General features: G+C 56.4%; 89 protein-coding genes and 2 non-coding genes across 91 annotated transcripts; 44 read left to right on the top strand and 47 right to left on the bottom strand.

The window, feature by feature from the left end:
* Positions 1-3,537: 3,537 nt before the first annotated feature.
* Positions 3,538-4,784, bottom strand: B0T15DRAFT_515355 (uncharacterized protein). The gene is made up of 2 exons (XM_062868184.1): positions 4,565-4,784; positions 3,538-4,506 (listed from the first exon to the last, which is right to left on the bottom strand). Exons 1-2 carry the CDS (start codon positions 4,634-4,636, stop codon positions 3,982-3,984), a joined length of 597 nt encoding a protein of 198 aa, XP_062725161.1. The 5' UTR covers positions 4,637-4,784; the 3' UTR covers positions 3,538-3,981.
* An 899-nt stretch (positions 4,785-5,683) lies between these two features.
* On the top strand, positions 5,684-8,122 carry B0T15DRAFT_1776 (uncharacterized protein). The gene is made up of 5 exons (XM_062862260.1): positions 5,684-6,180; positions 6,265-6,457; positions 6,520-6,816; positions 6,897-7,140; positions 7,206-8,122. Exons 1-5 carry the CDS (start codon positions 5,875-5,877, stop codon positions 7,978-7,980), a joined length of 1,815 nt encoding a protein of 604 aa, XP_062725160.1. The 5' UTR covers positions 5,684-5,874; the 3' UTR covers positions 7,981-8,122.
* Positions 8,123-8,181: 59 nt separating this feature from the next.
* On the top strand, positions 8,182-10,086 carry B0T15DRAFT_515349 (Alpha/Beta hydrolase protein). The gene is made up of 3 exons (XM_062868183.1): positions 8,182-9,191; positions 9,335-9,392; positions 9,451-10,086. Exons 1-3 carry the CDS (start codon positions 8,378-8,380, stop codon positions 9,602-9,604), a joined length of 1,026 nt encoding a protein of 341 aa, XP_062725159.1. The 5' UTR covers positions 8,182-8,377; the 3' UTR covers positions 9,605-10,086.
* A 271-nt stretch (positions 10,087-10,357) lies between these two features.
* On the top strand, positions 10,358-11,264 carry B0T15DRAFT_481103 (ribosomal protein L14 domain-containing protein; the record flags this gene model as incomplete). Its single annotated transcript, XM_062866004.1, has 4 exons — positions 10,358-10,371; positions 10,609-10,656; positions 10,794-11,040; positions 11,154-11,264. 4 exons carry the CDS (start codon positions 10,358-10,360, stop codon positions 11,262-11,264), a joined length of 420 nt encoding a protein of 139 aa, XP_062725158.1.
* Positions 11,265-13,095: 1,831 nt separating this feature from the next.
* B0T15DRAFT_515343 (heterokaryon incompatibility protein-domain-containing protein) lies at positions 13,096-15,897 on the bottom strand. The gene has a single exon (XM_062868182.1). It carries the CDS (start codon positions 15,681-15,683, stop codon positions 13,128-13,130), a length of 2,556 nt encoding a protein of 851 aa, XP_062725157.1. The 5' UTR covers positions 15,684-15,897; the 3' UTR covers positions 13,096-13,127.
* Positions 15,898-16,493: 596 nt separating this feature from the next.
* Positions 16,494-17,069, top strand: B0T15DRAFT_545123 (uncharacterized protein; the record flags this gene model as incomplete). Its single annotated transcript, XM_062870120.1, has 2 exons — positions 16,494-16,654; positions 16,686-17,069. The coding sequence occupies 2 exons, from the start codon at positions 16,494-16,496 to the stop codon at positions 17,032-17,034; spliced, it is 510 nt and encodes a 169-aa protein (XP_062725156.1). The 3' UTR covers positions 17,035-17,069.
* Positions 17,070-17,888: 819 nt separating this feature from the next.
* Positions 17,889-22,765, bottom strand: B0T15DRAFT_1682 (uncharacterized protein). The gene is made up of 2 exons (XM_062862191.1): positions 18,618-22,765; positions 17,889-18,491 (listed from the first exon to the last, which is right to left on the bottom strand). Exons 1-2 carry the CDS (start codon positions 22,351-22,353, stop codon positions 18,223-18,225), a joined length of 4,005 nt encoding a protein of 1,334 aa, XP_062725155.1. The 5' UTR covers positions 22,354-22,765; the 3' UTR covers positions 17,889-18,222.
* A 145-nt stretch (positions 22,766-22,910) lies between these two features.
* On the top strand, positions 22,911-25,298 carry B0T15DRAFT_405583 (maintenance of telomere capping protein 1). The gene is made up of 2 exons (XM_062865300.1): positions 22,911-23,829; positions 23,968-25,298. The coding sequence occupies exons 1-2, from the start codon at positions 23,259-23,261 to the stop codon at positions 24,957-24,959; spliced, it is 1,563 nt and encodes a 520-aa protein (XP_062725154.1). The 5' UTR covers positions 22,911-23,258; the 3' UTR covers positions 24,960-25,298.
* A 738-nt stretch (positions 25,299-26,036) lies between these two features.
* Positions 26,037-27,170, bottom strand: B0T15DRAFT_570167 (uncharacterized protein). Its single transcript, XM_062870828.1, has 2 exons — positions 26,636-27,170; positions 26,037-26,574 (listed from the first exon to the last, which is right to left on the bottom strand). The coding sequence occupies exons 1-2, from the start codon at positions 27,031-27,033 to the stop codon at positions 26,457-26,459; spliced, it is 516 nt and encodes a 171-aa protein (XP_062725153.1). The 5' UTR covers positions 27,034-27,170; the 3' UTR covers positions 26,037-26,456.
* A 1,486-nt stretch (positions 27,171-28,656) lies between these two features.
* Positions 28,657-30,098, bottom strand: B0T15DRAFT_506162 (uncharacterized protein; the record flags this gene model as incomplete). The annotated part of the gene is made up of 2 exons (XM_062867552.1): positions 28,657-29,192; positions 29,258-30,098. The coding sequence occupies 2 exons, from the start codon at positions 30,096-30,098 to the stop codon at positions 28,657-28,659; spliced, it is 1,377 nt and encodes a 458-aa protein (XP_062725152.1).
* Positions 30,099-32,072: 1,974 nt separating this feature from the next.
* B0T15DRAFT_497670 (uncharacterized protein) lies at positions 32,073-33,098 on the top strand (the record flags this gene model as incomplete). The annotated part of the gene is made up of 2 exons (XM_062867282.1): positions 32,073-32,660; positions 32,789-33,098. The coding sequence occupies exons 1-2, from the start codon at positions 32,281-32,283 to the stop codon at positions 33,096-33,098; spliced, it is 690 nt and encodes a 229-aa protein (XP_062725151.1). The 5' UTR covers positions 32,073-32,280.
* B0T15DRAFT_405576 (Zinc/iron permease) lies at positions 33,006-35,071 on the bottom strand. The gene is made up of 3 exons (XM_062865299.1): positions 34,900-35,071; positions 33,863-34,825; positions 33,006-33,739 (listed from the first exon to the last, which is right to left on the bottom strand). The coding sequence occupies exons 1-3, from the start codon at positions 34,925-34,927 to the stop codon at positions 33,381-33,383; spliced, it is 1,350 nt and encodes a 449-aa protein (XP_062725150.1). The 5' UTR covers positions 34,928-35,071; the 3' UTR covers positions 33,006-33,380.
* Positions 35,072-35,740: 669 nt separating this feature from the next.
* B0T15DRAFT_388428 (carbohydrate esterase family 15 protein) lies at positions 35,741-37,153 on the bottom strand (the record flags this gene model as incomplete). The annotated part of the gene is made up of 3 exons (XM_062864446.1): positions 35,741-35,876; positions 35,959-36,472; positions 36,547-37,153. The coding sequence occupies 3 exons, from the start codon at positions 37,151-37,153 to the stop codon at positions 35,741-35,743; spliced, it is 1,257 nt and encodes a 418-aa protein (XP_062725149.1).
* A 784-nt stretch (positions 37,154-37,937) lies between these two features.
* Positions 37,938-38,681, bottom strand: B0T15DRAFT_388132 (peptidase A4 family-domain-containing protein; the record flags this gene model as incomplete). Its single annotated transcript, XM_062864426.1, has 1 exon — positions 37,938-38,681. The coding sequence occupies one exon, from the start codon at positions 38,679-38,681 to the stop codon at positions 37,938-37,940; it is 744 nt and encodes a 247-aa protein (XP_062725148.1).
* Positions 38,682-39,962: 1,281 nt separating this feature from the next.
* B0T15DRAFT_t39 lies at positions 39,963-40,072 on the top strand. Its single transcript has one exon. It is a non-coding gene; the product is annotated as a tRNA-Leu (tRNA).
* Positions 40,073-41,758: 1,686 nt separating this feature from the next.
* On the bottom strand, positions 41,759-43,727 carry B0T15DRAFT_515323 (metacaspase-1). The gene is made up of 3 exons (XM_062868181.1): positions 42,234-43,727; positions 41,991-42,163; positions 41,759-41,925 (listed from the first exon to the last, which is right to left on the bottom strand). The coding sequence occupies exons 1-3, from the start codon at positions 43,307-43,309 to the stop codon at positions 41,900-41,902; spliced, it is 1,275 nt and encodes a 424-aa protein (XP_062725147.1). The 5' UTR covers positions 43,310-43,727; the 3' UTR covers positions 41,759-41,899.
* A 112-nt stretch (positions 43,728-43,839) lies between these two features.
* Positions 43,840-49,284, bottom strand: B0T15DRAFT_515318 (uncharacterized protein). Its single transcript, XM_062868180.1, has 7 exons — positions 48,883-49,284; positions 48,675-48,811; positions 48,345-48,615; positions 47,955-48,251; positions 47,435-47,606; positions 47,246-47,296; positions 43,840-47,191 (listed from the first exon to the last, which is right to left on the bottom strand). Exons 1-7 carry the CDS (start codon positions 48,979-48,981, stop codon positions 44,160-44,162), a joined length of 4,059 nt encoding a protein of 1,352 aa, XP_062725146.1. The 5' UTR covers positions 48,982-49,284; the 3' UTR covers positions 43,840-44,159.
* Positions 49,285-49,595: 311 nt separating this feature from the next.
* B0T15DRAFT_1558 (uncharacterized protein) lies at positions 49,596-51,325 on the bottom strand. The gene is made up of 2 exons (XM_062862049.1): positions 50,560-51,325; positions 49,596-50,504 (listed from the first exon to the last, which is right to left on the bottom strand). The coding sequence occupies exons 1-2, from the start codon at positions 50,993-50,995 to the stop codon at positions 49,921-49,923; spliced, it is 1,020 nt and encodes a 339-aa protein (XP_062725145.1). The 5' UTR covers positions 50,996-51,325; the 3' UTR covers positions 49,596-49,920.
* Positions 51,326-51,342: 17 nt separating this feature from the next.
* On the top strand, positions 51,343-53,650 carry B0T15DRAFT_515315 (glycoside hydrolase family 47 protein). Its single transcript, XM_062868179.1, has 2 exons — positions 51,343-52,760; positions 52,790-53,650. Exons 1-2 carry the CDS (start codon positions 51,620-51,622, stop codon positions 53,422-53,424), a joined length of 1,776 nt encoding a protein of 591 aa, XP_062725144.1. The 5' UTR covers positions 51,343-51,619; the 3' UTR covers positions 53,425-53,650.
* Positions 53,651-54,469: 819 nt separating this feature from the next.
* Positions 54,470-57,467, top strand: B0T15DRAFT_515308 (glycoside hydrolase family 71 protein). Its single transcript, XM_062868178.1, has 8 exons — positions 54,470-54,875; positions 54,961-55,380; positions 55,435-55,546; positions 55,611-55,645; positions 55,703-55,813; positions 55,868-55,947; positions 56,031-56,707; positions 56,788-57,467. Exons 1-8 carry the CDS (start codon positions 54,741-54,743, stop codon positions 57,039-57,041), a joined length of 1,824 nt encoding a protein of 607 aa, XP_062725143.1. The 5' UTR covers positions 54,470-54,740; the 3' UTR covers positions 57,042-57,467.
* Positions 57,468-59,346: 1,879 nt separating this feature from the next.
* B0T15DRAFT_1418 (alpha-1,3-glucanase-like protein) lies at positions 59,347-61,185 on the top strand. Its single transcript, XM_062861886.1, has 2 exons — positions 59,347-59,702; positions 59,769-61,185. The coding sequence occupies exons 1-2, from the start codon at positions 59,616-59,618 to the stop codon at positions 61,008-61,010; spliced, it is 1,329 nt and encodes a 442-aa protein (XP_062725142.1). The 5' UTR covers positions 59,347-59,615; the 3' UTR covers positions 61,011-61,185.
* Positions 61,186-61,398: 213 nt separating this feature from the next.
* B0T15DRAFT_515299 (uncharacterized protein) lies at positions 61,399-62,352 on the top strand. Its single transcript, XM_062868177.1, has 2 exons — positions 61,399-61,498; positions 61,777-62,352. Exon 2 carries the CDS (start codon positions 61,828-61,830, stop codon positions 62,053-62,055), a length of 228 nt encoding a protein of 75 aa, XP_062725141.1. The 5' UTR covers positions 61,399-61,498; positions 61,777-61,827; the 3' UTR covers positions 62,056-62,352.
* A 478-nt stretch (positions 62,353-62,830) lies between these two features.
* Positions 62,831-63,384, top strand: B0T15DRAFT_481092 (uncharacterized protein; the record flags this gene model as incomplete). The annotated part of the gene is made up of 2 exons (XM_062866003.1): positions 62,831-63,116; positions 63,206-63,384. 2 exons carry the CDS (start codon positions 62,831-62,833, stop codon positions 63,382-63,384), a joined length of 465 nt encoding a protein of 154 aa, XP_062725140.1.
* Positions 63,385-63,591: 207 nt separating this feature from the next.
* B0T15DRAFT_488099 (uncharacterized protein) lies at positions 63,592-64,075 on the bottom strand (the record flags this gene model as incomplete). Its single annotated transcript, XM_062866475.1, has 4 exons — positions 63,592-63,666; positions 63,717-63,791; positions 63,849-63,920; positions 64,013-64,075. The coding sequence occupies 4 exons, from the start codon at positions 64,073-64,075 to the stop codon at positions 63,592-63,594; spliced, it is 285 nt and encodes a 94-aa protein (XP_062725139.1).
* Positions 64,076-64,257: 182 nt separating this feature from the next.
* B0T15DRAFT_515294 (nineteen complex-related protein 2-domain-containing protein) lies at positions 64,258-66,061 on the top strand. The gene is made up of 2 exons (XM_062868176.1): positions 64,258-64,432; positions 64,532-66,061. The coding sequence occupies exons 1-2, from the start codon at positions 64,324-64,326 to the stop codon at positions 65,992-65,994; spliced, it is 1,572 nt and encodes a 523-aa protein (XP_062725138.1). The 5' UTR covers positions 64,258-64,323; the 3' UTR covers positions 65,995-66,061.
* B0T15DRAFT_405548 (uncharacterized protein) lies at positions 66,062-67,831 on the bottom strand. The gene is made up of 3 exons (XM_062865298.1): positions 67,548-67,831; positions 67,111-67,497; positions 66,062-67,054 (listed from the first exon to the last, which is right to left on the bottom strand). Exons 1-3 carry the CDS (start codon positions 67,710-67,712, stop codon positions 66,353-66,355), a joined length of 1,254 nt encoding a protein of 417 aa, XP_062725137.1. The 5' UTR covers positions 67,713-67,831; the 3' UTR covers positions 66,062-66,352.
* A 485-nt stretch (positions 67,832-68,316) lies between these two features.
* Positions 68,317-69,722, top strand: B0T15DRAFT_488096 (uncharacterized protein; the record flags this gene model as incomplete). The annotated part of the gene is made up of 4 exons (XM_062866474.1): positions 68,317-68,453; positions 68,515-68,738; positions 68,807-68,948; positions 69,008-69,722. The coding sequence occupies 4 exons, from the start codon at positions 68,317-68,319 to the stop codon at positions 69,720-69,722; spliced, it is 1,218 nt and encodes a 405-aa protein (XP_062725136.1).
* Positions 69,723-70,179: 457 nt separating this feature from the next.
* B0T15DRAFT_386593 (uncharacterized protein) lies at positions 70,180-71,048 on the bottom strand (the record flags this gene model as incomplete). Its single annotated transcript, XM_062864333.1, has 2 exons — positions 70,180-70,561; positions 70,648-71,048. Coding segments are annotated over 2 exons (783 nt in total), but the record flags the coding sequence as incomplete, so codon positions are not given.
* Positions 71,049-73,437: 2,389 nt separating this feature from the next.
* B0T15DRAFT_385916 (glycosyltransferase family 2 protein) lies at positions 73,438-75,441 on the top strand (the record flags this gene model as incomplete). Its single annotated transcript, XM_062864302.1, has 2 exons — positions 73,438-74,781; positions 74,848-75,441. 2 exons carry the CDS (start codon positions 73,438-73,440, stop codon positions 75,439-75,441), a joined length of 1,938 nt encoding a protein of 645 aa, XP_062725134.1.
* Positions 75,442-75,637: 196 nt separating this feature from the next.
* Positions 75,638-77,877, bottom strand: B0T15DRAFT_423957 (beta-lactamase/transpeptidase-like protein; the record flags this gene model as incomplete). Its single annotated transcript, XM_062865603.1, has 4 exons — positions 75,638-76,635; positions 76,724-76,988; positions 77,062-77,190; positions 77,265-77,877. The coding sequence occupies 4 exons, from the start codon at positions 77,875-77,877 to the stop codon at positions 75,783-75,785; spliced, it is 1,860 nt and encodes a 619-aa protein (XP_062725133.1). The 3' UTR covers positions 75,638-75,782.
* Positions 77,878-78,729: 852 nt separating this feature from the next.
* On the bottom strand, positions 78,730-80,785 carry B0T15DRAFT_481087 (uncharacterized protein; the record flags this gene model as incomplete). The annotated part of the gene is made up of 5 exons (XM_062866002.1): positions 78,730-78,878; positions 78,938-79,518; positions 79,558-80,306; positions 80,388-80,546; positions 80,753-80,785. The coding sequence occupies 5 exons, from the start codon at positions 80,783-80,785 to the stop codon at positions 78,730-78,732; spliced, it is 1,671 nt and encodes a 556-aa protein (XP_062725132.1).
* A 2,671-nt stretch (positions 80,786-83,456) lies between these two features.
* On the bottom strand, positions 83,457-84,928 carry B0T15DRAFT_389727 (uncharacterized protein; the record flags this gene model as incomplete). The annotated part of the gene is made up of 3 exons (XM_062864507.1): positions 83,457-83,767; positions 83,840-84,540; positions 84,594-84,928. The coding sequence occupies 3 exons, from the start codon at positions 84,926-84,928 to the stop codon at positions 83,457-83,459; spliced, it is 1,347 nt and encodes a 448-aa protein (XP_062725131.1).
* A 1,746-nt stretch (positions 84,929-86,674) lies between these two features.
* Positions 86,675-88,499, top strand: B0T15DRAFT_387728 (general substrate transporter; the record flags this gene model as incomplete). Its single annotated transcript, XM_062864404.1, has 3 exons — positions 86,675-86,779; positions 86,864-88,152; positions 88,304-88,499. 3 exons carry the CDS (start codon positions 86,675-86,677, stop codon positions 88,497-88,499), a joined length of 1,590 nt encoding a protein of 529 aa, XP_062725130.1.
* Positions 88,500-88,736: 237 nt separating this feature from the next.
* On the bottom strand, positions 88,737-91,524 carry B0T15DRAFT_1022 (OPT oligopeptide transporter protein-domain-containing protein). Its single transcript, XM_062861371.1, has 3 exons — positions 91,091-91,524; positions 89,174-91,036; positions 88,737-89,087 (listed from the first exon to the last, which is right to left on the bottom strand). Exons 1-3 carry the CDS (start codon positions 91,374-91,376, stop codon positions 88,975-88,977), a joined length of 2,262 nt encoding a protein of 753 aa, XP_062725129.1. The 5' UTR covers positions 91,377-91,524; the 3' UTR covers positions 88,737-88,974.
* A 1,159-nt stretch (positions 91,525-92,683) lies between these two features.
* Positions 92,684-93,463, bottom strand: B0T15DRAFT_996 (uncharacterized protein). Its single transcript, XM_062871529.1, has 2 exons — positions 93,438-93,463; positions 92,684-93,376 (listed from the first exon to the last, which is right to left on the bottom strand). The coding sequence occupies exon 2, from the start codon at positions 93,290-93,292 to the stop codon at positions 92,825-92,827; it is 468 nt and encodes a 155-aa protein (XP_062725128.1). The 5' UTR covers positions 93,293-93,376; positions 93,438-93,463; the 3' UTR covers positions 92,684-92,824.
* A 2,240-nt stretch (positions 93,464-95,703) lies between these two features.
* Positions 95,704-96,526, top strand: B0T15DRAFT_515270 (uncharacterized protein). Its single transcript, XM_062868175.1, has one exon. It carries the CDS (start codon positions 95,750-95,752, stop codon positions 96,074-96,076), a length of 327 nt encoding a protein of 108 aa, XP_062725127.1. The 5' UTR covers positions 95,704-95,749; the 3' UTR covers positions 96,077-96,526.
* Positions 96,527-97,627: 1,101 nt separating this feature from the next.
* On the bottom strand, positions 97,628-99,590 carry B0T15DRAFT_515264 (uncharacterized protein). Its single transcript, XM_062868174.1, has 3 exons — positions 98,811-99,590; positions 98,072-98,728; positions 97,628-97,993 (listed from the first exon to the last, which is right to left on the bottom strand). Exons 1-3 carry the CDS (start codon positions 99,143-99,145, stop codon positions 97,852-97,854), a joined length of 1,134 nt encoding a protein of 377 aa, XP_062725126.1. The 5' UTR covers positions 99,146-99,590; the 3' UTR covers positions 97,628-97,851.
* A 335-nt stretch (positions 99,591-99,925) lies between these two features.
* B0T15DRAFT_497650 (uncharacterized protein) lies at positions 99,926-100,608 on the top strand. Its single transcript, XM_062867281.1, has one exon. The coding sequence runs from the start codon at positions 100,072-100,074 to the stop codon at positions 100,456-100,458; it is 387 nt and encodes a 128-aa protein (XP_062725125.1). The 5' UTR covers positions 99,926-100,071; the 3' UTR covers positions 100,459-100,608.
* A 369-nt stretch (positions 100,609-100,977) lies between these two features.
* On the bottom strand, positions 100,978-101,364 carry B0T15DRAFT_488086 (uncharacterized protein; the record flags this gene model as incomplete). The annotated part of the gene is made up of 1 exon (XM_062866473.1): positions 100,978-101,364. One exon carries the CDS (start codon positions 101,362-101,364, stop codon positions 100,978-100,980), a length of 387 nt encoding a protein of 128 aa, XP_062725124.1.
* Positions 101,365-104,133: 2,769 nt separating this feature from the next.
* Positions 104,134-105,508, top strand: B0T15DRAFT_545070 (aspartic peptidase domain-containing protein; the record flags this gene model as incomplete). The annotated part of the gene is made up of 2 exons (XM_062870119.1): positions 104,134-104,875; positions 104,941-105,508. 2 exons carry the CDS (start codon positions 104,134-104,136, stop codon positions 105,483-105,485), a joined length of 1,287 nt encoding a protein of 428 aa, XP_062725123.1. The 3' UTR covers positions 105,486-105,508.
* A 787-nt stretch (positions 105,509-106,295) lies between these two features.
* B0T15DRAFT_t1 lies at positions 106,296-106,384 on the bottom strand. The gene has a single exon. It is a non-coding gene; the product is annotated as a tRNA-Gln (tRNA).
* A 309-nt stretch (positions 106,385-106,693) lies between these two features.
* Positions 106,694-107,502, bottom strand: B0T15DRAFT_843 (uncharacterized protein). Its single transcript, XM_062871377.1, has 2 exons — positions 107,377-107,502; positions 106,694-107,300 (listed from the first exon to the last, which is right to left on the bottom strand). The coding sequence occupies exons 1-2, from the start codon at positions 107,377-107,379 to the stop codon at positions 106,881-106,883; spliced, it is 423 nt and encodes a 140-aa protein (XP_062725122.1). The 5' UTR covers positions 107,380-107,502; the 3' UTR covers positions 106,694-106,880.
* Positions 107,503-107,790: 288 nt separating this feature from the next.
* B0T15DRAFT_386193 (uncharacterized protein) lies at positions 107,791-108,494 on the top strand (the record flags this gene model as incomplete). The annotated part of the gene is made up of 2 exons (XM_062864311.1): positions 107,791-108,244; positions 108,319-108,494. 2 exons carry the CDS (start codon positions 107,791-107,793, stop codon positions 108,492-108,494), a joined length of 630 nt encoding a protein of 209 aa, XP_062725121.1.
* Positions 108,495-109,674: 1,180 nt separating this feature from the next.
* Positions 109,675-110,937, top strand: B0T15DRAFT_481080 (FAD-linked oxidoreductase-like protein; the record flags this gene model as incomplete). The annotated part of the gene is made up of 1 exon (XM_062866001.1): positions 109,675-110,937. The coding sequence occupies one exon, from the start codon at positions 109,675-109,677 to the stop codon at positions 110,935-110,937; it is 1,263 nt and encodes a 420-aa protein (XP_062725120.1).
* A 316-nt stretch (positions 110,938-111,253) lies between these two features.
* Positions 111,254-112,642, bottom strand: B0T15DRAFT_813 (kinase binding protein CGI-121-domain-containing protein). Its single transcript, XM_062871347.1, has 4 exons — positions 112,603-112,642; positions 112,114-112,525; positions 111,459-112,010; positions 111,254-111,350 (listed from the first exon to the last, which is right to left on the bottom strand). The coding sequence occupies exons 2-3, from the start codon at positions 112,387-112,389 to the stop codon at positions 111,678-111,680; spliced, it is 609 nt and encodes a 202-aa protein (XP_062725119.1). The 5' UTR covers positions 112,390-112,525; positions 112,603-112,642; the 3' UTR covers positions 111,254-111,350; positions 111,459-111,677.
* Positions 112,643-113,343: 701 nt separating this feature from the next.
* On the top strand, positions 113,344-116,289 carry B0T15DRAFT_506134 (uncharacterized protein; the record flags this gene model as incomplete). Its single annotated transcript, XM_062867551.1, has 4 exons — positions 113,344-113,523; positions 113,585-114,343; positions 114,377-115,448; positions 115,514-116,289. The coding sequence occupies 4 exons, from the start codon at positions 113,344-113,346 to the stop codon at positions 116,287-116,289; spliced, it is 2,787 nt and encodes a 928-aa protein (XP_062725118.1).
* A 654-nt stretch (positions 116,290-116,943) lies between these two features.
* Positions 116,944-118,018, bottom strand: B0T15DRAFT_515250 (uncharacterized protein). Its single transcript, XM_062868173.1, has 2 exons — positions 117,574-118,018; positions 116,944-117,479 (listed from the first exon to the last, which is right to left on the bottom strand). The coding sequence occupies exons 1-2, from the start codon at positions 117,807-117,809 to the stop codon at positions 117,068-117,070; spliced, it is 648 nt and encodes a 215-aa protein (XP_062725117.1). The 5' UTR covers positions 117,810-118,018; the 3' UTR covers positions 116,944-117,067.
* Positions 118,019-118,592: 574 nt separating this feature from the next.
* Positions 118,593-120,308, bottom strand: B0T15DRAFT_387847 (major facilitator superfamily domain-containing protein; the record flags this gene model as incomplete). The annotated part of the gene is made up of 1 exon (XM_062864409.1): positions 118,593-120,308. One exon carries the CDS (start codon positions 120,306-120,308, stop codon positions 118,593-118,595), a length of 1,716 nt encoding a protein of 571 aa, XP_062725116.1.
* Positions 120,309-122,031: 1,723 nt separating this feature from the next.
* B0T15DRAFT_754 (uncharacterized protein) lies at positions 122,032-123,125 on the top strand. The gene has a single exon (XM_062871279.1). The coding sequence runs from the start codon at positions 122,100-122,102 to the stop codon at positions 123,009-123,011; it is 912 nt and encodes a 303-aa protein (XP_062725115.1). The 5' UTR covers positions 122,032-122,099; the 3' UTR covers positions 123,012-123,125.
* B0T15DRAFT_756 (xylose isomerase-like protein) lies at positions 123,126-124,579 on the bottom strand. Its single transcript, XM_062871286.1, has 2 exons — positions 123,550-124,579; positions 123,126-123,441 (listed from the first exon to the last, which is right to left on the bottom strand). The coding sequence occupies exons 1-2, from the start codon at positions 124,413-124,415 to the stop codon at positions 123,240-123,242; spliced, it is 1,068 nt and encodes a 355-aa protein (XP_062725114.1). The 5' UTR covers positions 124,416-124,579; the 3' UTR covers positions 123,126-123,239.
* A 1,032-nt stretch (positions 124,580-125,611) lies between these two features.
* B0T15DRAFT_724 (uncharacterized protein) lies at positions 125,612-127,253 on the bottom strand. Its single transcript, XM_062871249.1, has 2 exons — positions 126,598-127,253; positions 125,612-126,501 (listed from the first exon to the last, which is right to left on the bottom strand). Exons 1-2 carry the CDS (start codon positions 126,895-126,897, stop codon positions 125,794-125,796), a joined length of 1,008 nt encoding a protein of 335 aa, XP_062725113.1. The 5' UTR covers positions 126,898-127,253; the 3' UTR covers positions 125,612-125,793.
* A 1,286-nt stretch (positions 127,254-128,539) lies between these two features.
* On the top strand, positions 128,540-129,145 carry B0T15DRAFT_387553 (S-adenosyl-L-methionine-dependent methyltransferase; the record flags this gene model as incomplete). The annotated part of the gene is made up of 1 exon (XM_062864390.1): positions 128,540-129,145. One exon carries the CDS (start codon positions 128,540-128,542, stop codon positions 129,143-129,145), a length of 606 nt encoding a protein of 201 aa, XP_062725112.1.
* Positions 129,146-130,324: 1,179 nt separating this feature from the next.
* Positions 130,325-132,557, top strand: B0T15DRAFT_488074 (uncharacterized protein; the record flags this gene model as incomplete). The annotated part of the gene is made up of 3 exons (XM_062866472.1): positions 130,325-130,335; positions 130,410-130,805; positions 130,865-132,557. The coding sequence occupies 3 exons, from the start codon at positions 130,325-130,327 to the stop codon at positions 132,555-132,557; spliced, it is 2,100 nt and encodes a 699-aa protein (XP_062725111.1).
* Positions 132,558-132,870: 313 nt separating this feature from the next.
* On the bottom strand, positions 132,871-133,479 carry B0T15DRAFT_369049 (uncharacterized protein; the record flags this gene model as incomplete). The annotated part of the gene is made up of 1 exon (XM_062864187.1): positions 132,871-133,479. A coding segment is annotated over one exon (609 nt), but the record flags the coding sequence as incomplete, so codon positions are not given.
* Positions 133,480-134,625: 1,146 nt separating this feature from the next.
* B0T15DRAFT_515238 (CheY-like superfamily) lies at positions 134,626-136,183 on the bottom strand. Its single transcript, XM_062868172.1, has one exon. The coding sequence runs from the start codon at positions 135,944-135,946 to the stop codon at positions 134,828-134,830; it is 1,119 nt and encodes a 372-aa protein (XP_062725109.1). The 5' UTR covers positions 135,947-136,183; the 3' UTR covers positions 134,626-134,827.
* A 951-nt stretch (positions 136,184-137,134) lies between these two features.
* B0T15DRAFT_458 (SGNH hydrolase-type esterase domain-containing protein) lies at positions 137,135-138,448 on the top strand. The gene is made up of 3 exons (XM_062865966.1): positions 137,135-137,746; positions 137,820-137,910; positions 138,011-138,448. The coding sequence occupies exons 1-3, from the start codon at positions 137,541-137,543 to the stop codon at positions 138,293-138,295; spliced, it is 582 nt and encodes a 193-aa protein (XP_062725108.1). The 5' UTR covers positions 137,135-137,540; the 3' UTR covers positions 138,296-138,448.
* Positions 138,449-139,116: 668 nt separating this feature from the next.
* On the top strand, positions 139,117-141,090 carry B0T15DRAFT_460 (uncharacterized protein). The gene is made up of 3 exons (XM_062865971.1): positions 139,117-139,991; positions 140,070-140,369; positions 140,533-141,090. The coding sequence occupies exons 1-3, from the start codon at positions 139,265-139,267 to the stop codon at positions 141,057-141,059; spliced, it is 1,554 nt and encodes a 517-aa protein (XP_062725107.1). The 5' UTR covers positions 139,117-139,264; the 3' UTR covers positions 141,060-141,090.
* A 305-nt stretch (positions 141,091-141,395) lies between these two features.
* On the bottom strand, positions 141,396-142,764 carry B0T15DRAFT_634 (uncharacterized protein). Its single transcript, XM_062871139.1, has 3 exons — positions 142,477-142,764; positions 142,319-142,420; positions 141,396-142,236 (listed from the first exon to the last, which is right to left on the bottom strand). The coding sequence occupies exons 1-3, from the start codon at positions 142,528-142,530 to the stop codon at positions 141,700-141,702; spliced, it is 693 nt and encodes a 230-aa protein (XP_062725106.1). The 5' UTR covers positions 142,531-142,764; the 3' UTR covers positions 141,396-141,699.
* Positions 142,765-143,860: 1,096 nt separating this feature from the next.
* On the bottom strand, positions 143,861-145,635 carry B0T15DRAFT_662 (uncharacterized protein). Its single transcript, XM_062871168.1, has one exon. The coding sequence runs from the start codon at positions 145,510-145,512 to the stop codon at positions 144,193-144,195; it is 1,320 nt and encodes a 439-aa protein (XP_062725105.1). The 5' UTR covers positions 145,513-145,635; the 3' UTR covers positions 143,861-144,192.
* Position 145,636: 1 nt separating this feature from the next.
* On the bottom strand, positions 145,637-147,033 carry B0T15DRAFT_480 (uncharacterized protein). Its single transcript, XM_062865999.1, has 2 exons — positions 146,910-147,033; positions 145,637-146,832 (listed from the first exon to the last, which is right to left on the bottom strand). Exon 2 carries the CDS (start codon positions 146,758-146,760, stop codon positions 145,849-145,851), a length of 912 nt encoding a protein of 303 aa, XP_062725104.1. The 5' UTR covers positions 146,761-146,832; positions 146,910-147,033; the 3' UTR covers positions 145,637-145,848.
* Positions 147,034-147,700: 667 nt separating this feature from the next.
* B0T15DRAFT_387319 (uncharacterized protein) lies at positions 147,701-148,627 on the bottom strand (the record flags this gene model as incomplete). The annotated part of the gene is made up of 2 exons (XM_062864377.1): positions 147,701-147,867; positions 147,943-148,627. The coding sequence occupies 2 exons, from the start codon at positions 148,625-148,627 to the stop codon at positions 147,701-147,703; spliced, it is 852 nt and encodes a 283-aa protein (XP_062725103.1).
* A 637-nt stretch (positions 148,628-149,264) lies between these two features.
* On the top strand, positions 149,265-150,903 carry B0T15DRAFT_515217 (uncharacterized protein). Its single transcript, XM_062868171.1, has 3 exons — positions 149,265-149,551; positions 149,609-149,857; positions 149,929-150,903. The coding sequence occupies exons 1-3, from the start codon at positions 149,459-149,461 to the stop codon at positions 150,712-150,714; spliced, it is 1,128 nt and encodes a 375-aa protein (XP_062725102.1). The 5' UTR covers positions 149,265-149,458; the 3' UTR covers positions 150,715-150,903.
* Positions 150,904-152,611: 1,708 nt separating this feature from the next.
* Positions 152,612-154,308, top strand: B0T15DRAFT_389662 (HAD-like domain-containing protein; the record flags this gene model as incomplete). The annotated part of the gene is made up of 2 exons (XM_062864503.1): positions 152,612-153,610; positions 153,673-154,308. The coding sequence occupies 2 exons, from the start codon at positions 152,612-152,614 to the stop codon at positions 154,306-154,308; spliced, it is 1,635 nt and encodes a 544-aa protein (XP_062725101.1).
* Positions 154,309-154,760: 452 nt separating this feature from the next.
* On the bottom strand, positions 154,761-155,202 carry B0T15DRAFT_385 (uncharacterized protein). The gene has a single exon (XM_062864270.1). It carries the CDS (start codon positions 155,100-155,102, stop codon positions 154,824-154,826), a length of 279 nt encoding a protein of 92 aa, XP_062725100.1. The 5' UTR covers positions 155,103-155,202; the 3' UTR covers positions 154,761-154,823.
* Positions 155,202-156,613, top strand: B0T15DRAFT_545048 (uncharacterized protein; the record flags this gene model as incomplete). Its single annotated transcript, XM_062870118.1, has 2 exons — positions 155,202-156,465; positions 156,604-156,613. Exons 1-2 carry the CDS (start codon positions 155,471-155,473, stop codon positions 156,611-156,613), a joined length of 1,005 nt encoding a protein of 334 aa, XP_062725099.1. The 5' UTR covers positions 155,202-155,470.
* A 527-nt stretch (positions 156,614-157,140) lies between these two features.
* Positions 157,141-159,099, bottom strand: B0T15DRAFT_515212 (uncharacterized protein). The gene has a single exon (XM_062868170.1). It carries the CDS (start codon positions 158,960-158,962, stop codon positions 157,148-157,150), a length of 1,815 nt encoding a protein of 604 aa, XP_062725098.1. The 5' UTR covers positions 158,963-159,099; the 3' UTR covers positions 157,141-157,147.
* Positions 159,100-160,731: 1,632 nt separating this feature from the next.
* B0T15DRAFT_357 (uncharacterized protein) lies at positions 160,732-161,979 on the top strand. The gene is made up of 4 exons (XM_062864151.1): positions 160,732-160,766; positions 160,892-161,236; positions 161,289-161,421; positions 161,867-161,979. The coding sequence occupies exons 2-4, from the start codon at positions 161,070-161,072 to the stop codon at positions 161,912-161,914; spliced, it is 348 nt and encodes a 115-aa protein (XP_062725097.1). The 5' UTR covers positions 160,732-160,766; positions 160,892-161,069; the 3' UTR covers positions 161,915-161,979.
* Positions 161,980-166,692: 4,713 nt separating this feature from the next.
* B0T15DRAFT_405485 (phosphoesterase family-domain-containing protein) lies at positions 166,693-168,490 on the top strand. The gene is made up of 2 exons (XM_062865297.1): positions 166,693-167,099; positions 167,173-168,490. The coding sequence occupies exons 1-2, from the start codon at positions 166,860-166,862 to the stop codon at positions 168,349-168,351; spliced, it is 1,419 nt and encodes a 472-aa protein (XP_062725096.1). The 5' UTR covers positions 166,693-166,859; the 3' UTR covers positions 168,352-168,490.
* Positions 168,491-171,148, bottom strand: B0T15DRAFT_497632 (multicopper like protein). The gene is made up of 6 exons (XM_062867280.1): positions 170,507-171,148; positions 169,964-170,441; positions 169,819-169,900; positions 169,630-169,757; positions 168,959-169,559; positions 168,491-168,873 (listed from the first exon to the last, which is right to left on the bottom strand). The coding sequence occupies exons 1-6, from the start codon at positions 170,880-170,882 to the stop codon at positions 168,574-168,576; spliced, it is 1,965 nt and encodes a 654-aa protein (XP_062725095.1). The 5' UTR covers positions 170,883-171,148; the 3' UTR covers positions 168,491-168,573.
* Positions 171,149-171,419: 271 nt separating this feature from the next.
* On the top strand, positions 171,420-172,828 carry B0T15DRAFT_515196 (uncharacterized protein). The gene has a single exon (XM_062868169.1). The coding sequence runs from the start codon at positions 171,716-171,718 to the stop codon at positions 172,526-172,528; it is 813 nt and encodes a 270-aa protein (XP_062725094.1). The 5' UTR covers positions 171,420-171,715; the 3' UTR covers positions 172,529-172,828.
* A 384-nt stretch (positions 172,829-173,212) lies between these two features.
* B0T15DRAFT_319 (uncharacterized protein) lies at positions 173,213-174,712 on the top strand. Its single transcript, XM_062864033.1, has one exon. The coding sequence runs from the start codon at positions 173,335-173,337 to the stop codon at positions 174,433-174,435; it is 1,101 nt and encodes a 366-aa protein (XP_062725093.1). The 5' UTR covers positions 173,213-173,334; the 3' UTR covers positions 174,436-174,712.
* Positions 174,713-176,266: 1,554 nt separating this feature from the next.
* Positions 176,267-178,312, top strand: B0T15DRAFT_545043 (major facilitator superfamily domain-containing protein; the record flags this gene model as incomplete). The annotated part of the gene is made up of 7 exons (XM_062870117.1): positions 176,267-176,382; positions 176,462-176,511; positions 176,583-177,135; positions 177,193-177,322; positions 177,393-177,589; positions 177,651-177,869; positions 177,935-178,312. The coding sequence occupies 7 exons, from the start codon at positions 176,267-176,269 to the stop codon at positions 178,221-178,223; spliced, it is 1,554 nt and encodes a 517-aa protein (XP_062725092.1). The 3' UTR covers positions 178,224-178,312.
* Positions 178,313-178,510: 198 nt separating this feature from the next.
* B0T15DRAFT_506112 (uncharacterized protein) lies at positions 178,511-179,471 on the bottom strand (the record flags this gene model as incomplete). Its single annotated transcript, XM_062867550.1, has 3 exons — positions 178,511-178,565; positions 178,616-178,707; positions 178,824-179,471. 3 exons carry the CDS (start codon positions 179,469-179,471, stop codon positions 178,511-178,513), a joined length of 795 nt encoding a protein of 264 aa, XP_062725091.1.
* A 1,148-nt stretch (positions 179,472-180,619) lies between these two features.
* On the top strand, positions 180,620-182,335 carry B0T15DRAFT_545034 (uncharacterized protein). The gene is made up of 2 exons (XM_062870116.1): positions 180,620-181,075; positions 181,196-182,335. The coding sequence occupies exons 1-2, from the start codon at positions 180,691-180,693 to the stop codon at positions 182,185-182,187; spliced, it is 1,377 nt and encodes a 458-aa protein (XP_062725090.1). The 5' UTR covers positions 180,620-180,690; the 3' UTR covers positions 182,188-182,335.
* A 150-nt stretch (positions 182,336-182,485) lies between these two features.
* B0T15DRAFT_423891 (uncharacterized protein) lies at positions 182,486-183,637 on the bottom strand (the record flags this gene model as incomplete). Its single annotated transcript, XM_062865602.1, has 2 exons — positions 183,195-183,637; positions 182,486-183,164 (listed from the first exon to the last, which is right to left on the bottom strand). Exons 1-2 carry the CDS (start codon positions 183,626-183,628, stop codon positions 182,486-182,488), a joined length of 1,113 nt encoding a protein of 370 aa, XP_062725089.1. The 5' UTR covers positions 183,629-183,637.
* Positions 183,638-183,777: 140 nt separating this feature from the next.
* On the bottom strand, positions 183,778-193,513 carry B0T15DRAFT_423888 (polyketide synthase). Its single transcript, XM_062865601.1, has 6 exons — positions 192,371-193,513; positions 189,110-192,275; positions 188,803-189,023; positions 187,468-188,734; positions 186,380-187,378; positions 183,778-186,318 (listed from the first exon to the last, which is right to left on the bottom strand). Exons 1-6 carry the CDS (start codon positions 193,356-193,358, stop codon positions 184,125-184,127), a joined length of 8,835 nt encoding a protein of 2,944 aa, XP_062725088.1. The 5' UTR covers positions 193,359-193,513; the 3' UTR covers positions 183,778-184,124.
* Positions 193,514-194,237: 724 nt separating this feature from the next.
* B0T15DRAFT_264 (chaperonin 10-like protein) lies at positions 194,238-195,706 on the bottom strand. Its single transcript, XM_062863381.1, has 2 exons — positions 194,991-195,706; positions 194,238-194,910 (listed from the first exon to the last, which is right to left on the bottom strand). Exons 1-2 carry the CDS (start codon positions 195,545-195,547, stop codon positions 194,370-194,372), a joined length of 1,098 nt encoding a protein of 365 aa, XP_062725087.1. The 5' UTR covers positions 195,548-195,706; the 3' UTR covers positions 194,238-194,369.
* Positions 195,707-195,854: 148 nt separating this feature from the next.
* B0T15DRAFT_259 (cytochrome P450) lies at positions 195,855-198,218 on the top strand. The gene is made up of 5 exons (XM_062863297.1): positions 195,855-196,250; positions 196,319-197,140; positions 197,226-197,540; positions 197,658-197,842; positions 197,937-198,218. The coding sequence occupies exons 1-5, from the start codon at positions 196,161-196,163 to the stop codon at positions 198,097-198,099; spliced, it is 1,575 nt and encodes a 524-aa protein (XP_062725086.1). The 5' UTR covers positions 195,855-196,160; the 3' UTR covers positions 198,100-198,218.
* A 1,000-nt stretch (positions 198,219-199,218) lies between these two features.
* Positions 199,219-201,591, top strand: B0T15DRAFT_245 (uncharacterized protein). The gene is made up of 4 exons (XM_062863111.1): positions 199,219-199,634; positions 199,698-199,748; positions 199,888-200,088; positions 200,198-201,591. The coding sequence occupies exons 1-4, from the start codon at positions 199,363-199,365 to the stop codon at positions 201,459-201,461; spliced, it is 1,788 nt and encodes a 595-aa protein (XP_062725085.1). The 5' UTR covers positions 199,219-199,362; the 3' UTR covers positions 201,462-201,591.
* A 499-nt stretch (positions 201,592-202,090) lies between these two features.
* On the top strand, positions 202,091-203,928 carry B0T15DRAFT_481056 (cytochrome P450; the record flags this gene model as incomplete). The annotated part of the gene is made up of 3 exons (XM_062866000.1): positions 202,091-203,073; positions 203,162-203,628; positions 203,705-203,928. 3 exons carry the CDS (start codon positions 202,091-202,093, stop codon positions 203,926-203,928), a joined length of 1,674 nt encoding a protein of 557 aa, XP_062725084.1.
* Positions 203,929-204,295: 367 nt separating this feature from the next.
* B0T15DRAFT_515178 (uncharacterized protein) lies at positions 204,296-205,996 on the top strand. Its single transcript, XM_062868168.1, has 5 exons — positions 204,296-204,917; positions 204,971-205,028; positions 205,105-205,204; positions 205,277-205,521; positions 205,602-205,996. Exons 1-5 carry the CDS (start codon positions 204,495-204,497, stop codon positions 205,835-205,837), a joined length of 1,062 nt encoding a protein of 353 aa, XP_062725083.1. The 5' UTR covers positions 204,296-204,494; the 3' UTR covers positions 205,838-205,996.
* B0T15DRAFT_515176 (uncharacterized protein) lies at positions 205,913-208,362 on the bottom strand. Its single transcript, XM_062868167.1, has 2 exons — positions 206,308-208,362; positions 205,913-206,269 (listed from the first exon to the last, which is right to left on the bottom strand). The coding sequence occupies exons 1-2, from the start codon at positions 207,863-207,865 to the stop codon at positions 206,112-206,114; spliced, it is 1,716 nt and encodes a 571-aa protein (XP_062725082.1). The 5' UTR covers positions 207,866-208,362; the 3' UTR covers positions 205,913-206,111.
* Positions 208,363-208,840: 478 nt separating this feature from the next.
* On the bottom strand, positions 208,841-209,931 carry B0T15DRAFT_488050 (uncharacterized protein; the record flags this gene model as incomplete). Its single annotated transcript, XM_062866471.1, has 2 exons — positions 208,841-208,983; positions 209,058-209,931. The coding sequence occupies 2 exons, from the start codon at positions 209,929-209,931 to the stop codon at positions 208,841-208,843; spliced, it is 1,017 nt and encodes a 338-aa protein (XP_062725081.1).
* A 531-nt stretch (positions 209,932-210,462) lies between these two features.
* Positions 210,463-211,390, top strand: B0T15DRAFT_99 (uncharacterized protein). The gene is made up of 2 exons (XM_062871520.1): positions 210,463-211,055; positions 211,147-211,390. Exons 1-2 carry the CDS (start codon positions 210,846-210,848, stop codon positions 211,291-211,293), a joined length of 357 nt encoding a protein of 118 aa, XP_062725080.1. The 5' UTR covers positions 210,463-210,845; the 3' UTR covers positions 211,294-211,390.
* B0T15DRAFT_104 (NADP-dependent oxidoreductase domain-containing protein) lies at positions 211,251-212,707 on the bottom strand. The gene is made up of 2 exons (XM_062861401.1): positions 212,417-212,707; positions 211,251-212,346 (listed from the first exon to the last, which is right to left on the bottom strand). Exons 1-2 carry the CDS (start codon positions 212,592-212,594, stop codon positions 211,487-211,489), a joined length of 1,038 nt encoding a protein of 345 aa, XP_062725079.1. The 5' UTR covers positions 212,595-212,707; the 3' UTR covers positions 211,251-211,486.
* A 3,030-nt stretch (positions 212,708-215,737) lies between these two features.
* Positions 215,738-218,002, top strand: B0T15DRAFT_515161 (1-phosphatidylinositol-4,5-bisphosphate phosphodiesterase delta-3). The gene is made up of 3 exons (XM_062868166.1): positions 215,738-216,349; positions 216,434-216,474; positions 216,538-218,002. The coding sequence occupies exons 1-3, from the start codon at positions 215,904-215,906 to the stop codon at positions 217,830-217,832; spliced, it is 1,782 nt and encodes a 593-aa protein (XP_062725078.1). The 5' UTR covers positions 215,738-215,903; the 3' UTR covers positions 217,833-218,002.
* A 1,953-nt stretch (positions 218,003-219,955) lies between these two features.
* B0T15DRAFT_488046 (uncharacterized protein) lies at positions 219,956-220,461 on the bottom strand (the record flags this gene model as incomplete). The annotated part of the gene is made up of 3 exons (XM_062866470.1): positions 219,956-219,986; positions 220,044-220,268; positions 220,343-220,461. 3 exons carry the CDS (start codon positions 220,459-220,461, stop codon positions 219,956-219,958), a joined length of 375 nt encoding a protein of 124 aa, XP_062725077.1.
* Positions 220,462-220,471: 10 nt separating this feature from the next.
* B0T15DRAFT_515156 (uncharacterized protein) lies at positions 220,472-220,695 on the bottom strand. The gene has a single exon (XM_062868165.1). It carries the CDS (start codon positions 220,679-220,681, stop codon positions 220,511-220,513), a length of 171 nt encoding a protein of 56 aa, XP_062725076.1. The 5' UTR covers positions 220,682-220,695; the 3' UTR covers positions 220,472-220,510.
* Positions 220,696-220,819: 124 nt separating this feature from the next.
* B0T15DRAFT_515154 (kinase-like domain-containing protein) lies at positions 220,820-223,375 on the bottom strand. Its single transcript, XM_062868164.1, has 2 exons — positions 222,334-223,375; positions 220,820-222,275 (listed from the first exon to the last, which is right to left on the bottom strand). Exons 1-2 carry the CDS (start codon positions 223,150-223,152, stop codon positions 221,202-221,204), a joined length of 1,893 nt encoding a protein of 630 aa, XP_062725075.1. The 5' UTR covers positions 223,153-223,375; the 3' UTR covers positions 220,820-221,201.
* A 419-nt stretch (positions 223,376-223,794) lies between these two features.
* B0T15DRAFT_22 (uncharacterized protein) lies at positions 223,795-225,185 on the top strand. Its single transcript, XM_062862802.1, has one exon. The coding sequence runs from the start codon at positions 224,125-224,127 to the stop codon at positions 225,169-225,171; it is 1,047 nt and encodes a 348-aa protein (XP_062725074.1). The 5' UTR covers positions 223,795-224,124; the 3' UTR covers positions 225,172-225,185.
* Positions 225,186-225,812: 627 nt separating this feature from the next.
* On the top strand, positions 225,813-226,845 carry B0T15DRAFT_515152 (uncharacterized protein). Its single transcript, XM_062868163.1, has one exon. It carries the CDS (start codon positions 226,094-226,096, stop codon positions 226,571-226,573), a length of 480 nt encoding a protein of 159 aa, XP_062725073.1. The 5' UTR covers positions 225,813-226,093; the 3' UTR covers positions 226,574-226,845.
* The last annotated feature ends 6,520 nt before the right edge of the window (positions 226,846-233,365 follow it).

Raw genomic sequence — 233,365 nt, 5'->3', positions numbered from 1 at the left:
ATACGGGCCAGGTGTCCTTCATTTCTCTTCACTTCTTCATTAATTGCAGTTGTCGGCCGACTTCGCTTCCGCTGTAGTAGAGTCCTCAGCCGAACCCATCACAACCCGCAACCATGGTTCAATTCTCCGTCGTCGTCAGCGCTCTGGCCCGTATGCTTGCTTCCATCCCCCCAGGCTGCTACTCTATGTTGATTCACTGACATTCGGCGATAGTGGCCTTCTCTGCCGTCCAAGCGGCCCCCAACCTTTCCGCTCGCCAGGGCATTCCTGACCCTTCCGGCGAGAAGAATGTCGGCAACGGTGCCGGCAAGCAATTCATCGGCGGCCAGTGTCTTGGCGCCGCCGACTGTGCCTCCGGATGCTGCGCAACGCTGCCCAAAGGCGGTCAAACTATCGGGGTCTGCTCAGGCGTGGGCGCCCAGACCCAGGCCGGCAAACAAGGTTGCGGCTTTGAGTCTTCCGGGGGTGCTGGCGCCGGGGCTGGTGCTGGTTCCGGGTCTGGGGCTGGTTCTGGGTCTGGTTCTGGCGCCGGGGCTGGGTCTGGGGCTGGTTCTGGTGCTGGTGCTGGTACCGGGACCGGTAGTGGTGCAGGCAACCAGGGCGGCGCCGGCGGGCAGACGAACAACAACCAAGGCAATACCAACCAAGGCAGCAACACAGGCGCGAGCGGAGGCACTGTGAAGCCCAGTGGACTGAAGCCCGACCCTTCTGGAGCTGGCAATGTCGGCAATGGCCAAGCCAAGCAGTTCATCGGAGGCGAGTGCAAGAGCGACGCGGACTGCGCCTCTACCTGCTGCGCGCTAGTGAACACGGGTGCTCAGACGTTCGGCATCTGCTCCGGTCTCGGTGCCAATACCCAGAACGGCAAGCAGGGGTGCGGCTTTCCCGCTGGTGGCCAGCGGCTCGCTCCCTCTGCGTGATCGTGACGTCGAAGGACGGGAGTCTGGGGAACTCGGAAATGTCGATGTACCGCGGTGTAAATAGAATCCTGCTCGGACTTGTCAATATATTGTACTTCTAAGAGCGCGACTATAACGGCTTGTTAGACAGGCCTACCCTTATCGCTAATGTCGTGCCATCAGACAGAGGACAGTCCACGTCAAGCGTGTTGTGGGGTATCATGATCATTTGATAATCTTTCAATTGAAACTAAACAAAACGCTGCCTAACGGGTATCTTGAAGAGTAAAGAACGCAAAAACGCCCGCTCGACATACTCCCCGCGCCAGCGAGCAGGGGACTGACCCCATTCATCATTAGTTGAGCACCCCCTGACTACCAGGCGAAGTCAAGGGGCACATTCTCTCCTTCCTCCAGGAGGAAATGCCATTCAGTTAGCGACAAGCCACGCGGCTTCCCTACACGTCTCAACTTCCTGTGTTCCCAGCAGCGGTACCTCTCCAACCCCTTCCCCCCCCAAGGCTCTTCCCAGCTCGCCAGTCCGCCTCACGATGTGCACCGGCGCCGCTGGGTCATTCCTTTGGGGAGTGAATGATTTGAGACCCACGGCTGCCGATTTGAGTTCGCACCACGCGGGGATCATCACGGCATCACTCCGGGTAAACCTAGCGGAGCCCATGCCCGACCCAGCCGCCCTACCACGCGGGCATAAGCTCCCATAGCACAGCCGAAGATCCCAAACACAGGCTCTCCATAAGGTACGAAGAGACACCACTGGAAAGTGGGATCCTGTGCTTTAGGACCCACGACGTTCCACGTCGAGGGGAGGGACTACCACGGATCTTTAAGCCGGATAGTCGTAGTCCGAATCCTGATTTCGGCTTGCCTGTGATGGTTAGTGTCGTGTGGTGTGTTTGTTCGGTATGTCAACACTATTTGTCGCTGCGGACGCTGCGAATGCTCGCTGAGCCCATGCCCGACCCTACCGCCCTAACATTCGGGATGTACTGTGCGTGCTGTTATGTTAGCGGTGCAGTGTTGTTTTGAACCCTGTCGTGTATTGCGGATGCTCTTTGAGCTCAGCTGCCCTACTACGTGGGTAACGGATCGCACTGTGGCCTGTTAGCGTTGAGCCCGGATGCGGACCCTACCACCCCGCCACGCGGAATCTGTTGATCCCATCATTGATGTCGTTGTCGGTACCGCGCATGTTGTTGCGTGGAGGTGCGGCGCAACCACCTTGCCATGCGGAATTTGTCGCGCTGTTATGCTGGGGATGCCACGATGTTTCGAACGTCGTCGATCCCATGCCCGGCCCAACCACACGACCATGCGGGCAGCAGCTTCGCTCGACGTTCCAAGCGGAGCCGGGAGCTACCACCACCTCGCCGTTTCCGACCAGGAGTGGATACCCTTCTGGTTGCTTGAAGGTGCGGATTTCAGGTCTTACCCCCTGAAATCCCATTTTGCTGGTGTAAACAGCACCAGCAACATACAAAAGCACCCTTCGTCCGTGAGCCCATGCCCGACCCTACCACCCTACCATTCGGGCAACGGCTTCTGCTGTGGCTCGATAGAGCGTAGCAGGGGCGTCCCTCATGGCCTTCCACAGCCAGGAAAGGACGCACCTGTATAGGCCCTCAGATTGAAGACGGCGCCCAGTGTGACTGGAAGCCCTTCGCCGATCCGGGATATTTTGTTCCGTCATTCGGATATGTAGTTGTAGCGACGCGGCGTGTCGCTACGCCTAGGCCTAGCCTAACCACCCTGCCATGCGGAACCTGTTGTCGTTGTTCCGTTTATTTGCCGTCCTGTGACATTCAAGCTCAAGGCGAGACAATTGACGAGCCGTGACCTGTGATCTTCAGCAGCGAACGGTTCCGGACCCAGCAGTGGCGCTCTACCATGCTGGATCCGTCCCTTGATCCGAGTTAATGTTGTCGTTGGGTTTGGGGATTGACGAACCATGACTTGTGAACCTGCGATCTCTGGTTGCGCGCAGGTTCCGATGCCTCTGTGAGCCCATGCCCGACCCAACCACCCAACCATGCAGGCAGGCCCCAGAGTACCGGCTGCGGGCGGCGATGTCCGCTGCGATGGGGTAGGCGTCGACGACCAGAAACTCTGCGGCGGGCTTGAACCCCTTGCCCCCGCAGAGGGCAGGCCAACGTCCGTGGCGTCGTTGGCATCGACACACCCGCGGCCCGCTGCCTGGTTAAGAAAGTCAGACATCACCACAGAGCCACACGGCGGAAGGCCGAAGATGATGTCTGACAGACCGGCGGGGGGGGCAGGGGGCGCGGTGCGGTTGAGGATGGACGCCCAGTTGACGGCATCCGTCCAGTAATAACCGATAATTGTAAGAATTAACGTCGTAAGACCTTTTTGTCTGACGAAAGGTTGGATGTAGGAGGAAGTTTGGAATGAGGGAGGAGAGAAGGGGGGAGAGGTTAATATTTCTTAGGCTGTAGGGTGAGAGGATCGTTGCTGATTCTCATTGGAGCCTTACACACGACACATGGCACTCGTTGGGGAGGATGGTAGGCTGGTGAGGGTAGCCTGCAACCAGGTCATGTGCCCTATCAGAAGAGTCTTTTGCGTGCAGCAGAATCGCCACCTCCTGATTACTGGCTCCTTGCCGGTCGTTAAGGGGGTAGGGGATGACGTACCGACGATACATGACACTGATACCTAGAGGGTAAACCCCTGAGCTGCCTGGCAGCAGCCAATAGGGACGTTGCAACGTTTATTCACCCCTTTTCGGTCGTTAGGGGGAGTGGCAAGGATAGCAAAGTAGGTCATGTGCCACCTATAGCAGAAGCGGATTGTGCGCGCAGTAGAGTTGTTACCTCCATTTGCGGCCATCACCACCCAGTTGTAGCTGCCCAACTCGACAATTTTCACAACGGCATGCGCATCATGAAGAGTTTAGATGCCCGAGACCCAAAATGGTGATGATTCGTCTGACGAAAAACGGGCGCAACTTACGATGGGCCATAAAATAACATAGATGTCGAATATTGGGTATTTTGAACAAACCTGCAGAATAACCGTAGCGACGACCGGAGTGATGACTGTGATGTTACCTCCTTATTCCCACACATTTCACTTCGCCGACTTCTATCCTGTCGCCCCTACCACGATGTCGACACGCCTCTCTCTCTCTCTGTCGCTGGTGTCGTGGCGGGCGCTGCAGCTGCAGGCGATGGCGATTTTGACTTTGCCTTTGTGGCTTTTGGGCTGTTTTGCCTTCGTCGACTGTCTCCCCGTCGGCGGCTACCGGCAACCCTTGCGCCATAGCACTCTTGGAGCTCCTGGAACCCTCCTTTGCCTTACCATCCTTCTCGGCAAGAAACTCCTTGATCTTCTCCACGGCCTCCTCGTCCGCTTTTGGATCATCGATGAAAGAGCCCTTGATCTTATAGCTCCTGCGGCGGGCCCTTAATGCGCCGTGATGATGGCCTCGACGGAACGATATCATGACTCCCCCCTTCAAGGGACGGGAGGCGTTGCGGGGTCCGGAGTCCGGAGTCTCTGGACCGGGCTGACTGGGCTGGAAGAGAAACCCCAATACGTTCGAGAGAAGCCTCGAGGGCTTTGGTATGAGCTTATTATAGCGGGTCAGAGTATAGGACTAATCCCTCGGCGGTAGGCTTGACACTGACCGAAGGGAGGCGCTGGTGTTTGCGATGGGGGCTGCGCCTAGAGCCCCTGAATCGTTGGTTGTTTATCTCCATTTCGACATGTAAGATTCAAGTCGTGACAGCTTTCAAATTGGCCGATCGAGCCCGTAAGTCAAGCAATACCATTTCACAATTCTAACTGAAGTAGTTCTAAGCCTTTTGGGCTAATTACCCTCCGATTGCCAGTGATGCTCACCCCTGATGTTTGGTTTCTCCACAGTAACGGTTTATCTTGGCGTGTGAAGTTGGTGGTGTTGCGGGCAGTCGGCAGCATCATGTGACCCAGTCCCACATCACCCCAGCATGACTTACCACGTGACTACTCCGTACTGGGAGCCCCGCAGATTCACAAAATTTTACTTCCCATTTCCTCCAGCCAGCGATTCCAACCACGACTCGTGAGGCCATAACCATTTTCACCACGTCCATGCCGGATTCGCATGTTTGTGACGCAGCACGCTGGAGCGGTTGTCCGGGACCTGTTCTGCCTGCAATTTGGTATGACATTTCCCCGCAACCTCAGTCGTCACAGGTAGGTGGGAATGGAGGTGCAGTTTGTCAATCGCGCAGACACTGCTAGACAACCCGATAAAAGGTTCTCTTTTCAGGTACTTCTCACATAAGGTGACTACTAGTAATCAAGCAGTAGCAGCAGCAACCCTCTCCAGCCACTCTCGAGCGAACCGGCAACGGACCTCTTTGGTGAGCCTCTCTTCGGAGGGCCTTCTCTTCCCTACACGTCTTGTGTTGGGTCTCGGAAGGGGCTGGGCTGTGGGGCGGGGGCGGACTTTTGGTCTGCTCTTGCGAATGGCTGCGAGAGCAATTCCGTTTTACCATCCAGGGCACTCATAGTCCGCGCCGTTCTGGCTGCGTCTTTGCGCAGGGTCTACAGAGGCGAGGCTCCAAAAGGCCCGACATGTTAGTTCAGTATTACAGTTCAGTGCTTCTGTTCCTTGAACAAGTCGCACTTCGCTCAAATGCAGTTATTACATCCGAGTAAGACATTTGTGTGAGAGCGGCAGATCATCAATGGCCCCCAAATGTGGGGCAGGTGTCGGGCTACCCCTGGCAATCCAACGACGTCATCCAGGGCCTCAATGTACCTGGCCTGACCATCAGCTTGCTCAACGGTGACAACCAGCCCGTATCGCGTATTTGTTTTGGTTGGAACAATCGTCGATGTTTTGAGACATCGTGACGCTCTGTGCCCCGTTGTCACGAGCCTATCGCTTCTGTCCTTGGTTGGCTTCAATAGTAGCACAAGCCAGCGCCACCGTATCGCATCCGAGACAATGCCGGCACAGAACAACTCCAGGCCGTCCAAGTTCGGGCACCTCCCCCTAAGCACATCGGGCCCGCTGGAATGCGCTCTCAAAGGCACCGTCCTGCTGAACCACCCCTACTTCAACAAGGGCTCGGCCTTCACCAGCCAGGAACGCCATGACTTCGAGCTGACAGGCCTGCTGCCGCAGAGCGTGCAGACGCTGGAGCAGCAGGTGCGGCGGGCATACGAGCAGTACTCGGCACAGCCGGACGACCTGGCAAAGAACACGTTCCTGACGTCCATGAAGGAGCAGAACGAGGTTCTTTACTTCAAGGTAATTACTCGTTAGCTCTGTTTCTGTTCGTCGATCTCCATGCCGGGTCTGATCAGGAGAACGCTGACATAAAATTACGGGCAGTTGTTGCTTGATCACCTCGAGGAGATGTTCAGCGTCGTGTATACGCCGACGGAGGGCGACGCCATACAGAACTACTCGCGGATCTTCAGGCGGCCGGAGGGGCTGTTCCTCAACATCCATGACATCGATCGTGTGCACCATGATCTCTCACTGTGGGGAACCGCAGAGGATGTCGATTACATCGTCGTCACGGGTAAGGCGAACCCGTTCCCCCTTTTTACTCGCGAAGCTAGCTGACTAACCAGACGCACATAGACGGGGAGGAGATCCTGGGCATCGGCGACCAGGGGTGCGGCGGCATTCTGATCTCGATCGCTAAGCTCGTGCTCATGACGATATGCGCCGGCATTCACCCAAACCGTGTGTTGCCCGTCGTGCTGGACTGCGGCACCGACAATGAGACCCTGCTGAGCGACCCGCTGTACTTGGGCCTCAAGCAGAAGCGTGTCAGGGGCGAGCAGTATGACAGGCTGGTCGAGACCTTTATCAGGTCCGCGCGAGAGCTGTACCCGAAGGCTTACATCCATTTTGAGGACTTTGGCCTTCAAAATGGTAAGTGGCAAGATGGAACTGCGCTTGTGGACCATTCTTTTCTTTTCGGAACAGGCAGAAGCTGAAAGAAGAGGGCATAGCACGACGGCTTCTCGACAGATGGCGGCCGGAGATTCCTTGCTTCAATGACGACGTGCAAGGAACTGGGTGCGTGACGCTTGCGGCCATACTTGCAGGTCTGCATGTGTCAAAGCAGAAGCTGGGCGGCCTCCGCATGGTAGTGTTCGGTGCTGGGACAGCCGGAGTCGGCATCGCAGACCAAGTGCGTGATGCCATCGCGGAAGAGCGAGGCATCAGCAAAGAAGAGGCTTCTAAGCAAATCTGGTATGGGATCATGTCCCTGTCCTCACCACCGGCGAGCCTTTGCTGACATACCCGCTGCGGGTCAGGCTCATAGACAAGTCCGGCCTTCTGACTGCCCAGGTTGAAGGGCTATCCGATGCGCAGAAGACTTATGCTAGGTCAGAGGACTGGTCCGGGAAGAAGATAGACCTTTTAGGGGTCGTCAAGGAGGTCAAGCCCAACGTGTTAGTGGGCACATCCACCGTGCCCGGGACCTTTACTGAAGAGATCGTTCGGGAGATGGCATCCCATGTGGACCGACCCATCATCCTCCCACTCTCCAACCCGACAAGACTGCACGAAGCGGTGCCTGCGGACCTGCTCTCGTGGACCGACGGGAAAGCCCTTGTGGCCACAGGGAGTCCGTTCAAGCCCGTCAAAGGCCCCTGGGGCGCGGACGGTAAGGAGGTCGAGATCGAAGTGGCGGAATGCAACAACAGCGTGGTCTTCCCGGGGATCGGGCTGGGTGGGGTGCTCTGCCGCGCCCGGCTCGTCACGGACAAGATGCTCATCGCCGCGATAAACGGGGTGGTGGAGTTCAGCCCGGCGCTGAAGGATGAGACAGCGCCATTGCTGCCGGGCGTCGATATGGTACGCCAGGTGAGCGTGAGGGTGGCGCGCAAGGTGATCCAAGCTGCAGTGGACGAAGGGGTGGCGACAGAGGAGGGCATCCCGGAGGATGAGGGCGAGTTGGATGAATGGATCAGGGAGCAGATGTGGGATCCCGTTTACAGGCCGCTCAAATATGTCGAGGCGCACAGCGCGAGTCGGGCGGCGAAGGGTGAGCTGCGGGTTGTGGGCAGCTTGCCGCAGAGAGGTTAGTGGTGGACTGGTGGTGGATTTATTTTCAGCGTCAATGGTTGCAAGCGTATCCGAATGAATGTTGGAAAAGTGTCGTGCTATAGTTCGAGGTAGTGAAGTTCTATCTCATCATTCTCATGCCTATATCGGCGTGAACCACCCATTCCATATCCCAGTATATGCCAACCGAAACACGTCGCTGCCGTTGCATTGCTCTGTGGGATGAAATCCAAACATTCTGAGGAAGTGATGAACGGTCTTAACATGCCACGTGACAGCTCTGTACAAACCGGATTACAGATATGCAAGCTTGCAACTGCGTTATGCAAGCAACATAACTCCGTGATTCGAATATCCCAAGACGGCGCACGATCACAGCTCAAGATCTCCACCACCATCCAGAGAGGAAAATGCAATTATGGATTTTACAATCCTCATACCGGCATTTCTTTACTTGCTGTTAGCTCATCAAGCACAAGCCGGGGGTTACACACCGCCCTACATGACCCTTCCCGCCCCGCCCAGTTTGCCAGACGCTGTGGCGACAGGCTATGTGAATCTCTCCGACGGCGTCGATATCTGGTACGCTCATTTCGGCCCAACCCTCGAAGAAAGCTTCGCTCGCGGAAGGGCACCGGTACTGTTTCTTCATGGAGCACACGCGAGCTCCGATTACTGGGGTCATCAGATCCGGTATCTGCTGTCGCAGAACGATCCTCGCACGATTCTGGCAATAGACTCCCGGCTGATGGGGCGCTCGACCTACGGGGATATGACCACGTCCTTTGCTCGCAAGGCTGCCGATGCCATAGCTGTGCTGGACCACTTCCACATCCCCCAAGCTGCCGTGGTTGGCTGGAGCAACGGAGCAGCCGTCCTGATCAACCTCCTTCTGGACTATCCGTCGCGTGTGGAGCGCGCTTTCGTTTTCGCTGGTTGGTATGATGCAAGCACCAGCCTCAACCAGACCACAGGTACTGCACAGTACAATGCCACCAGTGCGGTCTACTTCAACCGCACGTTGGAAGAGCTAATGCGCTTGTCGGTACATCCGGAGTTGGTTCCGGCGGCACGACAAGCTTATTATGAGGAGTATATGAGGGAGCCGCATTGGGACTCGACTGACTTCGCGCGAATACCGACGGGTCTTGACAACTGTCAGGATTCGCCTCTTGTATGGTATGTCGAGGCTGCTGAAGAAGAGGTTATCAATCGAGGAGTAGCAGGGATCAGTAAGTCATACACAATGTCCGCGTGTCCCAGATCTAGAGGAGTATTAAGGCCAAAGGGTCGGGTGGGATGCCTCAAAATTTTCGATGACTCCTTGATACCTACCAAAGGCCCGGCCAGGTATTCACTGACTGGGAATTCATAGTGCACAAATGGACCCCCGGCTCAACCCTATGGGTGCTCCCAAATGTTAGCCACTGGGCGTAAGCTGACTTTTCCACTCTCCCCGGTATGTTAGTTGAGTACTGACTTTGCCCTCAGGCTGCTGCAGGATCCTGTCGCGTTCAACGATGTGCTGCACAGGTTTCTTGAGGATCCGAGGCACTGTGGCCTGTGGGGTGCGACTTGCCTGAATCCAGGTTTTGCCCAACAATTACAGGACCGAGGTCCAGGTTTCCCTTTGGTTGCACGGTGACGTTGCTGAGCAGTAACAGTACTCATATTGGAATCAGCTCAAGGTCGAAGTCACTGAGGAAAGGCTTGGAGGAGAATTCAGTGTGTAATTATTGTTCGTTGATCTCCCTTTGGCAACGCGTTGTATCACTCGGCTCTCGGAAAGAATCTAGAGAAGGGGTCGTGCTGGAACCATTGCTTTGGGACTTGATCCAGTCAGCACTTACTTATATAACTATGGACTCGGCCGGCCTCGAATGCATCATGACACTCAGTATACCGTCCTGGATTCCGCGTTGAGTGCATCACACCGTGGAACACAGCTCGAATAGAAACAAAGAGCAGGCCCTCGGAACACAAGTTCCGCACTTGGTCTGGCAGCAGAAAACTGTGTAAAGCTAGAAGCATAATGCCGTCCTGATTGAGCGCACTTAGAACTCTCCAGTCATAAAATACGGTTGCGTTGTTGGGCAATCATGCTCAGACTTTTGTCATGGTCCTCGCGGTGGGAACTTGAACTCTCCCGGTTGTTTCCATAAATCCCCTGAGATGCAGTCGCGGACTCGCGTGTCTGGCTAGTACCCCACAGTGACAGGGTTAGGGTCCCATCAGCTCACACTTGAAGCCGCACGTGACTGCTCACAAATCCGGTAGGGTTTCCGGTCCACACCAAAAATTATCGCGAATCGCCGTCAATTTCCAAGCCTGCCTTTGCGTCTCCCGAAATTTCGACTCCCCCATCGTCAAGTCGCATTTCCGCAACCAGACAGTCACAATGGCCAAGATTTCGTGAGTACATGCCGCCGTATTGCTCCTCGCGCAGTTTCGATCAGCGACCGCTGCAACCCGAACCGCCGCTCTGCGCTACTCGTGGGAGGAACTTTGTGGGGGAGAGGGGGGGAACTCACAGGCGAACCGACGACAAGCGGCGCCCTCCTTCGAGGGCGGCGGGCGGTGGGCACGCGGAAGCTATCGCAAAAACTGCGGTCGAAACCATGAGCAACTGTGCTAACACCTGTCGAACAGGCGTGGTGCCCCCGGTGGCAAGCTCAAGATGACCCTGGGTCTCCCAGTGTACGTGCCAACCCATTCCGATTTTCGAGTCGCCCCCCTCCTGCCCGTTACGACACCGAATTCCCTTCGACCACCACGGAACGAACCTGGAAAAATCAGAGAATGTGCAAGGCTTGGGATGCTAACGTGGAATGCAGCGGTGCCATCATGAACTGCGCGGACAACTCGGGTGCGCGCAACCTCTACATCATCTCGGTGAAGGGTATCGGTGCCCGCCTCAACAGGCTGCCCGCTGGCGGTGTCGGCGACATGGTGATGGCCACAGTCAAGAAGGGCAAGCCCGAACTGCGGAAGAAGGTCCACCCTGCCGTCATCGTCCGCCAGGCCAAGCCGTGGAAGCGCTTCGATGGTGTCTTCCTCTACTTTGAGGACAACGCTGGTGTGGTATGTGGTGTCCCAAAGGGGTGGGGAAGAGCAGAAACAGTGCTAGCGGAGGCTGCTCGCGCCGGGCTTACTGTTTTCCTGCTTGGAAGCGGATGTTCGCTAACCATACGCAGATTGTCAACCCCAAGGGCGAGATGAAGGGCTCTGCCATCACCGGGCCCGTCGGCAAGGAGGCCGCCGAGCTCTGGCCCCGTATTGCCAGCAACTCGGGTGTCGTGATGTAAGGGGGGTGTCCGGGGAGAGCGATGGGTCATTGGCATGCGGCTTTTTCGAGGAGCGAACGATTCTGCGGACCGGGAACAATCTTCCGCCTTGGACGAGGAAGATACGGAGTGAAAGGCCATAAAAGGCTTGGGCTGGATTGGCAGGCTTTGCATTTTCGGCTGCGGCGTGCTAGGGAGTCATACTATGCATACACAGGTCAATTCAGAATCCGTTTCTCGAACCCCGGTTTCTCGGAGGGTCTTGTCTGAGGGTTTGGGCAGGAAGATGCAAGACCAACAACGAGCCCACAGCAGGGCCACGCAGGGAGCACGAGTCGCGAAGGCGTCAAGGACCCGGGTAGCTATCCTCGACTCCTCCAGCTGGCTTCTGCTCGTGCGATGTCACAGCGCATTTTCACTTCGCGGCCACGCCGGCTTGCTCTGTGGAACCTGTCAGGGCCTGGATCTGCGGTACTCCTGGTGTGTATCTCTGGACAAGCCTACAGCTGGCGATGGCAATCGCAGCTTTATTCACTAGCACATGTCGTCCAACTACTTCTCGTATCAGCAGCTATCCTTATTCCTGAAATCGCACATTGTGGCTAATAAGACCTCGTGAGAGACCAATTATGGAGTGTGACCTTCGTGCCATCCCGACTTCTCTTGAACACCCCACCCGTTTGACCTACTAACACCGTGGCGCACCGAGCTGAAGATAAAATAGTCCACCCCATCAGTGTGAACCTTCCGCTCCGTATGCTTCACAGCTCTCATCCAAAACATTTCTTCGCCTACTTCAAGTTCCCAACGCCCGAGTCGAACCCAACATCACTACTTAGGGGTGGCAACCCGTTTTCGTAAGCCGTAGTTATACTGTTAGGTAAATCTATAACTAACGGGTTATGGTTATAGCTGTTAAGTGGTTAGGAAATCCTACTGTTTTAATCTTGGGAAGGCGCGAATCTCACAAACAGTTGAACCGACTTAAGTAGTAGGAGGAGGACCGCTTCGTGACTGCCTTATTCCGGCTTGAATACCCGTAGGCAGCTGCTCTTGCCAAACGAGTCCTAACTTTCCAAGCGTTGAGCTTTTCCAGACCTCTCGTTGACGATAAGGCGTTTATTCTACCAACCGTAAGTCTCTGGTAGTGGAAACTGGGCTTATTCTGCTAAGTAGTACTTAGACCCTCAAGCCTACGCGCTGCCAGGCACACCAGCCTCGCTCAAAACGCCAAATGACAAGCCCGCTGAAAGTCCCGGGACGTCAGGCGGCCATACACACCTCTTAAACGTCGCATCTCTTAAGAGTTGGGGGCATTGCAGGGCGAAGCTTTGCATTACTTGCGGTTGCTACACCCAATTCTGGACCCAGCCATGTGCACCTACATATCCTTCGACTACACTGATTGCCCGCACCGGGTCGAGACATTCCATTCTCCCTGCGCGAATATGGGAGTGGGCGGCTGCCGGCGCAAGTATTATGTAGTGAGATACCTCATTCCTGGGAAATGCCGGCCGTGTCGAGGATAGTAAGGGAGTCATGATGCACTGTGGCATGCTTGACTAGGGAGTTAAGAGTTTTGGGCGGATCGGTGGTTTCAAGCTAAGCTAAGTTGCCGGGACTTGTGGACGGGTAGGTCTATTGATGGAATGACACGCAATGAGGGACATGGGGAGCAGGTGATCGTGTGGCTTTGTCCAAGCTGGACTTCTGCTGGGAGGGGAATCGGAGACGTAACACCGCTACCTACCTTACGCTTCAAGCTAGATTTCTGGTATTTGCAACAAGCATGCTTACTGCTTTTCTACTCTGACCTTGAATTTGATACGTCATCCGGGCGTCAAGGCGGATGGTTGATACTGGTATTGAATCTCACCCTGAAGACTACGAAGGCTGGTCAATGTCCTCCTCCCTTTGCGCTGCCGGGGCCGCCTGCCACAGCATCGACGACATGCTCAACTCAATCGCGCCCTTCTTCTTCCGCTCGACCTTGGCGCTCACCGTCCGCTGGTATTCCTTCTCCCACTTCTCCGTGAAGGTGATACTCCCCGCCAGCGTGAGCTCATGCCCCGGCCGCAATACCCAGCCCATGCCCTCCTGTTTCCCAGGCTCCCTCTTCCCCCTCGTCTCCTGCGCATCGGCAGCGAATACCGCCGGATTGATCACATCCACCATTACACTATCCTTCCTGCCTTCCGTCCCGGGCACACTACTACTACTAATAACCTCCACCTGCCCCGGCAGCTCCCATATCCGTCTCGCTTGCTCGACCAACACACCCCTCCCATCATCATCATCCTTCTCTTCCTCCTTTCCACCCACCCTTCCTTGGCCCGCTATCCCACTACTACTACTATTACTACTACTCCTATTAGTCCCCTTGACTAAATCAACCCAAACAAACCTCGACACCGCGTCCACCAAAACCCTCACCAGAAACCCACACCGCAAATGCCGATTCCAAAACGCCACCACCGCCAACTGGTACAGCAGCAACCCTTGTTTCTCCTTCCTAGCAGTACTAGTAATACTAGAACTGCCAGTGTTGATCCCCGCCAGCCGAAGCGTCCCAAAGTCAAACCCCCCACGATGCCAGTGCACTGCCACCACCGGGCCCGGCCCCCTCACCCTGCCCCGGATATCCACCACCTCGTAGCCTGGTGCGAGCAGGTCGGCCGCGCGCAGGACGATGATTTCTTCTTCGAGACCTTCTTGGGGAGCCGTCAGCTTGGAATAGTAGTGGGATATATGTTGTGTTTGAGCCGTGGTGGCGGGGATGTAGATCCTCTTTGTTTTGGGCTGAGCTTTGGATGGGATGGAGACGGAACTGATAGAGCAGGAGGTGGTGGTGTGGGTGCGGACGCGGAGGAAGACGTTCGGGGTGGCGGTTGGTGTTAGGAGGAGGGCGAGACGGCGCGTGGACGAGGGTTGTTCGGATTCGAGGTGGCAGTTTAGGATTGCTAGGTAGTAGTAGGAGTGGTCGTTGTTTGGTGGCATGTTTATGGCTGCTGCAGAGGTGGGGGAGGAGGGGTGCTGCTGGTTGACTGCGACGAGGGGCAATTCGATGTGCAAGCCTTTGTTGGTCATGGCATAGGCGGACGTGGCCTGGGCTGTTGTTGTTGTTGTTGTTGTTGTTGTGGTTGTTGTGCGGGGAGGCGGGGCGACGACGACGTGCTCCATGCCGGCGAAGTCGTGAGGGGAGCGGGCGAGGATGCCGGTGGTGCCGGTCAGCTCGTCGTAGTCGAGGTCGTCGAGGTCGGGTATTTTGTGATGCGGGTTCAAGCTGTTGTGATGGTGGGGGAAGTGGGAGCCGGCGTCGTTGTCGTCGTGACCGAGAGTGCCCCAGGCGAAGATGGAGTGGTCGTCGGATCGGCGGATGATCTCCTCCTGGAGGCGGAGGAAGGCGTTCTCCCCTTCGCCGTAGATGATGGGCATGTTGACGCCGAAGATGCCCAAGAGCGAGTAGGCCATGTCTTCCGACCGTGTTGTAGTGCGGTTGGCAGCCCAGGACATGCGCTGGGCCACGCTGGCGTTGTGGATGAGCCGCGGCTCGAGGAGGGTGAGCTCGTCGATGCAGGTGATCTTCTCGATCATCTTGACCAGCGATGACTTTGTCCCCAGGAGTTTCCATCCCGTGGCGTAGAAGACGACCCTGCGCGGGGCGAGCAGTTCTTGCAGTGTCCAGCCCCGAGTGAACCACCGGCTGCTATTGAAGTGGTCCTTCCAGGTCAGATAGCCCTTTGTGTAATCGTCTGAGTGTACGTCGTCCAAGTATGCATAACACACGGCGGCTCGCTGGTACCACGAGAACATGGAGTTGATGGCTTCCGACACCTCGGCGCTGCTCCGCTTGTCGATGCAGCACGTGTCGACCCAGACATAGCGATAGCCGTCCCTCCCTGCCTGGCCGCAGGCGTAGGCGATCTTTGCATAACCGGCCTTGCGCTCGAAGGGATGTGGAAGAGCAGAGGGCACCATGGTGCGGTGGGTGCTGTTGTCGTCGGAATCACAGTCGTCATCTTCGTCGCTGTCGTAGCCATCCGTCAGCGCGTGCAGCTTTGGGGCGCGGTCGTGTCGAGCGTGAGACCGGTCTCCGCGAAATGCCATCAACATGCTGTGTAGCAACATGAGTTTGTAGGCGTCAGGGCTGCTAGCGGATGGCGGGACCATGTGGGCTGCTGATGCCCCGTGGGAGTCATGGGACCGGCGGTATCTTGCGATTGCTTCCATCTCGTGAAGGGTAACCTCCTCGGGGCCCCATGTGTGAGACAGGATCGCATACTGCGGGATGTCAGTCCCGAGGAACTCCTCCACCTCGCGGGTCGAAACATTAATCAGTCTCATTGTCGGGCTGCATTCAGGCCTCGCATGATCATCTGTTCTGCTGGAAAAGGGTGAAGAAAGATGAAAGCACAAGTGCGTAATTCGGGGCTTTTCCATCACTTTTATCAACGAGAGGTCATGCCATCACAAGGTCACTACGCAGCGTCGACTCAGACATTGTTGGAACGACTCGAGGTCCACCAGGTGGCCCAATCAGAGAGCCAAACGCGGTCGAGTCTGGTCGGGTGCAATCGGGCACCGAGGCCCATCGGCCCTTGAAGTCGGGTTGCTTGTTGACCCGGAAAGAGGTCGACGTGGTGCGATGGCACTGACTTGAGGAAGTTGAGGTTTGGTCCCTTCTGGCAACCAACCTCCATTGCCGATATCAAAAATTCGGAGGCTGAGTGTGGGCTCAACTACAACTAGTTGAGCGGTGTAGGCTGTAGCACACCGACCCTCATTTCCCCCTTTCCCCATGAGACCATGCTGCGAGACAGTGTTCTGGGGGAAACCTAAGGCATGCAATGTAAAGGGCAGGTTGCGATAAAAGCAATAGACCCCCTAAAGAAGTGTGTGTGCACTCGTCTTGCCACGCTCAAAAGCCAGTCCTTGTTCTGATCCCACTCGCTCTGGTTGACCAACCTTGTTAACAATGAGCTCTGAGAGTCTGAAAGTGAGATATGCTGAGCAGTTGAACAAATACATTGTACGTACAGGACTCCAGAGCCCGCGTTCAGAAACTCTGGTAATGCTAACGCAAAGGAGAATTACTCTCTTTAAAAAGCGTCCCATCAGCCGGTTGAATTGTGCAACTTAGACTCTGCCGTAGTATGTGCTATCTCAAGACCTGAAGAAGTCCATCTGTACCAAATTGTTTGGTTCTGCAACACTATTGTCCGACTCTGGCTCCCAACTCCTTCCAGTACGATGTCCTCCCCGACGGCCATCCCCATGACCTACTACGACAACTACCACACGCTAGACAATCCACATCTGCGCAACATCTGCCGATACGACCGCGATGCTCAGAAGCACTGCATCATGTGCGAGAAGGCGGCCAACCCGACCTTCCTCTGCAGCGGGTGCAGGTACGCGCGCTACTGCTCCTGGGAGTGCCAGGTCGACGACTGGCAGCACCACGCTCGTTCCTGCGCCCAGGCGTCCAACCTTCCCTCCCTGCCCATCCCCAGCTGCCCGCCGCATCCTGATCTTCCCCGCGCAGAGCACCACCCCTGTTTTCGCCCGGGCCGAGATGACCGACGGCGGGAAACTCCAGGTGGCCCACAACGAACTCCAACGAAGGTGCGGCGGGGCGGGCACGATTGTCGCTGATGATGTCCCCTCGCCTTATGAGTCGGGGTTGACGGAAAAGGGAAATGGCGAGCAGGGGGCGGAGAAGGGGAGGGTGCTGTTCAGCAGGGAGATGATTGAAGGGCTGATGAAGGCCAGCAACTCTGAACATAAGTGAGTAGTGACAAGCTGTCGGACACACGGACAGGATCTTGGTACCGCCATCTTTGCAAAAAAACACCATTCCGTGCTATTTTGTATTCCCTGCCCCGTCCGTATGATACTCAGCAGAAGTATGTAGCACCGTATAGGCATTATTAAGACATAGAGTATCTCAACTCAGATTGAAAAAAAAAAACAAAAAAAAAAAAAAAAACGACGAATGCAATCCTTCGACCTCACTACACCAACCAACCACCACCCTCACTCTCCCAATGATCCAGCCATGCACAATTAAAGTTGTCGACTTGACCACCATGCAAATGCGAAAAGAAAAAATGCACATGTACCCCGACCCAATGCTGCTCGCAGACTATGCATGCATGCAAGTTCCCAAGGATGTAAGGGAAACAATGTCGTGGTCCTCCTGGGGGGCCTCTCTCCCGAATGGCTTGAAAATGCAGAGAGGGAAAAAGTGACAAAAGCCAAATTCGACACTGCAGATCCAGCCATGTGTGTTGTTCCCATACAACATCCATACCCCACCCATCTCTTCCGACTGTAATAAGCTCGTTCCATGGCCCGTGGGCCGCTCGACTACCTTACCCATACAGGTGCCGAGACCCGTTGGGTGACCGTTGTAGCTCTCGTAGCCCTTGTCTACTATCCTGCCAAGGCCGCTTGTCTCACTGTGCTTTTGACTCCAGGGTACTCACTCGGGGTTTCCTTGTTGCCTCCGTCATATCGTTATCCAACGTTCCATTAAACAATACCGGTTTAAGGTTTTCGCCCCCTCCCCTCTCCGTGCTGGTGGGACCCTAAATCAAGTACTGACGTCCTCCCTTGGGGTCTCCAGGCCGGACTGCTCCGACGAGAGGAAGGTCCCTGTTTCAGATTTGCGTCGTCTCCTTCGAGCATCGCTGCGCTGCAGTCGTTTTAAGACATCGGCCCCGGCGGTGGACCAGGAGGCATCGAGTACGGGTACGGCGCAGGCTGCTGCAGATACCCTTGGTGGTGCTGCTGCGGCTGCGGCTGCGGCGGCGGCGGCGGCGGCGGCCGTTGCGCAGGCCGCAACATGATGGGAGGAGGAGGAGGAGCCTGCGGCGGGGCCAAGAGACCGGGTACAAGTGTACCCGGACCAGCGTGCAAGCTCGGCTGCGGCATCGTCGCCGAAAGGGGCGTACTGCTTGCCGCGGATGATGGAATACTAGTAGCGGAACCCGGCTGGGACGGAGGTATGTTCAGCCCGGCGGCTGGCTGCGGCTGCGGCTGAAGTAGTGACCGTGGCTGCCGCCCCAGTGGTCCTACTACTACTACTAGTACTAGCAGTAGTAGTTCCGGTGCCTGTACCTGTTGCCCTGCCCGTTGACGCCGTCATCTTGTCCGTTTTTGCGTCGGCGCTCTCGCTCTTCTTCTTGGCCAGCGTCGAGCGCCGCTTCTCGACGGCCCCCTGCATCTCGCCCGAGGCCCACCGTCCTGTTAGTTGTTGTTGTTGTGTTAGTCATCGTCACCGTTTCCCCATACTACTAAGTACGCTCGGTAAAAAGAAAGAAAGAAAGGAAAGAAAAGAAAAGAAAAGAAAAGAGGAGAAAAGCAGCTTACTCCGCATTGACCAGCTCATCTTCTCCGACTTGGTCATCTCGGCGTACGGCTTGTTATCCAAGTCGGCGTTCGCACTCGCCACGGCGGCGCTCTTGGCCTCACTCGACTTGTTGGCACGCGCCTTCCCCGACTTGGTGGTGGTACTGGCAGAAGAGCTGGATGTGCTGTTCGCCGGCGTCGGCGGCCGCGACTGTTGTGCCTGCGCAGAATCCGCCTTGTTGGTAAATCTGATCTTGGTGATGGGCTTCTTCACTGCGGGAGGGGCCGGGGGTGGAGGGGGTGCGCCGGGGGGGAATGCCGGTGCCGCGTTGAATGTGTGCACATACGGGCCAGCGGCCGCTTGGGTGGTCGGGATGTGCTGGGAGCTACTACTGCTGTTTGTGCCGTGTGTCGCAGGGGTACGTACAGAGATGTTGTGGAATTTGGTGGTACCGGGCGCGGGCTGCTGCGACGACGGCTCGCTGAACTGTTCCGGAGCAGCCGACGCACTGCTTTCTCCCGCCTCGCCTTGTTTCTTCCGCGGGCCCCGTTTCTTCGGCTCGGCGCTCTCCTGCTGTTTCGGGGCCGGGACTCGGCGTCGCGCTGGCCGAGGCTCCAGCTCCGGGTCGTTCTCGAGCGCATAGTTGCGCTGGCGCCTCTCCCGGAAGGAATAACTAGACTCCGTCGTGTCGACCGTGCGAGCAGTCCCATCGGACGCTGCGGTCGATGGCCTGGAATCCGGTTGCGAGGCTGCCGTGGACACGTTGCTGTAAAACGACGAGCTCGCGATTTCGCCTTTCCCACCACGCCCACGCTTAGCGCTTCTGACCTCGATTCCAGCCTCGGGAGCAACCAACGCTGGGTGCTCCGAGAGCGGGATAATGCGTCGGTCGCGCTTGCGCGACGCTTGAAACTTGCCATTCACATCCGCTTCATCGTCCTCAGCGTTGATGTCTTCGGCTTCCTCGACGGCAGCCATCTGGTCCTGCTCGTCTGGCAGCATCGTGCCGCGAGAGCGTGCAGCCCGCCCCTTTCGAGGCGTCTCCGAGAAGCTCTCGGTCGCCTGAACCTGCTCCTGTGCCTCGGGGTCGTCTCCGTTCGCGGCGGAGGTGGCGGCCTTGCGCCTCGGACGGCGACCAGGACCAAACGTGGGGAAGCTAGTCGGGGTGCCGGACCGGCTGACATCCTTGCTCTGGTCCGAGACATAGCGCGGCTTCCTGACGCGCTTCCCCTCGACGACATTATCCTCGGCGAGCTCGGCCTTCTCCGTCCTCTTGCGCAGCCGGTTCTCGGGCATTTCCCAGCGCTGCTCTTCCGGGTTCTGTCGGCCGACCTGGGTGGGGTGCGTGTTGAGCTTGAAGCCGTACGCCTGCGCCATGATACGGTCCTCCTCCTTCTGGTGCTCGAGCACGGGGTCGTCGATGTAGGGCTTGGGCGCCCGAGCCCCGCGCACCTCAAAGGCGGGCGGGCCCTTGATGGCGTCGTCGAAATGGCGGCGCCAGTGCAGCGGCTCGTCGGCTTTCTGGCGGTTCTCCCAGTTGACAATTGTCTTGTCGTTCGCCTGCCGTCGCTTCGCATTCTCCTCGTCGTCTAAGTACTTCTTGAGCTCGTTGTACTCCTGTTGGTAGGCGTGCATAGTCTCCACCGCTGCAGCGACGGTCTCGTAGAGCCGGCTGGTGGAGAAGTCTTGCCATCCCTCAAAGGCATCAACGAACTCGTCGGGATCCCGGATCTTCGGAAACAAGTACTGCTTGGGCGGGTTCCTCGTCACTTCCACCGGTTCAATCGGTTCGTTAGTACTAGTAATAGTAGGTTTGATTTGGCCGTCGAGATTGTCTTCCGCATCCTGCTCCTCGTCGGCCGCGTCCTCCTGGTCCATGGCATTCTCAACCGGAGCCGGCGAGGGAGCAGCGGTTGGCGGTCGAGACTCGGGTAACTGCAAATTATGACCAGTCTCTTCGGGCACGGTTGCGGCCGGCGGTATCGGCCCCTGCGCCACAACCATGGAGCCCAATTCGATAGTCGAATCCGGCGTTGTCCCGGTTTCAAGGTTCGCTTCCACGGGGGTGGCGGCAAGGGTTTGGTTGGGATTGCTTCTAGTTGCAACGGTTGTGGAGTAATAACAAAGCCGGGGTTGTGTTGCCGAAGCACCATCACCGTCTTGTGCGTGGACCAACTTGTAGCGGCGGACGCATTGGTTGTAGAAGTCGAGGATATCGATTTCTGGCTCGCCCATCTCCTGCCGCCTCCTTTTTTCGTTTCGCCACAGCGTGAAAACCTCCCCGAACTTCAGCGGACGGCGCCCATCCCATTCAGCCTTGGGTTCCTTAATTGCGCCTAGGGGGGGTGCGGGCGGCGGAGTTGAGATGGATGCCGATCGCTCGTTCACAGGCTCTGCCGGATACACCCACTCGGTGTAAGGACCGGGGAGAGCCACTTCCTCGTCCAGGTATGGTGTAAGTTTCAACTTGGATGCGAATGGAGTGTCCTGGTCGTAGATGGGGCCCAATTGCCTGAGCCTTCTGAGACCCCTCAATCTGGCTGCTAGGGGCGGCGACACGCGCACCTGGCTCTCCGCAGCGGGTTCAGCAGGCTGTAAAGATGCAGACTCGGGTGCTGTCGTAATGGCCTCACTGGGGCCGGGTTGCTCGATCTCGCGGCCAGTGGTGAGTGAGAGGTGTGAAGGCGTGATGTGAGCCTTCTCCTCGGACGGCTCGGTAACAATCAAAGCGTCACCGATTGCCTCACTCTCGGCAGCGACGGAGACCGAGTCTTTGACTACTTCGGTACTCTGGACTAGTGGCGTTGGCGGCTGCGCCTGGGTTTGCGCAGTGCCATCTTCACTCTCTTCACTCTCAGTCGACGACGACGCCGCGGGAGACTCGGGCTCATTGACGGAAGAGCGATCCGACTCGTCCTCGGACGCCGGCTGATCGGAGCTGACATTGGGCAGACTGACGAGGATTGTGTCTTGCACTTCGTTATCGGATGGTGGCTGCTCCACGAATGAGCTGGTGCTGTCTGCCGCGGACTTCTTGGATTGATTGCGGCGCCGAGATGAAGTCGCGCGTGCTGGTGCCGCGGCCAATGCCGGTGACTTGTCGGTCCGATGACGCTTGTTGGGGTTGGAAATGAAATCTTCTGATTCCCCGTCTGAGCCGTCATGCCCGCCTCTCTTCTTGCGGCCCCGGGCGCTTGGCGTCGACGCCGACTTGACCACCAATTCGCTTCTTGCTGCGGGCAGACCGATGTCGTCGTCGATCATCTCCTGCGTGTAGTCGATGCGAGCCCTCTTCCTCAGGGAATGGCCGCCCTTGGAATGCGCCTCGTCATCGACCGCCGCCCCGTCATACTGCGTCTCAAAGGTCCTCGATCTCTTGCGAGACGAGCCGGCAGCAGCCATGATCGAGCCTCCCATCTCGGACGGAGGTTCGGAGTTGAAGGAAGAGAAGTGAAAAGTTTTGCCGCGAGCTGGCCGGTCAGTCCGGGCAGTGACACGCAGCGCCTGGTCAGCCGCAGGAGACGAGGCGCGGTGCGGTGTTATACCGCTCGATGCTTGCCGAGACTTGCCCCCGCGCTGTGGTGCGGTGTGCACCATCCTCTGCGGCGGGAGGTTGTGCACACCGGAAGGCTCGGGGGTGGTCGGGCTGGTGGGTGAGTCTGAAAGTGGCTGTTGAAATGTGTGGTGAGAGTAAGATGGGAGGGTGCCACGCTTCTTTGCGCCGCGCCCGCGACTGATGTTACGTCCGCGATCCATGGGCTACTCTGCCGATATTTCAATCCGCGCACCAGCAGCTCTTGCAGCAGCTCCCTCATCCGTCTGCTGCATGCAGTTGTGTGCCGACGTTAATGGAGATATAATGGGCCGTCCGGTATGAGTGGGCGATCGCTGTGAGGCGAAAAACGGAATTTGCACTAAAGCGTACTTCCAACGTGTCAGGGACTCGGGCCCAAGCTCTGTTGCCCGTATCCAGTTGGTCCGTTCGGTAACGGTTAGTTGCTTGTGACGTTTAAGTTGTGTAAAAGGAGAACTTTGCTGCGTGGCTGATGGGATGAAATACAAGAGAAACCAGAGGAATTGCAGATGGGATAACAGGCCATGCTCGATCTATTGTCTAAACACAACAATAGCAATGGTGGGCGGTGAATAACAGGCTGGTCTCGCTGCGCCGTGCTGCGCTCTCTCGGTGTTAGATTTCTTTCTCACGCCAATTTCTGGAGGTTCCCGAATAATAAGTCATGCCCAATGACACCTCGCAGCCCCTTGCCGGCAACACGGACCACACTCCACATACTGCAGTAAACAGAATAAGGGAAACAGTGAGACACATCCACATGGTACAAACAAGGGGTTGAATCTTGTTAAATCTGTCATGGTTTTTTTACTCTGATCGAGGCACGCACCAGCTGACACCACCTGCCTCTTGACAACAAGATTAACCTCTTCGGACTGTTCCAAGCCAATAATAGGTAGGCTTCCATCTTGCAGGCGTTCGTCGCACCCGGAGAGGCGGCCTGGCTGGCGGCTACCAACTGCCCATTACCAAAGGATTACTGGTAGTGAACAACCAACACGTTATCTTGACTTGGGTGGCACCCGACGTATTCCGTACACAAACCAATCCCACACTACCTTCGTTGTCTCCTCACATCCAGCGAAAAATGGCCAACAAACGATCAAAAGCCGCGCCGGCCGACGACGAATTCGGCGAGCTCTTTGAGGGGCTCGGCGACGATAAGGCGATTAAGAAGACAACAACCAAGGCCAAGCCGACCGCCGCCAAAACGAAGCCCGATGCGACTGCCGAGCAAGACATCCTCGCCGAGCTCGAGAGCGAACTGGTCGAAAAGGCGCCGTCGCGACCTCACACGCCCCGCGTCCGCGAGGCCGCTCCCAAGCCGTCTGCCGCAAAGCGGGCATCGACCGAGACGCCCCCGCCCCGCGCCGACACCAGCCGCAAATCGGTCGAGAGCACTCGGTCGCATCAGGCCAGCGCCACCCCAAGCGCGACGAGCTCCGAGTCCTATGAGGCTCCCAAGAAGGCCCAGGGCGCACAAGCAGCAGCAGGCGGCGGCGGCGGCGGCGGCGGCAGCTGGTGGGGAGGGCTGTTGTCCACCGCCACGGCCGCCATGAAGCAGGCCGAAGCAGCCGTCAAGGAGATCCAGCAGAACGAGGAGGCCAAGAAGTGGGCGGACCAGGTGCGCGGCAACGTGGGAGCGCTGCGAGGTCTTGGTTCGTAACCTATAGTTCCTTACTACCTACTTAGTACTTCCCCCTACATACCGTACCTACCTGCAGATCACTAGTAGAACCACCGGAAAGGGCAAGGGCTAACGAGCAACCCCCGGGCTTCCTTCCCCATCTCTCCAGGCGACGAACTCCGCCATCGCGCCCTCCCAACCTTCACCAACATCCTGCACACGCTCGCGCCGCCCATCTCGTCGCACGAGCGGCTCCTCATCCACATCTCCCACGACCTGGTCGGCTACCCGTCGCTCGACCCGCTCATCTACTCCGTCTTCAGCCGGGTCATGGCGCAGGTCGAGGGCGGCGACCTGATGGTGGTGCAGCGCGGACATGAACAAACACAAACACAGCAGAAGCGCACCGGCACCGCCTCGGGATGGCGCGACGGGCCGTGGTGGCGCCAGGCCGACGACGTGCCGCGCGACCTGGGCACGGTGCACGGCCTGGTGGAGGGCACCAAGCTATGCCGGGCCAACGCCGAGGGGTATGCGGCCGACTTCTTTGCCGCGCACGGCGGCGTCGAGGCGGCCAAGCGGCGCGCGCACGAGATCGTCAGCGAGGCGAACCCCGTGCGCAGCTCTGATCTGTTCTTGTCGGTGCAGGCTATCAATGTACCCGCGGAGAAGGAGAAGGATAGGGTGCTGTTTGCCGGGTCGACGGCTGAGGAGAAGGAGAAGGCGGCTGGGAAGGAGGACGACGACGACGACGACGACGACGACGAGGATGAGGTGTGCTTTGCCGTGTTTATCCTGGATCCCGTGCATGAGATCCAGTACGCGACGGTCAGCCAGCGGGTGCCGGCTCGGTGGATCCGCTGGCTCGACACCCCGGCCACGCCACTGACGCCGGCCAGCGGGGACGAGGAGTTCCAGGCCGAGTTCGGCCGGGTGCCCGAGGAGATCCGCGAGATCATCGAGAGCGGCGGCGTCGATCCCCGCGAGTGGGTTGCCGAGTGGGTGGAGGAGGCGTTGGGTCTGGCGGTAGGCGTGGTTGCACAGCGATATGTGGCGCGTCGGATGGGCGTGGGCGAAGGTGGCATCGGTAAGGCGAAGCAGAAGGTGGAGAGTGTGCTGGAGAGCGGCGGCAATGAGGCTGCGAGGGCTGGTTTGATCTGAACGCAGTGTCACGTGTGGTTCGAAATGGGTATTTGCGTCACGAGAGGAAGGGGAATTACTCGGCATGTAATGGATACCTCGACGACTTTTCTTAGAGTGGCGTTGTGGCGGGTGAATCAGGTGCTTTGTTTGCCTACCATAAAGTATCGTTATGTCCAAGTGGCGATTCAACGTGATGAGCTTGCTTCACAAAGGTATGCTTTCTGTATATTAGTCTCTGCCGCCAACGTGGGAGCTGTCGGAGATTAGCTCGATAGTACCTATGCCCTTCGTATTACCGCTCAGGTCGCGTTGTTCATGCCTCGATTCGAATCATATCTATTTGATGTTTGGACAGCTAATACTTGGAGCATGGCTTTCGCTCTCTACGGTTCTTACCTTGGGACAATATCACATTATCCCACCCGTAGACCCCCGGCTTTGACACTCTCCTTTGCTTGAATCCACATAAAAGTGCATCATATACTAACGTCAGGGATCAAATGTATGGATATGCGTCTGGTCGTGGCAGAGGCAGTGGACTCAGGTTACGGTGCGCGGGAGGAACAGGACACACACACACCATCCAAGCTTGTATTTACAGAACAAAAAAAAAAAAAAAATATAATACGGACGACTCGTTTTACTGACGAGTACATTACACCCAGATGTTCGGAACGTGGGATGGATTGAAGTGGGCCGAATGGCAATGTACTGTCATGTCGATGCGTGACGGGGAAGGCCAGGTTCGACCGCCACATAATGGCGGAAAGCGGCGTGCTGAGAATGAGGCTTCAATAGGTGCCCTGTGTCTTGTTAATCACATCCACCTGCATTAATCGCCTAGGGAAATACCTTCTACTCTATACGGTTGGCTTACGTTAAAGTGATAGGCGATATCGTATTATAAGTGGAAGATGACGTATTGGATCTAGCGATGTGGATTGCCCGGGTGCTAGTACATGTCATCAGGCTTTCAATAATGTCCCTACTAGACATGCGTGGCAAATACACAGGTACGGTACCCCGAGGAATCCACAAAGGTAGGTAGGTAGGTAAGGGAGCGTCTGCGATGCTAAAGGTTAAGGCAATCAGCGAGAACCAACGATACGACTATCATATATACGTGTGAAGTCACAGGAAACTGTATTGATTGATAGAGTTGGAAAGTGCAGTTGTGTTACCAAGGCCAGCATCATACCAGTCCCGCGGGTTTAAACATGGCAGTCCGAGAAGTACGTCTCCTGATATGTGGTCATCGAAGAAACACCAAGTGCTATCAGATGCCCAGGTGCTAGTGGCTCAGTACTCATCTGGCTGTTTCCCTTGAACCCAACTGTGTAAGGAAAATAAAGGAATCAAATGGGAAGGATGCTCGAGGCCCGTATTGGCAAATAATGGAAGGCATTGATACAAAGGAGAACCCGGTATCAATGGTACAAGTTTCACCCTCGGCATACGTGACACGTCGCAAGTCCCCCAATGCCTCCTGGTTTGTACAATACAATACAAGGATTCTCAGTTCTCAGTCGCATAGTTGAATGCGAGGGCCGTGTGGCAGGCGACATTCGCAGCGGCTACGATGCTGCTTGCACCTGGGTCAACTAGTTTTGAATGCTGTTCTTGCTCCGTTTCCCTAATAACGGGGGGGTTAGAGAGGTTTGAGCTGGTACTGGTAGTCGGAACGGCCCACCCACATTATCAGCAACTGAGAACCCAGAACAAAGAACCTCGAGCAAGCGGCTACCAAGTTTTCAAACAGCGAGAGCGCGCCCCTATCCAGGCCGCCGGACCCTGGCGCCAACGTATCCGCTATAGATCCCAGAGCGTTCGAGGAGTCGGCCAAAGTCCAGGTGAGATTGTTTCCGAGTTCCGGGTGCACCACCGGAGCATCCGCGATGCAGCGGCCCAGTTGTTCTGCGTGGTGCCGAAACAGCTCTAGCCGCGCGGACATGACGGATAGCTGCTTCCGGAGTGCGTCGTCGCCGACGTCTCCCGAGGAAAGTACCGTCTCAATCTTGGCGGCGGCGGACTGTGCCGTCTTGGAGAGCGCTGAGCACGATGCTGAGGCGCTGGCGCGGGAGAAGGTGCCCATAGTGTGTGACAAATTTAACAGCACCGGAAACGATGGATATTTCAGAAACTGGCGAGACAATGGTACCGTATAATAGAACCGAGAATGAAATGCGAGTGCCTTAACAGGTCGAAGGTCTGATGTGCGGGGTTCCCTTGTTTCAAAAGTTCGATGCTCAGGGTTGGCAATGAGGTTCAAATACAATGACTTCAGGGTTAGAGCTGGGAATAGTACTACTAGTACCAGTTACGTTAAGGAGTTGGGATTCGGTCAAGAGTGACCCTCATCGTGGCAACACCCTAAACCTGCATCCCTTTTGCTCCGGGTCTTTTTGTACCAATAAGTTTCCATCAGGTTCCTCCGCTAAGCTACCGACAAGTGGGAGTAACTAAAATATTGGCAGCCTCTATAGCATTTACATGTCCTGCCCGAAGGCCCCCACCCCCGCGGGCTCATAGACGCATCTGTTGGCGACGCGAAGTATTGAACTTCCACTGGGTTCGGTGTCCAGAGCAGCAAACCAATGCTATCAACTGGCCAAAAGCTCTACCACGATCTATTCTAACTCGTGACGATTCTACCTATAGAGGCGAGGTCTCACTCTCAGTCTCGGCCCTATTGCTGTTTCGATGTTCTTTTAGCTCATTGTCCTTGCTTGTTCTCGAGCCTCCCTCCTCAAAGATCCGCACAAACAGAGCCAAGCTCTAAAGCTGCTTGGACGCACCAGATCTCACCAGACCTAGATCAGGAGGAAATGGATCAAGCTACTGTACTAATAGTTCAATGCCTGCGGCCCGCTATCATTTGTAAACACCTGTTCCTCTGGACTGAGCCCTGAGAGACTTTTCTTGCATCGTGCCTTGCTAATAGACAGACCATCGTCCTCCATTGCGCGGCGGCCCGCAAGGTACGGCCCGGACGAGTGTACCTAGGAAAGAGAGGTTCGCCTTTTGTTATCCGTACTGATGATGCGCAAGGGCAGGATATTGAATTGCCCTGGACAGCCAACCAACCGAATCCTGACGCCGTCTTTCCTGTCCGCATATGGACCATCATCTTGTTGAAAGTTACTAGACCAGCCTGACAACCATTCAAATGTTTCTACAGCAGGGGCTCTCATACGCATCGCAAGAATCCAACAGGTTCGGGGAGCCCGTAAGTCATGCTGGTAAGACCTTCCAACGGAATTTGCTAGAGCCGTTCGCTCCTAGACTAGCAGAACCACCTTCCTCATGCTTTTTTTCGTTTCCCACACATCTCTCCCTCCAGGCGGCTGGGAGGTCCGTCCGTGTTACGGACTCGGCCAACACATGTCACGTTTGGAGCCGCACATGCCGAGACATTATCGGTGGCGATCGTTGACTTGTCCAGTCCTTCACAAGGAGGTAAACGCAGAGAAAGGCGACTGAAGATAGATAGTATATGCTTCGTGTTTGAGCTATACGCTACATATGCTACATACGACCGGCAGACGTAAGTACAAGGGCGTTGCTCGCTTGAGTCGCCCCTGTTGTGTCGCCATACCGAAAGGGACCGGAAAGCATGGCTGCCAATCCCGGTATTCGCCACCCCGTCAGATCACCCAAGGTCTCCCGGGCCCCAGATCCCTTGGTGTGAACTTTCCGGCGTGGCTAGTCCTAGCACTTATCCAAACGAGATGGAAACGCTGGCGCAGCTCAGCCGCTCCACAACCTTCTCCTCGACCTGTTCCGTCGCCTCCCTCATGGCGTCCCGGACGTGGTCCTCGAGGTTCTGCTGCGCTGTATATACCTCGTCCTCGATGCGAACCGAGATGATATCGTCGAGCTCTTGCCGCACATCATCAAGGCCCCGTTCCAGGTCTTGCCGCACGTCGTCAAGGCCCTGTTCGAGCTCTCGCCGCACGTCGTCAAGGCCCTGTTCCAGGTCGTGGCGCAGGTCTTCGGCCTCCTTGCTCGTGCGCAGGTGGGCCTCATGCGTGCCCGTTTCTAGCGGGTCGGCACACGAATGCACCGTCGGATTCAGTTCGGCCAAACGCCGCTCTATCGGCGCCAAGCGCGCATGTATTTGGCTGAAGCCCTGGTCTATACGCTGCAGGATTTTGCTGCACATGGCTTCCATCTGGGCCGCGCTGACACACTTGTGAGAGCAGCGCTCCGAATTGGAACCGGAGCTTACCCGTCGTCGTTTGGTTCCACATTCTGCAAAAATCATCGTTAGACTCACCGTCGCGGAGAGATAAAAGAATCCAAAGGTGAGTGCTCACTTTGTGATCCAGGTGCGGCATGACCAGGGCTGGCACTTGGGCCGGCTTCTTCGTACGACGGAGGAGGTTCCTCGTCTGCGTCAGATGGCGGTGGCAGAGCCGGTTCATTCGGTGGTAACGACCCGTCGCTTCCACTTGGTCGACGCTCGTGTTGGATGACGTGGCCGCCCTTGCCGCCATACAGGCTCGTCACCTCATACAGTCTATCTATGGATCGTAGACGGCCGGACGAAGCTACCTGGCACAACGCCTCCAGCCCAGCCTGGGATGCTTCAGCTGCCGGCAGGTAGACTGTGAAGACGACCTCCTTCGCCAGGCTCTGGAGCGAGTTGAGAATCTCCCCGGTCGTCCTTTGCCTTGGCGTACAGTCGCCCTTGGGCACAACGAGTGCTGGTGGCCTCTGCAGTGAAAACTGGAGTCCGACGACGCTGGTGCCCAACCTTGTTGCTGCGAGCAAGCCGATCTCGTCGTCACTGCTGGCGATCACAAGTGACCGAACTGTTTCCCAGTGAATCGAGAGGAAGACGGAAACCTTGTCCTTTCTCCCCTTGAGGGCTATGTTGGTGGCACGTATTTGGCAGAAGGCGTCGTTGGATAGTACATCGTGATGAAGTCGCAAACAGATCCGCTCGTGACCTGAACTCCAGAGACTGGCCAGAGACTTAGGATTGCCCTCGCTGGGCCATGTCACCATGACGGGCGCGCCGGAAATCTGCATACTCCCACTGTCGACGTTCTTACCCTTACTATTCGTACTGTTCTCATCGTCGGTAGCGTCTTCCGATAGCCGGGCGTTTTGAGGTTGATATGATGGGGGTTGGTCGACCGAGCCGCCAGACATCGGATGAAACAAAGCCATTCAGACAGGCTCACGGTCAATCTACGGGATCGACATGTTAGCAAGCGACGATTCGAGTGCGACTCCGAAGCACAATAAACGGATGGAGGATCACGAGTTTTGCCCCCACATCGACGGCGCACTATCTCGAACCCTCGAAACGGCGCGCCGCACGATGGGGATTCCCGCCCACCCAGGCTTTTGCGGTCCGTCAAGCGGGTCCGCACAGAGCAGCCTTGACTCGGACGGAGCGACAGACGTAGGTGGCCGAGACCGGCCGAGGCGACCGAGGCAGACAGCGGAGGAGGCGGAGGAAGAGTTCCCGTCGCCAGAGCCAAACCACGACGCCCCGGCGCACAACGGGTACCCGCTAGCAGGCGACCTCTCGCTGCGGTTAGGCAGCGAGAGGCCCCTTATCAAGACCCCGGTTCTTCCAACGAGCGCGCTCGTTGGGTAGAAGTCGGCATTTCCTGGTCTCGACTGCGAGAAACTCGATGTGCGCCGGAGAGACTTTGTGGGTTCAGCCGGCGACGCGGACATCCATGTCTCCAGCGCACGCAGCGGAAGAGGACATAGACGCCTTTGAACTAACCATGGGATGAGGAGCTGGCCGCGTCGCTGTCGCCGTGCGGTGAGGTCAAAAATTGGTTGGGCAGCGGTGGTTTGCGACAGCATTTGATTGCGGCGATGGCGATGATTGATGGCGGATGGTCGTGATGATACCGAATTGTTGATGGTGGCTGCCGGTGACGAAGATGGAGATGAAGTGGCTTGTTGCAAACCGATTCGGATGCAAAGCAGGAAATGAGTGGCTGGCTGCAAATGGACCACGTGATCTGGGGAGCTACCTGCCCCACTTTTACGAATGTGGACCCAACGCGAGCCACGCGGTACGCGCTCAAGCACCAGCAGGACCACCACCACCACTTTCTGTTCCCGATCGCTTCTGGCAGAGACGATCCCGGGAGCCCTCCTTGGGCTTAATATGGCCGCCGGAATGTTCTCGATTTATGAGCTGACTTCAGTGGCCAGCGCTGCGACCTACACAAGTTTTGACTGGTGTGGTAAACAGAACCATCTGAGAGTGCATCAAGACCCAACAAGTGCAGTACCGAGTCTGTGGCACACCGCCAAGACCTTCAACATGGCATTTCCAAACAGCACCTCGTCCTAGGCTCCTAGCCGACCTGACCCATACATTCAACGAACAGTCAATGAACAGCTTGGCGGACCCCTCTCCTCGACCAGGCGATGCGACAAGACCTTCGGTGGCCTCGGCTGGCGGACAAGGCTGCTACTCTCACAGGTGACAAACCACTCAATGCTCAGCAGCTCAGGCCGCAGCCAATCCTACGCAAAAATGTAAATGCGACGACTAATTACCGTAGAACATCAGCGAGTGCAACATGGTTGTGGTCTATAACTGTGATGACCGCGCTGGTATGAAAAGGTCATAATGGGCTCGTGGCGGACTTGTCGTCGAGGCCGTAGAAAGCCACCCGATCGATCAGAATTAGCTTTATTACGGGTGCAATACAGTTAACTGATGGTAGGACGAGGATATGCGTAGTAAGTAGCGGACCTCAACTCTAGGCTGTCCATTCCTGTTCGGACCATGACGAATCAATCAAGCTTTCTTCAAACAACGCTACAACGTGGCGTAATACCGGTAGTTGATCTCCATCTTCTAACCTTGGCTGGACTCACTGCTGCATCACGGCCACGTGGGTGCTGCCTGTTCGGGTCGGCAATTTAATTGACTATCATGTGAACCTGGGCATATTACGAATATCACGAACCCCTATGGAAGGAGGTGGGAGCACGATAAGCGCCCATGCCCGCTACTACCCATTCAGCCTTCAGCCTAAGAGGCGATGACGGGAGCGTGTCGGCAGGACCAAATCAGAAAGCTCGGCCTTGAACAATCCGCCCTAGGACCTCCGGCAGATTGATACGTCTTGCAACGCTCTATTTTACCCGGAATGTTGTGTATTGTTCTAGAAACATGAAGATCATAACCCTCTCCGGGTCCCTTCCCGTCCCGATTTGGAATCCGGAGTTAGGGCGACGGAGGGACTTTCCTCTCCGCCATGGCGACCGTAGTAATATAGTCATACTATCACCCCCTACGATTTAGACTTTCAAGAAGCATATTGACACCAAGGATCCTCCTGTGCTCCTAACCATGCACGCCCTTTCCCGGATCATCTCCGTCCTCCTGCTGCTCCTCAGCAGCAGCGAGGGCGGCCTTGCCTCCCCAGCGCTCAACAATCACAACCTGGATCTCGAAACGCGCCAGAGCGCCCCAGCCATAAGCAGATACTGCAACCCCGCGACATCGATCTGCTACCTCCAGTACACGTGGACCCCGACCGTGCCCGTCTTCCGCGTCGCCATCCCGGACACGGCCTCGACCAGCACCCCATTCGACACCCTCTTACAGATCACGGCACCCAGCTCGCTCGGGTGGGTGGGCTTCTCCTGGGGCGGCCGTATGACGCTCAACCCGTTGACGGTGGTGTGGCCGAACGGGAACAGCGCGACCGTGTCGAGCCGGTGGGCAAAGTATGTCTCCTCCCTCCTTCCCTCCCTCGGACCCTCACACCCCTTTCCGAAATTCTAAACTTCCCTCATATCCTTGCTTTGAAAAACCGACCATCAAAAACTAAACTCGCGTACGTTTTTCAAAAAAGCACCCGCACCCAGCCCTCTCTCTACCCGCAAGCGACCTACCGCACGCTCTCGGCCTCGCGCAACGCCACGCACTGGACGGTCGAGGCGGTCTGCTCGGGCTGCAGCGCGTGGAGCGGCGGCAGCGGCGGGCTGAACCCGTCCGGGGCGCGGACCTTCGCGTGGGCGGTCAGCAAGACGGCTGTGCCGCAGCCTGCGAACACCGCCAGCTCGTTTAGCGTGCACGACAGCGCCAACACGTTCCAGGGGGACCTGAGCTTGGCTAAGGTGCCCAAGGCGGCGTTTGATGCGTATGTCAGGGGAGGGAGGTGAAGGGCAGGGGAGGGGTTGATGGTGTAGGTTGGAGGGGAATGAAAGGAAGGGGAGCGGGATGAGTAGTAGTGGTAGTAGCAGCGCAAGGTAGTGGAAGAACTAGGGGAAAAGGGAAAAAAAATAAACATAAGAATTCCATATGCAGAAGCAGCCAACGCCAATCCTATCTATGCCCCACGAAGATATTACCGGAACGTATACTATATACAAAGTTAACAACAATTTAACATATGCTATAAATCGCTCCAGTCTACGTAAATGCAACAGTCAAAGAAAAGAAGCTCAAGCGAACGCGCCAACAGCAGCCATCAACGCCGCGCCACCAATCACAGCAAGGAAGGCATTCACCCTCCGGCGGCCCTTCAGCGTCTTGTAGCTCTTCTCCGTCAAGAAATCCTCCGCCAGCAGCTGCACCAGCCCGGCAAACAACAACAGCCCGCTCGAGATGGCGTTCATGACCCCGACCATGAGCAAGCCCGTCTGGCTCATGGGGTCATAGAAGCGGTGCACAAACAGGCCGATCGCCTGGCCGATCGGGGTGGTGGCGCCGAAGGCGAGCACCATCAGCCAAGGGCGCGGGGACGAGCGCGGGAAGTGCAGGGCCGCGATGCGCGTGCCGAGGGCTAGGCCTTCGAAGGACTCTGCGGGACAGTGTTTAGCGGCGTGGGTTGTTATCAGTGTATTACGAGATGGAGGGAAAAAGGAAACAAAAAGAAAATGAGGAAACAAAAGGAAAAGAGAAAAGGGGGCAAAAAAAAACGTACGGTGGAAAGAGATGGCGATGAGGAAGACGGCAAAGGTCGGCCCCGTCGCCACGGACAGCGCCATGCCGATGAAGACGCTGTGGAACAGGATGCCGGCCTCGAGGAGCACGCACTGCAGCATCATGCGCTGCTGCTCCTCGGCGCTGCTGGGGACGTGCCCGGCCGGTTCGTGCTCGCGCCGTGGTGGTGGGATGGCGTCGTCTGCGTTTGGGCGGAGCTCCTCGAAGCTCAGTTCGAGGTCCAGCGATTCTCTCTCGTCCGTTGCTTGCGAGTTGCGGCCATCTTCGCCGCTTTTGTTGAGCAGGGTTCCTCTGGCCGGCGGCATCGTCGGTGTCGAGCCAGGCAGCGGTGAGGCTCCCGAGACCAAACCCTCTGTCGCCTCGAGGTCGTCCAGCGTGATGTTGGCCGGTCGGTCCCGCCGCGCATGACGGGTTGTGGGAGAGCTTCCAGTGTGTGCATTCCCCAGTGCCGGACCGTCGCTATCCCCGCTGCTATCCTCGTCCTCCCAGACATGATGCGAATGCGAATGGTGCGCGCCGCGGGTTGTTAGGTACGATTCCAGCGCCACCACCACAAACGCCGACACCATGGCAATCAGCCCGGCGAGCGGCCTGTATCCCTTGCTGAAGAATCGCGGAAGGCACGGGTCGGTCAGCGAGACGAAGGCGGTCGGGAGGAGGTGGACGAAGGCCGTCGACATCAAAACACCTGTTCCAAAATGCTGGCAGAGGAAGATGATGTTGCGCTGGCGTCGGCTGCCTTTTGTCAAGCGTTGCGAGAACAGCGGGAAGCCGCATGCCAGCGTGCTCAGGGTGAGGATCAGGAACAGGGCGAAAACGTGGATACCCGTGTTATAATGCGACCCGTTCTTGCCGGAGCCGCATGCCGGTCGATCCTGGGCGTCATCGCGTCGGGAGAGCTCCGCGAGGAGCAGGTCGGTCGGTATCGAGGACCATTGGGGATCTGTTGGGTATAGGTGCGCAGGTGTCAGCGGTTTGAGCAAGGCCCTCCATCCCAAAGCACTGCATGGAACCGACCGTTTACCCGCGGACCGAGCCTTTCCATTCTCGAGCGAATCTAAATACACTGCTGCATCGCGGCGTCGATCAAGTACTTGCGGCGAAGAGGCTCTATAAGCGCATGCGTGGTAGCGACAAGCGGAAATGCATATGTGGTATTTAGTGAGTGTCGGGGGTACCGTACCTTGCGAAACCCGACAGCTTACGCCGAGACCCCAGTTGCAATGGGCCGCGCCTAATTTTAGCTCCTCCTCAGTGACGTCGTGTCCCGAACCATCGGAATCTCGCTTCGCGCTGCCCAGCAGTCCGGTCATTTCGAACAAAAGGTGGGGCTCCGCAGAAGAGCATACGGTACCCATTCACCGTACACTAGATCGTTCGAAGTGTACCTTATGTAGGAAGCCTACAGCGAGCGGCATGTTCGCATTACAACTGTCTTCGAGAACCCTCCTGGCGCAGCTTCCACGCGTGGCTCCACTGGCGCGTGTGCCGCTTTTGCGCCGCCAGTTCTCGGCGAAGACCTTCTGCTCGGTGTTTCGAGTCTTTCAAGACTCTGCACCACGACAGTCCGCGTCGAGGGTCCAGCTTGTTTGCCGGATTCCGTCCCAATGACCCGGACACGCAGGAATCTTTCCGGCTGCACTATGGCCAGTATTATGTCGAGGCATAGGAACAAGGGAGATGTCGAGAAGCCGCACATCTACACAGTTGCAAGAGCTAAAGCGCAACTTCTCCCGATCGACGGTCAAAGTGTACCCCCAGGATAATAGGGACCCAGGTGCCGAGGCACCTCACGAACTACATTGTTGCGTCCTTCAAGGTCCATTTCCCCTCACACCAACCAACTCAAATTCCTTCCCTATTGCCCCTTGGGAACAGCCGTCGCCCAGGGGAAGGCGGTCGTGACCGGCGACCCGTACGAGCCCAGGTTGTTATAGTCCTTGTTCGTTGGCGTGCCGAAGAAGATCTTTTGCACGTAGGGCAGAATGGCGGTGCTGTACACAACCATACAGCCAATCCCACCATCGGTCAGTCTTGCTCGGGAGAACGCTTGATTTTTGCAGTTTTTGCACTCACTATCCACTCATGTCGCAGTGCCCGCCGCTGCGCACGCTCATGGCAATCTTGTCGCCCACGCCGAGCCAGTCGTACAAGGCCTTGGCGGCCGAGTAGACGACCACGGCGGTGGCCTTACTATTAGTAAACGGGTCGCCGGTGCCCTGGTCGATGACGAGGGCGCGGGGCGCCAGCGCGGCGGCGATGGTGTGGGCGTCGTAGGGCAGGTGCTCGGCGTGGTTGACGAACGTGCCCAGCTTGCTATTAGTCCACCAGCCGGCCCCCTGTTTGCTGTTTTCCAGGTTCTCGCCCTGCCCGCTCATGGTGTAGTACCGGTATGGCCCCAGGCCCTGCACGCCCGACGACATGGGCATGGTCAGCGTGATGCGCGCGTCGAACAGGCCCGCCGCGAGCGCCGCCTTGCCAAGCCGCGAGCAGCCCGTCACGCCGACCCGCGTCGGGTCGATCTCGGGGACTGTCATGTTGATCGCGTCCAGCACTCGGTGGAAGCCCCATGCCCAGGCCGTCAGGACGCCTGATTACCAGGAGTCCAAGTCAATGAGCTCTTCCTTCGGGACAGGAAATGAGCAATATGGTAGGCAGACTCACCAATATCCCGCCCATTATACAAACTCCAAAACGCCCCCGTCTTCGCATTGCTATCGGGCGCCACAGACGTGTAATCAAACTGAACAACCGCAATCCCCCCACTCAGATACGGCTGATTCTGCATCCCCCCAATATTAATCACCACGGGCGCGGGCTTGCTGGCGGACGCGCCCGACGGCAACGACACGCTCGCGCGAAAGGTGCCCCTTTTGCCGTTGGCGGTGACGGCAATGTTGAGGGTGTTCCCACTGCGCGTGGCCTCGACGGTCTCGGCTGCACGGTCCGGGTAGTAGCCGTACTGGTACTCCTGCAGCATGCGCACGATCTCGGGCTGCCGGCACGCGTACCACTCTTCGCGCGTCTGGATGCGTCCCGGGGCTTTGCCGGTCATGACGTTTTGTGCGTCGTTGGGGTTGGTGTAGGCCAGGGGTAGGAAGGGGTCCGGGAGTGTGGATTGCTGGGGCAGTTGCTCCCAGGTTGGGAAGGGCGAGGGGATTGGGGCGCATGGGAGGGCGGTGCTGTTGCCGGCCTGGCGGGTATCGAGGGGCGAGGCAGCAGTGCGGCTGCCTATAGCAGTCGCGATCAATGCGTACGAGGCCGTCCGCATATTGGAGGGCTGTTGTTGGCGAACGTACCTGTCACTACGGACCGGTACTAGTTCTACTGACCTACAGCGGCGGGGATGGTTTGGGATATATCACCGTCGACAACATTATGGGGAAGGTTACAATCCGTCAGAATATCTTCCGAGCTTCGTACATCCTGTCACCCGGAGCCGTCTGGGCATCGAAGTCAAATGTCGGGACGTTGTGGGGTTGTGGGATTCAACCATGGCACAAATCCGATTACCCATATTGGACCGGAGCTTAGACTGCCGAATCCATTACCACGACAACGTGCCTTCGACCGGTGCTTACCGGAGTGGGTAGATCCAAGAGATGGGAAATCTGATGCTCATAGGGATATTGTTTTCTGGTTGGAGCCGGGGACCGCGGTGCAAAACCGGGTGTACAGTCACGTACTAAGTGGCTGTGTGCCCTGGCCGTCTATCAGGCTGATCCTATGGCCAACCCACGGTGCATCACGCCGATGACAGTGCCCTCACAATTGTTGGTAGACCCAACGTCCAAGGATGAAGCGAAAGCGAGCCACAAAGCGAGTGAGTTTCACCACCATCGGGGCGGAATTTCAGATGATTGCAACCCCCTTCATCTTATTTTCTCACTACAATCATGAGAATGCACTTCACGAGTGTTCCGTTGCCAAGCCACCCCAAGACATGCTTTCCGACTTGCTCCCACGCCATCCAACTCATCCTGTCTCATCGCAGAATCCTTATCCAACCACTTGTCACAACTCACAACAACGCCAGAAAGCTGATATAGGCTTGCTTAGCCAGTGTAAGTGCAAGTGAGATCAGAACCGCTGGTGCCGCAGCTGGTAAGGACCCTGCCGCTCTGGCGGATGTCGATGATGGTGCCGCCCTGCGGGGTGACGCGGCCGCCGGAGGCGGTGGTGGCGTAGGCGTTGGTGAAGGTGACGGACCCGAAGTCGGCAAAGGGGATCAGGCTGTTACCGACCTGGAAGTCCTCGACGATCCACTCGGCGTTGGTCTCGCACAGGGTGGAGGGCGTGTTGCGGAAGGTGTGCGACACCTTCCGGCCGGTGCTCAGGTTCTCGAGCGTGGCCACGCCGGTCGTCTTGGACGTGGCCTGCACCGTCATGCGCACCTGGTCGCCGGCGCTCATGCCGAAGCCGGAGAAGGAGTACGAGTAGTCCGGAATCCACTCGTACCAGGCGTCGTACGTGCCGTCGCCGTAGAAAGACACGCCCGTCTGCAGGATCGCCGTCTGGCACGTGTCGCCGTCGATGCCGACCCACGCCGACGCCGCCGAGTTGCCGTTGCCGTTGTACACCGACGGCACCGTGATCGTCCCCGTCACCGTGGTGAAGCCCGATCCGATCTGCACCGCGCCGGCCCAGTTGGACGAGTACTCCACGAATGCCGTGTCGTTCTTCCTGGGCGCCGAGTGGTGCAGCGGCCGCGCTCCGCCGCGCCGGGTCAAGGGCTTGGGAGTCTGCGGGAGCGCACTGGCGAGGCCGGCGACGGCGGCGACGAGGAATGTGTACTTCATGGTGACAGAAGGTAAAGGTAAAGCGGGCGGTGTTTGGGACTAAAGGGTAGTCGGGCGAGCGGGAGCCTGGGGAAGGGAGAAGGATCTTGGGGATCTTTGGTCCCTTGGGCCTCTTCTTATATGTCGAGAGGTTAAAAGGCGAGGCCACTACATACCGTCGCGAGTCTGTCGTGGCCGCCTTCGTGAAGAACGAGCGGAGGGGGCCGATGGCAGGGTGACATCTACCCTCGGGCTGGCGATAGCATCGACGATTACACCCTACAATGGACGCAGATAGGCCATACACACCACCCATTGGTGGGTTTCCGACTGCTCCCGGTACCGTACCGCTACCCTCGGTATCCCACGCGGGAAGCCCACATGGGAGAAAGTCTACTATCGGAGCCCACGCCACGGAGAACGGGAGCTTATACGGAAGGTCGGCGAGATATGAAGCTGCTTCGGCGTTCGGCAATAACCCAATGAAGAAGGAAGATGCATTGTATCATGTCCCCGTGCCCGACGGCCGCCCGCCTCGGCCCGCGAGGGGCGGGGCGCCACCCAATAGTGCCGGGTTCCGGCGCTTGGTGTAGTGCTGCAATAGTAACGAAACACTTATTACTAGTAGAGAGTGAAGGGAGGGGCACACACCCAGCCCGCGGGTGGCAGCGGATCGTTTCCCCCCTTGGCAAGTGCAAGCAGACGAGAGTTCCCGCGTCCAAGCACCAGGCGATGTAACCCCTCGGCAAGGCTTGATTCGCTTAAGCCTCCGCCATTCGAGTGCCATACTACCTTCCTTTTCCTTGGCGAACCAGACTTCTGCAAGTGCCGAAGCTGTCTAGTCTCCGTTATCTCCATGTTTGTGGTGATCTTGTCGTGGTAACGTTAAGGTCGAAAGCGGAGTCGACTGCATGACACTTTACAAACCGTATAGCTAGGTGCTACTATGGACAAGAAAGTCTATCTCGGTAGGTAAAGGGATTGAGTGCGAGTTGGCGAGTCCCGACTCCCGACTATTGGGATGTAACAAAGCACCTGTTCAGGGCTCACAGGAGACCTGACCAGTACTATTAATTTGCAGCGGCAGACCTACAGAGCCAGGACAGGGAAGTCGCCAGGCTCGGTGGAACTGCCACTACAATGATGCTTTCAGAAGCTCCAGTAACCTGCATGTCATTATCAGATTACTCAGCTCTTCACCTTAGTTTGTCGACTTCAATAGTGTTGGTGCTGATATCGTGCGAACGGCCTCTCAGCAGCTAGCCTTTTGTACGCGGCTCTTCGACGTCAGTGCCCCAAGACGGCAAGGTGGCCGAGCGGTCCAAGGCGCCACGTTAAGGTATTCAAACCCTTAATTAATCCAGAAATCCGTGGTCTCGAAAGGGGCGTGAGTTCGAATCTCACCCTTGTCATCCAACTTTTGCTGCTCCACCACAATTGTGGATGCAATGGCTGTCCTCTTTTGTTATGGCTCTGTGATGTGATGTGTCTTTGTGCCGTGTGGCCTAACAATCGAGCGACCACATGGGCAAAAGAAAGCCATAGAAATGTTCTGGTTATTTAGCTCCTGAATCAGTACATGAGCTTGGTCATTGTTGCGGCTCGGTGCTGTGGCGCGCATGGATCTGAGCAAACAAACCTTATTTTGACGTCCACCCCTTGTTTGTATGATTTGTACCACTGTGGCTTGAGGCTTCCAGTCATAAAATTCCGGCCCTCGAGAAGATTGGACAGTAAAACTTACCTTAACCTCTAACACTGCGGCCAGAGAGATATCTGATACTTGAGTAGGCACGCACTAGGTAGTAGTACTATGAAAATATGGTCCGTATAGAGACTCGAGTGTCGAGCACCTCATACAATACGATACAATATGGGGAGCGAGCTCGATACCCGTAAGTACTAGTAACTGCCAGATTGTCAACCTTGAGCTGGCGCGGCCAGGTAGTAAGGTACGCCATGAATCATTCATCCATTCTACTTTTCATTCCAGGAGCAGCAGTGCGGGCGGTCGGAACAGCGCCCTCCGAAGGGTGAAAGCACAGCTAAGAGAACAGCATATCTCCAGGAGGACAAGCGAACAAAATATTCACAGACCATCTGCCATTTCTTTAGATCAGCGCTCATCAAATATTTGCCAGAACCGCAAAGCCCAATCCCAAGCAGCACCTATGGCTCTCCTGAGCTCAAAGCCACATCAGGTCGCCATTTTCGTCCGCTCCGTGACTCAGGAGAGTCAAGCTCAATCGGAACCAGCGTGCTCAGAAGTCATGGCAGGACGGACGCATGGACAATTCGATGGATCTGCAGTCCGCTACGGTGGCCGCACATCGCGGCTGCAACCCCAGTCTTTGTTTGTGTCCTTGCTTCTGATTCGGACGTCGGATACATGCGTGAATACCTACGTTAGGCTGGCGACTCGGGCCTTAAGGGCTGCTTGCGGCTTCAGCATGGTCTTCGTCTAGAGAAAACGCAGTACCATGACCCTGTCGAGGCAAGCCGTCTAACGGCACAACGATACTAGCTTCTGATCGTGGTCATTGCCTTTACGATCTCACGAGAATTCCACTCATAGGCGGCCCTCCATTGTCTGGCAGCTTCTGTGGGCCTGGAATCAGACTGTAGTATGTCAGGTAGAAGGACGGGGTGGGTAGGGGGGAGAGTGTGAAGGGGTTGGTTGGGAGGCTTTTCCACTGAAACGGCTAATCTGGAGTTGCACGGGTCGTACATCTGTGCAATAATGGTAATATCGGGAGGCTGTTTGATGTGCTAGGATGTGAGTCCATGCTTTTTGGCAGTAATCCAACTCTACTTGTTTGCTTCATCTTGGTCTTGTGGTTGGTACTAGTGAGTCCCTACGGGACCTTCTACACATTCTTATGAGCTGCCCTGGGCAGGATAATGCGTTGAAGGTGGAAAAGATGTGATTTCAGGAGCACCATACCCCTATTGGTTGTGTTCGTTCGTCTCGATGAAAGTTGCAAAGCTTGGTCCCCGCAGTGGAAAAGCAACCTTTGGACACTGCAGCTGAACGATGTGATCCCAATGGCAAACAGTGGCAACTTGATCCATCTCACAACCACGCCATCAGATGCATGTCTCGGCAACGCCATGTTGTATTCATATATATATACTTATCCTGCACACATAGACCTTTAATGCTATCCAAAATCGGCATCTCACGTCATATCCAAAAAGAAAACCAAGGTAGATTGATCTGCCCACTCCCGAGACTTACCTCACCAGACGAAAAGCAGATAGGTATCTGACACAGGGTGATTAGCTCCGGGAAACAGCAGCTGAAACACAAGGAACTCAAAAGGAACTTACCCAGGGGATGGCTGCACGACAGCTGGGGCTTCTGTGTGTAATCCCTGGTCTCCAGCTCGTCGCGGATGGTGTTGAGCAGCTCGACGTAGCTCTGATGCGGGTTCTTTTTGAGGGCATTAATGAAGGCCCACGACATGGCACCCGTCGCCTGGGACGCGATGGTTGCGTCGGCGCTAAAGGGACAAGATCAGCATGGCGTTCCTGTATCTTCTTTTATACATGTAAGCACGTATTGTAGCTTACGATGTCTGGTCGTCCTTGCTGCCGCTCCACATGACCACATCGGCGGGCGACGTGTTGGTCTTCTTCGTTTGCTCGTAGGCGTCGTCGCCGCGCATGGCGGTCTTGGCGAAGTCGAACAAGGTACTCACGACACTGCCCACGTCGTCGCGTGCGAGGTGCCCCGCAATATCTAGCAGGCCCTGGCCGGCCTCCTCGGCCAGGTTGGGCTCCTTGAGCACGCCCTTGGTGCTGTACACGTAGGGCAGGTCCATGACGGAGCCCGAGTGGCAGCTGTCGAAAACAGCCGTTAGGCGCACGCCGGCCTGCAGCGGCTTGACCACGAGGAAGTGGATCTCGTCGTCGGTGATGTGCCCGTTCTGCCTGAAGTCGACTGGGTAGATAACCTCGTCGTAGCCGTCCTGCTCGTCTCCGTCGAGATCCTCGGTCTGGCCGCCGTGGCCCGAGTAGTGCAGGAACAGGGCGTCATTGGGCCGGGCGTCTCGCACGAGCCACTGCATCGCCTGTATGATGTTGGCCTTGGTTGGCTGGTTGATCGCGTCCTCCTGGTCGTCGGTCAGGATCACCATATCCTCCCGCTTGTAGCCGCCGCGCTCCTGTAGGAAGCTCGCCACGTTCTTGACGTCGTTGATGCACCCGCGCAGCTCCCCCTGTTGGTTGAAGTAGTTGATGCCGATCAGAAGCGCCTTGCGAGTGCCCGTGCAGTTGGAGTACTGGAACATGTACTCCTGGGGTGCGCCGTGGCCGAACTGCTGCAAGCCCTGTGGTAGCGGCTGATAGCGCTGCGAATCATGGCTTGGCTCCGATCCACCGTATTCCGGTCCGCGAGCGGTCGGGTCGCTGTAGCCATCGTAACCCTGTGGCGGCGGTCCAGGCTGCCACTGGTATCCGTGCGGATGCTGCGGATGCGGAGGCGGGTATTGTCCGTAACCCTGGTTCGGAGGCGGGTTGTACTGTCCGTACTGGTCCGGCGGATACTGGCCGTAACCGCCGTATTCAGGGGGGCCACCGGGCGGATAAGGATACCCAGAACCACCAGGTCCCGGGCCGTAGCCTTGGCCTGGATACCCGTACGACATTGTGCTGAGATTAGGTATGGATGATCCTGAGAAGTGGCAGGAAGAGTGGTGAACTGCCCCGATTCATCATTCGGAGCGACGGGGGAGGGATTTTGGATGCTGACGCTGTCAATGGGGCATGGGCTGCCTCAATGCCGCGAGCGGCTATCCTCTCCGCAGGCTCCATGGTCGCTGACGCCGACCCCTGTAGAGTAATACCTGTATTTACCTAGTATCACCAGGTCCACATTGCGCTTACGCGCAGTGGTCGAAGTCGGCAACTGGTAGCTAGTTACGGCTGTATACGAATACAGCTATGTTCCGTCGGTGGGCAGCTTCGGCTAGCTTTGAGGCTTGGTGTTTGATGCTAGGTGTCAGAGAACGTGATATAAACAAACATCGTTCAAGGGGGTATGCAATCAGGTACCACCTTGGCCGGTATTTACGAAAACCCATTGAGGCGGCCTCGCGCCAAGTTAAGGTAGTGGGGTGGGTGGGACAGGCCGTGACGATTCGTGTCTCTGCTGTCTATTGACCCCTGACTTCCGTCGCGGCAAGGGCGGGACGCCCCTTCCACGTATGGGTTGTCCTTCCCTTCCCTTGAGACGCTCCTTCCGTCCCTGACAGTATCCAAAGAGAGATGCTACTATGGTTCGAGACTCGGAGTTCGAGTTGCAACCGACTGAGAACTTCAGCAGTTCAGTTTCCTTTTGCGTTTCTCGGATTTTGCTGGACGAGTCGGAGATACAATACCTACCTCAACTGATTCATTTCTATATCATTGTTACTCCCCTGATGAAGACGATTGGCATCCTGATAGAGTATAGGATACCTTAGACTACCCATAAGACAATGTCGAATTTCATCCATCCTACCTGCTGAGCATATCCTCCAGCTCAGCTTGACCACCTGGCAGAGCTGCCTTTACATCGACGCCTAAAGCCATCAACCACCTAATAAATGTCTTCTGCTCTCGCAGCTTCCATCCAGGACCTTCAGACAACTCGCGGATCCTCCCCACAGCCGCTGCTGAGACAGAACCGTATTCTATCGATTGCATCTGCACATGCATGCTGGCGCCTTGATTGAGAAGCCATGCGAACATGCTCCCCCTTCCCTCTGCAGCTGCGGCAATGAGAGCGGTCCCGTACCTCCCGCTTACTGCCCGGAGGTTGAGATCAGCGCCTCGGTCTACAAGACTCTTCGCTGTTTCCTCCCTTCCGCACACAGCTGCGGCGATGAGAGCGGTTGCGTATTTGCCTGCTGTTGCTTGCAGGTTGACGTCGGCACCTCGGTCCACGAGAAGCTCCACCACTGCCTTGTGTCCCTGTGCAGCCGCGGCTATGAGAGCGGTTCCGTATCCGCGGTCTCCTCCTATTGCTTGCAGGTTGACATCGGCGCCACGGTCCAGAAGAAATGCCACCACCTCGGTCTCTCGATTCGCAGCCGCGGCGATTAGAGCGGTTCCATATCCACCATTCCTCACTCTTAGGTTGATGTCGGCACCTTTGTTCACAAGAAGCGCCACCATCTCTGTCGTCCCCGATGGGCTTACCGCAGTGCTACCCAAGTAGAATGCCATGGCGGTAGACGGCCCTTCGGCTGCGGCAATAAGAGCGCTTCCGTATCCGTATTCATCGGTGCTGACGTCCAGGTTGACGTCGGCACCCCGTGCCAGTAGGAATGCTGCCGTTTCTCTCATACCCCCCTTAGCTGCGGTAATCAGAGCTGTCCGGCAGCGACCAGTCTTCTCTTGTATGTTGACATCGGCACCTCTGTCCATCAAGAGACTTAGGGTCGCTGTCCAGCCTTCCCGCGCGGCAGCAAGCATCAACCAGGAGGCACGGTCTGCCTCAGCGTCGGTTTCCCCCGGAGACCCCATGCTCACATCAGCGCTAGCCTCAATCAGGGCTTGTACAACCGCTTCTCCGCGCTTGTACACGGCGCTACTGAGAGCGGATTCGTAGACAGACTTGGAGATTTTCGCATGCATATTGGCACCGCGCTCGATCAGTAGCTGTATCATTTCCTTCTGCGCCGATGTCTTGTTAGTGTCTTTCCTAGTCTCAAAGCAGCCGCAGGCGATGGCAAGACAGTTGTCCAGGGTTGGGTGGTCGAGTTCGAGACCGGAGTGTGATAGAAGCTTTCGAAACAAGAAAATAAAACCCCGGCGAGCTGAGAAGCATAGAAGGTTCGAATAAGGCTGCTCAGCCACAGTCTGGTCTCCATAAGTCGCGGAATACAGACCGTAGGCGTATGCCTGCTTCCAGTCTTTGCGGTATGGATACCACCGCGATTCCATAAAGAGTTGGCTTGCGGCTTCCAACTCACGTCGGCCCATCTTGTCAGGATGCAATCGGATGAGGTTCTCTGCGTGTGCCACCCACAAAGGCGAGTACAACAGAAAAGGGAACCGGCGCTTGGCATGGGCCCAAAAGTCTTGGAATGCGTCAGCCTCTGCTCCGAATACTTGGACGATTGCTCGGGCTGGCGTCTCAGCATGTGCCATGTGTTCCGATATTGCTGGCAGTCGCAAGTAGCGAAGACAACAACCAAACATCAGTTCATGGCTCGTCGCCTCGAAACTCGGTGAGTCGCCGACGTCGCCGATACCAAACTCTTCCAGTTTCCTGACTTGATTTTGGCAGAAGTCCTTGACCGATTGATGCAGGAACTGCACCTGTGTAGAAACGAAATATCTGCCCTTCCTCGACCACCCCGGCCCGATGTAGAACGTTCTGTTTAGGTACACGACCTCGACAAGGCCGCCACACCAGTTGATAACCTTTCGTTTCATCTCCTCGCAAAGCTGATCGGCGCGCTCGGGGTCCCAGAAGTCATCCAAATTGCCAGGTGGGTTGGGCGAACTGAGGGCCATAGCGTGCGCCAACTCCTCCAATGATAGCGGTCTCGCAGCCGCCAGAACAATCTTGAGGAGGCGCACGGCCTCTGCCCGGCGGTTTCTCTTGACCTTCTGCAGGACGCTCCGGAAGAGATCCCACAGATCGTCGGCCGTCTCGCATAGTTTAGACAACATCGACTGGATTTCCTTGACGCTCTCGCCATCGTACATGGCCGCCCTAAGCTGATCGATCACAAGCTTGGCCCAGAGAAAGACCCCCTGGGCATGTTCCAAGATCTGCGAAAGGAGCTGTGGTACGATAGTGTCGTAACGTAGATCCGGGTAGTCGCAGTCCTTGGCGATCTTGGTAAGAAGGCCCGTCGCGTACGCCTGTATATCGCCAGAGTTGCGTTCTCCCAAGTCCAAAGTAGTCCACCTCGTTCGGCGGTTCACGAAGTTGTCTGGCCTACTTGATAACCAGATTTTGATGATCTTGGTGTCTGAGAAGGTTCCGACTACCGTCTCCACGTAATCGAATACATCAGCGGGGAGGAAGCCTTCGCCTTCGTCGAGAGCGTCTATGAAGATAAATGCGGCGGACAAGTCTGGTGAGTGTATCGCCGTATGGAACATCTTCTTCAGCGTATCTGTCGCCCAGTCAACGGATCCTTGGCGGAATTGGTTCGCCTGGTCAAAGGCGCGGTGGTGTTCGATGAGAGACTTGAATGCAAGAGGGACCTGAGAGACCAGCTGATGAAGGAGCGTGCGGAGCATGCCGTCGACGGACCTTTCGATGGGAACGCCACGGCCATTGAAGAAGAAACCGCAAACCGCGGGCCCAGCAGCGCCGCGTCCCTCTCTGAATCTTCGGTAGAAATGCTTCATAAAGGTAGACTTCCCGCAGCCAGGCTTCCCTTTGATTAGTAGCTTGCCGTCGGGTGAGGTGAGCCACGTCTCGAATTCATCCGAGTGTCCAAACCACTTGTAGCTGGCTGCGAAAGCGGTCTCGACTTTGTTCTCACGCAGCTGCATCTCTGGAAAGGAAATTCTCTTGAGAAACTCTAACTGGGCAGTTAGCTCAATGCCCGCGGAAACCCCCAAGATACAATACGCACCCCTTCGTTCAATCTCAAGTTCAGCTGGAAGTTCACATGGAGGCAGGCGCCCTGCAACACATGAAGCCATGTTAGCAATCGTAGTATTAGGCCTCTGGAGAATCTAAGTAGTAGGCACCGACTCAATGCGTAATACATCAGGAGCACCGTCCCCAAACCTCGGGGGTTGATTAACTGGTCGCACCATACCTCCGGTCTGTTCTTCTTCCACCTTTCGAACGAGCTCCACAATCGCATCTCCAACCGGCCTGTACCGTTGGTACTCGTCCTCTCCGAATCTGATGATTGTGACGTGATCGGAATCGGTGGAATGGCAAATTTCCTTTTCCAGGCCCATCCTCGCCGAATCTTTGTCGACGACCTGCGGTGAGTTGGGACAATTAGTGAGCAAGCTCGTGCATTTCCATGGCAATGCGCCCCCTCAAGGCCGTACATCAGACTGCCCCAAAGTATGGTTTTGTATGGGGAATCAACAAAGAAAAGAGGGCACACGAAGAAGGTAAGGAGGAAGAAAAGGTAAGAGAGGAAAAAAATGTAAAAGAGGAAGAAATGGCACACACTAAAAGAAAAGAGATGGGGAAAAAAGAGGGGGAAATAGAATAGAGGAGAGAAGAGATAAAAAGAAAGAAAAATAAAGAAGATAAGGGAGAGAACCACTGATAAACAATTTGTGATTGCAACAGTGCAAGAGCATTCGAAATCTTCCTACCAGGACTGGGCCGATCTTCCTCGTCTCATAAAACGAGTGTATCGCAATCAGATTTCTGGTACGTGGCACGAAGTCGTTCGATATATTCCTCCACGTATCCGACTCCCTGCTAAGGCTGTCGGCAAAGTTGTTGTTGCCCATGAAGCCCACCGTAGAATACTTCATGATTGTACCGGGAACTGTCTTCCACCAGGTTTTGTCCGCGCCTCGATGGGGGACCCCCAGAAACACGCAGCCCCTAATCCTTTTGAGCAGTCCGCCGTAACGGTCATCGTCCGTGTGAGCGAGAGTTATGGCCTGTGAACGGACATACTCGTCAGCATCTGATCTTGAAAGCCTTCGACGGTGAGTCTGGGTCTGTGGCATTGCTGCCCGAAGTCTCGATGTTACCTTCTTCGCGACAAGTCCACCCAGGCTGTGAGCGACAAGTATGACGGGGCCATTGGTCTCTCGGTAGATCCTGTCAAGCAGCGCGTTGGCTACATCTTCGATGTTCGCCACAGAATTGGTTGCTGTCCTGGAGTCGTAGCCGTAGGACCAGACAGATACCCTCAGGTTCGAGCCTTGCAAGTCGGGTTGGAGGAAGCCTTCGATCCAACTGAACTCACCCAACACCCACGACCGTTTCCAGTGACCTCCAATCCCATGGACCAAGATAATACTGGGCGTGTCAGCTAGCTATCACCGGAATGCAGTGTCGATGAAAAGTGGCCGTCTTACGAGGTCTGCGGTGTCTGCGGCTTAGGGTTAGGCTCTCCTTGGCGGCCTCCATCTGTGTCAGCAACCAGAAAGAACCCGACATAGCTCCCCGCAGCGTGGTTGTCATTGCGCTGAGGCACTTGGTGGATGGCCGAATCCTATTCGAACAGTGTTGCAATGAGCCGCTAGATTCCTCTTTCAGTCAGAGCGTGGACAACGGGCCACCTACCTCGGTGTTCACCGGCGGGACGCGTTGTTGAGCAGGCTGGTCTCTTGTCCCGCTTTTAGACCGAAGTCGGAGAATCGTCTCCTTGATGAAGTTGGGCATGGTTAAGAGTGAGATACCAAACTCGGATATTTACAGAATATCTCCGTTGAAGACTCATAGGATTCCGCTTTGGGTAGCAGCACAAACGGCCCCCCGACCCAAGATGGAGAGCAGTCTGAGGAGAAGACGCGGGGATTGCAGGCGGGCGGCGGTCGACGAGTTCAGCGGCTTCAGCAGCTCCAGCAGCCGCCCAATTGTCGGCGTATCGCCGTCCCATACGTAATTTCGCATGCATATTATCTGTATCACACTCCATAATGTGACGGTCTTCTTTGGAGCCCCGAGACATCAGGCTCGCCAGAGGCCCAGCACGCCAACCATGACCTACGACCTGTCCGTGCCACCTTGGCGCTCGGCATCCAGTCTCGGAAATTGGCTCGATTGGCGGCCAAGACTCCACTCACCCCTTTCGATCACGCTTACGGAGTTGTACATGGTTTCAGGCTCTCCATCACCGTACCTCACGTAGACATATCCCAAACCTAATGAGGGAGACTTAAGAGCACCTAGGGAGTGACGACGAGGAAAGGGTGTTGGCTTGGAGAGAGAAAGCTTTGAGGGGTGGGAAGGTATATTATCGGTAGGCCATCGACAGGTATCGGTACGTGCATCCAGAAAGGACCTATACAGGTTTGAAGGCAGAACGAAAACATTTGTTTTTCTTTTTCACTTTCTCAAACTTCCGCTTTCTCTTCCTCCCCTCTCTTCTCTTCTTCATTTTCTTCCCCTTCCTCCTCCTCTTTCCTCCCCTCTCTTTCTATTCTTCCTTCGCCTATCCCAAATAATTCAACCGCATCTGGAGAGCTGCTCATGTGTCTACCTTATTCAACGAAGGATATTGGACACTACGTGATGGTCCCAATTCAGGGGACAGCTTTGGTTTGCATGGCGTTGCTATGCGGTGCCCATCTCCTATGTACTCCCCAATGATGTTTGGTCTCATTGATGACCACCCGGTAACTCGGCGGGGAGTTCGGCATGCGAAGGACCACAGGAAATCCCAATTGCGTGTGGAAGTTCCGAGGGCCCTTGTTGCACCTTTTGATGCCAATACACCCCCGGCGTTGGCGTTGGCACTGGTGCCTCGCATATCTCCGTGGAAGCGTTACTGCCGCCGGTAGTAAACATCGGCTTCCCTTGGCTCCCCGTATATCCACTCAGTGTTTTTGGCAGCTCCGCCCGGTTTCCATTGCTGTTCCGCTTCCGCCTGCGAGCGAGGAGCCAGCCACCCGCCCCGGCGAGAACTACCGCGGCGGTGGCCCCGAATACGCCTCCGACGATCGGACCCAAATTGGAGGAGGAAACAGTCGACAATTTGTCAGTATCGTTGAGCGGGGCTTGTGTTTCTGGCCCGGGCGTGCTCTCGCTCGCTCTTGACGAAGCCGATGTCGAATAGTCTTGGGCCGTGGAGGAGACGGTTTCAGAGGTAGAGGGTAGGGAAAGGGGGGCAGTGCTAGTCGTGCTGATAAGTGAGGACGTTGTGGTTGGTAAGACACCGATTGTGGTAATGGCAGTCGGTGTCCCTAATACACCGTCAGGTTCTGGGCCGGGCACCAAGGCAAAGGATATGAAACTTACCTGGGAAAAACAGGACCTTCTCCTTCTCCTCGCAACTGGCTTCCGTCGCAGACTGTTTGTCGATGCAGAAATACAGATCCTCGGTCGTGTTCTGGCACTTGAAGATGCCGTTTCCGCCATCCAAGAAGTCCACATCCTGCTCGATACAAAACAAAGGACAAGAGGAACTCCGCCACTCCTTGTCGGTACAAGATCCCCGCACAAACTCCGTGGCCCCGGGCTTCTGCAGCTCTTCACCCGTAGCCTGACAGATGCCGTTGCTCAAGCAGGCATAGCCCTGGCCACAGCACGCGGCGTTCGGCGTGTCGTCCCGGCAGGGAACGTCTCCGGCGGCGATTCTTCCGCTGGGGAAGTAGCACGCAGCTTTCGTCAGAGGCCAGCTCGAGAAGGCCGCGATGAGAAGGGTAATCAACCAGAGACGAGTGGAATGAACCATAGTGGGAGGACGGGTTCAACCTGTGCTTTTGGTAGCAACAATCAGCGCAAGATTCCAGGAGACAGTACACGACCAGCTTCGCGACGGCCCGCGGTTGGGCATATCGTGAACAACTGCTTCCATATAAACAAATTCCACATTGCTTTGATTTTGCCGGCCCTGGCATCAATCACTCCGCTTGTTGGTGCGCAATACCGAGCATCTGCGGCCCTAAGCGCCGACATTCCCAAGCGGGCGGGAACAGCGTCGCAGCCACAGTGCGGCGGCTTTGTTGGTTCTTTGTTTCTACAGCTTGGCGATCGCCAGACCAATCCCAACCGTTCTATTCCCGGATCGCTACCAAACAACCACCGACGTCACCGGGACGGCGCCAACCTGACCTGGTCAGATTCTCTCCTTCATCAATGATCATCCGCGGCTGTTCGCCCTCTCTGAGAGCACATGCACCACAGGACCTGTTCGCCCTTTCGCGGATTTCAAACTCAGTTGTCGCAAATCATCGAAGTACTTCTGCTGGTCTGAAGTGCCTTAACTCTTAAGAACGAGGTCGCACTGTGAGGCTCTAACGGAGCTATCAAACTCGAACAGACTCAGACTCCTACTGGTGGCCCCTGACCCTTCAGGATGCTCTTCGCTAGAAAACGAGGCTCGGCCACCTTACTCTCCGGCACCGCGCTTCTCCTATTCTTGACTTACTTATACTTGCGGCGAAGTGATGGCAACGCTGCTGTATGGACACCACCAAGGCCAGTCGAGGGCTGGCAGTCCCATGGCAAGCATAGTTCATTCTGGCCCGGGGTTCCCGTCCATTACCCGCCCTCTTCCATTCGCCCACTGCCCACCGGAACACCCGTTCGGTACCCCCCTGTCCAAGCTACGGCATTCACTGCAGAGAAACAGTCGCCGGAAGCGAGTGCTCGCCGCAGAGAGCGCCAGCAAGCAGTCAAGGACACCTTCTCCAAGTGCTGGCATTCCTACAAGAAGTACGTAATGGGTGCCGACGAACTTGCTCCTGTCACGGGCGGGCACCGGGACCACTTTGGCGGATGGGCGGCCACGCTGGTCGACTCGCTCGACACGCTGTGGATCATGGATTTGAAGGAGGAGTTCGAGGAAGCCATCACTGCGGCCAACGAGATTGACTTCACGCATACCGAGCTGGGGGAGATTAACGTCTTCGAGACCACCATCCGTTACCTCGGTGGCTTCCTCTCGGCCTTCGATCTGAGCGGCGACGTACGGCTGCTGCGGAAGGCTGTCGAGGTTGGTGACATGCTGTACAAGGCCTTCGACACACCCAACCGCATGCCCATTACGCGCTGGGAAATCCATGCCGCGGCCCGGGGCGAGAAGCAGGTCGCGCCCAATAGCGTTCTGCTCGCCGAGATCGGCAGCTTGTCGATGGAGTTCACGCGCCTGTCCATCCTGACGGGCGACGCAAAGTGGTTCGACGCCGTGCAGCGTATCACGGACGAGATGGCCGCGCAGCAGGACTCGACCGCCCTGCCGGGTCTCTGGCCCCTGACGGCGAACGCGGAAGAGAAAATCTTCAACTCGGGCTCGTTCTTCACCCTAGGTGCCATGGCCGACTCGACGTACGAGTATCTGCCCAAGATGGCGGCTTTGATGGGCGGTCTTTTGCCAGACTACCAGGCCATGTACGAGAAGGCGATCGACACGGCCGCGAAGCACAACTTCTTCCGTCCGCTGACACCAACAAACGAGGATATTCTCGTCTCCGGCGAGGTCCACGCTAAGGACGATGGTAGCTTCGAGCTGGAACCACACGGCCAGCACCTTACCTGCTTCCTGGGGGCCTGGTGGCACTGGGAGCAAGGCTATTCAGCCGCGAGAAGGACATGGAGGCCGCGCAGAAGCTTGTCGATGGCTGCATCTGGACGTACAAGGCTCTCCCGCACGGCATCATGCCCGAGACCTTCTATATGGCTCCATGCCAGCAGCCAAACGATCATGAACACAGCTGCGAGTGGAGCGACGACGCCTGGAAACAGGAAGTCCTCCGCCGAGCCGGAAAGGACGCGAGCGACACAGACGCCGATGCGATTATCCAAGCCGACCGCTTGCCGAAGGGTTTCACATCCATCCCGGACCGGCGGTACATCCTGCGGCCGGAAGCCATCGAGAGCGTGTTTGTGCTGTACCGCGTCACCGGCCGGGAAGATCTCCTCGAGTCGGCGTGGGACATGTTCCGTGCTATTAATCGGACGACTAGCACCGAGCTGGCTAACTCGGCGGTGCATGACGTGACCACCAGGGAGAAGCCCGAAGCGGCAGACTCGATGGAATCGTTCTGGATGGGCGAGACGCTGAAGTATTTCTATCTGATCTTCAGCGAACCCGAGTTGATCAGCCTGGATGAGTTTGTTTTCAATACCGAAGCGCACCCTTTCCGAAGGTTGGTGAGGTGATCGTTTTGTAGGTTTAGAGTTCAGGGCAGCATGTCTTGTGAGGATATCATACTTATGTAAAATACTATAATGGGCTAGATATGGGTACGGGGCAAGGAAACAATGCATGAGGGCTGAATGAATGGTGAAGTTCAAAGCTTCTGTAAATATCATATCTTACCCACCTCTCCGTTGAGGTCTTCGAAATTTCGAATGGTGCAGCCGCTCCCACTAAGGCCTCCTATCCAGACTACCACTTCCAGCATATCAAAACTAGACCACGTAACATAAAACTCGTTTAACATATATTTAGTTCCCAAGTATACAAACTAACAATACAAACACTTGCAGAGCAATTGACTATACGGTAGCGCTTGGAAGTTGGTTGTATCGGTGAAGTGCGTCTGACAGCTATGACATCGAGGTCTAAGTGAGTACCTACCGCAGGTAGTATCATTGGACGATTCTGTGCTAGTAGGCCGAAAGTGGTTAAACTGCAGTCCACAACGCCCTGCTCTATCCATTTGCGTTTGCGGCGAATTTGATGGCGGGGTTGGCGATGGTCTTCCTCTAGCTGAATACCCTCCGTGCTTTGTGCTATTGAATTAGAAGTTTACATCGCGGTGGCTTGTAGCATAACCCTAACCCGTCGACAACTTGCTCCGCTGCATCCCTCCTCTTACATGGTGGGTATACAATGACAGGTAAAGATGCGTGCGAATATGCCTATCATAAGTACGGTATACACTGTCCATCCGAGATCTGCTACGTACGGCCTCTTATTACCGGCCAAGAGGTACTGTATTCCATAGCCTCGGCCTCGGTTCTCCGTCCAAGCGAAGCAAAATCGTGGGGTACACTAAGGTACGGTACGGTAATATTCGGCCCGACACGCGCTGACACTGGATACGAGAATGGAAGGCGGCCCCGCTTTCGGCCTCAGTAGTGTAAGCCGTTCTGAAGCTCGCGGGGTATCCGTACTACCTGGTAACTTAGTAACAGCACGATCTGACGTTACCTTTGGGTGGGCGCGCTCTTATGCAGGAAACTGCTAGCGCCAGGCTCCCGCATAAAAGGTCGGGCTCGCGAATGCGGCGCGGATCGTCTGTTTGCCGTTTGCACGCAAGTCTGTGTAATGCTATATCCTCATGCTCAGTAATGCTCTGCTGATTTTCCCATGCCCATGCAGGCACACGTGGACGGGACCCTCTTCAGGATCCCTTCGGCGAGCTCTTGGTGTATATAGAGCCCATTAGGTGCCAAGGTAGAAACAAGCTTCCTGATCAGCCCTTCCGACCATTCCATCGACACTGTCTTGAACATTGAGTCGCGGAGAGATGATGTTGCTCTCATCGGCTGTTCTGGGCCTCCTTGCCACGGCAGGGCTTGCTGCGGCCACGCCCCTGGCGAGTGCCTCGTCACTTGAATCGCGTGCTGCCTCGGGCGATCGGTTGGTGTTCTGCCACTTTATGGTTGGTGAATTCAGTTACTCCTGAAGTCTTGTCCCTACCTATCCTGGAAACTGCAAACAAGCTCACCGACCCTTCTCCGCGCCAGATCGGTATTGTTGGGGACCGTACCAGCGCCGCCGACTATGATGATGACATGCGCCGCGCCAAGGACGCCGGCATTGATGCCTTCGCCCTCAACATTGGCGTGGACGGCTATACCGACCAACAGCTCGACTATGCGTACCAGTCTGCTGCCAACAACGGCATGAAGGTCTTCATCTCGTTTGACTTCAACTGGTACAGCCCGGGAGATGCGGGCGCCGTCGGCCGCAAGATCGCTCAGTACGGCAGCCGTCCGGCCCAGCTCCTCGTCGACGGTCGCGTCTTTGCCTCTTCCTTTGCTGGCGATGGTCTTGACGTCAATGCTGTGAGGGCTGCCGCGGGCACGAATGTGTACTTTGTTCCGAACTTCCATCCTGGCCAGACAACGAATATTGCATCTCTGGACGGGGCTTTCAACTGGATGGTGAGTCTGGTCATCCCATGATTTCTGTGGCGGCCGAGCTGATTGAGTCTGCAGGCATGGCCGAGCGATGGCAACAACAAGGCGCCCAAACCTGGCAGGTCGGTGAGCGTTGAGGACGGAGACAATGCCTACCTCAACTGGCTCGGCGGCAAGACCTACATGGCTCGTACGGCATATTCCTTGCCAGGAGAGTTGTACATGTACACCATAACTGACGTATTCCATTGTAGCCATCTCCCCGTGGTTCTTTACCCATTTCGGGCCGGCATGTCTTGAGCTTCCCAACCCCCATTGTGTACTCTTACCTAACCCTCGTTGATAGGAAGTCTCGTTCAGCAAGAACTGGGTCTTCCCGGGCGGCTCGTTGATCTTCGACCGCTGGAACCAGGTACTCCAGAAAGGCTTCAACATGGTTGAGATAATTACGTGGAATGTAAGCAGATTCCATCATTTTCAGCGAGTCTATGACCTGCTAACATAGTCACAGGATTATGGAGAGTCTCACTACGTTGGCCCGCTGAGCTCACGTCACTACGACGACGGCAACTCCAAGTGGACCAATGACATGTTAGTCGACCCTATCCCGCTCCTTTATACGTACTACTTAGTAGCACACGATCCATGGTTTAACCACGCATACACATACACAGGCCTCACAACGGGTTTCTCGAGCTCTCCAAGCCCTTCATCGCTGCGTACAAGAACAAGGATACCTCGGTAAACAAGTACATCAGCAAGGACCAGATCATCTACTGGTATCGCCGGACGCTCAAGACGCTGGACTGCGATGCGACAGATACCACGGCCGGGCGGCCGGCCAACAACGCCAGCGGCAACTACTTCATGGGCCGCCCTGATGGCTGGGAGACCATGGAAGATATGGTGTATGTCGTCACCCTCCTCACACAGCCCGGAACCATCGCGGTCACCTCGGGCGGGCAGACGGTCACGCAGCAGGTCCCCGCGGGCGCCAACCTCATCAAGGTCCCCGCCGCGGTGGGGAAGCAGCAGTTCAGCCTGTCGCGGAACGGCCAGGTGGTGCTCCGGGACACGTCGCTGATGGACATCTCCAACGTCTGCCCCTGCGGACTGTACAACTTCAACCCGTATGTCGGCACCGTGCCCGCCGGCTTCAGCGACCCCCTCGGCCCAGACGGCCTGGCGTCTCTCACCGTAGGTCTCCACGTCAGCACCTGCTCGGCCACGCCCTCGCTTGGCACCAACCCTCCCGTGGTAACATCTCCTCCCGTCACTACCACGCCGACCACCCCTACCACCACCACGCCGCCCTCGCAGCCGACACCGACGAGCACCCCGGGGTCTGGCCGTAAGTAGCAGTGTTGCCTTCGGAAATATAAATAAGAAGTATTGTGCTGACATCAAGTTCCCTTTCTTGGCAAAACACAGAACCTTGCAACGCGGGCACCAACGCCGACGGCGAGAGCGGCAACTACATCGGCCTCTGCAACTTCGCCTGCAGTTACGGATACTGCCCTCCAGGCCCCTGCAAGTGCACTTCCTTCGGCACGCCGGGGACGCCGCCGCCTCCCAATGGGCGCAACGGATGCCCTTTGCCGGGCGAGGGCGACGGGTACATTGGGCTGTGCAGCTACGCGTGCAACCATGGGTATTGCCCTGATACCGCTTGTCAGTACTGCTAAGTAAGCGGGTCGGAGAAAGCAATGGCGTTTTTTCAGGCCCTATTGACTCAGGGATGGGATGCGTAGCGGCCCGGTGCTAGTGGTGTGACTGGTTAGGGTAACTTTGGTGGTATTGTACCATAGTACATACCACATACCGCTTGTCTTAAGCTTTCAAGTTGCTCATAAGACCTCCAAATAGAAAGAATACCTTACGTATGGTCACTTTTAGGTTTGGACTACATGTCTCGCATATATACTCTTAACCCTAGCATTGTCAACCAAATTACCCCTATTCTCAAGGAATGAATGTGGGAAAAGGAAGCAATTAAGAAAGAAGGGAGGGAAGAGGGAAAACCCTAGAAATTAGAAGGAGAATAAAGAAGCGAAAGAAGCGAAAGAAGCGAAAGAAGCGAAAGAAGCGAAAGAAGCGAAAGAAGAGAAAGAGGGGAAGGAGGAGAAAGAAGAGAAAAAGAGAAAAAGAGAAAAAGAGAAAAAGAGAAAAAGAGAAAAAGAGAAAAAGATATATATTCTCCTACTCCGCTGTGCCTAGCTATTTACAAGGCGCGCCGGACCCTCTACTGCTATGTACAAAGGAAAAACCGTACCGTTTAGGCCGGGTGAAAACCTTCATCAAAAATAATAGGAAAGACATGGTTCCAGTGATACACGCTACTGCAAGTAAAGAAAAAGGCCTTGGGAAGGCCTTGGGCCAACGGCTAGTAGGGTACTAGCCCGGCTAAGCCGTGGCCACGGGTATGGCTAGCCGGGCTCCCTAGCTTCCAGTTCGTCATCAAGGTTCCAAGCGAGCCTGTATTCCCCTAGCCGGCCCGAGTTCATCAGCCAACCCAGTACCTTCTTCAGAAGTCTTCGGTTTCGGTAGCTTAGGCCCTGTAAAACAAGGCTAAGATCCCGGTGGGTGCGTATTAGTTGCCTAGGCCAAGTTCTTGGTATAGGTGGTATAGAGCACCAAATTACGAGATGCTCCACTGTCTCTCGGGCTTCTCCGCATTCGCAATAGGGGGTAGGCTGGTTACGGGCCTTTTGTTTGAAAAGAAAGTCCCGTAGGCCTATAGCTCCTGTACGAGCCTGTACTAGTAGGGAGCTCTTAGCCTTTGTAAGGCCTTGGTGTTTCCGTAGGCCTTGGTTTGTGAAGAGGACTGTTGGTAGGCCTTCGTCGGGAAAGAGAAAAAGAGAAAAAGAGAAAAAGAGAAAAAGAGAAAAAGAGAAAAAGAGAAAGAAAGAAAAGAAAAAAAAAGTATTATATCCCAAAAGGCCCAAGCCGCCCAACCCCAAGAGATATCGAACACTGTCCGATAACCTGCAAGAGACAGTGCTTGTTGCCGCTAATCTAAGGGCAGAGTATAGTATGGATGGAACTCTAGTCTACCTTACGAACACCGTGTCTATTACCATTGACACTATGGAGATTGGAGATTGGGAACAACCTTGCAGAGCTTAGCAGTATAGCCAAAGGGTTCACAACACTGCAAGTCGCAATGTCTGCACAGTAGGTAAAGGCTACTGTTTGAATTGCTCACTGAGGAAGCTAGCTATCTGAATGAGTGACAGAATGGCAGGACTATATACAGCTTCCTCCCCTAGGTATCCCCGTACCTAGATCTCTGGAACATTTGGAACAATTGCTGTTCTTGTTGTTCCATCTGGAACAACGTTCCTTGGCGTTGTTCCCTAGGAACAATCGTTCTTGGCATTGTTCCCAATCTCCCCAATCCTCATTGGTCCTTCCTGGCTTGTAATGATTGGATGCGGGCTCACCCGCTGGCCATGCAGGTCGGCCCCCACCGGCCTCTGCAGGTTAGTTCATGACATAGTTCTAGCTATTTTTCTATACGAAGTTTCCTACTCATCTCCTCTTTGACGGGTATTGCTAAGTTTGGAATAGGCCAGATCAAGAGTCCCCGCGGCTCGGGCTTGCTTTACTAAGGGGTAACCTCAGGTATGCCGTGTCGTCCAAAGCGGATGGGCACAATGTCAACGAGAGAGCAGTCACTAATTGCACCTTAAGTCGGTGCCTAATTCCTGGGGTACCACAGAATATCACACACCGACTTCATAATAAACCGCGCATTCCCGCGAGGGGGGAAGGCGGCTGTGCTGCAGTAGCCACACGAGCCGCATGCTTAAGTTCCCTGCATGTGCACTCGCTTCGGGGCTTGGCCCATTTCCGCCCCCACAGCCCGCTTTTCAACCTCTTTTGGCCCCCGCCATTCTGCAATGTGTCGATCTAGGAACCATTGAACCGTGCATGAAGCGGCCTGCAGTTTGAGCTCGAACATCGATGGCTGGTCTCGGGGGGGACCAAGGAAAAAAGGGGATCGGCAGAGGTTGCATGATCACTACATGTGTAAGTGGCGGGCGGTACTAAAAATAATGGTTACCGGGGCAGCGGGTCTTTAAAATCTCTCGAGATGCTGATGCCGACTCTCAAGTTCTCGAGATTTTAGTATCAGCACTTGTTTGTATGGCCGTCATGATTACCGGCACCCTCACTTTTGTCTGATATCAGTTCAGTCCGACAACTACTAGTACTTACCTGACCTACCTTACCTTAGGCCTGGCCACTCGTTTCCAATGAAGCTCCTTCTTGCAGCCTTCACGGCCGCACTGACGATCTCGCTTCCAGTGCAGGCAGCAAAAGAAGTTTTCGCCCACGTCATTGTAAAGTTCCCCATTTCTTTTTTACCTCTATTATTGGGAGAAGTCTTGACTGACAAGTCTAACCAGGTCGGCAACACGCCCGATTTCGACCACTCGGACTGGGACAACGACATCCGCCTGGCCCAGGAATCCAAGATCGACGGCTTCGTGCTCAACATCGCGGCACAGGACCCCGACACCAACGCGCGCGCCCTCAATTTCGCCTTCCAAGTAGCTAACAACCGTGGCTTCAAGCTTTTCTTTTCCTTCGACTACGCTGCCCAGGGTCCCTGGCCGCAGGACCAGGTCAGGGACCTCATCACGACGTTCGCGGTCGAGCCGAGCTACTTCAAGCCCGACGGCACGCGGCCGCTCGTGTCCACCTTCGAGGGCCCCGCCAACGCAAACGACTGGCCGGCCATCAAGCAGAACACCAGCGCCTTCTTCATCCCGGACTGGTCGTCCCACGCCCCACAGGATGCCGCCTCCCTCGCCGGTGGTGTCGTCGACGGCCTGTTCAGCTTCAGCGCGTGGCCGAACGGCGACACCAACATCACCACGGACGCGGACCGGGAGTTCCAGCGCGTGCTCCAGCCGCAGGGCAAGGCCTACATGATGCCCGTCTCGCCCTGGTTCTTCACCAACCTGCCGGGCTACAACAAGAACTGGCTGTGGCGCGGCGACGGGCTGTGGGATCTCCGCTGGAGCCAGGTCATGCAGGTGCAGCCGGACTATGTGGAAATACTCACCTGGAACGATATCGGAGAAAGTCATAATATCCGCACCGCGAAGGAGAAGGAGATGGGGCTGTTTACCTCGGCGAACGCACCCATCAACTATGCCCGGGGGATGTCGCACGACGGGTGGCGGAAGTTTCTCCCGTTCTATATTGACATGTACAAGACGGGCCAGGTGCCGGCGGACTTTGCGGAGGGCGTCGTGGCGACTTACCGCACCGCGCCGGCGCTGGCATGTCCGTCGGGGGGCACGTCGGGGAATGATGCGGGCCATGGTCAGACCGAGGTGCCGCCCGAGACTCTGGTGGAAGACGCTGTGTTCTACTCGGTGCTGCTGAAGACTGACCAAGACGTGACCGTGACAGTGTCGATCGGGGGCAAGGAGCAAACGGGTGTGCTTAGCGGGGCGCCGCCAGCCGGAGCTGGCACGCCGGGCGTGTATACGGGGAGCGTGCCGTTTGGCGGCAACACTGGGGATGTGGTGGTCAAGGTTGTCAGGGGCGGGCAGGAGGTTGCCACGGCCAAGGGCGGCAAGCCAATCTCGACCCAGTGCGAGAACAATGTTCAGAACTGGAACGCCGTCTCGGTCTAATATTCGCGTGTACAGTTAGTGTTATATAATTTGTAGGCATAGACTTTGTCCTAGTTTAAGCTCCGATGTTGGCACCACACTGTGATGCCGTTCCTTAAGCAAGTCAAGTAGGCCATTGGAGGCATCGTCCATAACTCTGCCCGCTTAGGTCTTTGGAAAAGAGAAGGCTGAGCGGTATTCCAGTGAGACCGCCCAGACAGGCGAGAAGCACCGCCCAACCTCAACGGCGACACTGTGAACACAGCCTCGCAGCTCAACTTGCGCCGTCTCATTTATTACTACCCTGCTAAAGGACGCGGGTCACGCGGCCACCCGACCCGGTTTCAGCCCTCGCCGCAGCCTTCACCCTGGAACAGGGAATATCCCACTCCGGCACAGCAATCCTGTAATCTAATGTTACGCACTCCGCCTCCACATCAGCCCGATCACCCCCCGGTCCTGCACACGCCGTATTCTTACGTTCCAGAGAACCAGACACAAGCCTCCGGGTGAGCACCGCCCTATAATCTGCCCCCTACGCTGCTGGTGGGAAGCGGCACGGCGAGAACGGGAATGAGTGGGATTGAATAAGTCTAAATCCTTTTGAGCCTTATGAGATACTAGTAGAGATTTGGTCACCACGGGGTGGCCCGGAGTCTGGTATTCGCGGTCACCGACAAAGCAATGGAGTACAACTATAGCCCACTTACTAGAAGGCTCTCCTTCCAATTAGACGTCGGGACAAGGAGCTGTTACCGCAGTAGCTAACACGTCCTCTCACTCTTAGAGTAAGACAAAACCTAAAGCAGACGAGCCAGTGACCAAGTTCTCAGAAGAGATGGCCTTGTGGGACTATGATGCTTGGGCCCGCGGGACCATATTTCATGATTTCACCTTTGCCCTCATCTCTTGCTTACCAGGGCATCTTCTTTTCTGTCTTCCGTTTCTCCCGTTTCCCGTGATATGTGTGGTTTTCTTTCTTGCCATTCCCATTTCCCTGTTTCTCTTTGATTATCATCTTTCATATCTTTCCTTCTCTCTCCAAACCTTCCTCTTTATCTTCTAAGCGCTTCGGATTCCTTCATCTTTCCATGTCCATTCTTTTTATAACTTACTGTGTGAAACTTCGGGCAAGAAGCATACCTGTAGTATGTGGCCCTTTTTGACCATAATAGGGTCCTAAGATGCTCTTAAGAGAGGAAGACCCTAGCGGGACCAGTGTTATCATGATGCTGTGGTAGCGGTTTGATATCGGACATAACACTGCTTGACCAGGTCTCATAGTCCTAATACAATGCTGCAGGGTTTTACATGAGCAGACCCGGATTTCCTTGTCGCGGTGAGAGTGGACAGAGCTTGCAATATAGCCGCTGCCATATCCGTACTTCCTATGGTCACGAAGCGGACAAACGAAGACGGCACTCAACCTGGGTAAATTCCATTTCCCGGTGGCAAAATGGGTCTGCCGCAGGAGTGCCGGCCGAGTTAGGTTCTCGGGCATGAGGTTCCAAGCTGTCAATATGGGTGTAGGGTGGCAACGTAGGAGTACTGTCTATAGTAGCCCACCCTGTAGCTTGCAGGTAGACATTAACCATATTTTAGCTAGGGGTAGGTATGCCTGCTACGGTGTACTGGTGCAGATATCCGATTATCAAGCGCAAGTTTACACCATCTATTGGATATGCTTAGATGCTCGAATCTAACGTCCCCAAGCGGAAATCTACTACGCCCATCGAAATCAGCAGACAACATTGCGGCCAAGGAATCTCAAAATGGCGGTACAGGAAGACGGAGACAGGCATGGCCACGGTCACAGCTACGTGCATGAGCGTTGCCTAAAGATGGCTAAACGAGAGGACGGTAGCCCATGGTGGGCTGACTTTCCGGAGCCAAGATCAATTGCCACTGTCGTTTACCCCGACGAAGTTCTTCGGCTGCTTCAGAGACATGCAAGCCTTGCCGAAGGATCAAAAGATTTCCTCCTGGTAGATGCACGCCGCAGCGACTGCAAGGGAGGCACTGTTCGGGGTGCCATCAATCTCCCGGCTCAAAGTTTCTACGCGACACGCAAAGCCCTGCACGACTTGTGCAAGCAGGCCGGAATCAAGAAGGTCATCTTCTATTGCGGTAAGTCTTCTTTTGCATTGCCATCCGCCTATCGAGAGTCGAAGCCGATTGCCTAGCTAACAAGTCCCGTCCCTCGTCCGGCCCATAAGGCTCTTCCCTCGGCCGCGGTCCTCGTTGCGCTGCGTGCTTGCAGGATTATGTCACCGAAATCGGAGGCGACTTCGAATCCCAGGTGATGGCGGGAGGAATCCGAGGTTGGGTGCAAGCCTACGGCGGCAGCATGATGGACGGCTATGATGCGACGGCGTGGCAGGGGGAGACCAGGTAGACTCTGGTTATGCTGGGTAGGTATCTTTGCAGTGACCTGTCCGAATTGGTCCTGCCCTTTTCGACCCAGCGGTTGTGTCCGATACGAACGCCGTTCCCAAACTGTGCCCGCAGAATTCGATTGTTGATGGCAGAAACACCGAGCGGATGTGCTGATCTGTACTCCATCCACGCCTGCCTGGGTGACAAAGCGAGCCAACAACCAGGGCTAACGCCCTCCCCTCTCGTCTCCGCCGATCCTTTCCAAGGCTTCTAGCATCACGACCGAGTTGCCGCGAATAACCTACTAGACATTAATAAAAAGTCCTTCAACACCTCCAGGACGTTACCTACGACCATGCCAAGCTTGACCTTCTCGCCGTTGTCCTTCTCCTCGAGGGCGTCGTCTAGCACAATGTTGAGGAAGACCTATAGCGGGCCACGTAAGTCGCAGGATGATTATCGGGGAAAACGGAGGGTGCGTACATCGTAGCCGCGGAGAACGCCGATGACCTTCCGGCTTCCGTTGAGTTGGACGAACAGCCGCTTGTCGAGGTACTGTTTGCAGCGGGCATGTTAGCACTTCAACCACGAATGGGTACGTTAGAGACGGCGAGTGGAGTTCCGGAATCGGTTCCAATATTGGATACATGAAGCAGCGTGGGAAATGGCAAGCAACTTGCCTTCTTGAGTTCTGGTTGCGCGGGCGCCATCTTGATGTGAGTGCGTCGCGGGCCGAGCTGCTGGGCAATTGTTTGGCGGCGGTATCAAATGTCAGTGGATGCCATCGGCGCGCGTCAACCTTGGGCTGGAAATGTCAATGGGATGTCACGTGGGGCCGATAAGATAACAACCAGCTCCACTGCAAGCCAATTGCGCCGATGCCTTGAGACTTGAGAAGTCCAAGCTCGCAAAACATCCGAGTGACGATTATTGGATTCTCCCATTCCCATCTTTCACCATGAGCTCCTTCGGGCCCAAGCGGAAAGCGCGTGTTATCCAACCCCTCGAAGACGATGATGCCGACCTGAAGCCATCGTCGGATACTGGCGAGGAGCAGCAGAGTGACCGTGAGTCTCAGCTTACCACTGCCCGTGCATCACTCAGTAGCCCTCCGTTGCTGATCATCGGTCCCTCAAAGAGCGAGCAAGCTGATGCGCTGCCGGCAGAATCAGCGCCCCCAGGGCGCATCAAGTTTGGTCGCAACAAGCCCGCCAAGTCCTCGGCTCTCAGGAAGAGCTTCAACCCCAACGACGACGACGAAGATGGGCAGGAAGGATCCGCATCTGCGCCGGCTGCGACAGCACGCGACGGGGACGAAGATGGTAGATCTAGTGCACCAGTCGTGGTTCGTCCAGTGTTAGGTCGCTCCGGATCGTCTAGGTTGAAGAAGCGCCCGTCATCATCTCGACTTTCATTCGGTACCAACGCGTCCACGGCAGACGAGGACGAAGAAGATAATGCAACTCCCAGTGTGGTCGCGAAGCCATTCACGCCGAAGAAGCCGCTCGGTCAACGCCTGCTCGAGAAAAACGCGCTCCGCCGAACCTCCTCCCTGCAGAGCCTCACGGGACGCCTACCGGTGCGCTTCGGCGGCGAGGAGGAGCGGCCGAAATATAGCAAGGAATACCTCGAGGAACTGCAGAGTTCGACACCCAACACGCCGCAAAACCTTGCTTCGCTGCAGATCCGCGACGACGGAGATGAAATGGAGCTGGACGAGTCCGAGCTTGAGGGTGCGCTAGTAGTGCAACAAACAGACGTCGCAGCAACTCCTCCAGCGTCGACGCCAACCGCGGCTGCCCACATTCTTACCGAAGCTGAAATTCGCGAACGCAAGGAACGGCGGGCGCGGTTAGCCAAGGAAGCCGAGTTCATCTCTCTCGAAGACGGGTCTGACGACGAGGAGACGGAACGGGGACAAGGGGGTCGGATGTCGGTCAATCTCCCGAGCAAGAAGAAGAGGGAATCGCGCCTCATAGCCGAGGATGAGGACCTAGGCGAAGGATACGACGAGTTCGTATCTGACGGCGGCCTTGCCCTAGGCAAGAAAGCTGAGCGGGAAGCAGCGAAACGCCATCGGCAGGAGATGGCAGAGCTGATACACGCCGCCGAAGAGGGCTCCGACGCCGAGACCGACGACAGCGAGGCGGAGCGTCGAGCGGCGTACGAAGCTGCGCAGCGCCGTGCGGGCATGGATGGCTTGCATCGGCCGCATGACCCGGATGGCATGGATCTGGACGGATCCATGACAGGACCGGATGCCATCCCGCGCATGAAGCCGCTGCCGAAGATGAACGAGGTGTTGCAGCGCATGCGCGACATTGTGCGGGGCCTCGAGGACCAGGTAACGAGAAAGCGGGCGAGGATAGAGGATCTCGAAAAGGAAAAGGAGGAGATCCTTGCGAGGGAAAAGGAGGTGCAGGAGATCCTGAATCAGGCCGGAGCGAAGTACCAGGCGGTAGTGGCGAGTGCTGGCGGCCAGGCGGGGGATGTAGAAAAGATCGTGAGCGGGCAGTCGCCGCTGAGGCCGCTGCCCCCGGGCATCGTAGGTGATTTTCAACCAGTGGAACGGGGCCTTGAGAGCTTTGGGGCGACGCCAACAAGGCGCGACGACATGGAGATGGCTTGAGATGGTAGCAAGGCGGGGAGTAGCCCAAGGCGTATGCCAATATTCTAATGCATCGAAAGTACTGTCACTGTAACCAAGTGCATTGTATCTAGTGTCTGTCTACCTTAAGAGGAAAAGGAAGCAAAAGATCAAACGCATCCCATGCCATACCGACGCCATTATATGATACACCAACAACCCCTTCCGTACCTAGTTCGACCAATACACAACTCTCCGTACAAGACAGTCTTTGAGCCCTTGAGTAACAGTATAGCATAGCCAAGAGACAACATCGTTATGAACGCCCCATGACGGATATTCTCCCCATGACCCCCATCGCCGACCCCAGTGACCTTGGGTTAATCGTACCATAGTTACCTTACTTGGACCTGCTAACACCAGCCCCGATAACCCCAGGCAACTTCTCCTCCCCGACGTTGAACAACAACCCAATCGCGAACGTGACCGCCCCTACAATCGTCACAGTGAAGCCGGCAATCAGCCAGAACTCGACGCTCACGTCCTCCTTCTGGCACATGTTCCCGCCCCAGTGCACCGTCCTGCGTCCCTGCGCCCGCGCGCCATCGCCCGGCTCCACGACGCTGGCCTTGCACACGCATGCGAAGCAGCTCGCTGCCGAGGCGGAGGACGTGGTGTTGCCGCCGTACTTGTTGGCGCACTCGCCGTGGCCGGAGCACGAGTTGGTCTGGGCCATGCAGCCGTCGTAGGAGGCGAAGCACTGCGGGATCGGCTTCTTGGTGCGGCGCGCGTTGTCGAGGGTCGTAGTCGTAGTAGCGGCGGCGGTGGCGGCGGGGGGGTGGTTGGCCTCGCCGTTGTCGCTCTCGGCGTCGATGCTCAGTTGGTGGTCGGTGATGACCGTCTCTTCGGCGTGCCGTCGCCGGCGGAGGTCGGATGCGCTATCCCATGATCCTGCTCCAGCGGCGGTGGCGCTCCAGTGGTTGAGCTTGGAATTGCGGCTTGATTCGGGCAGGAGGACCAGAAGGACTTCGAGCTCGCCGTTATTTACGAAGTTGTTTAGTCTTGGGAGGTTGTCGACGAGAGAGTCAAGTGTCGTGGGTGACTGGTTGTTGAGCAGGTTAGCACGGCTTGGACGGAAGGAATCGGAGGTGGTTTCACCTTTCGTAGGTCGTACTTGACGACTGCGGAAGGGCCGTTCCAGCAATCCGCCTTGAAGGGGTTGATTACTTCTGACAGCTCGCACTGTCGCGGCGACGCGACGCCCATGTTATGGAATCCTGCCATCAGGAACTTGTTTGCAGTGGCAGAGGGGGGGTCGGCAATGGTGTATGCGGCAGAGTGGCCCAACGTTTCTCGCAACCGGCTGGATTGCTCGGCTGCAACACCTTCTACGATCACGACTAATTGTGAAGGCTCGGTCTCTTTGGTGTGTGAGAATAAGGGCGCGGGGCTCTTGCCGAACTTCGCGATGTGGCCAACGGCCGTCTCGGTGTCGATCGAGCTGGGGAGATCGCGGAGGTCGCTGCCATATCGTTGCCTCGACGTCTGGCATGGTCAGCATTGCATCACTGTGTGTACATGAGTCCGATGCATACTCTTTGAAGCAGAATGTGGCGAGCAACTTCTTTGGGAATGCTGGGCGTGTTGGGTGAGCTCTGCGATGATGACGCCTTGAAGAGGTAGGCGTCGGCACTCGGCTGAGATGCGCCGACAGCAAGCCCAGACAAGGCGGCCGCTGTCAGGCCGGCAAGAAGCCTCATGGTGAATTCGCCGGGGCCTATTCAAAATGGGATCGGCTCAGAGGCGAGGAGATGCGAGATCACGGGAGAGGAAGGTCGCGAAGATAGGTGGTTGGCCGTCGAGGTCAATGGAGTTCAGGTTGCTGCAGTTGGCAGCGTCCAATGCACGCGGCGTAGCTGCCGAGGCCAATAGGTGGTCTGTGCTTCAAAGGACCCTTGTCTTCCTGGCATGCAGCCCCTCCAAGACTCCAGCATCGGACAGGATGGAACAAGCAGAAATCAAAGAGTAACGAGATAAATCAGCCATACGGATACTGTTCAGAATACGGGCCCTACCTAAGGTATCTCCCTGTTTTGCGGACTCGACCAAATCGCGCGAAGGGTCGACATTGCCTGCAGCTCATCGCCAACATCCACCGCGACCAACTTGACCACATAGAAAACTCCCTAGCGCTGCAGGTGACGAGCCCGACAATTCTACGTCCACATCTTACAGCCGCACTCCATTTTCGCGCGAACTCAGCCAGCGCCTGCAATTATTAGTTCTTTCCCGCTCCTCCGGTCCTCCGAGTGCGCCGCTCCTCCCCACGCCCACCGGGGAGGCGCGCGAGAGCCCTTCGCCGCGATGTCGCGCCCGTCGTTGTACCGCCAGTTCCGGACTCTATTGGGTTCTACGAGGTTAACGTCACAAGTGCCGAGCGGCCAGGCGATCCGCATCGAGCGCGTCAAGATCAAAAGGGCCAACCCGACGAGGCGTTTCTTGTGAGCATGCCCGGTTCTGTCCTGTTCTCCCTCTCCTGCCGCTGACGTTTGTTGAATGCAGAAGTACAGTGCTCAAAGTCGCTCTGGCCACCCAGTTTATCCTCGCAGTACCCTCTCTGTTCCCCGATGTAGAAGAGGGCGACGAACTGGAAGAGGAGCCGCTGTTCATTCCTTTCCCGTTGACCACGAAGAAGATCCCCGGACAGCCTTACAGGGGGAGTGACCCGGAATGGAGGGAGTTCGTCAGGCTATCCAAAGATCCGCAGGCGCAAAGACGAGTCAGAGGTAAGGTGCCCTTCTTGGTGTCGATATGTCATGCCTGTACCCTTCAATCGCTGATGTGCCCGTGACAGACTACGTTGCCAACCTTGCCTTCCAGGCTGCCTTATCATCCCCCATACTTGCGATAAAACTCGGAAAGCCAACGAGAATTAGGAGATATTGGTTGGACATTGAGTACCCTGTCATGGCACCGCCTACATATGAGCGGTCTGGGTATGTTGCACATGCGGCCCATCAGCGGCTGGTGACAAGGCTGCTAACGCAGGGGACAGTTTACTACTCACGGAAGAAGAGCTGCAGTGGGCCACTGTGCCGTGCGACCCATGGACGGCAAAGATCATGAACCGCGTTTTGTGGCCGCAGCCTGTGGCCCTGGGGCTGTGGGCTTTGGGCAAAGCGGCGGTCCAGCAAACGGCCCAGGACGTGGCGAGATACTTCGGGTTTGCGTCCGAGGGCCCAGCGGGTGCTCACGCACGGCCGAATCCAGGAACGCTGCAGCCTTTGCCGCCAACGCAAAGCCCCGAAGTCCAGAAAATGCTCGATCGCATTCGACAACAAACCACCAGACGGCCGGCCGAGGTAGACGACCCGAGTTCCGTATCTTCGTCAGCAGCCGCGCAACCTACAACCCCACGTGACAAGGCCCCCGATGCGTCGGGCAAGCCGGCGCTGGACCAGAGTAACCAGGCGACTCCTGATCAAAACACCTGGGTTCAGGAAGTGAGCTCTTCCATCGCCAAATCGCAACCGTGGGAAACCTTCAAGAAGACCTGGCGCCGGGAGTTCTTGAACGAGCTGAAGATCGACCCCGTTCGCGGGGCATTTTTCGTCTGGGGCCTCGTTGAGGTGGAGACGCCGAAGGCTTGCTTGGTCATCGATATGTACACCTGGTACGACCCGAAGACTAAGTCGTATCAGCCGGGGACATTGAAGATGCGTCTTAGGAGAGTGCAGCCGAAGATGCAGAGCCCTCTGCCGCCCCAATGACCAGGTTCAGGCGGGCTATGGGACCCCTCTTCAACTTTCAATCTCTTTCCATTCATCGTTGAGCATGTAACAGGCGTTTGCGGTCACAGGTCTCGTCGCAGGATAGCGAATCGCGATACATCGGGCGGATACAGGGCGTTAGGGGCAAGATACCACCATTAGACACACGCGACTTTGCAACGGACGGGCCTGCAGTTCGAGAGGCCCGTTAGAAGCAATGCGATCTTGTATACTGCAGCAGTTAATATACGAGCTAAACACTAACAGCCCTTCAGTCGGCGAGGTCTAACTCCCTCCCTCCGACTGCTTCCTTCACTCGTGCTCCGGTTCCTTGGGGCCGAGGCGGAGTGGGGCCGAGGCGGGTGGAGCTCATCCGGGCCCGATCCAGACGGTTTCGAACGCCAGGACTGGATTCCAGACTCGTCCGTTCGGCATCTTCTCTTTGCCTTTACCAACACTAGTAGAAAGCTCGATTGAGCGCAGTACCGGACTCCAGGCCCATGACCCTCCATCGACTCAATTGGGAATCTGCCCTCATCACCTCTACCAACTCGCCAGGCCAAGTCGACCTCGGCGCCTTCGCACGCTCGAACACCTCATCCGGTTTGTTCCTCGCCCAATCCACTATCCGATCCGCGAGAGCTTTCTCCACGTCGAGCCTCGGCAGTTCCGCGTCAATCAGCCGACTCAACTCGCCGGGTTGGAATCCACCAGGCAACAGCCGCAGGTTCGGGAGGGGAAAACAGTGAAAATCCGCTCGCACAGCAAGCCTTAAAGCCCGGATGATGCCATTGAGGTCCTCGGCAATTCTAGGGGTAGTATGAAGTGCGACGGCGAGCCTGGCCGGCAAACCACTTCATTATTAGCGATAATGCCTAGGTGGCTGTGGTTCATAGAGTACACGTAGGGTGTAAGAGAGGCATACCAAGCTTCACGAATAGTCAATACGGAGAAGCCGTGTCGGCCGAGGACCTTGGCGGTGGCGTCGGCACCGCAGAGCTCAAAACGCATTGCTGTGGCGTCATACCGCGGATCTGTCCTGTAGGCGTGGAGCATGCAGGCCACGAACAGGGCTACGGACCTGTTCGGGTCGCGGACAGAGGGGGCCTCAAGATAGGGCGGAGGTTTGAATTCGTGCCGTAGCGTTACAGCGCCAGGCGCATCTGGACCTGGAAATTCCGATATCATGAAGGTCTGTGCGTAAAGGAAGACGCGGAAGCTGTGGTTGAAAATGGGAGCAGGGAGATCTGCTTGCGCTATAGAGAAGGCTTTCTCGCATGCTGGATGTTTCGGGACCATCTCACGGAGTCGGTGTCGAATCGTTCCAGTGCGAAGGCGGGCACTGCCGGTCGGAGGGTTGGGAAATTGATCACCTATGGCTGATATACAGATGCCTCGCGTCCCGTACTGTGTTATGGAACAGGCAAGTGGGTAAAACAGTGATGCTGTTTGCGATACTAATCTGCATAATGTGGTGGAAACGAAGGCGGTGATGCGCTCCCGGAAGCAGTGAGCAGTGTCTATGTAGGAGTGGGCCGTAGGTTACAGATTCAAAGTTTCCTGTATAGGTCTTTCCATATACTGCCGACACACTGCCGACCGACGGCGGGAAGCGACGACCGCTGAATGGAAACACCAACCTACTCCCTAACATGCACGTCCAGGCATGTAGTGTACCTTGCCTCCCTGAGTGCTGTTAGATTCTCAAAACGGAAGCCGGCTCGTTAGGGACTGGGACGGGACGTCTAATTGGCCGGCCACATGAAAGCCACGTCTTTGCTGTTCTTATAAGTAGTACATCATGCATAAGGTAACACAGTCGCTTATTTCCAGAACGTCAGAACATACAATGGGCCCAGAGGTCAGCGCCACTCGTGAGTCTTCAGTGAAACTGCCCTTCCCACTCTTGTTGCTCAGCGATAATCGATCACGGTGAAATCTAGGCTTTCCCAGTTGACATGAGATTATTCGTCGAACCCTACCTAGTAATGATAAACGCAAATTGCTGTGCTGTAGATTATTTGAGAGGCACTAAGCTCAGATGTGCTAGTATATAAGCATCGGGGTCGACGGGGTAACTGCAGTCGAATTTCTCTAGATGCTGCCAGTGCCAAATAATGCGTGAGCTGGTCTCCAAGTTCAACTAGCAGAAAGGTGCAAGTATAACTACGCACTGTACCCTACCCATTCAGGTCAGTTAAGGCAAGTCGTCTCTAACGGGTCGTTGCGACGACACACTCACGTATGTCATTGACACGGCTGTAATCTGGCGCGAGATGTCATTCCATTCCCAGCCATTACTCCTGTCCAACATCTCTAACCGCCCGTGGCCAACACAGTTCTTGCACCATCATAATTTTCACGGAAGTGAACGTCACCCAGACCGTTCTAGTCCGGTTCAGGGGCCCGATGTTGGCCACGATGACGTGAAAGCTGTAAGCCGTTGTAGGCCTCCCAGAGGAGGCACCGCAGTTCATTGCTCACCTGATGCTAACCCAGGCATGTGTGTTCTCTTCCTTTCTCTCAAGGATACCTGCATTCACCCTATCAGTAAAGTCCCGTATATGAAGTCTTTGAAAGGGGGCGAGGGCATCTTTCCGGAGGGGATACAGATCCTACAGGTATTATGATCCTGATGAATTCATCATATCCCATCGCCCGGGTTCTCCTTTCTGACAAGAAGCGGTATGGGTTAAACCCATGGCTTCGTGGTCGAGTGCGACTCTGCCGGCGGCCGGGATTACTATGTCAGCGAGGTCCAAGCCATCTTGCTTTTGTGGCAAGCGGCGATAGTCCAGCGACCATAATGTTTGTTGTGGACTTCATCGACGGCCTATATTGGCTCCATCCAACGCCGACGGGCTGGCAGATGGTCGATGAGGTACAAGACAGTTGGGACTACTCACTGCGCCACCCAAAACGGCCGAATCTAGCTCTTCACCAAGGCGCAAAGCAGTATCTCATAAGCCTGTGAACAGATAAGTCTGTATGTAACAAAGAACTGCCAAGAATGCAGTGAGCAAGGCCCAGATATGAGGGTTGAGACTCGAGTCTGTGAACACGCACCTGGTATTGCCCCTTCCAGATGGTGTTCAGTATTCCGTTCGATTGGTCTCAAGTCCAACACGAAAGAGCATCCGACCAAGCAACAACAGTGCTCCGAGATATCCCTTCAGCCTTAACCTGGCACAATGTCGTGAGCTGCGTGTGTTGCTTCCACCTTGTTCTCGTATCATTTCTTTGTACATGTCCAGCATGTAATGTTTCTATGGTAAGATCAAAGCACATCCATCGAGGTAAGGTGAAAGAGGTCCGTGGGCTGGCTCGTTGTTCAGACGATGGCATTGTTCTCAATGGTTACCGCGTTATTGTTCGTGGATGGAAGGAGAAGTTGCGCCAAGGGAGAACAAGGGCATTGTCCATCAAAGCAGGAAGAGCAAGTTCGCCGTTCGCCTGGTGATCCAAGGATATATTCTTATCGAACTTGTATTTAAGTGTGCTGCACACGCATACGTCTTTCCGTGATGTTGTCAGACCTGAAGCAACCGACTTTACTATAGAGCACCCTTGCCTTTCCACGCTCAAAACATCATCACCCCTTTTTCCAATATAATAGCGAGCCGTACTTGTACAACCCAACCCCGTCGAATAACACACGACAACCTCAACGATGGCAGGTGGCAGCGAGCCTCCTCGACCACCAGGAAAAACCATGATGCGCCTCCGAGCTGTCCTCAACATAATCGTCATGGCGGCCACGGTCGTGGGTCTGCATGCGCTCTTCAACTGGGTGAGCGGTCACGATTCCTATCTCTACTTCTTCCTGTGTCTCTTTATATGGAGGTATGCGAGGTTAGTCATCAACCTGGTCGCTTTCTGGTGTTACTCACCTGCCCGCTGCCCGCGGAAGGAGGGACCGACCTACGTGCCACGGCGAGACGTGACGGCGGTCATTCCCACGGTAGTAGCCAACCCTGACGACGCAGACTTCCAAGAGTGTCTTGTGTCGTGCGCGCAGAACGGGCCAGCCAAGATCGTGATTGTCACGGCCGGCGACGCTCTCTGCGCCAGGGTCCAAGCAAGCATTCGCAAGGTCGAAGTTCGTTTCCCTTTAGTCGAGTTTGTGGTCGACAGGACGCAGGTCGCTAACAAGCGCGTTCAAGTGGCGCACGCCATAGCGCACATCGACACGCCCATCACGGTGTTGCTCGACGACCATGTGTTCTGGGGCCCGCGCTTCCTCCAGTCTGTCCTGTGCGGCTTCGAGGACGCCTCGGTGGGTATCGTTGGCACGAACAAGCGGGTGCGGAGGAAAGAGGACGTGGACATTTGGGGCCGCATCTGGAACATGCTCGGCGCGACGTACCTCTACCGGCACAACTTTGAGATCCGAGCGACGAACACGGTCGACGGCGGCGTCTTTGTGGTGTCGGGCCGGGCCTGCGCCATTCGCACCGAGATCCTGCGCAGTCGTGAATTCCTCCAGGACTACACCACTGAACGGTTCTTCTTTGGCCTCTTGGGGCCGCTCAACCCGGACGACGACAACTACATCACACGGTTCATTGTGCGCAACGGCTGGAAGATTAAGATTCAGTACTGTGAAGACGCGGTGATGGAGACGACCATCGGCATCGAGAAGCCGCTGGCTCGCAAGTTCCTCGGCCAGTGCCGGCGCTGGGCACGCACGACGTGGCGATCCAACATTTGCAGCCTCGTGACCGACCGCACCGTGTGGGCCACCCAGCCGTACTGCGTCTATGCCGTCTACCTGACGTCGCTGACCAACTTTGCTGCCGTCGTGGACCCGCTGCTCGTCTACCTCCTGACCCGCTCCTCCTTCTACGCGGCGCACTCTTATGCTCTGCCCAGCCTGGTCGTTTGGACTCTGATGAGCAAGACGGTCAAGGTATTCGACTATTTCCGTCGACATCCGCAGGACATCATATGCTTCCCTGTCTACTTGCTCTTCGGCTACTTCCACAGCCTCATCAAGCTCTGGGCCTTGCTGACATTCTGGGACTGCACATGGTCAGGACGCCGCCTCGACAAGATCCCCGTCAAGCCAACACCAACAACAACAGCCACCACCACCACCGACGAGCCCACCACGTCTTCCATGGAGACTAGCACCACCACCACCACTACTCCCATTAAAACCCCTGATCCCGCCATCGTGAACGACAATCCACAGTCAGCACATCCTCCCCGCCCCATATCAACGCTCCGCACGCTCCGCAACCTCCGCGCCCGCGTCGCCGAGATCAGCGAGCAGAACCTGGCCTACATCGAGAACTACCAGCTCCCACTCATCGCCGCGCTGAGGCAGCTCAGGGAGGCGTTTGAGGCGCTGCAGCGCGAGCAGCGCACCGCCGACACGCATGGGAAGAACCTGCGCGCGGAGCTGCGGCGCGTCGCTGAGCTTTCTGCTGCGGCGAGGGAGATGAATTCTCTGAGGAAGAGGACTTCTTCTTCTGTTGGTGGTAGTGGAGAGGAGGAGGAGGTGGTGGGAGTGGGGGTGGACGAGACAGAGAGGGAGATTTTGAAGGCGATGGAGGAGGTGGAGCGCGTGGTGGACTGGATGATCAATGGGGGCCGGTGGAGTAAGAAGGCTGCTAATAAGGGGAAGGGAAAGGATAAGATTTTCAATGGTGGTGTGGTCTCGCCTCCTGGTTGCTCGTCATCTTCTTCTTTGATTGCTAATGCTGAGAAGAGGTGAGCTCTTAGAACGCCGGAGTCGGAGGACTTGCTTTATATAAGAAGGAGGAGTGTGGAGTCCGTATAAGGGTGAAAAGAGATGGATAGACCAAGATTGTAAGAGGTCCACTATGTTTGTTTGTATCACAACCTAAATAAATATGTAAGAACGAGTTGATATAACAGTCCTGCTACCAGTACTAGTAAGATGATGATTTGCCCGACAGAATAAATGAATGTGTGCGTGCTGCGTGAAAGCAGCAGCAAGACAATGAAACACAGACAGCCCGCATTAGCTTCTTTCCATCACTCACTTCACTCAGCCCTGCCTGACCTTCTTCACAGTTCACACCCGCCCGCGTACTACCTCCTCCTCTTCATCACAGCCCTCAGCGCGAGGTTCTCAATACTCACAACCTGCCCCTTCGCATCCACCTCAAACACAAACTGGTCCAGCGGCTGCGTCCCGTACGTGACGCCCGTAAACGACACCCACGTGCCACAATCCGTCGAGAACATAGCCTGGGCGGGATCCCTCGCCGGCAGGTTCAGGTCCTCAAACACCGCCTTGAACGCCACCCTCCTGCTCCCGTCACTCCGCACCGTCTCCAGCCCCGTCGGGTACAGCCGGATGCTCGGATTGACCGGCGCATACCCGCCCTGGAGCACAACAGCCACGGTCTGCATGTCAGTGCCATTGCTCACCCAACCTTCAATCCCGAGCCCCGGGCGATCAGACTGCGTCGTCAGCCGAAGCCGCGACGACGACGATGAATTGCCCCCGTCGTTGTTGTGGTAGTACTCGCCCGCAAACTTGGCCTCGGCCTGCTCCCTCGCGGCGGCCTCCAGCGCGGGGACCAGCGCGGCGCCCACCACGTCGGCGAGGTTGAAGTTGGCGTTGCCGGGGATGGCCTCGCCGGCGAGCAGCACGGTGAAGCCGGCGTCGTAGTCCGGCAGCAGCACTAACAGAGACGAGTAGTACCCGATGCGGCCGGCCTTGTTGAAGGCGTCGACGACCCGCTTGCCGTTGGCGCCGTACGACGGGAGGGCGATGCGTCGGATGCCCCACGGGTAGCCCACCCCCGCGATCAGCTCGGACGTCAGGACTGCGGGCTTGAGCCAGCGCCGTGTGAGGACGGGTGGGAGGAGGGTTGAGGCCAGGATGGCGCGGCCGAGGGCGGAGATGTCCGCTGCGGAGGAGTACATGTTGCCTGCGCTGAACATATAAAAAAAAAAATACTTAGTGCTTAGTCTACCAGCGGATATCCATAAATAAAATAAAAAATAATCGTGTGTGGACTCACGGATTCTCGTCGCCGAGCTGGTAGGTCCACTCGGCCTGGGACAGATTGTTGCCCGGGATGATGCCCTCGGCGGCCGGGGCGTTGCGGTAGTACGTGTGCCTCAGCCCCAGCGGCTGGAGGACGCTCTCCTGCATCATCGACTCGAAGGACCTGCCCTTGATGTTCTCGAGCGCGTAGGCCAGGATCTGGAAGCCCGTGTTGGTGTATGCCGGCGTGGTGAAGGGCGCGAAGGACGGGTAGGCGCGGAGGAGGCCGTTGAAGAACTCTGTCCGTGTCTGTCAACCCCCTTCGTGCTTCCTAGGGGAGTGTTGGGTATTAATGGTGGTGCTTTGACCTACCCGTCCTATTGCACTGCGGCCACTGGCCACACGAGGGCAACATCGGATCCCCCTTGCTCAGCGGCGGGAATCCCAGCCCGACCGCCTCGTTTTGATCAAACTCCTGCGTGACTTCTCCCATCAAGCCATCTAACATCAATCAGTCAGCCCCCTTTTCTTTAACCACCCACCTCCCCAGTATTTAACAAAAGAGAAATACGCACAATCTCGAATAGCGCCGCTCAACTGCCCCGCCAGCGCACCGACAGTGACCTCGTCCCACGGCACATTCGCGACGGGGTCCGCTCCCTGCTGTTTCGCCCGCTCCGCCGCCGCCGCCAGCTCGGGCACATAGCGCGTGATCGGATCGTTCCACTTGCTGTCGCCGTCCTGCACCAGCCACGTGTACACGGTGAACACCTTGGTCAGGCTGCCGAGCCGATAGACCGTGTTGGTGTCGACCTGGGACACGCCGACACGGCGAGCTGTGCTGTTGCTGTTGTTGTTGGATGAGTTTGTAGTGGGTGGTGGTGGTGATGGTGGTGCGAGCAGCGACGGGGCCGTGTGGTGCCAGCTGAAGATCAGGGGCTGCTCTTTGCTGGTGCTGAAGACCTCGATGCTGTAGCTGGTGATGTCGGAGCGGATGGCCGACGCATTGCTCTGGTCCCAGGCTGTGAGCGTTGCCGTCAGGTTTGCGATGGCGGATTGCATGGCCGAGCTGGTGTTGAAAGTGAACGGCTTTTCGAAGGCTGGGCCGAGCGGAGGGCAGTTGGGTCCTGCGAGCGCGGTTGCCGCCACGATGGCGAGGACTGCCACCGACGTCTTGCTTGTCCACATTGCTACTTTCCTTACTCTTCCTACCTACCTATATGGCAAGCTTTAGAAGGCCCCGAAGACGCCGGGTTCTCTGGCGGGTCTTGACGTCAACTGCGCGAGACAAAACCATGGGGTATAGTCGGGACCTTAACTGGTGTCACAGCTTTATGTCTCTCTTGACCTTGTCGATTGGTCCTCCGAGAAGCAGCATGTGGTTGGGGGTCATAGCCACGAGTTGGAATACGGAATGCGACGCCGGTTCCTGCATCGGGTACGACATGAACATTTTGCAGCCATACTCCCGGAGTCCGGGGTCCGAACACCTTTTATCCCGGGCATGCTTGGTACCCAAAACTTGGGGAGGACGTCTGAGCGGAGTCCTGCCGAAAAATTGGAGGAAGACCGCGAGGCGAAGCATTGTGCTGATGTGACAGTGACCGATGGCAGATCCATAGATATAGCAGTTTATCTTAACAAGCTGGTAAAGGCCGGCTAAATCTCCCATATTGCCTTGCTCCGGAAGCGCCAAGGGACTCTCTCTCTTTCAAGTTACGGCATCTGGCTAATTCAGGTCTCCCCGGGCAGCACAACACTGCGTATGAATGGCCGATGCGGATTGGTTTTATTTGTTCGGAAGAAAATGTCTCTTGGATAGACCTTGAAACGCCCTGGGACAGGAAGAACCCAGGAATATCTGGGACAGTTGTGTAACATGGCCGAAGAACTGAACAGGGCTTATCAGAAAGACCTTCGATGAAATCTATTTTCATGAATCATGATAAAGCTTGGGACGTATGGTGTCCCTGGCGGGAGAATATCCACACTTCCTGCCACATCGTCCATCTGAATCACCATGAACTTGGAAAAAAGCCGTCATACAAACGCCCGCAGACTTTCCATGCCCATCCCGCCCTGTAGACGTGCGTGGACATTGATGAAGCCACCCTCTGGCCCGGCATCGAACGGCCGGACGAGCCATATTGACCTTCGTTTCCTTTCCCGCGGCGGTATGTGTTCCGGCGCTGAATTGCTTCTGTTAGTTATTGTGATTGTCACGTAATGTTCCTGAGCGAGCCTATACCTTTCTGTTTGGACCTCGCCTCTGGACCTGTTTGATTTCCTGTATCCGCCGTGCGTTGGTCCTCTGAGGCGCTTCCTAACCCAGAGAACCCGCCGCTCTCGGGTTTGTCAAACATGGCAAGGTATGACGTCGGGTTCTCCGACCAGTCCTCCGTCGTTCGCGGCTGGAAATCCCGGAGCTCAGGGACATGGATCGGGACCAACTGCGGCGCCATCCGCGGCGGATTGCTCCAGGAAGGAGGCTCGTGCAAACCTGGATCCGGCGGCGCCGCTTCTCCCGCCTCGCTCTTCGGGTCGACAGCTGCTGTCCCCGGCAATCCCTCCGCCGCTGCAGACGAACTCCCTTCCTCCCTGGATGGTAAACCCACAACATCGGCCCAGACAAACTGCTCCGCCTTGTGCCACCTCCTGACCGCAGTATCGATAATCCTCTGCTCCAGACCCGTATCCATCCTGATGCCCAGCATCGACCCGACAAACACCAGATGATGCGCCAGCATCTGGCACAGGTGCTCCTTCATGGCGAGCCACAGCGTCGGACTGCGCTGGAACTCCGGGCTGATGAGCGTCCGATGGTGCATACTACTAGTATTAGTAGTACTACTACTGTTCTCCCCGGACGAAGCTGAAGAAAGCAGGTGCGACGGCGACGAGTATCCCACGCCGAGCACGGCGCCCAGCACGAGCAGGAACAGCACCTGGCACGAGTCGCGCCCACAGCGGGCGAGGAACTGCGGCGTGAGCACGCGGTCGAGCCGGCGGAGCAGCCGCGCGCCCGACGCCTGGCCCACCGCGCACAGGTCCCGCGTGGTAATGAAGCCCCTGCTGCTACCGTTGCTGCTGCTGCTGCTGCTGCTGCTGCTGCTGTCGCGCCAGCCGGCGTGGACGAGGGATGTGGCCAGCACGAAGCGGCGGAAGTCGGCGAGCAGGCCGTCGTCGTCTTCGTCATTCCCCCGTTCTTGCTGAGGAGCCGGAAACTGCAGCCCCAGCAGGCTGGAACAGCACAGGCCGACGATGCTGCCGTTGGGAAGGTGGAAGTCTGGGTCGGTGAGCCAGGCGAACAGGGCGTTGTTGAAGGCGGCCGGGTGGGAGGTGAGTGAGAAGTGCGCGGGCGTGGCGATGCGGGCGAGCAGGGCGCTCATCCGCTGCATGAGCGTGTCGATCTGCATGGTTGTTGTTGTTGTTGTTGTTGCGGTGGCTCGTCCTGGACCTGATGAGCCTCCTAGTCTTCCTTCTAGCTGCCAAGGCGAATCGAAGATGTTGACATCGGCGAAGCGGGTCCGCACGCAGTAGCAGAAGGAGAGGACCTTCCTCTCGAACCCCTTCACGGCCGACTGCAAGCAGGGTTGACACGGGTTATCGACGGAGCACTGGGGGTAAAGAGAGAGTCCCGGTTAGGTACCTAAGGTAGGAAGCTAGGAGGATGGGTGTGTGCCCGGGACAAACCCAACCTGGATCTTGAGGATCCTACACCTCAGGCATGCACCCTGCCGTCTGACCCCCAGCACCTTCTCTCTCTCTTCGACCGTGAGCTTGGTGCGGGATCGTGGGCGTCGATCCGCAGTCCGGAAGTAGTGAAAGGACGGTGCAGGCGGGGTGACCACTGTGATCTGGGAAGGGGGCAGACCAGGTCTGGGTTGAACAAGATGGGCCATCGAGATGGAGCTTCAACAAGCGCTTTAAGGTTCTAGGGACCCGTGGCTCTGGGACGCATCTGTCGATGATCAATCGATCTGCGGTTGACTAGTAGTGTCACGGTAGCGTCAGAACTAGCGGCGACCGTTTGCTGTCGTGGCGAGACTGGAGAGCTGAATACCGGAGACTGAGGGACATTCTGGGCTGGAGCCATGGTCTGCTATGTAGTACATAAGTGTGCGCTAGTGTGGTGTGTCTCTTGTGGTCGTAGCTCCTCAGCTAGCTTCTGGCGGTCCTGTCTGGCTGACGGTTACACGATGCAATATCATTAACTTTTATGCGCCCCAGCGCAGGAGCATGTGAAATCCTGGGAGCGACTGGGATGCGAAACAGTGCCCATCCCCGAGCATTCCACATCTGGCTAGCCCGAATGTGGGGCTCCTGAAAGCCGGTATTGCTTGGCAGTTGAGTCGGCCTGAGCTGAGCCAGGCGCGCTAGTAAGATACACCACTGGGCAAGAGAAAGTGGGACTCAAGGCCGAACAAGCATATGCGCATTTGAGGCGTACTTTAGTTAGCAAATGGATTTCCGCTGTTTCGAGGCATCAACTGCGAGAGAGCGTGTTTAAAGCAAGCAATGGCCAGTCAAGATCCTCGGTCAGTTACCGTAAAAAAAGCATTATGAATCATGGGTGGCTTCACCGAAAACACGGCCCGTATGCATGCATCTGCGTGTGGCGCCGATCGGGTCGATCTAGGGACCAATCGGCAGTCGGGGTCAGAATGCCGCAAGCTGAAAGTTGCGCTGTGGGTTGCTGTCTGCCTGGGTACGAACCACCATGGCCAGCTGAAAAGCCAGCAGCACAAACAAGGAAACCTGGAAGCAGTGGAAACGGCAGCTTCCATCACAAGTTGGCGTTGTTGCTAACTTAGCAGACCGACACAATGCTCACCCGATGTTTTGCCGGACGAAATCCTGTTCGCGTTCCCGGACCAGGGCTCTCCTCCGTAACGGCTACCTACTGTAGGTACAAACGGCGCCGGTGACGGAGGCCGGAAGGCGTCGCCCATTCTACTTCGTTCACATCCATCAAGTCCTCAGGAATGTATACCGCACATTCGCGATTGAGATGCATTTTCCGCGCCAGGGTCCCGCCCCCTGTTAGGGATGCGAATTAATAATCAACCATGGTGTAAAGCCGCGATTTCCATCCTGAGGCTCTTCCGGCTTGTCGGTGGTCGGCCGCCGGCTTGGCCGAAACATCCAGTCGTCGCAGCTTATCTTCAAGTTCAAGGTGTCGTCACTACGAAGCGGGACTCGTTGACCGCACTTTCCCGTTCTTTCGACCCTTGGTAATACCCGTCAAAGAGGAGATGAGTAGGAAACTTCGTGCCTCACATGGGCCACCCAGAGGAATACACCGGTCGGTATTTTCCGGTCATAGACCGTCTTGCATCGTGGACTTTCGTGCTGTACGTTGAAAGTCGAGACTGTAATCAGCTGTCAAAACTCGCAGGCGAAAGACCTGGACCGGACGAGAGATAGGAAGCAGATCGCATTGAACTTGTTCGAGCAGCCGAACTGAGCCAATATGCTGGAATTTCCTCCCTGTCACCAATTGTACCCAGGAGGATCATATCTCGTGGTTCAGCGTTTCGGCCTAGGTGATATCCCCAGGGAGCTTCCATCATATTCTTGTCAGTACCTTACCTACTCGGCCAAATAATTAGCCACGGCAGTGATCGCCGGTGCCACTATTCTGATACTCTTTAACCACGACCCAGTGTTGGCTATACCAAGCCCAAAGAATCCTAACATAAGGTACTTTGCTGATCCTAAACAACAATCATAGGATCCCTTGCAGCTTCGACCAACACGCGTGCTACAGCCTTTTTGTCATTCATACTAATCCCTCGAATGAATTTACGAAAGTGACAAGCCCGCCTCCCTATGTTTTGTCTCTACCCCTTAGTCTTCCACCGGTAACATTTCGAAATATCCATACTTTGCCTTAGCTTTCGCCGTCCGCGGCACCGCCGTAATGAACTCGACATTGCCTTCATCATCCAGCTCCTTGTTCGACTGTAAATAGACCACACAAGGGTCATTGTCTGTGCTCGAGATGGAGCAATCGACTTTGACGGGGAGACTCCAAGAATCGCTGGCGGGATGTCCCGTGAACGCTTCTTTGATGTTGACATCGGGAAGAGGGACCACAGACCGGGAACAGGTGTTGAGAGCCATTCGTGCCAGCTGGTGAGACACTGGATGGTCAGGACGACTCGTGAAGTCCTCTACTGCGAGAGTCTCCGGGAGATCTGGGTCGAAGTGACACAACAGATTTCCTTCGATACACACGATGATTCGAAAAGGGTCTGAGGCGGGAAAGTCCTTCGGAACCACGAGAGTAAGGGTCGCTATTTTTTTTCTTTCTTTCTTTCCTTCTTCCTTTTTTTTTTTTTTTTTTTTTTTTTTTTTTTTTTTTTTTTTTTCATTTCAGATTCACTGTGCTATCCACGTATTCCGGAGAAGTCTTTTAGTGTCTGTAGACCTTAGGAAGGGGTTTCTAATGCAGACTATACCTACCGGGAATGAATGGCTCTTGCGGAGGAGCTGGAAACTGAGGGGCTGTAGGTGCGGTGGGTTAAGTGCCTGGATGAATCGGGATGAATGGATGGATGGATTTATGTCGAGCCCGGCAATAGCCGGGCTCATATCCATCCAGTCCAGTGCCCTGTCGGGCTGCGGGCGCCGGGCACCCACATTGACTGCAGGCTTGCCACTGTCCCGCGACGACGTTCTCCACGAAGATGTTGAAGACCTTTCGGCCTTACTATGCCACATCGCAAACAGCAACACCGCCATCGCCCCGGTGCCCGGAGACATCAGAGCTGGAAATCCAGGACAGCAAGTTTTCTCTCACCCGCATTGGCCTTCTCCTTGGTAAGGACCAGCACCGACAAGACGTCGTCTTGGTCGAGTCTGGCCGAGTCCACCAGTGGTTCGCCCGAGAAACCATGTCCGGTCCAGACCTCCTCGTAGGTCGAGTACCCACCCGCCTTGGACGACTTTAGGATCTGGATCTTCGTCGCCTCGAAATCCGGGAGCACAATGTACAGATCGCCCGCCTTGCTTATGGCCAATCGGCCGCGCGCACTGCCGCTGACGGGCCGGAGTGCTCGCCGAGACCATGTCCCTGGACTCGCGTCAGCACTACGGTCTACCCGCTGTTTCCACTTAAGTGGTCCTGATGTTCACAATCACTAACCGTCTGGGGACTTGTGATAGTGCTTCCACACCGGACCGTCGCCATCCCCATCCGTGGTGTCCCTATTCAATACATGGACACCGCCCTCCTGGTCGACTGCCTGCGCCTCCTGGTTGGTGAGGCCGGAGTGCTTGGGGATGTCAAACGCTACGATGCCCTCGGACTCGTTGGTAATGCTTTCGCCCTTCCTCAAGTCGGCGATGACATTTCCGGCGCCGTTCTTCCACGTGTACCCCTTATCGTCGCTGCACGCATAGCAGATGTTGTGGTTGTTCTCGGCGCCGTTCGGTCCGGCCTGTTGCTTGTGCTTTGTGTCCAGCGGGTCATCCCAGCCGTCGTAGTGCACGAAGCCGCGGTACACCCAGGTGACGTGCAGCCTTCCATTGCGGCAGTCCATGCCGTGGACGTACGGGCTGCTCCGGATGCCGGTCAGGTGCGGCCCGACGAACTCGAAGCGCCCGCTGCCGCCGCGGTAGAGGTACAGGTAGTCGTTGCCGAGGCCGGCCTTGCCGTCGCGGAAGGAGCAGAACATGTCGCCGTCATCGGCGAACCCAAACCGAGGGTAGGTCACATATCTGAAATGGCGATGGGTGGACGACAGGCCGGGCAGGTAATCCAGGGTTGGTGTGAAGTGCGAAGGTACCCACTCGAACTTCTCCGGGTCTGCAGCCAGGCCACGGACTGAGTAACGGTACCTCAGGCTGAGGTGAAGTCAGCATTGCGGCACTTTTCATCCTTGATCGACGCCCCTTACACGTCGCAATGGTGGTCGTATGAAAGATGTATGGTGCCGTCGCCGGGACAAATTCCCATCTGGACCGTGTTGTGTCCGTCGTCGGTCGTCTGTGGATAGTCATCGAGCACCATGACCTCCCACTCGCCCTGGGGCAGCCGTCTTCTCGCGAGGTGCACATAGAGCGGGTCTGAGGGGGGATTCGAGGACCCCGAGGGGGAGAAGGTGTAGAAACAGGCATACTGCCAGCCATTGAACGAGACAATGGCGTCTTGCTGGAAAGCATAGCAGTTGATGTTGAACTTGCGGTGGGCGGGGTCCCGCGCGAGGACTTGGACTTGGGGCTCCGGCAGCATCTTGGCGTCAAAGAAGGGATTTTAGAATGTTTGAGGCAAAGTTGCGTCGTCTGACGTCTGCGGACTCCCTGCTACCGGGGGCATGGGACCGATGGGTGCATAGCTACCTAAGGTACCTACACAGTACATACCACGCGGCTACCAGTAGGGTGTCAATCTGCCACATTTCATATCACATCATGGGCCTGCACCATGCCTCGCGAGTCAAGAGACAGACAGTCTCCCCGTTCGTGGCATGGTGTTGACCGCGATGTACCGGTTCGTCGTTGGACTGTCCCTGATTCGTGGATAAAAGTAAAGGATGCATTAATCCACGACAGAGATCAGCGCCTGGCACGCACACTAACATGCCGGTCAACTTGGGGAACTCCCCGGTCAATGGCTGGAACAGGATAGGGTCGGGTACCTTAGCTCGGCTGGCTAAATTGGAGCATCGTTTCGAATCGTTAAACCTTCCATACTGTGTACATGATAAACCACGATGGGTTGGAGAATGGGTGGTCTCTAAACCGGAGATTTCCAGCAGCTCTAGAAAGAAAGTTAATGGCGGATAGCAGGGTCCCGGTTTTACCCTTACGTACAGTAGTATGTGATTTGACACGGTCTGCCCGCACTGAGAATGAGGACATTGGAAAATTCGGGTTCTATTTCAAGCTCAAGATCCTCACAGTCGGGCATAGTAGAAGGATTGTGCGGGGCCGGGGGATCTTGCACGATGCTTGTTTTCTCCAGACTCCAGACTCCATCGCTCTTTCCCCAGAGGACTTCCCCGCCTTTTGGGTGGCCCAGTTCGCAACCCCAAACTTCCACCCTGTCTCTACCCCACACCATGAATAGCCTAATACGATATGGCACTCAAGAGGCAACTGAGCAGCGCGATAAGGATGGTTGCAACTCATGCGCTGTGCGCTGGACTGTGGGTAGGTGACTGAGTCTTCGATACAATGCCGATATCCACTCCGGCGGTACAATACCTGAATCATTGTGAGCAAAGGAAGTAAACTGTATCTTAGTCATTCAACTTGTCAACCAGGGACTGAAGCTGACGCCCCGGAGGATTACACGAGTTCAGATGTAAATCCGACTGTCGCCACACCGTCTTGGCGGTAGGCACTTGGCACCGGGGCGGGAAAGCCGTTGACCTGCTCCAGGGGTCAAAGCCCCTTGGCGGCGTCTCCTTTTGGTGGAAAAAAGAGAAGCAAGAGAGGCGAGAGCAACAAGCCGGATCGTGGCTTGACGCTACCTATCAACCAAGCGCGAAGGCACGCCCAGACACACGGCGCCGGGGTGACTTTCGAGCGGCGAGCGAGTTTAGACGCTACCAGGCCATAACCTGACCCGAACGGCGTGTTTGTAAAGTGCCCTGGCGGAAAACACCATCAAGCATGTCTCCGCACGGCCCAAGGTGTGAATGCACATGGGGCTGACCCGGGATCGATCCATGGGCCCCCCCCAATCAGAGGCGAGCATGCAGGAAGGGTGATCTCGAACCCCGTTCATCCGCGCGAATATCCATGGGTCGATATCACGGAGACGCAGTGTGGCTAGTGGCTACAAAAAGGCCCGGGTTGCTGCCGTCATGTCTTGCTGCTCCCGCCTCGAGTCCCGGTATCTGGGGTCCGTCTCTTCCTTCTTAACTTCTTAAAACTCAAAGATCCCCAGTATTGCACCTTGAGATATCCATCCCGAGTCCCGGACGTTCCCTCCTCCTCGGCTTGTCCCGACTCCGACAGATAAGCCGCCAAAATGTCGCTCTCGGTGAGGGTATTGCGGAAGATCGTGAAGAACGAGGCCATGGCCTCGGATCCTCCCGAGATCTACGGCTGGCGCGTGTACATGCTGGCTTGTTCGGTGAGTTTGCACCTCGTTTTGTTTCTCTGTGCTTACTCAGGAACGGAGGGGATTGCTGACACCGCATTGTCTTGTCTTGCCTAGGCCTGCTTCGGCGCAATGTCCTTTGGCTGGGATTCGTCTGTCATCGGAGGTGTCATTGTGCTGAAGCCCTTCGTCAGGGACTTCGGTCTGGGTGACCCCAAGTCCGTTGCCTCCGCCAACCTCTCGGCCAACATCGTCTCGACACTCCAGGCCGGCTGCTTTCTCGGCGCCCTGCTCGCGTCCCCCCTGACGGATCGGTTCGGACGCAAGTGGTGCCTTATCGGCGTGTCAATGGTCATCATCATCGGTGTTATTATGCAGGCCTGCGCGCTCGGCAACCTGGGCGCCATGTACGCCGGTCGCTTCCTGGGCGGCGTCGGCGTCGGCGCCGCCAGCACCATTAACCCCATCTACGTGTCCGAGAACGCGCCGCGCGCCATCCGCGGCCTGCTCACCGGCCTCTACCAGCTCTTCATCGTCACGGGTGGCATGATCGCCTTTTGGATCAACTACTCGGTCAGCATCCACTTCCCGGAGACCAGGATCCAGTACGTCTTCCCGCTCGCCATCCAGGCACTGCCGGCGGGGCTGCTGTGCGTCTGCATGCTCATGTGCCAGGAGTCGCCGCGCTGGCTCGCGCGCAAGGACCGCTGGGAGGACACCAAGCGCGTGCTGGCGCGCATCCGCAACCTGCCGCCGACGCACGCCTACATCCAGGACGAGTTCCAGGAGATCATCGACCAGCTCGACAACGAGCGCCGGCTGATCGGCGGCGCCACCTTCTGGAACCTGCAGCGCGAGATGTGGACCATCGCCGGCAACCGCAAGCGCGCGCTCATCAGCATCATCCTCATGATCTGCCAGCAGATGACGGGCACCAACGCCATCAACACGTACGCGCCGACCATCTTCCAGAACCTCGGGCTCAAGGGCACGTCCACCAGCCTGTTCAGCACCGGCATCTACGGCATCGTCAAGGTCACCAGCTGCATCTGCTTCCTGCTGTTCATGGCCGACTCGCTGGGCCGCCGCCGCAGCCTGCTGTGGACGTCGATTGCCCAGGGGCTCGCCATGTTCTACATCGGCCTGTACGTGCGCATTGCCCCGCCCAAGGAGGGCGAGGTGGTGCCGGCCGCCGGCTACGTCGCGCTCGTGTCCATCTTCCTGTTCGCCGCCTTCTTCCAGTTCGGCTGGGGCCCCGCCTGCTGGATCTACGCCAGCGAGATCCCCGCCGCCCGCCTGCGCTCCCTGAACGTCTCGTACGCCGCCGCCACCCAGTGGCTCTTCAACTTTGTCGTCGCCCGCGCCGTGCCCAACATGCTTGTCACCGTCGGCGCCTACGGATACGGGTAAGTCTTTTTTTTACTCTCACGCTCATTCATTTACCCACCACCCCCTCACCCATCTCTCTTCTGAGACCTGTCCTCCTCCCTCTCCACACAGGACTAGGACGCACAAACGCAAAGACTAACCCGTCTATGTTTATGATGATTATTATAGAACCTACCTCATCTTCGGCAGCTTCTGCTTCTCCATGTTCTTCTTCGTCTGGTTCTTCGTGCCAGAGACCAAGGGCATCTCGCTCGAGGCCATGGACAAGTTGTTCGGCGTTACTGATGTCCCGGAGAAGTCGGTCAGCGAGGAGGAGACCAAGGAGAAGGATGGCCCGCAGGCCCGCGAGACCGAGGTGGCTTGAATTATTAGAAACTTAGACCATGGAATACTAGTATTTATTGGTTCGGTGGTGCGGGGATATGATATGATGATGATGTTTACGTACAGTACGTTTTATGTCAAGGAGGTATTATTGTTTGTTTGGATCAAAGCTCGTCAATGAGGCTATCTCATCTTGTGAATTTGACGACTCTTGACCTCCCCAACTTGAGATATTCCATGGTCATATTCCAATACCGAAACTAAAGCATGCTGCGCGCATCATCAAACTGATGGGCGTTAAATGGGAGATGGACATGGAGTCATGAACATGGGTATTGGGTTGTCATTACACAGGTCGTCCAGCTTGATCTCATTGGTATCTCGTGTCATCTCACAATATGTGCCTAAACGAACAAACAACAACAAAATATCTGGAACACCAATCATAGAGTCGCCACCCCTCCACCTGAGCCACCATCTACCATGCATGCTGCTGCTGCTGGTGGAAATGCGACTTAGCATGAGCCACCAGGGCAAGCGACCATCGTGCCGTAGGTGCCTCCATCGACGCCGGCGAGCGTAAGGATGGCACCCACAACACCGCCGAGACCCTCTCCGGCAATGAAACCTACAGAAACAAGGGGTTAGCTTCGGATGCAAGTCAAAGAAAAAAAAAAAAAAAAACGAAAGGCCAAGAATGGGAAAAACGCTTACCGGCAGCAACAGCGTAACCGTAAATGTCCCATGTCCTCATGCTCCACTTCCTCCAGAGTGCGGCAACGATGGCGCCAAGCAGCGCAGCGTTGGCGAACACGGGGGCGGGGATGACCCAGGACAGGGCGATGGCGCCCCAGTTGGGCAGCCAGGCGCGGTACTTCTCGCGCGGGCCCACCAGCCAGTAGTGGCGGACGACGACCTGGATGATGGAGACGGCGCCCATGACGATGGCGAAGATGCCGCTCTTGAGCGGAATCTTGACGTTGGGGTCGGTGACGGCCTGCGCGACCGCCTTCCAGGCCGACACGGACGGGACCAGGAAGGGGCAGTGGTCGTCGACCTTGGTCGGGTCCCAGATGCACGGGTAGGCCGAGGTGAAGAGCACAAACAGGCCCGGGCCGAGCCAGACCGAGCAGAAGGCGCCGATGCACTGGGCGATCCACTGCTTGATGGGCGACGTCCCGATCAGGAAGCCGGTACGGAAGTCGCTCACCAGCGCCGTGGCCATGTCGGCGCCGCCAGAGGCGAGAGTGCCGGCGACGAGGTTGATCTTCTGGGCGTGCGGGACCGAGTAGCCGCTGTGCGAGGTGGCGCCGCCGAAGATGAGCTGCGACGCCTTGGACGCGGCCGTCAGCGGCGTGTTATCCGTCACGGCGCCGATCTGGATGGCGAGGAACGAGAACAGGAAGGCCAGTACGATGGCAAGGATGGTCAGGCCGGGATGCATCTCCCACTGGAAGTGGAAGATGATCATGCCGATGACCAGAGTGACGAGGAGGCCGAGGGTCCACATCCACGTCTTGACCTGCTGCTCCGGCGGGAACGGGTCCTCGACCAGGGTCTCGTCCCTGGCCCGCGATGCGCCGTGCTTGGCAAAGAAGGCGCTCTGCTTGCCGCGCGCCGTGAGGGCGTTGTTGATGCCCGCGCAGGACTGGAACCATACCGACTTGGCGCCGGCCCAGATGGCCTTGTACTGCACGAACAGCTCGGCCATGGAGCAGCACACCATGACCATGACGCCGGGCCAGAGCAGCCAGTACCGCGGCGAAGGCGTCCGCTCGCCCAGCTTGGAGAGCGAGGTGAACGAGTAGAGGCCGTTCCACTTGGGGTCGTCGCCGCTGGCATCGAGGCCAATGCACTCGCCGTAGTGCACCAGGGCGGGGCCGATGATGGCCCAGGCGATCACGGAGCCGGCAAACATGGAGATGGCCGGGTTCAGGCCGATCAGGATGCCCGAGCCAATGAAGGCGGGCGTCCACTCAAAGTACCAGCCCCACGACTCGATGTTCAGGGCCCAGCTGGTGTAGCCGCTCCAGATGTGGATCCAGGTGAAGACGTGCCAGTCGTAGAGGATGCCAATAGCGTAGTAGGATGCCACCCGGTGGCAGAGCGCGCCGATGAAGCAGATCGCAAGGCACTTGAGTTTCTTGATGGCGTCAAGACTCCCCGCCGCGCCCGCATGCATGGAGCGGATGGTGAGCGCGACGGCGGTCGGCGTGGGGAACATGAGCTTCAGCTCCCGCGCGACTTGGATGATGAAGAACTTGCGGAGCGGTGTGACATAGAACATGCCGACGAAGGACGTGACGAGGGTGATAGTGAAGATGATGCCGATATCTTGCGTGGGGCTGTGCCCGTTCATGACATCGAGCTGGTACATGGCGGGGAGCGCAGCCACGAAGATACCGCCGGTGCCGCCAGCCCCCGTCGCCGCCGCCTGGACGATGGAGTTCTCCTGGGGCCCGAAGAGGCCGCCAATGATGGGGAAATTACGCCCCGACTTCTCCATCAGCCTCAACACACCATACCCAAAGATGGCGCCGAACATGTTTGCGCTGAACGTGAACCCCGTCTTCAGACCTGCCACGAACGTTAGCACGAGCACAGGCATGGGAAGAGAATAGGAAGACGTACCGAGGTACAGGTTGGATGCACAAACCAGGGAGCCGAGGATGCAGCCGGTCACGACCGCCCTGACGGTGAGCGGGTTCTCCTCGTGAGGGATAGAAGCGTCCATCAGAAGAGGCCGGTAGAGATCCTCCTCAACCTCGATCTCGACCTCGGATCCGGCTTTCTCGATCGATACATTGTGCGTCTTCAGGTCGGCCGTGTTCTCGATGGGCGGGTTGCTTTCCGAGAATGGGCGCACCTGGGCGGCGGCCGCCTCCGCCTGGAGGTCGAGCTCCTTCTTCTCGTCCATAGCGCTGGGCTTTGTGTATTACAGGACCACCAGTGACACGGGCGGCTCCCAGCCTGGCGTGAGCGCGATCGAGCAACGAAGTTCGAGGTGGGATGGGACGTGAGAACAGAAGGAACCCGAGAGCGAGCGGGAACGCGGTGGCCCGCAGAGTGTATTTAAGCTGAGTCCCTCGGTCCGTCTATCGGTCATGCATCGAGTCCAGCATTCCAGACGAGCTGCCGTGTAAGGTGACTCCGAGGTCTTAGTCCTGCGCTTGGCACGTATGTTGGTACCACCCGTCCGAACGGAAGCAGAACCTACTCATTGTGTCCAGGGCTGGCCTTATCCAGTCGCCACCGGAGGCAACGTCCCCCGGGCCCGCTGCCATGTGCTGCTCCTCCATCTTCGGCCGCGATAAACAAGGATGCTGGAATGGACGACATCCCTGCCGGGAACGCAAACCGAGGAATCAAGCGGGGATTGGCCCTGACGAGACAAACCAGCCAGCAGCGCGCTCCCGGCCCTCCTCGGCGATCAACCAGCCAGTGATTCGCCGGAGCGAGGACAATGTCCCAGATTAGGCAGGTCGATAGCGACCCTTTTTTATGGAGGAACTGCAGTGGTCGGTGGTTCCCGAGGGTCCTGCACCAGCAATGGCATCAAAGGCTGCCGATCCGGCAAGTGCATGCGTAGGGCGTCTTGGTATACAACTCTGTACCAGGTATTTTAGCCTGCTCCGATCTGATGCTTTCGCCAACGCAGATAGCATTTGACTTGCAACTGCGTAGAGTTCTGTCCACGGATGTTGACTCAAGGTGCGTCTTTTGATGCGAAAGCTCGGTTTGCATTTGCAGAACCCATACTCTTGTACCTCCGTACGTGCCATATCATCACTTCAACCGCTGCAGTGGCAAACAGGAGATAACTTGATAAGATTGCCGGGTGGTCGCTCACAACATCCAACCGAACTGATTGGGCCGTCTGATTGGCATCTGCGACGCGCTTGCAGTCGAAGAAGGCAGGTTGAAGTCTTCGGCGCCATGCCGGAAACAGCAGGACCGGCAAGCTTGTGGGACGGAGCGGTTCAACAACCACCTCACGATCCACTGAAACGGATTTACTTACCACAACTAGTCTCGCGTATAGCCTTTATTTCTCCATCTTGTCAAGTCCAAGGGCGCGGATTCTGCTTCACTATGGATGTGTGACACGAGATTGGGAGGTAAATCGTCAGTTTTGCCGAAAGCCGGGGCGTCTTGGCATGATCCACGGGTGTAACCGAGCCGATTTCGCTAGCTGTCCGTCAACCACCCGTATCCAGGACCTGAGGAGTAATTATCTCGAAAATGCTGCATGCAGCAAAAACGTCCGCCATTGCACCTCCCTATTTCAGATTGTTTGCAGTATACATTACACCACTGTAGCTGTACACTTCAACATTTATCGATTCGGAGCCTGAAAAAGCTACTTCAAACAGGCAGGTAACGGTTGTAGTGTAGTGTGTTCTTCGAGCTGGCCATGTGAAAACATCTTCGACTCAGAGTCCAGTCTCGCAGATGCAGCAGGGTCAGGACAGCAGCAAGACAAGCGACCATCTCAGCCCAGGCTACGGCCCAGGTCCGGCTACAGGGGCAGGCACAGGCGTCTTCATCTCCGCACAAATGTTCGGAACCGAGGTGAAGAGCAATCTGACCGAGAGCGAAGCCTATGTCGTCGCCGGTCGCTGCGAGGCAGATCCGCTGCCGCCGGAGCTGCATCACAGGGCCCGGTCGTTTGCAGAGGGGAGCCTGCGGCCGACAACGTAGAGCGAGGTGGACGACGCTCATCGGGGGAATGTTACGCTGGGGAGGGTGAGGAAGACTGCTCGCTGAGACTTGGAAGTTGAGGAGGGGCAGGGAAAGGTCTATCGACGGTGCTGATTTGCCTGCCAAACGCATCACTCAATCTGCCTCCACAGGTATTGTAGTTACATAGTAGCAACTGTTTCGGCAATGTAATTTTGTAGCAATTTACTGGTTCATCTATGAAACGTATTAGTATGTATTGTACAGTGATCTGGCATCGTTATTGTCATATCCTTACCGCAGCACCTCCATCGCCATCCTGGGCCGCCCCCTCAGACTCGGCATCAGCACCAGCCCCTTCATCAGCCACAGTTTCCTCGGCGGGGGTGGCCGCGTGTGTAGGAGCCGACGGTCCCGGCGTAGCGGCTGCAGCGGATGCAGCGGCTTGCTCCTTTGCCAGCTTCTTCTTCTGGCTTCTTTGATACCACCGCTGGCGGTTTCTCAGTGTTTTCTGGAATATATCCATTAGATAGAGTCCTTCTCATTGACATTCTAGTGATACCTATAACATAAAACAACTTACCTTTGATGTGCTACCTGCGGGTGGCGCCTCGTGCGTGGCCTTCTTCTCCTTCGGGTCACGATAGAATGATACTATTAGTATATATCCATCTAAAAGTCTCAAGACCACAACATCAGTTAATCATACATGGCGCTTGTTCAGCTCCCTCATTGCTACCCTTAATGTGCTGGGCGCAACATAACCGGTAAATAGGGCGAGGGTCGGTGCCACTAATATAAACAGTTAACGTATTCGATAAGCGAGCGGTCCAGACAAGCGAACGGTCCACTTTCCACTACCCTATAAACACTGTCCTCAATTGCAACACACCAACACTAAGAACCAACTATAATTACATCAGAAACAGCTGAATCTGAGGATTCTGCAGCCTCCCGGCAAGTACGCGCATTATGGCCAGGCTTGCCGCACACACCACAGCACCGAACCTTCATACGACCCCCCCCCATACTGCTACCTTCCGGCTGCGTTTCTCCTACTACCTCTCCACCCACAGCCTTCTAGGCCAATAGATCCTATGCACCTTGTATAGTGAGTGATCCTCTAAGCTGCACGCGTGTTCTTTTAGCTCTCCGGCGCTTGCTCAGTGCCTCGTTGGCCTTGCGGATCGAAGAGACCTCTGACCGAAGGAGAGCAACCTGGTGCATTATAGCCATTGTACCCTTGGTAAGTTGATCTACAGCAGCCAACATCGAAGTTAGAGAGCTGTTTTAATAGTTAGCAATTCGAGTCTTGATGAGCGTTGACTGCGATTCGGCTTCTCGGGAGTTGTGTGGTGTCTGAATGTCATGAACCAACCATATATGCAGGCCGGCGGGGCCGCAGCCAGGCCGGGACGCCAATCGGGAACGGGACGCAGTGCGGGCCCCGGGCGGCTCATTGCTATTCCGGATGTTGCGGTCAGCATTTCTGTCAGTCGGCCCTACTTCGGCATGCATGCCCGGCTTCGTGGGGCGCCCGGGCAACCACGGGCACTTGTGCCGGTTCGGCCTTGACAGCAGGGAACTACAGTATGCAACTGGCAGTTGGGACCCACTTCTTTCGGTGGATTTGCATTGCATTTGAGTCTTGGCGGTGTGTCCAGGGCCATGTATTTAATCAGGATGAGCCTTCCTTCGGGAAGTGTTCATCATACAATCAATGGACCTTCTTTCAAACCCTACCTTTGGGCTTCGGCCCCAACCTAATCGTATACGCTGTTGAGCTTACGACCCTAGTCATCCTCTGATCAGAAGTAGAGGACTTAATTTATCTATGATTTGTGGCTGTCGAGCCCGGAACATCTGAACTATCTATAAGGTGCTGACCTCTCTCCTCCGTCACGCTGATACATGACCTTACCATACTGAGCAGTGGTGTGTGTCTGTGTTTGGTGTAGTTGTGGTGGTCTCTGCACCTGTTCAATATAGGGTCTATAAATACTCTCCTCGCCTGTATAAACTAGATGAAGTTCCTTGGTACTATAAGAGCATTGCTATCATCTATAGCGTCTATGCTTATAAGAGCTAAACTAATATCAAACTTATAAGTATCTAGGAATAGCTAATATACGCTCGGGCCGTCTATAAGTGGTCTCTTCCTCGTATAGAGCCGTACCTTCTCTATAAACATCTCTACGCTCTAGGGGCTAGCTTCTAGAGACATGTCGATACCTAGTATAGCTATAGGCTCGGAAAGCCTCTAGAGTATACCGTATCTATAGCTTCGATAATACCGGTAGAAAAGATGTAAGGGATCCATAGGTTGAAGGAGCTCCTTTAGTATGCTATAGAAACACACTCCTTAGGACAGGCGGCTATAACTATTGCTGGAGGAAAGCGTAAGAGGGACGGCGATATAGACGGCGAGTACGCCGCTCGAGCCGCTAAGCGCAAGAGGGAGAGCGGCGCCGACGGGGTGTACGTCGCTCCAGCCGCCAAGCGCAAGGGGATCGCCAAGCACAACGTGCCGTACCAAAAGACGCCTTCCCTTATCGTGTTATATAGTGCCGATAGCGATCCGTGCGAGGATATAATTATCTGTTCGCCGATATGCAGATCACTCTGTCCGCACACAGGACCTCCACGCCCACGTCGTCAGGCCCTGTAACCGGTTCGCCTGCGATGCCACGGCCTGCTGGCCCTGGCGGAGTTGCAAGCAGAAACCGCTTCTCGTCCCCAAACCGTGTTCCGAATCAGTCACTTCGAAAGACCGCTTCTGCCCCAACGCTTGTCCCATGCCGCGCGGAGCCCGAAACGACCGAATTACCTCCCAGCCCAGGAGCACCGCTGGTTTCAATCACGGCTGACCCTGACCCGGTGCTCACAGTTCCGTCTTCAGGTATGGATCGCCGCCTTCCAGACCCACAACTCTTCTAACCGTCGATCAAATGGCGACAGCTCAAACGATGGTTCGGGCACAGAGCAATTGTTGGACGATCAACTCGCTTCAAATAGCACTACCCCAGCAAGAAACCGAAAAAGACGAAGCTCTCCCCAGCCGGTCACAAGCAAAACGTCAAAGGCAGGAAAATAGAAGGCGCGGCTGTCATTAACGTTAGATCCTGAAGACAGCACCTTTCCTTACCCTTCCAGCGTGCATCAATCGCCTTGCATGCGATGTAGTGCGATGATATCGAGCCTGCAAAGCCTAGCGGTTGCAAGAAGCTCAGCCCGTTCCTCCAGGCTCCTTTGGCGGGCCGCTTACGGCACGATCCCCCTGTACCTGGGGTTTGGGATCAGAGGGAGTCATTGGTTGTAAATAGCTTCACTCTCTCCTTTTTGGAGGTTTTTTTCTGGCGTGTGTTGGCTCGGCTAGGGAAGGGGGGGGGGGGGGGGTGTGTTGCAAGGTGCCCCACAAAGGTCCTTTGTTCCCTACCACTGATATCTTCCACCCGACACCCTACTGCCTTTTCCTCCACCACTTCAACCAAGCAAGACAGACCACACAGAATACCACCACCAGTTCTGCCTTGCCTGCCTGCATTCCCCTGTGACAGTTTCTGCATGCCCAGCTCCACAACCTCGTTCCGCTGGCCATGACGCTGACGGCCGAGTTGGGTCCAAAACAGAGTCCTAGCTGGCAGGAGCGGACAAAACTGATGGTCATCAACATGGGAGAGGTAAGGGAGAGAACCAATGAAGAGAAACGGCTGCTTCTCGCGGTGTGGTATCTCAGCTCATAGTACGTCCGTCGGCCATTTAATAGCTCATCTCGTGTCCCCGGGAGAAGTTGACCATGGTGGTAGTGTGTCAACGAGCTTTCAACAACTCGATCCCATGAGATTCTCGCCGTACATGCAGCAATGCCTGCGAGAATTGGAAGAGGCGGGGGAATACTCGGCTATCACGCAGTGGCGCTGATTATAGACCGTAGCGACAGAATAAGACAAGCTCCAGGCTATCTTGAATAAGCAGGTCCAAACGAGAGGACGCTAGCTAAAGCTAGCTACAACCTAGCGTGCTAGGATAAGTTCCAGCCTTATCCATCGACTCCTTCGCACACTGGAACACACCCGTCCGTTGAAACGACAGACCGTAGCGCAACAGGAGAACTCGACATGTTCCTCCATGTCTGCTGTACTCGTAATGTTAGTCAGTGATGTTGGAAACAAAACATGACAGAATGGCACTGAACTGACACTGAACCTAAGGGTCGGGGGTAGTGCACATGGGATTGTCGCAGGGAACATGGCGTGGCACAGTCTGGCCACCAGTATAAATAAGTATGGCCTGGGGCCGACTTATTGTGGCATGGTTCGTCTGGGATGCATGTGAACCGGCACTCTTTGCATATAACAAACGAGTCTCGGGTAAACAAACAAACGGCGTGATATCAACGGTTGACTGGAAATGCTGTTCGAGTGGGCACTTCCCCATAGGGAAATGCAAACCTTTGTGTGCCGATGGCTGTTGCTCGACTAGGTTGGGAATTTCCCACCCCTGTACACAACCTATCCCATTTGAGGGAAAAAGACAAATGTGTTTAGCCCACTCTGCACGTAATCGGACGCCCTAGGCGTCGTGGGGATACGTCGGGGGGCGTACACGTGGTCGGCGTCGTTTGCTTTCCCATATGTCAGTGGCAATCCACGCTTTTCAGTGACGATCTACAACGACTATCTGGAACGCTCACCCCCCAGCCTGGCCCGTGCCTATCCCGTCTCGTTCTTCTTTTCACCTCTCCTTCGGATATATATAGCCAAATTACGGCCAAAGAACTCGTCCTCAGCTGGGAATGGCAACTCTATATATTCCTCAACCATCCGTTCCACACGCAACGATACAGGGTCGGTTCTAGGAGAAGTTAGATTCCTAAGTCGACATACCAAGAAGGGGGAAAAGGAACAAAGGAACAAAGGAAAAAGAACCTACACCGCCATGTTTCTGTCATCCACAGTGACCTTGTTCCAGATCATGATCGCGGGCCGGGCAAGATCCGCTATAATCTGCCTCACTGGAATGTCGGGGTTCATGGCAATGATAACGCTTGCTTCGTCCACTTCGAGGAAGGCTCTCGGGTCATCGACAACGGTGAAGCCAGCTTCGGATAGGACCCGCTCGTCGACTGGCGTATAGATGGGGTCCTGAGCATAGCATTTGATCCCGCCAACATCCTCGCCGTCGGCGCCCGTCATATCGCTATTTGCCAAGAAATCTCGGACTGCCAGGGCCAGGGCGTGCTGGGCCATGCTGCGCGTGATGTCGTTGCCGGCCCAGCTCATGGTAGAGCATGCAAAGGCGACAATCTTGTCAATGCCAGGTGGAATGGCAACAGAGGCGAGTGTGGACTTGAGATGTACGAACTCTTTGCTAGAGGCCAGGGACCGCGTTGCCCGCTCAAACCTCTGTTTCACAGCCGCGTAGTCTGAAGTTGGCCAGAGGCCTACGAGCTCATTGGTTCGCGCGTCCCGTATCTCGGTTGAATGGGCGACCTCGATTGGCAGACAGGAACGGCGTACTGAGTAGGAGGACACACCTGGGGCGGCGAGAAGACGCTCTATAGGATGATATACAAGGCGTGGTTTCGTCCTAGTCGAGGAAAAGATTAGAGAAGTATACGAGACTCGAGGGGGAAAGACCACCAACAGGGGTAGTCTGTCATCAATCGTACATGATACAGACGTAGTCATCCTCATACATAGGAGTCAGATACTCCCTCCCAATCTCGAGCGGAAAGTGGACAGCGACACCGTCGAGGCCGGTCACGGAAACCAGGCGATCAAGGTTTCCGTCGCTTTCGAATTGCCGTACCACGTCGCGAAACGAATCTTTGGTGAAAAAAAGGATCCCCGCGTCGTACTTGGCCTGGATTAGTCGATGGGCTGCCGTCATCCGCTCGCTTTTTTCGTCGAGGGTCATGGGAGGATCTGGGAGATCGGCATAGGCTACAACAATAAACACGCCATCGTCATCACCATCGCCATCAACCTGGGGTCGCAAAGACATAACTTCGACCTCTCGGAGAGGAAGGAAGAAGAGTTGGGCGTCGCTGACGCCTTCGAGCGAGCGACGTTGACTGAACGAGAGGGGCAGAAAGCGGGAAAGACGAGATTCAGGGAGGCCTCCGTGCGGTTTCGCCCACGTGACTCTGTAACCTAGCGACCACAGGAGACGCAAATCGCTTGCGATTTGCCCAGAGCCTTGAGGAACGAAAGTAGATCTGAGACTGTTGGGGGAAGGACGGGAAACTGGTGATGGTAATTATCGTCTGTTCTATTTGGTCGGTTCTGTGCTGTGGAAGGGGAAGAAAGTGGCATTAAGGCCGTGGGTAGGTGGCTGCAACCAACCAAAGCCGTGGGCAACTCTAATCCTGCAACAGAATTGTGACGAAACCACAGGCAGTCCTGCCTCTGAAAGGGTTCGCCGGTCGAAGGTACTGCTGGTCGGACTGTAGGTCTCGGTGAAGCCAAAGGGTTCACAACACTGCAAGTCGCAATGTCTGCACAGTAGGTGAAGGCTACTGTTTGTAATTGCTCACTGAGGAAGCTAGCTATCAGAATGAGTGACAGAATGGTAGAACTATATACAGCTTCCTCCCCTAGGTATCCTCGTACCTGGATCACCAGTGATCACCTCGGCCCGGTGATCATAGGTGAGCCGCTCACCGGAATCACCAACTCCCGATTGATCTTGGTGATCCCTGCCGTCCCTGACGGCCATTTGACCCGGGGTTCCGGGGTCGCGCCCCACCCGGCCGCCATATATGGTTGGTTCATGACACCAGGCCCAAGATACCGGCCGGCGTCGACTCGGTTAGCATATAGCCTAGGGACACTACCATCTTGCCTAGTAGCAACGACTAGAAGCGTTCGTAGGGCGGGTTCTGGACGGCCCTGAGTGCCGAGGAGGTGAACAGTACGACGCCGATCGATATGACCACGGCCACCCCGACGCCAACCGTCGGTGGGACCGGCGCTTCGGGCCCTGACTCGAAGGAGAAGCAATCTTGGCTGTCGACTGGGGCGATCGCGGGAATTGCCATCGGCTCAGCCGTTGCCGGGATGGCGCTGGTTGGGATTGTGGTGCTGTTCTGGTGCCGGGGGAGGAAGCGCCAAGTGGCTCCTCAAGCCGGGGAGATCCAAGCTGCTCCGCCGGCTGTTGGCACTTCCTACTATGACGGGAAAGAGCCCGGCTGGGGCGGGGTAATGGCTGAAGCGCCAGATTCATTGCACAAGATTCATGAAATGCCGCCGCCGGACAGAGTTTATGAGATGGCGGGTGATCATCCTGAGGCCATCGGGTGGGGCTTGGCGCGGTGATGCTTTCCAGGCTCATCCTTTGACTGTTTCCGACTAGTACTGTTACTTCAACCCGTCAAGTGTATATATACTTCATTTAGGAATGCGACTGAGGGACACCAAGAGTTTCATGGATGTAGATTTTTTGTTTGGTTAGGTCCTTAATCCATGCCCACTAACGTTGTCATGATCCTTATTGAGAACGTGAGCCAGTTCCAAAACTTAACTCACGACCGACAAGACATAGTACCGTTGTAGAAGATCGGGGGGCAAGAAGTCTCACCAGCTGTTAGCCCAGCATTTATCAAAGTGCGAGAACGCCTCTATATCCCTGTAGCCCTGAATTTTTCCAACCTAGAAAGGCCCCGCACATCGCGTCTAGACTCTATCTTCATTACCCCAGCCATAGCCCAGCGGTCTACTCATCCCTCGCTCGTCTTCAGAAGACGCCATAAAGACAAAGAAAACGCAAGATCACCCGACAACCCCACATGTGCGCCTTTCCACTCTATATCCGATGGAAGCCATCCAGTTCCTCTCTCACTCAGCCTCATCATCCGTATCCGGCGGCCGCGGCGTGCCCTTGGGACTATTCAACCACTCGATATGCCTCAACCTCCGCCTGACCTCCCGTTCCTTCAGCTCACGCTTCGTCTTCTTCTTCTTTTTCGCCTTGAACTTCATGCTCTCCTCCGTGACCGCGGGTCTACCGTTATCCTCGGCCCCGCTGTTCACCGCGCTGCTGACGGCACTGGAGCTAGGCACAGGACTGTTCATACCACTAGGCACCACGCTTGCAGGCTGGCTCGCATCCTCAAGCCGGTCCAGCGTGACGGCCGAGTGGCCGCGGTGGGTAACCCGTCCGTCCACTACGTGCCACTGTTCGGTGGCCAGGGCACCGACGAATTCTTCGTTGTGGGAGATCATGACCACGCCAGCACGTGCGTTACCCAATGTGCCAGCACATTCGGCCCCTTCGCCGCGGCGGGATGTAGCGCGCTTTGGAACACCTGGTTTCTGCCGTCCATGTCCCCACCAACCGAGAGTGGAGCCAGTGGACATCCCATCAGTGGAAAAGTGGCCGCCCCGGTGCCGGCTCCCGCGCCTGATGTCCATCGACCGCTGCTATGGATAGACTCGTGATATTCACTACCCCGAGGCGCCGATTGTCGGGTGCACCGGCACAATGCGTGTGACCCGACCTGCAGCAGGTTACAATTCCAACCAAGTCATCCGAGAAGTAGTCTCCCGCGGCTGGGGATCGCATCTAGATAGATGCGTGACTCATGAGCTTCCAGCTTTATGTTCATGCAAAGACCACCTATCCCAGCACCATCTCTTGTTCCGGTCTTATATGTAACACAATCGACTCTCAGACGGTAGGAGACCCCGAGTATTGCCAAGGACGCATGGAACAGGTTACAGGTAACCTTAACCACCTGCCAATCCAGGTAGCTGTACGCATGAGGGGCAAACCAGCTTCTGTGACTAAGCGCCGCCAATACACGACACTTCAAAGGGACTCCGTCGAATTCTTGAAATGGAAGTGTATAGTGTCTTTCAAGACACCGTTAGATCAAGTGAGCAGGGGTACCGCAAACAGCTTGGATACTTTAATATCAAAATCCCATAAATTGTGACCCAGTCGTGAGAAGATTGTCCCCAGATGGTCACAGGGTGTATCTTCTTGATACGATATGGAGAAAAGGATTCCTCGAGGCTAATAAGACGAATCAGATACAGGAAAAGTACGGATAGCTAGTTCAAAGCTTGTCTCCTGCCGTTTCTGCCAAAGCGTCGTTGTTAATATCGCTCCTAGCACGATGGAGCAGACTAGCGCGTCAGAGAGGAACTATCCGAGGCTTGAAAAAGTTGGCCGGCATCCAGTTAGGGCGGTTACCTGTATGTATTCCAGGTTGTTGATTGAACTGTGAGTGTGTCGATGCTAGATTTAGAACCCGATTCCAGGTTAGTAGAAGTATTTATACTACTACACCGCACCTAGAACCGCAGGGTCGAGCATCATCCCCGGCTACTTACCTTAGACAAGGACTCAAACCAGGTAGATGATTGCACGCGAATCTGAGCAGCAGACAGCACTAGAACAATGGCATTTCCCATGTCTTTGCCTAGGTACTCTGACCCGGGCCGGTTCTACACTGGAGCACCCATGCCCAGTTTGCCGATCTACTAGTAACATCCCGCAGCAGAAACGCGTGACTCAACCTTGCACTCCACAGGAAGGCCGAATTGTGTGTTATATCACGCCACCAACACCTCCAAGGTCGCTTTATTGCTGTATTTATTGTTGTAATGCTTCCTTCAGACCAGTGACGTGTTTTTTTTCACAACTTGCCTGCTATCTACGACGTACAAGCATGGAGCCATGAACCGTACCTGACGGTCCTGACCGACCTGATGAACAATGAATGACTCAGAGATGGTGTTGCTTCCGAGTGGAAGAATCAGACTTTGGTCAGCGCAAGGAGCTGATCTTCACAGCATATCCCCTGACTCTGAGCCACGTTTTCTCCAGGGCCAAGAGAAATCGGGGATTAATTCAGGTCATGGAGTCTGCAGCTTTGCACCAAGCCCAGTCTGTGAAGTCAGGCTCTTCGATGCCTGCTCGCTTAAGTACGACGCCCAGCGTAGGCGACAGAGTGACCAGCTTATAGGATGGCATCACGATGCTAGACTGAGAGCGTCAAATATGCGCCATTTCCCAAGGTGCTATCAGGGGTCGACGATACAATCTTGGTTGAGGAACTAATAGATTGGTTCGCCGTAGACTGATAGAATCCCGGCGTACTGCAGTGGTACTTATTTGCTCTTTAATTGAAGGGATAAGAAATTCCATTTTCCCCAGTTAGAGCATGCTGATACCAAAGACTCCTGGTGGCATAACGGGCAATGACCGACCATGGCGAAAGGACCAGGGAATGCATTGGTTAAAGGGGGGAAACAGACCCGCGAACATGAAGGTTCTTTGCCTTTTGACCATTGTCCAACCCCTTTTGCTTTGGCGAACGGATTCTCACAATTCGCGTTTCTATCTCTTGAGCACGACCCGATCTTCTAGTCAGATATTCGGGCCATGATGCGCACTCTTCTGAATAAAATTTCTTGAGCTTTCGTGTTTGGCTACTCGTCATTGATCGGCACAAACGGGGTTGCCAGATCAGCTTTACATTTGTACATATATCTTCACACCACCCCTAAACTTTGCTTTTCTTGGACCACCACCTGTCTCGAGTTTCTGTTTTCTGACGTTACATGAAGAACAGCGGATTGTGTTAGGTAACGTCCACCTGGGGTGCTACATAGGTAGGAATAGATACCTTAGCTACCAGGCAGCGTTCGATCAGCTCCTGCCGAATTTCAGACGCTCTTGCCATACTACTAGGTACCTACCTTGAATCGTCCGATTCTGGGGCGTTTAATTGGAGCCATTTAGTAACACAAAACGGCAGGCACGACCTGGAAGTCGGGAAATTCTTCTAACAATCCTGAACGAAACTGAAAGCGTTTGGACCATTGTATCCAACCCTCAAGCTTGCAGGGCGGTGCTTGATCCTAACCGAACTTTTCATTGAGTTTCGGACTTTTCTGCTATCCATCAAACCAATCCAGGCATTGATTTTCTCAGAGCAAGATCTTCCCAGACTACGTCTTTCAACAGCACAGCTTCCGTTCGTCATGCGGTTCTTGTCGTATTTCGTCGCGGCCGCGCTCACGGTTGGGGCTTTTGCACGAGTTCTGCCCCCTTCCTTGGATGACTCGGGCATCGGTCGCCCTGCCACCTTTTCTCTGAAGCAAGAGCGCAACCCAGAGTTTGTCCGCAGCGGCCCGCTTCAGCTTGCCAAAATCTACCGCAAGTATGGTGTGCCTCTCCCGGAGGACCTCAAAGCCGCCGTGGCACGAATCCGGAGAGAGATGGGCAAGCGATCTACCGGCAGCGTCGTGACCAAGCCGGAGAAGAATGATGTTGAATACTTGGCACCGGTTTCCATCGGGACTCCCGGCCAGGTGCTCAACCTCGACCTCGACACGGGATCCAGCGACCTCTGGGTCTTCAGCTCCCTGACTCCCAGTAGCCAGGTTAACGGGCAGACTCTCTACGACCCAAGCAAGAGCACCACGGCCAACCAGCTGCAGGGGTACACATGGCAAATTTCGTACGGGGACGGCAGCTCGTCCGGCGGCGATGTTTACACCGACACAGTCAATGTTGGCGGCCTGAGCTTCTCGTCCCAAGCAGTCCAAGTTGCCACAACGGTGTCCAGCGAGTTCACATCGGACCCTGCCAACCACGGTTTGCTTGGTATGGGGTTCAGCTCCATCAACACTGTGCAGCCCGTTGCTCAAAAGACCTTCTTTGACAATGTCATTCCCGAGTTGGACCTCCCTGTGTTCACGGCTGACCTCAACCGTGGAGCTCGTAAGTGCCAGTGCCTTAGACTCCTTGAAGCTGTGCTACCCAGACTGACGTGATAATCCCCGCAGCTGGTCGCTACAACTTTGGGTATATCGACCCGAGTGCTTACAAGGGAGACATCACGTATGTTCCGGTGGACAGCGACTCGGGCTTTTGGGCCTTTACATCCCAAGGGTATGCAGTTGGCTACAGAAACTTCGTGGCAACCCCAATTAAGGGCATTGCGGACACGGGTGCGTCCCTACTTCTTTTGCCTAGTGAGCCGATCTCGGAGTACTACGGCGCCGTGTCCGGCGCAAGGTACGACGCGTCCCAGGGCGGATTCACGGTTCCATGCGACACATCAGCGCCCGACTTTGCCTTTGTCGTTGGTGACCATGGTGCCACAATCACGGTGCCCGGGGACTACATCAAGTACGCCCCGATAGACGACACTGGAAAGACATGTTTTGGTGGAATGCAGGTGGATACGGATATCGGGTTTTCCATCTTTGGGGACGTGGCGCTCAAGTCTGCCTTTGTCGTCTTCAACGGTGGCAACAGGACGATAGGATGGGCAACCAAGGCGACTCCAGGAAAAGACGAACTCAAGACAACTGGTGGCGGTGCATGAGATTCGGCCGGGCTAGGTGGGAGAGGAGCCCTTGGGCTGGGAGGTCCTGGGCATGATGCGCCGGATGGAGTTTGATTGCTATCATTACATCTGGCTGCGGGATTTGGTGCTGAGGCTGTTCGGTGAGCCCGATGCAGTCCTTCGACTATTTCGACATGTATTGGTAGTTGCGGGAGACATGCAGCAAGGTGGTTTAGGACTCTCAGCTCTCCATCATTTACCATGAGAGTTGCCCAAATTCGTTTACAGCCAAGGAGATTGAGAGAATCGACCGCACTGATGAGTGATTTATTTCCCTCGCTGGTTATCCGGTTTGCTGGGACTTTGTGCCTATTACTCAGGACCAATGGGCTTGCCACGGCGTAGCAAATGACAGACGCTGGAACTGCGGCAGTAGATGGCATATATGCGATGGGTGTCGACTTAATTCACCTCGATGCCTGGAGCTTACGTTCCTCCTGACTTTGATACATAATTCGCGTAGTCAGTACTTCCCAACTTGTCCACGTAAGATACTCAAGCTTCACAGTCATCTGATGGTTAACCTGTTCCTCAACAAAAAGGTCCCATGCTAAACACTGAATGCCCGGCAGTCCAAGGTAAAGCACCGCTGCACCCCGCCGCTACCTGAGAGCAACAGTTCCGCGCCGGGTATTAATAGTACTTGGTCTAGGAGTAGTAAAACGGTGGACATATCAGACGGTCCATAGTTGTCTCGTTTCTCCCATGGAACCCAGTGGAATATTGTATATGAAACGCGCTCCGCGCTGGAACTTGTAGTTCAGTAGATGTCCCGATTAGGAAAAAGTGAGGTCGTGCCCGGGTTCGAACCGGGGTTGTTGGAAATGAGAGGATGCCCTCTTCAAAATCCAAAGTGCTAACCGCTACACTACACAACCTTTGTGCAGGATTTGGCACATTTCTTCTGACTGCGCTCCATATCAAATCAGATCAGGGAAAAGAAAAAGCTGCCACTTCCATTTGTTTTGTTGGGCACTGCGCTGCCAGTTTAAGGTGTTAGTACCTTGTTAATTACCACGCCCGGATGTAAGCCGCTACTAGGATGCAAACTGCGTCCCAGGAAGGTTGGGTTCGATTACCCGCTTAGCGCCAACCTAGTACGCAGCCATTTACACGCCGAGATCGCTCCTGTGGTCTCACCGCAGCAACCGGTAACCAGTCTTCGTGCTCCAGCCGCCTGCAAATGTCGATTCGGCCCCCTATCTGCGCGTGGCCAATCACCCGGATGAGCCCTGTGTCCAGGTTTCCTCACTTCTGGCACGATGCCCTCCGAGTTCTGTCTGAGTATCTTTTCCTCTCCTCCACGTCGCCGCGAGTGCCATGATTTCCTCGCACAGGGAAGGGCAAACGGCGAGTTGCAACCAGTCCGGCTCTTCACGCTTCCTCATCCTCTAACGTCGGAACCTCCACCTGGAACTGGACGTCACCCTCGTCCGCAGTCGGATCAAGCAATGCAAAGGCGACGGAGCATGTATCTGTCAGTCCTTTCTTGCCCAGGAGGTCGCTGGGTTGTGCCTTGATGTTCTTCCATCCTTGTGACAGGTCATTGGCGTTTTTGGGAAGGGCGTAGGCGACTCGGATATCGTCGTCGCTAGCTGGCACGGGTGTTTTCTGGGGATCGCCGGTGGAAGCCGTTAGACCGTCCGGATAGCGGTCACGGAGGATCGAAAGGAGCTCGGTGGTAAGACGCGAGAAGGTCCAGTCAACCATTGTGAATAAGAAGATAGTGTGGATGCCGTATTTCAGGCGGACGCTGATTTCGGGGTCATCCACGGCATTGCGGGGGACACGCGGCTAGGAGCGAGTACGGTGTTAGTGTAAGTCACTTGCATTGCGTTCGACAAGCAGGAGGAACAGGCGCAAGTCTTACCATTTTATGTGCTTTTTGCTAAATCCTCTACCTGGTAGGAATGCAATAAGTTTTGAAATCCGTTTCGCGGAAGATTATCGTGTGAGCTGCGTTGCAGGATAGTATCCCGTTGACGCGGGCGACGCGGCAGAGAAGAGCGCCTTGCCAAGGCGGGATCCCGCAGGTGCACGCTACTTTAGCGGCCGAGGCCCAGGAGGGACGGGAGCTTGGGCCACCCAAAAATTCACACCACCACTGCATTCTTCAGTGCTACTGACTGACCGTTGCATGTGTCAGCTTGACAGTTTCGTGGGCTGTATTGATTGATTTCGGCTCGATCGACTCGTTCCAAGCAATTTTGCAGTGGACAAACTATCACTGTCACTGCGACGGTTGCTGCGACGGCCCCAGACCCACTGCGTCGAGAACGAAACAATGGCGACAGCAGACGGCACCGCGCCCTCGCGGCGGCTGCCGCGTGAACTGCCACCGCCGCCGACACAGGCCGAGATGGAAGAGCTCTACCACAACGCTCGACTTTCTCTTCCAGCCCCACTGCGTATTCCACTGGCCTCGGTTCTGTCCTTCCTTGCTGGATTTACTTTGGGAACAGCCCGAGGGGGGAAGTCGGCAGGCCTGCGGTTCCGCGCCGAACACGCGCACAAGCTGCCTACGAGCATGACGGGCTGGTTTCTCTACCACAAAAGCAAGAATTACCACGTCGCATACGGTGGGATCCGTGAAGGCTTCAAGATGGGATGCAAAGTGTCGTTCTGGACCAGCGCCATGTTCGCCATCGAGCAGATGTTCGACTCGTACCGGGGGACCGCCGACTTCCTCAACACGGTGACATCTTGCGTTACCGTGGCAGGAGGCTTCAGTCTTTGGAGTGCGGCCCTTTTGCTATTGCCCTGTTGTTCGTGACATCTTATAGGGCTGGTGCTGACCGCAGCCGCGTGGTAGATCGCTTCTCACTCCCCATGACCGCCCGAACGACGAAAGCCGCGCTGGTCGCCGGAATGGTCTATGGCGGGCTTCAGGACCTCCTCGGCATAGCAAGGGGTCGTCCCATTGGATATGTCGACTGGGTCAAGCAGCGATTGGGATCACCACGACAAGAGCAGTCGAAAAGCCAGTAGGCCACTGCACCTCCCGCGTGGTCCGGCCCGGCCAATGGCCCTGTTGCGGACCGGCCCCCGTTCCCAATGGCCCGAGACAACCCCCTTCGTCCGTTCTGGTTTGCAAACCAGTGTGCATCAGCATGGCGGATGTGGGCGACACAACTCGGCAAGAGGAAGCGCGTTCAGATTGGCAACATGCCATTTTACACTTCAACGTAACGAGCTACGGATGAGCGCCGACACCAACCGATCCGATAGCCCGCTCGATGCTTAGAAGCGACTGGGGTTGCGTTGTTTGAGGGTTTGAGACGCCCCCCTCCCCCTTAGCCGGCGGCAGTTGATCTGACGTCTCGGCTCAACTTAATGTTGGACCCATTCTGCGGGCTACAGCGCTCCATTGTTCAGCGCGCTAGGAGACTTGGCAGGCTCCGCTGGGGTGCTTTTTGAGTTCTAGATGCACCTCGTGTGGCTCTCTTTGCGATGCCGGCAGAGCATGGCTTCCCCACACGTGCGGCTATCTGCGGTTTTCTGATAAGGGACTGGCGATAACAGCGTCGCCCGCATCATCCCAACTTGACAAAGGCACGACTTGACGCAAGAATGGCAATCATCTTGTCCCGCTGTTCTCGGGCCATTGGTGGGTTCTGGCACATTCCAATCAGGGTAGGATGCGATACCGGCGGCAAGGCCGAGAGCCAGCTCAGCTCCTTTGCTGGACATATATTCTCGAATTTGGCCCGATGGGGGGGTTGGTCCAACACCAAACATTCGGCCCCTCTGATATCACACCCACGAACTCCTTCCCATCCCACCTTACCCGCCGCTGCCCAACTCCACGCCATTGGTATTCCCCGCGGCATAGTGGATCACACAGCAGTGAACAAAGGATATCGAAAACGGTCACGTGGCGTAGTGTGCTGCAATGGCACCACTTTCCCTATCACGACCCGGCGTGCTGCCGCCTTGCAGCATAGCTCGGTCAAAAGCGACCACTGCGATCCCCGCTACGATATTCTTTGCTGCAGCTACTCATGCATTCCCCTCACCCGTGCATCGGGCTTCTCGAACAACTGCGAGACCAGCATCGACAAGGTCTATCCACTCGTCGCCGAACCAATCTTCGCCGTCCGGGAATCTCACAGCAAGCGACGCGGTCGGCTTGCCATCCACAACCACGTATGAGCATCAACCAGCCAAGATGGTTCAACCAGCGCCGTTGGCGGTTCTCCCACTGAGCAATGTGCTTCGTTCGCTCATGACGACGACCGTCTCGTCTTCACCCATCCTCCTTAGCCCCTCACTAGCGATCATGTCTGTCTTAGCCAACACCACCAACCCGGTACTCAACCCCGACAGAAACCCCTTTCTCCACTTCCTTCTCAAGAAGACGTTTTACGCTCAGTTCTGCGCCGGCGAGAACGCGCCGCAAGTTCGCCAGACGATTCAATCGCTCAAGAAGATCGGGTTTGGCGGTGTCATCTTGGGCTATGCCAGAGAAGTGGTGCTTACCGAGGCACAGACGAAGGATCTCTCGTCGTGTAGCACTGGGGCCGCCGCGGAGGACTGTGTGCGGAACGAGATCAACCCGTGGGCCGACGGGACTCTGGAAACGGTGCTCCTCGCCTCACCTGGCGATTTCGTGGCTCTGAAGTTCACGGGTGCGGGCCGACAGGCTCTCCACGCGCTTTCACAACGCCTCCCGCCCTCGGAAGCTTTGGCATCCGCCATTGACACCATCTGCAAGATGGCCGTAGCACGTGGGGTCCGTCTGCTCTTCGACGCTGAGCAGCAAGCTCTTCAGCCGGGCATCGACGACTGGACGCTCGAGTACATGCGCAAGTACAACACGCCCGACCGCGCCGTCGTCTATGGGACATATCAGGCGTATCTAAAGGCGACACCCGCGACGGTAAGCCGCCATCTCGCCGCTGCCCGTGAGGGCGGGTTTGCACTGGGCGTAAAGCTCGTGCGCGGCGCCTACCTGGGTTCTGACCCTCGACACCTCATCCACGACACCAAGGCCGACACCGACGCGGCATACGACGGTATTGCGGCGGCCCTTTTGCGGCGGCAATGGAACGAACAGCTGAAGCCGCAAAGCGAAGCCGATGGGAAGACCTTCCCCAACGTGAACGTCGTGCTGGCCTCGCACAACCGGGAATCAGTGTTCAAGGCACGGGAGATCCTTTCTTCCGAGGGGAAGACCGACACGGACGTGGTGTTCGCTCAGCTGCAGGGCATGGCGGATGAGGTCAGCTGCGAGCTCGTGGCCAGCAATGGCGCCGACCCGAAGCCCCGTGTCTACAAGTACCTTGTCTGGGGCTCCACGGGCGAATGCATGAAGTACTTGCTGCGGCGGGCGCAGGAGAACCGGGATGCGGTGCAGCGGACACGTGCTGGTCGGGACGCTATGCGTGCCGAGCTGATCAGGAGGGTCAAGAGCCTCTTTGGTTTGGAGTAGTGGGGGGATTTCTCGAAACGGGTTCTGTACATGCCGGCGGGGTAAGCCGCGAGGGGTAGGGGTAAGGCGGCTGGCGCTAAGGAGTGATAGATTTTTCCCGGTTTTGATGTCGTTATGACACTGGCGTGTTTAATAGCAAGGATAGAACCTAGCGAGCATTGGCCATTCTTGATGATTTAACTTTGTTTATGCGAGCTGCTTCTCATTCATCTATTGTGCCCGATGTTTGCATACCAAGATCCTCCCCCCAATGTCATGACTTGCTAGAGATACACATCCCAGCAGAAGCAATAGTCGAAGGCTGCCCCATGGGCTTGGACAACCTGACCTCGAAGAGTGGACCGTCCACTATAGGGCGCCGCGTCGAACAGTATTGGGGAACAATAGCCGCGCCCGCGAGCGACGCCCACCGTCTTTCCTCCTTAACAGGTTAGGCACGTATCCACCAGGCTCGCGCCCGCCCATGCTGAGGAACGGCAGTGGTCAACAGGGCTGACGATGCCATGGACATGTACACGTACAGTACATTGTTAGGTGGCGGCGGGGGGCTTTCCCTCATCAGCCGATCGGATTTCCCTCGCACCCTCCTCTCCATCCATCTACCCCTTCCCACCCCATCTCTTTCTGCGGATGGAAGCCTCCAGAGTACCCATGCAGCAGCCATGTTTCGCGGCGGGAACCAGTGCCATTCATCACTGCTTCTTTTTGCTTTTTATCTCCCTCAGCCACTCTTGATCTGGTCATAGCCCCCGCAATGCCATCCCCATAATCGCGAGCGTCTCGCTCTGCTTCCGCCTCTCGCCCTCGTCGGCAAGCCTGTCCAGCGCCGGCACGCCGTTGAGGCGGTAGTACTTGCGCACTTTGGGCCAGTCTGTCACCTGGGAGAGCTCCTCGTCGGTCAGGGGCGCCGGCGTGCCTTGGATATGTTGGGTGAGGTGGGTCCAGATGGCTTCTTGTGTCTGTGTTTGCGTCGGTATTGGCTCGTGCGCAGTTGTGGACAGCACAACTTTCACCACGATTAGGTCTTTGGTCTTGCCGGGCGTTATGCCCCATCTTCGGTAGGCATCCGAGATCTGAGCCGGGGGGGAAGGGGAGCTGGTTGTTAGCGCTATGGACGGTTTGTAGAGTGGATCTTGTTCCCCAATGGCACATGGGGTTTGAGGGGGAGGCAGTTACATTGTTGTTCGTGTTCAATGACACCACAATCTCGGAGTGCACGTTGGGTGTCCGCAGTGTCCCGTCTACCAAAGCGTTGAGCGCATTGTAGACGGCCGAGAGCAGGTGCAGCCTAGAGACGACTGAGGAGGCATCCACAAAGGCGTATTCGAAGTCGCTGTTTCGGGAGAGTAGTTGGGCGTGGAGGAATTCGCTGTTGGTCACATCCCGAAAGAGTGCTGCATACACGTCGTATGATGGTGGCACAAGTTCGAGTCGGAGTCTCTCGAGGGACATTGTTCAGGGTTCGATGTTGCTGGATCGGAGGAGGGAGTTGAAAAGCTCGTCGCGATGATGTGTTCCAGGACTATGGTTCCTTCCGTGTCCAGCCAAGAATCGATAGAGAACCCAGAAAGACCGCTGAAAGGTGCAGCTGCGTCTACGTCAACTTGACTTTGCCGATGCCACCTCCAGGATGTTCAGGCAGCGCGGGGCAGGAATGCGACTCACAAGCGTCTCCGTAACGTGGGGCTACGCCAAGTTTCGGGATCCCCAAGTTTGGCAGGCCCGCGGGTTGCCGAGCTCCAACCCTAACCTACCACGTGCCAACGTGTAAAGCGCGTGGTACTATTGTACCTTTGGAAAACAAGAAGCCCAGCAAGTAAATCCAATCGAACAGAAACAGAAAAGGGAAAGGGACAAGAAGAAAAGATCAGAACAGTAAACCTAAGGAGAAGAAAGATAAGAGAGAAAGAAAGGAAAAGATGAAACAGAAGGGGTAAATGAAAAGAAGATATGTAGTGTCTTGCAACTGCACAGTACTACTAGTAGTCCGCATCTATCCGGCCTACAGCGATATTTACCGTGCGGCTTAGCATTATTTCGTGTTTTGGGAATGAGCGAAGCATCTCTCTGTCACCCTTGTCGATCTACTATCGTGGATCATTGTAATGCAACCGGCAGCAGAACCGACGTTTTGGACGCCGCTGGACGCGACAAGTCAGTTTCCACTGTATATGTGATTTTGGTTGGCTCCCTTGGCTGGCCCCTGAACTTCCGGGGCACTCTCCATCGCTCCGCATCAATCGGCCATCGGCAAACCCCGTCGAGTGTGCGGAACTCGATCCGGCCGAGTCAAGGCACGGGTGATTTTCCACCACGCGCTGCGCATTGTGCGTAGGACATCGCGCGGCACAACATCTTTCTTCAGTTTCCCCAAGCGCGGCGGGAACTGCCGGTAGCCGAACCACGATGCCTCCAGCCCGCCCACCCAAGCGGCCCAGCGACGCGGGCGATGTCCCAACCGACGCCGCCTCGGCGCCCAGGACGAAACTGGCGCGTCTCGAGCGCGGACCCGAGGATTTCTCGAACGTGGTCAAGAGCAAGCTCCAGTCGTACACGCGCACAGGCCAGGCATGCGATCGGTGCAAGGTGCGTTTACGTTGTCGATGTTCGTCTCGGCCGGAATTTTGACAATTGATTCTGTCTCTAGGTGCGCAAAATCCGATGCGATGCCTCGCCAGAGGGCTGTTCCCACTGTGCAACCCAAAACCTCGACTGCTACGTCACGGATCGTGTTACCGGACGCACCGAGCGGAGAGGGTATCTGCAGCAACTCGAGCGCGAGAAGGGGGCGATGCTGGTCCATATCCGCGAGCTCGAGAAGCTGCTGGAGAGCAAAGGGGTAGATGTGAGGCCCTGGGAGTGGCCGGGATACAACACCTCGTACCCGAACGGCGTCACGTACGATGCGCTGGGCAATCTGACCCAGGACCCGTCCTCGAAGGACCAATGGCAGCAGGTGGGCTTGGTATGGGTCAAAAACCACAGGCAGCAGCCGCCACCACCAAGCACCAGCACCAGCACCTACACGCCATGGTCCATGCTCTCGTCGCGTCCCAAGGACAGCTACCTCGGCGTGTCATCAGACAGTGCGCCACTCAGCAACATCAAGGGGACGACGCTCTCGATTCTAGGCACCACGATCGACCTGACGTCCTTCGACGCCCCGGACATGGACGAGCCGCCGGCGGGAACGCCTATCGGCTCGCCGCTGTACAACAAGTCAGTCATGGCGTTCTTGCAGTCTGCCTACAAAGTCAACCCGCCGCTGGACAATGTCGAGTTGCCCTCCAAACAGGATGCCTTCACATACGCCGAGTGGTACTTTCTCACCGTCTTCCCCTTCCTCCCAGTCCTCCATAAGCCTACATTTCTCCACCTCGTGAGTAGCCCGCGCCCGTTCATCAACGTAAGGTATACTTGCCGCTGATGCCCACCACAGCTTACACGCATCTATGATGATCCGACCTTCAAGCCGTCCGTTGCCGAGTTGGTCATTGTCCATATGGTCTTCGCGACCATCTACTTCCAGTACGGCGTCCGAAACCGAGAGGAACCCGAGAAACACGCCCAACTCAACGACCTCTCCAACAAACATTACCATTGGAGTTTGAGCAAGTTCTTCGATCTCGCCTCCTCGCAGACCGTCACAGCCGTTCAGGCACTGGCCATGATGGTCTGCCATACCCGCAACTTTCCCAAGCCGGGCTGTTCTCTCACCATCGCCAGTTTTGCCTTTGTGAAAGCGATCGAGATGAACCTGCACAGGGCCGTCAAGATTCCAGGGGGCGGCACGAACCTGGAAAACGAGATGCGCAAGAGAGTGTGGTGGGCCATCGTTGGGCTCTTGTGCACGCTGAACGGTCGCCTCGGCAGGCCCATGCCCCTCTCGGTGGAGGAGTTCGACGTCGACTTTCCAGTCGCCGTCAACGACGAGTACATTGGGGAAGAAGGCATTCTGGATCCGACGCAGATCGGCCATTGCAACTTCCAGGTCGGGCTCATGGGATACCGAGTCACCCCGCTGTATATGGAAATGTACTCCAAGATCTACAGCGTGCGGCGGGACCCGAGCAGGTACGTCGAGGTGGTCAACCATCTCGATCAGGAACTGAGCAACCTGCTGGACAACCTCCCCGACGAACTCAGAATAGAGAACTGCCAGCAAACCAGCCAGATATTTGCGCTTTATACCCAGGCCTTCTGTCTCGAGTTCCGCTTGTGTCTTCGACACCCGTCCGTCTGTATGTCGGACGACCCGAAGGTCTGTGCGGAAAACACGAGGATATGTGAAGACACGGCACGGAAGCTGCTCAAGGTGGTTGGAATGCTGCTAAAGATGAAATCCCTTGACACGACATGGTATCAGCTGGCGGTGTACGTTGCTGCGATTTTCTCGTCGCTTGTCGCGCACTGGCAGCGCCGCTACGACACAACCCCGTTTGAGGTTGCCGCTCTTCGGGAGGATATGGCGTTATGGCTAGAAATCATCGGGGAAATTGGGAAACTTCTTGGTAGGGTCTATTTTGCCACTCCAACCCTCCGCTCTTTTTCCTTCTCACGGCTGACGCAACCGTAGGCACCGGTAATCGACTTGCAGCTGAAATCGGTGCCATCATTGAACGGACAATCGACTGGATCGAGCATGATATGGGCCGTAAATCCGGCTCGCCGGGCGGCCAAGCCCGCTTTACACAACAATCTCCAGCAACGTTTCAACAGCCGTCGGTGAAACAGGAACGGGGCGCAATGGGCTCTGAACAACAGAACAGCGGCGCCCCAAAAAGCAACCACTATTACGACTCCAGCGCGCCAGGCCCGGCAGCGCCATACTCGTCTCTGGGGTACAGCGCCCAGTCTAACGGAGGAGGGAGCATGAACCAAAACGACAACGGGACGGCCGAGGGAGCGGAGGGAACCGAGGGAGCCCAATACATGTATGCCGCCGCATCTGCTGCGACAGCAGCAGCGGCAGCCCACAACAGCACGACGCCGGTGGAGCAAACGGCCTCGGCCGAGAATCCCCTGATCGCTTTCGCCTCACAAGCAACACAGCACGTTGCCGGACAGGCAGCGGATACCTGGTCCGCGCAAAGCCAGCTGATGGCGCACAATCCAGCCGCGTCCGCCAATACGTGGCACGACTGGACGAATGCCATCCAGGATAGCCAGGACCGGTACGGTGCCAACACCCTGCTCACGCTCGGATCTGGGCGACCCGGGGATGTCGGTGCCGGCGCGGTGGTCGATCATGCCAACCAGGGCGACACCATGGGCAACTCGCATGCCGCACAGCAGTGGCCTCTCCTATTATTTTCGGCGCACGATGGGTCAGGGGGAGTGAACGGCGGTTAAGAAGGGGACCCATCTCCTTGCCGTGTTTTCGGTAATCACATTCGGAAAGGTGGTATTGATACCAAGGTATACGGGTTACTTGCGCTTCTGTAAACAAGGGGTGTCACTTGCCGACGAAGGCTGTTTGCATTCTGGGGCGGGCAGTCCGGCCCCCATGGGAGCGAACACGACAAATCTGGGCTGCGTCGTCCATCATCGCCGGCCGGTCGGTCGGTCGGATGGGACGGGGCGGCGGCGTTCAGGAGTTCAGCAGGGGTAGAAGGAAACCATTTTGGTTGGGGTTTGCTGTTCAGATATGTGGGAGTCTGTATATTGTTACTGGTTTTGCCAGCGTGTGCCCTCCGTCGCGGCGAGGACATCCACCTACATTTATATGTAATGTTTTCATCTCTCATTGGAGAGTTGGACAATTCGCTGCTTCGGGAGTGCCGCTGCCTAACGTCGAACACAGGGGGAAGGGCGCCATGATCGTTATTGCCAGCCCTGTGAGTTCAGGCCGACATCGATGGTACCTAAGGTAAAAGGTAACTCAGCTACTCTACGCAAGGTAGTATTAGTAGATACTCCTAAGGCAGGCAGGCGTGGTGCTGCCTAGCTGGTGATGTAAAAAGTCTGAGTGGGGCCGGGAGCATTACCAGCATCTACCAGGCATACCTTTAATAAATCAATCAACCGCCATAGTGATCCTTTGTCCGGTCCTAGGAGCGGCCATCCGTCCAACTGGCTACTGATGATGCCAAATTCTAATCCCCCGACATGATCAAAACTTTCTTCTCGTCTAAATCCAGCTTGAACGCGGACCCGGGAATGTTCCGAACCCAGGTCGGGTTGGCCTTCCTGACGGTGCCATCACCAGACTGGCCACGTCTTGGAATATGTTGTTCGGAAATGAGGCTAGTTGACCAATCGTCATGGGGGGGCCAGGAAGAGGTTGCGGCAGTCCTGGCACACATGGCCCTGCCAATGCCTGCGATACGGCCCTCATGGGCATCTCACTGAGGGCCCCAAGAAAGCAGCAGGGCAAGTCCACAACGACAGGCTGAATCAGGTATGTAAATGACTTCCTTCGTCTCTCTAAGAAGAACGAGGACAAGACATCACAATACCGATACAGATCAAGCATCGAACTGGGCAGGAACCCAATATCGAACCACACACTACTAACGCTAAGATCCCAATACACGACTAAGGTATGCGCTTCTTTCCCTCGAGACACCCTCCACGTCGAGCAAAAATACTAGTACGATGTATCAAACCTATCTAACACACACTCAAATGCCACAGAAACCTCCATCACTAAAAACCAAACTATAACCATGTGCCGCTACCGACACTATGTGTATCCCTGCGGCCACCCTGCTGGTCAGCGACTCGCCGCGGACTGCGGAAGATTTCCCACCTGCCCAAACAAACGCGTCGAAGTGGGACACAGGTTTGCCTTGACCTCGCGGAAGATGTCCTCGTAGGTCTGCCGGACAAACAAGTCGATGCATGGTGACTGTCCAGGAGGATGCGGACATTACAGGCTTGGGAATGAAGAATGTACTAGTATGAGAAGTGAGGTTGTTGGGTGTTAGAGTGTGAGGGAGTCACGGACGTGCAAGTGGGTTTAACAGACTTAGTACATAAGTCCTGAGGCGAGTGATATTAGCCCGGCAAACTCGTCCGAAGACAGATACGCTCCTGTAATAAGCTGCCTTGGTTAACTGCGGACTACACCATAGCCTGGTGCTTTTGACTTGCTACACATAATCAAGCGCCGATGCTACTATCTGAGGTTTCTTGGGCCTTTACCGCGCGGCACTCTTCGCGTGACATACATACTACTTATGTAGTAGGTACCTTGCATTAATTACTATGTGCCCCTGATGACCTGATCCCTCTACTCCTCGATACCTTTGTGTAGTGGGAGCACTTGGGTCATCCTTCTTCCTCTTCCTCTTCTACTCTTCACACTCAATCAACCTGGAGATGCCATTTCAAGACGGCCATTGCTGAGAGGACCTTGCATTTCACAGGCTGGCGGCAGGTAAGACCAGGGCTAGTACGGTTTAGTGCCTGACAGACCAGTATCCGTAGAGACAAGGTAGACATGTAGATTAATACTCTCTTGCTTCTGCGGTGCATACGACTACTACTACTAGTGCTACCAGTAACCACTCAACTTCGTGTTGGGTATAAAATAAACGAAGCTGTGAACAATCTGAAGTGAAGATGGATGTAAGTACCCCGTCCCCCGTCCCCCGCCACCTGTCCCCTTTCCCTTTTCTTTTGTTTTGCAAACTTGAACTGTGTGAATCCCTTCAGCGAGCCTCCTTCAGACCAAAGTCGCTGTCCAGGTCCCTGCGCAGGCGGACCTGGCGCTCCAGGAAGGTGGCCAGAAAGCCCAGGACGGCCAGGGCCAGGAAGATGATCCAGACGAGCTTGAAGCTGGCGGCGAAGGCGGCGAGGATCTGCTCCTTGACCTGGTCGCCGAAGGCCGAGACGAAGGTGGCCGAGGCGTGCTCGTAGGCCTGGCCGTTGCTCAGCTGGGCCGTGGCGGCGGCGTCCTGGATGGAGTGCAGCGAGGCGGCGAACTGGGCGTTGAACACGGCGTTGGGGACGGCCACGCCGAGCAGCGAGCCGAGCCCGCGCAGGAAGGCCCACGAGCCGGTGGCCGCGGCGTTCTCCTTGTCGGTCAGCTCGACCAGCACGGTCGGCAGCGTGGTCGACACGATGATGCCGGAGCCGATGCCGACCAGGAACGACAGCACGATCCACAGCCACACGGCGCGGGACGACTCGAAGGCGATGCAGGGCAGCAGGCCGGCGATCATCAGCACGAAGCCGGCGCGGTGCATCAGCCGGTACTTGCCGAAGCGGGCCAGCAGGGGGCCACCGACGGCGGCGAGGATGACGATGGTCAGGCTGCAGGGCAGGATCAGCACGCCTGACCGGGCCGGCGAGGCGGCCAGCACGGCCTGGAAGAAGGGCGGCAGGTAGAACTGGAAGCCGTAGGTGATGAAGCCATGCACGGTGGTGACGACCAGCGCGGCGACGGTCGTGCGGTTGGAGAAGACGTGCGGCGCCATGATCGGGTGGGCGCAGCGGCGGCACCGCTCCCAGAAGACGAAGACGACGATGCCGGAACAACCCCCCGCGAGGGCGGCCACGATGGGCGCGTCGGCCCAGGCGTACACGGTGCCGGCCAGGCTGAGGGCGCACAGGATCAGCACGACCGAGGCGGTCAGCAGCAGCAGGCCGGCGTAGTCGACGCGGCCCATCTGCTGGCGCACCGACAGGCCCTGCCACGAGTCGCCGCTGTGCAGCTGCAGCCAGAACCACATCAGCACCAGCGCGACGATGCACACGGGCAGGTTGACGCCGAAGCACCAGCGCCAGTTGGTCTGGGCGAAGACGCCGCCGAGCAAGGGCCCGACGGTGGTGCCGAGCGCGTACACGGCGGCCTTGATGGCGACGTAGTGGCCGCGCTTCTTCAGCGGGATGATGTCGCACAGGATCAGCTCGGCAAACAGGTCGATGCCGCCGGAGCCCATGCCCTGCACGACGCGGCCCAGCACGAGCACGGCGGCGCTGCTGGCGTAGCCGGCCACGGCGCTGCCCACGCCGAACACCACCACGGCCGCCATCATCAGGTGCCGCCGCCCCCAGATGTCGGCCAGCTGCCCGTACAGCGGCTGGAACACGATCGACGCCAGCAGGAACGCCGTCGCCACCCACGACGACGCCGGGCCCAGCCGCAGCGACCGCGAGATGGTCGGCAGCGCCGTGCTCACCACGCTGCCCTCGAACGCCGACAGCAGGATCGGGATGCACAGCCCGACGAAGCACCGCCAGAACCCCACCCCGCGCGTCCACCCGGCGTCCGACGGCGGTTTGGAACTACTACTAGTAGTAGATTTGGGATCGTCTGCTTCCACGCCGCCTGCTTCCAGCCCTCCTCCTCCTCCTTTCTCCTCGGCGTAGGGGAACGTTGCCGACGACGACGACGATGATGATGAGACCGGCGAGTCGGGCATGAAGGGGGGAGCCGTCCATCGATGGTGCCGTGGTGGCGGAGGAGCCAGCGCCGGGCTCGGCCTCGGAACCACATGGTCATGGTCATGGTCATGGTCATGGTCGGTGTTGATGGAGATGGATATTCTCCCTCCCTGGCCCTGTGGGTGTTCAGACCTCGGAGCCCATCGGTGTGCTGAGTTCAGTGAGTTGTGGGTGGTGTCCATGTCCATGACGGCCTCGGGGCTTGGGACGAATTGGGCCGATAGTACTAGTACTAGTACAGTAGTAGTAGTAGTAGTAGTAGTAGTATAACCCCCTGTGTCGAGTGCAGCGAATGTAAACTCAGCCGGGTACCACCAAATGGCCTCTGTGATGCTGAGATAGGAACAAACAAACAAACACCTGGAGAGGTTGTCGACACGGGAGGGAAGAGCAGAGCTTGGTGACCCAGCAGCGTCCTTCACTCTCTCTCATCGTTGTCTTCCGCCATTTTAAATGCCAGCCCATGCCGATCTCTCCTCGCAACTTTGATGTCATACCTCGAACGAACATGGATCACGATGCCCCCATCCCCCCCTCTCCTTGTGCGGCTTCCTTCTTCAAGACATTCTATCTAAGACATCGGTGTTAAACCATCTCAGTCGGAGAGGGGATAGCGGAGGCGGAAGATGACCCAGTGACTTCATCGGTCTGGGTCTCAAACTGCTTCGTTTCACCGTTTGTGTTCCGTGATCTACTACTACTACTAGTACTCAACGTCCTTCATCCGGTGCTCCCCCGGGTCCCGGGTGCTGCAAGTGTTGCTCTCCTCGTGGGCGTGAGAGCTAAAAGATCGAGTCTCAGAGAAAGTGTGTGTGTGTGACAGAGAGAGAGAGGTTTGAGTTGTGTATCCCCACTCCCCATCCAGTCAGACCAACAGCTTCCTTGCCCCATCGACGTCAAAGGTCTCTCCGAGCAATGTGTGTGCCGTCATCGACCGGTCTCAAACACCCCACCCCCTCCCGGGTCCCGTACGCCGTCTCTGTGGTACAGTGGGGATCGAAGATCGGGGCGGCCCCGATCTGTGTGCTTGTTGTTGAGCCTGTCTTGCCTTTCTTCTCGTCCTCCTTTCTCTCGTGAACCCTCTACTAACCCTGCCTTGGCAGCCATCACCGATGCGGGGTGCTTTCGGTCACAGACCCTTCCCGTCTGGTGTCGCAAACACAAACATTGTGTGCCCCGGCCCATCCAGCACAAGGTAGGGTGGGTAGGCAGGGTTGGTCGGTTGTCTAAGGCAGGTACAGACTACAGACTGTAAGACTGCTGCACCTTGCCGTAAAGGGGAACTCTCGGATTGCCGTCACACGTTATCCCGCAGCATGTTTGTAGTCATAGCCTGGGCCCGGAATAATCACCGGGGGCCGGGCTCCCCCAGCCAGGTAGGTATGCTTGGGTCTACAGTTCTACAGCCGTAAGGGAAAAGATCGTCTTTTTTATTTTCCTCCCTCAGAAACAGAGTGCTCTGCAGAATATTGCCGTCTTGGGACTGTCGGTCTCGAGTAATACGAGCCTGGGCATGGAAAATTGCTCTGCCACGCTTACAGACTTGGCCCTGTCAGCGGAATGTTGTCCTCCCGTAATAATGTACATACCGCTGGGCGCACAGCTTGGCGCTGCGAACTCTACTCTATGAGTTGGTATCTTATTAGGCTATTATACGGAGTCAGATATTCCGCGTCACAGCAAAAGAAGAACAGGCCATTCGAGGTAGTGCTCATGTTTCTAAATCAAGCATACGACTCTTACGTGTCCAGCCCAGCAAAGCGAGAAAGATGCTGAATTCTGTCGTAGTCTCTCTGTCTCTCTCTCTATCTCTCTCTCTCTTACTAGCAGGATCGTCGGTGGCCGGCCCCATTACGAGGATGAGGTCCCAGGAATGCGGGTCGAGTTGGGCTTCCAAGTTTTTTCATGTATTTAACGTGCCAGTTGTACCTCGCCCTTGTGTCCCCGAGCCTCAACGGTTCACAATATCTTGTCTCTCCACAAAGTTCTGTGCATCGTCTTTCACTTTGCAAAACGACATCGAAACAAGCTACGACAACACCATGACTGCCTCCTCGCCCCTCCCCCGAGCCCTGCTGCTAGTGGCCGTGTTGGTCACGGCAGCAGCCAACGGCAACCCGATCGATATGGCGGCAGCATCCCCCAGAGGAGACACAGAAATCACGCCCTGTGCCACGTTCAAGTGCACCAGAGACACCGTCTGCAAGGTGGTGGACGGCCAATACGCCCAGTGCGTCCCCATCATCATCACCGCGGGTGTCCCGTGCGGCAACAACACGGTGTGCGAGGCCGGGGAGTCCTGCTGCAACCCGTCGTGCGGCCTCTGCGTCAAGCCCGGCATGGCCTGCACGGCGCATATCTGTCCGCCCGGCCCCAGCATTCCAGTCACGCCCCCCGATGACGACAACAACAACAACAACAACAACAACAATGGCACAACAACAACACCACCAACCCAGTGCGGTTCGACCCAATGCAAGCCCGGTCTCGAGTGCTGCAACCCGAGCTGCGGTATCTGCGTGGAACCGGGTAAGGGGTGCACGAAACAGCTCTGCCCTCCGAAAAAGGGGGAACCGTGTGGCAAGACTGTCTGCCAGGCTGGCCTCATCTGCTGCAACGCGAGTTGCGGCGTGTGTACCGCCCCTGGGATGGCTTGTACGCAGCACGCCTGTGAAGATTAACTACTAGTACCTAGGTACCCAGGGAATCAAGGAGGTTGCATACTAGTACTACAAGAAGATATGTGATAGTGACACAGCGAAAGGTGGTAGGAATAGCTCTCGTATGTATTATGTATCAAACGGGGAATGGAGAGGAATGTAGGAGTGACAGTTTAAACCGCGTGAGGTGAGCCGAGTTCCAACAACCAGTACTAGGACTACTAGTAATTTTCCATCCATCCTACCTACTCATTCCCCCTCGGCCGTGGCTTCGGATAACAACCTCTGGTACGCCTGCATCCCCCGTCTTGCGAACTTCCTCAAGTCGTCCCCATACTTCTCCTCGAACCTGCCATCAAACACTTCGATGCTGCACCATCCCTTGAAACCGGTCGCCAGCACGGCTCGGACAAATTGCTTGATCGGTGCTGGTAGATAGCCGCCGTCGTACCTGGCCCACTCGTTAGCTTGTTCTTCCGTATACAGATGAGATAACATAACACCGCGTTCCACCGGGGGTGTGCCAGATGAGACAAAGTAAAAAGGACACATGACATACGGGAGAGGTCGCTGGTCGTGACTCCATCGCCCCCGCGGCCTGAGACCAGACTCCGGGTCTGCTTCTTCTCCCAATGGCGGATCCGGGCGGTATGCGTCGCTGATCTGGAGGAAGAAGATCTTGTCCGCCGGCACGGTTGTGGCCAGCCCCTCGAGACTGGCGGCGTAGGCCTCGCACAGCTCCTCTTCCACCGTGGTGATGCCGCCGGCTGCCTCGATCCTTCCCGACTTCGTCGTCGGGTCCGCCCACTCGGACCCCGCGGTCTGGAAGGTGTCGAGACACAGGCCGAGATTGGGCCGGTCGGCCTTCTGGACGATGTCCCAGACATCCCTCCACCTGGGCGCACGTGTGGCCCAGCACCAGTTCTCATAGGCAAGCCGGAAGCCGCGCGCGGCCAGCATGTCGGCCAGGCACGCGAGGTCGGCCGCCAGCTGGTCCACGTCGCGCGACATGTCCGGTGAGTCAGAGGAGCCGACCTGCAGCATGTCGGTGCCCGCGGCCTCCATGATGTCGATCCATGCCTCGGCCCGCGCGAACGCCTCCCGCCGCTGCGCGCTGCCCCGCGGCCATCCCTCGAAGTTGGCAAACGGCTGCAGCACGAGGATCTTTAGCCCGTGCCCGGCAACCATCCTGCCCACGGCCTTCGCGGCCTCGCACAGCGAGCCGTAGTCGTCCGCGGCGATGTCGCGCCCGAAATGCCGGCTGGCGTAGGCCTGCAGGTCAGGAAACGACAGCTCGATGCCGTCGAAGCCCGCTTCCCGGATGGCCTCGACCTTCTGGTGCAGCGTATGCCGAGGTAACCCGATGGAGCACGAGGCAAATGCCACGGGGAGATGAGACGGTGCACGGTTCAAGTTCTGAGACATGCTAGGCGAGTGTGGCGCGTGTGTATAGAAGGGAGAAGGGAGACGAAACAAAACAAAATAAATGATTTTGTATAAGAGCCTGAGACTGAAAACGATTAGTGCTTAGTGCAAAACATTAAGTTTGTCTCGTTTCTGATATTTCTTTCTTCACAGGTGATCGCAACTCACAGGGAAGTGGTTCTCCCACCAACTTGGGTTGAACCTGATGGATGATGTCACCGGCTACGGTGGTGGCCCCACACAACTTGACTTGGGATGAACACAAAAACAACAGATCTACATAATAAGGAACCCGGAAGGTACTACCTGTACTAGATTTGGTCGGTAATCTGGGAAGGTGCGTTCTGGGGCGTGGGGTGCAGAAACCGAACTGAACTGGATCTCTGAAATCCTCAGGACTCTGCGAATTCATCTCACAGCACCCTTATCATCATCATCAGCTTGGTCTGGGTCGGTGTCCCAGTCTCATGGATGATCAATCAACCGACTCATCTGGCCACGGCCATCAGACCATGTTCCAGTCATTCCCACATTCTTGTATGTGAAGCTTCCTGATAGCACGCCGTCTCAGGTCTCGGTGAGATTTCTCAGAGTATAGACGCCCGCTTCGCAACAGACAACGATTGATACACACGCACAAGGGAAATAGAACGGCAATATAGGTAAGCCAGGTATTAGCTGGGTAGACCAGGGCCCTGCCTGCCACAATTCAAGTGCTGTCAATCCTCCATGTGAGAACCGTGACTCAGTGACCGCGAGCCGGAAGCATGTGACACCTGTGCCCTAGGTGGGACGCTCGAGGTAGCACAGCGTTAGGAAGATGGCCAGCTTGAACAAGATCACGTACCACAGCGATCACAAGCAGACATCCCAGTATGCACCAAGAGGCAGGGCCTGTCCCCCCAGAGTTGTCCTCAGGACCTGACAACTCAGAAACGTAACCTGAATCTCGATCAGCGATGATCGAGGACCGTGCCACCTTATCAGCATGTACAAACTTTAGGTTGGGTATCATTCGATCTAACCAGCCTTGTGAAGACTGGAAGCCGTTGCACACACTTCTTGGTCGGCAGGATCCCTGGAAGCTTAACGGCACCTTCAAGATTTCGACAAACCCTGGTTACTCCATGTATGCTTTGGGTACTGACTACTAGTAGGAATGCAAAACGACATTCCCACCCAATCTAACCATGTGCTTCATTCAGCGACTGCTGATCTATTGGAAAGAAACAAACGCTATCGAGGGGTCGACTTCATCATCATTCGACTATGACAGCTTAAAACGGAGTGAGGCTCCGCGATTCACCACAGCAGGCAAGATGAACCCTTAATGCAGTGGGGTAGAACTCCAAATCACTCTGGTAAGCGACCCAGCCCTTTACTCCTCACTGGTGGTTCCCGAGTCATCACCACTGGCATCTTGCTTGAGGACCGCCGCACCCTTATCCCTGCGGGCGGTCTTCCCCTTCTCTCTCTTGCCGCGCAGATTGGCGGGCACCTCCTTGCGGACCTGGCCGTCCTCCAGCAGCAAGCCGATGTCGGGCCGCCGGGCGACCGCCTTCTTCCAGAGACTCTTGGGCACCTCGTCGGCGGTGATGATCATGCCACCGTCGCTGCGGTGCCAGGTGATGCTCGGCTCCGCCTGCAAAGCCGAACGGAGGTGGATCCACACGCTGACTTCGGCGGCGTCCCCCGCGGCGGTGCCGGGAGTCTGGCGTGAATATGATTCATTGCCCTCTTCGTCCACGGTGACCGGTACGAAGGTTCGGTATTGGCTGCCTCCCGGTGCGCGCGCGATGGCGCCCAGGGCTAGCAGGAGGGGGTAGCGCTGGTAGGAGGTCTCGTAGATGACAAATTCGGGGAGGTCCGGTGAGTCGGCGCTGAGCTTGTCCCCTGCTGGGATGGGGGATGTGACGGTTTCCCGGGTCGCGATTCGAGAGATCTGCCAGGAGGCCGGATCGTCTGGCTCGTCGGCCTCGGCTTTGGTTGTTCGGCGGAGGTCCAACCGGGCCTTGGTGGCTGTCGATATGATCCGTCTGATGTCCTCGAAGGTGGCGCCCAGCGCGGTGATGCGGGAGTGTGCGAGCTGAAACGGGGAGCAGAGCAATAAGCATCCTGTCTATTTACCCGTTCGTTCCTGGGGCACCACATGGCACAAACAGTACCCGGACATTAGACTTACCACATCGGCAACACTGACCCATCCGTCCGGGTCGGCAACAATATACTCTCCGTCGTCGCCCTCCTCCACCTCCTCTTTCTGGATGGCCCGCTTGACCACGAACATGAGCGCCTTGGCGATGGTGACGTCCCGCTCCTCCACCACGCTGTAACCCCGTTGCCGGCCGGGCCGTCCGCCCTTGAAGCTCATGGCCCGGCTCCGGCCGTGGCGCGGCGTGTGCTGTACCACGGCGCTGGGCGGGAGAACTCCGCCGAGCTCGCCGTTGATGGTGGACAGGGGAACGGCGACTGCGGCGGCCATGGTGGGTAGTTGCTGGGACTTCTAGCAGTAGTAGTAGTAGGAGGTGGGTGTTGAGTGGATAGTGGAATGATTCGGGTGTAAGTTGTGTAAGTGGAAGCTGTGGTTTGTGTGAGATGTTGCAGCTCAGGTCCTGGATAACACTGTTGTTGCCTCCCTCTTATAAAGTTCATCCTGGACCTGCGGCCCAATGGCCACGCCAGACCGAAACCGGATAGCCCCTTTGTAGGGCAGCAGCGATGAGCAAGCCGCAACATGGCACGAATCAGGCATCCTTGACCGCGGTTCCTGCAGGACTCTTCGCTGTGACTTGTTTATTGCGGTGGCATTATCGCGCTGTAGCGGCTCCCTACGGCGACAGGTTGCAAGGACGCGCAGCTGACGCCCCGGATCGGATCTCTGCCCGATGCCCTGCATCACGCGGGCGCCCCTCTACGCATTCGTGTACGGTGTAGTAACCGCCCCCACCACCCCGCCTTACCACCATCACCTCCCATCGCAACCTCTTGGGACACTCATAGTCATGATGTCCTCACCTATGCTATGTTCCAGTGTTGATGCGTCATATGGCGATTCGCTTCGCCGTCCCTCACTCAGGATGAGTCATGACAAGGCAATCGAAGCAATGAGCATGTGAACCCCGCGTGGCACGGTCGGAAATGCATTCGACTGCCGCGAATCTGCCCCTCACTGCCTTCACCGCCTGGCGGCTGCTACGTGGTCGACCTGTTCTTGTCCCCCTTGGCTTGCAGTTAATGTTAGCGCCCTGCGAATGCGAGCCCCAGTCGCAGGGCCGAAGCATGCAAGTCATGGCATGACGCCTGATGTGTCGATTGTGCTTCTGGATTTCTTCGTTCAACCCATGCCACCTCCCGCGCTACCCCTGATCAGTCATCGCTATCTCAGATCTGCATGTTTGGGAGTCTTGGGACCCACATCCGAATCTGGCCCAACTTCCAAGATGGCGTGCCACGCTTCCAGATGACCCAACTGGATACATAGGTAGCCGTGACGAACGACTGGAATCAAGGCTTGTCCTAGGGACATACGACCAAGTACTAGTATCCATATAGTTAGCTGAGATTCCGAGGCCAGCATGCGTTTTCCCGACTGACATCATTTGTTATTTTATTAGGCAACTGTAGTCTTGGCTCTGGAGATTCATCGCTTCCGCCAAGCTAGTGACTCAGAGGATAGCTCAAGAGGCACTGTCAAGAAGAGACAGCCAGCGATGCAAGAATCACTATGGCTCAGTGCGGTATAGGAGCACATCAGAGCGGGCGCTGATTGGTAAATTCATACGCCCTATGACTGTAGTCTGCCGATGTCCCAAATATATGGGACCAGGGTTCCATTTGGTGCTATTTGGTATAAGGCGTAAAGGCAGTTTCTAGTGCCGGCCGTGTTATATTATAACAACAGTCTCGATATCGAAGTTCGGCTTCGGCTTGAAATCTGCTTCTGTAAGCCCTCCGATGCCTCGGGTATGTAGGTAGATGCCGACTATCCGAAAAGTTCTTCGCCCCACCGCAGCCGAGCCCAAATCAAGATAAGAAGCTCTGCGTGATCGACTTTGAACAAAACTTTGGAAGGTGAAGTCAAACGTACCAGTATCTCGGCGGCCAACGGAGCAGTCCCAGCTACCATGCCCGCCGATTATGACAAGCAGAGCTACTGGCATGGCCGGTTCACTTCCGAGACGGCCTTTGAATGGTACACCTCGTCGGCGACATTTCTACACATTCTCAATCCGCTTCTTGACGAGCTCCCGCGCGACGCCGGCATTCTACATCTGGGCTCCGGAACCAGCGACTTGCATAACCGCCTCCGCGAGAGGGGGTTCGTGAATGTAACCAACATCGACTACGAACCGCTTGCGGTACAGCGAGGCCAACAGCTAGAGCGAAGTCGATTCGGGGATGTGCGGACGGGGTACCTCGTTGCGGACGCGACGCAGCTCGATCTAGACGACATATATCAGATAGCCGTCGACAAAGGCACGGCCGACGCCATCGCATGTGGCGGGAGCGAGGCTGTGGACGCGATGGCAAAGGGAATCCGCCGCTGCCTTGGACCCGACGGAGTTTGGGTCTGCCTTAGCTACTCGGCGTCGCGGTTCGACTCCCAGGCCGTGCAGTCGCTGTTTCACGTCCAGGTTCTCGGCCGAGTGCCAACGCCAAAGTCCAAGCCCACCGACCCGGACATATTTCACTTCTGTTATCTCCTTCGGCCCAAACAAGGCGTCGCATGAGCCGATCGCAGAGAGGTGTGGATGAAGCGAGCAGGTAAGACCATGCACCCAAGGCGGACTAACCTTAGACGTGTGCCGCTGAGAGTGAGTCCACAGTCTATGTATATAGTGTCGACATGTCAGGCAGTCATTTCGACGACTTGATTCTCGTCGACACCCGCCGCTGCTAGTTCCCTTCCAGTCAGTCCCGTCGTCAGATTCAGGATCGCGCGTGACGACTGTTGAGTTGCTGCGGTTACTTCAAAAGTAAGGTAGTTCTGGTACGGTTCGTCTCAAAAGTCCCGAGAGGGGTAGTGGTGGGGCGTTTGGCGTTTGTGGAAACCAGGCGTGATACTGCCGGAAACACCCCACTTGGGTCCGAACCCCATCCACGTTAACGTTACGGATACCACCTGATAGATCTTCGGCCAAGAACACACCGGAAAGTGAAACCACCGTCGCGATGCCTGAGACAAAGGCTCTGTAGTCTTCTACTTGATACTCTTCTGCGTGTAGTCATAGAACGGTTATCCAGCTATGCATCGCTGAAAACTCAAAATCCAGCCTCGGGTACACATGCCTATGTGGATATATGATAAGGATACCGTGTTTGTTCCGTACCTTACCTCCCTATGGAGGTGGGAGCGCGACCCTGCGGATCTTTGACCCCTGAATGGCTAGGCTGCGGGGGATGTGGGGCGAGGGCCGGGAGATCAGTCTCCGCTCTCACACTTTTTACATGTACACGTTCCGGTACCGAGCAGCCGAGTTATCGAGGACAGAGTTGGCCCATGAGGTTCGGTTACCGGGCATGGAAGGTAGGATCGTCCACAGGCGCGACTCTCACCATTTGCACCCCATGTGCACCAGTCGTCTGCCGCGAAAGTGCAGCTTATGGCCAATCCCAGGGTGGGCTATCGGGCCCACTCCCCCCGGGCCGATCGCGCAATTGGCCGATTATTGAGGCCGAGACCGTGCAAGCGCACGCGGCCGGAGGGCCAGGAGATGATTAATGGGACACCACCTCCAGTCTCACCATGTACGGTAGTCAGCAGCCTTCCCTCTCCTTCGTCCCTCCGCTCCCTGGAGCCTTGCCGGCCTTCGAGGCTTGCCCACGCTTATCGCGCCATTTGCCGCGCAATCGAGTTCCTCTCGACTTTGCCCAGCAAACACACTTTGGCCTCGGATGAGTCGCGCAGGATGGATGCGATGTCAGTTCCCGTTGCCCCTTTCCCCCCTCGGCACTGGTTCCCGCTTATTTATGCTGACGCGCCTGACGCTCCAGCGCAACCGTGAGCGCGACCTGCTCTGCAGCGAGCAATGCCATTGCCAGGACGTCGCTCGCCCTGAACGACTTTGTCCGCGAAGTGCGCGAGTCTCGATCGGAATTCGACGCCATCTCCACCCAGGTGCACTCCCTGGCGGGCGTTTTAGATCTGCTCCGATACGACGCCGCTTTCCTTCCCGTTCGGCTGGCTCGGCACACGCCCGCCGTGCTGGATACGTGCCTATCCCTGGTCAACGAGATCGAGGGCTGCGTCTCGGTCCTCAATCGGCCCGGGATCTCAAAGGCAGAGAAGAAATCGCGCTGGCTGGCAAGTCGCCATCACGTCAACACGCTGCAATGGACACTTGGCGAATACAAGTTGGTGTTGGGTCTCGCCGCGGACTTGGTTGGGGCGTAAATGCAACCTGTTCTCGCCCGTCCCTTCGCGAAGGCTGACCTCGATCCCTCTATAGGATCAAATCGCAGGCAAGCGATAGCGACGACCGGGACCTGTCGGAACACGGGCTGAGATCGAACAGCGCGAGCGAGTCTAGCGAGTTGGCCACGGTTATAGCCAGCATCATCGACGTGGCCAGCACTCTACAGAAGGAGCTGACCGAGAACGCGGCTCTAGCGAAGCTCGGACAGTATCTCGATGTCTTGCGAGAACAGGCTATTGCTGCGGGAGGTTATTCAGAGCCCCAAGCCCGCGATCACCGTCGCACGGTCTCTTCGTCGCTTGGGGGCCCTCCTGACAGCGCCATCGATATGAGCTACGACGACGCGGAAACTTCGCCACTTCCAACTCACACCGACATCGCGCCGACGTCCTCTGCAGACCATCCACGCAAGACCCGCGCAGAGGACGCCGAGGAGACAGACGACTTTGACGGTGAGCTCCATGAGATGCCAGTCCAAGTAGTAGTGCCCCCTCTGCCGCCACCCAGATCGGCCGCGAGGCTTCGTTGCGCTGCCGCAACCCGCGAGCCCCGGCAAGTTTGGAGCGCAGCAGACAGCCGCTCTAGCGCGGACTACTCGGCAGCAACCCTCAGCGAGCCACCCAGCCCCGGATCCTCGATTTTCAGTTCAGGCACACCCATCCGCCCCGCACACGACTCGTACTACACCGCCGTGACCGAGCTCTCGGATCCTTTCGAGGACGGTAACTTCTCTCGCCCAGGGACGAGCACCCATAGTCGCAGGAGTAGTAGTGTTGTTGGGCAGGTCATCTCGTCCGCATTTGAGAACCCCCGCGCCCACGTCCCTTCTCCCCCCGGCCGCCCGACAACTTCGGGCTCTGACGTCCAGGCCCCTTCCCACGACCGGTCCAAGTCCGACCCGCCTCGGCGCAGTAGCTCCAAGTTATCCATCTCGTTTCGCGGTCTCAGTCTGAAGCGGAGACCATCCCTCAAACCTGTGCAGGAGAATCCAAGTCCGAATCCGGACCCAAACCTGGATTCGGGGGCCGTCTTTGGCGTGCCTTTGGCACAGAGCATGCAGGTGGCGAAGGGCATCGCGGGCACCAGGCACGGCGACAAAGGGTCCTCGGTGCGTGAGTACCCGCTCTGCGTGCTGCGGTGCGTCTACTTCATCCGCGACTGCGGTCTGGAGACGACACCGCACGCCTTCGGTGCGGACAGCGACTCTAAACTGCGCGTGGCCCAGCTCAGGGCGCTGTTCAGCGCGGCCGAGACGGGCTACGGCAAGGATCTGGACTGGTCGGACTTCACCGTCCACGACGCCGCCGATCTGATCCTGCTCTTCCTCTCCGAGCTGCCCAAGCCGGTCGTCCCGGAGTCGGTCGCCAAGCGCTGGGTCTCGCTCTCCCGCCAGGCCGCCTCCATCCGCTTGGACCAGGGCCTCGATTTCTGGGAGGAGGCCTTCATGGGCATTCGCGGCCCGGGCCGCGCCCTGTTCAAGCTGCTGCTCAACCTGTGGGGGGATATCGCTGATGCTGCCGCGGCGGCCGCCAACGATGCGACGGCCGCCGAACGCCTGGCTGGCCGCGTGATCCGTCCACTGATGCACGCCTCGGCGACGCCGGCTTCCGGGCGCCACCATACGGATTTCATGCTGGGCCTGGCCTTCTTGATCCGGAAGCGCTCCGAGTATAACCTGGCCGCGAGGGGTGTGGCGCGGAAGAGCAGCGCTGCGTTTCAGATTTGAGGTGTCGAGGGAGTAGGACTCGACGATAGGGTTTATGGATATCGTTTGCTTCTTTGTGTTATGGGTGGTCATTTGGGCTGTTTCTCGCCTCGTGTTTGATACCCACATGAATTTCAGATATCTGTCTTATCTCGGTTGGCTTGGGGACCGCACTTCATCAATCTCGGGTGCTATTTAGAAGAAGACATAACCGCCGACTTGAGAATTCAGAGAGCCCGACTTAACAATGAAGGCTCGTTGACCCTACAGGCTCCCTTTTACTTCCTTGCCTAACCCCACGCCACACAACTCATCCGCAAATTTCCACGCTCTCTCATCGCGAGAGCTGGGCCCTGTACTCCTCCCAGTCCACAATGGACAACACATCCGAGATCTTGCCCTGCTCCAGCCAGTAGAAGACGTGTTCCGAGAAGGCCACGGGACGTCCGTTCGGAACGCCTCCGGCATACGGCTTGACGGGCGTGCCGGTGAATTCGAGGCGGGCGGCCAGCTGCTGGCGGTTCTCGTCGACGACCAGGGTGTGGATATCAAAGAACAGCCCGGAGATGGCGTCCAGGCTGCTCTGGATCATGTCGCCGTACTGCTGCACCGTGTACTTGGTGCCGTTGTGCGTCACACCCGACGGCTTGCAGAACTGGTGCAGCTCCTCGGCCATGCGCCCGCTGTTGATGCAGGCGATGTAGTCGGCGTAGAACTGGCGCAGGTCGATCGACGTCCTCGGCGGCGGCGGGCGCAGGCTGGGCGGCGGCACAATCGCCTGGAGCTGGCTCTGCTTCTCGCTGTGGTCCCAGATGTCGTGCACCTGGCTGATCTTGTTGTCGGCGAAAAACACGAACATGTGGCGCGCGTACTCAAAGTGCCGGCGCGCGGTCGACGGCATGTAGGGCCCCTCGGTGACCAGCGTCTTGATGCGCAGCCGCGCGGCTACGGGGCCGTCGAGCGGCCACTCGCCGCCGACTTCCACGACGGCGTCTAGGGTAACGTTTGTCTTCGGGGCGAACTCCTGCTTCAGGAGCTGGGTGAACTCGTACAGCGACAGTTCGTGGCCGTTGTACGACAGCCGCGCCTGGACGGTGTCGCTGAGAAACTCCCACTGCCGCCTGTTGATGCGGCTGAGGAAATTGTTGAAGCGGCAGCGGTTGTCCAGCTTCGGCGGCGGCGTGACACCTGTCCTGGCATACTGTGCCGACTCCTCTCCGCTCTCGGCGTCTGCTTGCGACTGCGACGGCGGGCTTGACTGCGGCGCCACCATTGCCCAGGCAGTCCCCAGTCACAGACTCACAGTGTGCCCTTGGAAGCTGTACCTCAACACGGGTGTCTCCCAAGTTCAAAAAGCTGGACGATGGGGAATAAACGTGGCGGTTTCCGGTGGCCTTAAACCTTTTGACCCTCTGGACCTCTGGGGGCAGATATTCAGAATAGAATGATAGAAAAACGCGTCACGGAGCGACGCGTGGCGGGGTCGTGGAGATGAGATTGGAAGGCACAGTTTGAGTTAGGTCAGGTAAGGGAAGTAGTTGGATGTAAGTCGGTAGGAAGCACAGGACTGATTGAAAGAGATGCGTGTGTCACCATCGTACTAACGGAGTCAATCCGAACCCGAACGCAAGAAACGGCGGTCTGTGGTTTGCAGCTAGGGTGTTTGGGTGTCGGCCAAAGGGCGCATGTGAAGGGAGGGGCTTCCTTGATGTGTTGGTGCGAGAATGCTGCGTGCTCACGTGTTGCAACAAAATTACCTGCTTACACGTCAGCCAAGTGGGGACGAGTTTCGCAACTTCGAGTCATGCTGGACCGGTAATACGTAAGACATTCCGCCGCCCTCACTGCCGCTGTGGAGAGTGCTGCAGGCTGCAACTTTCCCGGTCCTTCGAGTGACAGGTTTATTGTTCGCCTCAGTTGCGAGCGTACCTTGAACAGAGATTGCAGTCAGCTCAACTTTCTGGGTGATTCGCTTGTAACTTACGTTGTTACATACCGGTGCCGTATGGATAAGGTATCCTCCGGACGCCGTACTACCTTACCAAAGGCCGGTTCTGCGCGGCGGTCGCAAGGCATCTGCCATGCTCAACCCAGTTTGTTGCTCAATTTGACAATACTCATAATGACATGTATAGAGACTCGGCGAGCTCAGAATCAGACTGTCTCTCTTCCATTTCAAACACTTTCTTGCATGTAGCAAGCAGTACTCGGATAACTTGAAACGCACCATCAAGTTTGTCTTCCAACGGTATGATGCGGCAAGGTCCCTGTTTCGAAAACAGCCAAAAGATCTACTCTTCCTGCGTCATACTTGCATCTCGGCCCGCATCCTCCATACTGGGCCGGAAAAGCGAAATTCTGGATCGACCTCTCAGAACCAATCGAACAAGCATTTGCTCCAGATCCCTTTCCTGAATCGGGAGTGGAAGAAAGCCACTCATGCCTGCCGCAAACCACCTTTCGCTGTTCTCCAGCATCGGATTACGGTACGCCATGCCGACGATTGGGATATTACTATAATCTATGTTGTAAGGGAACTCCCGTCTCAGAATGCGGGCGCATTCGAAGCCGTCCATCACGGGCATTTCCGTATCCAAGAAGATGATGTCAGGTTTCCTCTGCGACTTGTCCTCGGCAGCTGCCAAAAGGAAGTCGAGCGCTTCTTTGCCGTCCCCGACCGTTGTGACTTGGGAGAATCCAAGATGTATCAGGAGATTGCGCGCGACTATCTGGTTGCTGGCATCGTCGTCGGCAAACAGGATATGTATGGCCGCCCTCTCAGGAACTAGGGATTTGAAGTCCAGAAGAGGACACTCGCTCGGATCAGCATAGAATGTGCCTCCGAATCTCTCAATCTGCCTGCACTTCTCCTCCATATCCCTAGCGTTTTGAATTCTTCCCAGTTGCCTATTAGAACAGTCTTCCAAGTTCGTCTCGAGTGCCCACACCCCCCCTTGGGATGCAATTCCAATGAAGCGCACCCTCTCCTCCAGTGCGGACGCGACTCCAATGAAGCGCACCTTCTCCTCCAGCAGAGGAGGTCCTCCCCACAGAGAATCCAAACTTGGCCACCATTCGGCGCCGAGCAGTCGCATCTTAGCACAGAGTGCATCCTCCTCGGCCGGGTCAGACGATGGTAGCGCGGTCTCAAAACGGTCCAAGCCGAGAAAATCGAGCTCCATCGGAGAGCAAAAAAGACTATACACGCCGTCTTTGCTAGGGAAGCCATTGACCAAGGCGCCTGCGTCAGTCCCAAAGCGGACCCTGAGCCGGAGTTTATTGCGCTCGTCGGGAATCTTCTCGGCGCGGCGGTTTTGTCGGGTAACCAGACCGGACTCGGATGGGATCGCGGTCTGCCTGGTTTCTTCTCGGATGCTAGCTGAGCTAGGGGTTGATGTGGAGGTACCCATGGCAGCAAAAAGTCTGATGATGGGGAGCCAGCGGTTACGTTCTTCTCGGCGTCACAGATATTGACAGGAGATGAGCCTAGCAACAGCGAAACTGAAAAGGAATGTGGGAGAACCAATTTTGTCAATGTCGGCTGAGGTGAAGGTGTGTTGTCAGATGCAAGGCAACAGGGTCCACGGAAGGCAATAGTTTCCCCGGTCACCGGTGTGTGTGTCACACTCTACGGGGCACAGGAAAACAGAGCGACGGGATCTATAGGCGCATGGGCTGGGACAATGGCATGGTGCCGAGAGCCCGAGAGAGCCTAGACCACATAGATCATAGTAGGCCCTGCTCGCATGGTCAAAAAGGAGTGCTGTTGGTGTCACATCAATGCAGCACTGAGTTCTTGGCATCTGTGCTTCTCAATAGCCACTGTACCTTATGCTTGGAGATGGAAGGCGATACCCCGCAGGTACACCCAGTGTTTCCTAGGCCCCACGCGGCTTGGTTTTTCTCGTTATGCAGGTGGCAATTACACGAAAGCGACGCCGAACAGACTCGACCGGTGTGATACCATTTTTGGTTTTATACCTACCCGAAACGGAACACCCTAACACTGCACAGTCGGGTTTCAACTTCACTGATAAGCGACTTCCAAATGCGGTCTGGACTCAGTAGCTAAAGGCCCCTCTTCGACTTTGTCGACAGTTCACATCGGAGTGTGTGAATTTGAACCTAGAATCCTCTGACTGTCTTGGTAAGTGGCCTGATGAGCCAGGACTTAGAGCCCAATCGGCAACCTACCGGTACCGGGAGACCTTCCCGGAGTCGGCGTGAGGCAGATTACATGGTTGATTCTGTCTCAAAGCACGTACGAACCGAACATTGGCAGGCTCTTTCCAAGCCCATTAACGACAACAGGAGGTTATATCACAGCTTTAGAGAGCTTAAGAATTATTAAGAATAGTCCTAAGAGCATGGTCACTAGCTCCTAAGTTACGGATTGACCTACAAGATGTTTTGCGGTCGTCCGCCATGTGCTAACCCACCATTTACGTACCCTCCACACAAAATGCTGCTTAGCGAGGAGATGCGACGGAACGTTGTTGGTGATATGTTCGCAGGATTGCAGCATCGCTGGGCTAGGGCTCAGTCTAGACTTCTTGAGGCCCCCTCGTGGTGCACCTCTTCGTCCCAGTAAGGGGTCCAGTAGATGGTACGCCTAATGTCCTAGTATGCTGTTGGTTCCGCAGAGACAGGGCTTCGCCGTAACCAAACGAATGAGAGACGACAGATTTCGGAGGATGGTTAGGTTGAGGGATGGCCAAGCGCCTCGTCTCCTGTGCAAGTGTTCGCTAACGCCTTGGTCAGATGTTCTCGGCTGTGAACGAAAATGGTCAGGCAACTGCGCGGAACTTTGGGAGGCTGCGTCGGGAATCGGACTCTGGCGCTGTTGGTGACCCTGAAAGGGAGATGGGAGAAGACCTCAGGAGGAGAGTAATCGGCGGATATAAAGCGCTCTGGTGAGCTGTGTAAACCTCGATACAACTCAGTTCGTCACTCACTCGACTTCAGCGCCCTCAGACGCAAAGGTCTGGCTTGCTTGTTGTGATTATGAGAGCTTCACGGCTGGCAGTTTGGCACGCCTGGTCCGTTTCAATCCTGTGTTTCGCTCTTTTCGTTTCTCCCCACCCTACAGGTTCCGTCGCGGGGAATAATGTCTCTTTCGCCCGTGATGTCGGCGCCCCCGACTTCTACGCCCGCATCTTGCTTTTGGGTGGTTCGATTGTGTTTGGAGTTGGGTCTTTGGATGGCAATGGGTATGTTCCTCCTGCCACTGCTCTCCGCTGCCTATGAAACCAAGCCTTTCCTGACACTGCCTCCGACGGCAAGCTTTCGAAAACCTCTGCGGGACGCCCTGAGGCAAGCAGGGTGGAAGGTGAACATGGTGGGAAATCGGGCCAACGGGCCTATGAAGGACAACGTAAGTTCAGTCTGTATTACTGGGTACTAGTAGTATCCATCTACTTCCATGATCTTGGACGAGAACGGGCGCCGAGTACAGCAATCTCACCATGTGGTAGTCTGTAGAGGCCAAGTCCGGCGACCGCGTCGATCAGATTCACGAGGCAGCAAAAGCATCTTTCAAATACCAGCCAAACATTGTCTTGATCAATGGCGGGACCAACGACTGCGACCAGGATTACGATCTGGACAATATAGGGGCACGGATGGAGGCTCTATTAGACGATCTCTTCAACGAGATTAAGGGGACGACGATCATCCTGTCGACTGTAATCCCCTCTAACAAAGACAGCATTGCCTCTAGGCGTATGAAAGTCAACAACCGGTACCGAAGCCTGGTATAGTACCGACGCCGGGTTCTCAATCAGAAGATCGTGCTTGCCGATATAGATACTCCGGGGACGACGTTTCTCACCACAGCGGACCTCACCGGAGATGGAATCCACCCAACCGACGAAGGCCACCGCAAGATGGTCGCCATGTTCCTTCGAGCCATCAACGAGGCTCGTGATGCCGGATTCATCACTCCGCCCAACGGCACGCCCGCCGTCCGGGACGACGGCGCTGGTGGCAACACATGCAACAAGGTATACGGCGTGGCCCGGGGCCCCATCAACACCCAGGCCGGAAGCGGCCTCGACGATGGCATTTATGTACACGACAGCGCTGACCGAGGAGTAAGGATGACGGCGCATCGATACACTTCGACCACGTTCTGGTTCGCGCACATCTGGACGAATAACTTCAGAGAGCTCTCCGACCTAGTCGAATACGGTGAGGTCGATCCCGGGACAGGTGGCCGTTGGTATGTACGCTACCCCCCACTCGGGTCCGGTAGGTGGGATCTCGCCAACGGCTGGGAGTAACGGAGGGGCCAAGCTCAAGGCGGACGGCGATCGGTATTGCAACATGAAGGGCCATGCCCGACGGCGCCATGGACTACGTGTGGGTGCACTCGACCGGCTACATGAGGATCTACGAGAGCTTGGGCGGAAGCTTTCCAAGTAGTCCGCCATACTGGGGCTCCAACTACATCATCTTCGACCCCGCTGTCAGCATCGGCAGACAGCTGAATCGCCGCGACCTCCACCTGGCCGACTGGAACGGCGACGGCCTGTGCGACATCATCCACGTGGACGACGATACGGGCATCATAGAGGTCTGGATCAACATGTACGCGCAGAACAAAGACTTCGCCCAGTGGGAATACTGGGCCGAGGGCGCCGGGCTGCCAAGCCTGGACACGGCTGGCAGGTGCCGCGAGAGAAGGGGACACGGCGTTTTCGACATTCCCGTCCGGTTCGCAGACATTGATGGCAACGGCCTTGCCGACTTCCTGTGTGTCGAGCGAGACGGCCGTACGTGGGGCTACCTCAACTCGAACGGCGGGAAGACGCTCACCTACGTCTCTCAGTTCAAGAAGTCCGAGGGAAAGGACCGTGCAAACCTCCACTTCGCCGATGTCAACGGCGACGGCCGGGCCGACCTTCTGTGGACCGACAAGTTCAACGGAGACGCTACTGTTTGGCACAACAGAGGACCCATCCTGGCGGCCGGTAGCGCCTTCACCTGGGACAATCAGGGTGGCCGCTCAAGGCTCCTGCATCCGCTACCCGGACTTGGACGGCAACGGACGGGCCGACATGCACGTTGTCGACTCTCTCGCCAGCACAGCCGTGACATGGTTCAATGACTGCGGAAACGGTGGCGGGGATGATGCCGACACTCTCACCACCCCTACTCCTCAGCCGGGTTCCGAAGTTTCGGGGGAGGTGGAAGGCTTCATGGCAGCTATTCACGACAGCGGGTACGAAGGGACTATATCCGACGACGGCGTGGTTTCCTTGGCAACGATGCTGATCGGCTATACTTCATGCGACCTGTTGGAGAGACAAGCAATCAGATCCGGTTGGTTGCAGTCCTGGAAACTGATGGACTATATACGGCCGAAAGTCAACAGCCTAGATCTCAACTCAGCCGCCGCCATTGAGTACCTCGGGCCACCTGCGGTAAATCAGCCGTATCAGGACCGCTTCAAAGGTGAGCACTCGCGGGGAGGGGCTGACTACCCAAGGGGAGATTCAAGTCGACCACTGCTGACCTGCTCCATCTGCTCAGAGATACTCGGCAGCATAGCCACCTTCAAGGAGGGGCCCTGGTGGAGACCAGGCTGGTTTGACTACAAGATTCATGTTCGATGCGACGATCCGGACAACAAGTGCTCTGAACCATGCGGGGACAGAACCCTCTCAAGCACAGTAGCGTGCACGGTAGACAGACAGGGTAGTACGCCCGCGTGGATTAACTTCTGTCCTCGCTATTTTACCTTCGACACACTGGCTGCGAAACTGAGCAAAGCGAGGAATGAGCCCTTTTTTATAAAGCGGTTCGATCTGACAAATTACTACGAGAACCAGGGTAAAGAACAGCTTCATCCCCCTTTCCCCTCCCCCTCCCTCTCCCACTCCCACTCCCACTCCCCCTCCCCCAACCCCCCCAACCCCCTTTTTCCCCCGGCGCGGCCCCGGGGGTGTCTCTCATGTTAGGTCAACAACGCTGATTTGTCTTTGCGAATGTATAGGCTTCACGTGGTTTCATGAGCTCCTTCATATTAATGATGTTTCGAAGGCGACCGGCGGAAACGAGATGATCCTTGATTTCTGGAATAAAGTCAGAGAGCGAACCAGTTCTGGCCTAATCATAGAACACACTCTCGTGGCCTACGGACCCGAGAGATCCAAAATTCTGGCCCGATGGGGCGACTGGCCAGGTGCCGTTTTCACGCACAGGAACAACGATAATATCGGCTGTTACGTGCTCGCTCTCCTTTTCCAGGACACAGCACTGGATGGCACGTACCCACACCTTCCCCGAGCACCGCAGCCGCCCTCGGCGGTCTCCCCATTCGAACCTGTCAGGATGGGAAACATTTTCCTTGTTAACCCGGACGGGACCGCTACGATCCTCGACGAGGCTTATTTCTCTGCAAACGAGCAGTGCCCATATTCGGCAGCGGGGCAGGAGATGGACTTGACGTACAACTTCGCCACGAGAGACCAGTATCCAGCCGAGTACTTGGCTCTCTACGACTCGTGGGTGGCGAGCTGACAGCCTGTACAAAGTCGAGCACCAGCAAGGCATCTTGGGTTTATGAGGGGCATGCTGCCAGCCTACCTACACACAGCTTTCATTCCCATAGATCGCTTTCCTTTTGTATGGCTAGCAGCATTCAAGTAGTAGATAGTATCGGTTGCAAACGGGACTGAGATATCTCCATCGCCACCTGCACCACCACTTCCATCAAGCCAGAATCCGTCAAAGCGAGTTCCAATTTTATCGGAATTGTCGAGCTTAGAGAATTGAGCATCCTCGAGCTGCTTGCGGAGAGCTGTGCGCTGCAAGGCTGTGAGGGCCTTTGGCTGTTCCAGAAGCGGCCGCAACATCCACAGCTACTAAGGTTTCGACGTTGAGCTTCCAAACGAGGTCGACGGTGTAACAGTTACTGTAACCCTTGGAGCCCACCCGTTGGCTGGGTTCGATCAAGGACGCCAGAACAGGCCCTGAACCGGACTCATCAAACTACTACCCAGGTACTATGCAAGTGGACGCCCGCACGGCGAGCAGCAACCCAAATACGCCTCCCTGCTTGTGCTTGTATACGATCATCACTTCACAGTTCCCACCTCATCCGTTTCAAAACCTGATACCGAAAAGACACTAAAGCGGCATGAAAGCTTGCGTTCTATGTCTATGGAATCCGCAGTTTCCTCTTGATGGTAGTATCATCAGCTGCCAGCTCCATTACTGGGGTGCTGGCGAGCACCTGGCGGTTGCCAATCCCCTGCCTCGGGTCACCCGCGTCCAATTCATTTATCTGATTCCCATCGAGCGCATGGGAATTGATGTCCTCGGTAACCGGCCATTCTGCCGCACCGTCGGCTGTGGCGGTTTCATGGACGACGGCTCCGGCAGCTTTCTTCTTGCGGTGACGGAACCCGCACAAAGCCGCGAGGGCCGATAGAGCAATGAAGCCAATAACGCCGGCAACTATACCCCCGATCTGACCGCCCGTTAACCTCGAATGAGACGACGGCTCGGCGGTAGACAGCGGAGGTGGTATGCCGCTCGCCGGGATCGACGCAGTACTCGTGAAGGTCGATGGACTGCTCGTCCAGCTCGTCTGAGTTGTTGATGGGCTTGCCGTAAAATTCGCAGTGCCGTTGACCATGTCCTGGTATTTCACACAACATAGAATGTTGGCGTCACCAGGGCAAGGCCAAGCATCCTGAGATTGATGGCTTATGTATTAGTCTCAGTACTTGGCTCCTGTTGGCGGTAACAACAACAACAGCAGGCGCCGGGCTTACGGGATTTCCTTCAAAGAATACACCATCTGTGCAATTCTGCGTTGCTCGATCCAGGCAATAGCCGCTCCCTTGAGGGACGTCGCAGTGGTGGATGAAGCAGCACTGGGAAAATCTCATGTAAGTGTTTGAGCCGGTAACGCTTTCCGCAGGTGGCGAACCGTGTTTGTGCCCGGACATTGATTCTGATAACGTATGCCCGGACCTTGAATCATATATTAGCTGGGCTAGTCTAAAAAAGCGGGTAGCGAAGGGAAGGCCCTGGTTCACAGGATCGCTGCTTCGGACAGACATCACGGAGTCGGAGATGCCAGTACTTCGTTGAACTGGAAGAAACGGGTTAAGAGTTTTTGCACCTACAGGCTGTGGGGGAAATGCAAAGCCCTCGACCAAGGGCACCTCCCGAGCAAGTAGGAGTCGGCTCTGCAGCCTGTCGAGCGATGAGGCCGTATCTAGCCTGCCAATCCATCTCGAAGCAGTCGTCAATCGTCTCTGCTGCTTGACATGTCTAGATGTCCGCCTCCGGGCTCAGGAAGGTCGCTTCGAAACAGCTTTACGTACCTAAATATCTGAATAATGCACCCGACCAGGTGAAACGCTTTTGCCCCTTTCATATGATGAGCATGACTCTCTGTTCTACCCGCTCAAGAGTAAGCCGATCTTGCCAGACTCCCGGATCACATCGCCAAGATCCTTTCAAGTGGCCGGGCTTCGCTTTCAGCTGCGCAAACCAGCGTTCAGAATCACACAGTCACTAATACTTGTAATTACTGACCGAGTGAGTTCAAGGGGGCGATCAGCTGCAAACAGCCAGTCGTAATCACCGACTTGCCAGTAAGCCAATATAGAATCGGTCCGTTTCTCTTCAGCTCTTTCGCGCCTGCTGTGTCTGTGTTACCCACCCCTCTGTCGATCCTCGAGCCTGAACAGTATTAATAGTCGGAGTGTTTCACCGAACTCCAAGGTATAGAGCGCGCAGGGTCAGTACGTCTGGAAAGCATGAGACATGTCTTAGCTCGGATAAATCGGAAAGCCTTGCGGTAAAGAGAGGGTGTTGCTCTGAATTCGAATACAAATAGGTAGGTACCTAAGTTGCTGCTAATAATGTTCCACTGCCTAGCCCTGCGCCGCATGTGTGATATGTGCGTCGCTACTTTCGCTCTGTTACGATTGGCAACTGCGCTGCGGGATGCGTTTGGTATGTTTTTGGGGGGGGAGGGCCATTCTGCACCTACATAGGCCCTTTGCACGTGGGAGCCGGTGCTCAGTCAGTGAGGTTTGAGGAGGAGATGCGAGCCACGCAAACTTGGATCATGTGGGTATGACCCAGTATCTTCTTCGAAGTAACCGCCACTGGTCCTCTCAGCCCTTGCTGATTTCGCCACCATCAAACCGATAGTGACTCGGCGGTTTCGGACATCTAGACGTCTAGACGTCTCCGCTGCGTCCCATCCTGAACGTGTACGCCGCCCTGGGTAACGACGCTTGGGAGGAGCACGTCTTCGATGCCTGCTCACGAGTCCGCAAATCAAAGCATTGGACACGGCGGAGTCTAAGAGAGGCGGGGATATCCGTATCTACGAAGGGTTGATCTACCGCTACTCGGAGGTCTTGCTGTCAAAGGAGACAGATGTGTACAACACCTGAGTCGGCGCGTCGCAGGAGTTGAGATGCCGACTCGACACCCATATCTGCCACGGAATCCCGAGCATTTATCCTAATATGTGAAGGGAAGACAAGAGGGCGGGAAACAGGCGGATCGACGTCGAGGACGGTTGGAGGTATATGGTTATGCTGATCGACTGGCGGGACAAGAATGGTGAGATATCTGCGCTGGGCTTGATTTGCTACGAGGGTAAGGCATTTCTACTGTCATGCTAGTGTGACAGGCCGCTCAGTCTCCGGACAATCCCCAATGCCTCACTCCTAACCCCTTCGACGATCTCGCCGGCGGGCTCCACGCTCCTGATCAGCCCGACGCCGGTACCAGCATACGTCGCCGTCCGGCCCTCCGGACCCCATGCCGCATCCCCCTTGGCAACCGCCTCGTCATGACGTTTCTTGAGATCCTCCATCGCTGTCCCGGCTTGGTGCTCCACCCAACTCCGATTGATGATAGTGCGCGGACTGAACTGCTCCGGCCAGCCAAACGTGCCGCGCAGATGGTTGTACAGCTGGGTCCGCACCGTATTCCCACCTCCGTCTGTCGCGCGCACCACCTCATCCTGGTACCCCTTCTTGATACGTGCCTCCCGCGAGGCAAGGAAGCGGGTTCCCATGGCCACGCCGGCCGCTCCGACGCCCAAAGCTGCCGCCACGCCGCGGCCGTCCACCACCCCGCCCGCCGCGACCAGCGGAATCCCGGAGCCCTGCGTCGCGTCGGCGATCTCCGGCAGCAGCGTGATGAAGCCGATGCCGTCCGACGCACGGCCGTGTCCTCCCGCCTCGGCGCCCTGAACCACGAGCACGTCTGGCGGCGACGCACTCCGCACCGCGTCAAGCGCCTCCCGCAGCGTGCCGATCTGCAGCCAGATCCGGGTCTCCGGGGCGGCTTCGCGCAGACGGGTCGTCCACCGATCGACGTCCGGCTGGCCATTCGCCGGCGCAAACAGCCACACGGCAGCGGGGCGGTACCGTGCCACGGCCGACGCCGAGATTCCGAGGTCGCCGTTCCAGAGCTGGAAGCCGACTCCGACGGGGAGGAGGGCGGAAGAAGAAGAGTGCGGACCGGCCTGGGGGGCGCCCGAAGCAGCCGTCGCCGCGGCAATGAGCCCCGCTGCTGTCTCCAGGTCGGCCGCCGTGGCCTGAGGTGTCAAGCCGGGGCCGATGAAGCCGAAGCCGCCGGCACGAGACACGGCGACGGCCAGCTCGGGACCCGACATCACCCGCATCGGCGCGCCGACGATGAGTGGGGCCTTCGTCCAGGGGTAGGCCGCTGCGAGCCGCTCCCGGAACGCCAAGGACTGCAGCTTGTCTTCCATGGTGCGAAAGGGGCCGGTATTATTGGGTCTGTGGTGTGCTACTAGTGATGTCGAGAGAAATCGAGCTCCAGAAACTGGTCTTTGGCGTAACAGTGGGAATGGCATGCCATAAGAGCAAGTGCACCCCGCATGGGTTGACAAAGCGCGTCGACAATTTCCGCGGACCGAGGGCCATCCGCCCTGAGACTTGGTGGACGACAACCTGCTGAAGCGCATTGTGCCGCGGTACTACCTACTACACTAGGAAAACTGCACGGTTAGAAGGAAGTTGAATAGCAGCGTCAAACGAGATCCGCTTGTTATAAACGGTGTCACATGCAGGAGAGTTACGTAAGGGCTGCGAGCTCGGGATCAGGTGACTGGCATGGAGAGAGGCCCGCTCGGCCATTTGTTTTGTTCCGCAACTTCCGCTTGAGTAGGAGATGCCCATCAGTAAACAACGACGCTCGTCTCTGCGAACAAAATTCCTGGCGTATCATACATCATCCCACCCTGTGAAATCAACAATCAAGCTCGTCTTCCAACCCAAAGAAACCAATGACAATTATTTCGTTACTTTCGTGCCGCTGTTATTGCTTCGTCATCATCATGATCCGTCCACCCCCTCTCCGGGCCCCAGCAGATCCTCCTCCCGCGGGCTTCTGCCACCGCAAGGAGGCCACTCATCATGGGGCCAGACTTCTTGACGCTGGACCAAGCGTCAAAGTGAACGCTGTGCAAAAAAGGCATCTGCACCAAGACATTGTCCAGCAGGTTTCTAGTGAACAATTCGTAGAAGTTATCGGCCTGGCGGAACCCGTTGAAGATGTTATCACTGGGATCGACCTCGACGAACACTGTGAGTTTTCGCACATTAACGCAGTCCTCCAGTCCGAGTGCCTTGTTCACGACCCAGCTGCGCGGCGGCTTGCCCCAGTGGGGGCCGAGCCGCAGCTCGAGCGACGTGATCAACCGGCGCTGCCGAGCATTGAGTCGCGCAAGCAGGGGCTTCTTAGTCGTGGACGGGCGCCCGGACAGCGTCGGGAATATGCGGAACGTGCGTGTGCTGTAGAAGAAATACATGGCCTCGTGGTAGATGGCCCTGCATGTCCGGAAAAGCGCCAACTTCTTGTGGATGCGTTTGTAATTGTCAAAGCTAAGGTCGATGACACGATTGCATTCCGCGAAGTGGTGCGCATATATCTCAATGCGCAGCTCTGACGGCAACGCCAAGAATGGGAACGTCTTCCTCGCTTCTTGCTCCTGCCTGACGGCATTCTCACCCAAAGCGTCGGTCTGGTCGGAAAGCGTCAATGTATGGATCGGCACCTCGGAGAGATCGTCTTCTTGGTCCAACTCGGCCTCGGAGGGGTAGGTCGACGGATAGGCCGAGCTCAGCGGGGTCGTATCACTCGATTGGACCGGCGTTGGGAGAGAAGGGCCCGCGGCTGCGCGCGTCACCTTTCTGGGTCGTCTGGCGGGCATTGTCAAGAGGTTGGGGGTTGAAGCCCAAGATCGGCCGTTGGTGTTATGGTTTCAGCTTCTGTTGTAGAGCTTCTGTGGCATTGGGTTGAATCGATTAGCAAGAGCGGCATGGGTCGCAGATGCGTTGGGCTGAGTGACAGGCAACTTACGCTTTACAATAGGGTATTCAGAACTGCAGATGCCGGTGCAGACATGCAGGATAGGAAGTCAATTGCGAGGTCGCACTCTGTATGCTCGAGCTAGCAAGGTATATCTCGGAGGGTGGTCCCATTGCGAGTACTGCGACACAACAATCGGGCCACCCTCTAGAATGCATCCGCGGCGGCCATCGCTGGCAATGTCAAGAAAGCAGGCGGGTTGGCGACAGAGGATGCGTGGATCATGGAATTCCCGTACGCGACGTGGTAGAAAAGGGAGGATAAATGGGAAAAGGCCGGTAAAAAATGGAAACGTAGTGTAGGTATCCCTATTTAAAACGTCTCTGAGGTGAAGTTGGAGAGGGGAAGTCGTCTGGTGATCAAGAGGCGACCCGGAGAGAAGCATGCCGAAAGGGCCGGCCTCAGCACTTGCCATTGACAACCCCAGACTGCAACGCTCGCGGGGCGAATGGTGGTGGGGCACGTGAGCATGGGCTCATCCACCCCTGGCCAAGCGACCACTGAGCCGATCCATGACGAAGGACGGGCCCACATTGAATTGTGACCATATTCGGCTATCGCAGGTGGACCGTGCTTGCGCTTCAAGTTGTCGCTGGAAACTTCAACAAAAAACAAAGGTGCGTGCGTGATTGGAAGCTTCAATTGTCAATGTTCAGCTACAATAAAGTACTTTGACAATCAAGCGGCGTCTCATTTCAAACGACGTAGCCCAGAAGTCCTCCTCGCACACTCACTTGGAGGACCCGTGACCCCTAGGTACGGTACCCAAATGCCGCTCCACTTTACATGGGCGCTCCGTCGACAACCCAGTTCAGGAGAGTCGAGTTCATGATCTCGTCGGCCCTCTCCAGAAGCTCTTGGGCATCCCAGTTGGCCCAGACAAACTTGCCCTTCAGGAAGTTGGCCTCAGGCGACGCCAGCCAAACATAAAAGTGTCCGGGAAGGTCAGCTGTTTTGTAATCTTTGATTAATATCTATGCAAGGCAACGCTTTTATTTAATCAAACGAGAAAATGACAGCTTACCGGTATCCTGGGCTTCCTTTTGGTATCCATTGCTTTCGGTGGGCACCCAGCCGGGCTGCACATTAACAACACGCACACCCGGGTTCTCGGTCGCGATGAAGTTGGCTAGCTTGAGCGCGGCTGCCTTGGCAACAGAGTAGCCGCCCATGCCCGGGGTCGGGGCAGTGTTGGCCATGCAGCTGGATGTGTGGAGGAGAATGGGTTCGGGCCCAGCAAGCGGCTGGAAGGCTTGGAAAGAGTTGAGCAAAGCCAAGAGGGCGTCGGTGACGCCGCGAACGAGTGTGTCGGCATCGTAGCCTGCAATCGGACCCGGCGTGGGGATCCTACCCGCGTTGGCGACAAGGACATCGATTTTGCCGACCTTGTCGGCGATGGCCTGGAACGCGGCCTTGGTCCGCTCCAGGTCGGAGAGGTCCGCCGTCTGATATAAGACCTCAGTGCCCTTGGCTGCGGCTGCCGAGATGTCGGCCGCGCCGCTCTTGAGCTTGTCCTCGCGGCGCCCGACAATGGCGACAGAAGCAGCACCTGCTTTGGCAAAGGCCTTGGCGATGGCGAGACCAATACCAGTACCGCCACCGGTGACAATGACGTTCTTTCCCGCGGCTGACAGCTCAGGCCGAGTGGGCGAGATGAAGTCGTACGGCTCGGAGTGCCACTTCTTGGTGAAGGAGATGACACCAGGCATGTTGTTAAGGTCAGGTTGATTCGCCATGGTTGTGTGATGTCAAAGTCAAGGTGTTGGGATCTGACGAGTGAAGCTCAATATGAGTTGTGAAGCGAATAATGAGTACCGTGATGGTGAATCCTGTGGGTTGACGGCTGCAGTCCGGGCAGGGAGATGGGTCTTTAAATACTAAGTATTTGTCTCAACTCTCGAGTCGGGTCTTAACTTGCCATTCCTCATCTTGAGCATTCTTGCTTACGAATCCACAGCATAAACGAGTAGAGGAATACCGATCAATAAAGGCAGATGGGCAAGTTGGAAGGAAGCCCGAACCGGTCGCTATCTCTCGAACAATGGACCATTGCGTTGAGGTTCAAGTTACGAAGATGATGGAAACCAAGCTTCATGATTTATCAGCTGTATATGGAATGCAGTAGAAGCTTAAAGTGAGGTTCCAGGTACGAGAGCGGGAAGGAGGGCCTCGAAGGCTTGGAGTCGTTGAATAGCCTTCGTCGTTGCTCGGAGCTCCCCCTGGATTCAGGAGCTGGGAAGTGTGGGGCCTGCAACAGGGAATGCAAACCTGGAGCCCAATGGGCTGGTTAATAAACGAGGCGAGGTTAGCGTCTTTCGGTGTTAACGCAGCATGTCATATAGGAGACTCGGAAGTTGAAACTGTTTGGGACTCACTGGGAGACTGTTGCAGCAATGCATCGACCGACGACAAAACACCGTCTCTATTGCAACCACGCCACCTCTCGTGCTGTTGTGTGAGCTGGCTTGTGCTTCGCTGACCAGTTCGCCAAATCTAGAGCACCTCCAACGAAGAATTCTCGCTTACCTGTATTGAGGCAGATGGCAGGATCCTCGGCAGACACTTCCCGAAGGCGCAAATTCCACAGAAAATCGCGCCTTGGCTGCAGTAACTGCAAGCTGCGGAGAGTGAAGGCAAGTAGTAGCTAATGTTAGAGTTCCAGGCGCCACCATCATCTAACGTTATACAAGTGTGATGAGACTAAACCGGAATGCAAAAATTGCCGTTCCTACGGAGTCTTGTGCAGTTACCGCTCGAATGCAGGTGACCTCCATGTCCCCCGCGAGGTCATCACGAGTGCGTCTGCCGCCAGCAGCGACACAACAGACTCCTTGGAGCTGGATGGCCAGTGCGTCATGTCTTTGATGCGGCTTGGGACCCAGACTGCCGTGTCCATTTTAGACCTTGACCAGAGGGACGTATTACAACAGGCCCTTTCGGTATGTCAGGCCTGCACTATCACAAACCGCCATTGGAACATGCAGCTGAGTAAGGTACCTACTCGTCCCAGACTCCGTATCTCATGCATGCCATCCTGGCCGTCAGCGCCATCCACGACCGCTACCGGGGTAACATCCCTATTGCTGGTCCCACTCGGCGCGAGGCCTACCACTCATCCCAGGGCGCGAGCCTGTTCAACAGAAAGCTGTCCGGGCCGATCCCTCCCCAAGACCGAGACACACTCTGGATGGCTGCTACCTACCTGGGGATTGTGGCTTTCTGCTCTAATATTCCAGAAACACCAGAGGAGTGCTGGCCTCTGAAACCCGACCCTTCGCACCTGGACTGGCTGCGTATGACCGAAGCCAAAATGGCCATCTGGGAGCTTGCCAATCCTCTGCAGCCTGGAAGCCTGTTCCGGAGCATGGCAGACGAGTTTAACGAGATGTACACGCCGCTGCCAACAGCACCTATCGAAGGGGCCCCGCCGGCGCTGCTACACCTCTGCCACATCACTTCTTGTTCTTCCGCAACCAACAACCCGTACTACACCGCGGTGCGACTGCTTGCCCCCCTTTTCAACAACATGAAGCCTGGAACATTGGCGAGGTCCAAAATTCTCAGTTTCACGAGTCAAATGCAGAAGAGCTTCAGGGCTTTGCTCTATGAACGAGATCCTGTCGCCTTACTGCTCCTGGCCCTATGGTACGAGAAGAGTCGCCCACATGTCTGGTGGCTGCGGCATCGCTCTACCATCGAGTACCAAGCAATCACTTTATACCTCAGGCGATGTCAAAGTGAAAACGGGGCTATTATGGGTCTGCTTTCTGAAATCGTCCAGGGATCTCCCCGTTAGCCGTGCAGCTTTGGGACTGACTCCCTATAAGACAGAATACAAAGTCCCTTCGCGTCCTAACCTCCCCTCTCTCACATCTTTGAGTCAACGGTGGGGCCGAATACCACATCACCAGGTGTTCGACAGTCTCCCGCCCCTCTCCACAGGTCTTGTCTTGGAACAGGGTCTCCTGCTGATAGTCGAGGTCGTTTGCGGACCGTGTTGTCGTCCGACCGTCTCGTTTCTCAAGGCGCCTCTCTCTCCAGGCCTCATCTATTACCCTATCCGCATCGGTCATCCCACCCATCTAAACTACAACTATATTGGCGGCTCCTTCTACCGCTATGAGCTCCTATAGCCTAAAGGCTTGCGGTCGGCCCCTGTTGTCTGTTCTCGAGTTAAACTTTCGGTCTATCCTACCGCAAGCCGCGTAGATAATGCTCACCATAGTCTCCTTTCCATCTTGGCCGTCGGCTAAAGTAGGTATTTAAAGCTATCCCTTAAAATTAGCTAGTCGTTCGTAAAAGTATAGGTCTAATAGCGGCACCCTATATCTCTATTTTTAAGGTTCCGAATAGGAGTAGACTTGACGACCCCCACCACCATCCGTAGACTCTCGTTTGGGGCTCTACCAAGCGCCTTGGAAATCCCTCTCGTTGCTGGCTCACCCCGCCTTTTCGGTAAGAACGTGAAAGGATGATGCGCTATAGTCTATCGCTAATAACCGAATGCATTTGAGCATACCTCTCGTGCTTTAGCCAGCCCTAGGCCCCATGCTTTCGCCGTTATCCTTGATGGAGCGTAGCTCTGTGTATTCAACTTCCGCTCTACTGCTACTATCATGACCCAAGGCCTGCAGGCATTACCGAACTGAGCTCAGCGGCGACATGCTGAAATATGTATAGTATGAAATTCGCACAAGTTAAAGGAAGTCAACAACGCTTGGTAGTGCGGTTGCATCGGTGATCCATCTCAACTAGCTGGCAGCAAGAGTAGCATACTGCCAACCGTTTTTGGGCCGCGGTGCAGAGAAAGCTCTTGGGCAGTAACATCATAGACATAATAGTCACCCTCGTGTGGTTAACCCTTGCAAGTCATACACACGTCGTCTTCGAACACCGGGTACACGTTGCCACTTTCCCGTTGATGAACTGCTGCGGTATGAATATAGAACATGTTGGCTGGTGACAGTATGTTCTGTTCGGTATCTCGATCTCCCCCTTCTTGACTAGATTGACCAGAAACTCTCCAACATTACTTGACGGAAGGTACGGTTTTTCTTTAGACGTTAGAGTGGCGTTGATTTGTCACACACTACTACAGGCTACGGCATCCTCTTAGTCTGCCGCATGTTAAGTATAAGTGAGAAACGGGGACCACAAGAGCACTGTGGGACCTCCTTTCGCTGTCTGGGAGGCGCTTGCCAGAATAGTATTGAACTCGTCATCCCCAAGGCGGACAGTCGCATCTCTGCGGATGCTCTTGTCATTATGGCTCTGCAGCTGGCTAGGCAAGCAAAGTACCTTGAGAATCAATGTGCGTGCTCATCCTGTTGTCGATTTTGGTTGCTTATTATCTTGTTTTCCATCGAGGGCGAATTCGATAATCCAAGCATGTGTGGAGTCGCGCAACGGGGACCTGATTAGATAGATTGGTGGGGCAAGTGGGGGCGGGCGGAGGAATCAGAAAACGGCATGGCTCTCTTTGAGATGCGATTTTCACCCACCGCGAGCGCGGCCAAAGAGAATGCAGAAGGGTCATCTGTGGATTGCGAACAATCAGTGCAAACCGGACGGCAATCCAAGACTTTTCCTTGGACCTCGCCCGCTTTCCAGGAGCAGCTGCTTCCATTTGGATATTCTGCAACGGGCGCACTGGTATTATCCCGTGACGCAGCTGAACCCGGACTAGAGCGATGATGTTATCGCGAGCAGCTGCGCGCCAGGCTGCGGGCCTACGGCGAGCAGCGACGCTCGCGCCGCCATCTGCTCTTCGGCCTCGCAGCTTGCCTGCGATTTGGACAAGAGGCATGGCCAAGGACAACAACAAGTCGCAGCAGCCCCGATTCTCCCGATCCCCAAACCCGTCCGCCCAAAAACCGTCACAGGCACCAGCCACCGGCTCTTCGGCCGCGTCGACGCCTGTGCCTGAACCCCCGAAAGAACCCGCTGTCCAGCGGTCCGCCGAGCCTTCTGCGCCACAAGAAGTCCAGGAACCAGTACCCGATCTCTCCAAGCTTCCCGATCTCACACAGGGCATTCCTTCGACACTAGAGTATGAAACCACGGGAGCCACCGACCGGGCCGCCCTGGCCGCTATTGAAGAGGGGGAAGCTGCAACATCTGGATCCGGCGGGGGCGGACGTCGGCCAAAGGGTGAACTCCCTGCATCTGCGTACGTTTCATCGTCGGAGCGGCGGCGGCAGAAGTGGGCCATGTGGGCGCTTGCCGGCGCCGGTGCGTCCGCCGTCGTGGGTGTTGCGTACCTGGGCCGGGACTGGGACGAGGATGAACTCAAGAAGAACCCTGACATTCCCAACGGCTGGGGCATTGGCCTCTGGTGGAAGCGCGCCATAGTACGCATGGGCAGTACCGTGACATACTATCAGGAACCCGCGTTCGAGAAGCTGCTGCCGGACCCGGACCCTTCGTTCGAGCGGCCATACACGCTGTGCATCAGTCTGGAGGACATGCTAGTGCACAGCGAGTGGAGTCGGGAACACGGCTGGCGGGTGGCGAAACGCCCCGGCGTCGACTACTTTTTGCACTACCTGAGCCAGTACTACGAAATTGTCCTCTTTACCACCGTCCCCTTTGCCACGGGTGAGCCGCTGGTGCGCAAGCTCGACCCCTACCACTTCATCATGTGGCCGCTCTTCCGGGAAGCCACCAAGTACAAGGACGGCGAGATCGTCAAGGTATAACGTCCCCCTTCAGCGTCGTGGCCGTAGAGTGTTCGACGGCGCTAACAGTGGAACAGGATCTGTCCTATCTCAATCGAGACCTGTCCAAGGTGATCATCATCGATACCGAGCCCAAGCATGTGCGCTTCCAACCCGAGAACGCCATCATCCTGCCCAAGTGGAAGGGTGATACCAGGGACAAGGAACTCGTGTCGCTGGTTCCCTTCCTTGAGTTTATCCACGCAATGCAGTACAGCGATGTACGCAAGGTCATCAAGTCGTTCGAAGGCACCCACATCCCGACCGAGTTCGCCCGGAGGGAGGCAATCGCCAGGGCCGAGCACAACAAACGGATCCAAGCGAAGTCGCCCCGCGCGGGAGGCATGAGCTGGCTGGCCAGCCACCTCGGCCTCAAGCCCAGCAGCATGAGCCTGATGGTGGCTCCCGAGGGCGAAGAGAACCCGACCGAGGCATTTGCTAAGGGCAAGATGCTGCAGGACATTCAGCGTGAGCGTGGCATCCGGAACTACCTGATGCTGGAGGAGGAGATCCGCAAGAACGGCGAGAAGTGGCTCAAGGAGGAGCAAGAGGCCATGGAGAAAGCCCAGAAGGAGGCCATGAAGAGCATGAAGTCATCTTTCTTTGGCTGGTTCACCCCGGCCGACGCTCCACGGGACGGGAGCCAAAGCAGCAGCGAGACGAAGCGCAGCTAATGACGCGCGCGGTCTGACGCTCCCTGCACCATGTATCATCATCACTCTCACACAGACCCCCGCTTCTCTCCTAAGAGGATTGGACGCTACAGGTGCCCAGTCTCTCATCTCGGTTGATGAGATCCTCACACGAGGCGCAACATCGGCCAACGACATAAGATAATCACTAGCCCGGAAAGCAGGCATCCGGGCCCCATGTATCATACCACCACCCATACTAAACTGCAATGTACAACACGTCTCCAAGTGCTCTTGCATCATCTCCTCTCTGTCTGAGGTTGGAAAGGATGTCCGGCGCACGGCGTACCATGGAAGGGCAAACACACGTCAGCTGTGTCCCGGTCCACAAATCCCGCTGCAGACCACTTCGCGGTTCACAGAAGGTCTGACAGGGTTTCCGATGAATGGGCAACGGAGAAGCGTTCCCTCTCTTAACTTTATCGCAATCTAGCAATAGCAACCTTCACATTACCAGGAAGCACTATCAGCTCCTGTTTCGTCTAACCGTGGGAATACTACTTGCTAGATAAGTCGTTGCGACCAGCATATCCCAATCCCAAGGAGAGAGGAAGTTGTACAGTACACGCTCTCAGAGTCCAGCAATCGTGTAATGGCCCCCCTAGGCTTGGAGAGCGGATGCACGTCACCTCAAGTGATAAGATACCGACGGGTGCAGCGCAGGTTGGTGTCTGTTTCCCGTGTTTGCTGAGCCATCCGTATTCTGCACGGAGCCTCGCGGATGTGACGATGAAACAAGCCATCAAAACTCCAGAGATGCGCCGGGTAGTCGACATGGATGAAACCTTCCTAGCATATCAGGGTGCTCAGACGTTGATCCATTCCCAGTCAGATCATGGACACACGGGTATTCATCATGCTTGAGCCGGTCACGGAGCTGGAGACTGGCGGGCATACTTTGGGACATGGCAAACAGAGGTGCTTGGCCATACAGTTCTCCTCAACACGTAGAGACCGTCTTTATGTTAGTTAGAGATGTCTATATGTAGACCAGCTCTGCCCGCCCTCTTCTTTCTGCGCTTCCATCATCAGACTTCCAACACCATTCGTACCTTTTCCAAGTCCATAACCCACATTGAGCCTCTGCATCAACGTCCACGTTCCCATCTCGTTCCCAGCCTCTCCGGCTTCCACTCAAGCCAAGATGAAGCTCAAGACTACGTTGATTACCGCTGTCCTGGCCACCCACACAGCCAGCGCCTTGCCTACTACTGGCGGAGGCAATGTGAATGAGAAGACCGCGTTCAACCAGCGTCTTGAACAGGAGATGCTGAACAACGCCCAGTCGTCTTCGGGAGTACTATCCCGCGACGAGTCTTGGGTCTCTAAGGGGCAGGTTGATTCTAAGCTTGCCGACAGCGCCTTTCGGAGTGGGATGGCCATCCGCGTCATCCAGACATCGACATCCCCACCGGCTCCCTGGGATGTTGCGGAAACACCCACAGCTATACCTGCTCTCTGGGATGAGGACAGCAAGTTGCCCTCGGTTCAGCAGAGGTCACACATACCCACGCATCCGGAGGACGGAGGAAAACAGTTGGTCAATGCTGTTGGGGTTCACTCCGAGCTCCAAGCCGAACAAGGCCCATCCACCCGCGGGGTGGAGGATGCCAACATGGCACGCAATCCCCTCCCAGCCTCCGACATCAGCCCGGCCACATCGAGAAGGATGGGCAATGCTCGGAGCGCGAGGGACAACACTGCGACATCTGCTTCTTCGGAAAATCAGCAACCCGGCTTGAAGTCCACGGTCCGCGAGCTCCTCAGGGCCTTGGTCCACGGCAAGGAGCAGCACCAGCAGCACCAACAGCAGCACGCCGCCCAGGAAAAGGGAGTCCACGACCGGGTGCGTCTGGCGGCGCGGAACCATGAGATGTCTCACAAGGAAGCCCAACAGCAGGGGTCGTCTGAGCCTTCCATCGGAGTCCGTCAGATGTCGCTGTCAAGCGGGAATAGTAAGGCCATGACCGGCATGTCGCAGGATGCGATGAGCCAAAACCAGGAGGAGAAGCAGGAGGTTTCCTCCTCGGGCTACCTGAACCCCCGTAGTGCACGGCAGGTCGGGGAGGGCGAGCGAATGAGGGGATCCCAGTCCGAGCTGATGGACTGTGTTGGAGCTGCCGGGGACGATATCAACAAGTGAGTTTTTGATTCCGCTTGTTGTTGTTGTTATTGTTGTTTTCGTTCCGTTTCATAGTATCTCGCTTTAGAGTTCTTCTCCCTCCCTCCCGCGCTTCCCCCCCCAACCGGCCCACCCTTGCTTGATCGAAAATGCAGATGCTACTAAGTAGTAATCTCGGAACAAGTCGCTGACATGCATGGCCTTAGGCAGAGCCTCTGCGTCTCCGCGACCAAAGCCACCCACGTTTCCAACGGAACCAGCTCGGCTTGTATGGCTGCTCGAGGGGTGGAAAATTAGCTGTTGTTCACAAAGAGAGGAGGTGTCAAGGGGGTTGGTACCAAGTAATAAGTATTACTGGAAGGGCGCCAACGCTGTATGCTAGTCTTGCGTTTTCTCTTCACCAAGGTCGATGGCTCAAGGAGCCTCAGATGTCTATTTGTAACCGCGCTGAGTTTATGTCCGCTGCCTTTTGGTAGACTCCTTCCTCAGAGGGGGCCTGTGAGGCTGGTTCTGTAGTCATACAGATTGGTGCCCGGCCCTGCGTATAAACGACCCCGTGCTGGTGATTTGAGACGCATGTGGTATAGTCTGCCGCATTTACAAACATGTGTTGACGGATAGAGTGCGAACATGGTAGATATTACGTAGATTTTTATACAACAGAGACTGTAAGGTATACCAATCCAAATACATTTTTTGTTACCCCTTGCCACCGCCGTTGACCAGGTCGCCACCATTCACGCGCGTTTTGACATCGGCATCGGCATCGGCATCGGCATCAGCCAGCTCTCTCTGCGGTGTACATAACCGCACGACGGACCTCTCCACGGTCTCATCCACATCAAACCCCACGGCAGAAAACACCGTAGCGAGACCATACAGCAGGATCCCCGCCACGACAATGACATCCAGAACGTGCACCACCCACCAAAAGTGCTGCTTCCCCAGCGGGCAGGTCGCATACTCGGCCTTCCACTCCCAGGCGGCCTCGTCGAACCAGACGCTCAGCAGGCCCGCGTTGCCGCCGAACTCGCCCATCATGCTGCGCACCGTGACCTCACGGACGCCGGGCAGGTCCTCGCGGCCGACGATCCCGGCGGCCTTGGCCTGGCGCCAGCGCTTGACCTCCCACCGGCGCTGCTCCGAGTCGGCGATGGACTGGTTGATGTAGTGCCACGTGTCGCAGCCTTCGTGGTCGTGGCCGTTTAGGATGATGCCGCGTCGCCCCTGGCCGCGGCCAGGCGCCGTGGTGCTGCCCGACATGCCGAGGATGCCCTCGAGGAAGCCCTTGCTGGCGGCGTCGCTGAGCTGGTTCTGCTCGCGCAGGGTGCCGTCGTGCTCGTGGAAGTCGAAAAAGGGGTCGTCGACGCAGACGCCCTCAGGCTTGTACAGCGGGATGTGGGTGAGGATGAGGGTGAACTGGCCCTTGAACTCGACGGCGGCGGCCGTGCTGATGACCTTGTTGATGAAGGCGTATGTGTCGTCCTGCAGCGCGGTGCTTGCGGCGGGCGTGTCGAGGTTCATGTCGTTGAGCACGACGATGCGCAGCTCCGGGACAAGTCGGTCCGAGGTGCGGTCGGCGTCGAAGACGGTCGCGGCCAGCGACGCGTTGCTCAGGGGCAGCTCGAAGCGCAGCTCGTAATTCACCTTGCCAAAGGTGCGCTCGAATCGTTCGGCTCTCTCCTCGTTGATGTCCCCCGCGTAGCCGATGTCGTGGTTCCCGGCCACGTTGATGATGCGGCGGACCCATGCGGCGGACTCGTTGAACGGACCGCCTCCGAGGTTGCCCGCTAGGTCGTACTCGTCGGCGGGGTAGGCGGCCAGATCGTCCGGCACGCGCTCGGCACCGCGGAACACCCGAGTCCAGTAGCGGTCGGCCCGGCGGTAGAACTCGTCGTCGTCGAGCCATTGGCTTCCCACCAGGTCGCCGAGCACCGTGACGTGCGTCGGGCGTGTCCACCAATGTATCGTCCGGTAGATGTGAGCGAGGTAGAAGTCGTTGCCAAACAGGTCGACTTTCTTGCGCAGCGATTCGAGCGCGTCGAAGGTGTCCTCCAGCAAGATGTCGACCAGGTCGTGGAGGCTCTGGCGGATGCGCTGTCGCAGGGACGGGTGGCTCGTCTGGAACGTCACATGCCGGAGCAGGCTCTTCGCGTGGGGGAAGACGCCGAGGTAGTCGATCGGGATCGACGTGTCGCCCTCGAGCTGCGGGTCGCCCAGGGCGAGAAGGCGGAACGGCGCGAGAGGTCGTGAGGGGACAAGCACGCTCGAGTTGCCATTCCCAGCAGTCCCAGCGGCCGAGTGCCAGTGCACTTTCGCTGTCTCGAAGAATGCGGCACGCCCAGTGTCGGCGGCGGACGCAGCATGACCATCGCTTTTCTGGCCCGGCGGCAGCGGAAATGCGCACGCGTTGAAGACCGGGTAAAGGTACAGGTAGATCGTCAGCGCGACCGACAGGGGAATCAGCATGCGCAGGCCATCGCGAAGGAGCGCAGTTGCCGACAGGCGCGTCATCAAGGCAGCGGCATGAGGGGCGCTCACTGAGGCCCTGTTGATGCAAAGGGGTGTAGCAGAAAAGAAATAAAAACCAGAGCCGTACGGATAACCAAACAGCCGGAGGATGCTGCTGAGCTGAAACTTGTTGAACTTCCTGTTGGCGAAGTGAAACAGCAAATGGAATCGTCGGAAAAATCGGGGCTTGGCGTGGCGACTGCCTGTAAGTGGGTCGCAAGGGGTCCTCAGGGGCAACAACCCAAGGGACCGGTTCGCCTCCACACCTCGGAGCGAACCGACTTCCCACCTCATCATGCTATGCCAGACTGTATCGGTTGTCTGTTGTCGTTCTGATGAGCGTCCGACTTCAAACTATTGATATGTTGAGTGTATACGATTCCAAGTTGAGCTGATATAGGAACTCTAGATCCCGAAGATTGCCGGCTGGGGTGTTTCAGACTTCAAGATGGGCAACTTCATCTAACGTATCTTATAAGCGAGCCGGCCACTTTACCCGCGACGCGTCACTTCCGCGCTTAAAACCAGATTTTCTTTACAACCTAACATGTCTTCTTCTTCGTACGAGGCTAGGATAAACCTAGCCCTCGAAGCGATACAAAAAGACCAAAAACTAAGCATAAGGGCTGCAGCGAAGTACTACGACGTTCGACGAACAACCTTGCAAGACCGACTAGCGGGCCGGCCTGCACGACGCGACACTACGCCCAACTCGCGCCGGCTCACCGATTCCGAAGAGAAGGCTCTTGTTCAGTATATAATTAAGCTATCTAAGCGAGCTTTTCCGCCGAGACTACGTAGTATGGAAGATATAGCTAACCAACTGCTATATATACGACGCGCCCCCTGTCGGCAAGCTCTGGGCGTATAACTTTGTCAAACGCCAGCCAAAGCTCCAGACACGTTATACGTATAGATATAATTACCAGAGGGCCAAGTGCAAGGATCCAAAGGTTATTGCCGAATGGTTTGGCCTTATATAGAATGTCAAGGCTAAGTATAACATTATAGATGACGATATCTATAACTTCGATGAGACTGGGTTTATAATAGGCATTATCTTCCCGGGCATGGTGGTTACAACCTCGGATGGCCGTGGCAAGGCAAAGCTAGCCTAGCCTGGCAACTGCGAATAGGCGATAGTAATCTAAGGTGTCAATGCCCTTAGCTGGGCTATCCCTCCGTTTATCATCTTAGCCATATAATACTACCTCGTGTCACGAACCAACCATATAGCAAGACCCGGTGGGGCACAACGGAAACAGGCAGAACCAATCAGCAGGGGTGAAAAGCTGCAGGCGGCCGCATAGGGACGACCTGGGTAGCTCAGGGTCGCCGGCGAGCGAGAACGATCATGATAGACTTGGGTAGCCGTCTACCCAAGGCGATCGAGGGTAGACCACGGTAGCTGGCGAACGACGGCGAGCCAACAGGATCGGCTAGGTATATAGTCATTCGTTATGGAGGGCTCTGGGAGTCCTCCAGTGAGCAATACAAGCAGTAAGGTAGCCCTACATTACTGTGCAGACATTGCGACTTGCATTGTTGTGAACTTTTTAGCTTCACCGAGACCTACAGTCCGACTAACAGATACCTTCGACCGGCGAACCCTTTCAGAGGCAGGACTGCCTGTGGTTTCGTCACACCTCGCCAACTAGTATACTGAGTGCAACCTCCTAGCCGACTGGCACATCGCAACTACCGAGAATGGCTAGACTACTAATACAGTTGGCCTTAATTAGATCAAGCACTTCGACTACTAAGTCGACCATTCCTCATTCCGCCCACCCCCTATTCCGCCCACTTTGTAAGTCCACACCGCTTTTTCAACCCAACCACTTCAACTTACCATAACTCACTCAATCTCTGGCCAAACGGCCTTTTTTTTGTATCAAACTGATTGCCAGTTCAAGATGGCTTACTCAGAGCAAGATATACAAGATGCAGTTGAGCAATACCGTCTTGGGCGCCAGTCATTGCGAAGCATCTGTAGTGAGTTCGGCATCCCACGCTCTACTATTCGCGACCGCCTTCGTGGTACTCAGACCCATTCAACTGCGGCCGAACCGCAACATACACTTAGCCGAGTACAAGAAGATCATCTTACGCGATGAGTCTTAGCCTAGGTCGCTCTAGGTGTCCCACCAACCCATGCGCAGACCCGGGAGTTCGCCAGCCGGGTTCTATAGGCCCAAGGAGCACCCGAAAAGACTATCGGGAAGAGCTAGATCAACCGGTTTATCCGAAGGAACCCGGTCCTCCGTACCTAGCGAGGCCGTAAGATCGACTCAGCCCGTATCAATGGCGCTACTGACTCAGTTATCTATAGCTGGTTCCCACTCCTGAAAATCCCAGCCATCAAGGACATCTTACCGGCTAACCGCTGGAACTTTGATGAATTCGGCCTTATAGAAGGTCAGGGTATCAACGGCTTGGTAGTTGGAAGTGCCCACATACACGCAGTTGTGACGAAACCACAGGCAGTCCTGCCTCTGAAAGGGTTCGCCGGTCGAAGGTGTCTGCTGGTCGGACTGTAGGTCTCGGTGAAGCCAAAGGGTTCACAACAATGCGAGTCGCAATGTCTGCACAGTAATGTAGGGCTACCTTACTGCTTGTATTGCTCACTGGAGAACTCCCAGAGTCCTCCAGAACGAGTGTCTAGCTGTCCTATATACTACGGTCCTTCCTATGGATCACGGCCTCCCTCCGGTGATCCCTTATACTGGATCACCTTGGATCACCAGTGATCCCCCTGTGAGCCTCATACCTGGCTCACCAAGCCTTCCCTATGCCAAGTGTGATCCTCTTCTGATTGGTCCGTTCCTGGACCAGAATGATTGGACGCAGGCGTCGCCCGCAGACCATGCAGGTCGGCCCCACCGGCCGCTGCAGGTTAATTCATGACAGCAGTGCAACGGAAAGTCCCTGGTTCGCGTACGTAGACCTCCTTCTTAGAGTGCGTCTCTGCGACAGGGGTATCACTCCCACCAGCTGTTATTTTCAAGGGCAAGAGTGTTCAATAGCAGTGGTTTCCTATCGCCAAGGACGAACTAAAGGACTGGCTATTCACTGCAACTGAAAAAGGCTAGGTAAATAGAGTGGTTGCGTTAGAATGGCTGCAATAGGTCTTTATCCCCCGGACCCAGCCGCAAGATCCTACCCAGAAGCGTCTGTTGATACTGGACGGCCACGATAGCCATATAAGCACTGAGTTTATATAGGAGTGCTTCAGCAATAATATCCAACTACTCTTTTTACCAGCCCATACCTCCTACGTCCTCCAGCTGTTGGATTTATCAGTGTTCTCCCCCCTAAAGCACACCTACTATAAGCTCCTCAACCAGTTAACCAGCTGGTCAGAAACTACGGCATTAGGCAAGCAGTTGATATTGCGGTGCCTCGTCAAGGCTCGCAGGGAGGCAATTACAGCTCATAATATATATATTCTCCTACTCCGCTATGCCTAGTTATTTACAAGGCGCGCCGGACCCTCTACTGCTATGTATAAAGGGAAAACCGTACCGTTCAGGCCGGGTAAAAACCTTCGTCGGAAGTAATAGGAAAGACATGGTTTCAGTGATACACGCTGCTGCAAGTAAGGAAAAAGGCCTTGGGAAGGCCTTGGGCCAACGGCTAGTAGGGTGCTAGCCCGGCTAAGCCGTGGCCACGGGTGTGGTTAGCCGGGCTCTCTAGCTTCCAGTTCCTCATCGAGGTTCCGGGCGAGCCTATATTCCCCTAGCCGGCCCGAGTCCATTAGCCAACCCAGTACCTTCTTCAGAAGTCTTCGGTTCCGGTAGCCTAGGCCCTGTAGAACAAGGCTAAGGTCCCGGTGAGTGCGTATTAGTTGCCTAGGCCAAGTTCTTGGTATAGGTGGTATAGAGCACCAAATCACAAGATGCTCTACTGTCTCTCTGGCTTCCCCGCATTCGCAATAGGGGGTAGGCTGGTTACGGACCTTTTGTTTGAAAAGGAAGTCCCGTAGGCCTATAGCCTCTATACGAGCCTGTACTAGTAGGGAGCTCTTAGCCTTTGTAAGGCCTTGGTGTTTCTATAGGCTCTGGTTCATGAAGAGGACTGTTGGTAGGCCTTCGTCGGCTAGCCTAGTTGGCTGTCCTTGGACTTGGGTATTCCACCTAGCCTCCCAGGCTCTTAATAGTGCCCAGTCTTCCTGGGTCTTAGCCAATGGTGGGCCCAGGGCCTTAGCTTGGGTGTTCCATTCGGCCACTGTAGCCGAGGCCTTTTCGACATCTGTTGGCTTTTCTAGGCTCCAGGGCCGGCGCCGTAGCGACCGGAACCTCCGTTGGAGCCTGTTGCAGGCCCCTTGGATGATTTCCTTTGGTCGGCGCCTCGGGGCCTCTGGGCCTAGCCCGGCCTGTAGGGTAGGCTTGTTGAGCTGGTCTTCGAAGTCGGCCAGCCTCTTGTTAAGATAAAGGTCTAGGGGAGGGATCCAAGTTTCCGTCTCGAGATTCCGTATAGGGGTAGCCTTATAGGCCCCGGCTACGATGCGTAGGCTTCGGTTCTGGGCCTTTGCTAGGTCTCTGGCTAGGCCTTGTGGTGAGCCGTTGAGTGTTGTAGGCTTGTGGAAGCTGGATGCCCCATAGGCTACAGCTCATAATATCAAAGCTGGGTGGAAGGCATCTGGGTTATGGCCTCTGAGTATGGCGAAACCACTGATAAGCCCTCTTTTGTTGGAAAATTCGAACCAGGCGCTTGGAAAAGATGATCCACTACTACTACCATAGACCCCGGCATCTAGGCTACCTAGCCAGACTATAACTATGGCTTAGGAGGTCGAATTCCAGACACCACGCAAGAAAGTAGACCTTCGCGGTCACCTAACCAACCTGGCTATCCGGCGGCAAGATCTTTCTACACCACGGCTTTTATTCAGGAAGGTTGAGAAGGCATTTGACGAGAAGGACTTCCAATTGGCTCAATTGCAATAGGAAAACGAGGCTCTGAAGATTCAGTTAGAGGTAGCCCGGCCGTCGAGAAGAAAGAGGGTGGTCTCGGATCCGAACAAGCAGTTCGCTTCCATTGAACAGGTCCACCGGGCTCAAATTGAGGCTGGCCGTATTGAAGAGTCTGGCATTGAAGAGAGCAGGTCAGAAAGCCCCGAATCAGATGCTTCCTGTATTGTGGTGGGTTGAACAGACTGTAATAGATGGTGTTGAAGAAGATGGGTGGTTTAGACGCCAAGACTTACAAAGTGGGCGGAATGGGGGGTGGTCGACTTATATAGAGCCTCGGATAAAGGGCAAATACCGGTTATTGATCCTCGATAGCCACGAAAGCCACTACTCAACCGAGTTCGAGCTCTACTACCAGCAGAATAACATTATCACGCTCTGCATACCTCTATATTCCTCCTACCTCCTCCAGCCACTTAATGTTGGCTGCTTTAGGCTGTTGAAGCAGGCGTACAGTCGCTAGATCGAGGACTTAATATATAAATATATCAACTATATAAGCAAGCTCGAGTTCCTTTATACCTTTCGCATAGTCTTCTTTATCTCTATTACCAAGAGGAATATATAGAGCGGTTTTACAGGGGCTGGCCTTATACTATACAATCCAGAGAGGGTGCTTTCGAAGCTAGATATCAAGCTTCGTATACCAACACCCCTAACCTCACGGCCGGGCACTATACAATCTTGGGTCTTCCAGATACCACATAACCCTCGAGAAGCCGAGTCACAGTCAACGCTTATCAAGACTCGCATTGCCAACCATCAAAATAGTTCCCCGACTTCAATGTTAGCTGCTATAGACCAGCTTACCAAGAGTACGATAGCTATAATGCACCAGGTAGCCCTCCTTCAGGCAGAGGTATCTTCGCTCCGTAAGGCTAACGAGGCGCTAAGCAAGCGCCGGAGAGCCAAAAGAACACGTGTGCGGCTTGGAGGATCACTTACTGTGCAGGAGGCACAGGAGGTGGTAGCTCAGGGGGCTGTAGGTGGGAGGAAATGCAAGAAATACAGCTGGATGGTAGTGGTGCTGGGGGGGGGGTCGTACGAAGGTTCGGTGCTGTGGTGTGTGCGGCAAGCCTGGCCATAATGCCAGCACTTGCCAGGAGGGTGTAGAGGGGTCTGATTCATCTGTTTCTGATGTAATTATTGTTAGTTCCTAGTGTTGTTGTTTTGTGATTGAGGATATTGTTGGTAGTGTAGTGGAGAGTGGCCGGCTCGCTTATATGGCCGGCTCGCTTATAAGATACGTTAATTCGATCAACTTGAACTTCTCATTTCTGAATTCAGAGCTGTTAAGTCCTCCGTACCGGCGGCTTCCGTGGTCTAAATTTAATCCCTATAACAAATTCAAACGGAGAACACGCAAGCGACAAGACACTCTCGAGACACTGGCACCTAAAGCAGACTCAGCAAAAAAGAACGATGTTTTGACAGGGCTTGTCATTAACAGTTTCTAACAGTTTCTCCAAGCTGCCTATGCAAAGTCAAACGAGCTGCACTTTTTGGATACAGTACCTAGCCAGCCCTCCCGTGCTAAGACTGCTCTGCCAGAGTTCCAGCCGCAACCACTCCGCTGCTGCCATAGCCCAGCCCGGCAACCGAGATCCAGCTCTTCTCTCTGCAACCCGCCAACAAAGCTTCAAGAGCTTGCCCTTCCCACGCCGGCTTTTAGGGCCGGTCTGATTCCATCATTACCACCAGCGGAGGAAGGGAGTAACCAGAGGTGATTTAGCGCTTGAGCTTACCGCGCCCCTGCGAACGCTGGCCGTGTCATACAGGCACTGGGGGCACGGTTCGTTGCGGAGCGTGAAGGTGCCCCCTCAGCCGCGGTTTAATTGGGCGCTAATGTAAATCCGGAGGACTCCTTTGATCTCGAGGGAGAGCATAGCATCTACTACATGGACGGCATCGTCTCGCGCAGTCTCGGCGTGCTGTTACGGCTCCTGGCCATCGGCGACCGCACTTAATCAGTATTTATAAATAAATAAGAACATCTGTGCATCGGAGGCTTCACCCGTACCACTCACACCCCGGACTCACCTTCTATCCAAAGGGCGTTCCGTATGATTGGTCTTGGCGCACTCTTCTTTCTCTGTTTTTTTCTTCTTCCTCCTTGTCACATGAATTTAATCCCTTAGCACCAATATCCCAACTCCTCGCTAGCTACACAGGCCGAGCAAGACCATACCTATGCCTTTGTCCATGAAAACAGTGCAGTAGACTTATCCACGTACATCGCATCCCGCTCCGGCTCATCTGGCTCCAGCATGTCTGCAAAGAGTGCGTATTCCTACGCCTCTGCGCTCTCGGATGATTAATAAACCCACGATTGCATCTCTACTACCTCCTCACCTTTCAATGGCTGAGGACGCACTGCGGTCTGCAGCGTCACGGGCGGACCGTGTCGATGGTAGTATACCTTATTGTACCGTTGTGGCTTCAACAGCTGGAAGTACAGCAACTTTGCACAAAAGGCCGGATCGGATGATCTATCGAATGTAATCATCTGTGCTGGACTTGCTTAGGTGCACTGCAAATCGAGATGTCGCCAACAGCCCTCCACCCCCTTCGACACCGAGCTCTCCAAAGGGAAGCTCGTTTCCATGGGGCACTGGGGCAACCCTGGCGCGGGCGCGGGCAAGGGGAGCAAGCCGAAGCAGGTGTCAAATTCCCCATTCCTGATTGGTCAATAGACTGGACAAGCTTCCATGGCAAAGCTTGTTCGTCGTACCCCTGCCCCGCGCGATGCCACACTGTGCTCCACTTCAGGCACAGCATCCGCCGTCCTACCCGGTCTCGGGCTGTTGCGAAGCACGTTGAGAGCACGGGTAGGCCCCGCGGGCCAGGTTTAAAAGACGTTCTTGGCCCGACAGCTTGGGGGGATTGCGAAGACTTCTCGAGCTGCGCGCACTAGAGTCGATTAATTCACGATGAAGAACTCGAACTTCCTCTTTGGAGCGAGCGTTGCACTGGCCGGTGGAGCGCTCGCCGGCGTCACGACGGAGCCCTCGCCCGTCAGCTCGCGCCCTCCCGAGAGCACGGTTGAGCCGCCGTTGTCCTCCATCTATGCCGCCCAGGCGACCGCGGTGCCGCAGTCGCCCGTTTCGAACGTGGCCGGCAAGGGGTTTGATCGCATCGTGCAGATTTGGCTGGAGAACACAAACTTCGATGTGAGAAGCCTGAGGAGTGAAGAGACGGGATTTTTTTACTTGTAATAGAAAATGAGCTGATCGCCGTGTGTAGGCGTCTGCCGGTGACCCCAGCATGTCATGGCTCGCCAGCCAGGGCATTCTGCTCACCAACTACTACGCGGTCACCCACCCCTCGGAGCCCAACTACGCGGCCGTCATCAGCGGCGACACGTTCGGCATGGACAACGACGACTTCAACTCGTTCCCGACCAACATCTCGACCGTTGTCGACCTGCTCGACACCAAGGGCATCTCGTGGGCGGCCTACCAGGAGTCGCTCCCGTACGCGGGCTTCCAGGGCTTCAACTTCTCGAACCAGGAGACCTTTGCCAACGACTACGTGCGCAAGCATAACCCGCTGGTGCTGTTCGACAACATCGCCCACAACGCGACCCGGGCCGCGCAGATCAAGAGCTTCGTCAACCTGACCAGCGACCTGGCGGCCAAGAAGCTGCCGCAGTGGAGCTTCGTGACGCCCAACATGACCAACGACGGCCACGACACCAACGTCACCTTCGCCGGCGCGTGGGCCCGCGCGTTCCTGGAACCGCTGCTCGCGGACGACTACTTCATGAACAACACGCTGGTGGTGCTGTCGTTCGACGAGAACGAGGACTACGCCACGGGCAACCGCGTCTACACGGTGCTGCTGGGCGGCGCCGTCGACAAGGCGCTGCACGGCACGACCGACGACACCTTCTACAACCACTACAGCATGATCTCGACCGTGTCGGCCAACTGGGACCTGCCGTCGCTGGGGCGCTGGGACTGCGGCGCCAACGTGCTGGCGCTGGTGGCCAACAAGACGGGCTACCGCAACGCCGACGTGTCCCTGGGCGGCATCACCTTCAACTCGTCCTACCCGGGCCCGCTCGCCGACAAGCACTTCACCCCGGGTTGGTGGCCGGCGCCCAACACCGAGGCCAAGTGTGCCGCCGGCAACGGCGTGCTGCCGTCGGTCGTCGACACGTGGGGCAAGCAGTCCGGCACCTTCAACTACACGAATGTGTACCCGTACGATGCCGTGTCGGGCATTGCCACGGGCGGCACCCTCGTCGCGGGGGCCAATGACCGAGATGGGGGAAGTGGTAGTGGCAGTGGCAGTGGCGGCAGCAGCACCACATCCTCGGCGCCGAGTTCAACCCCGACCCACAACGCCGCCTCGCTCATCGCCCCGGGCGTTATGGGGGCTGGAATTGGTCTCCTTGGCTTTGTTGCTGCTCTTTTGTAGTGACACTGCTAGGCGTTCCGATGGGTGTCATGTAATGTACCGTTAAATGCATTGCGAGGTAGTAATCGCATGGCGAAATCTTAGTCTGGGTACTACCTAGTGATGGTCAATTTGCAATACTCTGAACACAGAATCTCAATCCACAGCCACGCCACGAAAACAATTTGAAAGATGCTCTCCGCGAATGACATGCTACGCTGCTGAGTTCTAGGTTTGCAACGCTCATCCACCCGCACACAACCCCCGGACATCCCCCGGAATGCTCGTCGCCGCAAGCACGTCCGGCCGGCTCATGAACTGCATCATCAGCCCAGCCTCCATGTGCCAGGCGATGTGGCAGTGGAAGGCCCACAGCCCGGCGTTGTCGGCCACGAAGCGGAACAGCGTCCACGAGTACGGCTGCAGCGTGAAGGTATCGCGCCGCAGCGAGCGGGCCGTGGCCGGCGAGTCGGGATCGGGGTAGTAGATGTTCTCGTAGTAATCCGTCCAGTTGAACGGGCCCGATCCCGTTTGCAGGATCCACTGGTTTGTTGGGTTGGTTTCCCGGGCTGTTAGTACTAGCACTCCTAGTAGTAGTCAAATGTCACCGAGGGATAATTAAACTCACAAAAGTGTGTCCGTGCAGGTGGAACGGGTGCGACCCTTCGTCGAGACTGTAGAGCAGGATGTCGACCACGTCGATCCGGTCTTTGCTTAGTCCGAGCACGAACTGGCTCGGCCCGAACGCATCCACTTGCCCTTCCACGGCCCACGTGCTGCTGTTGCTGACTGAGGACCCCTGATGAGCCTCCCCAGCCAACCCGTCGACAGCTTGCATGAGGGTGGTCGTATTCTCGAGCGCCGACCACGTGGTCCCGTTGAACTTGGCTCTGTCCAGCTGCATGGCTCCGATCCCGAAGCTGAAGTCGAGCCGCCACATCTTGGTTGCCCCCGGCGGTGCTTCTGGCTGGCTCGGGACCAGGGCACTGTCTTCCAAGTCGATGCAGTGGATCGGCAGCGCGTCGGTCCAGTCTACCGAGGAGGCGTCGCTGGGCACGATGGTGGTGTTTCCCGAGTACGAGATGACGGCCTTGGTTGTCGAGTCGAGCACCGGGTTGTCGTCGGTGAAGCAGTTGATGATCATGGAGCCGCGCAGCCAGTAGTTGGTCGAAGTCGACTGGTTGCTGTGCAGGATCACGCTGTACCGCTGCGCGACGTGGATGGGGACCCTGGTGGCAACCGTTAGATTCCTACGGTCATGTCCACAGAGCACTCGTCATGTGGATTCCGCATTCTCACCTGTGCACTGTCACCGGGTTCACAAGAGTCGCGTCGGCTTCGATGACAGACAGTGTGTGGTTATCGGCGCTGACGTCGAACTCGGCAAACGCGCCGGTGTTGATGAGCCGCAGTCGTGTTCGAGTATTCTAAGGACACGGGGGCTAAGTCTTAGAAATGTCGGAATGGAACAACCGCGGTGAGACTTACCGCGTCCAGCGACAAAACGGCATAGGTGTTATTGTCGTAACAGGTGTATCCAGAATCGGCTCCATACATCGAACAGTTAAAGCTGGCATGGATGGTCAGGCCTGTCTTGTCATCTTACGTTCCGTCAAAATATATGACGACTTACTAGGCCATGCCGTTGACCAGCCCGTTGTCAGGAATAGGTTCCGCGTTCTCGTTGTCCGGGGCCAGATACGCCTGCACATTGACCTGGCTGAAGCCGTGGTACCAGTCTTGGATGAGCACGACGCGGTCCTGATCGTACTGCTTCCGCACCTCGGCCTCGGGCGGGCCGTGGATGATGAGAGGACCCAGAATGCCATCGAGGTACTGGGTCCCGTAGTGTGAGTGGTACCAGTACGTGCCGAACTGATCCAGGGTGAAGTTGTACACAAAAGACTGCCCCGACGGAATGCCGCATTGCGTGATGCCCGTGGTCCCGTCGAGCCAGTTGGTGCCGTTCTGGTAGAGGCCGTGCCAGTGGATGGTCGTGGCGTTGGCCGTCAGTCTGTTGGTGACGTTGACGATAAGGCGATCTCCCATGTTCGCCTCGATCAGCGGCCCGGGAAACTTGCCGTTGATGAAGAGCATATCGCGCACGACGCCTGAGAAGATGTGAGTGACATGATGACTACTTCGTGAGTGGCACCTTGTTCCAGATCATTCTCACCGTCTGGCCAGCCGCGCCCCTCGGTGATGACAAAGTCATAGTGCCTGGTCGTCGGGGCCGCGCCGATGTCCCACGACATGTTCAACACATAGTGGTCGGGATCCAGCCTCCACTCCTCGAGCCTCGCATTCGGATCAGCCCCCGATCCGGGCAGCGGTGTCCCAGATGCCGCCGGCGCAGATGGCGGACTGCCGGCACTGATGTGACGTCTGAGTCCCAGTCCAAGGCCAAGACCTAGGCCTAGTGCTAGAGACACCAGGATGAAGGCGACGATGCTCCCCACGATCAGCAGCACCGAGGGCCTTCTTCGTGGCGGAGGGTCAGTGCTCGTCGCGGCCGGCTTGGGCAGCGATGACTGAGAAGTACTAGTAGTCATGACAGCATGTGAATAGTAAATGGATCCCTCTGAAAACAGCCGTCGACATGTCTTGCTGTACTAGCATGCCAAGCAGACTTGTAGTAAATAAGCTTTGCCCGACCATAATTTGATGAGTGGCCAAGACACCGTCGCATAGGCCTCGGGAGCGGCCCTATCACCCCTGGCGTGCTTGGTTTGTGGACACTGGACAGTGGGCGCTGCCACACTCCCACAGTGCCGTATGTAGCACTGCCCCGGTGAAAGAGGTTAACCTTGTCGCACCGAGCTACCTTGAAGAGGAAGTTGTGTGAACCCTTGTCCCACATGTTCATGTTGAGCTACGTCATTGGCTAAGATCGGGCAGGTTACTAGCCTCGAGCTAGTATAGCCGCTCGTGTGATTTATTGCCGGCCATATTGCCGACGGACTGTAACTAACCAGCGATGCCCTGCGTACAAGTTATTCACCGAAGTATGAGCGAGATCTACTGGAACTTCTGCTAGTTTTCTATCAGCATACGAGGATTAAAGGGTCTCTCGTCGTCATTGCCGTTGTGGGGGAGGCTGATGGCATTGCCAAGCAGAGCGTGGTCGTTTAACTGTTGTTTTGAAATAACGAACCTTTTTGGTTTGGGAATACTACCCGTTTTGGTGGTAGAAGGTCGAATAGATTTCCTCGTCCGAGGATTTTAGCTAGGTTCTGTACCTAGCAGCTACGCTTTGTGTCCCCTGAAAACTAAAGAGCCCACGGGCGCGGAAGAACAGGCAGCTGCAGAAAATGCGAGCGAATAACCCGCCACTTGGGGCGGACGTTCTGCTAGAAGAATTACCAGGCAACAATGCTTTTGAGAAATGTATTCTTCCGTTTTCTGTTTGATGAGTCGTCTTCCAAAGTTCCAGGTCGGCAATGCGTGTGTAAACCGTACGATATTCCTGGCACGTGCCTGGGACGTTTGTGGTTTTCCTAACGGCCCTCGGGGCATGCCACGTGCTCGCCCCATAAATGACACGCCTTATGTCACCGAAGAACCCCGCAAAAGTGGGAGCTCTCCCCGCCAAGCCGGAGACGATGCGAACTCTCCACCTTACATCAACAACACCTCCCTGCCAACAAAGACATCACCAGACAACATGTCGTCTCAAGATTACTACAACCAGCAGCAAGGCTTTGGCTACAGCAACGGTGGCCAGCAAATCTACGACCCGCAGGCGCCGTACTACGCCCAAGCCCAAAACCCGCCGTCACAGCAGCATCACTCGCCTCCAAACCAACCCCACCATCAGGGACCCCCGCAACACCAGCCCTACGGCGGCGGCGGGTATCAGCACGATAGCAACCCGCACTACCCCCCGAGCGCTCCTCAGCACCACCAGGGTGCGCCATACTCCCAGCTTTCACAGCACGGCGGACAGAGCCAAGGACAACACTATCCGCAGCAGCACCAGCAGCCACCGCACCAGGACCAAAGCCACGGCGGATCGCATGACCAGCATGGACAGCCGAAGCAGGCCCCGCTGAACTCGCTGCTAGGTGCAGCCGCCGGCGCCCTACTCGGTCATTCGGCTACGGGCGGAGGAGGGGGTGGTGCCCTGGGAGCGGCGGTTGGCGTACTGGGTAGTGCGCTTGGGGGATCAAAGTTGGAGCACGCTTTGGTTGGGGAGTAGGTGCCAACTCCGTTGCATAGCTTAAGGTACCGTATCTATGGTCAGGGACACATGCTGACTACCGACTTTGCCATCACAGCATTGGTCACGAAAAGAAGGATAAAAAAGACAAGAAGGACAAGAAGGAAAAGAAGGATAAGGGAGAGAAGAAGGACAATAAGGACAAGAAGGACAAGAAACACAAGGAGAAGCACCACAAGGGGTCAGGCGAATCGGGCTCCGACGACGACTCAGATAGTGATTCTGACTAGGGGTTGCTGGTCGCTGTCCTTCTCAATATATCTCGTTCCTCCTTTCTCATGCGCCATGCGTCATTGCCGCCATCATATCCCTACAGGCACAACCGGCACAGCCAGCCTGTTACCGACGTATTAGGTTGCGCGCCATGTGTTTTTCACGGCGGCTGTTTACAGTGAAGGTCATCTAAGAGACCCTCAGAGGCACTGACCTGTCTTGCTTTTAAAAAAATGCCACAACCGACCGGACCCACAAGTTACCCATCAACACACACATAGCCATGCCACAGGCGTATCACGTTGGGGTGCGGAATAATCCCACCCACTAGCCCCCCTGGCAGAGGCGTTTCGCACGACGCCACAGAGCAAGCCGTTGCCCACAACTGTGTTTTGAGTTGCGATTGGCTGGAAGTCTGGTAAGCAAAAGAAGCCAAGGTGACAATAATAAATTCCCAAGACACCTCTCATCAACCAAAATAACATCCCGGTAGAGTCTCACGGTTTAATAACGCAAATCAACTAGCCATCGTTTGTGCTACACCACCCTCTGTCAAGTCTTCTCGTCCTGGCATGAACCCTGACGATCCATCCGAGTCCTTTATTAGACGAACTCCGTCTCCTCAACCTCATCCACCTCCGCATCCTCTACTGGCCTGGATCCCGACACATGAATCCTCTTCCCATCTGGTTTCGCATCATCTGACTTTCTCGAACCTAGTTCTGTTTAATCGAGCGAACCTATTTCTGTTTAATGAAGCCACCTTCGCTTCTGTTTCGCTTCATGAGGCCGACTCCGTCTGGGTGCACGCAGATGACCGGCATGAGAATGAGGGCCGAGCAAGCAGCACTAGCCGCCCCCCGCGCCCGACCCGCCCGAACGGCCCATTCGATAGCCTTGATGTACTGTGGACAGGGGCGTGGGCAGAGGGCGAGGGTCATCTTCCAGTCTCCACCCTCTTCCTCGACGACAGTGAAGACCACGAGCCTGCAAGTGCTTTCATCGAGGTTAGCATTGGCAAACGCCTGGAACTTCCAACACCATGTTCGGAGAACTCCCCTTCGTCTCCGGGGGATGCAGCCAGCATTGCAATATCCAGTGATTCAGGACAAGTCGATGGGAAAGACGGTTACGGATTCCAGCTCTTCAAACAAGTGCTTCGACGGCTCATCATAGCACACCAGGCCGAGACAGCTGAATGCAATACCAGTCAGCCTACCCCTCGTCAAGGTGACAGGGAAGCTGGAACTTCCCAGCCGGGTCGGCAAGCACCAACCGACTCGCCGGCGGTGACAAAACAACGCAAGCGGCAGCGAGGCTCCGATCAAGACTCTGGAGAGGATGAGGACGGATGTGACGGACGTCGTGCAAAACAGCCCACTGGTACATCAAGGGACGCTTTCCGAAGACAAAAGTTTCTGGCTTGTCCGTTTGGGAAACTGGACCCAAACAAATATTGGGAGTGTTTCTTGAAACGGATTACGACCATCAGCTACGTGAAGCAACATCTGTCAAGGAAACACACCCCGGATTTCTTCTGTCCTCGCTGCTACACCATCTTCGCGCAGGAGCCCGTCTACGAGACTCACGTCCTTGCGGCTGCGTGTTCACGGGGTCCGTCGGCGAGACTAGATGGGATATCGCCGCATCAAAGCAGGCAGCTGTCATCATGAAAAGGGTCCAGGGGCTCGGTTGAAGAACGGTGGTTCGCAATCTGGAAGATCCTGTTCCCGGACAAGACCCCGCCCACTTCCATCTACATCGACCCCCAATTATTCCGAGGACTTTTGTTCAACCAGCGAGTTCAGCGAACGCCATGGAGTGGTCGTGCTACGCCAAGAGCTTCAGTCCAGCGGACTTCTACTCAGGCCGGGAGTTTCTGATGAAGAGGTGGAACACTGCCTGCGAGCGGGTTTGGATGCGATGTTTGAACACTTCACGGGGAACCGGCCCTCTCGAAACACAAACAGTACACTAGTAATGCCAGTCTTTGATGATGGCAACATGAATACTAGTACCCAGGGACCAACTCGTCACGGAAGCTTAGCGAACCCCGAACCGGACCCGGACGATGATGCTGCAATGGATGTTACTTCGGCCGGTGCTCAACAGGCAGATGACGCTTCACCCCCGATCTTCCTGGATTGGACATTCCTGGACGCACCGGTCGTCGAACCCGTACATCCACAGCCATTTCTTGCTGAACCGACGTTGAATACAACTGCCCATGATGCGGGCGACTATGACTTCACAGTCACTGCACCGGGAGCGCATGAGATGCTTGCAACCTTTGATACGAACGATGGAGCTGCTTTTGTTGGTACGTTACTGGGCGGATTTGCCTCGGGCAACCGTCACGAAAGCTCCGGTGAACTGTCGGTATGGCAAGGGGATGTCCGTGGAACGGCGCCACAGAACACTGGGACCTCAACAGGCGACTCGGCAGAATTCTCACTGAGTGATTGTCTACCGACACCTGGGCCGGCTAGCGGAATGTTTGCCCTCGATCTCGGTCTAGTCACTGACGTTGAACTCGGGTCGGTAGACTTGGACGAACTGATCCGGGGAATCGTGGATGCGAATTCATGGCGGTCAATAGTCGGCAGTGATCCAGACGGCGCAGACGCGGAGCCATGCCAACCAGGCTGCGGCTAGGAGGAGAGGGGAAGGACTGTATTGATATACAAGTACATATAACTTATAAGTGCTCGACTGTTACAGTTTGGGGCACACCATAATGGCTTTGACCCCGGCCAGACTCAGTCACATTTCCCAAAACGAGGGAGACGCTGTCCCAAGGCCAATGGGAAGAGGATGCGCACCCAGATTTACCACGGGATATTTCTCATCCAGGATTAGAGTAAAGAGATCCTCCAATCTCTCACCACAGACGGGGGAGAGAGTGTAGCGCATCAAGTACCGGTGACCATTCCGGACCTCCCCTAGGGGCGATCATTGTTGTGACCAGGCCTTTCCCACATACCTGGAAGCAATCCCGAGTGGCCATGCCACGGCGTTTCACTTTCACTCACCCGACATCCCACGCCCCTCGCCAAGCGAGGATTCCACAAGAATGACAAGACAACGTGCGTCTTGGCAGCACAACGTGCTCCTTGGCGCTGCCGCCATCGTCAACGCCAAGGGGATCCAAGAACTGGCACCGAGAGAGAGCAAGGGGAACTAGCGCCGCCGAGGTGTCTCTTCCACTACTAGGTGGCTTGTGGCTGACACGCCGCCACAGCACCACTGCTGTGGGGGGGCTATTCTCGCTACTAAATCTACTGATTGCGTGCTCGAAGCCGCACATGTTACCATGTTCGCCCAGACTCTCAGCTGGAGTTCGCCATGGCCCAAAGGGGACATTACCCAGCGGGCGACCAAGATGCCCATAAGAACTGGCATCCGTCCGATTAAAAAACAGGACCGGACTGCTGGGCTACAGGGTCTGGCCTGCACTCACCATACCGACACAACAGGCAGGATACCCATTCTCCGTCAGCAACCATGTCGGACATCAAGTCCATAGGTCCGGACCATTACCCGTCTCCCAAGGAGGATGAGGAACCCATGGCACTGCATGTGGACTGGACAAAAGACGAAGAGAGGAGAGCGAAGCGAAAGTGAGTATTACTTACTAGTATCATTCAAATGCAGCCGCCCGATGACAAGAACCTGCTGACAAAAAAATCCCTTTCAAAGATTGGATCTCCTGCTTATGCCACTCCTCGGTCTTGGATACTTTTGCTTGCGTGAGTGATCTCTTCGCGTCCTATCATTTCTACTATTAGTACTTCTACTCTGACCTATTTGTCTTCTCCAGAGCTCGACCGCGGAAACATCGCCAATGCCATCACAGACAAGTTCATGGAAGATGTCGGCATCAACCAGGACCAGTTCAACGTGGGCCAGCAGATGCTCTCGCTCGGCATCGTGCTTACCGAGATTCCGTCCAACATGATACTCTACCGAGTCGGGCCGGGCAAGTGGCTCACTCTCCAGCTCTTTCTGTTCGGTACCGTCAGCACGTTCCAGGCATTCCAGAAAGGATACGGAGCCTTCCTCGCGACCCGATTCCTGCTCGGCATCACCGAGTCGGGCTTCATCCCGGGCGGGTTGTGGACGCTCTCTACGTGGTACACCCGGTCGGAAAGCGCGAAGCGGATCATCATCTTCTACTTTGGCAACCAGCTCGGCCAGGCTTCCTCCAAACTACTCGCTTACGGGATTCTCCACATGCGCGGTGTCGCCGACCGACCTGGCTGGTTCTGGCTGTTCGTCATCATGGGCGCGTTCACGCTGCTCTCTGGTCTTCTGTTTGGACTTTTCTTGCCCGACTCCTTCAAGAACCCGCACAGGCATGCCATCCTCCTTCCGTCCGTTCCCGCTTACTAGTAGCCCTACTTACTGACACAAATCCGCGCGGTCAACAGCACCTTCTTGCCGGGTGTCTCCATCTTCACCGATCGGGAGATTCATATCCTGAGGACACGGGTCTGGCTCGATGACCCGATGAAAGGGAAGAAGAAGAAGCGCATCGGAACAGCCGCCTTTAGAAAGGCCGTGAGTCCATCTCGGTATTCCCGTTGTGGAAGAGTCTCCTGCTGACCTTTTCGTCCCCTGTCGTTCTCAGTTCCTGAGCTGGCGTTTGTGGACACACTTTCTCATTTCGCTCGCCAACAATGGTCCGCTCCGTGCCTTCGATACCTATGGGCCGTCGATTGTGACCAGCTTTGGGTTCCCCGCGCTCTCGTCCAACGCGATGGCCTCGGTCGGTCTGTACATTCAGATCCCGATTGCCTTTGCTTTCAGCTACGTTTCGGACCGTTTGTGAGTGGAAATGCAAGGTCAAAGAAATTAGAAAGGAAAGTGTCCCCTAACTTGATGGCAGTAACAAACGTGGCGAGACGGTCATGGCCGGCTTCACCTGTCACTTGATCGGCTACATCTTCAATCGCGCATTCACCTCGCTCGGCCCCAACCTCCGCGGGGTGCGATACTTCGGCGTGGTGTGGACGCAGGCCTTTGGCACCTTCTCGCATCCCCTCAACATCACTTGGATGTCCCTGGCATGCACCGACTCAGAGGAGCGAGCGTTGGCAATGACCATGTAAGTCCTGTCCGACTCCTTTGTCCTATGGTTGAGCTACTGCTGACCACCATGTTTCAAAACAGGGCCATCATGGGCGGCAACATTGCCGGCATCTACGGCGCGCAAATCTTCCGGCAAGACGACAAGCCCCTGTACAACCGTGGATTTGCCGTCAACATTTCCATCCTCGTGGTCGGCCTGCTGCTCGCTGTGGTCCGGTACGTCGATGACTGGCTGCGGCGCCGCAAGGTGATTCAGTCCGAGTCATTGGCGGCAGACAGCGACAACAGCGATCGGAAGGAGAGCGGTGGGCCAGAGGGTGACGGCGACGTCAAGCGGGAGCTGGGAGATGTCGTTGCTACCGCTACTTGAGCCCTGGCCTCTCTATATCAGATTGACAAGACACAAGGTTGTCACTTGTCAAGTAGTCGGGTACTACTAGAGTAGTAGGAAGACAAGGCGTGTTGGACATTACCGGGTGGCCGTGGTTGTAGTGCAATGCCATCATGTACTGGCACCAACATCATAAGAATACACGGGCCAAGGTGTCTATTACTTGGACGAGAACCTCCAATCTTGACCGATCTCGCGCAGCTACCTACTACTAGTAGTACTTATTAGCATGTACGAAAGACCCCTCTGCATACCCCAAGGCAAAATCACCTGAGCATCCAACCGGCGACAGTCCCATCAAACAACCTGGAATCAGAATAACTAAAGCAAGGTAATAAGTTCTCCAACAGCGCCAACCACCCATCCCATACTGCTGGTAGTGCCGCGTACCCCAGCTGCTACTCCAGACGTGGACGTGGACGTTGACGTGGACGTAGTACTTCCAGTTCCGGCAGCCAGGACACTAGCAGGCGGATACCGCAGGCTGCCGACGTGGACGGGTCAAAGACGGCGTCGCTCCCAAAGTCCGACGCCCGGGCCAAGGCCACAGAACAAGCGTGGACGCGGGGATCGACACACTCCCGATGCGCGCCCGTGTCGGGTTCGAGTCCGGCCAAGACAGCGCCCTCGCGGAGGTAGACCTCGCAGACCGACGTGGTGACGTTTTGCCCGCTGAGGTTGGTGCTCAGCGTGCGGGACGTAGGTCGTGACGAGCAGCGCGTGCGCGGACTGCGTGGCCTGCTCCGAGAAGTCGGGGATGGCGGTGGAGACGGCTCGCGGACGCACACGGAGCGACTGGGCCGTGGTGTAGGCGAAGCTGGTGCGCGTGCACGAGGCTGGGTTGCTGATGGCCACTGGCGCGTAGTAGTCCGTCGTGATGCTGCTGCTGCTGCTGGCTGTGGGCTTGGGATTGGGCCCGCAGGACGACAGATAGGGGCAGAGTCCGGAAGCGTTGGCGGCGTAGAAGAGGTTGGTGACGGTGACTTCGATCGTATAGTCAGGTCCGTAAAAGCCCCCGCCACCGTACCCTTCCACGGTCTCCAGTGTCGTGGAGACGTTGGAGGAGATCGGCGTCACGGCGTCGGTGGGGAGAACGGTAGTGGATGATGTGGTGAACTCGGTGCTCCATCGAGTCTGAACCGTCATCTGCCAATGATCGGTACGGGACCACGCGGCCACAGTGCCGATAAAGAGCAGGAGCAGACACATGGGGCTGTCAAGGGTCATTTTGCGTTCTCCTGCGAGTGAAAATTCGACAAGTCTGTTGAGACTCGGGCGCTGATACAACTCGGGACGACGAGTGAAGCTTTGGATAATCAACAAGGAGGAGCAAAGAATACAGGGGCAACAGAGAGCAAAGGAAGTATGTACATTCCGGGCTCTTGACACTTTCATGAGGGCTCTTCTTCACTTATATCCAACATCAACAATAACCTCAGCCGCCCGTATGCATCCCTAACAAGGGCTGAAGCCCACAGCGCGTGCCCTTGACTTCACCTTCTAATTTGCGGCTGACATGTCTGCCAAGCTGTGTTCTGTGCGGGCCAAGAACACCACCAGCGCTTGCAGTTCGCAGGTCTCGCTTGATCGAATCAGTAGCCGCCGACAGACAGTCCTAGTGCCGTTGCTGTTATTTCCATATATTTAGAACGAAGTGAAAGGAAGGCGCCACCATGCGCGCAGCATACCTGGAAGCAGCTCACGGTACAATATCTAGGCGCCTGGGAGTTGGATTTATTGCATCAAGCCCGAGTATGAGAGCAGTGGGCTTTGGTAAGATCATGGAGATGTGGGAAGATTGAGTTTAGGTCGCCTGAAAGGGCTTGATCCTTCTTACTTCCTGCAAGTCTTTCCTATTTTCCACTGAATCCTCGACCAGGGTGAAACCTGGCCTCCATGTTCCTCATATTAGCATCTACTCTACGAGCGACGGCACAGAGGTAATGTGGTGGGAGTCACCGTAGGAGTAACCGACTATGCGGGCACGTCGGCGCCCGTTCCCGCCGCGGGAGTTTGCGGGCGGCATGGCTGAGAGACCGGGGATGGTCACCAGAATGTGGAATGCTAAGTCACCCGCTGCCGTTCGGTATCCTGATATCTTGGCAAATTTGGATGAAGTGCGTCATGGTGATGGTACTGCTCATCAACCGTCAAGTCTGCCCCTTTTGGTGGTCCCGCATCGTCCTGTTCACCGCACCGGATCCTACTCTCGCCACGGGATTCTACCCTACGGACTACCTCAGCAATGCACGTCGCTTACTGAGTAATCGTGCCTTGTCACATTGACGTCATCCTGCACGGCAGCTATCATACTACAACTATGAGCTGGGTTAGGACACCCCGTCTCTCCGGAATGTAGTATTTGAAGTAGTATTTGAAGTGGTCCTTAGTAGATAAGAACCTCGATGCTAGAAGCCTTAAACAGACAGACCCTCAGTCCACGTTCATGGGAGAAACGTCTGGGACATACAACGCTGTCATTCGTGCCATTTCTCTTACACGTAACGGAACCTCTCACTGTGGCAAGCGCAAGACACCACCCAAGATGGCCAAGGTCACCACGGCCGGAGAGAACGCGGAGCTACAACTGCGTAACGAAGCTGCCCACCGAGTATGCTTTTACACGCCGGCTCAAAATCCGCTTGCCGGGACTGCGGTGACACCACAGCCAAGCGGGAAGCCCGTGCCCAAGCTTTTCACTCGGCTCCAAATACGCGGCATGACGATGCAGAACCGCATCATGGTCAGCCCCATGTGCCAATACAGCGCCCACGAGGGGTTTTCACACGATGTGGCATGTCACCCATCTAGGCGGGATCGTCCAGCGCGGAGTATGCTTGGTGTCCCTTTTTATTAACCAGCCTCTTCATACCCACCCCTTCTACCAAATACCGACCCCTATGAATCTGGCCTGAGCTAATTGATGATATCATCATCCCTGCGGTAGCCAGGTCTGACGGTAGTCGAGGCGACAGCCGTGCAAACCAACGGGCGTATCACGCCCGAGGACTCCGGGCTCTGGCTGGACGCCCACATCGACCGTCTGCGCGAGCACGTCGTCTTCGTGCACAGCCAGGGCCAGAAGATCGCCATCCAGCTGTCCCACGCCGGACGCAAGGCGTCGACCGTCGCCCCCTGGCTAAGCCGCGGCGCCGTGGCAAGCCCCAGCGCAGGCGGGTGGCCCGACGACGTGGTGGCACCGAGCGCAATGGCCTACGACGCACACCACTCATCGCCGCGCGAGATGTCGCTGGCCGAGATCGAGCAGCTCAAGACCGACTTCGTCGCTGCGGCACGGCGGGCCGTGCGCGGGGGCTTCGACGCCATCGAGATCCACGGCGCCCACGGCTACCTGCTGCACCAGTTCGTCAGCCCGGCCTCGAACCTGCGGACGGACCACTACGGCGGGCCCTTCGAGAACCGGGTGCGGCTCGCGCTGGAAATCGCCGAGTTGGTGCGCGCGGCCATGCCCGAGACCATGCCGCTGATGTACCGCCTTAGCGCGACCGACTGGCTCGAGGAGGATGCCGACGCCGGTCCCGGGTGGACGGTTGACGACAGTGTCCGGCTGGCCCCGCTGCTGGCCGACCGGGGCGTTGACATGCTCGATGTGACCAGCGCCGGCAATCACCCGCAGCAGAAGATCAAGGGCGGGCCGGCGTACCAGGCGCCCTTTGCCAAGACCATCAAGAAGGCGGTGGGAAACAAGATGCTCGTTGGCACGGTTGGCGCCATCACCACGGGCACGCTGGCGGAGGAGTTGGTCAGCGGCGGTGAGAACGGCGACGATGTGCCGCTGGATCTCGTGGCCGCCTGGAGGATGTTTCAGAAGAACCCCGGCTTGGTATGGGCTTGGGCCGAGGAGTTGCAGACTTCCATCTATCTGCCCAAGCAAATCGGCTGGGGCTTTGGCGGGAGAGCTAGGAAGCCGAGCCACCATTGAGAGCGGGCACCCTTGGAGTCTATGCTCTGGCAATGATTGTAGTCCACACAGGGAACACCGTGATATTACAGGATCCTTCACTGTAGAAGGTTAGCCCGGATTCTGAGACGTAGAGAAACCATTAGCATCATGCTGGACTGCCGGGCCGTCTAAAGCCGAGACTATTATCCTGTCTGCTATGTAATGTATCCTGAAATTAGCTGTGATTACTTTCCTTCGTGCTTTATATCGTCGACCTCCCGCTTCCGCCTACCCCGTCCACCCCTTCTTCCCTTCCCCAGTCCTCGCTCGCAGTGGACTACCCCTGGTGTTGAGCCGCCCAGGACTGGTAATGGTCCTTTAGCATTTCCTCAACCGGTCTGTACGTAATCCCAAGCTCCTTGATACCGCGCGAATTATCCAGCGAGAACCCGATCCCCCAGTTCGCCGTCACCCAAGCCTGCGACAGGCCAGCAAACGGCGCAAAGAGACGAAACACCAACGCCGGCAAGTTCCACGTGGGCAGGACCCTCGGCTTGCTATGGACTTGCTTAAACGACTTGGACAGCTCCAGACACGAGGTCGTCTTGCTCTCTGCAACGATGTACCTCCCTTTCGCCTCGGGCACCTCGCCGGCCCTGACATGCGCCGCCGCCACATCCCGCACGTCCACCAGCGCCCACGACAGGGCGGGCACGCCAACCATCAGCAAGCCGCTGAGCAGCTGGTCGATGAGCGCGAGACTGCCCGAGTCCGAAGCCGGAGAGAGCGAGGGGCCTAAGACGAGCCCCGGGCAGATGACCACCAGATTCCAGCGGTTCTGGGCCTCGGCCATCTTCCAAGCTTCCCTTTCGGCCAGCGTCTTGGAATGCTGGTACGCGTTGTGCGAGGGGCTGCTCGTGGTGTTCCAGCAGCCCTCATGCAGCGTCGCCTTTTCCGACTGCAGAACGTCGGCGGCGTCCCCATACATAGCACCGACTAAAGTACGTGGCAAAGTGCTGGGTCGTTAGAAAATCTGGATTCTGGACTGCAGTGTATAGCAACCGACGACTTGGATTTGCATTAGCCACGCACCGGATGAGGTCAGAACGACCCTCTTCACGCTCTCAGTCTTGTTGACAGACCCGAGGACATTGCGGGTCCCCTCCAGCGCCGGTCGGATGAGCTCAGTTTCCGGGTTCTTCACTCGCTCCGGGACCAGAAACGGCGAGGCGACGTGGATAACAGTGGAGCAACCCTGCATTGCCTCGGTGAAGGAGTCCGCGACAAGCAGGTCGGCCTCAAAGAGCCGCAACTTGCCCGGGTGCTTGTCCGCGAGCGAATTCAGGGGCCGGGTCTTCGTCTCATTTCGCAGGCTGCGGACCGTGGTATGGACGGTCCACCCGGCCTCCAGCAGGCTGTTGACGACATGCAGGCCGATGTAGCCGCTGCCGCCCGTGACAAGAGCTGTGCGTGCCGTCATCGTCGCGGTTGGATGTTGGTGTTGATGACGATTACCACCACTTGAAAAGTTGAAGTCCCACTCGTCTGACGGCGAGCATTTTCAGAGGGATCCTCTCTCATTTCAGAATGATTTCGCCAGGGGTAACCGGCTTACACAGTCGGCTTAGCCAGGCCATCGCATTCGGGCATACGCCGGAGTGAAAAAATCCGAAGACCCCCCAGCCGGATTGGACAAGCAGCCTGAATACGGAATAGTTACAGCCTAGAATGCAGGGGGCTCGAATCTCAGCCGCAAACTTCATCACGTCGAGTAACTATCTGCCCGCCTCACCTGAGAGTTCGCGAGCAAGCTGGCTGGTAACAACAAACAATTGCTGTTGCTATCTAGGAATCCCCAACCCTATACTCCGTATATGATTTCAGTTTACTTCCAAGAAACAAACCCCACCAACAATGCAATACAATGCAAAATAGTACTAAAATAAAAGAAGACCTTTCCCCTCTCTTTGATCATTTCATGCCTTCTTCTTCAGTAGTCTCGGGTACGACGGCGCCCCGGGCTCGTCAAACGTTTCAATCAAGGCCGCCACAGCCGGATGCAGCCCCGCGGCAATGGCGCGACGCATCCACTCGTCCATGGGGATCACCTCGTAGGGCTGCTCCTCGCGGCCGCGATAGCGAGCAATCTCGGTAGCCATACGGTGCATAGGAATCACAACGTCGCCGACATTGTTGACATAGGTTATACCAGTAGAAGAAGAATGCAACAGGCCGGCCACGACGTCGGCGCAGACGCTGCGCACATAGACCAGGTCGAAGCTGCCCTTGTTGTAGTGGACGCGGGGCACGGCGGCGATGGCGTGGGCGTAGTGCAGCAGTGCGTTGACCCAGTCCAAGCCGGCGCGGTCGTTGGTGGCGTCGGCGCCCTCGCGGATGATGGTAGACGGGCGCTGGATCCAGATGGGCAGGCCCGTGGCGGCGTGCACCTGCTCCAGCATGCGCTCGCACACCCACTTGCCGCACATGTAGCCGTGCGCGCCGTCGGCGGGCGGTTTCTTGTTTGTCGTCATCACGCTGATCTCCGGGAAGGCGTCCAGCCCGGCGAAGAGGGCCACGCCGGCGCTCGAGATGTAGTGCAGCGGGATCATGCGGCGCACGCACAGGCGCACAAGGTGTTTCGTCGACCCGACGTTGCTGTCGCGCACGGCCGAGTAGTACTTGAGGTGAGACGTGTCGGAGCCGTTGTGGATGACAGCGTCGGCCTCGTTGAAGATGGCCGTCTCTTGCTCCTCCGAGAGCCCGAGCCGCGGAGCGCTGAGGTCGCCCTCGTAGTAGACGATGCGGTCGCTGGGCGGAGCGGGGAGCTCGCCCTTGGCCAGCCGGTCGGCGAGTTGCCGCACGGCAATGCAGATCACTTTCTCGATCGACGGCTCGGCTGCGAGCGTCTCGAGGAGGTGGTGGCCCAGCAACCCCGTGCATCCGGTGAGCACCACGACTCTCGGCGTCGGGTTCGGCGCCTTGAAGTTGGGGCCGTCCACCGCCGGACGCGATAATGAGTCCGGCGGCGGACGGGCCTCGGCTTCCCAGTCGATGCCAGGAATGACTCCCTTGGCCGGCGGAGTAGCGCTACCGGGCGAAGTCGCTGCCGTATCGGGCTCGGGCACCTGTCCGTTCAATGACGTGCCGCTCGACGGGGTGGCGGCCGCGTTGGTGTTGCTGTTGGTCTCGGAGCCGCTGTCGTCTCCCTTCGCGTCGGCCCGGACCTCGGGGATCAGCTCGGCGGGGATCCCTTCGACAGCAGCCTCGACGAGCTCCGACATCTGCGCGTCGTTGGCCATGATCTTGAGCACGGGGATGCTAACCTGCAGGTTCTTGAGGAACCACGACCGGATGTCGACCGAGATGAGCGAGTCGAGACCCAGATCGATGCTGCGCATGTTCATCATGTCGTCGTCGCCCGTCGAGATCTGCAGGATCCTGCGCAGCTGCGCGGCAAAGGCGCTCTTGACCACCCGGAAGACGTCCTCCTCGGAGCGGCACGCCTTGAGGCTGTCCAGGATGGACGCTGCGCTGGCCTTGTTCTCCTTGCCCCCCTTGCCGCCGTCCGCCGTCTTGCTGACGATGAGGCGCGCGAACTTGGGGTCGCTGTACCACTTGGGCATGTTGGGCGTATCGGGCGCGATCTCGAGCAGGCCCGTGGAGATCTCGGGCCCGTCGGGCGAGTCCGGGTATCCGGCTTCCATGGCCTCGGCGAAGATCTGGTGGAAGTCCTCCTCGGACAGATGGGTGAGGTGCGTGTTCGCCACCGTGAGATCGAGCTGGCGCGCCGACTGGGTGATGTAGCCGACGCCGATGATGGCGCCCACATTGGCCACGCTGGACACCAGACCGCGCCGTCGCCGGGCCGCCGCCACGCCGCACATGCCCATGTTCGCGGCCGCGTAGTTGGCCTGGCCGACGTTGCCGATGACGCAGTTGATGGACGACAGCAGCACGAAGAAGTCGAGGTCCACGTCGTGGAAGATGCGGTCGAGGTGCATGCTCCCGAGCACCTTGGGCCGGATCACGTCGGTCACCTGCTCGTACACCATGTTGCGCACCATGCCGTCTCGGAGTACCATGGCGCCGTTGAGCACGCCGACGATGGGAGGAAACGTGTCGACAATGGTCTTGTGCACCGCTCGGAGGGCAGCCTCGTCTGTCACGTCGCTGTAGAGAGCTGGAGTTAACACTACTAGTAGAAATAAAGTTCCCATGACTTAAGACTTACCAAGACAGCGTCCGGATGGTTACACCCTTCGCCGCGTGGTTGTCGATCCATTCCTGGTTGATCTTGGGGTTGCGGCTGGTGAGGACCAGATACCTCACTCCGCGGTCGATCATCCAGTCGCAGAGCGAAATACCGAGCGCGCCCGAGAGACCGCAGAGCCAGTACGTCTTGTCGTTCTTGAAGAGCGGAATGATGTCGAATCGAGTTACCCGAGCAGGGACCACAGTTGCCGAGGTCCAGTCGACTACTGCCAGCGGGTCTTGGGGACGTGCTTTGCCGGCGATAGTTTCCAGGGGCACCGCTGTTGCTGACTCAGTGGCTTGCTGGCTCAAATTCTCCTGAACATATTGAGCGGCCGCCGTGAGTGTGTGTCCCAGCAGTTCATCGGTGGAAGTGCCGAATTCGACGGCATGCGGCAAGTAGATGGTGCCGGCGGTCTCCCTGCGAGAGTAAGACGGCAGCGCCGAGAGGAGCGTCTGCTCGTTGGCTGATTCGTGCCCGGAGAAGCCGACAAAGACGGCAATATCCGCTGGGAGTAGCTGGCTCACTTCCGCCTTTCCGGCATATTGAGGCAGCTGAATCCAGGAGCCGGGAAGATTAGTACGGGGCGCTTCATCCGAAGTACTGCTACTAGTAGTATCCGCCACGAAGGTGACCTGGATCTGTTTCTGCGCAGCCTGGGATTCGATGGCCCGAGCCAATTCATCTGGCGCGTTGTGCGTGACGATCCTTTGTCCGGCAAACAAGGGCCCGACGATGGCTGCGGCGATCAGCTGAGCGGCGGCGAGCCTGAGAATGGTACTCTCGGAGAGGCTGGAGGAGGCGCCAAGGGGCACGGCATGCTGCACGGGGAGGTGGAGGACCGAGGCAAGGGACGACACGAGCGTTAGATACCGAACACCCTCTGGGGCCGCACCGATAGCGAGGAACCGGTGGCCGATTGGGGTCTTGATGGCAGACAAGATGGCGTGGGTAGTGCGCAGCTCGATACTATCGGGCCTAGAAGGCAGAAGAAGAAAGTCAGTATGAGTTACTACTACTGGTAGTAGCACCTCTCCCTTAGGGGAAAGGCTCAGTCGAGGGCATACCTCGACCTTCCTACGCGCTCGTCGTATCTCGACAGCTGCCTGACGCAGCAGGTCCCAGCCCCACCATCCTGCACCAGCTCGACCACCGACTTGCGCACGTCCACTTCGTGGTCGATGAGCCTCCGCGTGGAGTTCAGGCGGTTGTTGGCCGCCGGAATCGTGGTCAGGCGAGGCACCAGCTCGCGGCCCTGCTCGTCCAGGATGATCTCGGGCTCCACAGTGTACAGGATGTCCCGGCTCTGGAGCTGTTTCGAGTTGAAGCGCACAAAGGCCTCGACGACGGTTTTGGCGTCGATCTGGCTAATGTCGGGTATGTCCAGATACTGAAGGTGCAGGTCATCGTCCTCGTGCACCGCCGACCGCCCGAATCCGACCGTCATGTTGTGATATGGCTCGTCCCGGAGCCGGCCCTTGGTCAGCCAGAGCACCGACTTCTGGCCCTCAAAGAGGCGGCGGAAGCTGTACCACCTCTCGGGGGTGATGTCCTGGAACACGGGGTGGTCGAGGTCTGCTAGGCTGATGATTTTGCTGCCCTCGGGGCTCACGACCCTGTCGACGTCCATCTGCTCGAGCGTGGAATACGCGTGAACCTGACAGCCGAGGCCCGTGAGGATGTTCTCCACGCCCCGGGCAAGCTTCTCGACCGCAGGCGTCTGACCGCCCACGAGGACGACGTCCTTGACAGAGTTACCAATGGGGACGGACAGCGGGTCCCGGGCCAGCTCGATCCGAGCATCGACGGCCTGCGTAACGAACAGCGTGATGCCGAAGGTGTCGAGGAGCTTGGGGGGAGACATGGTGTCGATGCCGGAGAAGCCGTTGCGCTTGAGAATGTCGTCCCACTGCGCGGCGTTGACGAGCGGCGACAGCGTGCGGCCCTCGTCGACACCTCTCCACCAGCCGGGCAGCGTTCCGAAGATGAAGCCAGCGCCCACCTGCATCATGCCGTCGCTGCTGCCCTCGCCGATCAGCAGGAATCCGCCCGGGCGGAGAAGCTTGCGCAGATTGCGCACGCTCTCGTCGAGCCGGGCCGTGGCGTGCAGCACCATGTAGGCGACCACGACGTCGTAGGTCCCTTGCGCGAAGCCCTGCTCTACGGGGTCCCGCTCGGCGTCGCACGTCTTGAACACGATGCGGTCCGCCCAGGGGGACAATGCCTCGGCCGCGTTCTCGAAGAAGCTGGAGGAGATATCGGTGAAGGTGTAGCTGTCGAAGGTCTTGCCGATGGCGTTGAGGATGTATTTCGTAGCACCCCCCGTGCCGGCGCCTGGAAAACCGAGGTGAGATGTGATTAGCTCTGTGTGTCGCTCCGAAGACATGTCATAGGTATCTTACCAATCTCGAGAAGGTTCAGGTGAGGGTGGCGGTCCGCGATCTGCTTGACGACGCTGCCCAGCCACTGCGCCGACTGCATCGTCCCAAACCCGCGGGCGTAGTATTCATCCAGCAGCCCGGATTCGCGGAAATGCTCCAACATGGTGGTCTCTCCGTTAAAGACCCGCGGCATGACCTCGCCGACGAGAAGCATGATTCGGACGTCGGAGTTGTTGCCGACTCTGGTGGGAAGGTATTAGTATTAGTATTAATACTAGTACTAGTAGTCATCTGGGGGGCCTTCGGGGCTGGCTTCATTCACACTTACCCCTTGGCCTCTATCTCATCCAGAATGTCCTGCAGCGTATCGTTTCGCCACTCGTCCTTGGCGAACTTGTTCTCGCCCCGGTCTAGGAGGCCCGTGATGTAGCGGGCATAGTGGAGGTAGTGGCACAGCGGAGCCTCGGACCTGGCGGGGGAGTCCTCGGGGACATCTCGGTCGAAGCGGCGCAGATAGAAGTTGACGATGCGGCTTAGGATCCACATCACGTCTCTCTCGTACTGCGTTACGGGAATCCCCTCGGCAGCGGCGTAGCCGTCCGGTTTCGCGGGCACCAGGTCCATCTTGCAGAAGATATTGTGGTCGTCGCTGGCCGCCGCGCCCATAGGCTTGAAGAGTACGTGGTCCACCTGCACAGCGGCGTGGCGAGAGCCGTGGACGTAGATGTTGACGTTGCCCGAGAAGCCGGATCCAGGGCTCGAGCGGTCTTCGGGATTGCAGGTCGAGTCCACCTCCATGAACTTCAGGTCAGCCTCCTCGCTGACGACCTCCTCTGGTTGTGCCAATGCCGAGGGGTTCACGCGGATCTTGGAGATGGTGGTGGGAAGATGCAGGTTCCGCAGCTGCTCGTCACCCGGGTAGCTGTACGAGACCATGATGGACTGGAACGCGGCGTCCAGATCGACCGGGTGGATCAGCAGCCCCGCGCAGTCGGGGGTCGACGCCCGCTTGGCCACGCACGCGGCCCGCCCCAGCTTGCGCTCAAGCGTGACGAGGGAGCGGAAGGGCCCGCTGAAGTTGTACTCAAGGCTCTCCATAAAGCCGTACAGACGGGCCTCCTCGACCGGGATCATGTGGGGTGGCTTGGGCTGCCGCTCCGGGAGGAGGTTCGGCGAGGCATCTTCGCCCAGGAAAAGGCGCAACTCGGCGTCGACGGCCAGTGTGAGGTCGGACGACGCCGTCTCGCCGCCCAGCGCTGCTGAGTAGGTGAACTGGGCGATGAGGCAGTCCGGCTGGTTCGGGTCGTGCGAGATGTGCGTGAGCTCGACCAGCACCTCGATCCCGGCGTCGTTGTTGCCGCTGAAGGCGACAGCCTGGTGGATCGTCATGTTGCTCAACTCGATGAGCCGGATGCTCTTCCTAGCGGAACCAGCAGCGAGCACACGGGCCGCCTCCAGTGCGGTGGCCACGTATCCCGCCGCAGGGAAAACGGTTTGGCCCTGCACCGTGTGACCTTCCAACCACTGCATCTCGCTGGGCTTCAGCATATTCTTCCAGCGCAGCGCCTGGGCGCTGCTGTCAGGGGTCGGGTCGCCGAGGAGCGGGTGGAAGGCCGGCTGACGCAGACGCATGTGGCGCGACCTCCGGGACTCGTGCCAGAACTTGGTCCCGTGGTTCCACTGGTATGGCGGCAGGTCCTTGAGGACGCGGAAGCGGAAGCGTGGCTCCGCCCCGGAACCCCCGGACAGCGCCGCCTCACAGGTTCCCAGTGCCACCGATCCCTTGTCCAGGTGGGACCATAGGAAACCCAGGGCGGTCGAGAAGGCTTCGATGGCGTGGCTTCCTCGTGACAGCGCGCCTTGGTAGGGGAGCGGCTTTTGGAGCACCTCCTGGATGGTCTGGCCGGCGGGGCTCTTCAGCGCTGCGTGGGGACCCACCTCGAGCGCGGCGTCGAAGGAGGCACCTGACGATGACGCTGACGATAGGGCCGCCTCGAGCGCGCGCGAGAAAAGCACCGGCTTGACCATGTTCTGCACCCAGTATTCGTCGCTGAGCTCGGGCGAGTACTCCATGGGCCGTCCGTCGAAGACACTGGAGAACCATGTGCAGGGGGGGTGCGATGTAGGCGTGGGCTGGCGGGCCTTGATGCCGGCACGTCTCATGCCCTGGAGGTAGGGGTCGGCCGCGGAGACCATGTGGTGCGAGTGGTAGGCATTGTCCACGCGCAGCCGGCGGTGGAACTTCTTTTCCTCCTCCACGATGACCTCGAGCTCCGCGATGGCGTCCTCGTCGCCCGAGATGGTAACGCTGGTCGACGAGTTGACGGCCGCCACCGAGATGCGCCCGGAAAAGTCGGGATCGTTGCAGATTTCGGCGGCGTCGGCGGCCGAGGTGCCCACGGCGAGCATGGCGCCGGCGATGTGGCTGCCGTTGGGGCTGCGCGCGTGCTTGCAGTTCAGCCCGCGGTAGTAGGCCACACAGAGCGCATCGCGCGCTGTCAGAAAGCCGGCGGCGTACGCGGCGCCCACCTCGCCTCCCGAATGCCCCACGACCGCGTCGAAGTGGATGCCGGCCGTACGCAGGAGGTCCACGAGCATGATCTGCACGGCCGTGTTGAGCGGCTGGGAGATGGCGCTCTCGCCCATCCGGGAGACGGACGGCGCCGCCAGGATCTCGGCCTCGAGCGACCAGGACGGACGGTCGGGCACAGGGAGTTCGCCGAGACAAACCTCCAGGTCGCGGATGATCCTGGCGGCGAGCGGTGATTCTCTGATGAGCTCGGCCGCCATGCGCGGATACTGGGCACCCTGGCCGGTGAACACGCCCAGCATCTTGGGAGGGCTGGGAGAGCCTTCTCCGCCGCGTTTCAACAGCGTCCTCGTGCCGACGTTGCTGTCCTGACTCTCCAGGCGCGCTAGGATGTTGGCCCTGAGCGCCTCGATGCTCGTCGCCGGGAAGGCGGCCCGGTGAGAAAAGACGGTCCGGCGCTCTCGCAGCGTGTATGCCAAGTCGTGCACGTCCGTCTCCGGATGGTCGCCCAAATGCGCGGCATATGCCGAGAGCGTGGCCCGGAGCGAGTGCTCGGATGCTGCCGAGAAGACGAACGGGGTGAACAGCGCCCTGGCATCGGCACGTCCGCGATCCCGATCCTCATAGCTTTCTAGAATAGCGTGGGCATTGGTACCCCCGAAGCCGAAGCTGTTCACGCTGGCTCGTCGCGTCGGGACGGTCGGCCAAGGTTTGGCGGCGCGAAGGATCTGGAGGTTTTGGTAGAATGGCTCCACGGACGGACTGAGCTTGTCAAAAAGGAGGTTTGGGGGGAGGCAGGCGTTCTGGAGCGCCAACTTCGCCTTGAGAAGCGCTGCGATGCCGGCCGTGCCCTCGGTATGGCCGAGTACCGTCTTGATGGAGCCCACGAATAGGGGGTCGCTGTTGCTTGCCCCTTTCTCCCCGCCGAAGAATGCAGTGCTGATTGCCTCTGCTTCCACGGGATCTGAGACCAGGGCGGTGTCAGCACTTATTATTACGATGGAGGCGGAGATTTCAACTTCACTTGGTCTCCATGCGAAGCTCCTAAGTGGTACTTACCGCCAGCCGGTGTGCCTGTGCCATGCGCCTCGAAGAACTGAGGACGGTCTGCCGGAGCATGTACATCGAGCCCAGCTCTGGCGTATGTGCTCCGAATCAGCGCCCGCTGGGCTGCCGCGCTCGGCATGGTCAGCCCGGTCGTCGTTCCGTCCTGGTTGAGCCCTGTTTCGCGGATGATACACTCGATGTGGTCCCCGTCGGCGATGGCCGCGCTCAGCGTTTTCAGCAAGATGGCTGCCACACCATCGCCACGCGCGTAGCCGTTGGCGTCCTTGTCCCACATGCGGCCGCGGCCGTCGGGGGATAGCATTTTAAGCTTGCTTTCGATGATGTACGTCTCCGGGCCCAGGATGACGTTGGCACCACACGCCACAGCCATGCGTGAGTCCCCCGCGCGGAGCGTCTGGATAGCCGAGTGCACGGCCACAAGACTCGAAGAGCAGGCCGTGTCGATGGTAACCGCGGCGCCATGCCAGTCGAAGAAGTACGAGACACGGTTGGACAAGATGGCCCGCGACGTGCCTACCGCGAAATACGTCGGAGCGGCATCCAAGTCACGCAGCAACATAGCCTCGTAGTCGCCTATCATAACACCCGCATAGACGGCCGTGTCGCTTCCCTTCAGGCCGTCGAGGGTCATGCCGGCCGACTCGACCGCCTCGTAGACGGTTTCGAGGAGGATCCGCTGCTGGGGGTCCATGGCGCGGGCCTCGATGGGGTTGATGCCGAAGAACTCGGCATCGAAGGCGGCGGGGTCCTCGTTCAGGAGATACGAGTGCTTCACGTTGGAACGGCCGTGGTGCGCCGCGTCGGGGTGGTAGAAGCCATTCGCGCTGAACCGGCTGTCGGGGATCTCGGACCGGACATCGCGAGGCTCGCGGAGGAGGTCCCACAGCTTCGAGGGGGAACTCGCATCGCCGGCAAAGCGGCAGGCGCTGCCCACAATGGCGATGGGCTCTTGCGGCGCAGTTTCAATCTTGGATGGCATGGTGGCAGTTTGGCAGATGGCGGTGTCTGAAGTGTGTACCTGATGAAGTTGAGTCGGTTCGATACTTGTACTCAGTACAGCGTCCCCGTGATCGTGACGGCACTGAACAACACAGTATTGTTGAACAACTGGTCACTGCCTGCCGGAAGCGTTTGTTTATGGCAGCAACTGATAGAAAGGGGGGCGTCAGTATTTGGTATTTGCGGCCAGCAACGACTCGGAGCCTACGATAACTCAACACCCCTCGAGCTAGGTCGGCGGCCGGATACGGCAAGTCGCATCCATTGTGGTGACTGCATGTTGAGTGCCGTGCTGTGTGCTGTTGCGCTGCTCCGATGCCGAACTAAACCGGCTGCAAGACGCGTGCACCGTACCCGAGTCGGCTTCGGCCTATGTCAAGATGCACCGCATGCGAATTACCCGGTTGATCTTATTGGTGTACGACGTAGCATATCGAAGGGGAGGCCGACGGGCGGCGACGTGCCCATTGTCACCCCCCCCAAACATTATCCATCTGGAGGAGAGACCGGAGCCGGATTCCGGCTCCGAACTCGCATGCAGGACGTGTTTCTATTGCCCCTGAGGAAAACAGCGAGAAAATGGGGAACCCGGCCATGAGTTCCAGACACATAGTCGCCTCTTTTGGAACCATACGCGTTGGTTGCATTTCAGGTTCCTCTTGGACATGGTGAGTCGTGAGTCGTGAGTCGTGACTCGCGACTCGCGAAAATGGATGGACCCTTCGCATTCCGCGTTGGGTGCGAGAGCTACTGCCTTCGTTGAGATAGAATTGTGTAATTGAACCCTCATGACCAGATCATTGACTAAAGAAGGCTTTGGGGATGCGATGATGAGGTTGAGAGCAGATCTTTGGGTGCTCCACAAACTTCCACTTTTGGAAGAAGCCAATTCCACATCGAGGTTCCACTTTACACCACTACCGAGTTGGAAACCAGAAACATGCAGACGCTTCATTTCGATTCCAATCAATGGCTTAACTGGCGATGCCAATCATGCTGCCGAGATAATCACAACAAGCTTCTGCCCCCTTGCCTCCCCGCGCTGCAGCACCTCGACGGCGCGGATGACGGCCTCGAACCCGTCGCCGCACTCGCGGATGCGTTGCGTCGTGAGGGCGCCCTTGTCCAGCAGAGGCTGCAGCTCGGCGCGCCATTCCGACGCGAGCGCGTGCAGGTCCATGTTCGCGCTGCGCGAGTAGACCGGGTGGCCGAGATCGACATCGACCCCCTGCGCTTCAAAGCCCATCACCACCTTCACGCGGACCGACGCCCGCGTGCGCCACGCCGGAGGGCAGTCCTCGAGGCAGGCATAGCGCCCGCCGACCCTCGACAGCGCTGCGAAGCACGTGGCCACCGACTCCGGGTCGGTGATGCAGTCCAGCGCGTGCTTGACGGGCACGCCGCCGGCGAGTTTCTTGACCGCCTCCAGACAGCCAGCGGGCGACGTGTATGAAGCCGTGCCGACCGCGCCGTAGCTCATGACCTGGGCTGCGGACTGGGGCGAGCAGACGGCGATGGGCGCGTATCCAGATCTGTTTGTTGGCGTTCGCCATCATGTTAGAAACAGTGCCAGCAGTACTGGTAAAGGGTAAGTAGTAGTGCCAGTACTGACTGCCGCAACATCTGGATGGCTATGATACCCGTGGCCGTAGCTCCGCCGTACACCAAGACCGGAAGCGGCTTCTCAGCCGGCCGAGACGGTCTTCCCGGCAAGCCCAGTGCATCTTCGGGCGATATGGCCAGACACGCAGTGCCCCAACCGATGGCGCCCAGCGCGGCTGCCCGCGTATCGCTCCAGTCCTCCGGGACAGCGAGGGCGAGACGCGAATCGCACACGGCGTACTCGGCGAAAGCGCCGTTGTACGGGTTGTTGGGGCGGTAAGGGAAGTCAGCACCACATATCCGGGTGCCGGGCTTATAGAGCGCCGAGGGACCTGCGACCTCGACGATGCCGCAGAAGTCACACCCGATGGTGTTCCCCTCCATAAAAAAGTGGGTAATCATCTTGTAGTCGGTCGGGTTCAGCCCTACGGCGCGGACGCGTACGAGGACATGGTAAGGGGTGGGCAGCTCGGGCACCGGCTGCGAGCGCGAGATGGCGAGCGGAACCGCCGACCCGGTTGGGGACTGCTTGGATTGGACCACGGCCGTTTGGACCTTGGGTGCCATCGTTGGCTGAGCAGTGGCTGAGTGAGCAGGCAGAAGGGAGCGGGAGCCGGTGCTTTCGCAGACACTCAAGAGACAACATTGCCATATCTTACTCTTGGTTGGACCGCTGGCGGGGCTGATGTACGGCGCGGTTCGCAGTGAATCCGACGGGAGAGGGCAGATGCTGTCTGGCCGTTTGCTGGCAGCGCAGATACTGGACTGGCGACTCGACAAGAGACATTCGAATTAGGAAACCGAATCCGAAGGGCCGACCGACCGAATGTTGAGACGGGCCATTTCCGGCTGATCCGTACCCGTGTTCACCTTAGCCCACGTCAACTATCGAAAGGTGCGAGGCCCAATCGCCGGAGCGGGTGTGCTGTGGCGGCAGATAATGGGGAAAGCCGGGCGGATGTACTGTACCAAGGTGCTCCGACCTATTATCTGAGCGCCTCGAGGGGTCGAAATCTCACGGGCGCAGAGAGGGCAGCGACCCCGCCTACTACTGCCTGCTGCCACCTTGACACGGCAGCTCATAATCACTTACTTCCATCTGCTTGCGCGACAGAAGCAGTGGAAAGGCGGACGAAAAAGAAGAAGATCCAAGTAAACAAGACAAATATTGAGCAGCACTATGCCCACTATCAGTTCCCTCCAGGGGACAATCCTCGCTTCCGCACCACGGTTGTCACTCCCGTCGCTGGGACTGCTTTTGGTCGGGCTGGTACGTGTATAGCTGTGCCGCAAGCAGATTCACCGACAAGAGTCGAACTGACAAATGGCGTCGAAAAGGCTGCGTCGTACTTACTCGTGCTGCGGCCCATCTACAACATCTTCTTCCACCCGCTCCGGCGATACCCGGGGCCCAAGCTGTGGGCGGCTTCGTCGCTGCCATGGGGCTTCTCGTTCATGAGCGGGTACTGGCACCACCGCGCGATGCAGCTCCATGCCCAGTACGGCCACATCGTGCGCATCGGTCCCAATGAACTCTCGTACGACGTGCCCGAGGCCTGGGAGGACGTGTACGGGCGGTCCAAGCACCGCAAGGAGAACCCCAAGCCGGCGTGGTACCTTAGCCCCAAAACCAAGGAGATCGTGGGCGCGCCGCTCGAGGACCATACGCGCATGCGCCGCCTGCTGGGCTCCGGCTTCACCAACGCGGCCATGCTCGAGCAGGAACCGCTGATCAAGAGCCATGTGGACCTATTCATACAGCGACTGCATGAGGTTACTACTGGTAGTAGCAGTAGTACTGGTAGTAGTAGCAGTGCGGGGGGGAAGAAGGCCGTCGACATGTTCGAGTGGTTCGCGTACTGCACCTTCGACATCATTGGCGACCTGTCGTTCGGCGAGCCGTTCGGCTGCCTGCGCGACTCAATGCTGCACCCGTGGATCGCCTGGGTCTTTGCCAACATCAAGCTGGCCCACACGCTGGTCCTGTGCAACCGCATCCCCTTTTTCTTCCTCTTCCTGCCGCTCCGACAGACCCTGGCGCTCATCAAGGGCTCGGGCTACTTTGAGAAGACCATCAAGGCCGTCATTGACCAGCGGCTGGCGCGCGAGGCCGAGAGGCCCGACTTTCTGCAGATCATGAAGACGCCGAGGGGCAGTTCGGTACGTTTCCAACTTGCCAGGGGCACGGGTTCTCTCGTGTGCCGTAGCTGATTAATATTGTTTTCGGCACTTACGTTTTACTTAGTACATGACGCGCGAAGAGATACATAGCAACGCATCCTTCTTGACGCTGGCCGGCTCCGAAACGACTTCCAACTCCATGGCCGTGGCCGTGTACATGATTGCACTTTACCCGGATATCAAAGCCAAGATTACGCAGGAGCTCGTGGCAACCTTCAGCGACGAGGCCGAGATCGACATGCGCAGCGCGGCCAAACTGGCGTATCTCATGGCCGTCATCGAGGAGAGCATGCGCTGTCATCCGCCGGGGCCAAACGCATTGTGGCGTGTAACACCTGAGGGCGGGAACCAGATTCTTGGAGACTGGCTGCCGGCAAATGTGAGACATGCCCATCCCATCCCATTCCCAGCCAGCTTGTTTTTTCACAGGGTGACCCCTGTCTCTATCTCAGGGGTAAAAACATGGCTAACGTCAACGACACACACAACCACACAGACTGTTCTCAGCATACCGCACCGCGTTATGTATCGCAGCGAGCACAATTTCAAGCGCGCGCAAGAGTTCATCCCCGAGCGCTGGCTGGATTCTGGGGAGGGCAAGGGCACGTCGGAATTTGCCAATGATCGCAAGGACAGCTTTCATCCGTTCTCGTATGGACCACGGACCTGTCTGGCTGTGAAGTAAGTCGTCGTCCCAATCCATGTCTCCATGTCGTCCCAAATTTGGAAAGCATGAAGCGCATGCCGGTATCAGCGGCTGACGGACAACGACCAGCCTTGCCTACGCTGAGATGCGCTACATCCTGGCCCGCTTGATGTGGAACTTTGATTTTGAGCTCGCCGACCAGAGCCGGAATTGGGCCGAGGGTCTCCGGGCTTGGTTGATTTGGGAGAAGCGGCCGCTGTATGTCCACTTGGTACCGAGACGGCTGAAGTAGTAGTAGTACAGGTGCACCACGTGTGTGGCCTTGGTGATCCGGGTTCGCCTGGGAGGGGCGTCCCAAACCCGTGCATCTTGTGGGAATGACAAATATCAATTATCCTGCAAAGTCCTCCCCTGCGCCATGCAAAGCTAAGATTCGAACTGTCAGTCTGTAGTACTCGTAGTGTCCTCCCTGCCTTTGTGTGGTCTGACCATAGGGTGAGTGTGATGTGAATTTGCTATGCACGTTGTCCCGTGTCTCCGGAGATAAGGTTCCCTCGGCTGAGCTTATCATCTCAACTTGGGCCAAGGGGGAGTGGGTCGGCGCCCATGAAGGCAGCGGCTCTGTACTACCACCCACCCAAGTTCGTCCAATATTTTTCTCTCATGATGCATAACCGGCGTGAAGGAGGCGCCGTTACCGGGTTACTGAGTTACCAGCTGTTTGGAAGCGGCAAGCAATGCGACTTGGCATGTCGGTTGATTCTTCTAGGGACCTGCAGTCTGCTGCAGGCCGTTACACCTGGGATAGGTCAAGCTTTTCCACCATTTCTGGGATCCAATCCTATCATGTCTCTAATAACCCCTGTTCACTTGAGACCTACAGTAGGAACTTGAACTCTAACCACTGCGAGGGAGTCCGTCATCGAGGCCTCGGTCCCGGACTGTGTAGCCTATCCTATCCTATATCGGCGAGCAATATTGGCTTACAACCTTCGGTGGGGGCAGGCAGACCTTCCAGTGTTCTTCCTGCTCGTGCTCCCGGTTCCTTTCTACCTACTTAGTCACTTGCGGCACAGCTGACCGCGCCTGCGTCATCCTTTCCGACCGGGTTGTCGGCGCGAACACATGCCCGGCAAGCCCGATGGCGTCCATGACACGCTCGAAATCCAATCCCAAGCCAGAACCAGGACTTTGTCGTCCGCTTACTCGAGTGGCGCCGGCCATGGAGAGACTCAGCCCGTAAGCCGGTGAGCAGAAGCGAGGTAGCCTGGCGTGCGCCCTTCGGAAGGTGATGCCTCTTAAATCCGGCGGATAGGAAGAGGCTCAGCGAAAAGGATGAAGGGAGTGAAGCTTCGAAGAATATAAAGGCAGTCGATGGCCGCGTCGAGAGGAGGATGCGTTTCTCTCGGGTCAAGCTTCAGAGAGCGCAGCGACAGCGACATCTTCGATACACCAGTATCGTTGCTCTTCTAGAAAAACAAATCTCTTGATTCGTGCCTTGAATTCTTGATTTACCTCCCAGTGTCACCCCAAGACTTGCTACCGTTGCAGCGAGATGGCCCGCGTCCACAGCACCGGAGCGGTGGTTACATTGCTCAATTTATTTGCAACCGCTCTTGGCCTCGCCCACGTGCCGAGCTGCAGATACATCCCCGGAGATATCGGCTGGCCGACGCAGAACGACTGGGCCAGGCTCAACAAGACAGTCGGCGGCCGGCTGATCGCCACCAATCCCCAGGCACACGTCTGCCACACCCCGGGGGTCGACCAAGCGGCATGCGACGCTCTGCGGTCGCGTTTTCACTTTGAGGAGGCACCTCCTTCCTTGTGTGTTCCTCATCACTACCTTACCTTAATTAATGGTTCATGCAAGCTGACCTCAGACTATAGCGTGACTCGGCTTAACCTTACCATCACAGAGTGGGACAATGCCCCAACCTAGTATTACCCCCTTTTTTTATTCTTTCTTTTTTTTACATTTCTAAAAAAAAAAAAAAAAAAAAAAAAAAAAAAAAAAAAAAAGGGCAGAAGGAAAACAAATTGGTTTAAAGATTGGTGTGCTAATCCTGGTCCTCTGCAGCGTCGACAAACCAGCTGAGATGATCAATGCCTACTGGCAGAACCAGTCCTGCGATCCATTCGCCCATACGTCGCGGCCCTGCGTCCTCGGCAACTACCCCGTCTACTCGATCAACGTCAGCAACGCCGATGATGTGGTGGCCGGGATGCAGTTTGCACGCAAGCAGAACATCAGGCTGTCAGTGCACAACACGGGCCATGAGTATGTCTCCCTATCCAGCTACCTAATACTAGTAGTTATTACTTGTAGTAGCTCTTCTTCCGTAACATTCACCAGTTTGGTACCTTGCTAATTAACAACGCCGTCACAGCTACAATGGCAGATCAAGCGGCCAGGGCTCGCTCTCGCTGTGGACCCACAACCTGCAGACCAAGGAGATCATCCGCCAGTACCGCAGCCGCGTGTATTCCGGCCCGGCGGTCAAGCTGGGGGCCGGAGTGCACGCCGGGGTGGCGCTGCAGTACGTGGCGCAGCAGGGCTACCGGCTGGTGACGGGCGAGTGCGGCACCGTGGGCGTCGCCGGCGGCTACTCAATGGGCGGCGGCCACAGCCCGCTCAACAGCTTGTACGGCATGGCGGCCGATAACGTGCTGGAGTGGGAAGTAGTCACGGGCGAGGGTAAGCACATCGTCGCCACGCCCGACAAGAATGCCGACATCTACTGGGCCATGACGGGCGGCGGCGGCGGCACGTACGGCGTGGCGCTCAGCATGACGACGCGCATCCACGCCGACGGGCCCGTGGTCGGCCCCGTGCTGAGCTTCACGAGCCCCAACGTCGGCAACGAGACCTACTGGGCCGCCGTAGGCGCCTTCCTGAAGCGGCTGCCGGCCATGATCCAGGGCACGCCCAACTCGATCCAGTTCAGCTTCTGGAACAACCAGTTCGCCGCGCTGGTCGTGATTCCGGACCAGACCAACACCTCCGTCGCCGACGCCCTGCTGGCCCCGCTGCTGGGCGATCTCAAGACCATCGGCATGCCGTACAGCCTGAGCGTGAGCCAGTCCAAGTCGTACGCCGACTACTACAACACGTGGTACGGCCCGCTGCCGTTCGGCTACGAGCCGCCGTCGACGACGCTCAACAGCCGCCTGGTGCCCGCGCGGGTGGCGGCCGACGACAAGGCCCGCCCCAAGCTGATCGACGCCATGAAGCTCACCACGCAGGACGGCCAGTTCCTGGTTGGCTGCTCGGCCGGGGACGCCAACCGCACGCCGCACCCGGACAACGCCGTCCTGCCCGCCTGGCGCGAGTCCGTGGCCATCTGCAACCTCAACGCCTTCTGGAACTGGACGGCCCCGATCGAGCACAATCTCGGCATCAAGCGCGCCATGGTCGACGTCTATGCGCCGGCCTGGGACGCCGCCACGCCCGGGTCGGGCGTCTATCTGAACGAGATCGATCCGTGGTATAAGGGCGACTTCAAGGTCAACATGTTTGGTGCGAACTATCCGCGCCTGTTGGATATCAAGCACAAGTATGATCCGTACCATCTGTTCTATGGACACCATTCGGTGGGATCTGATGAGTTTACCATCGATGGGGCGGGGAGACTGTGCTATTCCGGGCGCTGAGATGGCTTTCAGCATTTTCCTTGGGCAGGAGCGGGTACTACTCCGGTACTAGGGTAGAGGGTTAGAGTGTGGTGGGCTTGACGTTTCTTACACGTTGTGGGCTTTCCTATCACTTCTACTTTTCATCGTGTTATTATAGACTTCAAGTTGTTTAGACTATATATGTTCTCCCGAACGTGGCTTCAAGCTTTTTGTCAGTCTGTTCTTCATCCACGCGCAGTACATTAGGCAGTAGAGTATAAGTGTTAGCGGACGCCGAATGCACATCAATCCGGTCATCCCGCAACCCCTCGGCACGCACTTCGGAATGAATTGCCAATCGGACTTCGCATTACTACCACTAAAGCCATGTGCTTCCCAATGCGGCACCAGCCTGCCAGTCCATTTTTGCCTAGGACAGGTACAATACCTGCGCACTGGGACTTCCCCAAGCAATCGTTAACTTTGCTCAGCGAAATCTCCAACCGGGTGATATCGTCAGTTGTGGAGCAGAACCTAATACTACTAACCTACCATTACACATACTATCTGCCACCATGGCGACCCCAGACACTACGACCAGTACTCACAATGGGACAGCATTCGGGTTGCAGGCCGTTGTGATAAGCTCCTTCGCTCCCGGGACGTTGATGTCTCTCGTGTCCGCGGTGGTCCTGGCCGCCACTACAATTCTGGTCTTCGCGCAGAGGATGGGAGGTGGGGTATCCGGCAAGCAGCAGCAGCCCCCCCGGCTGTGGGATCCGATCCCGTTCGTCTTCAACAGCCTGCAGTTCCTGCTCAACAACGCACAGTTCATGGAGCGCGTGCAAGCCGCCCTCAAGACAAACAGCATCGCCCGCTTCTACCTGGGCCGAGACCTCGTCTACCTCGTGTCGGGCGCCAAGAACGTGCAGGCGGTATTCGGCCGCTCGCCTGCGAATACCAGCAACATCCACGCCGACGACATTATGGTGCGCACCACGCTGCCGCTGTGGTACCGGATGACGGGGCCGGATCTGGAGCGCTTTGCGCGCGACAAGACCGGGCGCGGGCGCAACCCGCTGCCGGGCACCGAACACACGCCGGCGGGCGAGCGCTTCTTCTTCGGCTACGAACATGTGCACAGCGAGTTCCTCGCCCGCGCCCAGTATCTGACGCCCATGGTGGAGCAGTTCCACAGCCAGATGACCGGCGTCCTCGACAACAAGCACCTGTATCCCGCGGGCCAGTGGACGACGATCAGCGTGGTGGACTTCTGCAAGCAGCACGTGGCGCGCTGCGCCCTGTACGCGCTGCTCGGCCCGCGCATGTTCGAGCTGAGCCCGGATTTCGTCGACCGCATGTGGGACTTCGACGACGTCGTCTTCCCGCTGGTCATGGGCCGGAACCTGGGCCTGCCCAAGTGGCTCAACCGCCGGCCGCACCGGGTGCATGAGCGCTACCTGGATGCCGTGCGGCGCTATCTGGACGCGGCGTGGGCCGGATTCGACTGGAACAATGCGGCGTCGGCCGAGGCACGCTGGGAGCCATGCTTTGGTGCGCAGGTCACGCGTGAGGTGGCCAAGTGGTTCCGGGAGAGTGGGTTTACGGGGAGGGACACGGGTGCCGGGGCGATTGGCATCTTGGCTTGGGCGTAAGTAAATTGATTCCTTACAAGTACAAGTACTGGTTGCAACCTGTTACGTCTTCCACGTTAACACTTAAGCTGTCTTGCTCTGCAGACAGAATTCCAACGTCATCCCGACGACAACATGGCTGATGATGGAGATCGCCCGGGACCCATCTCTCTTCCGTGCCCTGCGAGAGGAGGTCGAGACGGCATACACGACAGACCCAGCCACCGGAAGACGCCTGGGGTTGGACCCGCAGAAGGTGGCGGCACTGCCGTTGCTGGCATCGGCCTACACCGAGACGCTGCGGCTGCGCATGAACTTCAACGTCATCCGCAACGTGCGCCAGTCCTTCACCCTAGATGGCTACTTGGTCAAGGGTGGCAGCCTGTTGCAGGTGCCGACCCTGGTCGCCCACTACGACGAGAACGTCTGGGCCGCTGACTCGCACCCGGCGTCCGAGTTCTGGGCCGAGAGGCATGTCAAGTACGCCGACGAACAGCCCGACGAGCAGGGCAGGACCGGGCGGAAACGCGTGTTTGCCATGGCGGGGCCAACGGGGTCCTACTTTCCGTACGGTGCGTCGACTTAATGCTCACCTTTCTTTGCCTTTTCGATACGACCATTAAGTTATTAACTGCTATTGTTCTGCAGGCGGCGGTAACTTGATCTGTCCCGGCCGGCACTTTGCCAAGCACGAGATCATGTTAACCATGGCGCTGTTGGTCTCGCGGTTCGACGTCGAGTTCCTCGAGTGGACCAAGCCGGACGGCTCGCCGTCCGATCGTCCGCCGCGCAATGACCCTCGCTTCAGCGGGGGCGGGGCCGCACCGCCGGACCGCGATATGAGAATTAGGATTAGGCCGGTCGGGAAATAACGGATGCCTACTGCTTAGGTCGTATAGCGGACGCGTCACTGTGGAAGAAGAGAGTACCTTACCTTAGGTGCGCGGGCATATTGCTTAACGTTATTAGTGGTGCACCACAATAAATTACCCCTAGCGCTGTGCCACGTCGTAATTCCCGGACACGTTATCAAACCTGGCTGTTGTGCTTACTGCTTGTCCTACCATACCAAATGCTCGAGTAATCAGCCACTACCACCACCACTACCCCAACTGGGAAGGACCCTCCGAACGCCTCCCTGCACGTTCGGAGTCGGCGTCAACTGCCTCATTAGAAAACCGGGGATTAGGTGACCCAAATGTGACATGCATTCCTGCCATCTTGATCACCTTTTGATGATTCTAGCCAAGCCCCGTCGGCGAGGCAAGGACGGGAATGGGAACAGAGTTGTGGCGTAGGGCTAAGTCGGGTCTCGACAGGGCGTCGGATCTTGCCTTGTAGGTTGCAGCATTAGTCGAACGCTGGCAAGGCTTGGCACCCTGGTTCCCGGTGCTACTAGTAGTTATAGTAAGTTGTATCGCCACGGCCAGATAAGGTGATGACGAGCATTGCCTGTTCTAGTCATCAAGCCGAGAGGACCAACGATTACTCTGTTTCTCCATCCGCTACTCATCACATCCACAGTCACATCGATTCCACAACCATGGCAGCTGTGGCCAACTATCTGCAAGACTCGGAGGTCCACAAGACGGAAAAGCCATACAGGTTCAGCGGGCCGGACCTGGGATTCCCGGCATCCAACGTCGCCTTCCAGCCAAGTGAGTTGTCCGTAACCGATCTCCGGACCGTCCCCCACTTCCGGCCGACCCTGGAGACGCACGGGTTTTGTTTCATCGAGAACAGGTCCGCCGAGCTGCCCGCTCTCGATCATGAGAGCAACTCCAAGGCTTACGCCGTGGAGATGGCGGGGTTGGTCAAGGAGCTTGTCGGTGCTACACGAGTGATCCCGAACCATGTTCTGGTAGGTGACCTCGGTCTTTGTTTTCTGCGGGTTGCTGATCTGCTCGGGTTTAGCTCAGAAGCGCAAACAAGGCACATGGAAGAGCCGGTGTTGGGACCGAGGCGCACATCGGTAGGTTTCAGACAGCCAGGTGGCCGTAGAAGCACGTGCTGGACTGAGCTGTGGACCTGACTTGGTTTCCGCCCAGACACATCCGCTTTCGACGCCTGGGACAGGATACGCGGCATGATGACTCTAGAAGAACAAGAGGGCGTGCTGTCGGGCAAGCTGCGAGCACGGATCATCAAGTGAGACACAAGCGCAAAACTTGGGATCTCGCTAATGGTGCTGAACTAATACAAATCAAAATCTCCTCTCAGTCTCTGGCGGCCTAGGGTCAACCACGCCGAGGACTTCCCGCTGGCGGTGCTCGACCCCACCACGGTCGACCCCGAGAAGGACCTGGTGTGCCTCGATCACATCTCGCAGGTTACGGTCGCCGAGACGATGTACATCCGGCACAACCCCAACCACCGGTGGTACTGGCTCGGCAACCAAACCCCGGACGAGGCCGTGCTGTTCACCCAGTACGACACGCACCCGCCGGCGAATTCGCTGCACTTTGGTATGCCCAGCCCAGCTCTCCATATATCGAGGATCGTAACAGGAAGTTACCTAGTACCGTGTCTGACTTGGGCGTCACAGGCGTCGCACATTGCGCGTTTCGGAACCTGGCGGCCCGCCCAGGATGTCCTCCGCGCCAGAGCGTCGAGCTGCGGCTCACGGTTCTAGAACCGGCTCCGTATGAAAGGGCTGTCACCGTCCTCGACCCGCACCCGCCCGAGACGCGCAAGCAGCCGTGGAATGGGCGGGTCCAGTTCCTGGCGCCGCCAGTCAAGTATGTGCCGACGTTTACGCGGGAGGAGTTGGCGCTTGCATAAGCCACGAGGGAGTAGGCACAAGAAATAGTAATGGAAGAATCTAGAGAATTGGGGGTTGCAGGAATGACAGTTGTGGGAACAGTAACATTACAATAGTATCCTCCAGCAAGGATGAAATAATTGAACAGGTAGTACAAGACAACTGCTCAATTTGATGTGCCTGCTGCATCGCCTCCTACGAGTACCTATCAAGGAGCTATCACCTCTATGATCACGTCGGTTCGTTCCCAATGTTGAGGATTCCCTATGATTCATGAAAATGACCGGCTCGAACTTACATGTTCAAAGACACCTGTAAACTCCGAAGCTTCCCCCTTAACGAAGCCAACGCGCCCAACCCTACCACCCCAACCTTTTCATTAGTAGTACTACCACTCGTATCCTCTGCACTCACCTCCCTGTCATACCACCCCTCATGGCTGACGATAGCATCTAGCAGTCCCGAGGCACACGCGTCCTCCAGCAGCCACCCCTTAGGGTTATACCACCACCGCCGCCGCCACCAATACCACCACCATCTCCTCCCCCTTCACCGCTGTTCCGCCTGGTCGGGGGACGGCATAGCTGCTGCCGCTCCGTGACCTGGAACTCGCCCGGCAGACCCAGCAGCCGCTCGATGGTTTCGAACTGGTGCAGAATGGCGTGCATTAGGATCTTGGTTTGCAGGCTGGCGCCGCCGGGAGATCCGACCGTTCCGCCTGCACTGGAAGTACGTCGCTGGGAAGCAGGTGCGGTGGAGGAGGACGATGACGAGGGGAAGGAGACCAGTTGCGCCAACGCCGGTAGCACCGTCTTCTCCTGATGTTGAATTTGATTTTGATTTGCTGCCCCTGCAAGGTAGACGCTGCTACTGTTGTTGCTGCTGCTGCTGTTGTTGTTGTTATCACTACTACTAGTACTAGTAGTATTGTTATCGCCATGGAATACCAGCAGCTGGTCGCTTAGCAGGTGCAACAGCCGGTCGTAGATGGCCACCAACTGCAGGTAGACGACCAGGAGGTGTAGTGTGACCACCATGCCCGGCCGCGGCGTGCTGGGGCCACCGCTGGTGCTGCTGGTGCTGCTGCTGCTGCTGCTATTAGTATTAGGATTATTCATGCGGCGCTTCTCTGGGCGGTAGGATTGAATGATGGTGAGGAACTCGGCCGAGTCGGCGAGGGCATCAGCTAGCAGGCGTGACGCAAGCGGCTCCTCCGGCGTCGTGGAACTGCTTTCCTCCGCTTGGTCGAGGACCATCATCTCCGGGTGGGTTGGCGTCCCCCCTTGCGTGCGAGCCGGGCTTGCCACAATCAGGTACTGCCTGAGCTGTCGGGACAGATCCAAGCTCAGAGCTGACAGCCGGTGGTTACAGTCCAAGACATGCGTGAGTTGGCTAATGCTTGTTCCTGTGCCTGCGCCTAGCCCTTCGTCCCCGTCCGCGTCCTCGTCCTCTTCGTCCTGCTGTTGTTCTTCTTGGTCTTCATCCTCCCTTAGCCGGTCACCGTCTACAGGTCCGTGTCCCCACGTGGTGCTGCTCACATCGCCCGAATGTAGCAGCGGCGGGACAGCGCCGGTGACGTCGTCAAGAAAAGAAGCAGGGTCCTCGTTGTGGCTGAGATTGTGGATATGGTTGTCGAATAGCGGTGTTAGACCAAACATGTCGAGCGAATCCTCCGGTAGGGAGAAGGCGAAGTTATGAAGGTGCTGGGAGCTGACTGAGCCCACACTCGGCGCTGCATGTGCCACATGGCCCGCATCTGCCGTGGGTGGGAGGAACAACCCTGCCGCAATTGCGTCTACACTCGAGGGCGGGGGCTTGGGCTTGAGCTGCGATGCCGAGACGCTACTGCCACTAGTCCTCCCGCCGCCGCCGCGGCCGGGCGGTCTTGGATAGCTTGTCTCGCACTTGGCGCCCAGGCGGATGCATCGTGAGCAGGCCTCGCTGCCTGGCTCCCTTGGCGGGCAACGGAGCTTCTGGCTGCGGCAGCGGTTACAGGCCGACCGCTTGGACGTCGGGAACGGTGGCAGCGGGAGTCCGAAGGCCGACATGGGGGATTTACTTGGGGTGTTGGTCTCATAAACGAGCTGAGACTTAAGAGATGGGCGCTAATGCTTGGAACTTCGTTCATGGTGCTAAGTCCGAGGTGCTTGCTACTAGTACTAGTTCTAGTAGTAGCAGCACTCTACCGCAATTCCCCGGTTTTCCCTACTTATTCCGTTGTTCAACTTTACGCGCGCAACCATCCCCAGGTTGCGAGTTGCAGCGGGAGCAACCTGGGCTCGACGGGTTACTGCACAGTTCTCTCGAAGCCGGACGGATATTCGACCGCGTTTGCAAGACTGCATGTCGATGCTGACTGCATATTCATTGATGTTATCGTGGTTTATGTGGGGATTGACCGGCAACTCATAGTGCGGGGGGGTCAACAGACGGAGAGAGGAGGGAGGGAGGAGGTAGGCACCGCGCTGCCCCTGAGGACGGCTGTCGATAACAGAGGCAAGGGGCAGTGGCTGGCTGACCGGCAATCATGGATGCCTATCCCGTGTCTGATGGTTGGTTACACACCGGGGCAGCTCCCTGGACAGGAGCCCCTTGACCTTTAACCGGTGTACGCCATCTCGGATGCAGTGTTACACACCTACTATACCCCGCGCCTTCCCGCGCCCATCCAGAGGCATGGAAGCGTGTGGGATGGGCCGCCTTGAGGCCAATGCGCGGTAACGTTGAGCCTGTTGAAATCCATGGTTTTGTAAGCGATAACGCTCGCTCTAGGATGAAACCGATCTGCAGTCCGAATGCCTGTCTTTGGTGACTCAAGCGATTTTAGTGTAAATAATAGGCAGTAGTGAGGGTTGAACATCGCATCCTGCAGTCAGCTCGTGTCGAAGGCCACATGGGCAAATCAAAGATCGCAACGAGTGATGGGGAACGGCTGGTCAGTATTATGACTGCAAGTACATTGCACTTCGGAATGAGCATGTAATCATTATCGAAGTCATACGCCGCTACCTAGCTACGAGCACTCATAACCCGCCGAGATAGGGCCTGATCTGCTCCTCGGTCCAGTCCCAGAATCTAGCAGTGCCCCCCGTCCCGCCCTCTGATTCGCGCCGCATGGCGTTTTGCAAATCCTCACGTAAGGGGTACATTCGGCCGAAGGGAGCAACTACTACAGCGTCAGTCTCTCTACCCAGATGTTGTAAAGTAAATAGGCTAGGCTAGGCTACGAGGATCACTCACCCCAGCTACTACCGGCCCTTTCCATCGCCACCACCACGTCGGACGAGAAGGCGGCGAATAACTCGGTATAAGCCCCCAGCAAGGGCGGGTAGCCAACCAGCCGGGCCACGGTTTTGAGCACGAGGCCCTGGTGGCGCGGCAACTCCGAGGTCAGGTTGCCCGGGTTGATCGCAACGCTAACAATGCCGTCGTCGCGATGCCGTCTCGCATACTCGACGGCCAGCGCCCAGACGCCCACCTTGCTGATGCCGTACCGCTCCGTCCCGGGCTTGGGGACGTGGTAGTCAAGGTTGTCGAGCGGGACGCCGACGTTGGGCTGCGCAAACAGCTCCAGGGCGAACGACGAGAGCCATACGACGCGCACTGCGCCCGAACTCGTCCCAGACTTCGCGGTGGTGGCGAGCACGGGCGTTAGCAGCTTGGTGAAGAGCAGGGTCCCGATGCAGTTGACGCCGAGGGCCAACTCGTAGCCCTGGGCCGTCTGGGGCGGCGGCTCGGCCGACGACGACACCATGACGCCCGCGTTGTTGAAGAGTACGTCGAGCCTGTCCTCCCGCGTCAGGAAGTCGCGCGCCGCGTCCCGGACATGGTTCAAATCGCTTAGGTCCAGGGGCAGGAATTCCAACGATCCCCTCGACGCCGGGACCGAGCCCGTGAGGTCCTGAATCGCGCTCCGCGCCTTGTCTTCATTCCTTGCCGCGACGTAGACCCGGGCGTTTTTCGAGTAGAGAATCCGGGCGACCTCTTTGCCGATGCCCGTGTTGGAGCCCGTGACGATGCAGACCTTATCCGTGAGATCCGGGACGTCTTTGTCCGTGAACGTGGGCTTGGGCGGATGGAAGTGTGTCCAGGTGGTCGACAACGAGGGCGCCATCGCGGCGGTTGTCTGTCTGACTCTGAGTATGGCCTGAGTACCTGAGTAAGATAGGATGGAGGACAGGACAGAGAGATGCAAGGTTCCGTATGCTATGCTTCGCAACAACACATGGTCTTTGCCGGCATGTGCATCACTTCGGCTCATGCAACATCAAACACTCGGTCCGTGGCTCTGCATCTCTGGCGGATAGCGGACAGGGCAATTCCCGCCGATGCTGTCGAGTGCATGGCGGAGAACCTGAGACTTCCGTAGGCAAGCCGCTTCCAATCCGATCGGCTGCCGGTTCGGAACTTCGGATTCGACTTCCCCTAGGGGCTGTTGATCCGAATCGGCGTCGGGTTACTAACACAGAATTAAATTGACTGTTGTAGACTGGTGCGGAAGCGGGAGCTGCGAGTGCGTATCGGCACGACGCGGTCCATCCCTCCACCATCCATGCGCCCGCATGCGGCTTGATAGTACCGGTAGTCATCAGGGCCAGTCGCGGCACAGAAAACCTCGGTCCGTTAAGTCCGGCATACCACCACCACAGACTTAGCGCCGGCTGTCAGCCAGATGCCCCCCCTCCAGTCCGTGGGGGGCAGCCGGATGCCGCGTCGGCTTACCGTCGCACCGTCGCGCAGTGGCGAAGATGCGCACCGATTCGGACGGCTCGGAACAAGTATGCTCTGCAATTCAAGGGACGCGGATTTGACTGGTGCCCTCGGACGTCAACCCGATGCCTATATGCACTGTTGCATTGCGAAGCGGACGAAGGAGCACGTGGTAACTACGAGTAGTATGTAAACAGCCTGGCAACCACTACACATGTACTAGGTCCGCAGTAAGCCCGCTGCATAAGACACCACCAGACCCACTCACTCACCTTGTGCCGCGATCCCGTCCTTGGGTCTGTCAGAGGAGAGCATAAAATGGAAGAGAATACGCCCCTGTCGGTGCATGTCAAGATAACCGTAGACCCCGCCAAGTCCGAGGCCTTTCTCGCCGTCCTGCGCCCGCTCTTCGAAAAGGTGACGGCAGAGCCCCTCAATATTTTCTGCGAGGTGTACCGCGACGAGAAGAATCCCGGCGTGTTCCGCATTGTCGAGAACTGGAACGCCAGTCTGGATTACATGATGAATGTGAGTGAAGTTCCCATTGTGAATCGGATGAAGAGAGGAACAACTGCACTTACGTACGGATTAGTCTTCTAACACGCTTGCCGCATGACAGGTGCAGGTGAAAAAGGACTACTACAAACCCTATCGCGAGGCAACCGAGTCGTTGTTCATCAAGCCGCAAGAGGCCGAGATTCTAAGTCGGATGCCCGGTACAGACTGGGCAAGTGCCAAGAGGGAGTTCTACCCAGAAAGGGGTTGATACATGATAGTGATAGGGTCCAACAGGGAATATACATTCTGCTATGTGTAGCGCAGCAATGCTAGAGGGGCGATTAGGACCGCGCCTTCTATAGTATCGGCTGATGGGATTTTCTTGTATTTTGAGCTATCTCAGAAACACACCATAACCATCGACATTGGGAAATCTATGCCCATCACACCCTAAATAAAGGCTAAGCCTCCAGCGGCGGCGAGTCACCAAAGTAGTAGTCGGTCAAGATGGCACCCTCCCTCCCTCCGGCCACCTTGTCCGCAAGCAGCCGAATGGCCTTCTCCTCCTCGGCCGTCAGCACCACCTGCAGGGCACCGAGGTTTTCGGCCAGCCTCTCGGGATTCCGCGTGCCGGGGATCGGGAAGATGTCGTCGCCCTGGGCCAGCAGCCAGGCGAGGGCCAGCTGCGCCGTGCTGACGCCCTTGTGGCCGGCAATCTCGGACAGCTTGTTGACGAGCGCCAGGTTGGCGTCGAGGTTCTCCTGCGAGAAGCGGGGCGCAAAGGCGGCGCGCATGTCGCCCGGCTTGGACACGTCCGACACGGAGCGGATGGCGCCGCCCAGCATACCCTTGCCCAGCGGGCTATAGGCCACCACGGCAATGCCCAGCTCGCGGCACGTCGACAGCAGCGCGTGCTGGGGCGCCTCGATGTCCAGGCTGAAGGCGCTGTACTCCATCTGCACGCACGCGACCGGCTCCACGGCGTGCGCCCGCCGCAGCGCCGACGCGCTGCACTCGCTCAGGCCGATGTGCCGGATCTTACCCGCCCGCTTCAGCTCGGCCAGCGCCGCCATGGTCTTCTCGATCGGCGTCACCTTGTCGAGCCGGTGCAGGTAGTACAGGTCCACGTACGACGTGCCCAGCCGCTGCAGCGACCGCTCGATCGCCTGCCGCGCGTATTCGGGCGACGTGTCGATGCCGTGCTCGCCCTTCTCGCTGCGTCGGTAGCCAAACTTGGTCGCCAGGAAGATGGAGCCGCGCTTGTCCGGGTTGGCCGCGAACCACTTGCCAAGCAGATCTTCCGAGTCGTGGTACATGTCGGCTGAACGCGATTTCCGTCAATGATGAAATGAGTTAATGAATAAATCGCAAGGGGGAGGGGCTCCACCTACCCGTGTCCCAGAACGTCTCCCCCATCTCGTACGCCTTATCGAGGAACGCGAGACGCTCGGCATCAGGCTTGGGCACGCCGTGCGCGCTGCTCAAACCCATCAGGCCGAGCCCTATGCGCGGTACGAGGGGCCCGTTCTTGCCCAGGGGTCGGGTGGCTAGCTTTACAGCGACGCTCATTGTGATGGTAAAACAGAGCTGGTGTTGAAAAACTGTCAGATGCAGTTGTCGTTAGTCGAGGTTGTGAAGAGCAATCCACAGGACGCAGGTTGCGACTGCCAAAGGCAAGATATAATAGTTGGAGTTCTGCGGAACTTCGTCTTTGGTCGTCTTGCGCCCTCCCATTGCTCCACCATCGCAGCCCCCCTGATCTTGTTTGTGTGTTCTTTTGGCCGCACACACACAGCTTATTTTGTGCAACCTGTCTGTTCTTGACCGGCGGACTTAATGGATATAACGGGCGAAGTAATCCGATTGGTGTCGATGTCAAATGGCTGAGACGCGGCACACACCGACAAAGGACGCGCCGGAATGGGTGGACGGAGATAGAGCCGAAGACTCGGGCTCGCACGTTACACGGACCGCACAGGTGAACAATGCGAAAAAGTTAGGTATGGACGGCGGTGTCGACGGGCGCCAACAACTTCCCGAAGCCGCGATGCATTGCAAAGCGAGTCCCTTGTAAGGGACGAAACACTCGGAAACAGGGAATGGCGAGTGTGACAAACGACCGTCACAAACTGTGATCCTTCCCACAAATTAATTATCCCATACTCAAGTAGGTGGTGTCACCTTCGAGCCCAGTGGTATTTTCCAAGGAGCGCCAGAGAACTCCTTACCGATAGAGAGCAGCCCAAGTGCAGCAAGCCGGCGATCTGGAAGGTGAAGTCTAGATACGATAGCGAACGAGACATATACGGCAGAAATGCATGCTGTCAAGCTCGACAGAGTTTTCGAACATTGGTAGGTGTAGACGTATGGTTCGATTTCAGTCTCCTTTACTGGATTGCCCTTCTGATCCTGGAATATAAGGCCCAAAAAGAGTCATGAAGGACTTCTTACCTCTATCCAGTACAATCAGCCACCGTGCCATGGCGGACGCCCATCGCCGCAGCCTGCCTGATGGCATCCACATACCTAGTGTTCATCCTGGAACGGCGATCCGGTTCAGGGGAGGGCAGCTCCGGGAACACGTTCTACACTTTTTGCGAGTTTTTGTCGATGTCAAACAGCTTTGCGACGTGGAGTACGGAAAGCCACACCTACCCCGGGCTCGTCATCATAGAGTTCAGATCATCGTCCAGCGAGCTGCGCAGTTTAGCGTCATCCATTGGCGCCGCCTCCGTAATACGTCCGAAGCCGGGAGAAGTGGAAGCCCCTGGCCCTGGATGGGAGCAAGGCCGACTTGGCCAACAATGCGGCGCAGCCTCTGAGGCCGCCACAGGGCGAGAATCTCGAATACGTCGGCATCTGTTGGCACGCGTGGAGACGGCAAGACAAAAAGCTCCGGGTCAAACATCTTCCCTCCTCCTTGATGTAGCCCTCCCCCAGCTGCCGCCGCTGCTCGTCGGTGCTCAACTCGGGTGAATGGTTCCAGTTACGTTAAAGCTGTTGTTGGCTACCGTCGAGTGTTGAATGTAATGGATGAACATTTATAATCAGATAACTACTGCTCTACCGGTAGAGCGTCCCATGCAAGTGTGGCTATCTCGTAGTCGGTCCTCATCTCGTTAACAAATAAGCCGAGGGAATGAGGAAGGTAAGAGCCCAACAGGGAAGTCTCGGAGACGGATGCGAGAGTCAAGTTGAGTTTCGGAAGCCAAGGGGAGGAAGCTTGAACAATCGCTTCCTTATGCTACAGTACGTGTCCAAAAGTCTGGAGCACCCCGCACCAACCACCCCGCGCCACACGATTTTTGACATCATGACCAAGACACCTATCCTACAATAACGTTCCACCAGATGAATTTCTAGCAATGCAGATATATATAGTTTAAAGCCCTGGTTCTAGCCATTAATATTTTGTATACCAACCCCTGGCTTTCTTGACTGCAGCCAATCGCCGGGGTATTGAGTCGACCAGCCTGTCAATCTGAGCCTGGTCAATTGACCACCAACAACGCCGAAGACATCTAGTAAACTCAGCAACATCCACGTGGTTCTTCTTGAGTAACCAGATATCTGGATATTCCTGCTTCATCCTCCGTTTCAATAGAGCCCACATATGCTCAATAGGGTTAAGATCTGGGCTATGAGCAGGCCAGTCTTCAAGGACCTCAATCATATGATTTAGGAGCCACTCGGTCGAGGATAACGATGTATGGACCCGGGCGTTATCCTGCTGGAAATGCCTTGTACCATCGTAAACTGGAAGAAGGCCCTTTTCCAATGCCCACTGATAGCTCCAAGAGCTATATCCCCCTTTTTGCGGTGGTTGATAGTCACGTTCCATGACTATAAGGTCAGTCCTCCCCCCTTTCCAGATTCCTGCCCAGATCATAATCGAGATAGTGCCTTTACCATGACTTTGTATATTAACAAAGTTCTTATCCCATTTTTGAGAAGGGAACCGGAATGCCCAAGCTGCTGGGCTACTTGAATTGTTCTGGCAAGACGATTCGTCGGTGAAGATAGACTAGAGGTTGGTCAGTAGATTCAAGGGTAAACTTCAGAGTCACTTACTCGCATTAGCACCTCGAGATTCTCTAACCAAAGATAAGCAAACTTATATCTAGCCATTGCTATAGCCTTTGTCAATGGAATTCTCTTTTGTGCACGCCACTTGCGCATTCGATGATGGCGGAGAACTCGGCGCACTGTTGATCGAGAGATCCGAGCATCAACTATATTAGTGAGCAGTTGCGTTGTAAGGCAGGGCTTCCGCTTTGCAAGTTGGATGATGTACCGCTTCTCCCGACGCGTAAGAATCTCTGGCCGGCCAGTTCTAGGCTTGGATTCAAAGGTGGTAGAAGATTCGAAGCGTTGAAGTGATAGTTGGACTGCACGACGGCTGATGGAAAACGCGTTGGCAACAGCCGTCTGGCTAGCCCCCGCTGCGACGGCACCAGCAATGGCTGCACGTGCAGCTGGTGATAACTCCTGGCCAGGCTGACGGCCGACCGTCAATTTGGCACCAAGCTCGGCCAAATTGAACATGGTGGGCTGTATTTCTGTTGGTTGGAAGGTTGATGATGGGGGGTGTCGTGTCGCGATGCGCGTTTAATTAATGTGGGGTGCTCCAGACTTTTGGACACGTACTGTATATACCTGTGTAAAATACGCATTCCTCTACTACTACTGTAGTTTAACTCTCGGGCTTAACTGATGCTTCGTTGTCTAGACTCTTGGCAGCCGGTGGCAGTGCATCAGCAACCCCGCTACTGCGTTCGAAACTTCGAATCGACCCCTCAACAAATCAATCCTTTATAAACAACCGTGCCGATTCCAACACATCTCGATAAGTAAAGAATCCGCTTGACAGACACCACGATGGCTGATTCCGCAACCTCAAAGCTCTCATCACGTATGGCCCGACTTAATCCCTTCAAGAGCAAGAGCATGTCAAGGCGCGAAGAGGACGATGAGGACATCGGCCAAGAGATCGACGCCGATACCTTGGCCGGGGGCGGCCACAGCGCGTTCCAAACTGACATCACGCTGCGCCGGCTGCGTGTCAGCGAGGCACTGAAGTGCTTCCTTTCCCACGAAGGGGTCCTGAATGAGGACGATGCCGAAGGACTGGGCGCCCTCCTCGACAAGCCCATAGTCTCGCCGCCGGCCCATCTCATCGACCGATCTCACCCTCTGCCAGAGTATTACATCAGCTCCAGCCACAACACATACCTTATGGCCCATCAACTCTACGGTACGTCATCTGCTGCAGCCTATGAGACCACGCTTAGGGCGGGGGCGCGCTGCATCGAGATCGACGCCTGGTAAGTATCCATCGTCCTCCAAACGAACACGCACACCCCGGAATTTCCGTGGAGAAAGCCGCGGTTTGTTGACGCCTGCCGAAGGGACAATCCCGACGATCCCAAAGAGCCAAAAGTCACGCACGGTAATTAGAAATGCTTTTCTGGCTTATCATGTCCAGTTGCACCAGCTCACGGGATTGTTGTAGGTTACACACTGGTCTCCAATATCCCCTTCCGAGCCGTCTGTGAGACAGTCCGCGATGTGGTTGACCTAGAGGCCACGAGCCCTCCGGTCCAGGGCTATTCGCCAGCCCCGATCCTCGTGTCACTGGAGAACCATTGCGACCATAGCGGGCAACTGCGGTTGGTCCAGATCATGAAGCAGGTATGGGGCGATCGCTTGCTTAGCGCGCCGGTTCGCGAGAAAGGCCACGAAGAACAGGAGGGCGGAGAACCGGTGCGGCTCGAGGAGCTGGGCAGCAAGATTGCCGTCATCGTCGAGTACCACCTCCCCGACGAGGCCGATGACTCGAGCGACTCGTCCGACTCCAGCTCCTCCAGCGACTCGGAGGAGGAGGAGAAGCAGGCGCGCAAGAAGTACAAGACGAAGAAGAAAGCCGCCCCGCCGCCCATCATCGTGCCGGAACTGGCCGAGCTTGGTGTCTATGCGCAATCGGTCAAGCCGCGCGACACGTCTTGGTTCACGGACGGCAAGATCAAGGACGGCCCGCCTCGGCATCACCTCGTCAACATGTCCGAGTCTCGCGTGGCGTCGCACATGACCGAGCATGCGGTCGAGATCGCGCAGCATAACGCCCGACATCTGATGCGCGTCTTCCCCAAGGGCACCCGCATCTCCTCCCACAACCTTTCCCCGATCACGTTCTGGGCCATTGGCGCCCAGATCTGCGCCCTCAACTGGCAGGTCTTTGGCGCAAGCATGCAGCTCAACGATGCCCTTTTTGCCGGCACCCCGGGATATGTCCTGAAGCCGGCCGCCCTTCGCCCCGGCGGCAGCGGTAACCCTTCCTCGCAGGCTCCCCGCAAAATGCTCCAGCTCCGCGTGGCCGGGGCTACCGACATTCCCCTCCCCGAGGGCCGCGACGTGGACGAGATCAAACCCTACTTGACCTGCACACTGCTCCAGCCGGGAAGCGGGCCAGATCCGATCAAGGTCAAGCGCAAGACGGCACCATACCATAGGCGGAGGATTGCGCCGCTGCCCTTCCTTGGCCTCGGCCGTGGTGAGCGCGGGAACCCTGAAAACACGGACCCCGTGTGGGACGAGACCCTGGAGTGGGAATTCGTCGACGATGAGCTGGTCTTTGTGAGGATGCTCATTAAGAGCGACGACAGCTTCTCGAGCAACCCCATTCTAGCCGTCTCGGCTGTCCGGCTGGTCTATGTTGAGCCGGGTTGGAGATTTGTCCGCATGCTGGATCTTCGGGGACACGAGACACAATGCTCGCTGTTGGTCAAGTTCGAGGTTCGGGATGTATAGGTACTAGAGTAGATAACCTGACTGAGCGCTCAAAATGCAATGGTTTGTTGAACGGGACAAACACTGTTACAGTTAAAGCGAAGTACTCGGGACTAAGCCAGTATTGCGACCGCGTTGCGACTCCCAAGTACGGAGAGCAGGCATCGGCCTTTGATGTCGTCACCCTTGGTGAGTATACCCATGCGTTTCAAGGTCCCTAAGGCATAGGTACTTAAACAATGGTAAAATATTTCTAGCCAGGTATTGCGTGGTTTCTATTACTGCTCCTTCTTTGTTAGCTTCCGAATGGCATGACCCGTTTGCGGCATTATAAGGGCCACCTTGAGATGAACAAAGAAGAAGTTCTGGGAACATAACCGCGCGATTATCTCCATGGCTTAGTCACCGCATTATTGGCACGAATGCCTCAAAGGTTACGGAAATATCTCATTCTGCTGGGACCATAGAGAAAAGGCAGGAACTTTGCCCACTCACCAATTCCGAATCAGGGGCTCCGGCAGCCCTCGCGGCCCACCAAAATCACTTTTGTTCAGGATAGTGATATCACCACGGCTACTCCTACGCAGTGCCGCGGTGGACATGTCTCTCAAGAACCATCTGTCCTCCGACGAATCGTATCTACGTAGGTGGATGAGGAGGACTACCTACTGTAGCTAATGGGTGTTTGGTTTGATAAGGATGAGTTCGAGAAACAAAGGCACAGAGTAGTTTGTGGCACGTAGTAAGGAGTCGGAAGATATAAGATACAACAGCATTCTTTGTCTCGAACGCAAAACATAGCAACTCTTTGATCATCGCACTCTGCCACACCTCACATCAGACGGCCGCGCCAATAAAAGGGCTACTAAACCGCTCTCCCTAGTTTCCCGTTGACACCACGCCTTCGTCTTCCCTGGCACGCTACCCTGACTTCCGCATCGAAATCACTCGGAAGCTCTCCACTCCCTCGACGGTTCAATACCTACCCAGCGAACTAAACAATTACTGTCCTCAAAACTCCAACACTGCACCCTTCACCTCACACAGGAGCTCCACAGAGCACCAACAGGATAATCAAGTTCGCTGTCAGTTGACGGGAGGATCTGTCTCCTCACCTGCTTACAGCACCTCAGATCATCTCACATAGCACTCGGCATCTATTGTGAGGATGACATCTCGTTCGGCCCCAGGTCTTCCTTCATCAACGTCGTTATCCGAATTGCCTTATACCCCAGAGACCAGCCCCAACCCTCAGAGAACTGCAGCCGACGCCGATTCCGCTCCTAAGAAGGAAGAATCGAAGGCTAAAGAAGGTTGCAAAGCTTGTTGCGAGTGCCTGTTCTGTCTCTGTTGCCCGCTATGCTTCATGTACAAAGCGGTCTGGGATATAATGTCTTCTTAGTAGTTGGTACTATATACGGTCCATTTCCCTCTCCTTCTCCATCGTCGGGTCCCTAACCATCTACAGCGCGAACACCATCTACATCAGCAACCTCCGAACTCAAGGAGTCTTAATCTTCACGGCACGCACAGTCTCCGAGGCACAGAATTGATTCAAGTAAGCCTGTGTGGCTATGGCCCTGCTAAAAGGAGCATGGAACTGTGGTCGTTATTGCCATTCTTAGCTAGTGGGTGTGGGATGACTATTTCTATGGCTCCTGCCAGCCCTCCCGGCACTTGGAAGAATCAACAAACTTTCTCCCGTTTTCCATGGTGCCTACTACAAGAAATGAGGACGTACCAGCCACGCTTGCCCGTTGGTTTTCCTGATCTTTATCTTGGCCTGCTGAAGGTCCTTTTACGGTTTTACCTCTTTCGAGGTCCTTTTTTAGCTCTTCGGAGGTCTTCTTTTCTGCATAGCGCAACTTTTGCCCACCTTCCATGAAACCCAGGACAAATCCGTTTTGGTACAAACTTGTGGTACAAACTTGATTTGTATTCTTTTCGCTGCCGCCTCCCAACTGATACTGTTCATCTTGAGCATCTGCTGAGATGACCATAATGCGGAATTCCTCGGGATGCTTCCTCGATGATGATGAGCATCCATTCCCGCCCTCCCCGCTGCTGGGATCGCATATTCAACCAGCCATTTCTAAAAAGGTATCAGACCATTTGTTCTCGAAATCCCCAACAAATGATTCTGTTTACCCACCCGACTGTATGGGTGAAGAGTTGCTGTTTCCCAGCAAGTCGGCCCCCCCACCCCCCCTCCCAACCCCAATAGGTCTATACCTGTCCCACTCGAGATCGAGCCACTCCTGCCGTCCTAGGCTTTCCAACAAACTCATGACCTCCTCGCCGGGTCTCCAGTCGCCAACCTGCCACTGCACCACCGGTGGCGTTGGTACCGCAGCAGCAGCATCACCGTCCTTCTGCTTCTTACTACCACGCGCAGCAATGGACTTTGCACCCCATCTGTGGCCCTTTCTGATCGGCGGGCCATATTCCTCCACTTCTCTGTCGTCTGACAGGTCCCACCACTGTAAATCTCTGCGTCCTGCAGGCTCCGCATATTGTCGCGAGTCAGAGACTTCGCAAACGCCGCAAGCAGGGGCTCGATTTGCTCCCTGCAGGGCTCAGTGCGGAACATGTTTAGATCGTAATCGTACCCGTCGTCCGGGTTGTCGCCGTACTCGGCGTGGAGGTCCATGTCCCCGTCCGTGTCGGTTTCGCGAGGGTAGTGTTCTATGTCTGAGATCTTATACCCTCCTTTGTTCAGAGTCGTGCGGATCCTCGCCACCGCGGCCGACAAAGTACCACCGGCCGTCTGGACGGAGGGAATGGAGCTCGAGGAGCCGGAATCGCCGCATCTGTGACCACTGCTGGTCGGTTGATGCCTTGAAACTGGGGAACGGGTCTGAAGTGACCATGGCACGCACTTCGAACAGGCTTAGCTGCGCACCGAGCTTGCACTTAAAAATTGTACATTCTGATAAAGAGTATCAAGCTAAGCGTTTAGAGGCTATTATGAACTATAATAATAGCGATAAAAAACAAGAAGACTTAAAGCGTTTTTCACAGGCCGACAAACACCGGGTCTTTATCCGCGGGATGGATCAGGCTCGGCTGGGTCACCGACTGGTCATGCTTAGGGAGCAATGGGCCGCTCCCACAACCAGGGGGCATTCCACTCTTGGACAGCCGGCAGGTGGACGAGGCACTGCAGCGTCACGAGGGGAGACAGAAGGCGTATGTCTGTCGCATTTTCGGCGCCGGTGCCGTTCGACATTGACTTGATGGTCAGGCTGCTCACAACGGGTAGATTTGGCAGTGTCTCGGGGTCGTGCCGATGCAGGCGGCGCGAATGACGTCTAAAGCCTACGTCGGCTAGCTAACTCGGGGGCAATGGCAGGAGCACCGACATCGCAGGCCCCTCGCCAACGTGAAAGGTCAGCCATTTGGCTTTCCCGAGAAGGCGGCGAGACGTGGCGATCGCCTTAGTTTTCGGCGTCCGGCTATTTGGGCTGGTCGTCTGGGGTCGGATATGCTCAGGCCCGGCTGACTTGACCGTGCCGTGGTGGTTGAGGTCCGCAGCTTTGTGGGTCGTCGGTCCTCTGTCGCCTCCTCGCTGGTACTGGAAACCCGCCGACGTTTCGCACTCCGCACTGCCGCGCGCTTGGGAGCGTCTGTGAAGTCGGGCGGAGATGGCATGCTGCTGTTCTCTTGGTCTCGCTCGTCAGGGCGTGTGAGTGGTGGCAGGGGCCGCGGGGATCCGCGGTTGGCGAGGATGCCTTGTGAGGGGGTCGGCCGTGCCGGCCGCCGGGTGGTGCGCGGCGTCCGGGGGTATTCGATGATACGGGGCCGAGGCGCTGGCGGAGATGTTGGTTGGACGAGTGCTCCTGCTGGTGCTGGGATGTCTGGCTCAAGCTCAGGAATCGCGTTCCTTGGCGTCGTCAGACCCTGCCCGTTGAATATCCTCACAAGCATCTGAGCCGCAGATGCTCTGCGCGCTGGATCCATTCTGGCCATGGGCTTTAGCTGGTCCCAGCCTTGATGCGCCTGAACGGCTCGTACAATATCAAGGTAGTCCGTGACACCCGGTGGCGGGAAATTGGACTGTGGGTGGATTTCGAGCATTGTAACGAACAGGGACCAAACATCCAGTTTCGGAGTCTGAACACCATGACTATGAACCTCTGGCGCAAGATAGAACATCGTTCCGCAGAAGGTGTTTGCGAGGCGGATGTCGTTTGCGAACCCGAAATCAGCGAGCTCGAAGTGATATTTGTCTTGGCGGAGGCTTTTGTAGAGAATGTTTGGAGGCTTGACATCGCGATGACATAAGTTCTTGAAGACCAGGTAGTCCAGAGCGCTAAGCATCTGCTCCAGAACCTGGGTGCAGAGAGCATCGGAAGGTGTGATATTCTGAACAAGCGAGGCAAGGTTGCCCTCACGCAGGGGCATGAAAATCAACGGCTTGTCGGTGTGGAAGTCCTTTGTCCCGAGACATTCGATTATATGGTTCTATTCAGGGGGCGGTTATTCGACCGGCCAGCAACCGAGCGAAAAGCGGGAGACTCACATGCGAGATCTTCCCCAGGATCTTCATTTCCCTGTAAAGCGCGGCTCGGGAGAGCTCAACGAGCCCTGGACCGTTTTGCCTTTGGAGGTCGACCTCCTTGACCGCAAAGAGATTCCCCGTCTTGACATCCATTGTCTTATACACCTTGCCAAACGCGCCTCCCCCAATCTTGACACGCCGGTATCGGGCTTCGGTGACCAAAGGGGCTTTCGCAGATTGCAGTCTTGTCATATACCACGAATCTGACGTCGAGATGTCGGGACCGACGGAGAGGTCGCGTGATCTGACGTTCTTGAGCCGCATCATAGAGTCTTCGTACTCCCTTATGGCTAAGTCCTTCAGAGCCTGAACGTTGTCCTCGTTCTCGACATCGCGCCAGTGCAATAGGAATTCGTAGACAGGAATGCTGATGACATAGGGTCGGCCATAGAGAATGGCACAATCCCCGGAAATTTGCTGTGACTGTATCCGTCGCTTCTCGACTGTGGTGACGGTGACGGACGACAGATGCTTCGTTCGAACTGAAAGCATGACGACGTGTGTTACGGGATGTATTTCGAAGGCAACATGGACGCGCGAATAGGTCTGGCGGAGAATTAGATCGGCGTTGCGACCAAGTCTGGTGATGACCTGGCCGCCAGAGAACGGAGGGACATGGAAGCCTATTTCAAGCCCGGGCTTCCCGGACTTGGGAGCACTAGGCGAAACAAAACGCCGGTTGTCGGGGTGTTCCAGGGCTTCTTTGGCGGCCTGGTTAGTCGGGACCAGGTGAAAAAGAGTCCTGTCGTTGGCCTTGGAGGCTTGCGTCATGGGAACCATCGCTGAGGTCGGGGGCGTTGAACGACAAGTGGATGTGCCTGCTGCATGTGGCGATCATCCGGCAGTGAAGTTGGGCAGGTTACTAGGTATAACATAACAGGCCAGCTGTGACGGGAGGCAGGGGGCAACAGTTCACCGGCCGGAGTTGGCGAGCTGCTTTCTTTGTCATACATGGGCCAAAACTTATGATACCTGACCAGTAGGCTAGACGGGTAATGCAGCACCTTGACTTGCTGGAACTGTTGGTCAATAATCATATGAGGGGTTGCAATTTGTTTCAAGCAGACCTTTGAATGCGTGCCGGACAAAGAACGGTAGGGCGGGGGGCAACAGTTCACCCGCCGGAGTTGGCGAGCTGCTTTCTTTCTTTGTCATACATGGGCCAAAACTTATGATACCTGACCAGTAGGCTAGACGGGTAATGCAGCACCTTGACTTGCTGGAACCGTTAGTCAACAAATCACACGAGGGGTCGCTACTTGTTTCAAGCAAACCTTTGAAGCGCTTTGAATGCCCGCCGAACAAAGAATGGTGGCACCTGACAGGCTGATGATTGGCTATAAAATGCGCGCGTGAACCACGGAGCTGGTCACTGTTAATAGCCAACGTTTCAATGCGCTCAAACATCAACTGAAGGAGCAGCCTCACGGCCGAAGATCTCTTCCTTCCACAACCTTTCAATCAGCAGGGCCGCGATAACGATGCCGCCGTTTTTTGACAGATCGCAACTGCAGACTGCGATAGCGGCGCGCGCCCTTCCAGCACTCGAACTGCTTGCCGAACAGCCGAACCGGCTTGAACGATCGCTCAACAACCGCTTTGAGCGCGATGATCCGCCGCCTTACGAGTCGTCGAGCGAATCCGAAGCGGAAGAAGCACTGCGTCACCCAATGTTCAGGCGGTCCGAAGACGACGCTCTCGAAGAGTTCAAAGACCTAGTTAGCCAACCCGCGACATCCCATCAGCCGGGCAATGCAGCTCCGCGACAACCTGGCGTACGGCGAGCACGCCACGCCTCCTCCACGCTCCTCTCTTGGGGATGACGCTTCTGCCACCGAGTCCGAGTCATTTATAATCTCAAGACCTTGGTTCATGTACTGGGCCGAGAGCTTCGAATTCATGACTAGGAGTCACCGAATTCCTTGGGACCGACGAGGACACCACGAACCGGAACAAGAGAGCCGGGTGGAAAGATGGTGGAAAGAACGGGGAGAGTGGAAAAGCGACTGGGAGGTACCGGGCTGGAAGTGGCGCCACGAGAGCCCGTCGCCGGAGCCAGAAGACCTGTCGCCCCTTATCACCGACGACATGGACTTCACACCTTCCGAAGTCGATGCCCTTGAAGCCGTTCCGCCACCGTCGCCGCCACCCCCCTGGTATATGCGATCTATCCTGCCGGAGTACGCTGCAAATGACCTTTCGCACCAGTCTTTCATTTTCCAGAACGGCGACGCGGACCGGTTTCCTGACCACGATATACCCAACCACGACATTGCTCCGCTGGACGCAGCCGCTGACGCGGCGGCCGAGCCCGAAGACCAACCCATCCAGGATGCGGAGCCACAGCCCCCCAACCCGCTTCCCCGTCGCCGTGGACGTCCACGCAAACAAAACCAGCCGGCACAGGTTGCGCCAGCGCCGCTACAAGCACCCCGGCGAAGCGCCCGGATAGCTGCAATAGCCGCCAACTTAGTACCGGCAACCCCTACGGTCACGACAGGTCGGAAAGCGAGCAAACGCCCCTCAAGAGCCGTTCCCGCCGCCCCACCACCCCGCAACACGCGGTCGACTGCGGACCCTCCGAAAAAGAGAGGCCGTCCACGGAAGACGCAGGACGCGGGCATCGCAAAAGCGGCTGCTTCCCAAAGCAAGAGGGCGAGGAAGCCCAGCGGCGCGACAGGCACAGCGGCAAAGAAGACGGTCGCGGCTATCGTGGATGCGAGAGAAGGGCGGCGGCGCGCCAGCGGATGTGAAAAGGGGAGCGGTCGTCCCAGGAAGACGCAGCTAGCCGGTTACTGATGACTGAATGATGACAACAGTAACCGTTCACCATTTTGATCTCGCTGCGTTGACGGTGTTGTCCAAATGCTACTTCCTTTACATCCTGCTCGATTGTGTCACTTTAGGCCAATTACACTTCCCACTGCTGAGCCGAGGTCAGCCAAGGGAGCCATTAGGCCTGGCCAAGTCCTTATCCGCTTAATCTTCCACCACCTCGGAGCAGATCACGGGGTTTAGCCAAAACGTTGTGCTGTTGATGCTATGTCGAGGGTTAACATCAACATTAGGGTTCGCTTCTGGGGAGGCACTCGATGGTGAGAATGTCTGCTGCTCTGGTAGTAATGCTTGATCTGTCCCATCCGGGCAACGCCGATCCAACCTGGGGAGCTGAACCGTCAACTTTGGGCAGGACGTACGACGACGTCGACACGTCCACGTGCTATACGCTACCCAGAAAAAGTACGAAATAAACATTGCTGACTTCTTTTTGAATTCGGACTTGAACAAGGACAGTTCCAACGTCCAACTAAGTTAAACGTCATGAATTACGTCGCTAGCTATACAAATCGGCCAGGTGCCAGTACCTATAAGTTTAGTTAACTAACGTTAACTTAAGGAGCCAAATCTCTACGTAATCCAACTTTGCCAAGAGTTGTCAAGTCGGTTCCCGACTTTTCGTTCTGTGCTAACACCGTCGCCGGTTGCCATTTCTGTCTGATGACACTACGACAGACGCGACAAACTTCTACAAGATAATGCGCAAATCAAGTCCACACTCGTTCGTTCCTGACACCGCACCCCCACGCTCATAACGGGCTCCTACAGTCCGGATCGAGACCCCAGCGCCAGCGCCAGTACTGGGCCCGTCTCTCCTCCGCCGTCGCCGCTGCACGAGAAACACGACTATAAGGAGTTCAACAGGCAACTTGATCTACGTCTAATGGGGCTTCTCTACAGAATGGAACTCCGTTTCAATATGTACGGCGAAGTCGCCGGCTATCCGCCCGGTTTCACCCCGCCGGGGGTACACCAGAAGCATCGGAGGGAGACGGAAGCATGGATCGAGCAGATGGAAGCGCCCACTCCATCGGATTGCTCCGACGATGGCGACATCCTCTCCATCCTCAACTTCCCGAGAAGCCTGATTCGTCGGCCGAAGGAGAGGCGCGATGCCGCCAAGCGTCCGGCTTCCCGTCCCGACCGGACCGGCGTTAGCATCAAGAAACAGCTGACTGTGGATACCAAACCACCGCAGGGTCGAATACGCCAGGCAATCCTAGCGCAGGGAGCCCAAGTACTGGAACTGGCTAAGAGGCAGCCTAATAAGGGACAGAGCGAGAAACAACGGGAGAGACAACCCTATGCTCAAAAGCTGCCAGACCCACAACAAGGTGAAAAGCAGCTAGGTGTGAGTCGGTAACATGCCACGTTCCGGGCGCGTTCCAGCTTAAGATACAGAGCCCGGAAAAGGCTCCTTAAGAGCTTTAAGCAAGAGCTAGCGGCCCTGGTTAAAACTCTCGTCCGTTATCGTCAGTACATTCAATTAACTTTTCCTTCTCCCCACCCCCGCCTCCTTCTTATCGGACACAGCAGAGTGCTTGGCAAGGACCGGGGTAATAACTCCTAGGCTACATACCACTATGGGAACCTTTCCAATATACATAAGCAGTAACCTCCCTGATCCGTTCCGTTCTCTCATTAGATCTCTTTTCAGATCAGTTACTTCAATGCACCTATCTTCATCATATGCTACCACTAATCTTTTACCCTTAGGCTTCCCTATAGTGTTACACCTCTCTCCCTCTGCTGGTAACTCTACATATGGTGGAATACGCCACAAGATACCAACGAAGAAGACGACGACGACGACGATATAGATGATGACTATTACGTCGATCGGGGAGAGTAGTCTGCGTGGACCATGCGCGGCAGGCTTTGGCGGGGACCGCAACCAGATCCCTAGGAACCCGGCGATGATTTGCGGGTTAAAAGGGCGGATACAATTCGGACCAACCGTGGGAGTATAATAGACGCTTCGTTTCCTGATTATTAAGTCTTGTAGGGCAAGGAAGGGGCCCGGGGGGGGGGGAGAGACCGAGATGGTTTGCTCGGAGCACAACCTCTAACCGCGATTCTATTAAAAGAAGGGGTGATCTATCAATGAAGCCGTTTTACGGTCCTGAGCATCCTAGCGCCCTATATTTGCGCGTATTGAAAGTGCTGCCACAAAATCTCTTTCGGCCCCTCCTTATTATTCGCATACATGCTTTTATACCGATCACCCATAAGAACCGTTCGGCGTGTTCGTTCACCTTCATCTTCAGTTTTACCATCTTACAGCCTGTAGCCGAGTCTCGGCAGATGCCTTGTGGAAAATCGCTCGGTCTATTACCAAGGGTAGGGTTGGCTGGCAGAGAACCTGGCGAGACCGCTTCCCGCCAATGGTTTCAGGGAGCGAAGGAGATCCATATAGGCATCTATGATGGCGTCCCCGTCCGATATAGTCATCCGTGGGGTGTATACCTCTGTAGTGAAATCGCCGACTTCGGCCCCGACTAGCCGCAGTTTACGCCCGAGAGCGTTGATCTTGTCGCGGAGCCAGTCGATAGTGGCGCACCAGTCCTCCATCGCAGGGTGCCCTACGTGTCGCTAGCTGCGGGGGAAGTATGGAGGGAAGACTAGCTCTAGAAAGCGGAGATAGGCGATGCATCGGGTGGGGATGACGTCTCGTAGAAAGTGCGACGCAGTTAGGGGTTCGTTTGGATAGGGGTAACTCGGGACGACATTTCTTTCTGCGCTTCGATCAAGAAACGGTAAACCCCAGGCGGGCACGGCCCGTTAATCGTAGATGATAAAGCGGTTCCCCGAGAAGAAGACGAGTTCGGCATCCCAAGTTAGGGTGCGGCAGATAAGAAACAGGCTAGGTCCGGGCGGAGCCCAGCACTTCCAAATCGCCGGGAACGAATAGGCCATGTAGCGACGGCGGTTAAAGCAACCGAAGAATGCCAAGGTCCTCCGTAGTCCTAGCACCGAAAGAATTGTCCACGGTGTTCAACGCCGGGCAATTCCTTAGAGTCTGTACAGAACGTGATATATCCCGGGTCCTACCTACTCTGTACAACCTCCCTGCTAGGGACAATGCGGTCAGGATACTTAAGAATGCGCAGGGTTAGTTTGCGTGGCAAACTGGTCAACGTGCCTTGTATCGACGGCTTGAAATATGCGGGAGAAGTAATTCGGCAGGCCTACGAGGTATAGTCCTGGGCCACTTGCTAGAGCCGAACATCCCGGGTCTTGCATAGCCGGATATGGCACCTCTTTAACGGCGGCAGGAGACGGAGCGGCGTAGTAACGCACATGGCGATATCTAGCGCCCGCTCGTCCTAACGGTTAATGTCGCAAACGAAGGCGAGCTGAGGCGCCGCTTTGCAATGTATGATAGACAGGTCGTAGCGGACTGCCAAGCGCTTAGTAGAGATTGAGCTGCCGTGACTCTATCGATATCGTTGCCATAGGTGGGACCAAGTAATGGGGGGCAATATAAGCCGCTATGAAAACGCTTGTAATAGCTCGGACCGGGCAACCATCATCTTCGGCCGCGTAGCGGCAATAGAAGGGATAATAGTCATATTCATTCGCTGAATAGTAGGATGCCGATCAGAAAGGCAGGTTAGAGATGCGAGGAGTGACGAAGTTAGGGCATATAGAGGCTTAAGCGGTTCCGGGTACCTGTGACGGTGGAACCCGCCGTACTATGGCACAGGAGCTCCCACTAGACGCACATCATGTGCGCCTTAGTCAGCCCAAATTGATTAGTCAGCACAAAAATGCATCTAACGTAGCATCAACTCCGCGCCCCTGAACCCCTGAATGCTGCTGCCGTATGCTTCGACGACTATGGCCACCTTCGTAGACGACTGCCTCCCTCCCAAGGGCTTTTTCAAGTCATGCGACGCCTTGTTTGAGTTAATTAACTCGTATACGAAGCCTCGAGGCTATACCTTTATAACTCAACGGTCTTTTCGACAGCCAGACGGCTTTCTAAAGGTCTATTTCGCATACGATCGAAGCCGCCGGCTACCTTCGTCGCTAGAGAGAGATCGCCAGAGAAAAACGACTACTCGAATAACGAATTGCCTCTTTTCAGTCATCGCTAAGGAGTCTAGTAAAGGATGGACTCTAAAGTACCGTCTTAGCCAATACTACGCGACTGTCACGAGGGCCGTCGTTCAAGGCCAGGGTCAAGCCTCTGGTGGTAAACTGACTGCATTGCAAGAATATTGAACTTGCAGGAGGAAAGAAATCCTCGAGACTGCAAGGTAGGCTTTAAATACAGGATGCGAGTAGGTCTGAGCTTGCATGCATGATGTAATGGAACATGCATAATGAATCATCACTTGGTATGATGAATCATTATACATACAAATGATATCATCATCATGGTCGGTGCATTGCACCGTCACAGCGACGTATAATTATAAGCTGAGCCTATACCCGTCTACGCACCCTATCCACCGATAGCTCTAATAGCACGTTATAATTACCAGCGCTCTTAGATACTAGCCTTGCGCCGAAGGAGATTCAAATAGTTATATAGTAAAGTGGCTCTTTAGCGATGCGTTAAGATATCTATAATTATATTATAGAAGTCTAGCAGGACTCTCGTCAAGGCAAGAGCCCTATCTACATACTTATAAACCAGCTTAAGAAAGAAGGCTTCTAGAGCTATATATAGTACGGGCTAGATCGGCATATGACTGCAGTTCTCTTTATATATCCTGTCACGGGCATAACCCGTGCCATGTAGGGTTAGTGTGACGGTGGAACCTACCGTACCATGGCACAGGCCATTGATTGGTCAACCTGGTTGGTGCCCCACCTTCCACATCTGAGCACATGCTCCACATCCTATATTTAGACTTCTTCGCACCTTGCAGTCTTCGAGGATTCCTTTCCTCCTACAAGTTCAATATTCTTGCAATGCAGTCAGTTTACCACCAGAGGCTTGACCCTGGCCTTGAACGACGGCCCTCGTGACAGTTAGGGTTAGAGTAGAGCACGAGGGATGTGGAGCCCTGATCGGGTCCACAGATGCAGTCTGTGCGCAGTGGCCACCTATAGGGACTTCCCTGCGCCACTGCGTCTCCCATCTTCCTTTCCTCGTGCAACCACAATTGCAGTATCATACCCCCAACATTAGCCCCGTGAAATATCCCGACTCTCTCGTCTACTTTTGAGTATACCCTAAAGCCTCCTTTTCGACTATATATATAAGACGAATAAGTATAGTATACCACTCCTCGATATAATTGGTGTAGATACAACTAGGCGCTCCTTTTATATTGCCTTTGCGTTCTCAAGCGGCGAAACTAAAGAAGTTTATATATAGGCTCTCGAGTAGTTGAAGACATTATATAAGCAGTATAACAGAGTCTTTCTATCTATCATCTTAATAGACCAGTGTCTGGCAGTTATAAATATAGCTTCGACTCTCTTTCCGTTAGCAACCTCTATCTATATCTGGCATGCGAATAAGGTGGTTCTTATATAATGCCAGCCTATATTCTAGATAGCCGAGGAATAGGGAGAGTTTTACGCTTTTTGGTTCTTGATTCTTAGCTCGCCAACTAAAGAGATATACAAGGAGCGTCTAAAGGAGTTTGAAAAGAAGTATACCTCAAGAAACCTCGAGTAGATTGATTATATTAAAAAGACGTAGCTTCTACTATATAAGGAGAAGCTTATCTCTATATAGGTTAATCAACAAGCTTATTTTGGGAATATAGCTACCTCTTATATTAAAGGGATTTATATAACGTACATGATAAGCGAGTGACCCAGACAAGCGAATGACCCACTTCCTACACGACGCGACATCTTTGCACTCAACAACAAAATTTCCTCTACCATCCAAAATGCCCTCTACTTCAAAAGAAGGCCAGATAATCTTGGCTCTCCAAGCTCTTCAAAATGACAAGAGTCTAAGCGAACGAGCCGCAGCTAAGATCTATGGGGTTGACCATAGGACACTAGGGCGCCGACGCACTGGCAAGCCTGCACGATACGATCTTCTAGCTAACTCGCGCAAGCTTATAGATCTAGAAGAGAAGGCGATAGTTCAATATGTCAATAAGCTATCTGCACGTATATTCCCGCCTAGGTTGTATGATGTAGAAGATATGGCCAACCAACTATTGTGCGAACGCGACGCGCCCCCTATTGACAAACGCTAGGCTTATAACTTTGTCAAACGCCGGCTAGAGCTCTATACGTAATATATATATAGATACGACTAGTAGAGAGCTAGATTCAAAGATCCAGACGTTATTCGCGAGTGGTTTAGGCTAATGCAGAACACTAAGGCTAAGTATAGTATTGTAGATGACGATATCTATAACTTTGACGAGACCGGGTTTATAATAGGCATTATCTTTACGGGTATGGTTGTTACGACCTTAGATGGCCGGAGCAAGGCTAAGCTGGCCTAGCCTAGCAATCGCGAATAGGCAACAGTGATCCAGGGAGTCAATGCTCTCGGCTGGGCTATCCCTCCGTTCATCATCTTGGCCGCGCAATACTACCTCGTTAACTAGTATATCGAGTACAACCTCCCGGCCAACTGGCGTATTGCAACTACCGAGAACGGCTAGACTACCAACGCAGTAGGCCTTGATTAGATCAAGCACTTCGACTACCATATAGCGCCTCGAACAAAGGGTAAATACCGGTTATTGATCCTCGATGGCCATGAAAGCCACCACTCGACCGAGTTCAAGCTCTACTGCTAGCAGAACAACATTATCACGCTCTACATGCTTCCATATTCCTCCTACCTCCTCCAGCCACTTGATGTTAGCTACTTTAGGCTATTAAAGCAGGCGTATAGTCGCCAGATCGAGGACTTAGTACGCGCGTATATCAACCATATAAGCAAGCTCGAGTTTCTTTATGCCTTTCGTACGGCCTTCTTTGCCTCTATCACCAAGAGGAATATACAGAGCGGTTTTGCAGAGGCTGGCCTTGTGCCATACGATCCAGAGAGGGTGCTTTCAAAGCTAGATATCAAGCTTCGTATACCAATACCCCCAACCTTACGGCCGGGCACTATACAATCTTAGGTCTTCCAGACACCATACAATCTTCGAGAAGCCGAGTCACAGTCAACGCTTATCAAGACTCGCATTGCCAACCATCAAAATAGCTCCCCGACTTCAATATTAGCTGCTATGGACCAGCTTACCAAGGGTACGATAGCTATAATACACCAGGTGGCCCTCCTTTAGGCAGAGGTGTCTTCGCTCCGCAAGGCTAACGAGGCGCTAAGCAAGCGCCAGAGAGCCAAAAAAACACGTATGCGGCTTAAAGGATCACTTACTATGCAGGAGGCACAGGAGGTGGTAAGCTAGGAGGCTATAGGTGGGGAGGCAATGCAAGAAACACAGCTGGATAGTAGTGGTGCTGGTGGGGGTCGTACGAAGGTTCGGTGCTATAGTGTATGCAGCAAGCCTGGTCATAATGCCCGCACTTGCCAGGAGGTTGCAGAAGCATTTGATTCAGCCGTTTCTGATGTAATTGTAGTTGGTTGATAGTTTTATTGTTTTGTAATTGAGGATAATGTTTGTAGGGTAGTAGAGAGTGGGTCATTCGCTTATCTGGGTCACTCGCTTATCATGTACGTTACTCCTTAAATTGTACCTCCGGAGGTCGACTTTCGACCTTTTCGAAGCGTAGAAGGCAATTCGGCTTGCATTGAACAACCAGCTCTCCGAGTTGCAGTCAAACCAAGCAAAGCAGTAGATTCGTATACCTCTTGAGCTTGACAAGGCTCTATATAGGGCTATATAAGGGTAGGTTTTATACAAAGCGCTATAGAAGATTGAGGAGCAAAGGTAGCTGCAGTGGAAAGACTCCCCTCTATCGTCTAACGTATATTATCAGCGAGTGACCCATATCAGCGAGTGACCCAGCTTAACGAATTTAGCAGGGCTGCATTCAAATGTACAATAAGAAATTGATATCGCTCCTAACAATTTTCTTATCAAGGTTTGGCCTGCAGCTCTGCTAAATTCGTTAAGCTAGGTCACTCGCTGATATGGGTCACTCGCTGATAATATACGTTACCTATATAGGCACCTTCACATACGTCTATAGACTCCTATGTATATACATACTAACTATACGCCAAGGCGAGCCTCTTCTTCTTGAAAACTTT

The sequence above is a fragment of the Chaetomium strumarium genome (genome assembly GCF_033439665.1).
Source record: "Chaetomium strumarium strain CBS 333.67 chromosome Unknown B0T15scaffold_1, whole genome shotgun sequence".
In the NCBI taxonomy this organism is placed as follows: Eukaryota; Fungi; Ascomycota; class Sordariomycetes; order Sordariales; family Chaetomiaceae; genus Chaetomium; species Chaetomium strumarium.
Note: the sequence above shows the minus strand (reverse complement) of the source record. Positions and strands in the feature narration are given on the sequence as shown.

Coding starts and splice junctions, on each gene's coding strand:
- B0T15DRAFT_515355 (XM_062868184.1), bottom strand. CDS start 4,636: ATGGAGATAAACAACCAACGATTCAGGGGCTCTAGGCGCAGCCCCCAT. Junction 4,507..4,564: donor AACACCAGCGCCTCCCTTCG/GTCAGTGTCAAG, acceptor CGCTATAATAAG/CTCATACCAAAGCCCTCGAG.
- B0T15DRAFT_1776 (XM_062862260.1), top strand. CDS start 5,875: ATGCCGGCACAGAACAACTCCAGGCCGTCCAAGTTCGGGCACCTCCCC. Junction 6,181..6,264: donor ACGAGGTTCTTTACTTCAAG/GTAATTACTCGT, acceptor AATTACGGGCAG/TTGTTGCTTGATCACCTCGA. Junction 7,141..7,205: donor GAGGCTTCTAAGCAAATCTG/GTATGGGATCAT, acceptor GCTGCGGGTCAG/GCTCATAGACAAGTCCGGCC.
- B0T15DRAFT_515349 (XM_062868183.1), top strand. CDS start 8,378: ATGGATTTTACAATCCTCATACCGGCATTTCTTTACTTGCTGTTAGCT. Junction 9,192..9,334: donor TCGAGGAGTAGCAGGGATCA/GTAAGTCATACA, acceptor GGGAATTCATAG/TGCACAAATGGACCCCCGGC. Junction 9,393..9,450: donor CCAAATGTTAGCCACTGGGC/GTAAGCTGACTT, acceptor CTTTGCCCTCAG/GCTGCTGCAGGATCCTGTCG.
- B0T15DRAFT_515343 (XM_062868182.1), bottom strand. CDS start 15,683: ATGGAAAAGCCCCGAATTACGCACTTGTGCTTTCATCTTTCTTCACCC.
- B0T15DRAFT_1682 (XM_062862191.1), bottom strand. CDS start 22,353: ATGGATCGCGGACGTAACATCAGTCGCGGGCGCGGCGCAAAGAAGCGT. Junction 18,492..18,617: donor GATGAGCTGGTCAATGCGGA/GTAAGCTGCTTT, acceptor AACAACTAACAG/GACGGTGGGCCTCGGGCGAG.
- B0T15DRAFT_405583 (XM_062865300.1), top strand. CDS start 23,259: ATGGCCAACAAACGATCAAAAGCCGCGCCGGCCGACGACGAATTCGGC. Junction 23,830..23,967: donor GGGAGCGCTGCGAGGTCTTG/GTTCGTAACCTA, acceptor CCATCTCTCCAG/GCGACGAACTCCGCCATCGC.
- B0T15DRAFT_570167 (XM_062870828.1), bottom strand. CDS start 27,033: ATGGGCACCTTCTCCCGCGCCAGCGCCTCAGCATCGTGCTCAGCGCTC. Junction 26,575..26,635: donor GGTTCTCAGTTGCTGATAAT/GTGGGTGGGCCG, acceptor CCCCGTTATTAG/GGAAACGGAGCAAGAACAGC.
- B0T15DRAFT_405576 (XM_062865299.1), bottom strand. CDS start 34,927: ATGGAAAGGCTCGGTCCGCGGGTAAACG. Junction 34,826..34,899: donor GCTCGGTCCGCGGGTAAACG/GTCGGTTCCATG, acceptor TATACCCAACAG/ATCCCCAATGGTCCTCGATA. Junction 33,740..33,862: donor CATCGCCATCTCTTTCCACC/GTACGTTTTTTT, acceptor ACTGTCCCGCAG/AGTCCTTCGAAGGCCTAGCC.
- B0T15DRAFT_515323 (XM_062868181.1), bottom strand. CDS start 43,309: ATGTCGTACGGGTATCCAGGCCAAGGCTACGGCCCGGGACCTGGTGGT. Junction 42,164..42,233: donor AGCAAGGACGACCAGACATC/GTAAGCTACAAT, acceptor TTGTCCCTTTAG/CGCCGACGCAACCATCGCGT. Junction 41,926..41,990: donor GTCGTGCAGCCATCCCCTGG/GTAAGTTCCTTT, acceptor ACCCTGTGTCAG/ATACCTATCTGCTTTTCGTC.
- B0T15DRAFT_515318 (XM_062868180.1), bottom strand. CDS start 48,981: ATGCCCAACTTCATCAAGGAGACGATTCTCCGACTTCGGTCTAAAAGC. Junction 48,812..48,882: donor TCCCGCCGGTGAACACCGAG/GTAGGTGGCCCG, acceptor CTGTTCGAATAG/GATTCGGCCATCCACCAAGT. Junction 47,607..47,954: donor GGAAGATCGGCCCAGTCCTG/GTAGGAAGATTT, acceptor AACTCACCGCAG/GTCGTCGACAAAGATTCGGC.
- B0T15DRAFT_1558 (XM_062862049.1), bottom strand. CDS start 50,995: ATGGTTCATTCCACTCGTCTCTGGTTGATTACCCTTCTCATCGCGGCC. Junction 50,505..50,559: donor GAAGGTCCTGTTTTTCCCAG/GTAAGTTTCATA, acceptor ACGGTGTATTAG/GGACACCGACTGCCATTACC.
- B0T15DRAFT_515315 (XM_062868179.1), top strand. CDS start 51,620: ATGCTCTTCGCTAGAAAACGAGGCTCGGCCACCTTACTCTCCGGCACC. Junction 52,761..52,789: donor GGTCCACGCTAAGGACGATG/GTAGCTTCGAGC, acceptor CCACACGGCCAG/CACCTTACCTGCTTCCTGGG.
- B0T15DRAFT_515308 (XM_062868178.1), top strand. CDS start 54,741: ATGATGTTGCTCTCATCGGCTGTTCTGGGCCTCCTTGCCACGGCAGGG. Junction 54,876..54,960: donor TGGTGTTCTGCCACTTTATG/GTTGGTGAATTC, acceptor TCTCCGCGCCAG/ATCGGTATTGTTGGGGACCG. Junction 55,948..56,030: donor TCCAAGTGGACCAATGACAT/GTTAGTCGACCC, acceptor ACACATACACAG/GCCTCACAACGGGTTTCTCG.
- B0T15DRAFT_1418 (XM_062861886.1), top strand. CDS start 59,616: ATGAAGCTCCTTCTTGCAGCCTTCACGGCCGCACTGACGATCTCGCTT. Junction 59,703..59,768: donor AAGTTTTCGCCCACGTCATT/GTAAAGTTCCCC, acceptor AAGTCTAACCAG/GTCGGCAACACGCCCGATTT.
- B0T15DRAFT_515299 (XM_062868177.1), top strand. CDS start 61,828: ATGGCCTTGTGGGACTATGATGCTTGGGCCCGCGGGACCATATTTCAT.
- B0T15DRAFT_515294 (XM_062868176.1), top strand. CDS start 64,324: ATGAGCTCCTTCGGGCCCAAGCGGAAAGCGCGTGTTATCCAACCCCTC. Junction 64,433..64,531: donor CGAGGAGCAGCAGAGTGACC/GTGAGTCTCAGC, acceptor CGCTGCCGGCAG/AATCAGCGCCCCCAGGGCGC.
- B0T15DRAFT_405548 (XM_062865298.1), bottom strand. CDS start 67,712: ATGAGGCTTCTTGCCGGCCTGACAGCGGCCGCCTTGTCTGGGCTTGCT. Junction 67,498..67,547: donor GCCACATTCTGCTTCAAAGA/GTATGCATCGGA, acceptor TGACCATGCCAG/ACGTCGAGGCAACGATATGG. Junction 67,055..67,110: donor TCAAGTACGACCTACGAAAG/GTGAAACCACCT, acceptor CTCAACAACCAG/TCACCCACGACACTTGACTC.
- B0T15DRAFT_1022 (XM_062861371.1), bottom strand. CDS start 91,376: ATGGACGAGAAGAAGGAGCTCGACCTCCAGGCGGAGGCGGCCGCCGCC. Junction 91,037..91,090: donor TGCATCCAACCTGTACCTCG/GTACGTCTTCCT, acceptor CGTTCGTGGCAG/GTCTGAAGACGGGGTTCACG. Junction 89,088..89,173: donor CGGTTACGCTGTTGCTGCCG/GTAAGCGTTTTT, acceptor TTGTTTCTGTAG/GTTTCATTGCCGGAGAGGGT.
- B0T15DRAFT_996 (XM_062871529.1), bottom strand. CDS start 93,292: ATGCGTTTGGCAGGCAAATCAGCACCGTCGATAGACCTTTCCCTGCCC.
- B0T15DRAFT_515270 (XM_062868175.1), top strand. CDS start 95,750: ATGCAGATCACTCTGTCCGCACACAGGACCTCCACGCCCACGTCGTCA.
- B0T15DRAFT_515264 (XM_062868174.1), bottom strand. CDS start 99,145: ATGTCTTTGCGACCCCAGGTTGATGGCGATGGTGATGACGATGGCGTG. Junction 98,729..98,810: donor GATGACTACGTCTGTATCAT/GTACGATTGATG, acceptor TTCCTCGACTAG/GACGAAACCACGCCTTGTAT. Junction 97,994..98,071: donor GATGACAGAAACATGGCGGT/GTAGGTTCTTTT, acceptor AACTTCTCCTAG/AACCGACCCTGTATCGTTGC.
- B0T15DRAFT_497650 (XM_062867281.1), top strand. CDS start 100,072: ATGACCACGGCCACCCCGACGCCAACCGTCGGTGGGACCGGCGCTTCG.
- B0T15DRAFT_813 (XM_062871347.1), bottom strand. CDS start 112,389: ATGTCCCTCGAGAGACTCCGACTCGAACTTGTGCCACCATCATACGAC. Junction 112,011..112,113: donor CATTGAACACGAACAACAAT/GTAACTGCCTCC, acceptor CCCCCGGCTCAG/ATCTCGGATGCCTACCGAAG.
- B0T15DRAFT_515250 (XM_062868173.1), bottom strand. CDS start 117,809: ATGTCCGCATCCTCCTGGACAGTCACCATGCATCGACTTGTTTGTCCG. Junction 117,480..117,573: donor GTTTTTAGTGATGGAGGTTT/CTGTGGCATTTG, acceptor AGAAGCGCATAC/CTTAGTCGTGTATTGGGATC.
- B0T15DRAFT_754 (XM_062871279.1), top strand. CDS start 122,100: ATGCTGAATTCTGTCGTAGTCTCTCTGTCTCTCTCTCTATCTCTCTCT.
- B0T15DRAFT_756 (XM_062871286.1), bottom strand. CDS start 124,415: ATGTCTCAGAACTTGAACCGTGCACCGTCTCATCTCCCCGTGGCATTT. Junction 123,442..123,549: donor CACGACCAGCGACCTCTCCC/GTATGTCATGTG, acceptor CGAGTGGGCCAG/GTACGACGGCGGCTATCTAC.
- B0T15DRAFT_724 (XM_062871249.1), bottom strand. CDS start 126,897: ATGGCCGCCGCAGTCGCCGTTCCCCTGTCCACCATCAACGGCGAGCTC. Junction 126,502..126,597: donor GGGTCAGTGTTGCCGATGTG/GTAAGTCTAATG, acceptor TCCCCGTTTCAG/CTCGCACACTCCCGCATCAC.
- B0T15DRAFT_515238 (XM_062868172.1), bottom strand. CDS start 135,946: ATGGGTACCTCCACATCAACCCCTAGCTCAGCTAGCATCCGAGAAGAA.
- B0T15DRAFT_458 (XM_062865966.1), top strand. CDS start 137,541: ATGAGAGCTTCACGGCTGGCAGTTTGGCACGCCTGGTCCGTTTCAATC. Junction 137,747..137,819: donor GGGTCTTTGGATGGCAATGG/GTATGTTCCTCC, acceptor TCCGACGGCAAG/CTTTCGAAAACCTCTGCGGG. Junction 137,911..138,010: donor ACGGGCCTATGAAGGACAAC/GTAAGTTCAGTC, acceptor ACCATGTGGTAG/TCTGTAGAGGCCAAGTCCGG.
- B0T15DRAFT_460 (XM_062865971.1), top strand. CDS start 139,265: ATGGCAACGGCCTTGCCGACTTCCTGTGTGTCGAGCGAGACGGCCGTA. Junction 139,992..140,069: donor GTATCAGGACCGCTTCAAAG/GTGAGCACTCGC, acceptor CCATCTGCTCAG/AGATACTCGGCAGCATAGCC. Junction 140,370..140,532: donor AAATTACTACGAGAACCAGG/GTAAAGAACAGC, acceptor GCGAATGTATAG/GCTTCACGTGGTTTCATGAG.
- B0T15DRAFT_634 (XM_062871139.1), bottom strand. CDS start 142,530: ATGATTCAAGGTCCGGGCATACGTTATCAGAATCAATGTCCGGGCACA. Junction 142,421..142,476: donor AATGTCCGGGCACAAACACG/GTTCGCCACCTG, acceptor AGATTTTCCCAG/TGCTGCTTCATCCACCACTG. Junction 142,237..142,318: donor TATTCTTTGAAGGAAATCCC/GTAAGCCCGGCG, acceptor CATCAATCTCAG/GATGCTTGGCCTTGCCCTGG.
- B0T15DRAFT_662 (XM_062871168.1), bottom strand. CDS start 145,512: ATGCGCTTCAGCAGGTTGTCGTCCACCAAGTCTCAGGGCGGATGGCCC.
- B0T15DRAFT_480 (XM_062865999.1), bottom strand. CDS start 146,760: ATGCCCGCCAGACGACCCAGAAAGGTGACGCGCGCAGCCGCGGGCCCT.
- B0T15DRAFT_515217 (XM_062868171.1), top strand. CDS start 149,459: ATGGCAGGATCCTCGGCAGACACTTCCCGAAGGCGCAAATTCCACAGA. Junction 149,552..149,608: donor GCAAGCTGCGGAGAGTGAAG/GCAAGTAGTAGC, acceptor ACGTTATACAAG/TGTGATGAGACTAAACCGGA. Junction 149,858..149,928: donor TATTACAACAGGCCCTTTCG/GTATGTCAGGCC, acceptor TACTCGTCCCAG/ACTCCGTATCTCATGCATGC.
- B0T15DRAFT_385 (XM_062864270.1), bottom strand. CDS start 155,102: ATGTCGACTACCCGGCGCATCTCTGGAGTTTTGATGGCTTGTTTCATC.
- B0T15DRAFT_515212 (XM_062868170.1), bottom strand. CDS start 158,962: ATGACGCGCCTGTCGGCAACTGCGCTCCTTCGCGATGGCCTGCGCATG.
- B0T15DRAFT_357 (XM_062864151.1), top strand. CDS start 161,070: ATGAGTCTTAGCCTAGGTCGCTCTAGGTGTCCCACCAACCCATGCGCA. Junction 161,237..161,288: donor CCTCCGTACCTAGCGAGGCC/GTAAGATCGACT, acceptor AGTTATCTATAG/CTGGTTCCCACTCCTGAAAA. Junction 161,422..161,866: donor GAAGTGCCCACATACACGCA/GTTGTGACGAAA, acceptor AATTCATGACAG/CAGTGCAACGGAAAGTCCCT.
- B0T15DRAFT_405485 (XM_062865297.1), top strand. CDS start 166,860: ATGAAGAACTCGAACTTCCTCTTTGGAGCGAGCGTTGCACTGGCCGGT. Junction 167,100..167,172: donor TGGAGAACACAAACTTCGAT/GTGAGAAGCCTG, acceptor CGCCGTGTGTAG/GCGTCTGCCGGTGACCCCAG.
- B0T15DRAFT_497632 (XM_062867280.1), bottom strand. CDS start 170,882: ATGACTACTAGTACTTCTCAGTCATCGCTGCCCAAGCCGGCCGCGACG. Junction 169,901..169,963: donor CTGGTCAACGGCATGGCCTA/GTAAGTCGTCAT, acceptor CATCCATGCCAG/CTTTAACTGTTCGATGTATG. Junction 168,874..168,958: donor ACCTGCACGGACACACTTTT/GTGAGTTTAATT, acceptor CCAACAAACCAG/TGGATCCTGCAAACGGGATC.
- B0T15DRAFT_515196 (XM_062868169.1), top strand. CDS start 171,716: ATGTATTCTTCCGTTTTCTGTTTGATGAGTCGTCTTCCAAAGTTCCAG.
- B0T15DRAFT_319 (XM_062864033.1), top strand. CDS start 173,335: ATGAACCCTGACGATCCATCCGAGTCCTTTATTAGACGAACTCCGTCT.
- B0T15DRAFT_545034 (XM_062870116.1), top strand. CDS start 180,691: ATGGGAGAAACGTCTGGGACATACAACGCTGTCATTCGTGCCATTTCT. Junction 181,076..181,195: donor GCGGGATCGTCCAGCGCGGA/GTATGCTTGGTG, acceptor TGCGGTAGCCAG/GTCTGACGGTAGTCGAGGCG.
- B0T15DRAFT_423888 (XM_062865601.1), bottom strand. CDS start 193,358: ATGCCATCCAAGATTGAAACTGCGCCGCAAGAGCCCATCGCCATTGTG. Junction 188,735..188,802: donor CCTGAACCTTCTCGAGATTG/GTAAGATACCTA, acceptor TCGGTTTTCCAG/GCGCCGGCACGGGGGGTGCT. Junction 186,319..186,379: donor ACCATCCGGACGCTGTCTTG/GTAAGTCTTAAG, acceptor AGCTCTCTACAG/CGACGTGACAGACGAGGCTG.
- B0T15DRAFT_264 (XM_062863381.1), bottom strand. CDS start 195,547: ATGGCACCCAAGGTCCAAACGGCCGTGGTCCAATCCAAGCAGTCCCCA. Junction 194,911..194,990: donor GCCATCCAGATGTTGCGGCA/GTCAGTACTGGC, acceptor GCCAACAAACAG/ATCTGGATACGCGCCCATCG.
- B0T15DRAFT_259 (XM_062863297.1), top strand. CDS start 196,161: ATGCCCACTATCAGTTCCCTCCAGGGGACAATCCTCGCTTCCGCACCA. Junction 196,251..196,318: donor GACTGCTTTTGGTCGGGCTG/GTACGTGTATAG, acceptor GGCGTCGAAAAG/GCTGCGTCGTACTTACTCGT. Junction 197,541..197,657: donor GAGACTGGCTGCCGGCAAAT/GTGAGACATGCC, acceptor ACAACCACACAG/ACTGTTCTCAGCATACCGCA.
- B0T15DRAFT_245 (XM_062863111.1), top strand. CDS start 199,363: ATGGCCCGCGTCCACAGCACCGGAGCGGTGGTTACATTGCTCAATTTA. Junction 199,635..199,697: donor GAGGAGGCACCTCCTTCCTT/GTGTGTTCCTCA, acceptor CTCAGACTATAG/CGTGACTCGGCTTAACCTTA. Junction 200,089..200,197: donor GTGCACAACACGGGCCATGA/GTATGTCTCCCT, acceptor ACGCCGTCACAG/CTACAATGGCAGATCAAGCG.
- B0T15DRAFT_515178 (XM_062868168.1), top strand. CDS start 204,495: ATGACGAGCATTGCCTGTTCTAGTCATCAAGCCGAGAGGACCAACGAT. Junction 205,029..205,104: donor TGGGACCGAGGCGCACATCG/GTAGGTTTCAGA, acceptor GTTTCCGCCCAG/ACACATCCGCTTTCGACGCC. Junction 205,205..205,276: donor CTGCGAGCACGGATCATCAA/GTGAGACACAAG, acceptor ATCTCCTCTCAG/TCTCTGGCGGCCTAGGGTCA.
- B0T15DRAFT_515176 (XM_062868167.1), bottom strand. CDS start 207,865: ATGTCGGCCTTCGGACTCCCGCTGCCACCGTTCCCGACGTCCAAGCGG. Junction 206,270..206,307: donor TGGTGGTATAACCCTAAGGG/GTGGCTGCTGGA, acceptor CGGGACTGCTAG/ATGCTATCGTCAGCCATGAG.
- B0T15DRAFT_99 (XM_062871520.1), top strand. CDS start 210,846: ATGGAAGAGAATACGCCCCTGTCGGTGCATGTCAAGATAACCGTAGAC. Junction 211,056..211,146: donor GTCTGGATTACATGATGAAT/GTGAGTGAAGTT, acceptor GCCGCATGACAG/GTGCAGGTGAAAAAGGACTA.
- B0T15DRAFT_104 (XM_062861401.1), bottom strand. CDS start 212,594: ATGAGCGTCGCTGTAAAGCTAGCCACCCGACCCCTGGGCAAGAACGGG. Junction 212,347..212,416: donor GGAGACGTTCTGGGACACGG/GTAGGTGGAGCC, acceptor AATCGCGTTCAG/CCGACATGTACCACGACTCG.
- B0T15DRAFT_515161 (XM_062868166.1), top strand. CDS start 215,904: ATGGCTGATTCCGCAACCTCAAAGCTCTCATCACGTATGGCCCGACTT. Junction 216,350..216,433: donor TGCATCGAGATCGACGCCTG/GTAAGTATCCAT, acceptor CGCCTGCCGAAG/GGACAATCCCGACGATCCCA. Junction 216,475..216,537: donor AGAGCCAAAAGTCACGCACG/GTAATTAGAAAT, acceptor GGATTGTTGTAG/GTTACACACTGGTCTCCAAT.
- B0T15DRAFT_515156 (XM_062868165.1), bottom strand. CDS start 220,681: ATGGTCACTTCAGACCCGTTCCCCAGTTTCAAGGCATCAACCGACCAG.
- B0T15DRAFT_515154 (XM_062868164.1), bottom strand. CDS start 223,152: ATGGTTCCCATGACGCAAGCCTCCAAGGCCAACGACAGGACTCTTTTT. Junction 222,276..222,333: donor TCCTGGGGAAGATCTCGCAT/GTGAGTCTCCCG, acceptor CCCCCTGAATAG/AACCATATAATCGAATGTCT.
- B0T15DRAFT_22 (XM_062862802.1), top strand. CDS start 224,125: ATGCAGCTCCGCGACAACCTGGCGTACGGCGAGCACGCCACGCCTCCT.
- B0T15DRAFT_515152 (XM_062868163.1), top strand. CDS start 226,094: ATGGGGCTTCTCTACAGAATGGAACTCCGTTTCAATATGTACGGCGAA.